Source organism: Pezoporus wallicus, unplaced genomic scaffold (assembly GCF_028554395.1).
Source record: "Pezoporus wallicus isolate ANWC-B61680 ecotype Strahan unplaced genomic scaffold, APGP_CSIRO_Pwel_v1 contig_2025, whole genome shotgun sequence".
Classification (NCBI taxonomy): domain Eukaryota; kingdom Metazoa; phylum Chordata; class Aves; order Psittaciformes; family Psittacidae; genus Pezoporus; species Pezoporus wallicus.
In genome coordinates, this window is record NW_026640253.1 from 645,011 (window position 1) to 913,906 (window position 268,896).

The following is a 268,896-nucleotide window of genomic DNA, read 5'->3' on the forward strand; positions in this document are numbered from 1 at the left end:
CTTTTTTTTGTCTTTCATTCACTATAATCTCAGAGGGAATATGTTGAGTTTCTCAGAGCTGTTTGTTTGGTTAAGACCGCTCAAACCCCCTATCTGTCTCTATGGGATAATAACCCAGAGAAAGAGTTTCTCAGAACTGTTAACAATCACTCTTATTCTCTCAGGAATTTTTTGGCTGTGTTAGTCCCACGTTGTCTTCAGCGTACCGTCACAGTTGCTGAACTGGAACATGAATTGCATTAGAGGCTTGTGACTTTCACATCTGCTCTGTGAGCCTGTGCGTGCCTCTGTGCAGGCAAAAAATGTGAAACCTTAAGGATTAGAACCATGGCATGCATTAAAAGATAGGAAATACCCTTGTTTATTGCTCTTGTGGATATTAGCATGGGGAAGTCTTTGATTTATTACTGCAGTTCTTCTACTTTCAGAACTCACAACTTAGCCATTATTTATCACATGACCATGGCATCTTTTGTAACTTGTAAGTATGTTTCAAAGAAATTATGATTATAAAAAAATGCTGTATTAATAAATTTATATACATACAGGAGGGGTGTACATATGTGAACACATCAGTAAGACTTCTTAAAAACTATTTAATGTGAGTGGCACACATACAAGTAACCTCAGCCCTTCAAAAATATGAAATATAACCTTTGACTATAAATAAGTTGTTCTAAGCCCTCTTACCTTAAAACAGGACTGAAAAACATGGTTTCATGTTCAAAGCATGTCTGCCTGGTTATAAGGAGCTTGATTAGGCAATAATTGATACATGTTTTCTGTATGTTTGAGCTGTGTGTTGACTTGGAAGCAGGATCAGACTCAGGGTAGCTGCTGTGGAATTCTTAGCCATCTTTCTGCCTAAGAAATGTCCCTCTGGGATCTGTGCTGACCCTTTGGATCCAAGTCTGGAATCCTTATTATCAATTTATGGTAAGGTAATAAGTGTTTGATCCCAATATTGAGTTTGTTCTCCAGTGTTTTTCTGCCCATTTTATCTTTTGCCATTGTTGTTAGGAGTATTTTTCTTTATTTCTAGCCTTAAGAAATTTCTGGAGCAGATTCCAAAACTCCCTTCTTGCAGACTTGAAATCTGAGGAGGCTCCAGGTGGGCAGCTCAAAAGTCATACAAACTGTTTTCTTTGACAAGGATGCTTTCTTTCCTTCCTCCTAAGGAAGTCAGTGGAAAGTTTGCCTCTACTGGAATACTGGGTGGCCTCTGCTGGAATTTTTCCTCTATTCCTATATCTGTGTTTGCTGTGTTATTAAGAAAACAGAATAGTACAGCACTTTGGTGGGGCTGTGGTCTGTTTATATTTGTAACAAGGTAACTTGGGCTATTTTTAATCTTCACTAAAAGTATCTAAGATGAAAGAGGAAGTGGAGACACACACAGGAAAAGCAATCAATAAGAGTTCTGTTCTCTAGAAAAGAACTTTTTGAAACTTCGATCATGTTCAGCTGTAAGAGGATCATGGATTACAGGTAACAAGTGTTCTCTCAACTGTGCTGCTCAATGGGAACAAGAATGTTCAATGAAGGTGCTCAATTATTAGTGTAATAACCACTGGAAGTAATCTTTAAGGAATTAAGTACATTGCAGACTGGTAGCTCTTGGATATTCAAGTGTGAATGGCTGATGTTCAACTCTGTCCACATGGAAAAAAGGTGGAGTCTGATACATTGCATATAGCTTCTTCATCCAGTATCACAAAAGCTGCTGTATGATTAGCCATGGATATCTCTTATGCATCTGAAATGTAATTGTGCTTGATAGATATTTCCCACTTGGAAAGTAACCATAGATTAGAACAAGCAAGGCTCTGATCCAATAAAGCACTTAAGTACATGCTTGAATTTAAGCATGTGAGTCAATTCCATTGACATGGGCTGAGTTCAATAATACTACTCAGGCTTAAGTACTTTACTGAATTGGGGCCTGGAGTCAAAATCTGAAGGTGAAGGATGCCTTAGCCCTGGAGATGCTTATTATCGAAATTGGTTATCATTAATTCTGAAGTTCTAGTTTTCATTTTGAATTTCAGTTCCTCTTCATTTTCTCAAGTAATCTTTAAAGGTTATGCCTCCCACCAGCCCCCAGTGCCCATTTTCTTGGCTTGTTCTCCTTTCATCTTTTCTCACCATTTCTCTTCCAAACATCAGTAGGACTCATTAGTCTTCAATAGCTATAACAGAGTTTACGTGGTGCTTTTGAAAGAAACTCTGGGAGAGGCAGAGACCATCCCAACATAAACTGAGTAAAAGTAGAAATCAGACAGCTTTCTTGAGGACAGGTGCTTTCTAAACAATAGGGAAGTGAGAAGGAAAGTTGCTAACACTTATTCTTTATGTAAAGGCATGATCCCGCCCCTACCTTCCTCCTCCCCCTTCATTCCCCCCCCTAAAAAAAAAGTTCCATATTACTTTTCTCTGAGTTTTTGTTCTCTTCCCTCTGCCTTTCCCCTAAACCCCCATGTTTATGCTGACAATATACTGAAGCTTTAAAGTGTTAATGTCCCTTAACAGAGAGTGGAAATAACACTAGATGGAAAACACTCCATTAGAAACACTGGGCACAAAATTAAGCTTTGATTAAAATTTTATGGTAAGCATTTCCTTGACAGGATGAAATAGCTTCTCAGGGTTATCTTTTGAAATGGAATAGATTACAATTTTTCAAGTAACAATGGGTTTTGTTGCCTTTCCTTCCTCTCCCAACATAAAACCTGAAATGTTCAGAGAAGAGTGGCTCAGGAACACTTCTGAGAAGCAGCAAATCCAATGGCAAGGAAGGACAGATGGAAAACAAGATAAGGAGAGATGCGTGTTTCCATTTTGATTATTGACCAAGAACAATGATGAAGCAGATCTTTGAATGTCAAATATCAACCTGGTAGGACAAAAAAAAAAAAAAAGCATGTGAAATTTAGTGAAAATCAGGCAGCTCCATCTTTGTGCAAAGACATGTCATACATAGCAGGAATCCAAAACTGGAGAGTTCAAGCTAGATGACAGAATTCAAGTTTGGAGCAATCACTTGTAATAGACATCGAGCCATTCATAGAGAAACTCTACCTGTTTAAAAGAGTACAAGGAACTGAGATTATTGAGGTGTGTCCATTGGGCTCCTGACTCCAGGCTGCTTTTTCTTAGCAAAGGGGGAGGCAGCTTTCCCTTCACATATCTCATACAACTGGGTATGGGCAAGTTCTCTATTTTTAAATACATCAGCAGTGTTACAAAGAAGTCAGTGCATGTGGCATGCAGCATGCTGTGGTCTACAAATCATGTAAATGATCAAGACACAAAGTCCAGATTGAGACAAGACAAGAGAAACAAGTCTGTTCTCCAACATATAAATGTCTCACCATTGCGATTTCGGCATTAACAGGTGGGTAAAGCGTAGTTTGTAACATTGATTTTCTTCTTGAAGCAAAGAATTTGATTGCAAAAAAATTGTGTTAACACTCAGGACAGATTAAAGCAGAGTGGGTGAGCGTATTTTGTGGTTGGATTGTTCACAGGGAAAAAATTACTTGATTGTATTAAGTTGCCTGGTTTACTTGTAATGAGTTGTCCTAGATTGTAGTGCTGCAGGAAAACTGTGATTTTTAAGCTATGTCAGTATTCGCATTTCCATACCTCGGACCAGACAAATGGATGCAGAGGCTTTCTTCTTCTGTTGTGTCATTGACGGACTTCCTGCATTGCATACTTTCTTGATAACGTTCCCTGGTATTGCCTTTTTAATGGTGTATTTAAACCCATGCATACATGAAGAGATGTGTTTAAAATGCTATGGTAAATAAACTGAGAATAGTAGCTAGATTCATAAATGACAAAAAGGGACAAAAAGCTTAGCCTTCTTTATACTAGGACAATGTAAGCGACTTATAAAGCATGTTGGCAATTTCCTAGAAAGCAGATAACACCTGAGGATTAGATCTCAGTTATTCTTTCTTTCTCAACAATGCAGTCTCTAATCATGGGACAATGACCAGTATAGTCAGATGTGTTCCCAGCAGCAGCAAAGAGCAGATTTTTTTATCTAGTTCTAGCATGATCCATTCCTTACTTATAGTATCTTCATCCTTCATGACCCAAAATACAAGTAAATGCGAAAATGGCCAGTGTTCTTTTATGATGTGGTGAAAAGAATAGGTAGTTCAGCATTTGCTAAAGAAGCCCTGGCTGGTTTCAGGATTGGGAATACATAGAAGGCAACCTTACTTTTTCTGCCCGGTTACTTTGAGCATGTGCTGAGGATCTATCCCTGGCACACATGAGGAAATCATCACTTGTCAGTGCTCTCCAGCTGGGTGCGGTGGTTATTGTCTTCGCTGCATTGTCATTACACTGTGGATGAAAAACAGACAGCAGATGATCGTACGTGAAAAACTTCCACGGCTGAGCCTCAGTGCGTGACATCCCCCTTCACATTTGGACTGCTAAAATGCAGACGTGCAGAAAGTTCCCACTAGCTCATATTGCCTTCTTATCACAGAAGACAAATATAGCCTGGGGAAAGCATTCTGAGACAGGCTACCTACAACCGTGAGAAAAAGAAAGAATTAGTAATAATTCTGCATAGGAGGGAAGATTAGAGTCTGGGAGTTGCACCCTGCATAGATGGCTCTCTCCTATCTGCTTCTGTAGCATCAAGTGGGCAGACAGTGTTGATGCCTCTGTGTGGTGGCCCAGGTGCCCACTGAAGAGCCATGGACTTGGGCTGAGAAGAACCTGGGACTGTATTAGGACATCAGTCTCCTACCAAAGACACTCTACAAACTCTCTGCAAACTAATTCCTTTAATATAGTGCATTTCTCTTCACAATTTTTTATAAACTGGTCTCATAGGCTATTTATTCTAAAAATCATGAAACCAAACCGCAGTGTTCATTCATGTTGTTAATTCTCATTATATCTTCAGCATGATTTTAGATCTGTCAATCACAACTGTGTGCAGCTTTGAAGCTCTTTAACAGTTTTAGCACACTGCAAATTGACCATTGTGCTCTTGAGTCAGGATGGTTTTCTTAAGTAATGCTATCGAGTGAAACAGTGGAACATATGCTGTTATGAAAAGAAAACATTCAACTTGGAGAAAATAGAATATTTTTTTCCCAGAAAATCTTTTACAACAAAAGAACAGAGCCTCTCTTTAAAGAGGTGTACAATACAAAGCCACCGCTAAAAAAGAATTAACACATGTGCTGAAGGAAGAGGGATTATTCTCTTTATAACCATTGTCAGAAATAAAATCAACTTTTCCAACATTTACTTTTTAACTTTTTTACTCTTTTTTAGCAGTTTAGCCTTGTTAAACCTCATACAATTGGCCTTAGCCCATAGATCCAGCCTGTTTACATCCCCCTGTAGAGCTTTTGTACTCTCAAACAGATCAGCACTCCTGCCCAGCTTAGTGTTGTCTGCAAACTTTCTGAGGGTGCATTTGATCCCCTTGTCCAGATCATTGATAAGCACATTAAATAGAACTGGCCCCAGTCGTGAGCCCTGGGAAACGTCACTTGTGACTGGCCACTAACCGAATTTAAACCCATTCACCACCATGCTTTGGGCTCTGTCATCCAGCCTTTTTTTCACCCAGTGAACAGTGCTACAATATTTTGCCCAGTTAAGGGTTTTGTTTTTGTAGAGGAAACTGATTTGAGAGTTTGGTATTCAGTTTGTCTTATTTATTCTTGCAGCAAATTTGTGGGCAGGATCTATGGACACATAACATAAAAAAAAAAAATAAAGTCTATTTTTCTCCTGCAACAGAAGACAAATAATAATGCCAAGCTTCATTACTGGAGAGAGTTGTGAAGCTTTTTTTCCCTTTTACAAAAGCTATTTGATTCCTCCTAAACACTGACAGCATGAAGAATCCCTACCCAGAGCAGAGGATGTGTGGCTGGTTTGAAGGCAGAGGCTCTGGACCATCTGCTGTAAGTGAAGACATTCAGGACTTACTGCTGCCAGGTAATGTCATAGATGACAGTAACTTCCATGCAAAGCTTCCACACCTACGAATGCAGGTACACAGCTTTACTATACACAAACAACACTACTACTATAAGAGATACCAAACTTCAGGTTAAAATTGTCATGGAAAAAAATACAAATGATAGGGGGAAAAAAAGAAGTTCCCACTGACTAGAAATTCAATTACTAAGTAGAAAGTCAGTAAATTAATTTTCATTATATTTTGTATCCATATTGATTGTTCTAATTCCCTTGAGTCTCTGAAAATCTCCAGCGTAGAACGCATACATGCTGGACTCAAGAGAAAAGCCTCCTGAGATAGGCCGTTGACAATTGCTTATATGATAAAACACAACAGGGCACAAACAGACTTGACTCTACAGGATCAAGCTTTTTGTGCATACTCATGTTTTTATTTATTTTGGGTTTTTTTAATGAATCCAGTGTGGAGTCTTTTTTTGTCACTGCTTTATTTTAAGAGCTAGAACAAATGCCATATTGCAATCTATTAAAAATAAATAGAAGAAAAAAATTGTAGTGCAAAACCTCATTCAACTGCAAAGTTCTTTGTTAATTTTTTTGTGAAATTTTGTCACATAGCAGCACAAGAAAAATATATTCCCAATCTAAGCCTGAATTGGTAGCTTTACGTTTATCTCTAATTGTAGTGTTGATTTTACCCACTGGATAAATAGAGGCTAGCCTGGAACAATTCCCAGATGGTCAATAAATTAATTAAGTGCAACTCTCTCCTATGCTTGAGCAAAAGAACATTTTCTACTTTGAAAAGGAAAGGCCGTAGCTTCATTTTGTTTCTAATGATCTGTGACAAACCAAGTCTTAGTTTTCAGTCTTAATTTCTGGAGTTTGGAAGAGTCGCTGGAAAGGCCAGTGACTTTTAGACCTGTTATCTTTTAGAAATTAATGCTAGTGATGTGTGTGATGTTGTAGTATAAGCAGGCAAAATAATCTTTTACATACAAGAGTTTGTATACAAGGCAAGCATCAAAAAGGCAGTTAAGTGAGTCAGTAATTAAAATAACATTTGCTGAAGAATACCACACTGGAGCCAAGCACGCAAGTTGTTTATTGGCATGGGTTAGTCTACATCACTCAACTTCTCCTGAGGAAAACACAACACTTGTACAAGTACTATACAGGGAGTACTCAAAATGTTAACCATCTAAATGCTGGAAAATAAACTAAAGTGTCCAGTGTGACCAATGAGATCATGTGGAGCTTGTAAAAGTATATCTATGTGCAGGGATAGTCAGGAGTGAATAGAAAGTTGGTTTAGGCCTGATTTTTCAAAAAATACTGCTCCTTTGGTTGCCTCATCATTTCTCAGTTCAGTTTAAAATATTTTCAATAAATTACTTTCCAAAATACTTACAGGATGAATCAGAGCTCTAGGTGGAGTAAATAAGTGAGCAGGTAAAAAAAAAAAAAAAAAAGCAGACATTTTACTGAAAAGCTGTTTCTTTTGGAATAAGTGCATGCCTAGAAGAGAGAACTGATTGTGAGAGTAAGATCTCTGTCAAGTGAGAGCAAGACGCAGAGTACTGTCACCCTAGGAAAGCAGTGTACCTGGAGAATATAGTCCTTACTGTTTGGAGAATCCTGGTGAGGCAGGATGGCAGTGCAGCATCAGGTATATCCTTAGGTCAGGTTAGTAAGGCAAATGGCCTGCAGACTTTCAATAGTTTCACCAAATGCATGAGTGTTTGTTCATTTGAATCGGTCATATGTATGCCACTATTTTTTTGTGATGTAACAAGTTGTTGTGGTTTAAACCCAGTCAGGTAACTCGTTCACTCACTCCCCCCCTACTTTCCCTCCCCCTACTACCAGAGGGACGGAGAGGAGAATCAAAAAGAATGCAACTCCCACGGGTTGAGATAAGAACCGTTTAGTAACTAAGATATAACACAAATCACTACTGCTACCACCAATAATAACAATGATAAAGGAAATAACAAGGGAAGAGAATACAACACCTCACCACCAGCTGACCGATAACTTGCCCCCCCCAGCCTGACCAAGCACCGACCGATACCTCCTCCAACCGTGCCGACTCCCAGCCCTTCCGGCTCACTCCCAGTTACATCCTGGGCATGACGTGCTGTGTTATGGAATACCTCTTTGGTCAGTTTGGGTCAGGTGTCCTGTCTCTGCTTCCTCCCGGCTTCCCCTCCTCCCTGGCAGAGCATGAGGCTCACAAAGTCCTTGGCCAAACCAAAACATCACTGTTATCAGCTCTGTCCCCAGGCCGAAAGTCAAAACACTGCACTGCACCGGCCACCAAGAAGGAGAAACATGACTGCTACTGCTGAACCCAGGACACAAGTGAATGCAGAAGAGTTCCCATTCATTAGTTTCAATGAAACTCTGGAGCATGCACTTTTAAATAAGTTGTTCTATTCTAAAACACTTCTCTGAGTATTTGCCTAAAGATGATTGTCCAACAAAGAGCTTATATTTTGGTTCCACCCAAAGATAGATCTGCTTACTCATAAGTTCTTTCTTCATTTTTAATGAGGGACAGCAATTAAAAATTTATAAGATTTATTTAGAGAAAAAACAGTGATTTCTGTGAACTTCTGCAGTATTAGGCTTATTGCAGTATTTTTAATAGGAGTACCTTAGACAATTTTTACAAATAAATTTAAGATGCTTTGTCAAGTGATATCTTCTATGAACTGAAGGAATGAAGTTCTTTGTTCCAAAGGAATAAAATAACAGTTTTCTCTGGTGATTTCCTCCATTCTTTTTAGCTCTGAACCTTGCCCAGTGTGCTTTTGAAAGCAATTGGTAATTTCCTTCCATTCATGTAAATTGCTTTTTCTCTACCTCGAAGAGCAGAATTTAGTAGGAAACAAAAGTCAAAGATCAGTACATCTTGTCTAGCAAATTCTAAATCACCATAAAGCTTTGCTATACAAATTTTCTGTTTGCTTTTTTTCCTGATTCAGATGTCCTCTTGATACTTGGTCACTTTGACTTTAAAATACAAAGGAAAATGAAATTTTCCTGCTTGATGCCTAAATTTACAGGTCTAACTAATTTTGAATATGGAACGCAGCTGTTAAGAACTTGCAGAAGTCTATGTTTATTTTGTATCTGTGTTTCTAGATGCAAAAGCATAACCTGCAGAGTGATCCAGAGTAGCAAAACATTCCCCTGTATAGCACTGGTGAGAAAGAGAGGTCAGTGCAAGGCACCTGAATAAGAGAAGGGAGAAGCAAATGAAAAAGTTAGAAAATAGGAAAGAAAACTTCCACATAAATTTATATTCTTATCTGTTAAAACCATCTATAAGGTTTTAAATTCTGAAGTGTCAATACTGCAAACACCAAAACCTGTCTGCATCCTGTACACAAACTCAAATTTCAAGGCAAGCATAAAAAATGATTTTCCCTTGAGTAAAAATGTTACCCTTGCCTGTCAGGAACTCAATTTAAAATAAGGTGCTTCCAAAATATTTCCAGTCATCTACTGAAAGTGCTGGTGGCTTCCAGGATCTAACATAATTTCTCATTTCTAATAGGTATACTGAAATAATGAAGTAGAAAACTGACTTCTTGTGATATGGAAATAGTCAGAAAAGATATGGAAAAAGTCCTAAGATCTAACAGGACCTTTGTGGAAAAAAAAAAAAAATAGGTTGCATTTGCAATATGCAGATAAACAGAGCTGTCTACCTGTCAGTTTCATATTGTTCTTTGCCTTTCCTGTACTTTGAGAAGCAATTCTGTCCTCAAAAAGCTTCACAAAAATGCAGCTTTGAGAAAAAAACTATGCCTCTGTGACCTGCTTTGAAGCCTGATGGACACAGAACTAGCAAAGATAGTCGATGAGTAGATTCAGTCCCTTGACATCACAGGCAATCAATCACATCTAAACTTTTCAGAAGAGCATCAGACTCTTAGAACTATTTTGTGAAGTCACAAAATAGCTCTTTCACCACTTGAGTGGAAAAAGAAATTGTCATTTGATGCTTTAGTGAGCAAAACCAGTATAGTCCAAATCCATCACTCTTGTTTTCATTCTTACATCAGGGACAAAACTGTGGCATTGTTATCAGAAGTGTGAGCTCTTTAAAGAGTTTGTGTGTGTGCATGTCTGTGTTTATTGCTATAATAATAATTTATAAGTAATAATTTATTAATAATAGCTTACCAGTCGCAGTTTACCAAATGTTCCGATTTCTGTCAGTGTGGGGGTATTTTCAGTATTTCATTAGGTAGTCAACTGTAATCCAAGACTCTTCCTCCACTTCATCCATCACCTTTCTGTTCAGGTTGCCAACATGTTTCTGACTCAAATTTAGCTCTGTGATGGATGCGCATCTGTTGTAAGACCTGGACTGAGACCGTTGATTTTTAACCATTGTGCTAACCACGTGATCTTGGCTGCCTTTGAAAACCACTGAAAAGATACATTTCAAATTCCAAACTCTGGAGACTCCTGATATTTTGTTGTTTGAGAAATGTTTTTTAAAGTATCATGACGATGACATGATTGACACCCTGTACTAAGGAAGATGGTGTCATGGTTCAGAGAGAGACCATGCAGAAGCTGGGATTGTGAGCTTAGTTCCCAGATTCCTTTGGAGATTTTGGCAAACTTTAATTTCTGTGATTAGTTCTCCAGCCACCGTGAAGGTGCTAATTCTTCCCCCAAATCTTACCTTATGATTTCAGTCTCTAGTGTGTAAACTGCCAAGAGTTTTTCACTGCTGTTTGTTCATATGTAACACAGAGCCTTTCTTTTCCTTGGGGCCTCAGGAAATAGTAAAATATAAATTATTTTAAAATTATCTGCATGTAAACTGCACATACTGTTTATTAAATAACTGTTAGGATAAGAGATGAGCTTAACCAGAAGCTCAGATGAATGCTGGGTTCTGTCCAAAACTTAAAATAATTATAGTCTGTCCAGTGTGGGTGTAACTTTAACATTTGAAAATACATATACACAGGATTTGGCTTGGGGGTTGTCTTAACTTTTATTCTTAACCATACTGCTGTAGCCCCAAAATACCCTCTATAGGAAATGCAGAAATACAGTGTTGCATGCAGAGAATTAATTTTTCTTTTCTCCTGACAGCAAGATCAATAAAAGCTGCTCAACAGAAGTAATTTTCAGGTCTATTAGTGCAGCTGTTAGTTCTAGAAAAAGAATACTATCCGTTATGTTGAGCATCCATAGCTTGATCATTAAAGGGAAAACAAGGAAATTTTTATTTTATGGGGCCATTTCCCATAGAGGCATTTAGCCAACTTGTAGCTTTTGTGTGTTGAAGAGTTAAACCTGGGTCTGTGGGCATTATCTGTTTCGTAGGATGTGGAAAGTTGTATTAAATACTCAGCTAAGCAACGGGTAAGCATAACTGGGAATGAAAAGAGCTCTGAGGTGAAAGACTTGGTTAGGGATCGTCACGCTGGGTATTTTGTGACTACACACCAGAGGTATTTGAATCCCAGAATTTGATTCAAACTTGGCTTGGAAGTGTAAGCCAGGTGCAGACTTTTGATGCACATCATGTTTTATGTTCCAGGATTATCCCCCAGCATGGAGATATTTTATCAGAGTTTTTGTCGGGCTTTGGCTCAGCTGAGCCTAACTTCCCACAGACTGCAACTGGGGGGGGTGGGAAGAATGTTAGGCTTGAACTCATTTTAGGGGTAAAAGAAGGTAAAGCAAGAACATAGTGGCTGTTTAGAACATGATGTTGATGACAGGGTACAGCTGTTTACACAATTTCATCTAATAGCATCTCCATCATAGTGGAGAAAAAAACGCAAAGCTGACAAGATTAAGAAAATATACTTCCTGTAGACTACAGTTCCTCTCTCATCACTCATTTAAGGCCCATTTTTTTTTTTTTTTATGTTCTATCTTACTAACAATGCACAAAATGCTGAATTACTGAGACTCAAGAAACCTGGAACAGTGAGTCATAGAACATCGGGATGGAAGGGATCTCAGGGATCAGCTGGTACAAGCTTTCTAGGCAATGCATGACCTAGACTAGATGGTCCAGCACCCTGAATGTGAAAAGCATCCAGTGTTGGCGAGTCTACCACTTCTCTGAGGAGATTATTTCAATGCGTTACTGCTCTCATGGAGAAAAACTTTCCTCTTCTGTCCAATCAGGATCTCCCCAGGAGTAACTTGTACCCATCACCCCTCATCTTTTCTATGTGACTCCTTGTGAAGAAGAGTCTTCGCCTTCCTTACAGCCACCCTTTAACTACAGGACCACGTTTCGCGTAGCTCTAAGGTACCCGAGGGCTGTCGCACGCCTTTCCAGCCGCCTCCGGCCAGGGACGCGCCTTCGCGCAGTACCGCGCTCCATCTCTTCCGGACACCCACGGCCCGCCTCGGGGCTCCGGCCGAGCAGCGGGCTGTCGCGGTGGCACCGTCCGCGGGCGGCCCGGGGCTGGGGCGGGAGGGCCAATAGGGAGGGGCTGCGGGGGCGGGCGGGCCAATAGGGCGGGGCGGGGCGGGTCGCTGGGGCAGCGCGGGGCCGGTCGGCGGTCGCCGCTCGCCTCAGGTGCGGGCAGAGGAGCAGCGTGCGGCCCGTACCGGGCGCGCCTGGATGTGCGCGGAGGCGGAGGCGGCGCTGGTCTGCGCGCAGGGTCCCGCCATGGCGCTGGCTTTCTGCGGCGACGAGAGCAACTCCACCGCCTACAACGTGGACCACGGCGTGCTCAACAACGGCTGCTTCGTGGACGCGCTCAATGTGGTGCCGCATGTCTTCCTGCTCTTCATCACCTTCCCCATCCTCTTCATCGGTCAGTGCCTGAGGGGCTCCCTTGCCCTGCCCGGTTGTGCCTTGTCTGCTGACCCCGCTCCCTCCCGCCCTTGCCTTATGGTGTCCCCCGTCCCCCTCTTTGTCTTGCCGTGCGTTTCCCTCCTCCGCTTTGCGGTGTGCGGTATAACCCGCTCGCCGGGCCTTGCCCCACTGTGTGTGCCCCCGGCCTGGCCTTGCCCCCGGTGCAGCGGTGCTGCCGGGAGGCTGGAGACAGCGAAGGGCGCTCGGCCGCGGTGCGAGCTCCGGGCGGTCCCGCCTCCCTGAGGCTGCCGGCCGCGCTGCTCCCGTTCCTGGCGGCGGTACCCGGGGCTCTCCGAGGTGACACCGAAGAGGGAGGGATGGGCTGCTGGGGGAGACTGCAGAGCTGGTTTGCATTCGCAGAGCGGGAAGCAGAAAAAGGTGCTGCTAAAAACCGGAAAACCTGGCAGTAAGTCTTACGTTACCGAATGATACCCCGTGCAATTACTGAAGTGTTACGGCCGCAGGGCAGCCCTCCTCATTACTGATAACGACTGGAAGGGCTGCCCGGCGGCTTAACTCTTGCCCTATCTGCAGCGGGTAGTATTTGATAACGTAAGACTGCGTTTACCGGTAGGTGGCTCGGTGGTTTAAGACATGCGGCTGTCCCTGCTCTGAGAACCCTTCTCAGGCTGGCCTGTTCTGTAGGTGGCCGTGGCATGAGCCGCGCGGTTTTAACGCTTCTGTCCATCGTAAAAAGTCCGGTGCACAAGTATTAACATGGGGTCAGCTGAAGAACTGCTGTGCTTGTCTGGCTCTTCTCAGTGTGACTTTTATCTTGATCAAGAGAATAAGCTACTTTAATTGTAAGATAAAGTGTAAATTCTTTACTTAAATGCGTTGAAGAAAAAATAATGGCTGGATTAGAGCTTGTGCGTGTTTGTCAAATGTTCATTTGTTGTTCATTTAAACTCTTAATGTACTTGAAAAATGTTTAATGCTTGTTATTACTTGATAGGGAGCTGCTGAAAGTATAGGAATTTAAGGCTGTGTCCTGTCTGCATTGCTGATTTTATTCTGCATGACGTGAAGCAATGAGAACACAGTTCTGAAAATATTCAAATATATGCATGTTTAACCATATTGTTGTGTCAACTTTAGTACACTAGTTGTTACGTATCTGCTTTTTCTGTATGCAGGAGCTTCGTATGGCACTCTTGCTGTTAAGAAAACTCTAAAATTTTCTTTTCCTGCTTAGGATGGGGAAGTCAGAGTTCCAAAGTACATATACATCATAGCACATGGCTTCATTTTCCTGGCCACAATTTACGCTGGATACTGACTTTTATCCTCTTGTTTGTGCTGGTGTGTGAAATTGCAGAGGGCATAGTGTCTGATGGGTAAGTGTACGTCTATCTTCTCCTCATAGTACTGAGTGTTTTGAAGGTTTCAGGGTAGGTATTTTTTCCCTGTCTGATTTCTGATCTAGGCTATATTCCTTGTGGTTATAAACATGTAATCTGTATTCTTGGTGATTAACCTACCGACCTTGTATCAGGAATTCCATATGCTGTGCCAAGTTATGTACATACACACAACTGACCTTAATAATTTTTAGTTCAGCTTAATGGCACTATCCTTCCAAGAGTAATCATAAATAAACCCTAACAATTCAAGCAGATGGTGACATTTTTGTGGTAAGTTTCATGTTCAAGGGCCTAGTCCCACACTCCTTACTCAGACAGAACTCCCATGTGTGCAGCAAGTCATACCATTCTGCTGCAAACTGAGTTCTGTTCTTGATAAATGGAGTGGACCTGCTGGGCCTTATCACACCCCACAGAGTTTCTCCTGATGTTTGTGCAGTACATCTGATCTGTTACCTTAAGCAGAGCAGCTTGCATTATCTGAGCATGATCCATCAAGTTATTCAACTTCAGATGTCTGTAAAGAGTAATCTGTGGGGAAAATTTATTTTAAGTGAAATAAGTGATACAGGAGAGTGATTTATTATGAAAAAATCTGATGTTGCGTAACAATGAGTATTCTCTAAAGAAAGGTTTAATTTTCATAATTATCATGAAGGTTAAAAGTTTGAAGCTCCTCATTAAATAGAACAAAATCTCTGTTTATCCATCTCTATAACAACTCTCTACCAAGCAGTGTGAAAGGCACTGCAGTATTCTGCTGTAGAAGCTGATATCATCATTATTATTATAACTTCTCTTAAACATATATAAATAGGATGTTTCTCAGTGCCAGTTATTTTAAAAAGGATTTTTTCTCATGCTTATTCAGAGCTATCAGGGTGTGGGATGCTCAGAGCAAAATCTTCTGCTTGGAGTTTTCTATTTGATTTTGCTCTCCAGCAATCGTTATGTTTATTTGCTTTTAAACTTTACTCAGAATGCTGCTGTTTAGTAATAAGTGTCACCTGATGAGAATCAAAGCTCCTAGCTGTACTGGGAGAGTGCCAATCCACAGTAGTGCCTCCCAAGCACTCAGGAGGCTAGAGAGTGCTCCAGTGAATAAAAGCAGATTTTGAGACTTGTCAGTTTTTAAGACCAAAATGGGTCATGTAGGTAAGTCCTTTTGACAGCAATTGGGTGCAAAAGTCTTCGGCACCTCAGCAATAGAAGCAATAGATGCAACCTATTGGAGATAAGGTTAAATAGGGGAATTCCAGCAGCTTCTGTCTGTGAAATAAATATTTTTTTTTTAAAAGACCTCCCACTCCTGCAGTGTTACCTACTGATGCTTAGGCTGTCTGAAGAAATCTGCTTCTGCTGCTTGTTTTCCCTTGCAGAGTATTCAGCCCTGATGTACGAAATAACCTTGGCATTATTAGTAATTCAGAGACTGGAAAATCTTTACTCATTTTTGCTGTACACACATGCAATCACTCTCCACAAGGAGTTATGGTTTTTATGATCCAGGTTGTCGCACAGCTCCAGCCAGTTCTGCAGAGTTCATCTCATTTTCCATGTGAGGGAGGGCTTTCCTGCCCTACAGAGGAGCCACAGAAAGTGGTCCTCCTGAGCTCCTACATATATGTTAGACAGTTGGGGTGTTCTGTGCTCAGACATGTGAGTTCCCATGATGATCTCCAGCTTCCTGACAGCACAGCCCCTTCTCCAGACTACACAAAGGTGGCTTTTGCTGCAGCAAGAACAAATCCAGAGATGCTTATCATTTTTCTGTGAGGTTTGGAGGATGAGGTATGAATTTCCCGGAGTGTCTGTGTCCTGAAGATTTCCTCTCGCTGTTTCTCCTCTTGGATTTGCTTGTCACAGGGGAGAAATTGTACCTTTGGACAGCACAGGACACTACATTGCTTTTGTGAAAGAAAGTAAAGAGGAGGGAGGAGGAAAAGATGATATGTAGGAGGAAAGAGGGGGAAAATATGATTCTACACACCTCTGCACAAACCAGAAATGTTGTCCAGCTATTCCCATATTTCTGAAAAGCTGTACTTGCCAGAGCCCCCTTTGCTGCTACTTGAAGCAAAGTATCGGGAGAGTTTTGCTTGTAGGGCAAAATGTAAAGGGTATATGATTCTGTTGTAGGTTTTGTTTGTTGGGTCATAGTCACTGAAAAGAGAACTCACTGTAAGCAATTCCCATGCTGTGGTGCTGTTCCTTCTCCCAAAGTGGAAAAGAAAATGAAACATTTCCATAAAATAGTTCTTTAGAAAATCTTAAACTGCACTGTCTGGTATGGTTGATCTACATATCTTGATGGACAGCTCCCAAACTAGTTTAGCTTAAATTACCTTTTCTCATTTTGGAGCTATTCTGTGTATCCTAATTTAAACAATGTTCCAACTGATTTTGGTAGGAAACAAGTACACACATTTCATTTTCAGCACAGAGGAGGAATTTGAAATCCATGTGTGTGATTTAGGAGCATAAATCCAATTGAAACTTAGAGAACTTTCCACCCATAACTCATTCTAGAAAAGCCTGCATCAGGGCTGGGTGCAGGATGCAATTCATAAATTAAAAGGGAAACACTCCTGCTACCTTTGTGTAGTCTGGAGAGGGGGCTGTGCTGTCACGAAAGATTTGAGTTTAATAGATGTTCCCATTTTTTCTTTTTCAGGGTTTCAGAATCACGCCATTTGCACCTGTACATGCCTGCTGGGATGGCGTTCTTGGCGGCCATCACATCAGTTGTCTATTACCATAATATCGAAACATCCAATTTCCCCAAGTTGTTAATTGGTACGTCTCACAACTTGCAAGACTTGAAAGTGTGACTGTTCATGCTGTGACAGGTCATTGCATCTCAGTGCTAGCTTGTATGGATAAATCTACACCTATCTTCTGGTCTGCCGGCTGTCACTACAAGACTCAGTTCTGAGCGTTCCTGCAACATTCCACTCTTCTCAATGCTTTTAGCTTCTAATAGTACTCTGTATGGTATTCTTAGGGGGATGCAAGGGGCCACAGGCTTCTCTAAGAAAAGTTGGATTTTTGGGGAAAAGTAGCAGACCAAATTCTTAACTCTAAAAACTATCCCAGTCTCCCTGCTTGTCAGCATGTTTTGTTTAAGCATAAGATTGAACCCACCTTTGTGTGTCTATTGAAATATGCAGGCAGTCAACAACATCACTAACTTTCAGTATGACCCTGAATATATTACTTTGCTTGCTTGTTCTTGCTTCCTGCTCCTAACACTCCCTTTGCAAACTTCTCAAGACCTTTTGAATGGAAAATGCCATGTATAAGAACTATCAAGTATGCTATATATTTTCTGCAAAATTGTAAATTAACTGTAGCTGGGTATAGAAAATCTGTAAGTACTGACAAGCGTCGGTGATGTGTTCTCTATTGTTAAAGTAGACTGCAAACTGTGGATGTGTACATGTTTAGTCCTCCCATTAGCTGTTATTTCTTTGGTGGTCATGGCTCATCAAATTTTGTTTGAGCAGCTTTTCTGTATAATGGATCCTGCTAAGGTTTGTCTTGTATCATTGTATCTTTGTGTATCAAAGTTCTGTTCTAGCTTTTGTCAGGTGGTAAAAAGTAACAGCTGGATTTGAGAAAGTTTTTAAATATCAAAGATTAATTTTGAACTGTGAGTTGTGGTAATCAAGCATCTTCTTCTGCAGAAGGGGCCTATAACTCCTGTTAGAACAAAAAAAAAAAAGTAAAGTAATTCCACTTCAAAAACTTCAGATTTATATCCAGGCTTAGCAACTTTTATGTCTTCTTGTTTGGGACTGCTTTTCTTCTTGTACCCTTCTTCTAAGTAGGTGCTCTTTTATAATCAGGTGGGCTCATTTAATTTCTTTTTTAATAAGTCAAAAGGGTCTGTTTAATGCCTTCTCACACGACTAGATGTTATATGTCAAGAAATCATTGCTAGCCTCTTACTATCACCTTTTTTGTTGTTGTTTGGTTTTCTTTTGTTTTGCTGTTGTTATTGAGTTTTTATTTCAGGTGTGTAATGCAGTAATGCAGTGTTTAATAATTTAGTGTCACTACCACATTCCTGCTGTGAAGTCATTGAGAAACGCAGCACAAATTTACTGCTGGTAGTTGATTACCCATTTTTGCATAATTCCATCTCTGTAAAGATTTCTCTTTTATGATAATTTTGTTCAGTATTTAGAGTGTTGTTGTGGTAAGCTCTGGGCAATACTTGAATGGTAAACAGTCATACCAATTAAAACCAGCACTTAAATAAGTGTTACTGATACTGAAGTTAGTAATTATGAATTTTCATTTCGCAAGAATTTCCAAAGAATAGAGTCTTTTAAAAAATCTGATCTTAATAGCTACCTCTTAGGCAAAAAAAAAAAAAAAAAAATCAGACTACTGTAGTCTTTCCCACTTAATTGGTCTGATTTTAATTTTAACCCAATTTTAACCACAAGCTGGTGGTCTTTGATTTGTTTTATTTTTTGCCTTTTTTTTTTTTTTTTTTTTTTTTTGTCCTTTGTGAGAGAACCTGAGACAGACATTTCTGGAAGCCTCTATGCTTTATTCTTGACAGCACAAATTTATTATCTAACAGTGAGGACCAGACTCAGAGTCATCTTTCAGTGTTAATTGTAGCTACTCTGTATTGACATCTTGGAAAGGGCGATGATAACTTTATGCAAATTAGCCCAGTATGCGATAGATACATTATACCTATACTCAATTATCAACCCACTACAGTGCAGTGTGGCCATGAAGCATCTTACTTTTAGAGCTCAATACAAATGAGGTGAATGGGAACCATGAAGAAAAGCTTAAGGTAGTGATAAACTTCTTGCTGAGTGTATGGCAAAGGAAACCATAAGAAGGTTCTTCATTAGTAAAATGTTGTAGAGGAGACGTAATGTTACACACACACAGAGTACATGACCTAATGTGGCATCTTCTGCTTCTGAGCATCAGTGTAGTTCTACCTAACCGCAGCACACCATCTGTCTCAGCTGCAGGATCAATGCCTACACTTGCAAACAGTTGATAACTGTATAAAGTGAAGGCTGACAGATCCTTAGCCAAGAAGTTACTAAATTCAGTGAGGAAACTTTCACTGATGCACTGCAGTAAATACTTAAAGGTCTGTTCACTAATTCTGAGCTGGATAAATCCTGTGTAACTGTGAAACTTTTGAGATGGTTTCTTTTTTTTTTAAATCTCTTTTACTCTGTACCTTAAAGAAGCCAAGTTCATTTGTGGTCCTTCATAAACAGGCTAAAGGCAGATTCCGTAACAGACCTGGGGATTAGCACATTCTCTTGGGGTATGTAAGACAAGGATGCAAAGTTCCTGTCCTGATCCTGCCTTTCAGCTTTATGCCCAGGCTGTTAGCTATTTTGAAGTAGTAATTCTGAATATCTCTTATAAAAAAAGTTGACAGGGTTTGCAATATTTATTCTCTGAACTTATGATGGAGTCCAGGGTCCCAGTTGAGTGTCTGTCTAGACTGATGGAACATTTTGATCTGCTCCAAATCTTTTGGTTTTGTCCAGTAATTATATTTCAGCAAACATGGCTTTTGCAGTGTAGTGCCGTTTACCAGGGGACTCTCATAATTATGCTAATTTTGATGCTCCTTGCATCCATTCTGGACACTGTGCATAACAGTAGAATAGTTTAGCAGGACATATTTTAGAACAGTTTTCATACTGAATTTGAAAATCTGCTAGCTTCTCAATGTTCAAAATATGTAATTGAATTATAGCATCCGTTTGCATTATCTTTTAAGTTAATTTGTTTTATAGATAAATAAAACTCAGAAATTAAACAGTAGGAGAAAATTATGAAATAATGATAGGACTTAAAGCTTTTAATCCAAAAGGGTTATTAGTATGGGAATACATGAATTTTAATTAAAAAATTGGTTTTTTAGCAAATTGTAATTATATGTCTGCCTTACCATTCTTGTCAGTAAACTAGTTTTCTAATTTAAGTTGCTTGTACCTTGACATTGTAGTTAATTTCCTTGGAATTAGTTTATTGTTTAAAATGGGACCTTCTGTTATCTTATAAATATAACACTTATTGCTTAGTACACAAAATTTCTCTCCAGTCAGACACAGGTTAATTACTGAATCCTATCCAGTTAAGTGCATGGTTTTTCATATCTTGAGCTTAACCCAATAAGGTTGTAGAACAGTTTGAAGTCTCCATTACTTCACTTTTAGTGGTCTGGCCCCAGGCAAGAGTCTGCACTCTGGTGTTATGGGTTGAGGTAGTGTACATGACCCAAGAAAAAGTGAGATCCTTCAGGCCTCTCAAATGCATGTAAAGCAATCAAGTACCTGAAAGCATGCCTACTGGCCTGATCAGTAGGCAGTTCTTGGTGATAATTTCTACAAACCCTCAGCCACTATGCACTCACAAGCAAGATGATGAAAAAACAGTTTGAAAGAAAAAGCCATAACTGTATTTTCCAAGGAGCCTCATCTTGAGTGGCCTGCGAACATCTGTCAGATGAGATTTACATACACTTGTGTTCAAAAGTGAGACACTAAATAAGTTCAAATGCTTCTAGGAGTTATGATAGTGGGAGGTCAGTTATCACCTGAGAATGTTGTGTTTGGTACTTTCTAATACTTCTTAGGTAAAGATAAATTAATGTTCTTATAAAATAGTAACAATTTAAAAGGTGATAGAGACCCTCATTTAAACTCTAAATAGAAGAATGGCTCTGCTAGTTCTTATTTCTAATTCCAAGAGCAATACATAGTTACTAGTTGGGTTGGTTGGTTTTTTTTAGGTGTCCTGTGCTGGTGCAGGTTTTCAACATGAAATATTTGTGCAAATCCTCTTTACTCTGACAAGGATGCATTCTCAGCCTGTTGTAAGAAGTAAGACAAAACAGAAGGATTAACAGATAAAGGCGGATAGGAAGAAAACAGTATGGAATGCATTCTTGGATGAATTGAGGTTTTATAGTCAGACATACCACAAATAGTAAGGAATAGTCCCTCAAAGGTAGGAAACAACCTTAAGCAGGATGAGGAGATTAGATTTGATGCAATATAAACTGGGAAGATGATAGGAAGCCTCACATAAGAAGGCTATAGGTTTACAAGAGGGATTCAGTAAGTATGTGTCTTAAATCCTCTCTGAAATTGCTTCGGCCACTAAAACACAGTGCTGAAGTACCTGATCTCTTAGTGCTTTCTTTACTAACTGGCCTATTAATTTTAGAGGAAGATAGATCTCTTGGCAAATGTCCTAATACTTAGTAGTGCTGTACTGTTCCATTTACTGTCCTCATTTAAATGAGAGTTTTGAAACTGATTTCCACAGAAGCAGGATTGGTGGCCCCAAATCCCATAGATACTCTGTGTTGAATTTAGTTTTACTTGGAAAGGGTAGCCCCATAGGACATCCCCACAGGGCTCTCTAGGGTGCCTCAGGGTAACTGGAACACCACAAATTCTTGGAAATTTGTTCCTTACGATTATTCATATTTGTAAGTTAGACTTACTAATGTCCTGGTTGGAGATTTTCTCTGGTGTTGCAGCAAGACACTCAGAAAGCATATCCATACTTTTCTTGACAGTTAGCGCACCTTCCAGCTGTTGCACCATGGCAGATACAGCAGCAATGAAGGAGTCATGTAAATGAACATAACCCTAGAAGGTATTCCCTTAAGAATGTGGAACAGGAACTGGCTTGGGGTGTGGTGAATGGTACGGAGTATGTTTCCAAATCACCAGAGCTTACTGCAGGGATGATTTATCTGTAACTAACAGTAGCATGAGCACTTTTAAGCAAGAAGTTCAGTAGAACGCTAAGTTAAAATTGTATTCTACAAATGGCAGACCATCCTTCCCTGATGTGCCTGTGGATGTACATTATAAATTACATATATAGAATTTGCATTGAAAAATGGAGCAACAGCAGCTTGGAGAAAATCATAGAATGGTTCAGGTTGGAAAGGACCTTAAGATCATCCAGTTCCAACCCCCCCGCCATGGGCAGGGATGCCTCACACTAGACCATGTTACCCAAGGCTCTGTCCAACCTGGTCTTGAACAATGCCGGGGATGGAGTACTTACCACTTCTTTGGGCAACCTGTGCAGGTGCCTCACCACCCTCACAGTAAAGAACTTCTTTATATCTAACCTAAATCTCCTCTGTGTAAGTTTGAGCCCATTACCGCAGTAATATTTTAATATCTGTTCCTGCATACATCCCAGAGATCTGCAGGAGAAATTAAATGAATTTTCTCCTAGTCAGATTCATAGCAGTTTTGTAGTATCAACCAAATTTGAAGAGCGTCATTCATAGCCACCTTCACTTGTGGGAAAACTTGCTCCCTTGAACTCATCATGTGGATGCATGGTTACCACAGATGGAAATTTCCTTCAGCAAGATTCACTTTGTGAAACTTTCCAAGTATCACTAAATCTAATAGGAAAGGAATTTCTGTTCGAATTAACAAAACCACTCTCTGGTTTTATATATATATTTGTTGCATTCTTTCTGAATGAATATTTAATATTATTATTGTATATTTTTGCAACTGTGGAGCTGACTTTTTTTTTCTTTTTTTTTTCCCTACAGCATTGCTGTTCTACTGGATTTTAGCTTTCATAACTAAAACCATCAAATTTGTAAAGTTCTGTGATAATGGGGTTGGATTTTCTCAGCTTCGATTTTGCCTCACAGGACTCCTGGTTGTTTTATATGGAATGCTACTAGCTGTGGAAATCAATGTCATCAGGGTGAGGGTACGTTAGTATCATAAAAGTCTCCATAAAGTCTTCATATGTGTGTTTTGTTGTTTTGTTTTGGCTGTATTCCTCTTGCTGGGTATTTTGTGTGAAATGCATTTCTAAAGGGGAAAGAAAAATCCACTTAGAAATATATTTGAGAATTCAAGTTAACCCAATTTTATTAGGCCAGTTGAATCTGTAATTTAAAAAAAATGCCAGACTCCACTGCAGTTAAATTAAGATGAATTTCAAGTTTGTTTTAAAAATGTCTATTATGATTTGCAGTTTCAGTGATCAGAAACAAGTATTTCTGATGGAAGTAAAGACTGGGTGAAAGGGATTGTCTGCTCCACCAAAAAGTATCTTAGACACACAAATAGCGTCTCCCATTTTCCAGGAGACAATCACAGTTGACAATATATCAATTTATAGGGGCAACTGGGGTTGCTATCTGGCCAGAGTTCTTCCCGTCTTCTGTCTGTCACTTAGTTGTATGCAGAAATTAAACTTACTCGCAGGAGGGAAAGAAACTTTTCCATGTAAATTTTCTTGCTGCTTTCCTCACATTAGTGTATGAACTCTTCCCAGTAACGCATTCAGCAGTGTGAATTGCATCTGTCTTTGTTCTTTTATGATTTTCTTGAGTGATTTTGTGTGTCTGTATATTTATTTGGTAACTTATGACAAGAATACATCTTAAAGCAGCCTTTTCAGTAACATTTTTTGAAAGAAAGAGGAACTAAAACCTCAATTCTGGACATTCAGTATTTATGTCGTAAATGAAAATCAGTGGACTAGCTTGTGAGAAAAGTGAAATTCAGTTGTGACATTAGAGAGACTTGCTCATAAACCTCATAACAGAACTGCATAATTAAATTATATTTGATCGCTGTGGAATTACAAGTCACAAAGAAGAGTGAAAAATGGTCACTGCCTGTTGTAATCTTTTTTTATGTTGTATTTGCTTGATTTTAATTGTTAAAGGATGTCATTGAAGTATAAAATGAACTAGCCAGCAGTATGGGTTTTCTCACTGCCCACTGTTTCTATGGCAGAATTCAGAGAGCAAGGCTTGTTGCTGCAGCAGCTGAAGAAAAGGACTGGGATGCAAGGAGGGAGAGTTGACCAGTGCTGAGGGGTGGGAAGGGGAAGAGAGCAGAACCATCAGACATTGGCTTCACCTTTTTTTCTCTTGCTTTCCCACATCTTCTTCCAGAAGACAAAAGATTGACTTGCTAGACTTTCAGTCCCAACTGTACCTTCCCCTTCCTTCTGCTGTTCCCATTATTCCTCTAGATGGCCTTTCCCAACCCCATCACCATATTTTCTAGGATCTGTGAATTATTTTCCATCTATGGTTGGAGAAAATATAGCAGTGAAGCATATCCAGAAATCCTAGTTTTATCTTGACAACAGGAAATCATCAGCAGTCTTCCCTTGCTCTTTTGGCATTTAAGCCAGTGAAAACATTTGTTTGTGCCATATGCACCTCCCTAGTTCAGTGGTTTGCGAGACCCGTTCAGGACAGCACAGGTAGCTCCACGTTCTGAGCTAACAAATGTGACGCAGTATGGTATGGAAGATGAATCCCTGTGGTAGCCTCAGGGCTGTGCCTAAGCTTATATACCTCATGTTGTGCTGTCTGGAACTCAGAGTGAGAGGCTGGGGCTGTACTATTTGAAATGTAAGGTGAATACTTTTTTTTGTACAAGCATATCAATTTGTACCTCATAAACAAACTAGTAGTGTTTAGGATGATTTATTTCTGGACTGGATACTTCTGATTTTCCTAGTATCTGAAGGAACTGGATTGCTGTATTGGTTGAATTTGAATGCCTAAGTTTTTTGAGTATTTTTGAGAAACCAAGACTGACTCACTGATTATCTGCAATGTCCTTTATCTCTTGTCTGTTCTTTGTGAATTTTTATTTTCTATGCATTCAGTGTGATTCTTTTGGTATTTTTCTGAATTTCAGCGGTATGTTTTCTTCAAAACTCCTAAAGAAGTTAAACCTCCTGAGGATCTCCAGGACCTTGGTGTTAGATTCTTACAGCCATTTGTGAATCTGTTATCCAAAGGAACGTACTGGTGGATGAATACATTCATCAAGACCGCCCATAAAAAACCAATAGACTTGAAAACTATAGGCAAGCTTCCCATTGCTATGAGAGCTCTGACCAATTATATTCGCCTTAATGAGGCCTTTGAAGCACAGAAGGTATGCAAAGCATGGAATTGTGTCCATCTTGTTACTCAGTGCTTGCATCTTTCATGACTGTTTATGCTGCAAGCATGGTATAAAATTATATTGGCAGATATGATGCAAATGAAGTATCCGTTAGCATAGCTCACCATAGACAAAGAGGTCACATACTCAGTTGTACCTTGTACAAATAATGAAATTTCTCTACCTAAACATGCATATCAAACACATTACTGGTTAAATGCATGTAAGTCCGTATATTCTCTATTTTTCTGTGTCAAGTAATTATAGACTGTATTTACTGAACACCATTATAGTTCTTCCTAGTAAGAGTCAATATTAATGAGGCCTCACAGAACTTTTTTTTCCAATGTTATTTCAGTTGCAGTTTGCCCGTGGGAGAATTCAGGGCCGAAACTACCTCAGATCAAATGCAGTTTAACTCCCTGTTGGGAGCTGAATGTATTAAGGATTTTAAGAGAAGTCTTTTGCATCCTGTCTGAAAAGAGTGTAGGTTTCCAGTCTCTGTTCACAGGAGAACAAAACCTGTCAATTTTCTCTTTTTTACTCTCTCTTCCATCAACCCACAAACAACACACTTGCTTGATCCCTTTTAAGGGTAGGAAAGAAATCATAGTTCCTCTTGTGGAGCAGAATAATGCTTTGTTCTGCCTCTGTAAAAACAAATGAAACAGTAGTTGTAGTTCCTGTGCTTTTCTAGCTCCAAGATTGCAACTGGTTGTCAGTGAATTAAAGCAGGGGTAAAAATACCAGTAATTGTCAGACCTAAGGTTAATATAATTTAATCCTTATTATTGTCTTTTTTTTTCTTTTTTTTTCTAAACAGAACAGAAGGATGTCATCTCCACAAGGATCCAGATCAATTTGGCGTGCTCTCTGCTGTGCTTTTGGAAGACCCTTACTTCTCAGTAGCACATTCCGTATCCTGGCTGACTTGCTTGGATTTGCTGGTCCCCTCTGCATCTCTGGGATTGTTTACAATGTTGGAAAAGGAAATAACACCATCCGCCCGCAGGTACTGTCAAAATGTCATAAAATAGAGTCAAAGAAGTAATATTATGACTATTATTTAGTCTCAGTAAAGAAAGTGACTCTACCCTGTATTTGTGAATGCTAGAAATGATAGTATGTATGTACTGCCTATTACTGCTTTTATATGCTGATGGGGAGCAGGTATGTTACCCAGCATCTAGTCAGGCTTGCGTTCTGGAAAATAACCTCATTCAAGATAATGGTGAAGCACAACCAGAATCCCACTAGAAACATAAGGATTTTAGGTAGAGTCTTGAGTAGCAACTAAATCACGTATGTGACTAAATGTTTTTCAGAAAGGAAAAAGTATCTTTTTAATAGGCTTGGCTTTTAATTTCCAAAAACGAGTGTTGTCTAAGAGGATTAAAGCAGGCTTTTGTCATCACAATAAAATGCCAAGAAGTTCAACTGTGATGAAGAATTTCCACTAGTGCCTTTGGGGACATTGGTTTTGAAAGATCAACTGAAACATGTATTTAAATGATGCTACTTAAATAAACGTTTCCCAAGAAGAAACAGACATACTTCTTGATTAACTTGAGAAAAAAAAAAAAGACAACTCAGGAGGCACCTTTTCAGTATAATGTACATATAACTCGGGCTGGATTTCTATGAGAAAGATCAGTTTATTTCTGCAGCTCACTTACCGTTTGATATAGGACCTTATTTTCTAAGTCTATTGACACTAATGGAAATATACCCATTCATTCAAGTAAGGTTTGGATTAGGTCCACTGTAAATATTGAAATACACCAGATGCTTTGCAGAAAACTTGAGAAAGGCCTCAGGCTAAAATTAATTGTTTACCCATTCTGCAATCCTTATCCTAATATTTGGAAACTTTAATATAGCAAGTAGATTCAATGGAAACCATTTAAAGCAGGACATGAAAATATTAAGACTGTAGGGCTATGTTGCAGCAAAGTACTGTGGAAGCTTTTGAGCTCTGATTCTTGATAATTTGTTTGGAACACTGATTCAGCTGAAATAAGACCAAATCACAATTTATGGATTATCCTATTAAATTTTCCTGTTAGAGTGTTAGCTAGTGCTTCTGCGTGAAAAAAGCTCAGGTGTGGTCCAGATAGGCCCTAAACAAGAGCCTCATCCAGCCTTGACATCATCTGTGTCTAGCTAAATGGTAGCCTTTTTGTTGCCATTTTCACTGTTTGGGGATCACCTAAAAGCAATATATTGATAAACCATGAATGATATTTAAGGGTGTATTTTACCTTTAGCGAAAGGTCTCCAAGAGGCTTTTCCCTGTTTTGACCTGGTTTATATGCATTTTTTATTTAGTTTTTCTGTTAAGAGGCTAATTACCTTTACATTTGAAAATTGCTTTTGCTGGATTATATGAAGTATCTTTCTGAGATGTATGAAAACTTTCTATTTAAACCATCTGTAAATAGACTGGAGTGTTCAGGAAAACCCCCACGTGTATGCACATACCTAGCCAACTGGGTCTACTTCAGAAACAAATACATGAGTTCTACTGCTAGGAATGTTATATTCCTACTTGTAATAAGTCAAGAAAGGAGAAGCTTGCCTTATTCATCGTTTGTTCTTGAAAGCTACAGGAAGAATGTAGCACAGCTCCTGGGAGGTGTGAGAAGCAAACCTTCTAAAACAGTCTTAAAAAGGCAAAGAGAAGTTGAAGGGAAACACTGTTTGTGTCTGATGTGCTGCTGAGTTTGAGGGCATTAGAAAGAATTGCCATACAATGGGACAGAGTCTGACAAACAAAGTAAGCTGTGAGCACAGCAAAGAGCGTCTTTTACCCATCCCTTAATGTGACCTTTTTTTTGTTTAAATAGTTTGGATTGAGGAGATGTTGTAATGAGTCAATTGTATCTTTCAAACAGAAATTTTGTTTGAGAAACTGAATACAAAGAGTTAAATCCTAAAAGATAATATTTGCTCTGTTCCTTAGACCCCCTGTGAGAGATATAAACTACTATGGAGCTGGAACTCTTGAGATCATGTAGGTGTTATAGGCAGTATTAAGTACTTTAGTTAGTGCTGCAGTTAGAGCATGATGGCATCTTAAATTCTGTCACTCTCTTCATGTTTATTTATAACTCCAGTTTCAATATTTATGGCTGCCCCAGAACATTCTTATGACATGAACTTCTCTGAGTGTTAATCATTTCACACCGAAGAAGAGACTGACAGAACGATAACCTTTACATTTTGCTGGTAGCATCTTCAACATTGTACAATGATAGGATTAGCAGTTCCAGTACTAGGAATATCTGCTGACAGGAAACATACAAATGATACACCAAACCTACAGACTTGTTATTTAAAATGGTCATAGGTCCCAGTGTAGCAAAACGCCCAGTATTGATATTTAAGACTGTATGAGCCTAGGGTCTTTGAAGTGTTTAAATAGTGGTGTTTTGCTCAGCCTTTTACTGCGTAGAGCCTACTGTCACTTTTAAAAAGTGGTAATATCCTAAAGTCATCAGGAAAGTGGGACACTGAATGTCCCCAAAGCCATTTCTGAAACTAAAACATCTAATTAATTCCATCAGCTTCTCAAACAAGGTTGTTTGCCTTTTGCATCAAAAGGTTTGGTAGATGTTCAGTTATTTCCTTGTGTGTCCTATGGGCTGACAAGTGTACTTAGACAACTATTGTAATTTAAACACACTGATGCTCGGTGATGCTGTAAACCATAATGGCCTGGTAATGCATCCAAGACTTGGCAAATATCTTGGTGCTTTCACCAAGTGTGTGTGTGTGATATTTATGTATGTATGTTTAAGTCCTCCTTTGCTCGTAAGTGAGTACTAGAAGACATAATGTTTGGTTATCTATTAGATAATGTTTTAATGTGAATTGACACTGCACCAAAATCTCATTGCTAGATAAACATGATTTGTCAAAATGTAATTTGGTGAAAAATGGTATTCTTTTACATACAGTAAAAAGTGTTATTAGCTGCAGTAAGTAGTACTAGCCAAACGTATATGTAGGACAGCATTAAAATTATGCTACTTCTATTACTGTCTTTAATACAATATAGCACAATCTGTAGCAAATTAACAAACTGTGGTTACCTCTGCTTATTAATACTGCAAAACTTGTAATTAGATTACCATTGTACCTTATTTCTTTCTTTTTTTTTATAGACTAAAATTCTTGGTGTTTTCTTTATTTCATCTCAAGAGTTTCTGTCCAATGCTTATGTGTTGGCTGTGCTCTTATTTTTTGCTCTTCTACTACAAAGGACATTTCTCCAAGCATCATACTACGTTGCCATTGAAACAGGAATCAACTTGAGAGGTGCAATACAGGTAGCCAATATATTATTAACTTTTTTTCATCAAATCATATGTGTATTTGTAAATACAAATTAGCATTATAAGAGTTAAATTCTGAAACACTTCTCTACTGAAATGCATTGAATGTAACGTAGACCTGCATTGTTTCTTTTGCATCTTATTTATTTTATATAAACATTTATTTGTATTCTAGTTTGTATTTTTTCTTTAAGCATAAATATGCTGACCGTAAAACTGAATGTAACTTTTGAAAGAATCTAGGTTGTGAGCTACACCTCTTCCATCTCACAGGTGCACTTTTGTAACATCCCATGCAACTAATACAGCTTTAGGATGTACTTTAAATAAACTTTGGACAAAAGGATAAGTGTATTCCCAATGCATGTACTAGTATCTTATTCCATAGTCATGCCACAAAATCAATGAGGCACTGCAGAGTCTGTAGTTACTGAACATAAGTAAGACTGGGAGAATGGAGTTCATAATCATTGTATAACTGTGAACAGCAGATCAAAGTTTTATGTAGTATACCAAGGTCTGTGACTGGAAATAAGAGAATTAGGGGTAAGATTACAGTATGATATTGTGAAGTACACTGGCTGAAACCTACCCTCTGCCAGCTTGAAAGCCAGCCTTTTAAGTTAACACTATTTATCCACTGGACTACATAGAACCTGTGAGAGTCTCTGTGGTGGATGAATGCTTTCATTAGCAGTATAATTGTTTAATTCTCTTTTATCTTACACTTGGAAGCACTTGTCAGTTGCCAGACTTCTGGATTCCATCCATTGGTTTTCCCTTATTAGAGTGAAGTAGAAAATCTCTAACCAAGTAAAAATTTGACCCAGAGTATATAGATTAAAAAATGCATGTCTTTTATCAAGCAGAAGAGCTGCAACTAAGTCAAAAATATGTGGACTACAGCAAGTGTAAAAGGGGAACTGTTGGAAAACAGTGCTACATTAATTTTGTTGAAGAAAAGCTTTGTGTTCTCTGCACTGATAGTACCCAGAGGATGAGGTAACACCAGCAGTTGGAGCGTTCAAATTATTCAAATTGAAATTTCTAGACATCACTCTAACCTTTTTGTGGGTGAATAATTAACACAGTAGCTTAAATTTTTTTGTCATAATATAGAAGACCAAACTTGAAGCTTTTTATTCATGTTACTGGGAATGTTGGTTTCCCTCAGCATGCTGGACTACACCTTTGCTTTAGGCGGAGCTAAAAATGTTATTTTATTTCTATATGCTAACACCTATTGATCTCTCTTACAGACAAAAATATACAATAAAATTATGCAGCTTTCAACTTCCAACATGTCTATGGGGGAGATGACTGCAGGTCAGATCTGTAACCTTGTTGCCATAGACACAAATCAGCTGATGTGGTTCTTTTTCCTCTGCCCTAACCTTTGGGCTATGCCAGTACAGGTAAGGAGATGGAACATGCTTTTGTTATTAATGTGTGTCAGTCTGTGGTGGTTGATTGCTTATTAAAGATAAAAAATAAATAAGATTTCAAGCTATTACCATCTAGAAACATTGTATGTAATATATTTCACATCTGTGACAGGATTGTAGATATTTAGGATCCTATTAAGCTTTTGCTGCTGCCAAACATGCTTTGCATTTGTAGCAAGAATTTATAGAGTGCAGCAGGTTGCGTAATTCCAGAGCATTCATTTATTACATCAGGGGAGTTAATTGGACTATACTGTAATCATTTGTTTCCTGAATCCCAGCAGAAGCAAGAGAAGTAGCCGTTTATTCAAAAATATGTTTGCTTATGGATGATCCTTTACACATCCCTCAAAACTGCTGCTGCATAATAGATGACAAATTATAGCATATGAAATTCCACAGATTGATTTGTTATATGAAACAGTTTTGCTGGTTTGTTCTCTCTGGTGTATTTGGTCCTGTCTCTAAATACTGCTCTTATCCCTTCAGTCCCATGTGCATAACAGAGCAGATCTCTGTTCTGAGTCACACTCAATTGCCTGGTGACTCCTAGTTCCGTGTCCTGTAGCCTTTTGTAATGCCCAGTGAACTACAGCTGTGTCTTATAGAATCTTTAAGAAGAGAAAAGCAGACTCCTAGAGGGCACTTTCACAATTGATTTAAATTAATCTTAAACCTGTTCCCATACTGAAACTGGAGTTCGTACGCAGTGTCTGACATGAAAATACAGTATTTTTACATCCTCTATTGTTCCAGCTCTATAGTCTGTGCACTGTGTCACATGAGCTTGCAGAGCTGCTGAAACACTCATATGATTAAAAGTAGTCTTGTTTCAGTGAAGTCATATTCCTCTGAGTCTGTGAAGTGGTTAATCTCATTGACCATGTGATTGAGTTTACGCTAGTAAAAGGGTAGAGCAGACACAGAGCAGTAGGAGGTCAGAGAAATCTCAGCACAGCCTTGGCTCATTTTTCAAAGTTCTTGCTTACTGAAATGGTGGAAAAGTGTAAATTACTTAGTTTGGAAGAGCCGGTACTTAAACAAAACTGTAGAAAGCTTCTGCACTCCCGTTTAGAAATTTCCTGGGAAAGCTGTCAGTAAAGCACATAGTTTCATCTGATATTAATACAGTACCCTGCAAGTCTTTCTGCTTTCTTTCAGCTACTTGGTATATTTTTGTCAAGAGTGCTTCTATGCTAAAAGTAAATACAAATAGACAAGTTTAAATTCTCTCAGTATTTTCTAAAAGTATCATTTAGCTTCAAAAACATGACGAAAACTCATTGTGTTCATGTCACAAAGGTGATCTGGTTCCAGCACTATGCAGAGGTTGATTTGGCTGCTGTGGAAGTCAGAAAGCTGCAAGTCATCTACCCAGCAGCTTTGCATTTTGGGCTGCATGCTCTGGCCCAAAAATTAAATAATTTTCATGACACTGTATATGGACTGCAACTGGCAGATCATATTTCCAGTCAGTTTCTTACATGGCTTTAGGAGTGTAGCTTGGGAGTTCTGGTGTCCATCAGCCTCCATACTACTGATTTTCTTCTGTAAGGTGTTGAGCATGTAAGAATATTATGTTGAAAAACTGGGGATGGGGAAGAAAAGGCAGCCATTCAGGTGAATGTCCTTCAAGGAGTAAGGTGCTGGACTGCTGGCCATTAGGAGATCAAGATTATTTTCTGACAATAAATACATATATTAGAATTGAGTGGATTTTATAGTTGTTCTCATCAAAGGTTTTTGTCAAGCTGCTACAGATCAAATGAGCAAGTCCTCTTTTGTGATTGTCTTAAAATCATCTGATTGCATGTTAAAACACATTAATTTCCTAATCTGGAAAAAAAAAAACACCTTGTCTTAAGTGTTTTCCCTGGATTTGGTTTTTTCCTCACTGACAAAAAAATACTGGGCAGGGGCAATGCAGGTCCTTCTCCATTGTCAGTGATAGTGAGTTCTTGAATACACCTTGCATGCACTTGAGTAGTCTCAATCTTGGGGAGTATTCTCTGGATAAAAAGAAGTTAGTTTCCTCTTGAAATACTCTGGGAGTCCTCACTTTTTTGCTGTATGTTTTTGAAATATATTATATTACCTTATGTCTTCTAGTATCTAGAAGTGGTAGTGATGAGTAGATTGTTTCCAAGATTGCAGTAGGACACAGGAAAAAGAAATGTCTGAAGCTCTGATAAAACTCTTGCTAACCCCAATGAGAGTTGTGTAAAGTCTCAAATCAGGATAGTGAACACTTTAACATGTAACAATCAGCAGGTTACTGATGATTTCTTTTAACTGTACTTTCATGCTTAACGTTTGCATTTACTCTACATGTGTGGGCTGTATGTAACTATACCTGTTAAAATATAAGATTTCAAGTGATTGTGGTCATATTTATACAGGCCATAGTGTGGGTGTACTCGAAAGTATAAATGCATTTGTCTCTTTCTTGTGCAGGAGTAATTGCATTGGGGTACAGACTAGTTTTCCTAATCTACTCTGGAGAGGTTTATATGTCAGTTAAAAACATTTTGCTTTTTACAATTGAAAAAGGGTGATGGGTATAGCAATTATCAGCAGGAATTTTTCAGAAGAAAAGATGGTTTCTCTGAAATTATGGTGGGAGGAAAAATGGGAAAAAGATAATTTTAAACTGTGGTTGTGGCAAAATCATGATCAAGGAGTGTGTTATAATAGTGATTTCTCATTGCAAAATATAACTATAATGAAAAGAAACCAATATGAAATCTCATATTAAGTGTGGTTACAAGTTGGTAGTTTGTTAGTAATAATTTGGATGTCAGGATACTTTTTGTCCACTTACTAGACGTACCCTGCAATAAGAAATCAGTGATTGTGCACTGGTAAAATGATGTTGAAAGAGCAATGAGGCATTAAGAAGAGTCAGACGCTTTACAGTAATACTTAGTATCCAATTGTTCCCCAGGCTTAGTCTCCATTGTAAGTCTGTTAGTAAAACAGACTATGGAAGAGGTGCCAATTTTATGTACTTTTTTTGTAAGACCACTCTGGCAGCTCAGTGTAGAGAGTGCTCTAGCGCAGCTGAGAATTAAGCCAATTTTATTGCACAGTCTGTAACAGCATTTTGATCTAATGTGCCAGAAGTCACAGATTAATAAAGATTTCCTACAGTCTTTTTGAAAAGATGATTATATTTGCATTAAAATTCATCCTGCAGTGTTTCTCAGCAGATGAGGACAGTCAGTGTCAAAACGTGCTCCTGTTTTGTGGATGGGCAGGCATTTCAAGGCACAAATCGATGGTCATGTTGGTCACAAAGGTTTCTTCAAAACATAGAATCATAGAATAGTTAGGGCTGGAAAGGACCTCAAGATCATCTAGTTCCAATCCCCCCCGCCATGGGCAGGGACACCTCACACTAGACCATGCCACCCAAGGCTCTGTCCAACCTGGCCTTGAACACTGCCAGGGATGGAGCATTCGCAACTTCCCTGGGCAACCCATTCCAGTGCCTCACCACCCTAACAGGAAACAATTTCTTCCTTATATCCAATCTAAACTTCCCCTATTTAAGTTTTAACTCGTTACCCCTTGTCCTATCACCACAGTCCCTAATGAAGAGTCCCTCCCCAGCATCCCTGTAGGTCCCCTTCAGATACTGGAAGGCTCTATGAGGTCTCCACGCAGCCTTCTCTTCTCCAGGCTGAATAGTCTCAACTTCCTCAGTCTGTCTTCATACGGGAGGTGCTCCAGTCCCCTGATCATCCTTGCAGCCCTTCTCTGGACTTGTTCCAACAGTTCCATGTCCTTTTTACTTTGAGGACACCCGAACTGCACACAATACTCCAGGTGAGGTCTCACAAGAGCAGAGCAGAGGGGCAGGATCACCTCCTTCAACCTGCTGGTCATGCTCCTTTTGATGCAGCCCAGGATATGGTTGGCTATTTGGGCTGCGAGCTCACACTGCCTGCTCATGTTCATTTTCTCATTGACCAACACCCCCAAGTCCTTCTCCCCAGGGCTGCTCTGAATCTCTTCTCTGCCCAACCTGTAGCTGTGCCTGCAATTGCTCCAACCCAGGTGTAGGACCTTGCTCTTGGCATGGTTAAACTTCATAAGGTTGTCATCAGCCCACCTCACAAGTGTGTCGAGGTCCCTCTGGATGGCATTCCTTCCTTCCAGCGTATCAACCGAACCACACAGCTTGGTGTCATCAGCAGACTTGCTGAGGACACACTCAATCGCACTGTCAAACATGTTTCCACAACATTCATTCAATACCTTGTTTTGTGAGGCAGCCAAAGCAATTACTGAATGTTCAAGAAATGCCTAATAAAAATTGCACAAGCTTCATTATTATTTACAACAATTTTTAATTGTTGCATGGCTCTTAACAATCAGCATTTCAGTATCTGCTGTGGATTATTTAATAGGCATTCATAACAAGATAGGTTTTCTATAGACTCCAGATAATTTGAGCTCCATCTCTGCTCTGACTGTGGTCAATAGGAGCTTTATCATTGCCTTGAAGTTACTGTTTGAAGGACATTGAAATCCATTAAGAGAGGCCCAGGGTTGCCCATCAATTGAAAGATGCCTTCAGTAGGTTTGGCTCAAACTCTGGGAGCAAAATGAGGCCCTGAAAAGGTTCCCCCCACCATGCCCCCCTGCCCCCCCCTCCATTTTATAAACACCCTTGTTTGGTTTCATTGTGATTATTAAAAAATCCTGTATTCTCATATCTCTGGTTCATTGGCAGGGATAGCTTACAGATGTAATGAAAGGACATTTGTCTCTTTCAAAACTGGCCACAAAGCAGTTTCTGGCTGAAAGTATTTGCTGTCTTCAATAAATAATCAAGACAACATAACAAGAGCTATTGGTGAGCTTCTTGCTTGTGATATAGATCTCTGGCAGGTAAGAGCTTTGGGATTTTGATGAAAGAGAAGGAAAGTGTTTCATTACACAGTTTTTTAAAAATTTTATCATTACCCTCTGAGAAATATTAATGAGAGCCTTTCCATCTGCCAGGTACTATCCTCCCGCTGTTCAGATATTATCCACATACTTCTTATTCTTGTCTGTTTAGTATGTGGTGTGATAAATATAGAATTACTTGCAATAGTGCTTACAGATTTCAGTGTTTTTCAGATATGAGTATTCACACTTTTTTTTTGTCACATACACGATGAATATATTTCAAAAGTTTGCCCTTATTATTTCAATATAAAGAAGATGAAAATGGGATCATTTTTAGTCTATTCGAAACACAGAAATTTTATTGCAAGGTTAACCCTTTCAATAGCTGGAGAAGCAGCTGTGAGCTAGCAACTTCCTCAGGACCCAGTAGCTGGAATAGCTGTACCCTTGTCTATGTGAGAAGCTGAGACTCTTGTTTCTAGAACCAGCCAGTCCCATAAGGTACTTGGCAATCAACTGGTAGTGAGGGAAAGACATACAACAAGCAGGGAGTCAGAGTTCTGCACTGACTTTTTATTTTTGCACACCTATTAACTGTGCACTGTTTAATGCTTTTCTGTATTTTGAGTGCCTAGGTTGTCTGCTCATGAAGAAGCAGTTAGGAATGAATAGCTTGTTCTCTAAAGACCAAGACCATTTCATGTTCTCGAGGGGAGCTCTGCCAGGGCTATCTGACAGAGGCCTTGCATGTTTTCTTTTGCTTCATACACTCATGAATTTCCTGACTTCACATCAAAGCAGATTGCTCACTTTTCACTAAAGATTTTTAATCTACAATTTAACCTTTGCTCTTACTAGATCTGTGGTGTGTATATATAACAGGACTTTACTTTCATGTTACCATGTTTCTAAGTAAATATTGTGAGTTGCATTAGTTGAGTTCATCTGCAGAGAGGCATCAAAGGATTGTAAAGAAGAAAAATAGAAATCTGTCTTTTTCTGTGTGCCTTAAATTCATGGAAGGTTGGAAACTAAGGACTGGCTTTTTCGTTATGGAAATGCCCAATTCTCATCTATATGTGTGGGAATGGGTGGGTGTATGACTACTGAGCTTCAAAATGATGGAAAGATAGTGTTTCTGTGAGGGTTATGAAAGCATGCAAATACAGAAGAGCAGTAGATAACGCTTTAAGGAAATTTCACTTTTTTAATTAGAGAAATGATGTATGAAATTAACTTTCTATCACCATGTTTTCTGATTAATTTATCAGCTTATACTGAAAAATACATAGCATGTCGGTGCTCCAGATTGTTCAGGGGTCAGTCATTAGAATGCTGGTAATTAACATTGGTAGGTCGTATATCTTGAATGGATTTGTTGAGCTGCTTACAGTATCCCTTTCCATCTAGGCTCTGGCTTTGTCTCTAGATTCTCATTTACCCAAAGAAAAACTTTTGTCTTTTAAGCTGCTTCTCTCCAACCATTTTTTTTAATAGTTATTGCCAGTCTGGTGCTGTAGATCTCTAAACCAGCTCCTTGCAAGTTTATGTTAGAGTTCATTTGAAGTTAAGGTTCTTAGTCATATGATTATGATGTTCCTTTTTTATTTACTGTTCAGCAATAATATCAAGTTAACAATTGCAAGATCAGTTGTTTTCAATAATATTCCTTACTAATTTCTGTAGTAAGCAAAAAAATATTCCTCCTTTATGGAAGTCCCAGTGTTGTAGGCTAGTGAGTTCTTGTTAAACTTGGAGGTGTAATTTCTTCCCTGGTGTACAAATGCTTAAATGCCAAAGAAGAAGAAAATTAATTTATAAGTTAAAGAAAATGCATGCTATGACATCTGGCCAATAGGGAAATATATTTAATAATGACTCTAAAGGGAATATCTCAAGGTGTACTTAAACAGGGGAGATTTAGGTTAGATGTAAGGAAGAAATTCTTTTTTGTGAGGGTGGTGAAGCACTGGAACAGGCTGCCAAGACAAGCTGTGGATGCTCTATCCCTGGCAGTTTTCAAGGCCAGGTTGGACAGGGCTTCGAGCAACCTGGTCTAGTGGAAGGTGTCCCTTCCCATGGAAGGGGGTTGGAACTAGACGATCCTTTCCAACCTAAATCATTCTATGATTCTGTGAAAAGAAATTTTTATTTAAAGACTTTTTTTTAACAAATTTGTTTTTAAAGTTGTTTTAAATAGCTGTGAGAATTACATTATAGAAGACCCCCAAATCTGTGCAGTCTTCTTCTATTTGTAATGGGAAGTCTATGCAACAGAAATACACAGAATCCGCAAGCTGGGGACGAACACTAGGTGAGCTTATTTGGTCCTCTGACAGAATATCCTGACTGATCACACCCCACTGTGCCAGTGATGCACAACATGTGATGTTTGTGTGTAGGATTAACTGTATTGGCTTTTGGGTTTGAACCTGCTGTCTAGTTACCCTGTAATTGGTCTTTATGGTGCATACCCAAAGTGAAGGCATCTCAAGCTTACACTTCACTTTCTTTACTCCCAACAGATAATTGTAGGAATTCTTCTGCTGTACTACCTTCTTGGAATCAGTGCCTTAATTGGAGCAGCAGTAATCATAGTCCTTGCACCTGTTCAGTACTTTGTAGCAACAAAACTCTCGCAGGCCCAGAGAAGCACATTGGTAAGTGTCTTCAAACTCATACATGATATAAGTATCACCTCTGGTAGTTTTATGTTGGTCTGTGTTTGGAATTACAATTCAATTACAGATACTTGAGCTAGCCTGAAAACTGAAAGCGGCGTAACTTCCAATTATGCTTTAGTGGAAGTATAAGATTACCATTTTGTATTACTGTGCCTGAGCCAGCTGGCTCTGCTCAGAGTTAAGGTTCCCTACTGCAGGATCACAGCTTCTTGCTCATGTGGTCTTGCTGCTCTGAAGCCTGGCATCGTTGTTTCCATATCATGTTCATTGGGCAGAGCAGCATGCCCAGTCATAGCTTGTCTGCATGTTCTGATCTCCTCTGTATGTTGTCAGTGTGCCCAGTGTGCTGGGCAGTAGAAGTTCTGAGAGGCTGCCTTGCAAGTGATCGGAAAGCTGCCAGAGGAGTAAAGTTTTCAGTACAAGCTATACAATTTAGGTGTGCAAACAAATGGCCTTTTCACTTGAGTCCTAGGGGAGCTCACCTTTGAAAACAACAAAACATCTAAATGGACAGAACTAGTAAAGTATACCTGACTGATTACAAGGGGCTGCATACAATTTTTGTGTGATGCTTATGTTTAGGGGACAGATGCTTTAATTATAGTCTCTAAGTAAATCTGTATGTAAATGTTGCAGGAGTACTCCAATGAGAGACTGAAGAAGACAAATGAGATGCTTCGAGGCATTAAACTCCTTAAACTCTATGCTTGGGAACACATCTTTCACAGCAGTGTAGAGGAAACCAGACAAAAAGAAATGACTAGCCTCAAGTCTTTTGCCCTTTATACCTCCATATCCAGTAAGTCTCTTCCTTTGTTCTAATCCACTCTTCAGCTACTGCATTATTAGCTACTAACGAGTTCACCATTTCTGTTGAGATTGTTTCAGTTGCTTTAGGCTCTGATCTGTACTCCTCACTTTCCAATTAGTCAAACTTTCCATTTATTTCAGTAAATTTTTGCCTGTATGGGAAATATGCCTGAAAGAGAAATCCAAGATTAATGCTTGATAGCATTAAGTTTTCTGGACAAAAGCTTTTAAGAGAAAAGTGTTTCACAGGCTACCTTCAGCCAGCAATACTCTCCTCTGTAACATAGCATTCAGGAGGAAGCATTTGTTGAGGGTTTGGGCTTGGGGTTTTTTTCCCCCTTTTTCCCCTTCCTGCATTTTGCACAATGCAGTATATCATAATATATGACAGGCATTGTCTTTGCATTGAAGCCTCAACAGATGGTACTTACACTTTCTTACTCAAATTTTGGATTTCTTATTAAAAAAAAAGTGATACTTAAGAACATTTCTATATCCTGGAAAGAAAAAATATGAGAATCCTGGCAGTTTCATCATATCATATCATATCTGGATTCTTTTGTCGCGTGTTCTCTTTCAGGCTGCTTAAAGGCATTTATTATACTTTTAAAAAGACCTAGGGCCAATTGAACTCTGTATTTGAGATCACACGCAACACCTATATAATTGCTACTGTGATACTTTAGAGGGAATTAGTAAAGTCATAATGAAGAGCACTGTCCATACAAACAATAAGATATTAACGAAGTGGAAACTTTTAGTGAGCAGCATTCAAATGCCACAAGGTTCCTATACAAATTCCTTCTAGGCTAATAAGGAAGACTACTCCTTAGGAAAATAACTCGTAATGTGGTTAGTGTTTGATTTCATTTGCCCAAGAGATGTGACCAGAAACTTCATCCTATACCCAAATCAGCACAGATGTGCTCCCTTTGTCTGCAGTGGTTCATGTGGCATTAGAATCTATTTATAGTCAAGGCCACAGGTTCAGCTGCAGGACTGAAGGAGCTGCGAAGGTTTATTTGATTTTAAATCCCTACAGTAGTATTTATGACATCCAGGAAAAGGTGCATTCATCCCAAATGTACTGACTGTTCTGTAAAGAAATAGTGATGTGAGAATACATATTTACTGATGCTTCGTTAAATGTTCAGTGTTTATATTTGTATTCTTGTTTTGTACTGCGTGTGATATTTATGGTTATGTAAGACACAGCAGATAATTTCTCAGCTGGGGTAAACCAGTGCAGCTTTTTTATGTTGATGATGCATATAATTTTGGCTTATAAAGGGTTCCTATAGTTCCAGCCTAGAATGTCCTTACACCCTTTGTCTTTAGATGAAATTACACTGATCTTTACCAACTTGCACCTCAGCAGACTAAAAAGGGAACAGGAGAACTTACTTTGTTTCTTACCGTAAGTGTAATTGGAATGACAGGCATGAGCAGTACAAAACATGTTTGCCGATATTGTAGCAAATGTATGATTTAATTTTTTCTAAAAAAGGCAAAAAAGAATGAAAAAGGCAGGAGCTGATCAAGATTTTATGTCCTATTGATCAGAAGGAAGGCAGACACTTCCTAGAATAATAAGAAAGCAGAAATGAGATTTTTATATTTTTTTTTTTAATGTACAGTTTGGAATAGACTGGAATTCTTTTCTAAATGCACTTAGCTACTAACATGAATGAAAAAATATGCTTGGAGTTACTTCTATTCATGAGGAATAGATTTGCATTGGGTTACAAAAGCTATGCCTACAAGTTTCAGGACAGTGTTGGCTAGACCACAAAAAAATTCCACTTCAAGAATGCATGGAAATTGCATCTCATTTGCCTCCCCTCTGTGCCTGTATCCAGTTTCTATGTATATGGAATTGTTCATGTGTACTATAAAAGCCATTATAGAAATTAACTCTTTCTATCATTTTAATGAAATGTGTCCATCAGAATCAAAGCTGGGTTGCAAAGTTGGTGGCGACAACTTTTGAGTTTCAGCAGTGAATTCTGTAACAAAGAAGATTCCTATGTATTTTTGATACCAATTAGTAAAATTGTCCTATGTTCAGTTTTGATAGGATTTAGCACACACTATATATTCAGAAAAGACAAAGAAAGGAGGGGTTTTCCTATTTCTTGGAATTTTTGCCTGATCTGTCAGAAGGCAAGTAACTCCAGGCTTTCTCAGAGGCAAATAACAATAGTTACTATCCTAAAATATTCAGAAACAGCTGAAAACATTTTTCTCAGTTTTCAGTCTGTCTTTCCCCAGTAATAAAGTGCTTTTGACTGCATCTAATTAAACCAAAAAACTTTGGTTGGTTTATTTTAAAAAACATTCTATTATTCTGGACACTTGTATAATTAAAAAAAATAAAAATGAAAAGGAACAATCCCCAAATTCCAGTGGCTCAAAAAGTCCTTATTCATTTGCTTAAAAGTATTTGTGGGTCAGATGATCACACTTTACTTCAGATGAAGTAACTGGGGAACGCTTTTACTGTCTGAACATCACCTATACCTGGGAGGAAAAAAAGGCGGGCATAGTTTAAATAAAAAGGAAGTACCTAGCCTCTTTTCTGTTACATGTGTACTGATCTTTTAATTCTATTTAAGCTACAGAGTCTATATTCTTTTCTGTATTATTTACTTCATGAAATAAATTTGAGCAAAGGTCAAAATGAAAAGATGATGCTGAAGTATCTTCAGGTTGTGAGAGAGGGGACAGACACACAGGGTAAGATGGTAGCTCTGATTCTGACTCAAGCTCCCAGACAGATAACTTGTTATTATTGCATTCTCAACTCACATTCCTCACCAATCTAAAAGAGATCCCTGTACAGAAATGGTATTTGCTTGCTTCTCACCCTCCATCTGTTTAATAACCTCTGAGTGCTATAGTGTATGAGTTGTTATAGTGAGGGAATCCAGGGAACCAAGACAGACACTGTTCAAGGACAGGGAGGAAACTGGTTCATGGTTTGCATATTAATAACTTGGGGCCCAGCTGAAATCTTGACCATATGAAAGCTTGACCATATGTAGATGATGTTAGAACCTCTATCGAGTTCCGAGGAGATTCATAAAGTAGCCAAGCCTAACAAAGCAGGAGTAATTATGGGTAAATCCTTCATAATAATAAACTAAGTCAACAATATAGCGCAGGGCTGCAAATCCTTACTTGCCCTTTGAACCTCATCCTGAAGCCCTGCACCTCAGAAGTGGTGGCCCAGAAGTAGGTCACAGGTTGATGCAGGTGCTCTCCCAGGAGGTCCTACTGCTGGTCTGTTGGATGGGGCAGAGCTAGGTGTGTAGCCATCCTGCGGGGCTGTCCCAGCGTGATGACCTGTGCAGCTGCTGCTGGATCTCCTTTCTTCCCACTATCAGATATTCCAGTTGCCCATCAGACCTTGTACTAGCTCAACCTTTCTGCCTGTCATGAGTCAGAGACCTGTAGCACCTCTAGCCTGAACTGCATGTCAGCTGATCACAGCAGTACACGAGCCATCTTTTTCTAGGGGCAACTGCTGGGTTCTATTTCTTCTGCAAAGCTGTGTGGTGTGGTTTACATCCTGGAGGGAAGGGATGCCATCCAGAGGGACCTTGACAGGCTTCAGAGGTAGGCCCATGCAAACCTCATGAAATTCAACAAGGCCACGTGCAACATCTTGCACCTGGGACAGGGCAATCCCAGGCACAGCTACAGGGTGGGCAGAAAGTGGAGTGAGAGCAGCCCTGTGGAGAAGGACTTGGGAGTATTCATTATGGGAAAATGAACATGAGCTGGCAGTGTGTGCTCACAGCCCAGAAAGCCAACCGTATCCTGGGCTGCATCAAAAGGAACGTGACCAGCAGGTTGAAGGAGATGATCCTGCCCCTCTACCCTGCTCTTATGAAACCCCACCTGCGGTACTGCCTCCAGCTCTGGGGCCACCAACATAAAAAGGACCTGTTGCAGCAAATCCAGAGGAGGCCATGAAAGATGATCAGAGGGCTGGGGCACCTCTCCTATGAAGACAGGCTGAGAGAGCTGGGATTGTTCATCCTGGAGAAGAGAACGCTCCAGGGAGACATTAGAGCACCTTTCCAGTACTAAAGTGGACCTACAAGAAATCTGGAGAGAGACTTTTTACAAGGGCATGTAGTGATAGAACAAGGGGCAATGGCTTTAAACTGAAAGAAGTTTAGATTAGGCATTGGGAAGTTCTTTACTGTGAGGGTGGTGAGGCACTGGAATGGGCTGCCCAGCGAAGACGTGGCTGCCCCATCCCTGGAAGTGTTCAAGGCCAGGTTGGATGGAGCTTCGAGCATGGTGGAAAGTGTCCCTGTCTCTGGAAGTGGGTTTGGAACTAGATGATGTTTAAGGTCCCTTCCAACCCAGTCCACTCTAGGATTCTATGACATGAAGAGAAGGAAACTGTAGGCATTTTAAAACAGTGTATTGATGTGTGTAGATATTTGTGCATTTTTCCTATTTTAGGCATTGAACGTACCATTGTGAACCAGTGCTAGCAGTATTTAAACATTTAGCATGTCTGAATGGAAATTGTTTCTAAATATTCCTACGTGTTTCCCTTCACAGTCTTTATGAATGCAGCGATACCAATTGCAGCGGTACTTATAGTAAGTATGGACTTTTCTAAATAGTGTAATTACAACTGCATTTTCAAGTATAAGTGATTTGGAAATGAGGAAGGAAGAGGACAGGATGCAAACCTGCTACTATTTGCAAGTCACCTGGGTGAGAATGGAAAATGCCCACTTGTCTGTGACCAGAAGCAGTCTGGAATATGCAGCACTCCTCCAAACTGTTAAAAAGAGTATAAATTAAGAAATGCATATGAAATATGAAGTCTTCATGTATTTCCTTCTTGATGACAAAACACTGATGATGATGTCCCTCTCTTTATAGACATTTGTGGTCCATGCTCATCTGACAAGAAATGCTGACTTTTCCCCGTCGGTGGCATTTGCCTCCCTCTCACTGTTTCATATTCTTGTGTCTCCATTGTTCCTGCTCTCCAGTGTGGTTAGGTCGACCGTCAAAGCATTAGTAAGGTGAGAACTGAAAAATTAATATCCTTGCTACCACCTCTCGGACTTCTGAGCATGTGCCTATTGCTCATTTTGTAATGATAATTTAGAAATAATGTGGTAATTATTTATGGTTTTGTTGTAAATTGCTTTCCAACTTTCCACCTTGCATGGTTCACTCGGTGGTATCATGTGGGCCATGTTTTTTGCTGATAAAAATGTCATAACCAGTATTTTGTGGTCCACGGCTAGTACATGGGTTGAGCTATATTGGTATGGCATGCAACTTACATGTGTTAACAACACAGAAACTGAAAACTTACTGAAGATTTAGTTCTGTAAATCACCCAAATGTTTTCTTCCATCAAGCATGTAGAAGCAAAAAAGGTGATCACAGAAGCACATCTGTTTTAGTGTTTGACTCTTGGGCTGTGCTCAGCCTCCAGCCCTGTGCCTGAAAGGTTGCCTCTTGTTGGAGAGTCAGATTTAAATGAATATAAAAGTCAGTGCTAAGTGTGAGGTTAAGTTAATGACTAAATGTTTACTCTTGACTTGATTAATTTTTACTTTGTTATGAACGTGTCAGTATGTGTTCAAAGAGTGAAATAACAAACAGTAGAACTGCTGTTTCACTGGGAGTTCTACTTTAAGCATCAAGAGATTAGTGTGAAAAACCTTTTAATGTTTTTTCATATGCAGTTACATATGGAGTGTAATGCTACCTGTCTGATGGGGGGAGGCAGAGAGAGTTTGGGCTTCTTACTTTACTAGGATCTCTCTGTGACCTTCCATATAGCTGTCTTTAGAGCATTCTAAATTCTAGGACAGATACTGGACACCAGCCCTTGCTTAATTACATTTGTGTCACTTTGGAGATGGAAAGAAGACCCCAGCAGGAGGCTGAGATTGCCCTCACTGTTTCAAAGTTCCCTGACGGTGCAAAGTCAGAGCTGTGCCCTCTCTCCTGACAAGTGTGAAATCTGAGAGCATCAGCTGGCATGAAATGTTTTGCAGCCACTGTGGTAGTCCCTAGAGTCATAGCAAATTGAAATTGTTACGCTAAGATCACAGCCAGCAAAGTATCTGGGGGCTCACACTGGCGCTGGTAATGGGCATTTATTTTGGCTTGTCTTGGGCTTTCTTTGCAAATGAATTGTGTGCCTATTAATGCTGCAAGAACAAAGCAGTTAGTGTCTACCAAGTATTAATGGTTGATAGCCAGATGCTCTTAATGAGTTATTCTGTAGTTATCTTCTTGTTAGCAGGCTATTACACTGCCATTTATAGTGCAGACAGAAATCCCCTGGTTCAAACTCTGTTGAAGAGCTGATGTGATCCTTTTTCTTCCTGGCTGTCCATATCATAGTAACCCAGGTAGTGTTCCAGAGTCCTTTTCTCCTTGCTGCTGCTGGTGCTTCTTTGGATGTGTCTGCAGTGCAATACTTTGGAAGTGTGTGCCAGGTATTTTCAACTCATGCAAACACATGCTTGCTTGAATAGTGAAAGAGCAGACAAAAAAACTGAGCACCAATTGATGTATTTCTCAAATGTGAGCTCTTCAAGGACAAAGGATACAGTGTACAATTTTCCATCAGCAAAGGTCAGGTAGCAAGAGTGGCATTGTGTATCTTCCTGGGTTTAATATGAAACTGCTTTTTCAGTCAGCTGTGCAAATAACCATGTTTTAATCAATACGTCTATTCTGTGGCTTAAAAATAAGCTTCCCTCTGGAGATAATGGGATGCTAGTGAAACTGCAATGCTGGTGAGAGCTCTGCAGAGAGCATACCTTTTTTATTCTTTAGGAGTGTAGAGCAGCGTGGCATCTTGAAATACAAGTTGCTGCTTCTATCAAAGATTTTCTCACACTTCTGTGTTTCCTCAGTAATTGCCATAGGAGCAGCAATTCCAGAATTAAGCAGAGCATTGGACAAACGGGTTGCAGGGAGAATTCTTAGCACTTGAGTGTGCAGCCACCTTTATACACAGGCAGCGAACAGAGAGCAAAATGAAACTTTTGAATGGTGGAATAAAGACATGGTTTTGTTTGGGTATGCCTGGTCCAAGATTATGTTTGCTGTCTTCTCCTCCTCCTACTCTAGACCCTGGAGCAACTAAAGGGGACTTCTCTATCTGCTTTTTCTACCCTCAGAACAATTATTCAAATATCAGTGTAATTTTCCTATAGAGAATGTAGGTGCAGCTGCATACCAAGTCTATATAGGCAGCATCTAAACCATCATTTTGTCTATTTAAATACATGTAAAATGTTCCTGTAAGCACCTGGTTCACTGAACAGAAAAAGTAAGATCATTCCTAGCCCTGTTTTCTAGAGCTTTGTGCAAATATATATAAATAACTCTAAGTGATTTGGCTTCTAATTTCTTCCTTTGAGGTAACAGACCTTTCCATTAAGGAATTTTAGCCTGACACTGAACCTAGATTAGTTATTACTCCTCTTGTCCTGTCCCCCATAGTCATTCTCCCCCTTTTCAGTTGCTTGTAGGACCTGCTCTAACAAGGACCCCGGACCTCAGCTACCTCAGCAAGCAGGCAGGTTGGCAGAAAAACTGTAGAATAGGTTCTCTCCTAGGTAGTCTCCAGGTGGCTTTCATGTCTACTTGCAGGACAAGTGCTAACTGTAAAGGGCATCTGTTTTAGGAAGTGCTGTAATGCCCTAGTCCAAGCACTGTTTTGGCACCAGTGGGGTGTCTCATGAGGTTATTAAAGGAAACTAAATCTCATTCTGAAGACGAAATCCCTGGTGGGGGGTGTGTGTGTGGTATTTTTATTTTTTTAATGCATACTAACAGAGAGCCGCATATCACTATGCTGCAATGGCATCGTTTGCCTGTTTCTCCCCAGTTAGCCTAAGGCTAAATATTAAAATCAATTTTTTCAGTCCTTGTACATAAATTTGTTTTTAGGAACTTAAGGCCTTCTGGCACTATCATTTTGGAGACTGATGGTTAACTAATTTCTTGCCAATTGAGCCCCTTTGATGTTGAGACATGATTCAATCCAAATCCTCTATAAATTTCATTTGTTGCCCCTGTGAGCAGACTACTTTTTATAAAGTCAGGTACAGAGATAAAATTGATGTAATGATCTGTTAAATGTCATCATAAAGGCACATTATCTGTTAGCTAATTATATCTTAAGCAGTTTGTGAAGATACCATGCTTTCTTCTTTGTTGCTGACTGTCAGGATTCCTTTTATCTCATCTGTTGAACAGTGTTCTGTTAAGCTATATTCCTTTATTACGTTAACTCATACACTTCATATTTCATCATAGCTGGTTGAATTTAGCTCATGGCATATGGATTTCATCAGACTGCAGGTGTCCATGAAACTGTTCAGTAGAATTGTATGTGAACACTTCAGTGACATAAATGACACTAATTTTGCTGCAGCACATGACTTCAAAACAAAGTGCTGTTGTAGCTGGTCAGCATCCAAACAAATGCCTGAAAAAAATCTTTTGTGTAATCGCTCTGGTGGTGTCAGAAAAGGAGTCTTGAGGAGCACCTGCACAAACCATTAGAATATCATAGCTTTTAACAGACAATAAGGCGGGTTTTGTCAGCTTCCTTGCAGTAATTTCTCATTGCACATTTTCATATGCCTGTAACAAAATGAAAACAAAAAAACAATACAGCAGTCAGTGGCTGAAATATTAAGAGATGCTCCATAATAAACATTACAGGGAAGAAAAGTTTTGCATTCCAGATCAAGGCGTGATTCTGTTTTTTTCCCTTTCAGTGTTCAGAAACTGAGTGAATTCCTGTCAAGTGAAGAAATTGGAGAAGAGCATGATAAATCTTCAGAGCTAAGAAGTGCAGATAATCACAGCAAATACCAGGCAGTGGTGAGTAATGCTGTTTAATCACAGGTGAAGTGGCCTGGGGTAATTTGTACCCAGAATAAATTTTTACTTTTCCATTTCCCAGTTGATTATTTCTTGCAATTGCAAAAAATGTTTTTAATGCCCTGAACTGCATAGGTGATAACATGGTTGCTTGTGTTTAGGACATTTTGTTGGTACTCCCACCAATTACTGCTTATTTCTGTCTTTCTGATTTTGCACAGCCACTCAAAGTTGTTAACCGTAAGAGGCCTGCCAGGGAGGACTGGATAAATTACAGCTCTCACACGAGAAGACCCATTAACATCACAGAAGCAGATGATTTCTGTGTAAAGGTGATATGAAGGTCACTCTAATAACACTCATTATGGTTCACTAAGTCACTTTTATTCTGATAGCAGTTTAAAATTCAAGAACCAGCATTTGATGCGAGCTGTAAGACACTTGGGCTCATGTCAGAGAGCTTTTCTATGTCTTCCATCTTAAGAACTGATTACTGACCTCTGTGTTGTGATTAGCTGTGTATATTCCCGTAGATTTCACTCAGAAATTTTCTGTTTGAAGTGTTTAAATCATTAGCCCTGTTCTCAAAAATTTCCAACTTAGAACAGCCTAAGTTGGAAGGAAAATCAAAAGATCATCTGGTCCAATCTTTTATGTATGCCAGACTCTTTCTTTCACTTCCAATGCCTGTACAGAAAAATGATCTGAAGAAAATTAAAAAGGGGTTGGTTTAGACTTTCCTAAAATAATCTTATCATGGGTCTTCCCTTCCTCTTTTGGAATTCTTAGTAGCCTTTAAAGATGAAGTTAAAAACTAACCCACAAAGACCTAAATTCTTTGAAGAATAAATAAATTACCCATGCCACTTTGAAAACTGATGCTTTTGATTTGCTATAGAAATGGCCAGGAGTATTAAGAATCTTGGTGGTTGTTATACTGATGATGGTGCTTGTTTAGGAAGTCTGCTATTACATTTGCATTTCTGGCACAAGAGAATGAATAATTCAGTCTCAGAGTACTAAGTAGAACAACTGGTAGTGCTTTCAGGGTTGTTCTTTTTTTTGAGGTTGTCATCTGACATGCTGCTTTGGTGCAGGATCCTTCTTGAATAGACTTCCAGAAAAATAAAAGGTATATTTGAGAGAGGGTTGGGGCGAGTGGAATTGGATCAAAGTGTGGAGTGACAGCAAAGGAGTTTGTCACAAAGGAGAAGCTAGAGAAGTAACCTCTGTAAGGACAGTGTTTATAAAGACTCAAATAGAAAGCCAGGAGCAGCTATAATCTTTGGCTCCATCTGCTGTCATCGTTTTCACTGGTGGCATCCGAGTCACGGAAGTTCTGCACTTATGAATTGTCTTTGCAGCTCACCCATGAAGAGGCTTTTTTTTTTTAAGAGAGGATCCTCTGGCTGCCTTCGGTAATCTAGAGGGACAGCGCTGCACTTTCTTTTGCTCATTTTTTCAGGTTGCTTCCCACAGTAAGAGTATCACTTTTTTTCATCAGTGTAGGGTAAAAGCGTCCCATTCCACTCTTCTAAGATCAAAATTTTACCTTGCATTGCTGAAAGGCTTTGAAGGCTTCAGGGGCTCTGTTCCCTATTTTTAACAGTATCCATAGAAATCTCCATTTAAAGTCCTGAACAGGCTTTGTTTCTTGGTTGTTTTGGTTTTGGCTTTTTTTAGTAAAAATTTCTGTATCTAGTAAAGCCTAGGTTATCTGAGAATCATATCAGAAAGACAAAGGAAAACACTGTAATAGGCAGTGACATCTAATTTCTGTGGAAAGTTTTGCAAATCCACTTGGAATTAGGATTGTGTAATTGCTCTACATGCTGCAGTGTGTCTAGAGTGACATTTGCTGCTCTGCAGAGAGCAAACTGTGACCCCATATGTAATTTAATTGTGTTGTAATAATTTCACTTGGTTTATGTGCCACCTTAGAAATAACAAAAGAAACCTTAAACAAACAACAACTACTTTTTCCTCAGGAATTTTCCATAATTTTCTAATTGTTGTGCTTGTTTGAGTTCAGAGATTCCTGCACTGAGTAAAAGCTAACTCTGTTCCTATGTTCAGTGTAATGAAAAGAGAAGTGTCTCTGACGTTGAATAAAAGAGGTCTGCTCTAAACCTGGTTTTCAGTTTCTTTCTTCTCTCTGTCTTGGCACAGATCACAAATGGATTTTTCACTTGGACACCTGAAGGTCCTCCAGCATTGTCCAGCATTGATATCCGAATCCCTCAAGGTACAAAATGACATCAGATATACAGAATGAGGTGTTTTTCCATGAACATTTGGTAAGCCAGAAGCTTATATACTTTTCTCTCTTGCAGGTCAGCTAACAATGATTGTAGGACAGGTTGGCTGCGGTAAGTCATCTCTCTTGCTAGCCATACTTGGTGAGATGCAGAAGATCTCTGGAAGCATATTCTGGAGCAGGTAGTGCTATTTAAAAGTTCAAGCTTGAGTTGAGTACTAATGCAGAAAAAAAACCAAAATCTATCCTGGGAACCTATTTGTGGAGTCAGATTTTGTAGTCATGCAGTCAAGTTAAAACTTTACCCTAAGTTGAAAGAACCCAACAAACTATGCAGTCCATTAATAGGCATAGGTAATCATACTTTGGCATTCTGCACTCCAGCAACATAACCTGAGTGAAATAGTAACTAATTTGGAATCGGAATTAACTTGAAGTGTTGTGCTGCTACAGAATGGCATTTACACTTTCAGGTCTGAGCTCCTGTCTTTTCATGGAGTTATAAAGAGGTACTGGCTCACTAGGAGTAGTCCCTGGCTGTCCTTTTAGATGTGCTCCATCCCAGCACTGATACAGTGCCTGAGAAATTGAAGAGCCTTTTATAAGTGGAGATGAACTTCCCCAGTTCATCATCCCTGATTTGACAAAAGAGAGAGAGTCATGTCCTTCCCCACTTTCCCAAGAGGACACAGTAGCTGTGCTCTGACAGCCAGTTATAGATTATACTTGTGTCTAACTTCTGTACTGGCCATGAAGCTGTACTGTTAGGACTTGGTCTCAACTAAATGACAGATGGCATCATATATTACAACTCCTATATGTGGTTGCCAGTAAATTACTGCCGTCTCTAGTACCCTGTCTGATCAATATGTGTGAACATTCTTGGCCTATTCATTTTATAGTACTAGAATTCCTAGCCACACTTTGCCTTTTGGGATACAATCATTTGCAGGAAAAGCTTGGCAAATAACAGAAGAACCTTGAGAGACAATTAGTTTCATTTCCAACTGATTGGGAATGAAGGAACAACAGTGCAACTGTAAGTCAAATCCACACACTGATGGACAGAGAGTCATTGTTATGCAGTGGGTTCTGCCCTGATTTTGTGAACGAGTTCTCACAAATTCCCTGAGTGTTTTTAGAGGATATTATTTATATCCAGTTTTCATGCATAAGAGTCACACTACTCAGAAGTGCACATGCAATAGGACAAGGAGAGAAGGTTTCCCATTTTATAGGTGGGGAATATGAAACATAGGAAAGTGACCCTTTCAGCTAGTGAGGGAGACAAGAGCTGTAGGCAAAGTTCTAAATGTAGTGATCTATGCATTAAAACATACTTCCCTAAGCACAAATTCAGAGTATAATGAGGAACTACACAGAATCCCTGCACCCTTATTAGGTGAACTAATTTAATTTCAGCAAGGCTGTGACTTTTACAGATGTCATAATGTGATTAAGAAGTGTAATTAGAATGTCTGATGCTAAACTGAAACAGGTGACATAATAGTTGTGATCAGACTGTGTTTTAAAATAGCTCTTGTTTAGAAGTATGTACTTCACAGCAGTGTAAAGGTCAGAACTGATTTTCATGTCTTCTGTATGGGCCAAAGCATCACAAGGTAAAATTCAGTTATCACATTTGCTTTGCTATCTCTCAGATAGGTATAAAGGGGCATGTGCCTGAAACAATGTTAGCACTGTAAGTGCTGGCTGCACTGGGACAGATTGTTTTGTTTCATCTTTCAGAGCTGCTACCATGTGCACTGGTCTATTCCGAATGATAGAGACAGTCAATGTAGGCTGCACACCTGTGTTGTAAAGTTACCAGATGAAAGCTCCCTTAATTTGATAAGAAAATGCTAATGTCTGACCAGGTACATGCAATATTATCCCCAGTTTAAGGAGATTAGTTTTATCAAGTAATCACCAGAGCTCATAGCCTTAGCTCGGGCAATAAAATGTGCCACCAAAATCACTAAGATCCTTGTTACAGCTCTTTCTTTGGGAGGAGACAAATGCTTGGCTTCAGTCATTCACATTACAGAATAGTCCTGATTTATTTCGTCCCAAATTTCCTTCCCCTTCCCTTCCTCCGAGTTCACAGCTATGAAGATGAAGGATGCATCCTGCTGACATGTCACTCAGTGATAAGGAAATTTGGATTCTATTCCTGGCCCTTCCCTTGGTCTAATGGATAAGCTTGCGCAAGTCATTTCCCTCGTCTGTGCCTCCATGCTATTTATTGATAAAATAGGATTAACTGTGTATCATCTTTATTTGCTTCCTATAAAAATTACTTGCTTCAGAGCCATAAAAGAAATGTAATTTCTTCCTGGGCTAGGAACAGGCTAGTCAGAAGTGAGCACTGGCTCATTTGTCTTTTTTTTCTTGTTTGTATTACAGTGTGTCTGGAAGATCCAGCTCAGATTACTGCATCTTGTCCAAAGCAGGCTGAGAGCATCTTAGCATAAATATTTTACAATATGGTTAGAGATTAACAAAAATAAAGAAATCATTATTTACATTCTGAACAGATGGTAAATAGTCTTGATTTGATTGGTTATTGAGTAAATAATTATAGTATTTGCCATGCTAATTTTTTCTGGCCATTATCTTACATTAAATAGTTCCAGTTCAAGTCCAGGGAGCAGTTTATAGTATAAGTCTTTTTGGAGTAAATAATATCAGAAAATTCTGAAATTCAGTGTGAAATAGCTTGCTCAAACAAAATTGTTATTTATTTCTAAATGGGACATAAATACTCTCCTGTGAATCTAGAGTCCTTAGAATGTGAAGAAAGTGCTAGATTTGTTAAGGTTGTTAACAGCAGATTTTTTTCTGCTCTATGTGGAGTTGACTCTTTTCATCAAATGATAATATTTTTGGAAGTCATTTTGATGTCTTAAAAGTACATTGGTTTTTACAAGTGCGTATTTATTGGAGTTTTCAAAAACACCCAGGTACTTGATTTTATTTAAATTAGAAATGGAGTTCAGAAGGCTTGAAAATCTCAGTAGGTATATACTTGCATCTTTAGACATCCATATGCCTCAAAACATTATAGATCTAGACTTTATTATCACATATACATCACTTTCTTGGTGGAAGTTACCAGGGTGTTCGCCCGTAGAATGGATGCCTGGCCTTCTACCAGGGGGTATATGAAGCAGAAACTGTTGGTCAGGGTCCTTTTGTTGTACATTTAGGGGCTGGAAAAGATATTCCCTGTTTCAGCACCTTGATAGTTTCTGTAAAGAATGTGTTGCTCCTTAATGGTATGCAGCAGGTTCATGGGGTTTTGGAGAAGGTGCCATTGAGTTTACACAGTCACTGAAGACCAGTAGAGTGTGAGGTGACTGTGGAAAAACTTTATTCAGTATGCTGACCTTTGGAATAAAGATACTAGTGCTGGCTGGCGGTCTCTAATTCTACACTAAATTGAATTTAGATGCTGTCATTCCTAACTATGCATAAACATTTTGGAAGCTTCTCAAACCAACATTTTAAACTTCAGGTCTAGCTTTCTTTCCTGGATATTTGTAAGCATATGGTGTTAGCATGAAGTTAATGAGACTGTTCTCTTTAAAGTCTGAAAAACTTTGTTCCTCCTTGATTTTGTTTATACACTTGACACACAGATTTTTTATTCTTTTCAATGGAACTGAATATAGCATCAGTAATAAGGATGGCCAGTCACCCTGCCGAAACAGCTCTGTCTGAACATCTTGGTACATGTTCAAAGCCAGCAAAACCAAAACCTGTCCATCTCTCAGACTTGCCCACACTTACTGGAACTGCCTAGGCACATGCTTCCTAGGATAGGGCTGATACAGAATGAAGCATGTTGCAAGTGGGATTTGGGGTTCAAACTATGTTTGAAGTATGTGCTGCAAAGGTGCAGTTACTGCCATGGAAAAATACAGTGTTACAAATTATCAGGTTGTTTTCTCTGAAAATGTCCCCCTTTTTTTTTTTTAATGGAACTGGATTCTGATCTCTAGGACTTCTCAATTGTGATAGCACCTTCAGGACAGAATAGAGGTGATTTTATTTCTTGAGTCAAAAGTTTATAAGGGAAAAAAACCTTTTTTTTTTAATTGACTGCCAAGATCAAGTCACTTTGTGTGGAAGGAACAGGTGCTGTGCTGCAGCTCTGTGATAAATACTGTTTGCAGTCTGTGCATTAAGTGGAGTTTAATAGTTTTACTTTCTGGGGCAGATTGCCTGTGCTTACTTAAATAAACACTCTTTGCTTTCTGTTTGTGATGCAGCTGCGCTTCTGACAGTGAGACGGGGGAAGACGTCAGGTATGTTATTGTATGCAGTTGTTGGTCTTCCTACTAAATTGATTGCAATGGAAGGAGCCAAAGATTTCTAAAATCTATGCTTGAGATTTTCACAGTCAGAATTCTGAAAATCAGTGAAATGCATTAATTAGCTGAGGATACAATTTTTTAAACCACTATGTGACTTAGAAAAATCAGAACTGGATTTCCTTTAAGAAAACATTGCCATTTGGTGACTTTGAAAATTGTATCCTATCTTGCATGAAAATTATTTTTACCTGATTCACATAGCTCAGCTTGGATTTTGGGAACACCTACCAAATCAACTGAGAGCAAAGCTTTCTGACATGGTTGTAAAAGTGGCAATCCTGTCCTTGCCAAAATCAGTGACAACTTTGTTACTGAAATTGGCAGAGGAAAAATGTCATACGATGTCCTTTTTCTTGATTTATGATAAACTGTGTTTCTTCTACTGACCAGAATATTTTCTTGGTTCTGTGACACACCAACTATTTTACTGCTGTTTCTCTGGATTTATCAGCCTCTTCAGTTTACCTTATTTCTCAGACTTGTTATCTGGTTATCAGTCTGAGTCCTGCAAAACTTCTGCTCCCATCTGTGTGTAGTATGAGGAGTTTCATGCATCTTAATGACTAAGCCTCGTTGTAAAGAATACTTGGAAATCTCACAGCTCTTTCTGTGTAAGAGAGATTGCAATTTCTGGACCAACTTAAAGTGAAACCATTTGAACTCATTAAGTACAAGGGAAATATGCTCATGAATTAGACATTCGGATGTTTGAAACTGTTACGGGGGTGGACAGCAAACAGTGAGATAACATGCACAGCAGTATGGCAAGTATATTAAGAAGTAGGAAAGAATATTAGACGATGAAACAATTATCACAGATTCTGGGAATCCTAGTTGTGTTGAGGAAGTGCTGTAGGAATATGTTTGGTGGGTTTGTTGCACTAGCATCCTGTAGAAATTTTCGGTGTTCTCAGAACAGAGGGTATTTTGAGCCAAAGTCTTGTAAGGTCTTGAGCATTTATTTGCTCATAGATGTTGAATGATTCCACGAGGTTGTTTGGCGTTTCTCAAAAACTGAAGGTTTAACCATACCTTTTTTAAGTCGGCATCATTATGTACCATAGGATTTTACTATTTGGATAGTTTTATTTCTGTTATGCTGTCGTTTTGCTGTATTTTTAATTTATAGCATGGTGATAGTATTTTAAGATATTATTTGTATTGTCTAACATAATTTAAACACCCCACAACCTTATGTTTGTTTTCTGCAGCCCAGAGAGAGAATTGCCTATCGACACAGAATTCAGGTACAACACTTCAAAAACTAATGGGCGCCTCCAGAAGTCCCTTCCAGCCTCAGCCATCCTGTGACTGAACATTCTTCAGAAGAACCTGCACTTAATGAGTTGTTCCTTAGAAGGCAAATGGATTGTCTCTGTATGCATCTGCTGCAAGATTTAGAAGTAAAAACAAGCAAGTGACTAGTGCTCAGTTTAATAAAGGCTATGCTTCTGAATACTCAGGACTGGCAATATCAAAATGTTCTGTTGCCTACCATCATGCTGAAGTTAATGGGAGCATATTTTTTGTTCATGCACTAATAGTATAGGACATAACAGTACACATTTCTCTCATATCTGAGGAACATTTGACTTTGAGTTCTTGACTCACAGTAGAAATCCACAAATTGTGCAAAGTATTTAAGGTAAAACTACAGTCAGCAACCCAAAACACACAGGAAAGGTTCTACAATGTATTATTTCCTCTACTATTATTATCATAAATCCATTGCATTTCAAGATCATCTATGTTTTTTTTTAAAATCAACAACATTTCAGACTTGGTAGGTTTATTAAGGCACTGAGGTTCAACTAGGAATGTCCTTTAACTAGTCTTATTTTCAGTGATTTGAATGGGTACTGAGCCTTTTGGATGTAACAAAATGAAATGTGAAGCTAGAGTTAGATTAGTAACTTTAAACAAACAGTATTTACAATGTTGTTTCTGGTTCTAAATTAATGAACAGGATTGATTTCTATATAAGCCAAAGTGCGTAGTCTCCAGGGAGCTCAGGGATGGGTTTTCCTACTTACTGTAAGGTTGGATTTTGTTGTCTGCCTCTTTGTGATAGTTAAGGGGCTATGGTTAGTCTGTCTTGTGTTACCAGGGGAAAAAATTACACTGCATTGATGAAAACGGATGGTTGTTTATGCAGTCTGGGGATGGGAGGCAATTATTTCCACCTGCAGAATACATCCCTCGTAAATCTTTGTCTGCTAAGCCATTTGTTTGCATTCAGTCTCTTGAATGTGAAATCTTAGGCAGGTTCAAGGCAGGCTTTCAGAGAAAGCATTGTACATTCTGTTCCAGAGTATTTTGTTCTCTGGATTTTTTGGCCACATTTCTCACAGTTTCAATAAGTTTTGTTTGATTGACTCTTTACTGTAAGAAGCACTGTAGACACGCAACCGATTTCTCATATGAGCAAGCATTGCAAGCTTTTTTCTTATGTCAAAATATGATATGCCCTGATGTGTCACCCTGCTGTCAGGATTAGTTTAGAGTGGTTTACTAAATTCCAAGTCCTATATGAACTTTGGCAAGCTCATTGCTTGTTCCCAAATTCCTTGCAGTGATTAATTCTCATTGATGGCCTAAAAGCAGAGTGTGAATGTAAGCATTATGCTTGTTCTCAGCATGGAGGGCATCTTACTGGCAGTACCCAATATCTCCACTAAATAAACAAACACTTTTTACGAAAGTTATAAAAATCTTTTCGTCAAAACTTTGCTACTGCTTTTCAAAAAAATAAACTAGAAGTAACTAAATCACACTGAGAATTAAGAGCAGCAAGGGCACAGTTTCAAGTAATGAAAAGAAGGTAAAGGGAACACATTCACCTTGGAATACTCAGAGCAATTTTTTCTCAATCATTGGGATGAAAATTTTATACTAATTGAAAAAAATTATTCTCTCTTGAGGCAGAACTGAGTGCTCTTTGAATTACATTTGGGGACTACGGGCTGGGCTGGCTAGGGAGGGCGGTTCTGACTTTTTTCTTTGGGTTTTTTTTTGTTTGCTTGTTTCTATGTCATTTTTTCCAAGAGAATTTATGAAACAATTAAATTTTAATGAGCCATCAGACATTTGAACTTGGAAACATGCTAGCAGGGTAGCGTAACTGTGTATTCTTTCAGGTCAACAAAGAAAATTGGATCCTATAATGACTTCTAAGCAAGCTTGGTGAAAGCCTGAAAAACTGAGCAGGGCAAGTGACCTTAACTTGTGATAAAAAAAGATAAAGGTCCTCATGGTTTGAATTGCATTCAGGTCCAACTGCTGTAATGGCTGTCTAGCAGACAAAGGCTACGTTTGGGTGAGACGCCCAATCTTTTTATTGGATTAGCTGATATAGCTGGAAAGAAAACAGATCTGCTTTTAGGTGTATGTTTCCTCTTTTGGCCCTTTTCTGGAGAAATAGTGACATGTCAATGAGTTTTCCGACAGTATCAGTTGCTCTAATAAAAAATGTTGCTGTTCTCTCAGCTCTGCCCTGCTGAGGTCTTTAGTGCACAACAGCCATCAAAAGCACTACAATTTTACTAGTAGGCAGATACTTTTAATTAATAATAATAATACCCATGAAATAAAATATGCATGGTAAGATCTTGTTATTACCATATCTCACAAGTTGTCCCTTCTGCTGGTGCACTATGGGAGCAGTTCCACTGGGGGAAAAATTTAGTAAATATGTGTTGTCTGTGTTCTCTTTTCTTGTCTTTACAGACACAGAAAGATTCTAACCATGGCTACCCATTCACTTTATAACTGAAGTTCTCATCTTAGAATGCAGAAAACAAATGTGTTGGGGGTGGGGGGGATTGTCTTTGTGCAAGTTTGGAGTTGTTATATTTTTTTAAACACCTTAAAAATATTTTTTTAGAAATACACTCCTGAAGTGTGTGGCCTAACTCATGATCTGCTACATATTCTTTTGTTAGTCTATCCAAACAGCTGGGATTCAGTTCTTGGTAATTTTCTTCCTGCCATCTGCACTGCTCAAGAGGCAGCCTTACTGAGCTAACCTCTCCAAATGTCACCTAACAGCAGGAAAAGAGGGAGCAAAGTGAAATTCAGTTAGGTGCACAATTTCAGTGTTCTGGTGGAAATTTTAACATCTTGCGTATTTCCTTGATGGGAGAGCTGTTGGCTGTCCTAAAGAAAATATATGAAACGCAGCATTTTTTGAAGACTTACTACGAGTTTCTTCCTTTAGACGCAAATGGTTTCCAAAAATGCCTACAGCACTGGTAAGCTGGGAACTCTCTTCTATTGTTTGTTTTTTTTTTTCCAGGAAAAGAGGCTCAGTAGCATATGCATCACAGAAGCCTTGGTTGCTCAATGCCACGGTGGAAGAGAATATCACATTTGAAAGCCCTTTTAACAAGCAGAGGTACCAGGTTCCAGCACTGTTACATGCTTTACTCCCCTTTTCCCTAAGTAATGGACTTGCATAGGCCTCAGGTCACATGTGGGTCCCCAGCTCCCTCTAGTAAAGTACTGCATCTGCCTGAACATGGCAAAAGACCTTGAATTCTGCGTGGTCCCCCTTTGACCATTTTTTTTTTCCTGGACACAAGGGACAGAGTTCAGTCTCATTTGAACTGTAGAAGTGTTTTCATTTTGAAGAACCGTGTTTGTTTAGCATGCAGTATTCTCTTTTTACACCTAATTGGCTAGTTTAACTGTGTTAGAAGGACATTAGCTGTTTGGGAGTGGGAATATTGTTTATTACAATTTTAGTGTTTGGTACATCATGAAGGATTAACAAGCTGCCTTTTTATTCAGTATAAATGCCCACCAAACATTCTAAAATATTTAAAAGTTCATTGCTGGTATTCCATTCCCCCACCACCACCAAAGAAAGTGCTTGGCTATGTGATTCACATCCTACATACTTTTTTTTTTCTGTCATCCTCGGATACTGAAACAAGAAACAAAGGCCCTGGACATGCAAAAAGTTAACTATTTCTATATACTACGGAAGAAGTTGTGCTTGTTTTGCCTGGTTTTAAATATTAAGTATTTTGAATTGGGAAGTTGACCTAAGATTCTATTTCTTGGTTGAAATATTGTTTGTTTTATCAGTGATTGAAAGAGATCCCATCTAGAACAATTAGAGGCTAACAAACATGTTTTCCACTGTGTGATTTTTCCAGCTGGTTAAGTTTTGTTCCTCTGCAGGTAGGAAATGTGCTTCTTTAGCAGTATCTGTGTAGATTTTACATTACATTTTTGTTTCCACAGGTACAAGGCAGTAATTGATGCTTGTTCCCTCCAGCCTGATATTGACATTCTCCCTCATGGAGACCAAACCCAAATTGGAGAAAGGGTCAGTAAACAGCTACAGGCTTCTCTTTTTGTTTTAAATATATACAGGGGGGTTTATTATTTTCTTGTGTTTTTAAAATCTTACTGGTTATTTGGCAACAAAGGTGATCTTTTAGTTAAGTGTACATTTGGATCATTAGTCTGAAAGCTCATTGCTTGGTAAACATGTCATTTGTTGAGATGAAATGATTTAAATGTGCTGCTATCAGAATGTTTGACTAATTCTGTGGCCACTGTCTCTAATATCCTGACTTCACAGTGCATTTTTTGATTTCTTTATGAGTAACGTAAAAATAAATAATTCCTAGGTCTTTAGAACCCCTTCATTTAAAGAAGGGCAGGCATTTAATCAACAGCAAACAAAGCTTTATCACATCAGGAAAGATTAAGGAGTGACAAGAAAGGAAACACAGATTTGTGAACAATTTACTCTGGCATATTCTGGCACTGTCATGAACAAACAACACCCCACTACCCCCAAAACACAACAAACCACCCCACACAAGGATGTATTGAAGGATACTTTTCCATGCCTATGATCTCCACACTGGCTACTATGTTAATTTTAAATGGACTAGTTCCTAACCCAATTCATTGTGTAGCCATACAAATGTTTTTTTGATAGGAGGAGGGAAGTGATGGGGAGGGAGAACGTGGGGTAGACTCTTGGCAGCAGTAGTGGCTTATGAGAGCTTAATGTTTGTGAAACTGCAGGTGGATCACAGGAAGGGTAAGTAACTCAGAGCAGGGTGGTAGCAGGGGAGTAAGGGCTGAGAACAAGTACAATAGCAACCAGGTAGTATTCACCTCAGCATAGTCTGACCTAGCAGCTAGCAATTACTGATTATAGAAAGTAATGGAGCTGATCTATATGACAGGTATATATAATCTATATAATTGTAAAGAAAAAAAGAAAAAACAGAACACAGCCAGGCACATAAGGCTAACTTTTGAGTAGAAGTTTAAACTGCGTGCAGAATATCTATGCCACCTACACCATTATGTCATCACAAACCATTAAACATTTCCTGTCCCTCTGGTATGTATGGAGTACAGCTCCAGACAGAGTGCTCTGGCTTTTCTAACAATTTCTGTGCTGTGTTCTCAGCTGAAGTGCAGGCCCACACTTATGAAAAATTCCTCTGAGTTTCTTTGTCCAGAAAGTCTTCTGTGGATAATCCAATCAGAATATGAATATTTAGTTGATATTTTTTATAACTGTCTGATTGTTTTTTCTCCTACTTATTTCTAGGGTATTAATCTGTCTGGAGGGCAGCGCCAACGCATCAGTGTGGCAAGAGCACTTTACCAGCAGACAAATGTTGTGTTCCTGGTGAGTAGGTGCCATTATGTTTATGCTCCAAATAGAATCATGAGATGCAAGTATTTAGAGTATTTTATTGTGCTTCACTGAGCTAAGCCAAATGTACACTGTTTATTTTATATCTGCTGTTAGCTAGCCTTCAGGTAAGAAGCATTTTTTAAATGCTGCTGACAGACACATAGGTATAAGGATACAAATTGCAATGCTGATGCTTCCCCTCTTAGTCTATTCAAATTTCTTTTTGACCTTTGTGTTTATCTTTGATACTTTACTTAGGTGTATTCGTGAAATTCCTAAGCTGTCTCAGGCCTAAAATTAACGTTGTCCTGTGTCTGTGGTGTTTTCTTCCTGCAACATATTAAATCTTTCCACCCTGAACTGCTTGTTGTCCTAACTTCAACAGAAGCTCTATGGAAAAAGGAGTCAGAGCAGCCTCTGAAAACTTACTAGGTAGCAAAACAGATGCATTTATGCAGTCAATATTAGGGAGCTTGCTGGCTTTCCAATTTAGGACTTCCTTCTTAAACTCAGTTTCCAAGGAGCTTTGAATCCAGCTGTTATGATAGTGAAACATGAGTCACATGGGATTAGAAAAGTTATGCACGTTAGCAGTCATCCCTAAAAGTCTGGGACTTAGATTTTCACTGTAATTAGGATATTTTCTTTGTTGCATGTCAGACTAGTGCTGTAGCATGAACCAATTTTTTTATCAGGTGTCTTGTAATGAATGCATCATTATAATCTTACATGGTGAGTGCCACCTTTATCACCAGCCTCACCTGACTCCACAGTGCAACATCATGGACATTTACAGCGCCCAGCAGTGCAGCATTGCACATGACATGGCTGTGCACTAACTCAGGGCTCAGAATGATGTTTAGGTCTGTACCAGATCAGAAAACTGCAGCAGTAAAGCTGACAACATACCTTCTGGCTCAGTAAGCACAGTACACAAACAGTTGCACACACTTTCAAGAGGATTTTTTAAAGCCCTCACCTCTTTGCTTATACCTCTTCCTATCTAACTGGTGGCAATGACGTCACTCACAAAGCAGAATTAATTCAAATTCAACCCTACTTTATCAGCAAACACCTAGAGAAAAGAAAAAATAATCTCATTTTTAAGAAATCCTGGTTTAAGTGTAATATAATAGTATGAAATAATAATATTAAGTAAATTCTACAGCCAGTATCACTTGTGCAAGCAGAAATAATAGATTTGAAACTCCACAGAAGCAGGATTAGGTAAACAAGTCCCTCAAAAGATGGTACAGATTAGTTCATGTCTAAATTAATTGCATATAATTCATATTTTCAAGAAAATAATCTAGGTCATAAATCAAGCATCTGAGCAGAGTCATCAAAATGATCAGTATTTCTCCTTTTGTGTTTCTTCATTAATAGATTTTGATTTATAGGTTAGAAAAGAAAATCAGAAGGCAATTACGTACGAAACAAAAATGTGCTCTTTTTCACTGCCCCTGGAGCAATTATGTAAGATATGCCACAGACATATATTGCTGCATTGTTTTGAGGCCAACAGAAGCAGTGTACTGCAGTTATGTAGGCTACAAAACACGTCTATTGAGCAGTTTCGTGAAAGCCTCAGGAAATCAGTGTTTAGATAGCTGCTGTTACCCTGTGTCTGAGCACTTGCTGCAAAAAGACAGTTCAAGGTTTGTTGCTATGTAGTTAAAGAAAACCATTCCCCAGAACAATTTGGATCTGATGGCCCCTTTTGATTGTCTGTATTGATGTAACAGGTTTTACTGATATTAAAAATTTGCCAGTTTCCATAAATCTTTTTTAGAGTGCTAGCTCCAGAAGCTGATCTCTTTTCCTTGTGGCAGGATGATCCATTTTCTGCACTGGATATCCACCTCAGTGACCACCTCATGCAAGAAGGGATCCTGAAAATGCTACGGGAAGACAAGCGGACCATCGTGCTAGTAACACACAAGCTGCAGTACTTACCCCATGCTGACTGGGTAAGGCAGCTCTTCTCGATTTTTCTGAGGAGGCAATAATGGGGCACTAATATATCTTGCTACAAACAAAGCTTCCACTTCATCTTTCCTCCAAGCACTAATTTAATGAGAAGAGACATAATAAAGATCATTTGAAAATTAGCCAGTGAGTCTGGGTACCATAATTTTGGGATTCCCATCTTAGAACACCTAAATAGGACAGATTTTCATACACCTGATACTATTCTCATTGAAACAGGCTGCGTTTAAAATATATTGAATATCCGAACTATTAGTTATATTGGAAAATTTAGCTCTTTTTTAAACCTCAAAATAGCAAAACATTTGAGTAACATATTTGTCACTGCTTGGGCTGTTACTAGGAATTTTCTGTGCTTTCACAGAGAAAAGTGTATTTATAGATATTGAGATACATGGAAATACAAGGAAGAAACTCTTTCCTTGAGTTGGTACTGCCAAGAATGTCCTTACCCTTTGTATGTTGGCAAAATTTTAAGAAATTGGTTTGTTACGCTTCTTTTGTTAGATCTTCTGGTTTGCAGAAAAAAAAATAAAAAGAAAGAAAAAAAGGTATGCTTTCTATAGCAGTTTGCAACTGTAGTTGTCAAAGATGAGGCAAATCATTTAGGATAAGGAGGTTTGTTTTTTTGAAATTTTTCTGGGGGGAAGAGTCTCATTGGTTCACACTGGCCTTGCATCTAGTTCTCCTGCAGTTATCCAGCTGCAACATCTTCAATCTTCTTGCCCATGTTGATTGATGACGGCAGTTATGCCTCCTAGCAGGGCTTCTTTCTCATTTGCATCTCGCACGGCCTATAGCAGCAGTTAGTCTGTCTCAGGAAACAATAATTTCAGCTGCTTCCTCTTCTTCATATTGGCTTGCTGTAAAGTTGCAGATAAACATTAATCTTGTTCTGGTCGTGTTTTCGGTGGGCAGCATTTCTCCCTTATTGTGTCTACTATGACCTTGTCCCTCAGTTGTACACCTTTACAAATTGCCACTGTTCTCAACACAGTTCTGGTTTTCCAGTTGTCTTTCAGGATACAGGAGTTTTCTGCCCCTCTTCTTCCTCTCCCTATAAAGTCCATCTTGGCGTCCTCTTCTTCAATACTATACGTTTCCTTTTTTTTTTTAAATATGCACATCTATGGCCTTGTATCAGTATAATTTATGAATGTCATTTATGAATGTCAGACCCATTGCTAGGTGTTTGTGCTTCATGAGATGTCTATGAGAATTATTTTTATTGCCTTCTAATTGGGTTTCAGTAATGTTTCATGAAATATACTGTTCCAAACAGCCTGTAGGATAGGAATATTTGTATTAATTAAGTTTGTAATTAAAAATATTTATTAAGAAATAATGTATTTTTCCCCCTAAGCACAGCTCTTATTAAGCTTTAGCAAGTCTTACCCAATGGATTGCAGCAGGAATTTTTATTTTATTTTATTTTGGAATTTAAAATAAAAGTATATGTGATGGGCCTCCTAAATCTTCGTAGCAAAACTCTGAGAAGAATTCAAATCCAGCCCACTTAGAAGTTTCCTGAATAAACTGACAACAGCAAGATCCTTGTTTGCTTTATTTTTTCCCTTCTTCTGGTGTAAATCCTTTGCAATAAGTGGGATAGATTATTTCCCCCACCCCCTGCCCATGTAAAGTTCTAAGTTTCCAGGAAGAGAGAAAAGTAAACACTGCATTAACTATTTTCTGATGATGTCATGTGGATTTACAACCCACATGCCTCATTTTCCAATTCTGCTTGTCAGATGTAAAGTGAAGGTAGTTACACTGTGTCTATAATATAGTTACACTGATATAAACCTGGAAACCAGCTCTTCAGACTTTGTCTTGCATTTATAGTTTGTTTTTATTCCAGACTGTGTCCACTGTTCATGCTGTTAAAAGCTTTAGAGATTCAAATTCCCTAGCTTTTCCTTATCAGGTCCATTAGATCAAACAGATAGTGGAGCCAGCATGCTCACATCTAATTGCCTGAATGAGGGCAAAGCATGCTGCAGAGTATGTTGCTAATAGCCTTTTTCTTTTAGGAGGTAAGAGAACTCTAAAATCTTGTTAATGACTAGTATTTAGGAAGAATAATGCACTCTCCTGTCTACTGATGGGGACCTCAATCTTCCTTCTTCCTTAAAAGCAGCCTTCCTTTCTGAAAGCATGAAGTGCAGGATGTTTCTGATTTTGCAGGATCTTGAGTAAAAGGAACTTTTCGACTTGAGTCAAGTGATTACGCCACTGTCTTTTTAGAAGACAAATTTACTGTCAGAAATATTCTTTATTTTAGTAAAGATAAAATTCTGTCCAGGCGCAGTAACATAACTTTAAAATAAATAGAGATACACAGCCATTCATCTCACCACTTCTGTTTCCAACTTCTTAGATAATTGCAATGAAAGATGGTACCATCCAGAGAGAAGGAACACTCAAGGACATTCAGAAGTCGGAGACTGAGCTCTTTGAACACTGGAAGACATTAATGAATCGACAGGACCAAGAGCTGGAGAAGGTTTTTGATGGGCAATCAGAATTTTCAAAAAATTAGGCTTTTTTTTTTTTTTTTTTTTCCCTGTAGGTTGAAAGCATTAGCAAGGATTGCCATATGCTCTGTGTGATTTCTGACTTAGTATGAGCATAGTGTTATGATTACAATTATTATTATTTATCTATTAAGAGAAATGCCTTCATCTGGACATCTCATATTTTCTTGAAACTGTTGCCTCTGATCCATTCTTGATAGGAAGCCCTATCAAAATATTATCATCTTAAAGCAAAGAGGGTTATGAGGGGCAGTCAACGTGGCTTCACCAAGGGGAAATCATGTTTGACCAATCTCTTAGCCTTTTATGAGGAAATAACATGGTGGATGGATGATGGCAGAGCGGTGGATGTGGTCTACCTTGACTTCAGCAAAGCATTTGACACAGTCTCCCACAGCATCCTCACAGCTAAATTGAGGAAGTGTGGACTGGATGATCAGGTAGTGAGGTGGACTGCGAACAAAGATGATTAAAGGAGTGGAGCATCTCCCTTATGAGGAAAGACTGAGGGAGCTGGGTCTCTATAGTTTGGAGGAGACTGAAGGGTGACCTTATTAGTGTCTATAAATATATAAAGGGGGAGTGTCACGAAGGATGGAGCCAGGCTCTACTCAGTGGCAAACAATGATAGGACAAGGGGTAATGGGTACAAACTGGAACACAAGAGGTTCCACTTAAACTTGAGAAGAAACTTCTTCTCAATGAGGGTGACGGAACACTGGAACAGGCTGCCCAGGGAGGTTGTGGAGTCTCCTTCCCTGGAGACATTCAAAACCCGCCTGGACACATTCCTGTGTAACATTATCTAGGTGTTCCTGCTCCGGCAGGGGGATTGGACTAGATGATCTTTCGAGGTCCCTTCCAATCTCTAGCATACTGTGTGATACTGTGATCTAAGGAATATTAAATTGGACCACTTTAGGAAAAATACTGGTAGTGTGCAATAGTGAAAACTGCTTCTAAAATATGCCTGAATTTACTCATTGCATTTGGTTTAAGTTTTTCAGATGTGCCTATATCAAGCTTAACACATTTTGTCTTTAACACTGTAGCACAGGAAGAATGAGATATGAATCTTAGTTCTTATTAATTCAGGGATATATGTCCTAGATGCAAAAGGGTTGGGATTGACAACCTCAAATTAATGTCGGAGACCTAATTTATGTCGTCTGGGTTTATCCACAGATAGCAAATCCATCACTTAAAACTGCCTGCTCTAAGATTCTCACTTTTATTTTTCACTGATGCTCTGTTTAGAAACAAATTTTGTCATAGCTGGTAATTTTTCTTATTAATTCTTTGGTTGAAAATACATGAACTGTCCGTTTTTTAGGAGACTATTATTGAGACAAAAACTGTTTTGGAAAGAACAAATCTCCGGAGGACTATGTACTCCCGTGAAGCTCTGCTGAAAGATGATGAAGAGGATGAAGGTAAAAGGGCACCCTTTGAGCCCAGTGCCACTACATCACTGTTTCACAGTTAAATTTTATTAGCATGAATTAATGTAATTCAAACTGTCAAGAGAATAATAATTTTTCAGATTGGTCACAATTGATAAGAGCGCTGTTTCCATTTGTATTACCTCTGGACTACAGTGATTTCAAGAATTCAGAAGTCATAGCTTCCTCTAAGCTTTTGAAATATTTTTATTACACTTGAACATAATTTGATAATGACAGATAATACTGAGTAACTTATGCTGGGTGAGCTTCAAACCTGTCAACAGCTAAGCACGCTTGTTTCAGGGTTTACACAGGAAAAAATTGCAATTTATTTTTATCAAGCTAGTACTTCTGAATTGCAAAAACATGGCTGAAGACACTGATCACCAAGTGCAATCTTTTTAGCATGCATTACTACTATAATAGATTAATATGTGCATGCCTGTACAGGTAATTCCACCTTAAAGCTACTCTTTATCTTATGTGGTAAGCCCTGTTTTGCAGCTGCTACTTCCCAGCCCCTATGAAAGGTGTCTACAAGTAAGTCATTGTGGCTGTACTATTTTCTTGCACTTTGCAGAAGAGGTAACAGAAAGTGATGATGAAGACAACCTGTCTTCAGTGCTGCACCAGAGAGCAAAGATGCCCTGGAGAGCCTGTGGCAAGTACCTCAGCACCGCAGGCATCCTCCTTCTGCCACTGCTGGTTCTGTCCCAGCTGCTCAAGCACACAGTAATGGTGGCCATCGACTACTGCCTGGCACACTGGACCTCAGATGCCATTTCTGGGAAGCCAGAGATAGAGCTGAAAAACTGCTCCCACTGTGAGGTACGCAATGCCTCATTCACCTTCCTCTTATGATTTAACTGTGGTGGTGATCTCCCACTGTCAATCTCTGCTCTAAGATTTGTATGCAGTGTGCTATATTTTTAGTAATAGAGCCACTCCAGCCTATCTTGAAGGTTAACGCATTTTCGGGTGCACAATGCAATAAGCCTCACAGTTCAGGTTTGTGCGTTATTCTCCTTCTGCTAGATTTATTGTATTTTCATCATCTACCTGATATGCCTAAACCTTGTCTCCAAAGTGATTTTGGTATCATAGTTCTTTTTTCTTTTTCCTGTACTGTTATATTGTCACTGTAAGTAGGGCTTTCTGATTTTATAACATAGGGGAATTTCAGGCTTTGTAACATAGGGGAAACTATTTTTATTATGAAAATGCTTTTTCAGTTGATTTTTATGTGATTTTATGCATGAAATGCACAGTGTTACGTAGCAGGGTACTCTATATGTATCAAGCAGTAGTGAAGGGATTTTGCTAGAGCTGGGATTGTTTTCTTTATTGGGATTTAATGCCTATAAATAATTTACATTAATGTTTGGGAGATGCATGTATGACTTTACTGGAGTCAAAACATCAAAAGATGCTTTACTGATGCTGGGGTTTGATATTAAATTAGAATTTCAAAATAAAAAACTTATCTATTTGTTCTTATTAAGAAATAGACCAAAACAACAGAGCCATAATAATGTTTTAAAGATTTATTTTTTCCTTCAGATGAAATTATCAAATGTATCTTTTCAGAGCTTTTAGTAGTATTTTGTAATTTTAGATTTCTGAAGAATTTTTTATTTTCATGCAAATGCTCCTCTCCCTGCAGGATAATAAATAATAATAAAATGGTTGAAAATCATTGGCGATTTAATTCAAGAAGAATAAAGAATTTATCCCTTACATTTTTCAGTCTTGCATTTATGTGTTTGCATTTTCGTTAAAACATAATTTACAGCAAATCATTTTGTTACTCTTTCTTTGTTTTTTAGGATTTCAACCATTCTCCATATTCAAAAGTTTTCAGCATTCTCTGCTGTCTTGGGATTGTATTATGTCTTGTCACATCAATAGCAGTGGAGTGGACTGGCTTGAAAGTCACCAAAAAGCTACACTCTTCTTTACTAAATAAAATTATTTTGGCTCCAATGAGGTATTCCTGACTGTAATACAAATTATAATGTAGTTCTTTTGTGTTCCTTATGTCGAGGCAGTCTTCTAAGCACAGTTTTTATTCAGAAGTGCCTATGAATCACTTTTTTTCACACATCATTAAAAATCACGAGGTATCAAGGTACTGAACAATTTCTGACAGTGTTTCCCAGGCTGCTCAAGTTCCTAGACACTAGTGAGATGCTTCTCCTGCCTGACTGTGACTTCAGGGATTTACTTCCTTGCATGTTTCTTCTCTTTGCATTTTTTAATTAGGGAGAAATTACAATTATTGATCAATATGTGGACAGTTCATTCATTGCATGGATCATAATCTTAAGAACTGGAAATATTTACTGTCAAGCAGAAATGGTGCAAGCTATGAAAGATAATGAGCTTAGAAGAGTTTCATCGCAGGCATCATTAGAGTCCATTGGGATACACAGACACCAATAAAGGCCTTTGTTGTCCTGCACAAGTTTTCTTTCTAATGCATGAAAGTAAAGTTGTAGCTTGATTCAAACCTGTAGCTGTTACTGAACATTAGGAAAAATACCTTCTTATTTTTAAGCTAACTGTATTTGACCTAGAAATCGTGGAGAAATAATATACATGGTAAAACCTCAGATGTTTTTTTTAAACCTTGTTTTGGGATAGAAGTAGACTTCAGGTTCAACATGGGCTGTGGAACAGTTAACAACAGCGTAGCAATAATGAAGTTTGCATTTTACATATGTAAACATCTTTTAATATAAAATTCCAAGTTGTTAGTTATGCATTTCTACTCCCAGAAAAAAATGCAAGCCTTTGCAATTCAACTGCGTTTGCATTTTTCATGCATTGAAAAGGCCTCAAATTACAATATAAAAGGATATTTTTAAATGTAATTGTGATTTGCATAGCTTAGGCGGTAGAGGGAGCTGAGTAGGGTTGCTGCTCTTGGGTTACATTCAAGACTGCCATTCATTGGAAAGCCATGGTTACCAGGAAAAATGAGAAACTTGTCTGTGATATAGTGCCCAGCTTAAGGAGCAGGGGGTATGGGGGTGTGGGAAGAAAAGAAAACAAAAATATTCTAGTATTGGTATGGTGATCTTTCCCATTCCTTGTCTTGTTTTAGGTTTTTTGAAACAACACCTCTGGGAAGTATATTGAACAGATTTTCAGCTGACTGCAATACCATTGATCAGGTACTGAATAAATATATTCAAGCTCTGAAGTTATCCTATCTTTTCCTTTCTGAAAGATGGGATTTTTCATTTATTATAGACCCATTTAGATGAAGTTTGTTGATTATGTATAATTTTGACTACTACATCAGTTGGCATCATGATTTTCTACGTTCAGAATGAATTCCTCATCTTAAAAGCACGTTGAAAACCCATTTATTTGATTAAGATGCTCTGTATAGAAAAGGAAGGTGAAATTAGATCAATAGCGATATCCCCAAATTAAGAGGATGTACTTTTTTTTAAAAGTGGGTAAACACATTCACTTGACACATATGAACAAATGCAATGAGAAAAAAAAAAAAAATACTGCTGCCCAAAGAAGAAATGACTGAAATTCAAATTATCAGTGTTTACACCAGGCAGCACTGCCAGTTCATGGTGCAGACACTAAAATTGTCTGTTGCATCCTATCTGTAATCCGCTGACATGAGGATTGTGGTCCACAGTGCAGGCATGTGAAGCATCCCCACAGAAATCCCTTCAGAACTTCCAAAACCCAGCAGTCAATTCAAAAGCAGACCTGTATACTTAGTGCTTCAAACCATCTAAATTGTTTTCATTGTATAAGTGGGAGAAAGGAAAGTGAAATATTGCTGTTTAAAACTTGATATACTATGGAAGATTCTGTGTGCTTATTCTTCTTTATGCAGCACATTCCAGCTACCCTGGAGTGCTTGAGTCGTTCCACTTTGCTGTGTGTATCTGCTCTTGCTGTCATCTCATATGTCACGCCAATGTTTCTCATTGCCCTGGTTCCCCTTGCAATCATGTGTTACTTCATCCAGAAGTACTTCAGAGTCGCATCACGGTAAGAGCATAAACCAGTATCATTCTGGAAACAGATACATCTTCTGCAATGCATGATTCCATTGTGGAATTGCAATGCTAGGGAACTTCATGTTTAAATTTGGTCCTGCAAAAGCATGGGCCCTCTCTGCAAGTAAGCCAAATCTACTATAGTGAAAATGTGTCATTTTGTAAGTGCCTTTGTCTGCAGCTCTGGAGCAGAACTTCTAAGAGGCAAGAGCAGAGTCTCTGTCCGTGATCAAAGTTTCTTAGAGTCTGCAGGACACAAACCAACTAGATTCTGTCTTCCCCAAGAGATGCATACTGGGCACAACCAAGATAATGTGGGGACAGAACAAGAAAACTGATTTCTGCCTACCCAAATTGAAGTGTAAATCCATAAAGCCAGGGAGAGGCTGGAGAATGCAGCATAACCGTGGTGGTACTGCTGCCCATTAGGAATACAACATGCATGAGCATCCTCTCTTGGTTTGAGTACCTTTTAGTTTTTACAAGTTGAAAAACTTTAGCCATATTTGTGATTTCTCTCCTTCTAAGGTCATACAGCTTCCCCCCTGGTGGCACTCAAGAAGCATTTGTGGCAATGCTGCATTTGTCCCCTTTATGTATGCATGGACTGAGGGGGAGTTCACAGCCAATCTACTTCCTGCTGGAAGGAACTGAGACTAAACAGAATTTCACCCCACGTGTGTTTCCACTGATTTGGTGACGGAACATGAAATCGAGAAGCACAACCTAATGATGAGTGCACGTTCACATTTAGTCTCCTGAGTGTATGAGTTATACTGTTAGCTCAGTGAGAGATTGAGCTGTTGTTTGGGGATGAAATGGAAAGAGAGGAAGTTGTATTTTGCCTTCAGCTTAACCCGAGCTCTTATTTGCATTATCCCGTTAAAATTATGTTCAGCATAGAGTCAGAATGGTGTTTAAATGAATAAAAAATTTGAGTATAAGAAAAAGGAATATAGGAGAAATAAGGGAAAGCCGTGAATGAGAAGACTACTCCAGCACTATTTGTATTCAAATGGTAAAAGAAGAATCTTCCTGGGGTCTTCATTCCCTGCTCAGAGATATGCAGCACTGCTTTGCAATCTATCTAAACCTTAGGTATATAATTAATGTGATGATATTCCCTTTCACTCCCTGGATCTGTTTCAAGAGAATAAGTGCACGACAGAACTGACTTTTTACAAAATCCCTTTTGTAATCCTCTCCAGGGACCTGCAACAGCTGGATGACAGCACTCAGCTACCATTACTCTCCCATTTTTCAGAGACTGTTGAAGGTCTTACCACCATCCGAGCCTTCAGGTATAGTATTTTGAGAAACATACATTATATTGCTTTTGAATATCTATCTATGGTTCCGTTCGGCAATTGTGCAGTTGTAAGTTATTGTTATTTGGATCACCTGAAAAATCCAGTGTCCCTGAAACACTGGTCAGGGGGGGACTCCAAAACACTGAAGAACTTTTTAAGCATTTTGCATGTGAAGGAGTTACTATTGAAAAACAAGTTAATGTATGTCAGCTGCTCACGGTAACTGTCCACAGACTTGCATGCAGCCTGAAAAAACACTTGTGGGCAAACGTGATTTAAGAAGCTAAATTAGCTTGCCATTACCACAGCATGTGGTGTGGCAGACTGTGCGCTTTGACAGTTTCCATGGAACAACTAATATGCACTGACTTGTTACGGCACAGTAATTTGTGTATGAGCTGATGTCCAGATAAGATAAACTGCATGCTAGTGACTTCAGAGGGTGAAATAGTACAGGTTGCTAGCTAAAAATGTGATTGTTCATACCGATTCTGAAAACACACAACCTGGAAACAAAGTCTTTTGTCACCTGTTTTGATTCATGTTTCCATCCTTATAAGCTCACAGGAGAGCAGCCCAGGAATACCTGATGACATGCCTGGGTCATGTTTCTGTGTTACACAAAAAGCAGTCACACCGATACTAGTAGAGGTATCAGTGAAACTACCACTGAGCTGCTTTCCCCGCACAAGTGCTATTCTGGTCTTTTCCCAGTCAACTCAAATGCGGTCAACTGTCTTTCACACCCTTCTCATCTAGATGTCTACACGTTTTGTCAGTTAATTATTACTGTTACCATTCTGTCTTTGAAACGGTAGTGCTTATTCCTCATAAACTATAAATTTAATTTTAGAATAGAAGTTATGCACAAAATAAACTTGTCCATAAGCTATTCTAAATAGGATATAAATGGCTCAATGAAAGCACAACAAGTTTAAGAGTTTGGTTCTTTTTGACTGAAGGTCAAAGGGTGGTAGGACAGCATAGTATTTTCCATTATTAATTACTGTTACTGGATATTTAATTTAAGTGCCAGCAGTGTTCTCTAGTTTGTAGCTGTGTCTATGTTCAGTTTTAAGGAAAATCAATTTCTCATTGTTGCTTTTCTCATTTACTCCTATATTCTACTACTTCAAGAGGATCTTTAGAGTATTATGGCTGTACATTTTCTGGTGTTGATGCAATAAATAATATTCAATGCCATTTAGCTAATATTTTTAGTCTTTTTGAGCATTCTCTCTTGATTCTTCCTGTCACCTGGAAATGAATTCCTCTGTCAAAGAATTGCATTTGGTGCCTCCTTTTTTTAAAATCCTGCAGTAACTGATGTGTTTCTGACCCAAACAGCCACATGCGTGCAGTGAGTTCTGTATTCCATCTGCCTGCCAGGCTCCTGCATCAGCTGGTAACCTAGCTATTTTTAGGTCTGTGTAGCTTTTCAGCTGCCTAACATATTAGCAGAAGTGGAGTTTAGACTTGCTAGCTTGAGCATCCCTAAAAATAACACTAATTCAGGAATCCAGTCAATAAGTTAGGAGGTGCCAGTTGTTCCTGGAGCGTCTTTGCCCTTGGTAGCTCTCTGTCCTGCACTAGCTCTGAATGCATAAGGAAAGAAATACACAAAAAATCCAGGGGGAGATCAGAAAGACAGCTACTGCTGCAGCTATAAATACACCTTCAGCAGATGCCCTGGCCTGATTTGTAGCTTGCTATCTGGCACTTCAGAGAGTGTTGGTGCTAAATAATCAAAAATGTAAATGTGAGGGCTTCTGCAATGTCTGGTCTGAGAGGCCTGGTAATCTGGGGACACTGTCTGAAGAGAAATTCTGCTCCTTCTGCAGTACCCCACCAACAGTGGTAACTTTTTCTGTATCCTCATTCCATGTGCATATGCACAACTGACTTATGATGCGTACCTCTCATCTTCTAAGGCATATCTATATCACATAGTACCTCATGGTATGGAGATATGAAAGCTAAATGTGATAGAATTGGTTCCAGAAGCAGTACAGCCATCTCTGTATGGCAGGGCACTAAGGGGAATAGACCTGAAGAGAGGCAGGGCTCACCAGCTCTGACACTGTGTGACACTAATGCTTGCTTTCAGGAATAACCATTCTAGGCTATGCAAACACACCAATACAATACACTAGCAGCCAGCCCAGGCCATTCTCCATTGCACACAACAGACATGTCTGCTATGGCTTGGCACATGGGTAAGTTTTGAACAGCTAAATTACTTCCACAAAGTGGCACTTACTTCTTTTCCTCAAAAGCATAAATGGTTCATGTAAAGACATAACTTTATTTTATTGTACTCAAAAGAAGGATTAAGAAACTTTGCAGTGAACAGATTTGAAAGCTTCTCTGAGCTGTGTACTTCATACTTACAACATTGTCATATCTTTCTCATATCAGCATAAGGAGAGCTGAGTTTATAAATAAGTAGTGTTTGTTGCAGCCATAATAAGCTAAAGTTTTAGAAAGGGGAATTAGCAAGTTTGTTAAACTTGCTAATGTAATAAGGAGAAAAAAAAGACAAGCTTTGGGTACTTACAATAGATTTTCAAGCCTTCGAGCCTCTTCTGTTAGTTCCCTTCTGGCTTTTGTGCCAGACTTCTGTATTATTAGACAAAATTGTGGATACATTTTATTATTAGCATTGCAGTAATTTACACCTATGCAAATAAATATGCCCAGGTAAAAGGGCTGACTTGCATACTTAACAAGACCTCAGTCTAAATAGGTGGAGCAGGGAATCACTTTCCGTATCTGTTCAGTTCAAGGTAGAAGTCATTGATGCAGCTATTCTGACGAGTGGGTGCAGATTCACTATAATAAACTGTAAACAGACCTACTTTGCCATCAGTTGTAGTTTGTGGCTAATTCATTGGCAGAGGGGATGACAGAACACAATCCTCTGCAGTCTATTACTGACCATGAGCTTGGACTTCTGTTTTTCAAAGTGTTCCTTTTGTTTAAGATAAGGACATATGTCCAGTATGACTGGAGATATTTGCAGTTTATAAATTGTTACTATTTCTAGGCATTACAGTAATATAAATACTAAAACCTGAGTTTATATGATGAAGTGGAAAATAAAGTGCATTCTGCAGCATGTGCATGCTTGTATGATATCTGTCATGTATGTTTTAATTTTTTGTTTCAGATTTCTCTCTCACAATTGCCATGTAATAAAATACATTTCCTAAATGTCCAGTGTGATCCAGAAGTCCCACATAGAGTTTCATCAATGCAATAACATCTGTTTACTCCTGAAGATACAGTACAAATAGAATTTGCATGGGTCTAACAAAAATCTACAGATGATGTCGCTCTGAACTATTAACAGGATGATTGAGACTCTCTGTCAAACTGCCCATAAACATACAGCCCCAGAAATTAAAATTTACTTTTCTTTTTTCAGTATCTGAAGCCTTTTTCCTCGTCTTCCTCTCATCCTCCTCTACTCTTTCCTCTTTCCTTTTTCCTCCTTTTCTCCCATCTCTGCTATGTCTTCTCTTCTCTCTCCTCTTTCCTTTTTTCTGCTTTCCTCATACCCTCGTTTTTCTTCTCTTATTTTTATTTTTTAGGTATGAAGCCAAATTTCGACAAAAGCTTCTTGAATACACAGATTCCAACAACATCGCTTCCCTTTTCCTTACAGCTGCCAATCGCTGGCTGGAAGTCCGCATGGCAAGTACATTATTTTTGTGCATACACAAGGTTATTTTACTTCATTCCAAGTAATCTGATGAGACATCCAGCACTTACGGAGCCTTATCTGGGTTTCAGAGCTATACCTTCACTCTTTATATTCATATCTCTATCTGTAATGAGCACGTGCCCAGCCCATCCTGGAAACTGAACAGAGTCTGAATTTTCCCCATAGCCTGCAGCTGTTTCTCCAAGACAAGAATAGATTTTATAGGTCACATTGGCTTCTCTTGTGTGTCAGGAGTGATCAGAGTGGGTCAAGCTGTGCTGCCAGCCAGGATGCCTTTGTAGGACTGGGTTAGTCAGTGTCAGCAGGCCTTTACCTTATGGCTCCCCCAGAGCATTTCAACATCTTGGAGGCTCCTAATGAGCAGGACATAGACAAGTCTGTGCCTTCTTATGGGTCATCTAGAGAATACCGAAGATATTCAGGTGTCTGTTTCCTGAGATTTCTCAGTAAAGTGGCCTGAGAAATTATTTATTAAAAATAATTCCCTAAGAAGCAAATCAAGGACTTCCATGTTGTGGATGGCGGTATTTATATCAGGCTTTGTTAGATACAGGTACTGCTGTTGTGGTAACATGGGCTCCTTTCACATGTGCTAAGTCATGTTTCGTGTCACACTTTATGCCTCCATTTTGGACTCAATTTTAGCTGGTGCCTTTTGCTTCTTAAATCCAGATATTGAGTATGAGCTAGATAAAATGTTATTACCCTTTTGTATGTTCAGCCCTAAACTGTCTGAAGTCCCTAAACAGTGAAAACATATAGGAGTGACAGTTTCCTTCCTACAGAGTTCGTTTTATAGTCTGTTAACATAATTTTACTCAGACTTGTCTGTGGGAAGTTAGATCACTAATGATTTAAAGTAAATAAAATTAAATCCATCATGGGTGGACACAATCAAACCAATAGATACGTGCTGTGCAAGAACAGCTTGTTTGAACAAATATGGATGGTAGCCATTCAGCAGCAACAACAGTGCCTCCCAGCAGTTCATCACCAGCCACAGACAGGATCTGCTCAGAGACAGGACCACAGGAGCATTTCCCTCCTATCCCAGGTAATAATAACTGCATAGTTTCAGCTAGCTCCATTCCATGCCTAAGATATCTCTGTTGACTCCTCCAGAAGATAAGGAATGTTGGTTCACTCCTTCTGCACAGAAGTAGTTGTATCAGCATTTCTGAAAAGCACAGCCATGCTAAAGGCAACAAGAACGGGCTCCTGGGCAGGGTCTATATGGAGTTATGTGGTGTTTTCTGCTCATATTCCAAATTGTGCGATGGCTTTGTTATTTGGTATGCAAAGTTATGAGAATGGTTTAATCATTTTAGACTTAAAGTGATGGAGCTTATTCATATTCCTTCAGGAGTACATTGGAGCATGTGTGGTACTTATAGCAGCTGTCACTTCTATTACCAGTTGCCTGTATAATAAGCTCTCTTCAGGACTTGTAGGCTTGGGACTAACCTATGCTCTTATGGTAAGAATCTCAGGACCTTTTCTGTCTTTCCCAAATATTTTTTTTTTGCAATTCAGGGCACAAAGATGAACAGGAAGATTTAAGGTGTCTGTATATCTATAGTGGGTACTGTAACATCACTGAAACCATGTCTCAACTTCAGTTCACGTGCAATGGTTGACATATTTAAGAGTATGCTTTCTTTTTTTAGATAAAATATTAACTTAAGTGTTAGTTCAAATATGTCAACAAAACATGGTCAAGTTGCATTATATTTTTATATTGTCTTGCATTGGAAGAATATTTTTTCAGTTCATCGTGAGCATGCTCAGGTATACTAGTCTAGACTGCCAAACTTGAAGTTACCAAGATGCTGTCTTTTCACTTGCATTTACTGTTTCTCTTCCTCTTTTCTGTTAGTATAGTTCAAATTGCTGTACTACCAAAGTATCTGTGCACTGCAGTTAGGAAATTTAGCCTTTAGTCATTGTTGTGAGCCTGTTCATGTGCACCATTCGGTTTATTCACAACTTCAGTTTATTAAGGCTGAACAAGTGTTACTGCAAAGGAATATAAACTGCATGCTGGTCAAATGATGCAAACTACTAAAAAACTAGTATTTAGCAGTGTATTTGCTTTACATCAGGTGTCTAACTACCTGAATTGGATGGTTCGTAACCTGGCTGACATGGAGATCCAGCTGGGTGCAGTGAAAAGAATCAATGGCCTGCTCAAAACAGAAGCTGAAAATTACGAAGGGCTCCTTTGTAAGTGCAGTTTTGTGCAGCATGCAGAAAAAGCTTGCTGAAATTTTAATGATTTGCAGTATATTACCATGAAAAACATAGTAAATCACTTAATGAAGTGATTAATTTATTACAAGAGGGTTGAATTTTTTATTTTTTTTCCCTGTACTCCTGGTTACAGCTGCCTCACAGATTCCTCAGAACTGGCCAGACAGAGGGGAGATCCAAATCCAGAACCTCAGTGTCCGATACGACAGCAACTTAAAACCAGTGCTGAAGCATGTTAATGCCCACATCTCTCCAGGACAAAAGGTTAAAAACTGCAGTGATTCCAAGAAGCTCTTTAGATTAGCACATAGTAGAAATCAGCACAGTAGAAATCAGAGTTGAAAAAACCACCATACCAGAGTATGTTTTGATGACTGAATTACGGATTTATTTTTTTTTCTGAAAGAATACAGTGTACTGGAAAGGAGTCTGGGGGTTGGCATACATCAGAGTGCGAAGTTAGAACGACACACCACTTCCCAGTATCCCAGTGCCCTTCTGTCAGTACATAGTGCCAAAAGAAGCAACAGTGACCCCTTACTTTGTTAGACCTACTTGCCATCATTCCCATGTGACTCCCTTGCATTTATTTCCATCATTGCCACTGTATACAGGACTGGCCTTAATTTATCTATAACTGCTCAGATCTCTAAAGACAAAGAGTGAACTTAGGGATTCTGTTATAGCCAGTTCAGTTTAACTGAACTATTAGGACATAAAGATCATGTGGATAAGAACAGCTGCTACACCCACTCATCTTACATGTTGAATACAGATATCGATACCCATTTCCTTCTACCTGATGTTCATCTGCTTCTTGTGTCACACAGATTGGGATCTGTGGTCGAACAGGCAGTGGAAAATCCTCCTTCTCTCTAGCGTTTTTCAGAATGGTTGACACCTTTGAGGGTAAGATTGCACTTTTGTGAATAGCTCAAGCTTAGCTCCCCGAAGTGCTTTCTTTAACAGCAGCAGCTTTCAAGTCTGATTTTTGAATCTGCAGGACACACTCTCTGGCCTTGCTTAAATACAATATCATCTGTCACTTAGAAGCTGTGCCATTCATAAGCTGTATCAATGAAAATTCTACTTGACAGAAGCAAAAGTCCAAGAGTGACAGAGGACAGCCTTTGGTGCTGTTGAACCACAGCAGTAGGAGTAAAGCATAAAAAGGCAAGGAGTCCAAGTACAAGAAGGATCTGTACACAAGGTTCAGATTAGGAGCCACTGGCCCAGGAAACTCAGCAACTGGGGATTGCAGTTTGGTTTGCAAATGTCCTTCCCTGTCTTTCAGTTTGATCTGCTGCCCTGGAATTTCCTGCCATATTTCCTACTGTGTGTGCCATGTCCATGTGCCCCACACAGCATTCCTGTGCATCCCAAAAAACTTTAGCCTCAGTTTCCCAGCCACATCACCCACAGGGCCCTTATGCATAACCAGACAGTTGTACCTGGGGATAAAATTTCTAAGTGCTCTATAGTAATTTGGCTTTCTGAAACATTAGTTCCCCCTGGTAACTAGTCCCTGATTGAAGTAATATCTTACCTTGTTGTTTGATAGATGTTTATAGTGGTCAAGCAGATAAGTAGTGTGTCTAATCTTTCATAAAATATTACAGGTATGCTTCATATTCATCCTAGCTGGGGCTTAGTCTCAAGACAACTGTGCTTGCTGCTTAACCAAAATGTGTTTCACTAGTGAATAAGGGGATATGCAATTCAAGGCCTGTTCCTGCTGTACTGTATTGCAAGCTGAAAGTGAGCTGTGTCTTTGCCAGCAGCTATGTGGCATGATAAACAGTCTAGTAGACTATCCATTTTCTTTTGAATAGGAAGGATTATCATTGATGATATAGATATCGCTAAGCTACCCTTACAGACATTGAGATCCAGGCTGTCAATCATTCTACAAGATCCTATTTTATTCAGCGGAACAATCCGGTAAGCATTAAGCACCAGCAACAAAAACCATGTAAGAGTTATATGTTATTATATATTATAATTATACAACATAATGACTTTTACAGAGCTGCTGATAGCCAGCTGTTCAATTCCTGTTGTCTCAGCTGCAGCAGGGAGGACCACTGCCCTCTGTCTTTGCTTTTTACCTACCTCTGCCACACTGTACCTTTCCAGTGCCTGAGCCTGGTCAGCACGCTGTTGGCATAAGTCATCCCAGAAAGTCACTATTTATTTTGCCAGGATCTAGTAATCAGTTTATCTCACTGAGCAAATACCTATAACCACCCAGCACTTCCTGAAACGCAGCACTGCGCCAGCCACTAGGAAGGAGAAAAGTAACTGTTACAGCTGAAACCAGGACACTCTTACATCTATTTTCACTTGACTGCCTTAAAATATGAGATGCAGACTCTCAGAAAAAATGTAGACTTGAAAAATTAACATAGAAAAAGAGAAAGCAGTAAAGCAATATACAAAGTAATGGGGAATGCTTGGCGTATTTTGTCCTGGAACCTCTTATCCGTGTTGCTTTCTTTTTTGAGCCATTCTTTCATCTGTGAGACCAAAAACCCTTCTCTTCTTCCTTCCCTGAGAGGTTGATGCAGTAGAAACAATGGCAAAAAGCTCCACAGTTTCCAGCAAATGTCCTTCCCTGTCTGTGGCATTTACCTTAGAAAGGAAAGTAGAATCCTCAGTGCACAGTTACATCACCTATAGTTACAGTTTCTATGTATTAGTCATTATAGTTCACTAAAAATGATACAGGCTTTTGTAGTTTGCTGATTCCATGCTAATACAGATCTCATGATTATCTCCTGCACTTGCCTGAAATAGAGCATGATTCATTCATGTCATGTGACTGTATGCCTTTGTTTTATTAATTAACCTATTAAAATTATTTAGGCCAGCATTGGTCACTCACAGCACATACAGCAGGAATAAAACATACAAATAAACTGTTACACATCATTGAATCTTTTATTTCTGACTATCATTCTATACAATGACAGGAGATTCTCATTTGTTGCTATCATTTCTGGGCCACAGCAAGCTACAATAGCATTCATCTATTCATAAGTCCAAAATTTGTTCAGTTGTACAGAAGACTTGCATTTCATATTTCAGTATGAAGCTTGATTGTTCTGTTTAGCATTTATGTAGCAGTAAAGAACAGAGACACTGAATTTAAAAGGAGAGATGGTAGAAATTTGGCCTTTGTTAAAAAATGTTAATTTGAACTGATCATATTCACAACTTTTTTTCTCTCCTAAAGTTTTTCTAGTAAAACATAAGAATTTTTTCAGTTTATTCAGAACAAAATAAATTCTAAAACCATAAAGAGATCTGCAAAACAGAAAGTTTTTCAAATGCCTCTCAGCTGAGAGTCAGATTTTGTTCTTAATCACATTGCTATAAATGTTGACCGAGTCTACAAAACTCAGAGCATTTATACCAATGATAAATCAGAATCAGCCCCAGATGTTGAGCACATGATTCTGATTGTTTGCAGGTTTATTTCTAAGTGACCTAAAAGAAGAAACATATTGTAGAAGTTTATATTGACTGATACTCTTTAATTACACATAACTGCAGGTTTAACTTGGACCCTGAGAAGAAGTGCACTGACAGCATGCTGTGGGAAGCATTGGAAATAGCACAGCTCAAGCATGTGGTGAAAGCGCTACCTGGGGGTCTAGGTAATAAGACTTTCTTCTTGAGAAAATTACTTCCAGTGTGCACAACATTCCTGTTTCACATTTTCTACGTATTAAAAAGGTAGTTGCTGAAGAAAAAGCTTTTTAGGTTTTCAGAAGGTGACAGGAAGTGCTTGCCTGCAGGCAGAGGTGTTATATCCATCTAACTCCCCTACCAGCTGCACCTGTGGGGCAGAATCCTGGTTCTATTCAAATAAATGATAAAATTATTACTTTATTTCAGTATGTCTTCATCATGAAGCATTGGTTCTTGTGAATTCAAATAAGGTATCAACAAGTCAGGTGTTACCTAGAATATGTTCTTTTCTATTTTCCAAGTCATATCCAGGGAGGAAGATTTTTAAAGCTTAAAGGTGTGAATCATTCGGCCATGAAACAATCCAACCAACACCCCAAAACACACACAAAGACATAAACAAAGAAAAACCTTAAAAATGGCAAGTTATACAATCTTTAGGTAAAGAAATTATGAATGTTACTTTGACAGGGGATGCAGTAACCTAAACTGCACATGTTCCAGAAAAACTCACTCCTAAACATCCGTAGTTACTTTGATGTCTAATAGATATAAAGAATATAGTGAGACAGAAATAGTAGTGAGACAGTACTAGTTCTTCTGAGCAATGGAAATAAACAAGTAAAATGGGGCCACCAGGAGCTACAGACCTAGAATATGTTACTTTGAGAATCTTTATGCTGAAAGTGAGACATTATTTTCCAAGCATATGCTCTACTCTGATCTGACCCTCTGACACCTGGAGCACCTAAATACTGGTTTTGTTATATCATTTCCAGATGCTATAGTCACAGAAGGGGGTGAAAACTTCAGCCAGGGGCAAAGACAGCTGTTCTGCCTAGCAAGGGCTTTTGTGCGGAAGACAAGCATCTTCATCATGGATGAAGCCACAGCATCTATTGACATGGCAACGGTGAGTTTGGACTGTTCCTGATTTCTTGTTTTCCTTGAGGCGGAGACAATTGCTACTACGTGAATAAAAAGGTGGAAAGCAATACTATCCACTCGGTAATATGCTTACACCATATTTAGTGCAGGTGTGTTTACAAATCCAAGATAGTTGTAAGTCACTGCTAACTACTCTAAAAAGCTTTTAAATCATTTTACAAGGGGGTTGTTATTCCAGCATCTCCTGCATTTAGAAAATGAAGCATGATTTTCATTGGTAGTTTGATATTCTAAAAAAAAAAAAAAGCTTTGTAAGGTCAGTGGGGATGGTCAGTGAAAGGTAAACTGGCAAGCAGACCAGCTTGGTGGACAAGTCAGGAATTTCGAAGGCTTGAAAGTAGTCAAGGAAATAAACAGAGATACAGAAAAGACATACTAATTATTGCATTAATTGCCTGAAACTGTTAGAGAGATGTTAAACCACACAGTCATAGTGCACTGACTGGATTTTAGCCAAATGCATTCTTAGGGTTTTTTTTTCCTTTGTTACGTTGTTATGAGAAATGTTTCAGTGTTCTTCATTCTAAGAATAAAGAATATAATTGGAGGGGTCTATTTCAACAGCTACAATTTTTAATTCTGGCAGCCAAGTCAAAATACATTTTTAATTTTAATGCATTTAGGATATAGTTCCTCCCTTGAGATACATATCTAAAGAACAGGTAATAGCAGATAAAGGTATCTATGCTAGTAATATTTGTAGGCAGTTTGGTACACAACAAGGTTTCCTAAATAGCAAAGGACAAGTACTTGTTGAGTGAGAACTATGTATGCTAAGACCATCTTGAATATCATCTCCACTGCTATAATATGCCAGGTACATCATACTCTTAACCCTGCCACCCCTTGGTGTTAAATGTCTCCAGTGTGCTGGGACATTCCTAGACTTACAGCAAGGTGAAGAATGCAGCACAGACGTGTGCCAGCGTGCAGGCAGAATGGCAGCACCCTGAATTCACCTTTGCTCTCCACTGTAAGTCTGAGGCCACGTTGGCAGGGATTTTGGGGCCAGAGCACAGCTCTCATGCACTGAAGCCCAGAGGCAGTGGGGGTGGCAGGAGCAAGGAGGGCTAACTGGAGACCAGGCTCTGACTTAGTTCTGGCATGTAGTTAATTTTTCATTTCTGCAATGTAGGATCAATAAAAGCACAGACTAATCAGTGGTTACTTTTAGTGTCTGTGTGACTACCATGTGACTTCTGTTGTTTGAAAAGCAACAAATGTTTTTGTTTACACAGGAGAACATACTCCAGAAGGTAGTCATGACTGCATTTGCTGACCGTACTGTGGTTACAATAGCAGTAAGTACAGTCTCTGCTGCTGTTCTAATGCAAACAAGAATCAGAAATGCCATATTGGTCAATGTTAATAAATGTGTTAATTTGGCGCTTTTTTTTTAACTGTGTTTAATTTTAAGCTTTATCTTCCATTTTAAACTGCATTATTAAAAACATAACAGCTTCTGTCACGGGCTGTGTGAAGCTAAGTCCAACTGCCTGCAAGTGCATGTAATCCAAGTATGCAGTCTATTTTCTGTTACCTGTTTTAGGCTAATTTAAATTATAATATGACTTTGACTACTGTGAAATCTGAAGAAGTTTCATCAAGCTGCAATAATCATGTAACTAAGGACAAGTAAAATTATGTGATAGTTCTGCCACTGGAAAAAGCAATTGTGTTTCAGAATTTAAAAAAATAGAATCCTCCTAACCTTTAAAAATAAATATTCCATCCCTGTTGACAGTCACTGAATTCAAGCTTGCATATTCGTGAAGTGATTATACAATGACCTTGAGCATCTATTGAAAAATCGTTTATGAAAGAGATTTGACCTGAACCAAAGTAGCTGACTCAACAGATACGTCAGAAGCAATACATACCTTTCAGTCCTCTATTTCTAAAAATACACATATTTCAGGAAGGCAAAATAAAGTCATTATGCTTCTTAGCATTTAAAAATTAAACACAAGTCAAAAAACCTATGCTCAAGAATCTTAGAGCATCTTTTTATTTTTACCTAGCAAACGTGTAATAGAAAAACCTGTTTATCTTATGGTATCCATTCTGTGTGTCATTACAAAAAAAGCAAGGGAATCATAAACATGAAATTTCCTGATTTCTCTGCATGAAAATTCTGAGTTGCACTGCATCTGCATTTATGTATCTTTTTCTGTTTGTTTGGGGATAGGCTGAGAAAGTTTTATTGGTCTTCCACTCTCTTAGTGAAAGACTGAGCGAATTTTAAATTGCACAGTTCAGACAAACAGCACTTTGGAATAAACTTACTTTGAATGTTTGTACTTCCAAATGTAAAAGTGGTTTACTGCAAGTGGATTTGTATTCAAAGTATTCCGTAGTAGACACATAACATGGGGGATTTTGGGGGGGTGGGGTTTAGTAGTAGTTTTGGCTTTTTGTGTGTGTATTTTTATTTTGTTTGGTTTGGGTTGTTGTTTTTTTTTTTGTGGTTTGTTTGATTTTGTGTGGGGTGTTTTTTTTGTTTGTTTTTTTTTTTCTTCAGAGAAAGCCATATATTACTTGTTTGTGCTTAGGAAGAATAAGAATGGAAAGAGTACAGTATTGTGTCTATGTTATCATCTGTGTTACTTTTTATCAGGATGGCAGCAATGATTGTGTTATACTGAAAGAGATCAGAAAACCAGGGCAGCAAGTACAGCTGGATTGTGATATTTCAGTCCCCTCCCCCCTCTTGTAGACTGAATAAATGTCACAGAAGGACTGCAGCAGAGATGAGATTTGTAGATGCTATCAGTGATTATTTTTATGGAACATCTGGCTAGGAAGACACAGAAGGAAATGCAAGAGTTGTTTTGGCACTGAGAGTGCCCAAGATCTTGTTAGAAACCTTACGGGTGAAGAGTGAATAGGTAACAGGGTACATAGTATTCTAAGATTAAATATCCCTGCAAAAGTAATGCAGACTCAAAAATCTGGTGCAGTTGGATTTTACATGTTAAAAGCGGAATTCTCAAAAAATGAGAGAGCTGAGAGCTTGCCAAAAAAAAATACCAAAAAATGGTAGGGAAAAAAGCTAAAAGAAGCAGCAAGGAAAACTGAATCTGTCAGGGATCATGGCAATTACAGAAGGATTTGGATTTTATTCAGAAATCCCACAGCCAGTGCATGCTATTTGTTAGGATAGAAAGAAGCTGGTGTGGCTAAACAAATGAAAAAAGATTATTAGAAACAAGAAGGCATTCTTGTAAAAGCTGAAGTCATAGCCAAATAAAGAAAATAGAAATGATAATAAGCTCCGGCATGTTACATGTGAAAATGCAACAAGGCAGGCCAAAAAAAAAATAAAGTATAAGACCAGCTTCTGGAAGCCATCATAGCTAATAGCAAATCCATGAATCCCTAAAACACACTGGGAGCAAGAAGTCTGTCAATTTATAGGGCTATCTGATGATCAGTACCTGAAAAGAATGCTCAGGAAAGAGAAAGGTATTGCAGAAAAGCTGAATTAATTATTTTCAGTATTAACTGTGGAAAAAAAAAAATGGGGAGGTTTCCTCCTAATAAAATAGTTAAATGCTAGGGCTTATTAGAAAAAGGGTAGAGAAGAACGAAAACATCATACCACTGTGTAAGTCTATAGTTCACACATACCTTGAATAATGCATGTAGTTCCAGTCTCCTCATCCCCAGAACGATACATTACAACTGAAAAATGTTGCAAAGAACAAGATGATCGGAGGTGGGGAACTGCTCCTTAAGGGGAGAGCAGCTGAGCAGGCTAGTTTTCTTCCACCTGAAAGGACAATGTAAGGACATGTGAGAGAGGTCTGCAAAATCATGAGGCAAGGGGCATCAAGTGAAGCTCTGAGCAGCGAGGCCCAGAGCATACAAAATGAGATATTCGTGCAGCGGGGACCAAACCTGAAAAAATCTTTTCCAAAGGATGAGGATGCAAAATGTTTCTGAAAGCTCAAGAGAGATGTGGGAAAGGTCTTAAAGAGATTGTAGTCAGTTTTACAAATGGACAAACTACACCAAGCTCAGGAACCACTCTGACCCAGATGTAGTCCAGGCCTGGGAGAGTACCCTTGTGCGGTACTGCACTTGCCCACTCTTCCTGGCTACCTCCTTGTGGCAATGTTTGATGGAAGAACTTTGGGCTAGGGACACTGTAGTCTGAACCAATATGAATCTTCATAGCCAAGTACCTGTGTGCAGTTTAGGCACTTGAATATTCATGTGGCTCTTCGTGTGTAATGCTCTGCAGCAGCTGCACAGTAAATAAGGATGACAAGTAGCCTTAACTGAACGTGATAGGAAAATTAATTTCTGGAATTCTCTCTTATCCTGGAATATATTTCATAGAAACACTGAACTGGTATTTTGTTTATTCGTTTTTCAGCACCGAGTGCACACAATCCTCAATGCGGATTTGGTTATTGTAATGAAGAGAGGGGTTATTTTGGAATATGACAAGCCTGAAGTTCTGCTAGAACAAGAAGACAGTGTCTTTGCTTCTTTTGTACAAGCAGATAAGTAATAAAAAATAATGAAGCATTTTAAAGTACAATTGTATTATTTTCTAAAAATGTAAAATACCTGTAAATAAATACTATTTCATAATTGAGGTTTTCCTTTTTTAATAAAATGAGCCAATTTTCTCCATCAGAAGTATTAATGAATTACCCATCTACTTTCCTTTTTTTGCATACTACTCTTGTTTTTATTTGGCACCAAAGCACCATGAAATATGGTTGGAAAAAACCTACATGGGTGAAATATGACAGGATGCACATCAAACAAGCATAGCCAGCATCGAGTTTTTATGTAAATCTTAAACTTCTCCTGCCATTTTATTAACATGTTATTTTTTATGTGTAATAGCCCTACTGTAAATAATGCTTATGACTGACTAAATGCAGACAGAAAAATTATATACCAAAGGTATTTCTAGAAAGCTTGTATCTCTTTTAATCATATGACTCTGTAAAGCTTTAATATCTAAATATAAAATCTATTTTAAAAAAGTTACATTGTGGTTTACTGGTAGTGCCTGTGTCTGATGGTCTCTCCTTTAGCAATTAATCACAATCCGACTCCTTTAGTCTTTCTTAGGCTACTTCACTTCTACCCCCACTGAATAATATTATAGTGATTCCAAATGAGATTGAGCCTGACTGGCTCCCAAACTGTGAAGAAGCTAAGAGCAGGCAGGCTGTGATAAAGTATCACTGCTTAATGCCCACTGTTTCCAGACCAGTGCAGATGTACCAATTCACTTGGAAATCATCCCTCCAAGTCTGGTAAATAAACTGTATTAAATCGTTCACTATGTCTCGGAGCCATGTAAGCTTGACTCATCCTCTCCTAGTTTCATATATTTCACCCACTGTTGCACTTACCAATAAATCATGGATACTTACTAAGATAGCTTGTAAGTACCAAAATTATCCTAATTTGGCTAGACGGCTACTTATCCCTGCCCTCTTGATTCATTGTGACAGTCATTCCAGGATTTACTAATTATTAAGAGGTTAGAATGTCAATAACCCAATGGAAGGCTATAATGAATTTTTTGCTATTACTCTTTTTACGGCAACTTTGGCTTTACATCCATTTTTGTCCTTTTTCCCATTTTGAAGAATTCCTAGCACTTGGGAAAAATCATTTGTTGTTTTTTTCTCCTTTAGCCTGCTCAATTAATTTGGAATCTGTTTTTTGAATGATTTATTTTTTAGAAAAAATATGCCTCAGTGTTATCACGGGATACATGGTATTTTTAATGCATTACTTCTAGTGCTGAAACTATGAAAACTGAAGAACTGTTACTGCTGTTTAAGTAGTGCTATCAATTCCAGAGCACAGTATTTGCAGCATCTGCCTGCTATTATTTCTGTAATACCTAAGGGCATTAAACCGCGGCCTGAGAACCAGCAGGAGAGTATAGGATGAACAGCGATAAAAGGAGGGAGATAGAATACAGTTATGCAGATAAAATGCATGACTTCTGTCACTGCCTGCTGCAAATGAAGAAAGAGAAGATGCAGCTGGGAGGTAACTCCTCCAGGGACTCATTTGCTTGGTAGTGTCAAAGAAAAAACAGCTGCAAAACTATTGGTGTGTTTTCACACTGCGATACAAGGGACACATTAGGACTAAGAGGGAAGAGATGGGAGATAGGTGACTATCCTTCCAGGGTAGCAGAAGAGCTCAGTCAACGTACAGGTTTCTACTACAGCTAATATGCATGCTTGTCTCCTAGATGCCCAGTACTGGTCTAAGGCAAGATCTCATTCTGTAAAAACTTAGGGAGACCACCACCCTACAGAACATCTCAAACTCATGCTGCAAAGAGAGATTTTCAGAAGCTTTGCAACCATCTGTGGAAGATAAAGTGAATTTTCATATACTTTTAATAAAGTGCCTGGAATTTGACACTGCAATTTGGACTAGCTGCTCTTCCACAAGCCTCTGACAATCTTACCTGGATAGTAATGCAAGGGAGTAAAGGACACAGCATGTCACTAAGACAACAGCATTATATCTTGAGGTATTAATAAATAAGAACACAAAGTACAAGCACCATACATTTCCATCATTGTGGGGCTTGTATTTCACAAAGCAGCATTGCAGGAGGGTAGGAAGAGTTGGGTCATACCCACCAATTATGTATCTTTTGAATGGTACTACACTGCTGGGTAAGCATGCGTGAACAGGGAGGCCTCTTAGCCGCCACTTGGACAGAATACACTTCACATTTCCTCAGCATGTTTTATCTAGTCTGCTTTACATGGGGCCAAGTCCCAGGGAGTTCCTGCCCCCTAACTCCAAAGGGTTAGAGTTTCACCATAACCAGACACAGTATCCAAGAAAATTGTTCCATGGTGGGAGGCTCACACCCATTATCTGAGTCATTAAAGCTGTTACCTTGAGGAAGACGGTCCAGAAGTCATTATTAAATCAGGTTCACAAATGTGTTTTGCATGGCAATGAAGCATTACTCAGCAAAGCATTTGACACAGTCTCCCACAGCATCCTCACAGCTAAATTGAGGAAGTGTGGTCTGGATGATCAGGTAGTGAGGTGGACTGTGAACTGGCTGAAGGAGAGAAGCCAGAGAGTTGTAGTCTATGGGGCTGAGTCTAGTTGGAGGCCTGTAACTAGTGGAGTGCCTCAAGGGTCAGTACTGGGACCGGTATTATTTAATATATTCATCAATGATTTAGATGAGGGAATTGAGTGTACTATCAGCAAGTTTGCTGATGACACTAAGCTGGGAGGAGTGGCTGACACGCCAGAAGGCTGTGCTGCCATCCAGTGAGACCTGGACAGGCTGGAGAGTTGGGCAGGGAATAACTTGATGAAATATAACAAGGGAAAGTGTAGAGTCCTGCATCTGGGCAGGAACAACCCCAGGTTCCAGTATAGGCTGGGGAATGACCTGTTAGAGAGCAGTGTAGGGGAGAGGGACCTGGGGGTCCTAGTGGACGACAGGATGACCATGAGCCAACACTGTGCCCTTGTGGCCAAGAAGGCCAATGGCATCCTGGGGTGTATTAGAAGGGGGTGGTTAGTAGGTCGAGAGAGGTCCTCCTTCCCCTCTACTCTGCCCTGGTGAGACCCCGTCTGGAATATTGTGTCCAGTTCTGGGCCCCTCAGTTCAAGAAGGACAGGGAGCTGCTGGAGAGAGTCCAGCACAGGGCAACGAAGATGATTAAGGGAGTGGAGCATCTCCCTTATGAGGAAAGACTGAGGGAGCTGGGTCTCTATAGTTTGGAGGAGACTGAAGGGTGACCTTATTAGTGTCTATAAATATATAAAGGGGGAGTGTCACGAGGATGGAGCCAGGCTCTACTCAGTGGCAAACAATGATAGGACAAGGGGTAATGGGTACAAACTGAAACACAGGAGGTTCCACTTAAACTTGAGAAGAAACTTCTTCTCAGTGAGGGTGACGGAACACTGGAACAGGCTGCCCAGGGAGGTTGTGGAGTCTCCTTCCCTGGAGACATTCAAAACCCGCCTGGACACATTCCTGTGTAACATTATCTAGGTGTTCCTGCTCCGGCAGGGGGATTGGACTAGATTATCTTTCGAGGTCCCTTCCAATCTCTAGCATACTGTGTGATACTGTGAAAATGCTGTACTAAAATGGGTGCAAGACAGCTCCAGAGCAGCCATGTGAAGCTGCTGAGGGGAGCTGCCATGTCCAGACTTTCATTTCTCCTCTGGGATGTGTCTTGGCTGGGTCCCAAAGGTGTTAGTGGGATAGGCTGCCTGTGGAGACGCAACCTGGGTCTATTTTAATTTATTTTTTTTCTTTCTTTCTACAAATGCTCCTGTTATACAAAAACCTTTATAGCATTTATTCCTTGTCTTAGTGTGGCTATTTCATCCTCTTCTACTTATTTCTGAGGGAACACAGCACGCCTGCTACATTAGCCCTCTTACTAGCTCTGCTCATGCCTTCCCCTCTGGCTTTGCATAACCAGCTTGGATCTCTTTTCTTCTGTTTACCCACTCTCACAGAATGGTGATTTGTGAGGCTTAATTCATGTTAGGTTAACACTGCACAGCCTTTGAAAGAAAGGTCTGCTTCTAAAGGCAGAGTAATACCACAGTGCCAACTAAATTTTAATTTAATTTACAGCAGTATCTTATTTGATAGCCATTAAAGTTTGGATAAATTGGAGCAGAGAGGAGTATTCAAAAGTAAAACCTATTTTGTGGGTGGAAAAAGTTACCCTCCAAGATTCTATACTACAGAGTGGGATTGTTCGTTCCCGTGAGCCCAATTTGTTCAGCAGCTCTTAACACAAATATGTTGGCTCACTCAGAAGATCTGTCACTTTTTTTTATTAAGTATCTGTTACTTGATCCACAAAGACAGGGCTTGTTTTAATTCCGCTCTAGAAATTCCTCAGCTGAAGCCACTTGCTTTGCTGCCCTATCTCAGCAAATAAGTGCTCAGAGGTGAGGAAAAAGAAGTGGCAAATCACAGTCCCAAAAAAGAACAGAAGTGGAAAAAAGGGAACACCCTTCTAGCCTTACAGAGTTCAGGATTCCTAAAGCCAGCGTGGTGACTGTTCAGGAAACACCCCTTGTTGTAGTAGGCTCCATGCATCAGGGCTAGCACCAGACTATGAAGCAATTTACCTTTCCCTTTAAAACACTCCTGCCCAACACAGGTTTTTTCATTCCACATCCACGTAGTTACCGCCCTCTGGAGGAAAAGGTATAGAATAAAATAACGATTAGAAAAAGAGGAAGAAATGGCCAGAAAGACATGACTGCCTCTTGAACACTTACGTGCATCTCTGCAAAAATGTGTGAAATGCTACTTATGAACTGCAACGGTGTTATAGAGCCTCTTCATGCTCACTTCAAAATGATGGAAGTAACTATGAGCTGCCATCAGCTGGAGAACCACACTTCTGACAAGGAAATCTTCAAATTTCTTCAGACATTTGTGGGTTTTTAAATGTTTAGGGAAAAAAGTAAAAAAAATACATTTTTTTAAAGTTATATATATAAATCATGTACTTTAAGTGTAGGTGTAGGTGACATTCACAGTAAGCACACAAAAAATGTCTAGCTCACAAAGTAATACAGAAAAAGGAAAAATATCTTTGGCTAAGCTCAGCAGGGCATCTTGTTGTTATCTTTATTTATCAAAGCGGCAAGAAAGATGACCCAGAACAAGAAGCAGCATGTAGTATTGGGAAACTGACCCCTCTGCAAGTAATGAATGTGTCCAAGGACACGTAACTCTTCATATATAAAAAGTAGCAATAGTCTAAAGTAATAGTGATCATTTAATTATAAGACTTACAACAACTGCTCAGAGAGATCAGATAGTGATTACTTAAAACTACTGTTCTGAAGTCCCTATGTGGGCCATTGTAAGTAGCTGTAGGTGGTGAATGTTGATTCAACCCCAACTGGCTGGCTCCCAACCATCAACTGTGCAATTGCCTTGCCCAGGCAATCAGTGCCAATAACTGCTTATAGTGTGTACCAAAGCATTCATAGCCAAAACTGAAGAGAAAGTCCATGGACACATACAATTAGAAAAATGTAATCGTGAATCCACTGGTAGTAAATAAAAACCTCTTATCCGGAATATCCCAGGATGGTTTAGCAATTCTACAGTGTTGGTGCCTAAACTGAAATAAACCCAAAATATTTAAATCAGAGTAGGTAAACCCATGAATGAGAATATTGCTATTTAACAGTGGAGCAGTCACATAAGAGTGTTTTTAAATAATGCACCTTGTCCCACAGATACCTCCACGTGCACGTGTATGTATGCACACAGAGACATCACACTGCCACACACAGGTTTCCTACCTCCCTGTCCCCTTTCGCTGGCGATTTTGATGCATGTCTGGACGTTTTTGCCAGTGTGGGTTAACCATCTGCCGACAGACCATTCTTTTGCAACCTGTACTGCTATCTGCACAGCAGACATTCTCCCAGGCAGCCAGAGCTCACGTTTCATGAGCTCCTTCTGTAGGAAAAATCCTTCCTTGGTCAAACCTAAATAACTCCTGCAAATTTTATGAGCTGGATTGAGACCCTTTAGTTACAGGTCTCTGATTAACCACACATCCTGGACTTGGCCTCTTCAGGCAAATTTCCTCCCACTGCCTGCCAGGCTCATCAGACAAACGCTTTTCCCGCACTCCCAGAAAGACAGATGTGCAGGTGAATTTCAGGATTTTTTTTCCATTGAAAGCCAACCCAGTCCTATTTTGTTTTCTGCGTCACAGAACAACTGCCCAACCTGTGTGTGGTGAAACCACATCATCCCACAAAGCAGCCACCGTTAACGGAAGGAATCCAGGTACTGCCAGGAAACCCATCCTGGAACAAACACAGAAACCGCGGCCGCAGCCAGACCTCCCCCTTCCTCAGGGGAAAAAAATAATAATAATTAAAAGAATGAAAAGCCCCGCACCCACACCACCACTGAGGTAAAGAGGTGACCAACGCACCCAGCGCTCACCGGGGAGCAATCCGGGACTCGGATCCCCCCTTCCCTGCCCTTCCCTTCCCTTCACGGAGACGGTTTTTAACCGCCTTCCGTTGCCGCCGTTGCTCAACGACCGTTACGCGGCGGTGCGCGCGGCTTCTCCGCACACAGGCGCGCGGGAGCGCCTCAGTCCCCGTCCCTCCGCTGGGGCTCGCCGAGGGACCGGCACCGCCTCGGGGCCGCAACACCGAGGCCCGGCAGAGGCCGACCCCTGCTCCCCACGCCGCTTCCCGACCGCCGACTCGTACCTCGGCGGCGCCGCCTGGCGGCCGCCGCACCACCGTGCCCGGATACCGCGGGGGCTGCAGCGGCGCCGTGCGCCCGCTCGGCCCCGTCGTGCTGTCGTCCCCCGCTTCCCCCGCCGTGCCTTCCCTCCCACCCCCGGCAGAGCGGCGGCTGCATGGGGCGGCGCTGAGCGGCAGCGGCGGGCAGCCATGCTGTCGAGGAAGGGGATCATCCCCGAGGAGTACGTGCTGACCCGGCTGGCGGAGGATGTGCCGGATCATGCCCGGTATCGCGCACGGGAGCGTCGGGCGCGTTTTGTGGGCAAGAACGGTGCCTGCAACGTGGCCCATAAAAACATCCGGGAGCAGGGACGCTTTCTCCAGGACGTCTTCACCACCTTGGTAGACCTCAAGTGGCATCACACACTGCTCATCTTCACCATGTCCTTCCTCTGCAGCTGGTTGCTCTTCGGCATGGTGTGGTGGCTCATCGCTTTCGCCCACGGAGACCTGGATCACAGCACCCGGCTGCAGCGTGACCCCAGAGAAGGGGTAGAAGGGGCCCCGGCCACCTTTGTTCCCTGCGTGACCAGCATCCACTCCTTCACCTCTGCCTTCCTCTTCTCCATCGAGGTGCAAGTGACGATTGGCTTTGGGGGACGCATGGTGACAGAGGAGTGTCCCGCCGCCATCCTGGTGCTGATTGTGCAGAACATCGTGGGGCTGGTGATCAATGCCATCATGCTGGGCTGCATCTTCATGAAGACCTCGCAAGCCCACCGCCGAGCTGAGACCCTCATCTTCAGCAAGCACGCGGTCATCGCCCTGCGGGAGGGCAAGCTCTGCTTCATGCTGCGGGTGGGGGACCTCCGGAAGAGCATGATCATCAGCGCCACCATCCGCATGCAGGTGGTGAAGAAGACCACCAGCCTGGAGGGGGAGGTGGTGCCCCTCAACCAGATAGACATCCAGATGGAGAACCCTGTAGGGGGCAACAGCATCTTCCTCGTCTCCCCACTCATTATCTACCACGTGATAGACAAAAACAGTCCCCTCTACGACATCTCCCCTGTAAACCTTCACCACCATGAGGACCTGGAGATCATCGTCATCTTGGAAGGGGTGGTGGAGACCACTGGCATCACCACTCAAGCCAGAACCTCCTACCTGGCAGATGAAATTCTCTGGGGTCAAAGGTTTGTGCCCATTGTGGCAGAGGAAGATGGGCGATACTCTGTGGACTACTCTAAATTTGGCAACACAGTGAAAGTGCCCACGCCTTCATGCACTGCTAGGCAGCTGGAGGAGGACAAGAGCATTATGGATACCATGCCGTTTTCCCCTAAAGGCACAATAAGGAAGAGGTCTGTGAAGCTAAAGCCCAAGTTTACCATAAGCGATGAGCCTTCCTGATGCCTTTTGACTGGGAAACTCTGTTAGGGCTTTGTGTCTGAAAGATCCCATAAACTCAAAACACTGAGGTGGCCTCTTACTTTTTTTTTAAATTCAGGTTGGTAGCACAAGGTATGTTCTGGTGTTATTTATTGTGGGATAAATCTAAAGCTAATTCTATTTTTTTAAGTGTGAGAGATTTCAAGCAGCACTGGGAGTAGGGAAAACATGGTCTGCAGCTTTAAATTTCAGTTGAGACTGTTGTATTTAATTGCACGATCATTTTGCATTGATTCATCTGCAGGTAACGACATATTTTCTCAAAAAATAAATGTATATTTATCCTCAGAGTTTGCAGTACCTAGGGTCTTGCAGTGTCCTGTAGTCAGTACTTTTTAACTGTTTTTTTCTAACTTGAACAATCAATATAGCAAAATAAAATATGAATAATTAATAAAGTAGGCTGGATTTTAATGATAACAAAAGGGTCAGGCAATGTTATGTATGATACAAGACCAGATCTGGAAATGTCTGTGTTTTATGCTCTTTATGTCTCAAAGAAATTAACTGCTGGATTTGCTTCATCCATATTGTATGGAGCCACTCCTATCAGATGCAATATGAAATATAGTTGAATATCTGCTTTTGTTTATATTATAACCCTGTACACTTACAAAAGAAAACATTCAGGAATACCTTTTTAGACTGTACATTTCTGATGGTAAACAATGCTTTGCCTTTAGAAAGAGTAGTGGTTAATAAAACAACTGTCATTAATTATAAATAGGAAAAAATCTGTATTCTGATTTCTAAAAGAAGAGAAGCAACTTCACACACACGCACACACACAGAGCCACATAGCAATAGGATCTCAATTAAAAAAAAAATCTAATCTCTCCCTTAGGTCAGAGTGAATACTGTTAGATAATTAGGGAACAGACAAAGATACTTTAAATGAAAGGGCAGTGCTGAATGCTGAAATTCTGTCTGCATGCAGTAGGCAAAACCTTTCACTCCTTTCCTGTTTGTAAAAGAAGTCCAGGTTCTTGTGCTTAGGGAAAGGAGAGATGCGTAAGACGGTGTGGTTGCTTCTGGGATGCTTTGTCACCAAACGTACACGTGCTGAGGAAACTATTCCCTTTCCATTTACATCCTGATCTCCCTACGCAGCAAGTGCCTGCCTTGTTTTTTAGCGGAATGCAAGATCTGGTATTTACCAGCAACAGTGAAGGAGCCATGTTTACTCCCTCAGTTCCTCAGTGACAAGAGGAGCGATTCCCCTTTACATACTCTTGCAAATCTGCTATCTGGGGATATTAGTAACGTCAGCAATTTTATTTCTATGTAGGGTTATTAGGAGATAGTAGCAGTATTAACTGCAGTGTGCTATTAACAGGGCAAACTGCCACTTAAGTAAAAAAAGGTAAAGTTGTCCAAATAAAACCTAAATAAGCATTACAGATTTGATCCAACACCTGTTTACAAGCTGTGCAGAGAGGCACCAAGTTACTTCCAACTTGTTTAAGGAGCTTCTAGTATCAAGTTCTTCTATGTTGCATAGTTCACAGCATACACCTAAATGGTTTGTGTTAGCAATAACATGGCAAATATTTGAATGCCTTGTCAGTGTAACAATATGCCAAACTCATGCAAAAGTGTGACAAAACTTCCATATTGACTATGGAAAATGTTCAGGCATCTATAATAAAATGAAATAATGTTTGGAAAAATTCAAAGTTTGTTTTAAAATGATAAAATAGTAGTTCTATTTTCAATATTTATATTTTTCAGTTTATGAAGACCTGTATCAGCATTATCAGACTGCGAGTTAAAAGAATATATCCCTGTTCAGATTTCAGATTCCCAATACACCAATAGTATTCTGTGAACAGCTCTGAAAATGTGATGCTTCACAATGAAAAGACAGTCAAACTAGCATTAACAAGCAGTCAGCAAAGAAAATTTGGAAAGGCCTATTTTTACATTTGTAATCATAAAACCACCTTTTTTTATATAATAGGGAATAATTAAATCCTTCTGATGAATTAACTTCTTCTGTAAGATTGAGCCTAACTGTCACATTCTTTTCCAGATTTCCCTTTTAGTGCTTCTGTTCCATCTCCCACTGCCTATCAGAGGGGCACTTACAGTAGGGCTGTTTGCCTTTCCTAGACACCTTTGTCCCTTTGAAAGTTCATTGTTCTTTATCACTTGTCACAATACCACTGCTCTATTCTTATTAGAGTCATAGAGTTAGCTTTCCAGTGACTTGAAATCGTTGGCTTCTCTCTAGTCTCTTTAGTGCCATATTTCGATGTGCAAGACACAGCTTGAGGTGCTCGCATAAAACCTCTTCAGCTCTGGTAGCTTTTTAAAGCTGTTTTCAAGATTTGACCCAAATGTGAAGTAGTTTCAGGAGCACTTGCATGCAACTATTTTCAGGAACTGATGCAAGCTTCTTTTTCCTTAAGGGAAATCTGTGCAACAGAGAAGTAGAAAATTCCATTTGTTCACTGTGAGATGGAGGGGAAAGACTGGAGGAAACAGCTTGTATTCACTGGGCTGCTTTCAGGACAACCTTTTGTTACTTCTTTTACAAGTATCTGCCCAATTTTCTGCAGTCTTGCAATAAAAAAAAAATAGGCATCATAATATTATGAGGAAGGCAGGATTTGTACTATTAAAATCACCGTGGTGGATTATGTCAGTCAAAGTGCTGGTGATTTTGAATCTCAGGATTCTTGTAATTTTAAATCCCTCTGTCCTTTCACCATTTAAAATACTCAGAAGCATTCTGGGGGCAGAGCAAGGAAGAGTAAGTGTATTCATTTTGTCCTAGGGATATTACTTCTTTGTGAGGATCTTTTATTTTGTCATTTACAAAGTATTTGGGAATGCAAATATCTGAAATTGTCTTAAAGTGGTACTTTTGCTGACCGCCCCCATTCTCTGTAGGAAGGTTCTGAAGAAGACATCAGTGCTATCAATTGATGTAGAAAAGTCCTCATTCTTACCAATGAGCAAACGCTGCATTTTCCACAGTTGAAGTCCAAAGTGAGTGGGCTTTTGAACTTTCTTTCTCAGCCTACGTCGCTTTTTGGTAGGTGGTATCGCACCTGGGATCCTGCCAAACAGCTAGAGGAGTGTGCTATGACTTCCACTGCCAGTACCTCTCCACATGTGCTCTGCACAGAAACCAGTGTGAGGGAAGTAGGAGGCTACTTGCTCAGCAGCTTGCCCTGACTGAGGGGAGGATGTAGACACAAAAAGTGGGAAGCTGTAGGTTTTGTAGTGACCCATTGCTGAGTTTAGGGTCTGGTGTAACCAGCCGTGTCCATGGGAATTTCTTTCATGTGATTCAGAGTCTGGAGGCCATTATCAGTTTATACTCAGTCCACACTGTTTAGTACATTCAAACTGGAATTTGTTAAGCTGTTTGGATGGACAGAAGGATCGCAGAGCTTATAATCAGAAATAGAGACTGGAGAACACTTAAGTTATATGCCACAGTTTAAAATACTGCTGGTGAGAACACAGCAACTGGGAGTATCAGTTTCATGTTGCTTTTCATAATGAAATCAAGTGGCATATGTATGCAAAATAGAGCATAACAAGGTTTGACCTTGTCCCTTTATCTCGCAAAGCACATGATAAGTACAGTGTTATAGCAGTGTACTTCAGTAGGACAATGTCCCTATAAAATTGATACAAACCAGAAGTGAACTCAAGAGGCTGCATATGAAGGCAAAAGATGGTGAGGGACAAAAAACCCCAGTATTTAAATCCACAAGTGACACAGTGGGAAGACAATGTCAAGAAGTAACAAACTATTTATTTTTGAAGCCCTTTGCACCAGTAGAGGTCTGACGATGCTGAGGTGCGAGATCAGAGACCTAAAAAGCAGATATGAGAGGCTGGCATAGAAGTCTTCAACAAGGCCAAGGTTTACGTGCTAGCATAGATTAGAAGTGGGGTTAATGTCAAAATTCAGTCAGCCCTGTAAAGCGAGACTGTGGGCTGGACATGATTTGCATTGCTCAATCCAGTGGGTAAATATTGCTGCATGTTGAGCAAGGTACAGGTCACAGCACAGCCCTGTTGCGATCAGTGTTAGGAGGGGTCTGTGGCAAATGATTCTAGTGGTTAGTTAGTTATTAATAGTTAATAATATCAATCTAATGAATAGTAGTTCACTGAAAATGGAAGTTTATGTTTTCCTTCCTCTTCCACTCTTTTTTTGTATATTGGTCACCCCTAAAGGTGATTATTGTAGGTCTGCTAGCACAGGTTGTTTTGATTTGAGATAAAGCACAAGAATGCTTTAGGAAATAAAATACAAAAATAAAACAGATATTGGAAGCCTAATATCTATTGTGAAATTGCCAACTTGCAACTTTCACAGGGATTCCTTGTACAGAGCAAGGAAATACCTATTCCTAGGAACTGGATATTAATAAACTACCATAGATTATTCCCTGTTGTTCATTCTGCAGGTCCCTGTGGAAGGGAAAATGGTTTAGCTCTTCAAGTTAGGGTTCAGGAGAAAAGAAGGTTCAAAATCACTGCATTTTAGGCTCCCCGGTTACACCTTCCTGCCTCTGGTGTTTCTCTCTCTGCTGCTAAAAGCAGGCAGAGTCAATGCTCTTTGCAGTGCATGCTCCCGGGTGGCCCTGCATTCATCCAGGGACAGCTTCCCAATTCCAAGGTGGACTTCTCAAACCCAACAGCTGTGACCCAAGGTTCCTGGAAGGCAGCAGAAAAAATCCCACTTATTTCAGTGGATTTTTTGATCAAAGGACATAATCTGCCAACCTGCTGAAAGCATGTACTGCAGCAGAAAGAGGTATTTAATCAGTATTGCAGACCTTGGTCAAGCAAAACTGCTGCTTGAGTTGAGAGGACCCGTGGTTGAAATAGACCCTGGGTAAACCGGACCAGAGCAGGTGGTGGAACATGTGCTTGGTGTGGCTGGTGACTGTCTCACTGCCTGTAAAAAATGAATCATTGCACTATTTTTGATTCAGCAACAGGAGAATGATATGTGATACAAACCTCCACACCCTCCCAAGGAGAACTATTAAAAGAGCAGAAGACATTCTTGAGAGGCTGCAGATACTCCTGCCTTCATCTTGCTCTTAGCACTGCTGGGTGCCTACAGAGAGAGGATCATATGCTGCATGTTTTCCTGGCTTACGCCCCTATTTGAATACATAGTGTGACTTTAAAGACTCATCACAGGGGAATGACTCAGTTTAAAAGTAATTTTCAAAAATCATAACCTACAGCCCCTCTTCACTTCTTGTCCTGTCAACCTTTGTGCCAGACTTACTGAGTTTAAATGCAGTTGGAACTCCATGAGAAGTTTGCTACCTCACTCCCCTACTGCAAAGCTGAGCAGCCTTAAATAATCAATCTCATTCAGATTGGAGAGGGCCCAGAGGCTTTGTAATAGTGGCCTCACAGAGGAACGTGTTTTCTCTTTCCTCCCTTCAGAGGTGCTAGTGCCTGCTCTGGCAGCTGGCATCAAGCATCCCACCCCATCCTTTCCCATCTCTCTGCCCCTGCTGCCATAACAGGGGTGAGGCCCTGAGCTAGGAATACAGCTGTTATGTGCTATGACAGGAGGTGGGAGCTGGCCTTCTCCTTCCTTAGCCTTGACTCATTGACTGTTTTAAGTGGCAAATACCTGCTTACTGTTTTGCATTTATGCTTTCTCTGCCCAGCAGAGGACAAAGTGTACAAATAGCATTGATGCTGTTATAGTCACAATAATGTTATTCCTGGGCAAAGCTGAGCACAAAGGTTGACAGTGAGCATCAATGCCAGCAGCAGGAGTCCTTGGCTTCAGTGAGCTTTAGATCAGGCCCCCCTGTTCAATCCTGGGCTTTAGATCCAAGAGAGCTTGCCAGGGAGTTCATTAGCACCAGGATTTTCCTCTTAGGAATGGACATCATTAGGTTAATGGGGTAGGCAGCTGACCCCTGAAGATATTTAAAAGATATGTAGGCATAGCGCTTAAGGACACGGTTTAGTGGTGAAGGTAGTGCTATATTATGGCTAGATTCAATGATCATAGAATCAACTAGGTTGGAAAAGACCTTTAAGATCACCAAGCCCAACCATTACTCCAGGACTGCCAAATCCATCACTAAACCATGTTGCTGAGGGCCTCATCTATATGGTTTTTGAACACTTTGGGGGACAGTGATTCTACCACTGCCCTGGGCAGCCTGTTCCAATGCCTGACTACCATTTTGGTGAAGAAATTTTCTTAAGGTCTCTTCCAACCTAAATAAGTCTAAGTTCTTGCTATCTCCTGGTAAGTGCATAGAAGTAATGCAAACAGTATTTTCTGTATCCTGCCTTTGTCCCAGATGCATTTTTTTTCAGCATTTTTAGCTCTACTCCAAGACTTGAAAAAAAAGTTATTAAAATACTGCTTCTTTCATGGGATGGGTGAAGAAGAGCAGTGAGATGAGCTAGAAGACTGGAGTAGTCGTCTTGCAAAATGCATAAATTTTGTTGGAGTGGAGTGCCCAGAGAGCAGCTTCCTTATGTAAAATGATGGTAAATTTTGACCCTATGGGTAAAGAAGCTACCCTATGCAGCCATCCCCAGGGATGTTTTAGAAGATGACTGGTACTCTGGGGGTGTGCTGATCACTGAATATGCAAGGGTGGCTTGAGTTTAAAGAACTAATAACTGGCTTCACCCGCCATGGAGAAAGCTCATGCTTGCTGAGCATTTATGTAGAATTATAGGCAGTAAACAGCTATTTTCCAAAGGCAGTCTCTATCTTTTGAAATGTCTCCGCAGAAAGTAGCCATCATTTTCTTGCAGGTTTTCTTCTATCAAGTGTTGTCTGGACATCCAGAGCTGAAATCTTTACGTTTAGAATCCACCTGCTTTACTAAATGGATGCATTTGATCGTGATATTTGATCACTCAGTTTGAAAGACTGTTCTTTTATGCATCTTCTTTTAATTGCGGCAAAGCTGTATTCCTTTATTTGTTTGGAGGATTTTTTCCTACCTATTTTGTTCATTACTGTACATAGCCTGAAAATTATGTCACTTCTGTTGTGTTCTTGAACAGCATCTAAGGGAAAAAAATAAGTTAAAAAGTTCCACAGCATGCCATAGCCCTCTGACTCGCAGTCAGAGCACTTCAATTACAATACTAGCATTCAAGATAATTCAGTGGTATCACAAGTGTTTGTACTGCTACGTGCAGATCTGTCGTCACTGAAGAGACACCATTTCTTTTGTTAAGTGAAGCTCAATCAAGTTTTACAATGTAGGCATCCTCAAAAGTTTCATCTTCAGTAGAAACCTCGCATCTGATCCTCCATTCTTTGCTTTGCAGTGCATCCTACATTCTCTGTTTTGCAAGTTACACAGGGGATGAAACCAGATCCATCCTTATAGTCCTTACTTTCTACTTCCTCCTCAGTTGGGAACAGTCCCTTAAACCAGGGATTAAACTTGCCCTGTTTAAACCATGACACTCCTCCAGATACACAGCACTGAAGTGTCACGTCTACAGTAGCCTTTGGATATGCTGTAAGACACTTAATCTTCAAAATGGTAGCTGCTTCTTGGCTAGATTGACCAGAATCCTCGATTTTATTTTTTTATGAAATAAAGTCTTGATACATTTATGGAGTAAACTCTTGACACATTTATGAAGGGGTTTTGGTGCCATGGCAGCTGAGTGGTTTGTGTTCTACTATTTAAACTGTAATTTTCACATTTCACTGATGTCCTGTAATATTAAATAGCTACCTGAAGGGACTAGCATAAATATAAGACTCCCTGCCTGCTTATTCCCCGTGTTTAGACTTGGCCTTGAGCAGGCCCAGTGTGAAACTTGAGTGTTTAAAAACCCCTGTATCATCTCTGTGAACCTCTACCTTGACTGCCAGAGATCCCTTACTGCCTCCTTCAGGTGACTCCCCTATCGCAAAAAAGTAACTTGGGGACAACTTCTTTAGTGGTAGTGGGCAATATACACGATGCCTGCTTCTTTGCCCCTTCTCCACACACATTGCTGATCCCAAACCTAGAGTCCTGTCACCTTCCAGTGGTGCTTGACTGGTGAGGCGAGAATCATGCTCAGGAACGATATTATCAGAGTGGCCTTGACTGTTTTGTGCTGTTATAAAGCTAATACTTTAAAGGTTCTGTGTGGCTCTGATTTGCAGTCACAGTTCATTAGCAGCCCTGTTTGTTAGGTTCTTCTGTAAATTAGGAAGAAATACAATTAGTTGCAATGGCAATAATCTTATACTGACCTATCGTAACAGAACTTAATGTATTAATAGAAAAAAGCCACAATCTTGCATTAAAAAGCATTGCCACATGTACACCACTCCACAAATATTTTGGTAGTTTGTTCTCATTACTCAATATTCAGTCATTGCTAGTTTTCACACTGACTCTCAGAAACTACTCCAAAGTGTGTTAAATCCAACAGATGTCTTCTTACTGACTTAAAAAAATTATATCTGGATGCAGTTCAGAGAATGCTGGCTAAAATGCTGTGCTGGCACTCACGTTTCATTCATTTTTCTGAAACAGTTTAAATTTAAGAAGTATTGATCAGCTTTAGTTGAGAGGTTTGATTTTATCTTTAGCGAGTTAGTTTGTTAGTTAATTTTTATAGTTTATTCAGTGCATAACTGTGGGATGGCTATTCTGAAAAGCAGAAATACTTCCTTAAAGATTTTATCTACTTTAGATAAGAATCCAGCACCTGTAACAACTTTGTGGGGTGTCTTATTCCCTTATCCAGGCACACGAAAAAAGCTTGAGTACTTGCAAACTAGTACCCAAATTTAAACTAACTTCTAAGAGATAACAAACAATAATAAAACAATAGTTTACCCACAAGCTCGAGCTGAAGGGCTTGTTCTACACACTATTGAGTTGCTGAATGAAAAATCTCACCTCTTAATATATTGTCAGATGCCTTTGGAGAGAACTATAGTTTGCTCATACAAAAATATAATCCATTTTCTCCAGTATTAATTTTTATGGCTTGGTTGGCTTCAGGTAACTGTCCAATTTTTGTGGCTCTGATACATTCATACAATGCTTGATGTTGTCAAGTACAAAATTTGATATGAGAAGTTCAAGTCTTATGAACTGTTTCTGGTAAGAATTTCTCTTACCTCAGAGACAGCAGGAGCCTTTGCTAAAGCAAGAGAGAAAGTTTTCCATTAAAAAGCTGCTGCAGTAAAATACTTCTGGGATGCTAAGTCAAGAGTGATTTATTGCAGAAGAAGGAGTTGCACAGAACAAAAGCATGCATGTACTGTTCTTTGAGTGCTCTGTACCTGGGCTCAGTAAGACATTGCACTTACACACACACATACCTAGTGTGTCATACTGCATATATCAGAAGAAGAAATTTTGCTCTTGATTAAAGAATGTGGGGTTTTTTTTGGTTGTTTTTCTGCCAGCAAAAATAAGACCAAAGTATCAGTCCCATCAACAAGATGGCAGTCAAGCACTTCTGTCGAGCAGGCTGCTCACCCTACTAAAACATTCTGTTACTTTGCTACAGAATAAGAGAAGATCTTTAGTTTGAGAACAAATTAGTTAAGAAGTAAACCCCAGATAAGGGTTTGATGCTAACACTCCTCAAGTATGAAGCTGAAAATCTATATTGCTTTCTTGCCACTGGAACTTTACAACAGGGTAAATAAATACAAAATTACATCTTGTGGTTGAGGGGAGAGAGGGAAAGTGAAATTGCTCCTGTCAGATGTGGTATCTCCTGGAGAGCAAATGGTGGTGGAATGGCTGGATTAAAGATAACCTCAATTTTTGTCTCTTGATTTTTACCAGCCTCTACTTTAAGCAAATTTCATAGTAGGGAATATCATTCTTCACTCATTTGAGAGAAAACAAGTCGAGGAAAGCAAAAATGCAAGTTAAATTCAACCTTTGTTTATACCAGTTTGTTGGAATTTTTGTAGAGACTTCCAGTAGCAAAAATGACCTGCCAAGTGAAACTATCTACTGGAGCACTGTGTGGGCTAATTTGATAGGAAGCTACAGCTTCTTCCCTGGTCTCCTGGGGCTGAATGGTGCTTGCACAGGCTCATAAGTTACACCTTCCTGTCCCAAACCACTCTGTACAACTGAAACAAAATTATTTTCCCTCAAGTTACATCATAATAGTGCTCTGTACTGTCCTTAAAGTGAAAGGACCCATAGATGTATTATACGTACCAGGAAGCCAGAGTAATATTTCTTTTGAGATGGGTTTCTCCAGGCTTTGTAAACCACTTTGAAAGCAATTTAGCACAGATTGTAGGTAGAAACAGTTGCCTGAGTGGCCCGGTAGTTCTTGTCTGACATTATCCTTTATTATACCTTCCTCTAGTAACCACTGGGTTTGAATGTCTTCAAGGCAGAAATCACTTACTCTACACACACAAACACAGAGAGATGGTATAGTATTTGCTTGTGCTAGATAAGCAAATAAAGATGTGAAAAGGAGGTCAAAGAAACTTGATTGTTTACCTCTTTATAGTCTTGATATTTATATATCTGTTTATTTATACAGGCAGCAAGAGGATCCAGTCTCAGTAAGGAATACATGAAGTGCAAGAATTAATGTTTTGTTGACAGCTTAAACACAATGAACCTCTAGTCCTCTGGATATAAAAATGTACTTATTTATAATAATTTAGTACTTGTCTAACTATGAGGCTTCTATAACAAATGTAACGTAATTACATGTTTTATTATATTTTCCCTGGCTTATGAAGTTCCAGGTTTCTCCATGCTAGTCCTTCTCATGGTCCCCAAAACAGCTGTGCCAGCATGATTTAAAAGGGGGTGAATTAAGGAGTACAAGCATTTTCCCTGCTGCAGGAGGAACAATCTATTGACTTTCTCATAAAGCATCAGTGTCATCCTATTAAAAAAAAAACCAACTCATCAGGAAAATACTTCACAAACTCCAAGAGCTATTTTTCCATTTTTACGTTTTCCCTGTAAGAGTTTCTTGAAACCTTCAGAGATATAGACACCATCAAGTCTGCTCAATGGATTAGACTCCCTGATTTCCAGTAGGGTACACAGGCACGCAGATGCTGTGGATGCTGAAATTCTCAGGCTAGCTCTCTTTCTCAAGCTGAATCCAGACCTCAAGCTAGATTTAGATCTACATATGGAATATTTTTCTTATGTTTGTGTGCATTGGTTTGCATGTGCAGTGCTATGCAGGTGTCCTCACCTTGAGACAGCCAACCACATCTGGGTGGGATTTCTTTTTTTTTTTTCCCTTAGACAAGAAAACAGATATTTTGTGACAAAGCCTGTGAAATCTTATTAGGAACAGCACTTCTGTTGCTCCTGAGATTCAGCCCTCTCAAAACTCCCTATTTCCATGGTGTCTATGCATGTAAAGCTGGATGTCCAGGACACACCTGCACTGATCTCAGACTCCAAGCAAATGGGACTCATGGCAGAGCTAACACAGGTTTAACAACAGTGAGTCCTCTCCAGATGTTTTCATGTGTACCAGAGAGGAAAACGTAAACATATTGCCCAAAGAACACAGGATGAAAAATTCGCCTTGTAAATGGATAGAATGGGATTTCTTTGTAGTACTCTTTGAACGTGTAACATCAGCAGGGAAGTTTGGTTTTCTTTGTGATACAGTTTTGTCTTTATCAGCAAGAGACCCTTTGTTTTTAACTTCAGTGTCTGTGAAGGATCCTTCTGAGAGCTACTCGTCATCTTTATACCTCAAGTGTTTGATTCCTTTGGGGAAAGAATGAATGGGCTCTGCAAGTTAAAGTGAGCACCTCCACAGCAGTTGGCATGTCCAGTAAATATTGCACTGCATCCAGTGTTGGTAGGACTAAAAAGCAAACCTCTGAATTTCTTTAAATTTTATCAAGGTATGGCATAGCACTGCAAGATGCTGACTTGCGGGTTTCCCAATCCCCCAGGTACTGAGCACCTGATCCGCAGAGAGAATCTCATAGCATAGGCAAAGAGAGAAGGGTTGGGGAAGGATGGGTTTCACAGTTGCACCCTATGCAGCTGTGAAATACCTTTGAAAAAAAAAATACAAACAAAGATGTATTTGATTGATATTTTCTTTCCCAGTTAGAGAGATACAGGGACTATGACCAACAGTATGTGAAAGACTAAGCTGCCTCTGTGAAAAGAATGTGCCTTGTCTGGAGAAACAGTTTCCAGATACCTTAAATAATATCTAGGGAAATGCTTTACATCCTTATCGTTCCTGAAGGCCTTTGAGGGAAATTACCAGCTGTTGGAGAACTGAGTGTAGCAGTTAAGACAGCTGTTTGGAGAAACTGCATAGAATTACCAAGAGCAATTAAGTGTGAGCGTATAGGAATAACTGTATTCATGTGAGAGTGTCAGGGTTAAAAGCACTGACTGTCACAGCTTTGGAGACAAAAAAAAAAACACCCATCCTTGTAACAGTGAGATGAAAATTTGGTAATACTAAAATGGACACTTGCTTTGAAAAATTATCTCTTTTAACACCAACTGTAGATCCAGACAGCTACTGTCTTTCACAAATGAAACTATACCCTCAATGCAGATGATTTCAATGAGAAGTTCTGCCCTGTCATGCTTACATACCTCTGGAGAAACATGAACAGTGTGGGGAGCCATGAATGTGCTGTTCTTTTCTATGTGCTCCCGAAACTGAAAAGCTTTCAGATCCTCCAGGTCCTTTAGGTTGCCCTCTCTTGTCTTGCAGCATTACATTATGTGTTACATTGCACCTTACTCCAGAAGAAAATTTGTACCTATCTTGTGGATACTTCAGATAAAAAGTTTAGTATTAAGTTTGGAATGAAAGCCCACAGTGTGGTGATTCAAATCGACTTCTTCCAAATGCTTCATTTTTATGCTTCCTTTGAAAGCTTTTTTTTGAGGAACTGTAAGGAGAAAAGGGACATTTATTTCTAGATGCACATTAAATTCAATAGAGCAATGAAAAGAAACAGACGCTAATTGTTCTCTCCTGCATGAGCTGCATATAGTCAGTAATATGCATGCTGCCAGGAGGGGCTTGAGATGGCATGCAGCTTGCTTCCCCTTGCCTCTATCAAGCAGTTCTGAGTTAGCACTTTGAAGTTCTGAAACGTGCATCAGGCAGGAGCAGGATGATGTGTATTAGTCACTTTGAGTCAAACTGCATCTTTTCAGTTAGTCCTTTGTGGTAGTATGCGAATGCATTGCCTCTAATCCCAGCACTATTCTTCTATTTCATAACTACTATGTTGCAATTTGTTGGTTGGTTATTTTTTTAAATAAGTTTAGAAGAACACTATGTGCATACTTGGTTCAACACTGGTGCAGCCTTTGCTTTGTCCTGAGGAGCCCAAGGTACACCTGAAACTTTTAGTATGTGTCTAGATGGCGAGATAAGCTACTAAACGTGTATAATATGGTAGAGACCAAACTGATATGATGCTGACTGGTCATTCCCACCCCTCAGTGAGGCTGGTCCATGTAGTCAGTCAAACAGTGGTAGGATCCAACCCAAATCCAGCCAGTGCAGGTCTGCAGTGCCACATAACAGCATAGATGGCTTAGCAATCCCCAGCCTGACTGTTGCCCCCAAAGTACCAAATGAAAATATTGCTTTTAAGCAATATTAAGCAAGGGAACAAAAGCATGTGAGTGTTGCTTTTGGAAGTATTAGCTAAAGATCACAACAGCAATAAGGAAGCTCCTATTAAGCTTAGAACGAAATTTTCAAAAAGTGTACAATGTAGAAATTGTAATATAATCAAAATAGAAATTTAGACACTGTAAATCACTTATATGGTTTATAGCGCTTGATGTACAGGAAAGCAATCAGTCCAACCAAAAGACAGGCAGCTGTTAATCCAAAGACTGAGCCAACTAAAATGCAACTTGGGAGCTGTAAATAATTAATAACAATTACCTCCAAAGAAGCTGTTCCTTGAGCAGTATCAGGAGTGACAATGAGTTGGCATCTGTATACTTCTGTTTTCTCCAGATGTATTTTTGGCAGAAATAGCACAGCATAGCCTTTTTTTTTATTTCACTAATGTGCAGGATCCTACTCTAGGAGGGCTGTGGTTTCCAGCTGTAATTATAAACAGCATCGTCTTCTGGTCAGTATCTTGGTTATTTTTAATACCATGTGATTCTCATATTGTTATCCAGTTGTGGTATACTGTACTCAGAGTTCAAACACAGTACAGAGTTGTCTGTGTTCAGGAAATGTATCACTAGTTTAGTGCTCATTTGCACTATCAGGGTCTCTCCCAAAAGGAAACAGCATAATCAGAGAAAAAAAGAAAAAAAAAAAAAAAGACAGAAAAAAGCCCTCTTGAAACATGGCAACATGGCTCTTGAGGGATCATTCGATTTTTTGACATCCTGTTTTATCATGACACCGCTTTGCTTCTTTATTACTCTTTAAAAGTGCTCAGTTATGCTTGTGTTAGACTCCCTCTAGTGACGAAACAGTATGCAACTTACATGAAAAATCACTGTTAAAACTAATGTTGCATCACTTCTCCATGGTACTACCTGCATTGGCAAGGTCTGCACTGCCTGTAGAATAGGCATGGGCTCTGTTACTTCAGTCTTTGCTACTGAAGCATGTTGTGACTGTGGAAATGTCCATACACAGAAGTTTGCACAGGACTGTGCCCCATGGCCCATCCTCTCCCCCTAGATAGGCTCTGTATTCATACAACAGAGTAGTGTTGCAGGTGGTGTGATGCAGGGTGGAGATGGAGGGCTGCCTGTTCCTCCATCCTACTTTCTCCACTGTCACCTGTGATAGAGAGCCCAAAAACTGAGGTCCTCTTCTCAATGTAGTATTAACAGCAAAAAACTTGTAGGAGAGGGTGTGAAATTAGATGAGGGGTATGCACCACCACCTTCTGTAACAGAAACAGCTCTATAGGCAGTTTCTTAGAACATACCAGCTGTGAGCAATTATGTGTTAAGAAACATATTTGAGTAAATACAAATCATTTGCAGCAGAGACTAATCAGCAGTCACGGTGGAGTCATTCAGACTAACAGCCACCTGAACTGATGGAAAAGGTGCAAAGAATGGAGAAGTCAGCCTTGTAGTGCTGCCCCATCCTACATTTGTCACTGAAAAATACACCAGGTTTAGAAACTGAAAAACTAAAAAAAAAAAAAAAAAATTACTTTCCTTCATCGATACAGTATTTTACTACACAAGAAACTATGCAAACTATTATTTAGCATAATACTGGATGGTATAATAATAGAAAAGTGGCGTTATTGTTAGATACAAAATGATTCTGGCAAGTATAGATTTTAAGGCATTAGAAAACATTAGGGTAGGTGGTTTTGATACTGGCTATCTGTGAATGCATAAATAAATAATGAGACTCAAGATAGTTCTCTACTTCCCATTATGTAAAAGAAAATAAATTTCAGTTTTAGAAATGTAACTAAACTACAGGGAGTGTTGCTATGTTTTCAGATGATTCTCATTTCACTGTCTCGGTACAACTACCTCTTCATTTCAGAAACTAACAGGTATTTGAGGATGTAAATAAGAGAGTACATCTGGGGCCAACCTTAGGGACATCTCCTGGCACCTGCTACCTACTTTTGCACAACTTACAAAAGGACAATCCATAGCTTAGAGCCTTGCTGCTTCGCAAAATGCCACCATACCTCAAGGTTGTGGCTTTTTTTTTTTTTAATCAAGTTACATTTACAAAATGGAAGAGTCTAATGTGGCTGGACATGGTACCATGTCCTGTGAATCTCCCCAAGAGTCACATTGCCACAGCCATTCTGACATCCTGAAATGGCTGGCACCTGGCCTTGCAGGGAAAATCTGCAAGCAAAGAGAAAGCAAGCTATAGATAAACCTGTTACTAAACCTGTGGGTGCTTACCTTCTCTAGGATTTCTGTTTTGAACTTGAACAAGACAGGGAAGTGTGTGGTGTTGTCAAGGACTTATAGTGCTGTTGCAGCAGCATTTTAAGTAGTTGCTTTTGTATTTTTATGAATATAGAAAACTGAGCATTCATGTACCTCATTAGTGAATAGCTATTTCAGTGAGGCAGCTGGGCCAGGGAAGAACACAAGATACTTGGATCTTTTTATAAATTCCTTTTCACATATTTCCAGAAAGCAAAAAGTGGAGGGCAAACAGTAAGGGCCTCTGAGTGGAAATACAAAGTTGTGCATACAGACAAGGTCTAAACCAGTTCTTTTCCCACCAGGTTAAAATAAAACTATAGACGTCTGTCACTGTGCTGAGTTTCAGTTTAATCCAGTTAAAAACTAATCTATACAAAGTACAGAGTGGACTTTTTTTTTTTCCCTTACATATATTCCACTGGAGGATACGAATTTGTACAACACTGACCAAATCTTACCCCTTCATCCTCCTACCAAAATCCCAGCCAAATGCAAAACCAAATCTCTACATCTTTGCCTTGAAACCGGTCTCTCTGTGAAGTTACATTCAGTTTTCTCATAATCACCTCCTAAATGAAAAGCAGAGTACAGGTGAAAGCAATGGTACCCATGATATTCCAGTCCTTTATCTACCTATGATTATAGCTTTCTACTTTCTCACTTAGCTGTAAGCTTAATTTTATTTTTTTCATCTGTAAAAAGCTCCTGAGAAATCAGTACTATGGCAGAAACATGCTATTAGTGGCTAATACTTCTAGTCTCTTTTATGGAAGAGAGAACCAAATCAGGATTGAAAACAACAAACACTTTAAAAAGCAACAAATCTGCAAAACATTTAACGAGTAAGCATGACTTGAGCACATTGCATAATCTCTAAGGCAGATGTTCCTCACAGTGAGGTAACTCTTATTTAAACCATGCTTCAGAATTGATCCACAAAAATAGTTTGGTGACTTTATTGCACTCAGATGGAGACCTCATTTAGCCTGGGCCTGAAGAATACCTTTCCTCTACAGAGGAAGACAGTATTGGGTGAACACTGTCAACAGACCAGAACTGACAAACCAGCTTTTGTAAGAGCTTCCATTCAGTCCCTGCCATCTTAGTAGCCATGTGATACAGGTACCCATACATAGGTGATTTTTGTAATCAGGTGGACAAGCACAAAGTTCTAGTTTGGGCTCTAATCTGAAAAACATAAATGTTTTTTCAAAAAGCAACAGACTTAAGATGTGTTCAGTAAGAGTTCCATAACTTGTTATTGAGGACTGCGGCTCTGACTTCCACATGATTTAGCGCAAGTAATTGTCAGTTTGACTAAACCCTGATTATTAAGAGATAAACCCATCACCAATTCTAAGCTTTAAAAAACTGCCTGTTCCCACATCTAAAAAATGAACATAAAGTCTGTAGTATATTGCTAAACTGCAAGCCTACTAATTAATTTAACAGACGGGAACAACATTTAGGTATCAGCAACTGAAGGAAAGATGCAACACTGTTTTACACTGAGCACACCTCAGTGGCTAGCTGAAATGCAAAATGAGCAACTTTTGCTAATTCTAACTCATGATGAAACAAGTGAAAATTCTGGCTCCTCACAAGTGGCTTCCTCAGCGTCACCACTGACACTAAACCGTGGCAAGAAGAAACCGAGTTCAGCACCCAAGTTACAACAGCTCTTTACAAAGCTCTCAATGTTTCAAACTAAATGGGATAAGGGGGATATAATGCCCATCTCCAACAGCAAAATATAAGAGGTTGCACTGGAACCAAAGCTTGAGCATTACATTACAAAGCACATCATTACATATAATGACATTTGTCCTTAGGAGGCAGATGTAGCCTAAAGGAATGATTTGTATGATAGAAATGCCTTCACACCAAAGGTTTCAGTCCTTGGTTCTCTGCAAACATCTGTGGCTGTATTACGTCCTCTCTAACCTTTCATGCGGGATGGGGAGAACTCAAGAAAATTTTACCCTTGTCTTTTCCACGACATTTAGGCAAATTTCTCTTTTTGTTTTCCTCCTCACTCTGTTACCCATTATCAGGCTACAATCCCAAAGCCAGAGCTGTGCACTGAGAAACTGTTAGTCTGGGTGTAGCTATAGCTATGTCTCGGCCTCTTAGGAAACAGATGAAGTTGTTGAAAGGTATTTCAGTCTCCTGACAAAGACATTTCAAACTGGTGTTACATGGAAATGACAAACAGTGGAGACACTGGGTTTTGAAACTATAAATTCTTAACCTCTTGTGTAGAGAACAAAAAAAAAAGTAAAATAATTCCAATTATTTGAGTAGTATAGATGAAGGAAATATGACATGACAACTAACAAGATGAAACAGATGAGGAAATCCAGTGTGTTCCGGGAGTGAGTTCTGTTATACTGCCTGGAGAATAAGAATATGCCTAGGCCTGATAAAAAAAAGCCTTAAACATGGAAGGAATGTGCCTAGCTTCTATCAATGAAAGCTCTTCAGAGTGAGAAACCTCCCAAATGTCAACAGAAAATGTAACTGCCACCTCTCTTTTTTAAGTTTGCTTGAAATATTCATGTCTTATTCAGAAAGGAATATCTTTCTATAACAGAGGCTTGCCCCCGTTTCTTTGCTCAAAACCCAAATGATCTCCTTTAATAACACTGTCAGCAGTTAGCCACAGAAGGGGAAGAAAACACAAAGAATGCTTGCCAAGGTGTGTTTGTATCAGTTCAAAGCCAGCATTCTACAGTCAGCACAAACTGTGTTTAAAAATAAACAAACCAAAAAATGCAAACAAAACCAGACCAAACCAACCAAACAAAACGCAACCAACCAACCAAAAAAGAACCCAAACCAATACCCAAACAACAAACCAACACACAAACCCCTAAGCAAATAAAAAAAAACCCAAACAGGGTTTAACACTTTAGGATACTTTCAGTCTGAAATAGATGACAAGCAGGGACAATCACACAACTTTTCAACATTCTAGTAAAACTCACAGGAAAATCAACTTATTCTTGTAAAATATTGGCTTATAATATTAGGGACCTAGCCTGTTTTAATACCAAAATAATACAATCAAGTAGCACCCCTGTTTTAGGACACTTCATAAACTTACACCAACTGCTGAAGAACTAATGAGAGTTAATAGTGAGCCTCTTAAGTTAAAGTTAAAGAGAAAAGCCTTCTGAAGCACATGGTGCATTTTGAAAAACCTGCTATTATCATAGGAGGTAGGATAATCTGTACAGAAAAAGACATCGAGTCTTGTTCTGTTTTGTATAACATTTCCATCGACCTAAAATGCTTACTTAATAACATGCAAAATTTTGAGATCAGCTGGCACCTGATGAAAGAAACAGGGATGAAAGTATTGTCCCAAGAGCCAGCTGAGTATTCAACAGCTACATAGAATTAATCTCAGCAAGGAGGATGGTTTAGATCAATACATTAGTAGTATTCCTTTTGAAGGCTTACAGTGAAATTCTTAGGCTTCTGTAAACATGAAAAATATTCACTGTTCCACATAGTTCTTTGCTGTGTTTAGATTTTTCAAAAGTGCAAATCTATTCTGATTAAAGATTAGCAGTTTGATTTTTTTATTTGGTCTCAAAGAAGAAAGAGTTTGGTAGTGCTGGAAATGGTAGGCCTTTATCTATGGTATATTTTGCTTATTAAGATCATTAAAACCATATTTTGCTTCTCAGCATTTCTGGAAAGTTTCTACATAAAACTAGACCTAATTTGACATTCAGGTCAGTTCCCTGCCTGCTCTCTGAAAAGATTGCAATTCATGCCTAAACACAGAATGGCAGACATCACCTCTGCTTTTCCAAGAGGAAGAGGACAGTTCAACAGCTCTGGCCATAAAAATCTTTAGTATTAATAGTTTTCTTAATTCCCTCCTCCACTATAGCTTCTAATGATCCCCTTGTTGTTTTTCTCACTGATGCACTGGAGAAAAAATAGTTTAATTTATGATTCAAGTCTGACTGATAGTTCATTTCTAATGTTCCAAATGATTTTACAATGATTCTTCTGGGGAAGAAAGTGGAGAGTTCACATTTCACTCTGATTTCCTGCCCACCCCCCGCCAAGACCCCCAAATAATAAAGATGCTATAAAGTTGAGGCACAAGTGGTTAAGGGTGAACTTGATCAGTTCTAGCAGCTGGTTCCCAGACATGTCCTGGTGGTAAAGGCTGATCACCTTCTGCAGGATGTTTTGGTGCATCTTCAACTTTGTGTTCCCCAGCTGTAAAACAAGAATAAAACAATCTGTAACTTTCAATTATTAAACTGGCCCAATCATGGAAAGTCTCTAAAGGAAAGTTTCTAGTGCAGGGACAATCAAATTTCTTGTTTTGTAAGTGGAATCAAAAATTCTGTATGGGCCTAACAATGAAATCAGATCGAGATTACCCAATAGACTGCATTATTATAATATTCAGTGTTTCCTCTTAGATTGCTAGTTGTTTCTGTTTTCTGTGTAATATTTTTCCTTACATAACACATTGGTTCTTCGAAGATTGTTCTTTCTGAAATATATTAAATGCTTACAAAAATTTTAATTTCAATATGGGAAGCTTAGAAAAACAAATTAAAAACTTGCTCCTCTATTTTACTCCTGACTGCATCAACAATATTTATAACATTCTCCCTTTGCCTAAGTTTGAATAATACTGATTTTCATAGTTTGCTGAAGATTTTATAACTTGCAGCTGCATTTTAGTGTTTTTCTTCTTTCCTTAAATTACCATTAGTATCTCCAGTAGCCTACAGATTAGAAATATTGTCTACTTGGATCTCCTTAACTCAATGAATAAGTAGTGGGTAGTTCTTAAGACACCTGATTATATGGCTTTGCAGAAAGGTTTTACATAAAATATGTGTTAAGAACAATGTCAGCTACATATTGCTGGTATCAAAAGGTGTATCATTAGTCCAACTCCCAGGGCATCTGCTGTAACACTGTTTTTACTGAAGGTGAGGGGAAGTGAGAATCTCAGAACTAAGGATCATAAAATGAAATTATCCACAGGCAGTCTTGAAACAAATGAGAGGCAAAATTAAATTGGTACTGAAATTTCATTGTTTCTCTTCACAGAACTGAATGGCTTTGGGATAGAATTTCAGAGTACTCCACAAAGCAAGCTGTAATCCCTTAATGTAGTATTTAAGGTTTGAAATCCCACTGTTGGCCACGCAGAAACAGTTAAAAGCTTCAAAAGGCTGCCTGGATATAGTCTGAAGTTTTACATTCAAGATGAATGTCAAGTTCTTGAGCTGTATTGATAATGTTAGCACATGAACGTGGAAGCCAATAAAACAATATTAGTTTCAATGCTTTTAGAGGTGGAGGAAAATCTAAGTTAGGATGTATAGATGAGCAGACCTCCTTTAAAGCACAAAAATATCCCCATGGACCATGTGTTATAGTTAAATGCTAATATATACCTCACCATTTCGTTGCCACCAGCGAGCAAATGCAATGACTTATTATGACACTGTTTTCTGAGGGTGTTGAAGCCATTGGTCATTCATACGACCTAAAACTAAATTGTCATGTCATGCTGTGCACAACTGCTGGTAAATTTGTCATTGAGGACAGATCTGAAAGCATTTAAAGGTTTTGATTTGTTCTGCAGTCTGAGACTGTCTGATATTCTATGGCTGCATTACTGGACCTGGTCATTTTATATCTGCATTCTTCTCTGGATGCTCAGAAATCCTAGATATGCCAGATAGCAGTATTTTTAGACTGATAGGTACAACACAATCCTGTGCCCATTTGATGACTTGAGTTAGAACTATGATTTTTTTTATTATGGACTTCAAAGCACTAAGATTTCAGAAACATTTTATAAGAGTTCCATAATTGCCTTAAAGACAGTTTAGTGAACCTATCTACAGAGATCATTAAAACCACATTAACAGTTCCAGTGGAAAATAGAATTTTAATGACTTTTACATTGGAGGTCTTATTTTTAAGTTTGCACAAAAAGCTACATACGGGGTTGGAATTTCAGTTCTCCAGCTGGTCCTGCGGGAGGACTTCCCTGCTGTAGTTTCTTTTGTTCCATCTGTTTTACAACCTGATGAAACATAAAATATGATATTTGAAAAACTTCAATCTGTAAACTTTCTCTGATGCAACATAAATGAATACAATTAAAGTTTGCAGTCATTATATAAAGTCTTCATTAATAGGTATACTACCGAGTTGAGATACTCACATTGTTTGCTATAATCCTGAATACAATATTATGTTTTACTACCATTAGTTTAGAATTCAGCTGGGACTCATATGAGAAATCAAGGTAAAGAACACTTCACAGCTGGGGACTGTAATGAGCTGTTACACATATGAGGATACAGAATAGGAAAAAAATTTCTGTTCTCATAAGTACCTGCTGAAACTCTTGTTTCTGAGCCTGAAGCTGGTCATGCTGCCTCTGTAGCTCTTCCTTCTGCTTCTGAAGATCTTCAGCCTTCTTTCTAAGTTCATCTTCCTGCTGAGAAATATGACTTTCAAATTCCTTCAGCTCATCCTCAGTGAAGAGCTGCTGCTGATCTAGTGTCTGCAACAAAATACATACAAATGTATTTAGCCAGAATGTTTATATATTTTTATTATCTTCCCACTGAACTTATTAGATGAATTGAACAGTTCACTAAACAACCGTCAGAATTTTCATGTAAATACTCAGGCATGACACCGTAAAGGGTTAGTACACTCACTTTAAGAAACAGCAAAATAGCCATTTGTCAGCTATTTTCTCATAAAAATTCTACTACAGATTTAGAGGTAGGAGAAAAAATTCCTCTTGCTTCCAGCTGAGCTCTCATCCTCGCTCATGATTCGTAACTGTTCATTTTCTGTTTGAAATGAGGGAAAGGCTCTTCTAGAGTCCACAGGGTGGCGCAAGGCCTTTTCTGTTTGTGTGTGCACCATAAAGAGTACATCTGCATTACATTACTCTGTTACATTTGTACACTGCATTTAGCTAAGATGCTTAACCACACACATACCAAAACAGAACTGAAAAAAGCAAAGGTCAGAGACATGCCATTTGGTTTCCTGGTTAGAGTGATGTAGTACCATATGCTGCACTAGGAACACATTACCTCCCAGCTATCTGGCTCCAAAAATTCTTTTTTCTCTGTAGCTCGCAGGAACTCTTCTAAAGTCACTAGCCGGTCCTTGTTAATATCAACCTATTTAAAACAAAAAATTAAACTCAAGGTAAAGGATGGGTTTTGGTGGAGCTAATGTTTAATTTCATCATGCCAATATCTTAAAATATGACCGTTATACTTTTAAACTATCTCATTTTTAAGGGAGTGCCTGCCACTTCTGACAACTTCTCTCAAAAGGTTATATAACTTAACAATATAGGAGATAAAAAGTAAATCCTCATATTTTACTTCCAAATCCATTGGCTTTATTGGAAACATTATTTGTGGTCACAGCCCCAGTGCTAATAGTGGAATGCTTGATTTTTTTGATTAAAATGTGTTGTAGCTTTCTGGTAATAATTATGTAACTCTTGAGTCAGAGTAACCTCCACATTTGGATGGGTGGTTTTGAAACATGAAAAAAACCCAACTGAATTGTGTCAAAATCCTTTAAGGGTAAGGGAGGAAATGCTTCCTTTTATGACTAACAGAAGACCAGGCTTGCTATGTTGCTCAAGGTTATGGAATATAGTTGAATACAGAAAAGATGTGAATGAAAAACACAGTGGTTCAAAATACCCTCTCTCCTTTCCTCTGTCTCCCAAGGTGAAAACCTGCCAGAACTATACACTGTCATAGGTGATACCTTGAGCTGTGAGACTTAGGAAGGGACAAAGGTGAGACAAGAAGACACTACTCTCTCACCTCAAACATAAATCTTACACGTTTGCCAAGTCAAAAGCACATTTACCATTTTCCCTGTTTGACACAAAATTCATAGGGAATTTCCACTGAATCTCAGCCTCTGCAAAAGATGGAGGCTACAGCACCATTTCTTCTCTGGAACTTCTTAAATAGAAACATCAGAATATGGGGACAGCGCTTGAGTATTGTAACTTTATGTGAATCACAGCAGAAACAGCATTCAGTGTGACAGGATTATCCCTTTCTGCTGTACTTGGACAGCCCTTTGTGTTAGGAGGTCTGTATTTCTTGAACACAGAAGGAAATTAGCAGCTCTACTGAATATCAGTCCCCACCTCATTCATTACATGTTCTCTCATTCTCAGCCTTTCTTCTTCCATTTCAACCATGTCATCCTCTTCATTTTTGGGATCATAAACTTTTTCTAGCTGAAATTCAGAATTAGCAAATGTTAATTTGGGGAATGGGCTGCTCATTCAAATGAAAGAGTGTATTTGGAACAGTAGCATGAGAAGTTGCTAAAAACATTAGTTCACCATTTTTCCAATAGAGTGAGAGTGTATTTTAGCATAGCATTCAAGCAACAAGTAAGCCTTTCATTGCCAAGCATAAAGTTTTCAGTTAATTCATATGGTCTGTTGAAAGTTCAGTTGTAATCCAGTGCTGTGGAAGTTACAGTAAAATTGACCAGTCTGATCCAATATTTAACTCAAAGTAGGCAGAATTTTCACATGGTTTCTGGAAGAGGGATGAGTAGCTTTTTTACCAGAGCATACAGCTGACCCTGTAAGCATTCAGGACATCAGAAGACAAACTGAGTGCTTAGTTTAATGGTCCACTTCTTTTCTTGCACAATGTCTTTCTAGGGAGTTCATGCTTATTTGCTTCTACTTGGCTTTCTTAGTCATTTAGCTTTGCTTGCTTATCCATAGGTAATTTAAAAGGTCCCAGAATATTTGTTTTTAAACGACAAAGCTGCAAAATGGTTAGACACATCTGTCAGAAATGACTGCCATAAATCTTCATGGAATTACAAGGGATAATGGCAAGGTACTGTTAAAAATCTGTATTTGCAAATTTAATTTTTTTAAAAATTTACAGTCACTTGAATTTATAAGTTAAAAGTTCCTATATTATGTATAGCACATTTCCTCCCTGGCTCATAAAATCTAGAAAAAATTGTAAGAGTAGGTATTGACAGCCATAGTACCAGATCTCTGAATGGGAAGTTCAGGTTTTTTTTCCTGGTATACTGAAATAGAACTTATGGAAAAATTAAGACCAAGGCCTTTTGTTTCGTCACTGATTCTGCAATTCCCATCACTAGAAATTTCAGTACTTCACTCTCATTTTCCTCTGGGAAGCAAAGTAATATTTGTATTTTCACACACCAAAAAGATAATGCTGAAACAATCTAAGAGCCTGTCCACTTCATCAGATGTGCTTCAAACTACCTAGATACAGAATATGTGAAATTTCTGCAGCCAGTTCCACATGGTGCTGCCTTTGAGCCATGATCACATGAGCGTGATCCTTTTTCTCTCATCAAGCCTTATGACTTGTTGATAAGCACTGAATGAGCACAGCTACCCAGCCTCAAAACCTCTACCAGGCTGCATCTAGCCAGAGCCTGAGCGCAGCTCTCTGCACTGCAATTTATACAGAAATAGCTATCCTGCAGATTAATTATAAAGTCTCAGACAATCCTGTGGCAGAGAAATACATGAGCACTAGATATTTGATGTCTGAGCCCTATGCTTCAAATACTTTATTTTCCCTGCTGATACATTTTTACACTTTTGCAGAAACATTAAGGATGCACAAAACTTGGCATGAATACTGTAATTTGTAGTACCAAGCCCCCAAATACACTTGGAAAAAATACAGACATTCCTCCTACCATTTATTGAAACAAGTTGTTTCTGAACTTCTTACCTCTTTAGTAAACAGAGCTTCTAATTCTTGCTCATCCAGGAAGCCATCGTTATTGACATCTAGAAAACAAAGTGTTGAAAATACAAGTTGAGTATCTACAGAAAGTAGTATGCGTAGTAGATCTCCATGAGTTAAGTATCAGCATACATATCTCATGTGGATTAAAACCTCATTTAACAAGATGCTGATTATATAGGTTGTTTTTTGTTTAGGTTTCATCAGGCACTGGCTGAACTCTATTGCCATTTTTGGCTGTCTGGACAAGTCTAGAGCCATCTCCCTACTTAGATTAGCAAACTGAAATAGGTCACAACAGAACTCCACAGACTGTAATTGCCAAAAAATATTGCTGAGGACAAGTTGTGGCAATTTAACAACTAAGTTTGTAAACATATTCAGGAGCAAAAAGAAAATCTGTAGGAAAAATTTGTTAACCAACAGCATGACTTTCCAAATAAAGAATTATGTGAAAATCTATGTGTTTGAGAAGAGATCACTGTAGAATGATTTTTCACGACAAATGCAGAGAGGAAAATACTTGATAATTAATGCACCTTTTATCCGACATTCTACTCTGAATATTGTTATACTACCTCTAAAATGGAAAGAGAATGACTACTTCAAATGAGTGTTATTATGCAATATTGTTAATTGCTTCAAAGTTTTACATGTACTAAGCTCCAAGGCAAAAGGCTATTTCAGCTATTTCTGTTTTGGTAAAATTAGCACAAAAAAGGTACCAAAAATTTTCAGAACAGTATCTTTCAAGATCTTTTACCAGAAAGAAGAAATAAGGTTCAATAAGTATAATACATATTTATATATTGTATAAACCAAGATAAAAGTTCAGACTCAAGCTAAAACACTTCTGTTAAATTATCATTTTTGGGATTAGTCAAATTCTCTGTACTATTCAGCTCTTCACAGCCCAGTGCCAGGCAGGATACTTTAGCCTTTAACAATGTCTGAATATAAGGTTACACATGTATATAATCACATTAAAAGCAAAATGCCCACTGAGATGCATCCTCATCTCTGCTACTATTTTATTGTTTATAGCTGCTCAGAAATATAGAAGCAGGACTGTGGTGCATTTTGGATTTTGTTTTATTAAGGGAATCTTGCCTCTGAAGAGGTTTGGCACTTCTGTGACTATTCCAAAGATAAGTGGAGTCTGGGACTTATCTTCAGGCATGATGAGAAAGTGGGGTTGCCAGCTTTCCACGCCCCTATTTACTCCTAGTGCATAGTCTGTAAGCAGTTATAGATATGGACAGCCCTCTAACTTCTCATATTTCCATGAGGAATCATTCCTGCATTGGATGTATGATTTTATGTGTACTTAAACAAAACCCTGTTTTCAACTTTTAAACCCCATTTAAAACGTTGCATTAGATTTAGAAACAATAACATAATTATTTTCTCCTCTGTACTCCTCCGATTCATTCAAATTGCTCAAGGTATAAGACTTCACCCTAGCATAAAACAAGTTTGCCCTGAGCAAAAGTAAAAGAAAGTCACTTCACTCATTCATTAAGCTAAACTTCTTACCGTGTAATTTGAAAAATGTTTTTGGGTCAAATTCATTAGGATCCAGCCCATCTGCTTCTTCCCACACCTCTTTCAGCTGATCTTTGCTTCCCTAGATATTGGTTACAAATAAAAACTATTCAAAAGGTGATTAAGTGTAATTTTTCTGCATTACCTCTGAATTACAGTTTCTTTGAAAGTCTTTATTTTCTGATTAGTTGCAAACAGAATCACTAGAATTTTCCTTAATTCCCTTCTGGTCAGGTCTAATACTTTCAGTAGACAGAAAGGCCAGGAAAACAGGGAGTGTCGAGGAAATGCATATTCTGTGGAAAGGAACACCTATAATAATCAGTTATAGCCACACAGCCTCATGTAGAGTAAGAGCTGAAGGAAATGTATTTGCCTTCCCTAGAGGAAATGGTACTGTGATACAGTTCCTGGCAGGCCAGGAATACATGAAGGGAGCCCTACAGTTTTAGGTACCAATCTGGCTTCTTCCTCATGAGATCTTGCTTCTTTGTAAATAATAATTCTGTCAGCAAATAGAATAACTGTCAGAAAAATGGGGAGGTTTGTAATGCTGTCAGCATTGTTCCCACACTTTGCTCCCATGTCAGTGAGAAGAGGCAAATGCTCTTTTTATCTTTTTCCCTCTGGAAAGAAAAGTTTCCACCCAATCGTGTAAGAATACACTGTGGCCTTACAGGATGGTGAACTTTAGGGTGATCTCCATGTTTTTTCTTCATCTCCTCAAACTTGGATTCTTCTCGCTGCCTCTTTTCTTCATCGAGTGTTTTTAAATACTCTCTCCTCTCATGTTCTTTCATCATTTCGTATTTCTTAAACTCGTCATGGCGGGTCTTATCATAGTTTTCCAGGTCACTTGTAGCCTAAAAATACAGATACGTGTAGACATTTGATTATGCTACACGACTGTGTTAACACATGACATTAAAATCATTGACCCGTGGACAAGGCTGGCCATATTGCCATTCTCCTTTTAAAGGTGAGGTAACTAGTTGGGGGCTTCCTTTCATGTGACAGTGATGCAGAAACGGCGCTTCTCGCTTTATTATTTTCACAGAAATTAATCTGCAAGGGTTCAACTACTAGATGATTTCTGCAACTACACAGTACTGCAAGATGGCATCAAACTGTCCTTGCTCATCAGTTAAGAATAAATTAACTCAAGTAATTCCTATACTAATGAAGTGCAGCTTCAAATAGTTCCATTAACTCCTTGATTATTTCAGAAGAGGAACATTTGTAGCTTACCCTCCAGTTTAATGAAAAATGTGCCTTCATTAACAGTGGGAGTTAGTCTGTAGTAGCTTAATCATAGAATCGTAGAATAGTTAGGGTTGGAAAGGACCTTAAGATCATCTATTTCCAACACCCCTGCCACGGGCAGGGACACCTCCCACTAAACCCTGTCACCCAAGGCTCTGTCCAACCTGGCCTTGAACACCATCAGGGATCACGCATTCACAACTTCCTTGGGCAACCCATTCCAGTACCTCACAGATTAAATTAAAAAACAAAATAAAACAAGATTATATGGAGAGAGAGAGTGTGAGGGGAGAATTTCTGACAAGTACTTGCATACAGTTTAGAGATGCATCACTCAGACGGCTCAAGGTATTAAAAGGATGTATCTAGTAGTGCTTTTCAAAGTAACATGCTTATACCCAATATAGTCTCTCCATTATTTACATTTTAGTTTTCAGATTCACTGTATCTTTTCAAAACCAATTCCAAAGCAAAGACACCTCCCCTCCAAAATTCCCATTACATTCTGTCAAATCTTAGCTGAGAAATTAAAAGACAAAACAAAAATTATAATAAAAGAACTGCCCTGCTGAGGACATGCTCCTCCTAGCCATTCACAAGTTTCCCAGAAGTGATGCTCAGAGATGGCAATAAACATTAGATCTATATAAAAAAAACAAGTTTACAGAAAATTGAGATAAAATTTTCCAAGGGTAAAAAAAAAACCACAAAAATTAAAGAAAACTTGAAATACACCCTAAATTACAATTCATTTTGGAAACATAAAAACTGTCAAATTCTCATGTCAGACATATATTGTTCTCTAAAGCATATCTGAGATAAAAGTCTTTTTTTTTCCCTTGGAAAGTGTGTTTTTTCCAGCAGCTGGAAAAATGCCATGCCATGCTTAGCTTAACTGTATCCCCTTTATTTAACATACACTAAACCTCCCACACACATACACCTGTGAATGATATTGAATCTGCTAAATAGACACTGAAAGTCATGCCTAGCATGTGCAACTTCTAATGTTGGTATCTTAAATTCTACTCTGCTGTGGTTTTGCAGCTTGACATATATGTAATAGATATCAAAATTGAAATTGCCAGGTTAGGGATGATTATTTATATAATTCTGAGAGACAACTAAATAATTCAGAAACAGAAAGCAGCAAATATACTTGGGAAAAAGGTACCCCTATCGAAATCGTATTTAATTTAAGGGCACCCAGAAAGATGTAATTTATTCCTGAAGTGGTTTGTGCTGGCACATGAATGCAAGTCCTGTTAAGATGCCACCCCAAAATTTATGGGCGTAATATAGCACAATGAACATTAACAACAGTTTTCAAGTGTGCAATGGAGACAACTGACTTTTCTCTGGAAAAGAAAACTGCATGTCATTTATAAAGAAGTGGTATTTGTAAGAGGATTTGCTTTTATCACAGAAAAAAAAAACCATAATAACTAATACCAGAAAACCCCACAGTAGTTTATATCTAGCACTCACAGCTTTGATCAACATATCTAAGTCTTTAGGCTCGAACGTGTCAGGATTCTGATGGTTCAGGTGCTCAAACTGTTTAAGAAGAGCCTGATGGTCTATGCCAGTGTCTGAAAGAACAAGATATAAATGTAAAACATTAAAATAAGTTTGAAATCAAGTGAGATCACGAAGTTAAAAACTTTCATATGGGTACTTGTGTCTTGTAAGTACCTGAGGCTCCCTGAGGACTGTTTTCAGTCTTCAGGACTTTTTCACTGTTGGAGGAAACAACAGCAACACTTCTAAAGTTGTTTTTCCTGAAGGATATCAACAAACTTGATAGCAATTTGCACTATATTCCTTCTGATTAAGGCTTGTATTTCAGCAAGGAAAAGTACAGTCAATTTCAGCATCACAAACCAAGAAAAACATTTTATTCTCTTTTATAGAAATGAGACAGTTGAATTTATGTGCCATTTCAAAGCTAACAACTTGCACCTTTTTCCTGAACTGGGAGAAGTCTGACTTTTCTATTGCTTGTACATTTTGCAAATGACACATACCTGACAAAAGATGTATGCACAACATATTGTAAAATTAAATCACATAAGCAGATATTCAAACTTTTATTTGTGCAAATTGAGAAATACAAAACAGTGGAGAATCAGGCTCTGGGTCTAGAAGCTGCAAATATTTCTGTCTTCCTTACAACAGGAACAATATCCACCAATATCCATTCACAATGTACTAACAACAAAGCATTTCTACAACAAGCTTTTCTAGCTGTTACCATGGCTTCTGACTACTAATGCTCGATAATCATGCTATCTTAAGCAGCATACAGTTGATGTGTTATGTATAACAATTTTGACAAGCTTTTACTAGATGGCTTAGCAAAGAATATTTTTTAAAAAGCCTGGTAAACACAATTTTGAACATGTTATTCTTTGGCAAACTGTCTTACACTCAGTACTGTGTCTCTATTATCAAAACAGCAAACACTGGCTTGGGCAGATTTCAACCATCATTCCTTCCTGGTGAGATCATAACTTCTGTTGAAATGTATGAGCCTCAGCCTGTTTTTGAAGCATTTTATAAGTGTAATAATAAACGTTAAAAATACAAAAACAAAACAAAAAAACCAGAACCCAAACTCATTTTCCTCTATTTCTTATTCTTATGGGAAAAGACAAAAAGACTCATTCCATTTGGTAGTATTTACTTGCTACATTACTGTATTATTTGAGACTCAACCCCTAACATTCTTCTGTCCTGTGCAGGTCAATCTAGTAGGATCTTGGTGAAAATGTTTAGAACCACGTCTGGATCAGGACAGAATATATGCAGAATATGATCTCAAATATATATATATATTTTAAGACCTTCTCCATCTGACAGGGAAGAGAACAGGGGTGTGTGTATGCTTTTTTTTCCTCTCATTTTAGATGACCAAGATGTGAAGTGGTTAAGTGGTGTTACAGAGAAAAGATTAACAGAACAAATAAAAGGAAATCAGACAACTTTGCCTGCTATTACTACAAAATGCTTTTTTACACATTCCAAGATGTTGCCCAAGTATACAGATGCAGCTGTATTTTATTGATAATCTGGCCATACTTGCTGTATGCAACGTGAAGTACTCACTGGCAGGGCTGATTAACAACTTTACAAAACGCTGTCCTACTCCCAGTGTTTTCACATCTTAGCAGTCATCTGAATATTTTGAACTGCAATAATCTGTTCTTGCTCTTTCCCAAACATAAGATCTTACACTTATGTGTAACAGAACTGATCTGTTGGAGGCAATTATTTTTCAAAAGCACACTCCGTTACTTTCTCTTCATTTATGGAAGTAGAAAAGGCTAGAAGTAATCAGCTCACTCAACTATTAAAAAAATTCAAAATACACAAATTACTATGAACACAATCAGGTATCCTTAGCTGTTGTCAACTGTCTCACCGGGTGTCACCATATCAATGAACTGTTTGCCTGCAAGAGGAGCATGAGACCAGGCTCTTGGCAGCTCAAGAGCTGCCTGAGGAAGATGGAGTCTGGCAGATAGGTGAATGCACTGTCTCCTGTGGAGGGGCTACCACAGGTATGCACTGCCTAGCTACCAGTGGACTGTACTCTCTGGACTAGAACTTTCACTAAAATAAAGCAAAGGACAGTAAGGTGATCTGATGCCCTCATCCAACTCTATATTATTATTCATTAATTACATGGTGGTAGCACCTGAACACTTCATTGGAAAGGTACTATGCTGCAAATAGCTTTTTTTCCCAAATTAATTTGATGCTTTCTTGACCCTAGTAACATCCACATAAACATGTATTTGTACATGCATACTTCGTCAGTCTACTTGCCACCTCTAAATTTGGCTTAGCAAAGAAGACAGATCATTATTCTTGGAGTATTTTAAATTGATAAATATCCTATTCAATTCAGTGAGATCCCCCCCAACCTGCAAATGTTTCTCATGATAAAATAATCTGCATAAACAAGTGAAGCCCTTTTTATTAGAGCTTCTTTGTGGGTAAAAAAAAAAACAACACTGAACAACACTGTGGAAGCAAGATCATGCAGTCCATCATTAGGATCTTTGTTTACAAGTAACTAATTCTCTTCAAAAAGAGATCACTAATTAGAAATTTACAGAATTAGTTCTAAATGCAACCTTTAGAAATTCTTCAGTAATAAAAAAATGAAAAGGGATAACACTACTTACCACAAAACCACACAGCAATCATAATAATTAGAAACCTGCATACTTTATTAATTTTAAAAATTCCCTGAGTTTGTATGATTCCATTAGCAATTAGGAAAATGCTATGAAAGAAAAATTTCACTCCAAATGTTTTTGTTTATTTAAAAGCTTAAAACTGTCCCCCAAAAAAGAAAAAATATTCTTCTACCTTGAAAGGTTTAATGCTGTACAGTAACTACATGGTGGAAAGGGGATTAAAAAGAGAAAAAGGAAAACTTTTGTGTTAACTGACTGTAAAAAAAAAAACCAACAACAAACCCAAATAATTCATTTTCTACCCCATAAAGGCATGAAATGCTATGTCATGTTGTATTCTTAAACATAGTCCTACTATGTTCCTAGTTCTTAGTGAGTAATTTATAAATTGATGCACTACAAAAATAGCAGTTGAAAAAGGATTATAAGTATCTGAGAAATCCACTGCCGGAATCACGTTTAGCTATTTATAAAACACAGATGGCTCTTCTCCCCGGTTTCATATAAAAATGGCTCTTTATTGGCACTAGACCAGCTCAGAAAGGACATTCACTTTCAGCTTACAGTGCTTTGTTGTCATAATGACAACTGATGGACTTTGGGCACCTTTCCAATACAATCCCATCTGTTAACTTACCTAGTTAAATTTTGTATTCTTACCTTGAACAGAATCCATTTTAGCTTTAATTAACATTCTTAGTCTTGCCACCTCTTGTCTTTTGAGTTCATCCAGCCGTGTTCTCACATGGTGGCTTACTAAATCAAGCTCTCTGCTTAGTTTTCCACTCTGTCAAAAAACAAAAGTTATATATAAAAACTAGAAGAAAGTAGCCTTTATAATTCCCATTACACATGAGCTTCAAGACAGCAGACTAGCGGCAGTCTGGCAATACTGCAGACCATGCTGTAAGAACCTCAACATTTTTTCAAAGTGCATACTCAAACTTTTTAAGCCTATGGTTACAGAAACGTAGAGAAATCCTAAGAGAGAATTTCTGATTTTGCTCTTTCAAAGAGTAAAAGCATGATCTTGAAGCAGCAATATCTAATAATGTCTAAGTGAGAAATTTCTAGATCAAATGTTCTTAACTTAGTTCAAAAGAACTGTGAGATGCACACATAGTACTGTGTTCTTCATCCACTTGATGATGGCTGTAAGACTTGAGAGAAGGTACAAGCACAGCAACAGCTATCAATGTTTATTGCAAGAATATTTATCAGGATCTGGAAATTGATAGTAACTTTCAAGGGTTACACTAGATGTAGGACAGAAGGAGCCAAAAGCTGCTAATGGCAACATGAGGAATTAGGAGAAATGCGACAGGCAGGATCTTCTCTTTAAAGTCTATCACTTCATACTGTTTCCTATCCATCACTGGCTGAATTTCTAGTTCATAAAGGGGAATGGCATGTAAAACAGCCACCACCTAGAGCCAGGAACTAAAGCAGAAAAGACAAGAATGTGGTGACATTTTGGAGAGAGTACTTATGTGGATTTGCGCAAAAGAAAGGACAGCAGCGGAGAAAGACAGAGGTCTATTTTCTTCCTATATACATACTGTCTAAGTCTGAGAAGGCAGATACACCTCTGTGTTCGAAACAGTGTTCCAAATTATTTAGCAGGAAACAGGAAGTGAGAGCCATGCTTGCAGCTGTTTTGATGTACATGAAGACTCACCTACATGCATGAATTCTGAAACAAGCTTTTTAGTAGACAGACAGAAGGCAGAAACTATGCATCAAGTATACATTGTTAGAGGTTTTTTACGCTATGGGATACCCCTGACTAAAAACAAAGTTCTAGTAAAGGTTAAATACCTAAATAAATTAAAGTGAGAGGAAATTTAAGCCCACAAAAATTGAGAAGAGTATAAAAAAAGTAAGAAAGAATACAACATATGTGGCTCTTGGTTATGTATTTAAGTAACCTTAAGTCTTTATTTTTATTTTTTTTATTGTACCTACCTTTATTTCCTCTATGTCAGCAGTCTGAAGTTTCTCCCTGAAATGCTTATCTGTTTCCAAGACATCTATTACTTGCCTGAGATATTCATCATAATAAAGTCCTGTATCCTTAAAAAAAAAAAAAGTAAAATAAAAAAATATACCACCAAACATCTCATTTTGTTTAAATACAACAATTAAACTAAAACCTAAATCTCAGTAACTCAGGCATTATACTTTCTCACATACCTTCTTTTCTTCTGATTTGCATCACTGTCCTATAACAACTTCTATTTACAATTCACTTGTTTCAGTAACTGACAAGGCAGAGGAGAAAAGTATTTAGGAACCCATGTAATACACAAGCATCTGTCATGCTAATATAGTATTTTGTTTGGGTTTTAAACAATGCAATTCATGTTTTATTTAAAACAACGAAACCGGAATCACTAAGTGGAATTTCCTAAGCTACCACTCAATCGCTTTAAAGAAGTCTCTGTGGAACAATAAGCGGTTCTTCCTATTGTTAGCTGGGGAATTCCTTCCATATGCCATCTCACCTTTAGCAGCTCATGGGGAAAAGAAAAAAAATAATAAATTTAAATGGAACCTCATCATAGTAGATGGCAGACTGTATGACAATACTGGCTAGTATTAGTTTCCTTCCTGCAAGTAACTCCAGTGAAGAAAACTTAAATTTCAGGGAGTTTGCTATAGCCAGATTACTAACAATTAGAAAAAAACACTTAACTAGATAAATTTCATTACACTTACTGGATTTTCTACCTTCTCTCCTTCTACGTGGCCTTCTCCTTTGACCTTTGTCTTATCTATGTCTATAGGTACAGCATCCAGTGCCATCAGAAGACATGTCATCAGCAAAATACACTGTTGGGGCAGAACAGATAGCCACTTCATCTGAAATGAGACCAAGTCACAAAAAAATAACAAATGATGTTATCATACTGTACTGATTAGAATTTTTTTATGTTCCTGTGTAGATACCTGTAATACCCCACTTCTCACATGTCCTACTGCTCTCCAGGAACACTAAAAATCAAAGAATTAAATACACCACTAATTTTTAAAGTTTTTTTTTCCACAAGCACGTTATCTTGCAGCTGTATAGCAAACCTAAGTTGTACTGAAACCAGTGAGAGGCTTTTAACATGTTGAGGTACTATCAATGGCTCCACAGAACAGGTAGGAACACTCAATGGTCATACACTTTTTTAGGATGGCTAAGTCTTGGATAACTAATAATGACATTCCTACTCTGATGGTGTCTTTGCTGAAGATACTGTCAAACTCCTAAAGATAATCATGGACACTGAATCAGATCTTCATGTAGCAATGCCAGTAGTTTTTGTTTCAACAATGGAGTAGTTTGTCTAATTTGCACCTAGGACCCCTCCAAAATTTATTAGCAAGAAAAGTATTCTACAATCCCTGTTATATCCATATATTCCAAGTTGAGAGATTCTTAAAAAATTAGTTCATTCTACCTGAAATTGTGTCTGGGGCTTTATTAAGCCAGTCTCCCCTAGACTTTCTTTGGTGATTATATGGGGCTAACTGACACATAATTTGATGAGCACAGAGCGCTCTGAAACTTCTTGATCTCTGTCTTCTCTCCCATTATCAAACTTGGTTGAAAATAGCTCAATTCATGTAGAAAATGGTAAGACCGATTTAAACAGTGTGAGAGCAGGAAATCCAGCTAAAAAAGTAATGATGGTAATCCAGCACCTGACAGCAGTCAGGCTCTTGGGACAATTCAGCCTATGACAGTCTACGGTCTCTGAATATTCTGTAAAAAGCGTAAGCAAACTCCAATGTTACATTATCAGTACAAATCACCTCCTGGAAACTAAAAGTTGCCAGTCAAATACTGTCTAAAATTAGCTTAGATATGTCAGAGAAAAAGATACAGTATTTAAGAAATGTGCAATGAAATCTAAATTATGCCTCCTACAAGAATTTCTGTATAAGTGCTTTAACTAGTCTTGCAAGATTAAGCATTGTTGACACCTGTTATTCACACAACTTACGCAAAATAAAACACTTATTAAGAAAAGAATAGGATATGCATACAAGATGTACAGAAATAGTCTTTGTTGCGGATGATGGAATAGCTGGAGATAAAAATATATCCATTTATCCATCTTTTATCTTGTATGTCAAAGCCTCAGGAATTCTCTGAAACCGTTTTTCTTAATTACGTCTTCTGCAAAAAGAGCCTAAATGGATTCTGCTCATTTACAGCATACAAATACCTGTTACTTTCATTTAAAAAATTGCTAACACCCAATCATTACCAGATGGGATAGCAGAAGCTATTGTTACTGCCATTAGAACATATTAGATTCTATGTCAGCACTACTGTCAATTCCACAACAGCAAGCCTGATTAGCTTTGCCTAGGTCATCCTTTAGAACAAGTAAACACACAGACAAAAAAAAAAAAAGAGGAAATGCAGATTGATTTGCTAGAACTAGTGAATTAACTTCCACACGAGCTGTTGGATTGCAGTGACTTCATAGAGCTGATGAATGAAGGAGTTAGTTATCACTTTTTTAAATGCTCAAGTTCCAATACTTCAGATGTTTTTAATTATGAATATTGTTGTATAAAGTGTGACTGGGTATGCAATTTCATCAGATTTTAATCACAGGAAATTATAATAACTAACAAATACTAGGTTTTCAAGTCTCCTAATCTTGATGTAGATGCCAGGAGTATTTTTTTCCTGACATCCAGCCTGAATCTCCCCTCTTTTAGTTTAAAACCATTACCCCTTGTCCTATCTCAAAAGGCCCTGCTAAAAAATCTCTTCTATCTTTCTTATAGGCTCCTTTTAAGAACTGAAAGGCTGCAAAAAGGTCTCCCCAGAGTCTTCTCCAGGCTAAACAACCCCAACTCTCTCAGTCTTTCCTCATAGGAGAAGTGCTCCATCATTTTTGTGGCCCTCCTCTGGACCTGCTCAAGCGGATCATGTCTTTATTGTACTGAGGCCGCCAGAGCCGAATGCAGTACTGGAGGTGGAGTCTCAGCAGAGCAGAGTAGAGGGGGAGGATCACCTCCCTTGACCTGCTGGCCATGCTCCTTTTGGCGCAGCACAGGATATGGTTGGCTTTCTGGGCTGTAAGTGCGCACTGCCAGATCACATTGAGCTTCTTGTCCACCAATTGCTCTCAATCCAGTCTCCACCCAGACTGTATTTGTGGTACCAAAAGCACCACAACAAAACCAGGACAGTATCCACTCCTTATTTCATACCATTAATGTCATGCTCAGTATATAAACTGGAGGGAGTTCCCCAGAAGGGCCAGATCACTGCTTGGATCAGGCTGGCGGGTGGTGAGTGGTTGTATTCTCTTTCCTTGTTATTTCCCTTATCATTATTATTATTGGTGGCAGCAGTAGTAGTTTTATATTGTATCTTTGTTACTGGACTGTTCTTATCTCAACCCATGGGAGTTACATTCTTTCGATTCTCCTCCCCATCACTCCAGGAGTAGGGGGGGAGAAAGAGGGAGGAGTGAGCCAGCAGCTGCATGGTTCTGAGTTACCAGCTCTGCTTAAACCATGACAGCTCCTTTCGGCACCTAAGGTGGGGCACAAAGAGTTAACAGTTATCCATATGCAAGACTTTGCATTTGGCCTTCCCTGTTGATCTTCATGAGATTCATGTGGGCCCACTCCTCAAGTATATCAAGGTCCCTCTGGATGGCATCCCTTCCCTCCAGTGTGTCAACTGCACCACACAGTTTTGTGGCATCAGCAAACATGCTGAGGGTTCACTCAATACCACCTCTACAAATCAAATCACCACTGGATCTTTGGGCCAGGCTATGTTACTAGGGCAGATCAACAATGCTGCTGGGAAGTCCTGAACTAGAGCTATCAGTTGAATCCGTATCTGTTAGTGGGATACCTCATTTTATGTATCAGTGGCATAGATAATGTTAGTAATACATGTTATGAAGGCCACCGGTTCTTTTAGCTGGCAGATACCATCACCCTACTGGTTGCCCAGAGAAGTGGTAAATGCACCATCCCTGGAGACATTCAAGGCCAGGCTGGATGTGGTTCTGGGCAACCTGGTCTACTTGAAGATGTCCCTGCTCATTACAGGGGGCATTGGACTAGGTGATCTTTGAAGGTCCCTTCCAATCCAAACCATTCTATGATTCTGTGCTTGTCACTCAGTTTTTTCTGTCTTGTATGAACATCACCTAATTTTGTCCTCTTTTTTCCCCCAAAAGTAGATTGCCATGTTTGGTGTTGGAGTAATTTTCTAAATACTGCTGCCTGGCATTTTGATATACCTGCCAGCACACAAACACAGTTAGATCACCATATAAGCTTGAATAAAATAAATGGAAAGCAGGAATAGCTTAACCTATACTGCAGGTTGGATAGAAATAGAAAATAGTGTTTCTGTAACAGACTGCATACGACACTATGAGTTTGGCAAGTAGTTCCACAGGTAACATGTTTTGTGAATGACCTCTGCTCATTTACTTCATTCAGTGACCCCCTAAGTTCTTGTATTGGGAGAGACGTAAACAATTTATGCTCTACCATTTCTGTATTAAAGCTCTCCAACAGCGATCATACACCACTACTCCCTCTTCTAGCCTAAAGAGTGCTAGCTTACCTACTGATTCCTGTTAGTGAAGCCTTTTTCAGAACTTTGATAATGCTTGTTAGTCTTCTATAACCTTTTCTACTCCTTCAATATCCAATTTGAAATAAAAGAACCTTGGGGGCCTAGGCTATGTTACAGATTTTATCAAAACATGTTTTTTTAACAAGAAAGGTTTATAAATTCTAAGTAGGACTGATAATATTTACAAGGTGATGGTTTATGTCCAAAGCAGACTGAGATACAGTTGTGAGGAAGCCACCGTTCCTTCCTTTTCAGATGAAAGAAACAGGGAAGAAAGCAAAAGTAAGGCAAGCACTTAATTCAGTACCTGTCAACTAAGTGTATTTAACAAATAAATAGGAGATAACTGAACCTCAAAATTTACTTTGAAAGACTCTGGATGAATAGTCTGGACAATAAGTTGTCTAAACACAGAGCATCACAGTAAAAAAAAAAATTTACAGGTAAAACAAAAATCCACCTTGATGAAATTCTTGCAGAGTATGAATGAGGCAGTCTAGTAAATTGGTACGTGAAAAGTTGTAACTATGCAGGAAGACTAGGCAATGACTATGAAACAAAACTAATAAAACCAAAAGACTTATGAAGTATATGAGTATAATAACTTCTTTCAGTATTTTTAGAAATATTTTTTAAAATGTTATGTGTGTTTGAAATTTTCATTTAAAGAATTGGTAGCTTCTCACAATGCTAAAATTTTGGCCCCTGATAAATGGATAAATATTTTTCTGACCAAGATATTTTCATATCTATAAAATTATAATAATAAAAGTAACCTAATATTATCATAAGCCACTATAGTTACATAAGGTATGTAAACACTGCTTTTAAAAATCATATGTGGCTACTATTTGAGCATGCTTATTTCATGTAAGACCAACAGGTCATGTGGTGAGGTGAACCACGGCAAAGAAGCCAGAAACTCAAGTGCTAGCCGTAGTTACGGCACTGATTCATTCTTTGCCTACAGCAAGTACTAAAGCCAACACTTTCAACAATGACACCTGGTCTTTGCTCCATTTTAAAGACATAATATTTTTAAAGCTGCTGACCTACATCTTCTAGTAATGTTAATAATTATGAAGATAGGCATTACCAGTTTTTTTACAAAAAAGGAGACACAGCATTTTTCAGGCTTTTTCTCTTGCTGTTCAGGAAAACTGAATGTCCATGTTGAACTGAAACAACCGAGATACAAGCAACCAAATTGGTGTGCCAAATCTCAGATGAGGAAATACTAATCTCCAGCAGATTAGGGGTGGGCAACAGGAGCTACATCATCTTAAAGTACCCCTGCAATAGTGAGCAGAGCTTGTCCATCAAAAGCCCTAATCGAACTAAGTGCTATTAGATCTGCTAAGTTTTGGTGTGATTTGTGCTCATGGGCAATTTGGGTTCCCTTGGAAATGCCATCCTTTGTAATTGTGCACTGTCATACATAATAGGAAAGACTGGATGATATCACAGTATGTTCTTCACAACTATAAGCTGCTCTGAAAAGGTGGCAATCTACTGCCCATCAGGCAGTTTTGTTTCAGGTTGTGCACAGGGCATATTTATTGTAGCCTTTTAGATAAAACAGACAAAAAAATCCACAAGTATCAGGAAGAGTTAAAAGCAGAGAAGACCAAAATGGATAAGCAAAAAATATCTCTATCATTGCCGCTGACTTTGCACACCACTTTGCTTAACACACGATTTTCCGTAGTATTTTGATGAAGCCAAGTGCTTACACAACCTGTGCTATAACAAGTAAATTGGAAATATATTTACTAGGATGAAAAATAATTACCTAGTGAAGACTGAATTACTGTATTTAGGTACCTATTAGTCCAAGACTATTAATCAGAATGCACTCAATAAAAGCAGGTAACCAAGACATACATCAGCCTTTAGAAGGTGACAGTCACAACCGAGTCACCAAGCACACTGTACTTTGACATGTATTAGAAGAGAAACAAGGCCCATTGCAAATTCTAGCATTAATCAGCTGCAAGAAAAAAACTCAGCATGATTCTCAAATTCATCAACTAGATGAAAAAGTGACAAGAGGCAGGATGAAAAGAAAACTGCATTTCCAGGTTTTGTTCCACTAAATACCATTAAGAGCTCATTCCACTCTCAGCCTGTTACCAGCTACCTTCAAGAGTTCCTGACTTCTGAAAACCACTCCTGGATGCCTATCCCTTCCCAGGCATTTTAGGGTGAGTCTAGGGTCTGATCCCAGGATGTTGTTGCAAAAATGAGAAGCAATGTCAATTTGATCACTGTCATCAGTAGTACATAATGCACAGTGTACATCCCTGTACCCTGCCATGGGTGAATCACTTGAGCCTATTATTACTACTGTTACTGCTACACAGTTTCATAGAAATGTAAATTGTTATGGATCTTTCCAGCTGACTGCTTTCTTAAAGAGAGATAGAGAGAGCAAACGTACAACTGTGATGTGGAAATTAAGTAATTTTAGTGAAAGATATGTAATCCAGCTAGATGAAAAGGTAGCGCAACTCTAATCGGCTTGTTACAGAAAATAATCTCATCTTTCCTAGAGGGATATACAAACATTTCTACTTGTAATACATAAACAGAACTAATAAAAAATGTAGTGCACTAGAACTGACAAATACTGTAGTTTATAAACAAAGCCAGTATCCTAAGCTTTCAAGGAAAACAAAAAATAAAACCTGATTATAAAGTATTTTAAAAAACAGAGTGAACAGACAGCAGAAAACAGAGCCACCAATGTACTTGCATGAACAGAAAAATACAATTGGAAAATAAAATAAGCAGGCTGTCTGCCAGCAATCTTGATCTTAATCCCACTAAAATTAATCACAAATTCCTGTCAACTTCAGTGTAACAGGATTGGACATCTGAATTAGAAAGAGCTATGGGCTTTGCAAGATAAGTGCAAAATACAGCTTCTAAAGTTTGTCCTAGCAACATTAACACAAGCAGTTAAACACAGCATTAGCACACTTCTTTTACACAACTGCCAGGTGTTTATAATATTAACCTGAAAAGTTACTTTTCATAAATTTAACACCTATTGCTCAGACACCAGAATTCTGGTACTCATGTCTCCATCACCCCTAGCAAAGCACAGGTGTCTTGAAAGAAGTAACACCCAATGTCAAATTTTCTAAAACGGATAAGCAAAAACATATTGTGATATTAGGGCACAGAGTGGTATGTCTGCACATGTAGAATCTCAGTGGACGACTATGAAGCAGAATAGCACAACATTGTAAATGTCTGCCTGTTTGCACTTGCAAGCCCATGTGTACCATGATGGGCAATGTAAACATAAATCCAGACTTACAGAATATACAAATAAGCCTACCTGTTCCTAAAATCTCACACATAATTAAATCTGTGTAAGATACAGTGCAGACATGCAGGATGATAGCAATACTCTCTATTGTCATGATTGTACTGTGACTTCCTATTTTAATGCTGTACATTGGAGAAGTTAACAATCTTCATATCCAGTGCCGAGTTAAAACAAACAGAAAAGAGATAGACTGTATCTACTAATATTCACCTTTCTGAAAATATTCTATCCTCAGCACTAGAATGAGAACATCACAAATACTACACCTTAACAATGTAAAGTACTCCTTCAGCATTTTGAGCTAGCCATCTAGCATCTTGAATCTTTTTTTCACTTCTGAAACTGATATACCTATATCAGTTTAAGTAGAGAATGTTTAATATATTCTATTTCTTTGAAAATTATTTGCAAGGATATAAATTTATTAGCTTACAAAACATAAAAAAAATACATAAAATGTTTGAAATTGGGCAGAAACAGATTATTCTGCCATATTTTCTGTTTGGAAACACCTGATATACTTGTGTTCACTCCTCTCCATTCTTTCAAGAGGACCTGCTGCACAGACACTAGCTATCATATCTTAATCAATGATGAAAGTCAATGAATCTATAGCTTATGCATCTTCTTCATAATATTATTCTAATGAGTTAATCTGGTATTAGCATGGTTAAAATGTGGCAACAATTTTAAGAAGCAAGTACAAAACCCTGTTTCAGCTCAAGCTTCTAAAATAAACCTCTGTCTTGTAGTCAGGATTTTTTTCAGGTCACTATTCTTGTAGATACAGATTTCTCATTGAAGGCATGAGAAGAAAATGACACAAAAAGGGAAATGGCTACAATGTGCAAGTTTTCCCGTTACAATTTATCTTTCAAAATACAGAAACATCTGCATACTTTTCTTCCCAAATAAGAATTCAGCCTTTTAAAAGTTAATATGCAAGCATAATAATTTCTCCCTCTCTGCTCTTTCAGTAAATGTCCCACCCACACAAGCAGCAACAGTTTTCCTTTCATTATCTGTGTCAAAATTGCCCATTTTTTCTAGCCAATATCCAATAGTTTTCAATCTGGACATACTGTCCTAATCCTTTTCAGGGCACATCCCATTCAGTTCTCTGTATGCACAGACATTCCTTATTTTTTCAAGAAGCATTTTAATACTGTACGTAAATACAGGTTTATATAAAACACTAGTATTCAAGTACATAAAGCCAGCAGAATCCTTTCTTCTTATCCTCTTCACTAGGCTTAAATTATTTTCCTTGACTTGGATTGTTACATTTTTCTCACTGCACTTTATCTGCTTCTTTCTTTATACAGTTAGAAGTTGGCTGGTAGAACAGATTCTTCTTTCAGTTTCTCACGAAAGACAGCATGCCTCAACTGCATGTAGTACAACATTTCCTGATAGACCCTTTAAAAAAAACACACTTCAGCTGTTTTATTAAATGAGTCATCCAAATGCTGGGGGATACTACATAGTAACACAAACTGTGAAAGCTCAACTGGGAAAGAAGCAAATGCTACCTACAATGCAATTCTATGTCCTGAAATAAAGATGGCATAAAAGCAAAATGTACAGTTGCATGTGCTTAGCTCCATCATATGTGAAGTTTGAAAAGAAAACGGTCTTTTCTTTTTGCAATGTTAATGGTTCATGATTTAAAAATGTGTGCACACACACAAACACATACACACATTTGTAATACTACCTGCCTCCAAGGAACTTCCCTATCATAATTTCAGAAAAATAAGTATCAGTGTCTACAAAGCTCTCTTACTAACTGAAGACTGTTGAAATACTAGTTTTGGTTTTGGTTTTAAAAGGGATTTACATGATTTTATCAATTCTTTCTAATAAAGTTGTCTAAAAAAAAAAATTAGGATGGCAATACTCAAAAAATTGTATTGAATTCAATACATACTTGATAAAATTCTTATCAACTTTGAATTTAAAAGAAAAAAAATATACCACTACAAACATATCTTCCTGTACTATAAGTCTGGTTTCCATACAGAACAAAATACAACAGCACACCTGGAATCTCACATATTCATTCTGTATAAATACAAACAATTTTGTCAGTGCTGGCATAAAAAGCAACCTTGTTTCAAGTATGCTACTACATGCAACCAAAGTATTTGCTCAAACCTTAATCTAAAAAAGTATTTCAATTATTCTACTAATATGTATTTTTCTTTATCCAACAACAAACCATGATGTTAAGTAAACCCTGAATGCCCAGAGGGCTTAAGGGACTTTTTTTCCCCTCTGGAAAGAAAACACAAAATAGCTAACAAAAATAAAACTAGACTGAATGATATGGAGACTGATTTTAAAATATTTAGGCATTTAATTATACCTGCCTAATAAGATTTGTTTCTATAATTTACTACTTCCCATTGATTTCTACTTGCTTAGAAATCCAAATATGTGTAAGTATCCCACACCTGTTTTATAAAGAATATAAAGCATGAGAAATATAGTCATGAAAAGGGTTTATGTATTTCCTGAATTACCTATGATGAAGTATAATATTTTCAACTGAATACATTTAAAACAGCTCTAATAAAATGGAATTCCTTCATTCTTCCAACTGCCAAATGATGCATGGTACATAAGAGCAAAACCTTTTAAAATTAACATGAATTTTGCCTCTGATTTAATGAGATATGTTTTAAATATCTGGCCATGCTTTTAGCTATATATAAGCATATCCATATCTAGAAGTCTTGTGTCTACTGTGTATCTAACAGGAACTCCAGAGAGATCTTTTCTGCTTACTGATCAATCAAAAAGACAAGAGCACGATACCTCACTAGATAAACACCTTTGCTGCTCAAGTTCAAATCGAAGCAACACTGATATTGGCTTTTAACTTCACAGTAAAGGATTTTATCTTTCTTTTGTAAAGCGTATTAGTTTAGTCAGTATATTGCTATGAGTCAGTATTTCCAACCTCTGACATTTGAGTCAATATAATAGTATTTTACATTTTTTATTGTCTCAAAACACTATTGTTCTTCCCTTTCACAATTACAATTTCAGTTTTATATGTATCATTTGGGGACTGCTTTTGACAAAAAACCTTTAACTTGGCTTATATGAACTGAAAGTTTATGTTCAGCAGTACTACCACTACTACACAGCCAACTACAGTTTCCACAGTGGAAATGTCTCCTTACTCTTACTGAAACATAATTCTTTTTGTTGTTGTTGCTTAGTTTTTAGGTTCTTGATGGGGTTTTCTGAATATAATTTCAAATAATGTCAAATAGTGGTATCTTTAGCTGTAACTCATCAAGTCACCAAAAAATTTACATCAGGTGCATATATTAGATGCCTTTGCATCTAACAGATAAGTTTTAAGCATATCCAATGGGCAATATTAATTTATAATTTTGATTTGCCCTTTTTTTCTTGCTTAAGTTAATTATCTTTGTAGAAGTAAATGAGATTCACATTGTTCTACTACCACACAATTTGTTTAATGATAGACTTATTACTTTTTTAAATAGAATTATCTTTCTTACTCTAAAATAAAATGCTGACAGCATCCAAAAGATTACAGTAGTGAGTAAAGGGGAAAATTCATAATCAGTTAGGATGTACTACATGTAATTAGGTTAATAATTAGCAACCCATAGTGAATATTGCCTTGTGACAGCACAAGATCACTGTGTAGCAAACACCAGTGGCAGATAAAAGTGGATCTTAAGTGCTCGCAGGAATGGGAGCTTCTCCCATAAAACGTTTGTGAGTCTTAAGCAGAGGCCCACAAAGGCTACAATAAAATCTGGTTTCACACAATTTTTGAGTGGCTTTTCACCTCCTATCCAGTCTTTAGAATGCTGCTCTGTTCAACTAAGAGGGACGTCACATCAGAATTCAGGGCAGAACTGCACCAATACTGAGTCAACTATAGGACTTTTCTGTAGAGTGGGAGAAAACAAGATGATAAAGCAAGCCTCCAGGTTGAACCAGATACCATAGTGTACTAGTGCTTTATTGTTACTGTGATGGTCTAATTTTAAAAATGCTGCACATTAATTCTTCATAGCAAGAAATTACAAGTCCAACAACAGAGGCTTTTTCTCCTATACTCCCTAATAAGTGTTGCCAAACAAGAACACTTTTGAAAACCATAGTCATGTTCATTTCAGCAAAAAGTTACCTCTCTACAACCATATTTCAACCTTTTCCTCTTTTGGAATATTTTCTGAGTACAGTGGCTATCCTGACATTATTTTACCTAGCTCCTCCAGCGGTACTATAGCAAGCATAATGCAGAAAAGCTATACACCGTTTCTAGTGAAACCAGTCTACTCTCCTGGACAAAGCAGCCGAACTTTTTCTTGCGGATGTAAAATTATTAGCCAATCAAGATTCTGCTGCAGCTGCCAGGTACGCATTAATTTCTGCCTTAGGTGCTCCAAAGCTAACCGCTTGCGCGCCCATCAGCGGGGCTGCTGAAGTGTTACTTCCTAAAAAGCCATTGATCTGGCTCGCGGTACCCGAGCGTAAGGGCCAGAGGGAGGGAAAGAGAGAAAGAAACCTGGAGAGCTTTCTGGCGGGGCCAGGACGCTCCCGGCCCAATTCCAGACGCCCCTCTCCCGCCACCTCCACCCCACACACCCGAGGGAGCCCCTCGGCCCGCTGGGCTGCTCTCGCCTACTCCCCCACCTCACCGAGTTACCGTTATTCCGTATTTTCAAACCTGACAGGAGGGAGGATGGTTAAACCCCGCGAGGCACAGCGCGTCCCACAGCCCCAGCACGTCGCGGCGGTCAACTGCTACCCCGATAGGACCTGCCCCGCCGCGAGGCCTCCGCCCCACTCCGCGCCGGCGGGGAGCTCCTCACCACCCACCTCCGCCAACGACTAGGGGTACTTCCGCCAACGGCTACGGACACCACCGCCTCAGGACGGATGAATCTACCTTAAGATCCCCTGCGGGGGACGGGGGGTAGGGGGGGAGGAGCCGCTGTTTCTTAAGGGCGAGGCGTCTCCTGTGCGCGGGGATGAAAAGAGGCGTTCCCGGGGCGTGCCCCTGGGGATCTGAGGGGCTCGGCGGCACGGCACGATACGGCACGATACGATACGATACGATACGATACGATACGATACGATACGATACGATACGATACGATACGATACGATACAGCACGGCACGGCACGGCACGGCACGATACGGTACGCTATGGCGCGATACCATACGGCGCGACAGCCCGACGGAGCTCCGGCGGCCCTTGTTCCCGTTGCCATAGAGACAGGTCCCGCCCTTCGGCCGCGCGCCTCTGGCGTCACGGGGGAGGTGAGGACGCGGGCGCGCACCTGGGCCGCTCCGGGGCCCCGCTCTGGCTCCGGGCGCGCCCCGGCATGCGCTATTTAGTCTTCCCTAGCCTTGCCTCCGTGTTGCGCCAGGCCGCTCTGTAACGCGCGTTCCGATTACTGGCCGTTGGTCCTGAGGGGAGCCGCGGCCTGTGGTTGCTGCGGAGGGCCGAGGCTGGGGCGCAGTGCTGTCTACAAACAGCCTCCGCCTCACACACACAGACATCTCCTCCTTCTTTCAGGCATCCTTTTCCAGGACTGGTCCTTCTTTTCTATGCATTTGAGCCTTACTGAGTTCAGATTTGGTTTCCCTTTCCCCTTAGAGGAGAGAAAAATAAAGAAGGGGGGGGGGGGGATAGGAGGAGAGAGATATCTTGACCTTTATGCAGGCTAAACAATTTAGGAAACTGTTTCCAACCTGTGCATTTGTTTATGTTTGGTGTCAGCTTTGGGTTTGATTTGTGGATTTCCAGTGCCACTTTGTTTCAAAGTGCAATACCGGTGGTTTTGGACTAAGATCTTATGTGTGTTCTGGACTTCTGTTCAGCATTGAAAGTGCTCAGTGATTATTCAGCAGTTTATTGGGTAGCTAAACACTAGCTGTAATAGCAAATACACTACAGTTCCTATAAAAATAACTATTTCGGGAGTAAACATAGGTTTCAGTTGTAAAACCTGTTAACATGTTTCAATACTGTGAGCCTGTTGTACTGGTATTTAAACAAAAATATATTGACACATAAATTCATGAAAAACTTTTTTATCATGTGCATTATATTTCTGTTACTCTGATTTACAAGATAAGTAGCTACAAGTTAACCTTAAGGAACTGTTGCAATCGTTTATACAAATGAGAGGAAAAGAATTATTGAGGGATTTGCACAGTCTAGACAAGATACTCAAAACTGTTGTAAAGTTTTGAATGCTTAATTATAATGAAAATTGGAGTCCAAAGTGGTAGTTGAAATTGTAGCTTCTGGGTTATGTATGTGAAAGAAAAACGGGAATGTAAACTGCCTAATGAAATCTGTGGTAATAGAAAGCTATTAAAGTAATAGGGCTGATGCTTCTTGGAGCTTTCCCTCTCTTGAGATACTTTTCAATGCTATAAAATAATTTTTGTACACTATCTTTGACTTAAAAAACAGAGTTTTGTGGTCAGTATTCTTTACTAGTTTGTAGACTATCATTTTGGGGAGCTGGAAGCACTGGAATTTGCATGTCAGTAATCACAAACAACTTACAGAAAAAAACTTAGGCAACAGTTGAAACCAACATAGAATGATACATAAAATTCAGTTTAAAACATGCCACAAATACATTCAAAAAGAATCTGTAAGCTTGCAGCTCTGCATTTTATCAGAGTAGGCCATTATTACACTAGGAGAGCCAGCTGGGACCAGATGTTTTGACATGTCAGAGGCTGCACAAGCATGACTCGCTGTAGGCAGGGAGATGGAGCTCTGCCTGTGTGGCAGGGACCCAGCGTCCTCACCTACACGTTGTCAGGAGGTGGTTACCTGACAAGGCAGGAAAGAAAACCTCTAGTGCTCTGGGTGGTGTTTGGCCATAACTGACTTAGTTGGCCTTCTGGGGTCATGCCCATCCTCACCTTTTGCAGCTTACTTCAGGGTTATAGCCTACCTCATGCTGCTCTGCAATACTGTTCTGTGTTCTGTATTTGGCCAGGTGCTTGCAAGGCTGCAGGATAGATAAATTTGCTGCTGGGTATTTGAAAGGTAGGCAGTTTGGGTTTTTTTTTCCCCTGCCTTTACCAGCAACAGTGAAGAAGGAGAGTACAGGGGAGAGATGGATTTAAATAAGCATTGGCCTCAAGAGAAAAAGAGCTGCGTGGAGTGGTGCCCTTGATACTGATGGTAGTGTGGGATATCCAATGTTGTTTTCCCCCATCTGGCACAATGTCAAGTTCTTCAGCAGCTGATCTAGGAAATACAGAGGTAAAAACGTTACTCCAGCTTCAACATGCAGGAAGTTGCAAGGTTTGAAAACTGCTAAGGATTTCAGCATTGCAACAGAAGCATTTACCTTAATCTGAAATTGAGAAATCGGAGTCTGTTTCTTAATGCTGGGACATAGCATGGCAGAGCAGAAGGAAGACCTGTCTTTGGCTACTGTTTTGTCACATTATTCCAGTATGGTAGTAAAAATGGGTGGGATTTCACGAGGACTCCTATATATCAGAGTGCCCTTGATAGTTTTTGCTGTTATTTTTATTTTGTGGAAGGTTACTGGTATTAAAATTCCCATCAGTAGAACCAAGAGTTAGGTAGTCAAATGTCTGAAGAAGTAGTCCTAAAACCTGGCTCCTGAGTATCTCTTTTCTGTCTCTCTGCTCTAGGAAACACAGTGACAGATGCTACTTTTGCCATTGTCAGCAGCAAACATTTTCGTAGAGTAAAAGTGGGTAGAAAGGCCAACTTATTAGCATTAGCTTGTCTTTTAACCACAGAGTAAGCTGGTAACTTCAAGGCTGGTGCTGAAGTACTTCCCCTCACCATCCCAGCTCTGTTCATCAGAAGTGGCAGTAGTGACAGAAGCCATATTATAACTTGTGTTGTTTGACTTAGGAAAAAAAACACCTAGAAATGACCACAGAATTTATTTGCAGTGTTTCTATGGTCATGGCAATGCTGCTATTGAAAAACTCATGCTTAACTAGTGCAATGCTTGGTTTCCTATGACGTGTACAAGTACCTGCTGGCCACAGAGCTGAGGCTGCTAGTCATTTGCTGTGTTTCCAGCAGCAATGAGTTAACAGACATAACCACAGACCTGAAATGAAAATACAATAGTGATTGTAAAGTTGAGTGTCATTAGGGTAACTGCCTAATTTAGCTGGTATGGGAGTGCTGTTGACTTCATATGAAAGTGGCAGACAAGAATGCCATTAATGCACTGGTGAGACTCTGCTGTGGCTTATGTCTGCTTGAGGAGGAGGTTTCAGAGGAGTTATGTGAGTTTATACTTAGCTTAGTGTATGGCCCATAAGTTTTCTTTCTCTGGCAGACCTCTGCCTTGAATCTTTCCCCAGTTTGAACAAGTACAGCTCATGTCCTCACAGATTAATACTTTTTTTTTTTTTTAATATCTGAGCAGTCGGAAACCCTGTCTCCAAATGTAGTTATTGGTTCCATGTTCTTATCAGCTATGGCCATATCCTGGCTTTCAGAAGACTATTCTGTACCAGTGTTACGTATTTCATGGGTGTTGTCGCCTGTTGTAACAAGGTTAGGTTTTCTCTCAACCAAATTACAGTGAAATTACTTCCTTACACTTAAGCCCTGGTACAAGTATCCTGACTAAAATGGGAGTAGAGGAATTATGCTGAAATTTCAGCAGTTTTTTAAATTGTGTAGTCTGTCTTTTATGCAGTGAAGAACATTTGCCTCCAAGTTTACATATCTTATTGTTAACTCATACATAGACAGTCTGATTTATTCCTTGTAAGATAAATTTTATGAGGCAAGGTACATATTTCATGTAGAATTGCAGTAACATTGTATATTACTTCTGGCTATTACAAGCCTTTCTAGGAAATTAGAACAAAAAATTTAGAACGAAAGACTTTGTATAGAACTAATCCAAATGTTGCGGTTCAGAGCTGAAAATTGCAGTCACTTCAAGGCTGAGAGGATGGAATATTTCTAACCTATTGTTTCATAAGCCAAAAGTATGAATTCATTAATAAGTTGCTGTGAATCAAACCATGAATGCTTTTACAGTGTGGCAGCTATTCTATGCTAAACTTGAGACCCCTCACCCCTTAGTAGAAAAAACAAGCAGCAAGATTTTATAGTTTTAGAAACAGTCAACAGCTGAAAGATGGTAGTTTTTTCTTCTTCTTCTTGCAGGTTCCATGCTGTTGTAAGGCCTGCCGCTTGTAGTGGAGAAGATTTTGATGATTTTTGTGGTTATTTAAAGGTTGTTTCCACCCTCTCTCAGTCACAAGCTGGTAAGTACCATCGCCTAGTTAGTTATGCTACTTAGTTTTCTCTCTCCAAATACTATGATTCTATTTCATTTCAGACTGGAACCTGCTTTAACTGAAGGGCAGAGAACCTCTGGGTAGGTTGGATCCCCAGCTTTCAGCATCTGTGCCAGTGCCCCTCCCATGATCTGGGGCACATCTGGCTGCATGACCACAGCCACGGGGTGGGATGTGTGACTGGGAGTGTCTGCAGTTTGGTCCCTTGGTGGATCCACTTCTCGTCAGGTCATGTGATTAATTGGAAGACATAAAGAAATACGGATGATTGTTCTGGTTAGTTATCAGAGATTTTTTATTCCTGTTTTCGTGTTTGTTATCTATTCAATGATATACCACAAGAACCCATTTGTTGCAGTTATGGAGAATTCCATTACACTAGGTAATTTGGAGAGGTAGGGAAAAAAATCTATTGTCTTCTAGTACTGACTAAAATGTAAATTCTGTAATAAAGGTGAGTTATCAGTGTAACTGCAACTATTTATATTGCAGTAGTAGAAACTCCAGGTCCCTTTTCTGTGAGGTGCTGAACAGCTCAAACACAGAACACCAGAGCTCTTTGTCTATGAAAGTTTGTAAGTCTAAAGGTGTCCTATATTATCTCTCATCTTGTGCATGTCCTTTCTTGGACATGCACCTAGCTGGCTTTCTGCTGCAGATTTCAGAGTGATGTATTAATTTTCAGGCTGATTTTCTAATTTTCAAATAAGAAATTTTTCTTCTCTTTCTGTGTATTGTAAGTGAAAGGAAAAATAAACTGAACTTAGAAAAGGCTGGAAATAAATGTCTCCATAATATATAATTTTATTTACTGAATTTTAATAAGGTGGCCACCCTAGAACAAAAATAATAAATCTTAGTCTGATGAAAGAGGGATCTGTTTCAACTGGATGTATTTTATAAAGGTAAACATGCTTAATTAGCTTCAGCTTTTAAACCCAGCAACTCTCAAACAGAAATTTATCAGCCAGATACTTTATTTGGAAACAAATATTTATGCCTTGGTGTAGCAAAATATTTAATCATATGTTTAGGTCTGTGCCAACTTCCTTTTGAGTATTCATTTACATTTCTGTAAGATTTTGTAATACATATTTTTATAAATGAGACAGCCATTGACTTTGGACTCTAGGTTAGGGATCAGAGATGGGAGGCTTCCTTGAAAATTGCAGTTCTACACTGATTAAAAAAAGTAGACAGTTTTTGTTCTGTAGAGGACATTTACATGCATTTATCAAAGCCTGGTAAAACTGGAGGGTGCTTTAGAATCAGAGATAATAAAGAGATGTGTTAGAACTGAGGCAAGACCCATAATATATTCAGAAGGAAAGAACAGTAAATTGAAGAAAGACAAAACAAAACAAAACAAAAAAACAGTTTCACTGTTTTGAAGGTGTAGAAAAATATGAGTACTGGTACAGGTCATGAGGATAAGACTTGAAGCAACATGGAAAAGTTGCGAAGCGAGAAGACAGAAGAGGAACACTGTTTTGCTGAAGAAGGAGGTAAGACATGTAAGTTGTTACAAGCTATTTTGGTGCTGTCAACTGAAGAGAGAGTGCCTTGGAAATATAATAATAACAAACAGCAAGAAAAACAGGAAGTAAAAGGTAGGGTACTGTGGTTGCAGTGAAAAGTGTATCACTTGCAGCACTTTTTTAGCTTCTCACTTGACTAATGGAAATATTTAAAGAAAAAAAAGCTTGTGATAAGGGCTGTACAGTGTATGTATATTACACAAATCTCACGTGGAACAAGAAGTACCATAAATGTCTCATTAAAGGAAGATGTAGCACTTTATTCCTGATGCAGTTTTTATTTGATTTCTCAGGTAAATCAATATTTTATTAGATTTTTTCAGTCATCTGCAGTTTATATAATGCCACTGTCATCAAAAAGCAGATGAGTAGCATCTGAACATTAGGCAAAGGCTAAGCAACTACCAGATATTTAAAAGACTGTGGTAGTAGTTCTAAAACAATCCTTTCTTTTAAAATTATATTCTGTCATAATTATATGTGTGATTATCACTCAATTACTGTGGTGGAAAAAAGGAGGAGACAACATGGGGGGTTAGGTTTTTTGGTTGGTTTATTATTATTTTTGTATAAATCTTGGACTAACGGGGTAAGTCAGCAATGATGTTTTCGAAGAATGTGTATCAGTCCTCTGTGCTTTGGTGTTAACATAAATGATCCCAAAGGGGGTACAAAATTATGTTTGCTGATGACAGGGAATTACTTCGAGTAATAAAATCAAAAGTTGACCTTTTACTTTAGGTCTGCAGAGTATCTCATGATATTCAGTAGTTGGGTGATAAAGCAGCAAATGATGTATTAGTAATGTAACCTGATTTGCCTTGAAGAAAAGGTGGTCTTGGTTGTTTTTTTGTTTGGTTGGTTTTGCAGTGTTGTTTGCTTGGGTTTTTTTTTTCATCCAAAATGACAAGCTCTGGACTAGCTCTCTTACTGCTCAGATTGTAGATGTCTAATAAGAAAGTTCTTTGAAAATATGCAATGCTCAGTGGTGGCCAAATGGCAAGTATAGCAAGTATTAGGAATAATGGTATTCCTATGAAAATGATAGCATAAAATAGCATATTACTTCATAAATCCTTTGTACACCTGTATTGTAAATATGATATGCAGGTCTACTCCTGTAATATAATAACTGGCATGCTGAAGGTAAATAGAAGTGGTCATTTTTCTCATACCAAGGAAAAAGCAATCAAAACGGGGTTTTGATTGCTGAACATTGTTACCTGTCTTTCCTTGGTATTGCATGCTGCAGTTTCTAAACTGTCTTCTGCTCTGTGAATTTATGTCCCTCTTTTTGGATTGTATTGCAAATCAGAGTTAAATTATAAGCTTTTTAACTGCCTTGTGGAGAATGATGAGGTAGGATCTGATGTATCTTTAAGAGATTAAAATTCAGAGCATGCTTTTCACTTTCCTGTGCATGTTGTGAAAAATACAGTTCTGCTTTTTAGGCTCTGTGGATGAAAAGTGCTATTACCTTGTGTTGTCATGAACTGTATGACCCAAAGGTCTTCTTTTAAGTTTTTAAATTATGGTGCTTAATTCCTGGTGAAAATTTATTTGTAGGCAAAATAATAATCAGTGCCATTAGCAGAAGTGGTGTTGAAAATACAAAATGTATGGCCAAAGAATTAATGAGTAGTTGTTCTAGCAAGAAAAATATCCAAGGATGGGGCGGAAGCACATGTGAGTGCAAGCTGTATGACCAGGCGAATGTGAGTACATGTGAGCATGGGCATGAGACACAGCAGGAGTCAGTGCATATGCGTAAATCGGTATGTGGGAGGCATGTGAGTGAATATAGAGATGCATCAGTGTACATACATACTGGTGAGTGTACAAGGGAGCGTGCGCATGCACAAGCATGAGTACCCATGCAGGTGAACGTGTGTATAGAATATTTTTGAGGAGGTACAAAAGTGGAGGATTTAAACCAGAATTTATGGGCTTTCATTTTTGTGCTCCGCAGAGATATTTGAGGAGAGGTGGCTCACTCCCCATTACCCCACCTGTCTGAAGTTTATTCATTTTTTCCTACCACTCTTCCATGGCGAATGTGTTGACAACTGAATTTTTCAGTGAAAGGGCGGCAAGAGCATTTCTGTTCTGGAAGCCATTTCCCCAGCCTTTCTAGACTCTCCACAGCATGAGGCACCCTTTTGTCCACTGTTTCATCGGGTTAAGATGAAATGAAATATGTGTGGTTGTGGACAAGTGTAGAATAATTCTGACAACATTTATGGTTTTGGAAGTTGAAAATAAAACACAAAAAAATGTATCTATGTGCTCGTTGGACTGGATGTGTGCTTGTTTCCTCGCATTGAAAAGGGAACAGTATTTAGCAAAAGTGGTGTTGGTGTCCTTGTTGGACCCCAATATTATCTTGTTCCTGAAAAACTTGATGAGGCAATTTGAATGTTAGAAGAATGGGAGGACATGGTTGCAAGTTCTGCTCCATCCTATGTTTGTTTGGACCCTGGCCATCAGGAAACATTTTGTCTATCTCAGAGATGAAACATTTTCTCTTCAGTAGTAATAGTATGAGCAAGATGTGTAAATAATCTGTGGCAAGGGACAACTTTATTACAGAAAGGAAAGTCTTCCCAACTTTTCCTTTCTTTTATGAAATTTTAAAAAGAGATGTCTACAAAAGATGTGCTGGGGATAATTTGCATGTTTTGTATTGACCTACATAAATCTTAGTTGAACATAAAAGTAATAAGTAATAAATAAGTTGTTTCACTCTGTTTCTGTACTCTTTGTGTATTATCAACCTTTGATTTTTATTTTGTCAGTTCATCTGTTTAATGCTGCAAATATTTTTTTCTCACCTCCAAAAGTATTCATAAAAATAAGGCTGAGAATATTTGAAAGAGTACTGTATGTCATTTTCTTGCTTCTGCTGAGCTGTGTGTCTAGAAAATGGAAATACAAGCTTCTACCTACTCCAGAGGAACAGAAATAAATTATAATGCAAGCTCTTTCAAAAGAAATTACATATCCTGGAGTAGGCAACCTCACAGATCAGTATGACATTTGGTTACATAGCTTGAGCTTTATTTCAAAAGATGGTCTCTATACAGACCTTTGCTTTGGTATCTAACTGGTAATTTTACCTAATGTGTCCAATTTGGATGAGAAGTTATGTGATTGACCTGAATGACTTATGTCACAGGGAGGGAAGTGGTGGAAGGGCAGTTTGAAGCAAAGGGTACAGAAAACCTTGTGGAGAAAGAAAATAAAGATTGCTACATACTCCTGCAACTAACACTCACTTTTAAGAATATGTTTTTGCAGAATCAGGAAGGAAATAGTGATATGAACATAAAAGTAATACCTTTAAAATTATTTTGGAAGAGCAACATCAAGTCAATTGTACGAATAAATGGCCATCACACTATAATTACTTAGACACTGTTTCTGCTTACAGGCAGTTTTAACATGAAATATGGTGGTTAGTGTTCATACTTATTCTGTGAAATCGGTAAATATTAAGCCAAGGGTTTCATAGGTTGTGAAGCAAAGAAGTTATTCCATGTTGTGGAGCAACTGCCACACTGAAAATAAAAACGAACAGCTTTGATTGCAAATCTGTTGATACAATTTAGAAGTGGAGACACTGCTCTTTAAACCAACACCTAAGAGCTTCCTAGAGCTGGTTAGCTACATTCTGCTTACCTTTCTAGTGTTGACATTGGATTAAAGGGAGTTTATACTGCCTTTTTTACAGTACTTGCTGTAATTGTGTTTACAGTGGAGATGGAAATGTCTGAGAGACAGACTGGCCTATAAAAGAGATCAAGACAACAACAATTCTTATGGATTTTATTTTATTTGATTATGTTGTCGTGTCTTCTGGCCTCACTCCCATATCCTTCCATCTTCTATACCCTTCACCAATAAAAATGTAATGCATGATGTAAAAGCTTTAATCAGCCTATCTAAAAGCACTCTGCAATTGTTCCTTGTTTCACAAAACCACGGTTGGATAACGACCATTTTTCAGGCTGATGAACTGAAGCCAAATCAAACTGTTTTGCCTAAACAAGCAGTGTCTGTTGTAGAAACATTATCAAACTCTTTCTGTGAGCCTCAGGCTGCTGATACATAATTCCATCTGAGAAGTGGTGCAGGCTCATTTGCCTCCTTGCCATGGGAATGGAAGGCCTTTTCATCCTTTTTGTTTGTCCTTTTCTGGCACTTCTGAGCTTTTCCTAAAAACTTCTTGTACAGAGGGACATGTGGAGCCCTGGCAAATCCTCCTGAAGAGTTTTCATTCCCCAGCCTACCCAACAAATCACAGTCTCTATGTTGAGTGGAATTGCTGTACTTGCAGAGATGGAAACAAATACTACTTTCCATGTTATTTTTAAATTATTACTACTTTTTGAGGTTTTAAGCAATTTTGCCATCTGAAGTGACTGCACAAAACTATTTTTTAGATATTCAAACATCACCTTAAGGCTTTACCATCTGGTGAAGGCAGAACTTCACAGTAATGACTGCATAGAGGCCCTCATAGGACTCAAAGTTTGGGCAAGAATTGACGTCTTGCATGAAAATACTCTGACTTTTGTAACACTAAGGGACAGTAATAGACTACAATCAAGTTATTTCATAATTTACTGCATGGTAGGGTAGTTTTGTAAGACTGTTAATCTGTATTCAGGTTTAGATCTCATAAAGACCACTTGGGTTTAGAATAATTCTGGCTTTTGTGACCTAAACCTTGTGGATTTTCCAGATTTCAAAGATTTTTAGTATGTGATAGGAGATGAGCATTTTAGGTCATAATCTAAAAGCTAGGTTAGAGTTGAACTTGTTTGTAATAATATGAGATGAAGAAGGACAGGATGACCTTACTAACAGTATGAAAAAATAGTTAGAGGACCTAGCTTTTCATTAATTTGGTATTTTAATACATAGTCTCTCACAGGTCAAGGATTCAGCCTGGTACCTTCAAGGGATGCCAAAACATTGCAGGTGGATTTGTCCATTGGTTTTAGTGGGATGAATCAAAGACAATTTTGTTCTTTTTAGGCTATGTGTTCAGTGAAACCAGAGGAAAATTTCCATTGATTTAAATACAAAACCATGGTCATGCTTAATGCTACTGTGAATTCTTGACTTGGATGATGAATTTCTGCTCTTCCAAAAGACTGTGCATTACTCTAATGGAAGTAATATTTGCAGGTGACATATTTGCAGGTTTTTGTTTTTTTTTTTTAATTTTTTTTAAAGGCTTGGGATTTACTAAAAATGAGATAGCTATTTTTTTTCCCATTAGGAAGTTTCAAAGAGTCACTAGACCACTCTATACTTTCACTACATGCATGCATAAACTTAAATACTTGCTGCAATGTGGCAAATCAAGTATGGTGTCATGGTCATTAGCCAATGACGCTATACTGAAGTGCCATTCTTTTATCAGTATCCTTTTCCATATCCTTCAGCTACTCTTGATTGTATTTTACAAGCAAAGGACCATTACTATATAAACATTTATATTTGGAAAATAAGTAATTTTTTAATCCTGTGTCTGCAAATGCTTCAATACTGCCTGAGCTCTGCCCTTCAGTAGGATGAGTGTTGTATTTCTATGTGGCCTGATGTGTCACTGCTTCATTGCAGAAGAATGACTGTGGATACCAAGAAGGTTTGCTGACAGGTGATTTCTGACACCTTAGAAGATAAGAAGTCACGTTCCCAGCATGCTCTGCATCCCACACTTGGGCACATAAGCTTTGTCCTAACAGAGTTCCTGATACATTTGGTAGAATTATTCTGATGGATGAGGAGGACCTACAAAAACAGGGTTCATAATGGGGCCAGAACTGTGCGGTGTGCAGATTAGCTGTCCTCCTCCTTGGATTTTCTTCCTGAGCAGTACATACATGAACACACGCTACTTTTTTTATCCTCCCACTCACACAAGCTCTGTGTCAAGTTAAGTGACATGTATTAATGCTGTTGGATTCTTTCTGCTTAGAGCTGACTATTCCAATTCCATGTGAAAAGTTTTGTCATTCTCTGCCTTTGGATGTCTGATTAAGCATGACTTGCTATGATTGGGATTTTAAATACCAGAAGTCTTCCCAATTACCTCATTATCTTTACCCAAGGAATGACTGCCATTTCCAGGTACGCATCCTGTTGCCCACAGTTTCTCCCTCAGGATTTTCTGGCATCATTCTTCCATTAATAGCCCTTACCAAAGCAAACCATGAACTGACAACTATCCCACAGTACCTCCTGAGTATATTGCAGCATTGATGCAGTTTCTGCATGTGTTTTCTAAGAAACTCTTCCACTTCATTTTAGGAACGTTCAGAAGCTTCATTTTATTTAAGGTGTTCAAATGATAGAAATTGTGCATATCACAGGGCACATATCCTATAAAAAAAATCACTTCTTATAATTTCTTCCCTGATCATATAAACCATCTGTGAAAGGAAGTTACATGAAAAAATAATTTAAAAGTTATCACAAAGTATTTACAGCAAAACAAGTAATGACAAATTTTTCTGGTTTTGAGTTCCGTGTTCTAATAGCTCTTCTGGGCATAGTTGATTTGGAAAAAATGGGGCTATATATGAAAAATCAGTTATGAATTTCAAATGTATGCCCTGTCATGCAAGTTTGTAGAGAATGTTGCCTAGATTGTTTGGGACATACCTAAGTTTCTGTGCCAAGACCTGTTGTAGTATTTTGGCTTTTAATGCCTGAGTTCCCATGTACTGAAACACATTCTGGGTTCTAAAAAATTGACTCAAGAAAAGATTTTGCTTGTACTTGAAACTGTCAGCAGCATTTTCTGATTGTAGAGCAGAATTTTCTTCTTATGTTTGAGCCTTAAATAGGTAACTCATACATATAGTCAGCTGAAATGACTATCAGTTTTGAGAGCCCTTTGTAGACCTTACAAATGCTGAAAACACATGCAAGCTGTTTCATAACAGTGAAACAAAAAACATAGCCGTGGCCTATTTTCCCTTTCACATGTTACTAACACCGATATCCTCTTTCATCCTGAAAGAAATCCACAAGGAAATATTAATAGCAACCTACTGTTTAATAAACATCTGCAGATGTAAGCAAGAGCCATTTAAACTTGAATAAACACTCAGAACAAGAAGAGTAATAATAAAGTTCAAACTTACCAAGAAAAAGCATTGAGGGACTGATCTAGGAAATTATATTGGATTCTGAAGGTATATTTTTGAGGAAGTAACACAATTTTTTTTGCTTTCTTTAGGAGTAAAAAAGAAACTGTCTCCCTCTGCTGGTTTTCAGAGAAAAAAAAAAGTTTATAAGGAATAAAAAACTATAGCTGAAATTTTGATACAAATTACCAAATTTCCAGAATTAGCTCTTAAAACTTGATGCCTTTAAATAATAGGAGTAACCTTAAAGACATTAGAACTACCTGTCTTGATAAACCAAGGATTGGTAGATTTTCATAGTATTTATTCTGCTTAAGCTAATGGTTTCTCAGTATATTTAACATGATTTCTTTATATATACATAAGATAAGTTTAAACTGTTTGGCCTTTAATTCAAGCATCACTGAATCTTGTAGCTATCCTGAAGAGGAGCCTAATATTGAAGTTGTAAATTTAGATGCATAATTTTCCCTTCCTGCATAGTCTGATTTAGTGTACTTTATAATTAAAATTAAGGCTTTTTCTTTCAAATATGAGTTTCTAAGCTGCTCCGTAAATGTAAGTCACAGGCCATAAGGCTTTTGAAGACCACACACACAAGAATAGCCACAGCAGTTACAACAACTGCATGGGGTTTCTCTGGATTGCGCTGGGGCGGTGGTGCTGAGGTGAGCTGCTCCGAGATGCTCACACCTGGCCAAAATGCAGCGTTGCCCACTCCACTGAGCTGTTAGTCCCTGCCATGCTGTTCCCACAGATGACTCCACAAGGCAGCTAGACACCCGCATGTGGTCTGTGCCAGGGACAGTGTATCAGCAGGATGGGGGTGAACCTTATGTTGCAGTCCCCACCCTGATGAACAAATGTTCGGGAATTTCCATGGAACAGATGTGCTGCAGAGTAAGTACTATGTTCTGGTACACATCATGGTAGCTGCAAAGAGGGTTTTGTCCTTGGTATGATGTGCTCCATCTTCCTATTGTCAGAGGAAACAGTTGTCTTAATAATCCCTGTGCTTAAACTAACAATTTCCCATTCACAAAAAGGATACTCTAACAATAGGCATCAAGTTTATTCCTTCCAATTAGTTAAAGGCAAGTAGCAATTCCAATAGTTAAATTAAATTAAGGTATACATCTGTTAAATTTGGATGGCTTACATAATGTATTTTAGGCTGAGAAGAAAATTTTGGATTTAAAGTGATCTTTTTCTTTTTTCCTTTTTTTTTTTTTTTTGTAGGCTTGTTTGGGTTGTTTTACTTCCCGCATTATCTTCACCAAAACACATTTGTTATGCTTTGTTACATGTAGCCATCCTTTTCATCTATGTATATACATCATGCTTCCTTGTATCCTAAGTATTGTTTTAAAACGCATCTGCCAGCTGCAGTTTGTCATATTCCCAGTTAATACCAGTGTTAGTATAGCTAGTTACACAAGTTGATTTGATTTTTGCAGATGTTGTGTGGGAAGTCTTTTGTGAAGTTTGAGTATTGGGATAGGGAGCACAGCACTTTCTTTCTTCAAATATTTGACCAGGTTCTCTGATGTTTATTTTTCCTATAGTATGCTGTTTGAATTTTAACAAAAATGTTCCTTAATAAGATTGCATGGATTTTTACTGCTTGTCTATCTGCAACACACTTTTTTTTTTTTTTTTTAACAAGATAGAACTTTACCAGATGTCTCCTGAAAGCATTTGGTCAGTGTATCACAGACAACCTATGTAGTAGCAAGGCAGTGAGACTGCTGAGACACACACCTTGTGCTTTGTATTTACATGGGCATATTAGTAACTTCCTGTGTAAGAAATACTTTAAAACTGATGTCATGTTTTCATGTGGGAATGTGTAACTCATAATTATCCATTCACAAGCAAGTCTGCAGGCTATATCATTGTTCCCTTCATTGAGTCAGCTATCCAAGGGATAGTTTCATTTTACCTAGAAGCTGGACTTTTAATGTCAAGCAGTTCTCCCTCTGGAAGCAGAACTATTTTGCCTGCCCAGCTGGCAAAATGGAGAATGCTACATGGCATCTGATATATAAGTGCTGTTTCTAAAACTGGTTGGTACTGCTTCTGGAGTGTGACAATTGGTATACATGTCATGTGAATGTACCTGAAAAACAATGAAAGCAGAGGCAAAAGCACTGATGTTGCAGCTGCTTTTCAGCACTGGGGTGAAAGCAAAGGAAGGAATACAATATTCAGTGTGATAAAAGCAAAGTGGTAGGTAGCTTGTAACGTGAAGTACCTTTAGAATATTTTGCAAAACTGACATACTGCTTAAAAAGATAGGCTTAAATCATTAAAATAAATGCAGAATAGCAGGAATATTTTCTGACAATAAGGAAATAATTCCTAAGGGAAGGCACAGAAGGTTCTTATCATTATTGTGGTACTGGTAGGCAGGCTTGAAAATAGTCTGAAGTTCTGCAGCAGTATGTCGAATGAACCAAATCATCTTTCCTATCTCAAATTTTATGATTCATATTTGAACTGGTCATGCTGTCATATATTATGTAACATAATGGAGATTGATCCTTCAGAGTCAGAAAGTCATGATCTTGTTGAAATTGTTGGATGTTGTAGCTGCCTTTTATTTAGGCTAAGCAGATTAATGCTCCTTTGGTTAGTGATGGATGAAACATAGACAAATGGTTGTCCCAGGACTAAATCCTGTGGCCAGGGAGTCAGAGGCATAATCCAGAGCACTTTAATGTGAATTGTGTACAAGAGAGGAAGTGGCACAAATACCTAGGAATTATTTTGCACAAGGAGGTGCTGGTTCATTAGGAACCCAGTAAGAAAGGCACTCCACCTCTGCAAGATATCATTTAAACTGCCAGCACTATGAAGATATGAGAGGATAGCATAGATAATGTCCCCCTGTAGATGCTAGGAAACCTCAGCTGTATGTCATTGAGCAGACACAGCACACTCTGAAGACCTCATCTGTATAACAGGTTTCCCATGTCAGTCATTATAGGATTTTCTTACAAGACTATTCTGTCCATCATTTCTACTGCCAAACAGAAAGAGTGCTCACATAGGAACCTCTTGCTACACTTCTAGATAAAGGCCAGGATGTGAAGGTGGTGTAATCTGTGGAACCAGATGGGAGCAGCCTGCAGGCTCCTGTTACAATGGGACGCAATGTTTATCCTTCAGCCAAGAGACATGCAGGGTACAAGAAGAGTCTGAAGGCCATCGGAAGCCTGTGTGTACAGCGCAGCACAGCACAGGCCTACATGTAGTTGTTACGTGGGTTGCTAACTCCTCCACATACAGTGCTGTCCTGCCAGGATCACTACAGGAGCCCAACAGAAGGGGTAGCCAGCAGATTTGGCTGCCAGGACAAAAAAAAAATCTGAAGGGCAATCCAAAAAGAGGGTGCATTTGGACAGTCTGGAAAGAAATGTGGACCTTGAGAACAAAATATACGTCTTCTACTGATGCACTATCCTGTGTTCAAAACTGAAGCAGAATTGACTTATTGTCAATACTGCAGTGGCGTTAGAAAGGATTGATTTCTCCTCTTATAACTGACAGCCTGAAAAAAATCTTGATGTCTTGGATCACAAGGGTAGTAAGAACTCTGGTAACTTCTTAAATCTGTATAGTTAAAGAATCACACCTGTGATAGTTCCACAGGAACAGGTTTTGTGTCAGCCTTCTGTCTCCATTTTGCTCTCACTGAAGTCACCTGCAAGGGCTTTCATTGACCTGAATGGGGCTAGGTCAAGATTTATCTCATAGAAAATTCTTAGATGCTAAAATGGTGGGGGTTCTACACAATCACACAGAAAATGTTACTGCCAGCAATGTATTCATGAGTTGTTTTTATTATTTCATTTATATTGCTGCTAAACTGGCACTTTTTCACGTGTTTTCTATGCTTCATTAAGCATTTTGTATTCTGTGAACTCTGGTATGCTACAAATGCTGAATAAAACACCACTAGACATAAACTGAATTCTTTGATTATTTTAAGTAGTATTCCATGAATGGATGGAATATTAACTTATTCTCTCTGGAACTCGTTTGCATGTACATTCAAGATGGTATTGTTACTTTTAAATGCCCATTACAACTTTTAATTTGATCTTATGAAGGGCCTATTGTCTAAACTTTGTATAAAATCCCACAAGCAATACTGAGCATACTCAAAGCATTTTTTTTTTTGTAGCTATTGTGAAGGTTAAACCAAAATATTGTCTTTTTGAAGATGGTATGTCAGGAGTTGACAATAGGAATCTTCTGGGGCTGGTGAAGTCGGTTTTGAAGTTAAATTAAGCAAAATTCTGTTCAGCGGAACACGTTGTTCCAAACCACTGGAGTCGTCAACTGGCAAGTGATTGAAGTATTTCCTTCTGGAACCGAACCCCATGTTCTCCGGGACACCCCCGTTTCCCAGGCGTCGCTTCTCGGCCTCTTCCCCAGTGCCTTTCCGCTCTGGCAGGCAGGGGCAGCACCCTTCCTCCGCGGCCGGCGCTGGCGGGGAAGTTCATTGTGTCCGCAGCTCTGCCCCAGCCTCCCAGACGGACATTTTTGGTGCGTTGTGCAAGTTTCCAGTCATGCCGAGCATTCTTACGGAGATGGGGCGATAAGGGGAGGAAATGACGGAGAGTCACCTCAGGGCCACCCAGCCCGCGCCGTCGTGGCCAACGGGGCCCGGCCGACACAGCAGCGACTGTTACAGCAGGGCAGCGCGGCCGTTCCTGGCCCGATTCCTCGGCGGGGGTGCGGGGGGGATGTACCGGGGTTGCAGACCAAGCTGTGCAACATACTCCACTAGCTTCAGAAAACCGACAACAGGCACAGGTGGAGCAGCTCCCGCCAGACGCCCGGGGCAGGGTCCGGCGCCGCGCCCCATCCCGCCCCGCCCCTCTCCTCGGGGCTGCGTCCCGCCCCGCGGCCGCGCCACGGGCCGGAAGTGAGCACACGGCGGCGGAGGTGGTTGAGGGGCGGGCGGGGGTGGTCTGCACGGTGGCGCGCTCTCGGTGGCGGGAGGCAGGCAGGAAGCACGAAGGGAAATGCCCGTTCCCGCGGGGCGGCGGCGCTGCGAGGTAGGCGCGGGGAGCCTCCGCCGCTGGTCGCCGGGATGGGGCTCTGCTCCCGCCTCCCCGGTCCTGTCCTTCTCTACCGGTGCCCGCCCCCCCCCCCCCCCCCCCCCCGCCTCGGTTCGCTCTTCTCCCTCAGGGGTCGTCGCAACGCGACTCTGCCTCCGGGTGCTGCCCGCGGCTGGCCCGGCCTCGGCGCGGCTCTGGGCCCAGCCGGTGTCCCCCACGCTGCTGGGCCGGCACCTGCGAGCGCCGGGGCCTGGGGCTCGTTTGGCGGCGAGTGGGCAGGGGCCGGTGTTAGCGCTATCCACACAGCCTATCCCCGCCGCTTCGTCCCATTGCGGGCTCCGGTGAGGTGGTGGCGGCGGCGCTGCCCGCTTCTGGTAGTTCATCGACTGCCCGCTGTATTTGGAGCGGTGAGTCCCGGACGTCCTGAGGAGCTGCTCCGGTTCGTAGCACTCCGACTATCAGACATGCTTTCTGTACCCGAGGGTGAAGTCTCCGAGGTTGGCCAGTACTTGTTACCTGGTGCTGAGCAGGAGGCGCTTTGGGAAGGTTTTCGGGAGCCTGAGTGCGCGCCTTGCAGCGGAGGGACCTTGGCTGTCTCTGCATTGACCCGCCAGGTTTACATTTCCTTTTTTTTCTATTTCTTGCTGGCTTTTTGAGTGGTTTAGGTAACTATGGGTCAGTGCGTTACAGTGGTTCCAGAGAAGCTGGCTGTTGACAAAGCTGATCCTTCAACAGCTCTGCATCTTCCTCTGGGAGCTTTTCAGATTTTAGTAGTACAAGGAAGCTGACTTACTGTTCCTAACGTGATCGAGTTTACTATTCTGCGTCAGTGCAGTAAAATAAAGATATACCTGCATCTTTGTTAGCACAAGTAACCTCCCACTAACAGCTATAATGTTCTTGGGGAAAGAGAGTATGGTAGTAAGATGCACTCAAAGAACAGGAAAACTCTGACGCCTTTCCCTGTCATTGTGTTATTACAAACGTGGTCCTAGAGCATAGACAAACTGATTTGGGATAGGGGAGAGATGCAGAAGTTTAAAATTACAGCTTTGCCTATTTAATGCAAATCTGTTTGAGAAGGGAACTGAAAGCTTAAGAAAACGTGTGATGGTTGTAAAACATGTTGTGCAATACCTACTTAGAATACAAACTGTGTACAAGAGTGGTGATGATGGATGATTTATGAAGAATCAAAGGGGAAGCAGAAGTAAGGCAGGGGTAATGAAATCCGGCAGACAAAAGTATTTTGTTAGTTGGTTTTGTTAGCTTTCAAAGCAGTTGTGTCCCTCATTCCCCCAAGACTAAGAGCAGGCCTGGAAAAAACTTACGCATCTGTGAGGAAGAGAAGTTGTTTAAATTTGGCTTACCGCATTTGGGGGATGAGGGGAGGAGTGACTATAATGCCCACTAGCTTTCAGTTGAAAAAAAAAACAAAAAAAAACAAAAAAACCCAAACACAAAAAGTTGAAGCAAAATTAGTAATAATAAATAGACGGTGAAAGGAAGTTGCATAAAAGATAACAGCAGTGGGAGAAAGCACAGGGAGAAGTAACAAATATTTGAAGTTAAATGGCCTTTTGTTGAGGGGGGAGAGCTACAAACCAAACAAGTAATAAATTATTTAGGCCCACCTTCTTAAATGTTGTGTTGTATTTGAACAATTTTTTACATAAAGATGCTTGTTGGTAAAAAATACATAGATTCAAGAAAGACTTAAAATTTTGATTGATTTAATAAAATAGATTTTTCCTGTTTAAGTACAGTACAGTACTAATCCTGATTTACATATTTGAGGTTCCTCTTTCATTCAGGAGTATTATTGTCATCATTAAGAACTCGAAGGTTTGTCAGTATAGATTATCAGTGCATATAAATTGATGACTTAGTTATTTTTATCATTTTTGAGTAATTCTCTACATAGCAACAAAGGAAATTGAATGCCTTAAGTAGAAAGTGATTCATCTAAAAATGTCAAGTAAAAAAAAATCTTTTCTGAATTTATGTTCCTCTGTTTGTTTCTTCTCAAACTCAGTTAACTTGAAACTGCTGATGTTTCTTATCCAGTGCTGCTATTATATCTGTGATCTAGGTGAAGAAACTTAAATTCAAACATTGCTTGTAAAATAAAAATGCTGAGATGATGTTTTGGTTTTTGTTTTGCTGTTGTTTCAGGCTTTCATGTGCTGCCAAAACCAGAGCAGTATGGGGTTTTCCAGAGAAATGAATGCTAGGGCTGAATTTTATTAGAACAGGATTGTGCATTGTGTATATGTAGTCATGAACAATCTTAAGGCAATCATATGGAAGCTTTAAAAATTGCAGTAAACATTGATAAGTAGGACACTATTAGCATAAGTGTCACAACTAGAATTCATAACATGCAGTATGTGTTTTAAGGTCAGCCTTAATGATGTTCAAATAATGATCTTCTGTTTTTTTTTATTTTTGAAGTACTGCCTTCTCGTGTCTGCAGCTGGTGCAGAAATTACTGTGGTGTTTACTTACTTATTTTTAGAATAGTACAACAAACTTAAAAATGAGGGAGTATGGCACAATGTAACTTGTTTGCTTTGTGGAAGTGTAACTGTAAACATACTCTTCTATTTTAAGTAGAAGATGTGGATGTGTAATTACTTAACAGAACCAGAGTTCAGCTTTTATCAGTGGTCAGTAACATCCGTCATCAAATACAGCATTCATCCCGCCCCTTTATATATGAGAAGATTGCCGTGATGTCAGTTCTTGCGGAAGAATGCAGGAGTTGTTTCCAGGCTGGACAAGTAAGCAAAGGAGGAAATATTTCAAAGTATGCCAGTAATGATAAACTTCATCTAGATAAGATTTAGAATATTTTTCCTCAAAGATCACATAAAAAAAAAGTTATGAGAAACATTACTGTGATCTATACGTTAGAAATGCATCATGAAGTTATTTACTTAGGGTAAGTTTTGTTTGTTACAAATGGTGGTCACTTCAGAGTACTTTCATTGAAGAAACTGAAGTAGAGAAAGGTGTGTTGGTGTATTACATGTAACATGCAATTTTCGGGGGTGGCATTACAGTTATAAGCAAAACATAGCTTACAAAAAGCCAACCATAAGTGGAAACTTGCAGCATGTAGTGTTACGAGGACCTCATGGTATTTGCGTTGAAGAGTATGCCACTAGTTCAGATCTTTCTCTTCAGAGGCTGGTTACTGCATGCTGACCTAGGAGAAATAATTTGGTCCATATGGATTTTGTAGCGTGCAGGTTTCAATATTATAGTTGATGTTAGTAGTTACAGGAGAACACATGGAGAATGGGTCATTGGTAGCTGATAAGGTAGTCTATTTAGATTGTAGTCACAGCAGAAAAGCAGAGGGTGGTGAGTTACAAGGTTTACATGAGTTCAGCATGCAGCTGGACAAATTCCTGGAGGGAAAAAAAATCCATCATGGTCTTTAACATTAGAGAAGTTACCTCAGGATTCAGGAAGTACTTGAGTGGCAAATTAGTGGAGACTAGAAGAGTATTTTGAGGAAGTGCCATTACATGCTTGCCTTGGTTTAGCTTTTTTCCATTTATGTTTCTGAAGCCACCCTCAGAGGCAAGTTAAGAATGTGATGGAACCTTTGGTCTGACTGAGTCAGCCATCCTGTTCAGTTCTCTACCAGTGCAGTATTTAAAAAAAAAAAAAAAAAACCAAAACAACAAAGTAATCACTGATTCAATAGGTCCAATGAACGTTTAGTATTTTCTGATATATAAAGGAAAAAGGTACATGTAAGTAGTAAGTTGTCCTGTCAATCAACAATTCTGCATAATAGTTTATTAAATACTAGGTTTGTGAATAAGCATCTGCTGATTCTAACTGAAACTGTGCAAGTTTCCTATCTGAGGGGAAACTTGTATGCTGAAACAAGTGGTAGAAATAATTTGGCTACTGCAGCAGAATTGCATTTGGTTAGACTGGTAGGTTGATACTAATACAGTGATACAGAGTTAAATCTGGGATAGAGCTGTGGTGACATGGTTTTCTCTCCCTTTGCCTCTAGTGGTTTTGATTTATGTTTTGTTGAAGGTATATACTGTGCACTGTTGCACAGGGAGTAGAACAGGATCTTTGTGGGGGAGGGTTGTTTTCATCTCCCTGTGTTAATAGCACTGTACATTGCATCATGAACTTCCTGCATTCTGTTGCATTTTGAACGCTTTGTGATGTTAGGAGGATATTTGCAGGGCTTATTTCAGGCATGGAACTTGAGAAAACTTGGGGTTTTACCATGGTTTTCTGTTTATTTTGTAGAATGCTATAAAACTATATGGAAGGTGCTTGGGCATCTCTATTTGCGTAATTAAAGTAGATGGCACAAATGTTTCTTTGCTCTTTTCCCTGTTCTCTCCATGCTTTAGATGCTGTCTATATTTTCTTTTTTTTAATTGAACTGAATATGTAGTTTAAAATGTTGTCTACCTTCTGCTTAGTACTACTATTGGGATTAGTGGAAGTAGTAGTATAGATAGATGCTCCAGGTAATCTGTCATGCTCTACTGTGATCAGGCCTGTGCTATGTGAATGACTGAAACATCTGCAGTGTTGCTGTCTGCTTAAAGCCCTGAGCACCCATGTCACCTTCTCATAGCTGACCCTGCTTTGAGCAGGTAGTGGAACTAGAGCCCCCCCCCCCCCCCCCCCCCCCCCCCCCCCCCCCCCCCCCCCCCCCCCCCCCCCAAGGCCCCTTCCAGTCTTAATTTTTCCGTGAAAGTGATATTCCAGAGTAAAATTATTTTGCAAATCATGGATTACTATGCAAATTACTCAGCTGGGGAATCAAAATATTTGGGGCAATGGCATTACTTAAAAAGAAAACAAAACAAAAAACAAAACAAAACAACAAAAATACCCCACCAACAAAAAACCCCAACCAAACTCAAACCCTAAACCAGTACCTAATGTTGATTCTGTGTGGAACGTTTTGTATTGTGTGGGTGTTTTGAAGTACCCTTTGAAAAGAGGATTGGGGGCAAAAAGTGTGACTCCTGGAGAAAAACACAACTTTAGAGGTTGCTCAAAAGCAAGAGAACTAGTAAAAGTTTTTAAAAGCAAACTTTTGCAACAGAAGGAGTCGTAAAGGTCTTTTCCAACCCAGTTGATTCTATGATTCTAGAGTATGAAAGCATTATCCTTAAGTAGAAACATTGCAACAGAACTAAAATTCTTAGCCTTTGTCAAACAATGCTGGAAATAGGTTTGGCTGTAAGGCATGGAAAAGAAAACTATCTTGGCCAAGTGCATCAGAGTGAAACAGCCTGGGATGCCATCAGCTTTATTATTGCTTTTTCTAGTATCTTCATCCAGAAAATACTGGGCAGGAACAGAATTGTGGATATGCTGTTAGAGAGCTGAGAACAAAATGGGGAGAAATAGAGATGCAAAAGTTGGTGAGTAGTTTTACATCTGATGAAACTGCTGTCAAGTTTCTTGTTGATTTGGCTGATTGGCTTTAAGGACTTCTTGTCATGATTCAAGCATTTATAAGGATTATCCTGATAATAAATCCATGTTGTCTGGTAACATAAAAACCTCATTCTACTGCTTTCTTGTGGGTTCTTGGCAACGTTGGGTTGCTTGTTTTCATGAAACTTACAGAATTTCCTTATCTTTAAGACTCCTGTCTCTTCAGCAAACTTAAATGAAATCATGATTGGATGCAAAATTTGGGAAGGAGGAGCGTGACAGTACAAATATGCTGAAGAAGCTTGCAAACATACTGTACCAAATAGTTTTGTATCCACACCTACTGGTGGAGTGGCTTGCAGAGGCTAATGATGCAAACCCTGATTCAAGGAGGGAAGAGTACTTGATGGCAATGGAAAACATGATCTGTAGGTAACTGTAGCTGCCTACACAAAGATTTGGAACATCAGGACAGATGCTTCCACCCTTTATCTTGGCACACTGAGCAAAAAAATTAAAGATTCTACACTTACAAGGTATGCCATATCTAATAACAGTCTTTTGCACACTGTTCTGGATGAAAAAATAGTTAAGAGTTGATAAATGGTTTCAGACGTACTGAAACAGCTGAGACTGGATTTTTCATGGAATTTGTTGCCTATATTGAAAGACCTTGAAGCATTCCTGAATGCTTCCTGTTCTAGTACTGGGAGCAGCCTGTTCTTACCTAGCTGTCAAGTTCAGAAGTTTTATGATCAAAATTTACTTTTTAGATGTAAATGAAATTTCAAAATCGAAGTTGAGATGCAGTTCCTATTCTTGATACAGCTGCTTAAGTATTTACTAGATGAATGATTTGAGCAAAACAGAAATGAGTGCTGGTTCTTAATTGTGCCCAATTAAGAATTGCACCTGTACTTCAGCTAATGAACTTGGCTTTGAATATTCTGTAGGTATGACACAAAATGAAATAATTTGATGTGTGGGTTAACTTTGTTAATCTCACCTGTAAGGGAGCACTTTCTAATTTTGCTGAAGTGACTGGATTAAAGAACCTACTGAGTTTTTAGTGGAAAGATAGTATAATAGAACTGTATACCTAAACCACTAGTCTTTCAGGACTACTTATGTGCATGTTTTTGAAAAACTTCCAATTTAAACCTAACAGTATATTAAAAAAAAAATGGACTTACTCATTACATGACTTCTTGAAGTATCTGTTCAGTTGTTTCGCAGATTGCTACAATCTGAATGCATTTGGCAGAGAGGGTTTTTGAACATCAGAGTTTTTGCGTTTTTCTTGCTGAGTTTTCCTGCTGTAGCAAATGTCTTGCTATGAATTCCTTTCCAGACAATTAGTACTTTCCATGGTGTATTACTGTTGTCTTATTTTGCGAAGTTTTTCCCTGGTATCCTACAAAACTGCTACTGTCTCTGGTATGCCGGCAGGATTTTTTAGTTACTAAGTTACTATTATTCAGTGTTATGCAAACACCTCAAATACCCTCAAATATTTATTTGTTTATTTATTAATGGCAAAATAACCATGAAGTTATTGTGAAAATTACACTTGCTTTGAGGCAGCTCTGGCTACTATATGTCAGGGCTTTACTTTGTAAGGAATGCAGGAAATGGTCTGACTTGTTATGATTGCTTCTGTATTTAGTGCTTGGGCTCTAGAGAATTTATGTGCACTGATTTGTGATAACTAGAAAGTATTTCTTAAGAATGAATTACCAAATAGTATGTTCTGTGCTTGTTTAGCTCTAGAACAAATTATAAATAGAATGTTGAAAGTCTTGGGTTTGTTTTTTGTTTGGGTTTTTTTTAGTAGAAAATTATTGTGTGACTCCTCTTAAGTAGAGAAGAATGTCAAAGTATATGTGAGCAGATGGTGAGATTACTTCTGCTTAAGGTAACGGGATTTATCTCTAATAAAGTCATCCCTTATTCATTAAGATAGAAAACTGATTTAGATTCTGGGAGTCATTGTCCTGGTAGAGGCATAATATCCTGTATTGATTCTCCTGAAGTTTTTTACCAAAACCCTGTAAATTTCTTATTAGAAATAAATTTCTTCATGGTTCAATTTGCTAAATTAGTGCATATGTAAATATACTTAATTTTTATGTAAGCCTCTGCAAGTGAAAATCTGGTTTGACATTAATGTCCATTCCATATAAAGGGTTTAATCTGAAAGAGATGGTCAGGCATCTATTCTTTTTCTTTGTTCTTGATATTAATAAAGTTTTGTTGCTGCATTTTTAAAGAACATTTTATTCTTTTGAAATAATGAATAATGCTGAAATAAAATTACTTGGCAATACGCAGGTACTTGACTGAGCAAATTGTCTTTAGACTCTAATCGTATTTATTCAAAATTCCCACCAAGGAAGCATTGCTTTTAGGGAAACTGCTAGACTGGAGCCAGAGAAGGTCTGCAGGCTGATGTCTGACCGCATCTGGTCAAATACTTCAAGAAAATATTGCTTAAAGGTAACTAAGTCTCACTGCAAGAGGCAGATTATTTTTTGTCAAGGCAGTAGATAAATCAAATCAGGTGGTTGATATTTTTAGACCTGTTTTTAAATGAAGCAGGCAGTGTTGGTGAGTTACTGCTAGGGAAGCGTAAATATGCTGGATTTATACAAAGTATGAATGTGTCAATTTAATCTCAAATTTAGGGAAGAAGTGTGTTTGCATTCTTTAAGTGTTCGGAGAGTCCTGAGTTGTGCTCTTGAAGGTGAACTGATTGACAGCTGAAAACTGATTATTACTTAAAATAGTATGTAGCAGTTGAGATAAAAACAATCCTGACTCTCTGAGGATTGTTTCTAGGTCTTCCAATGAACTCCAGTTGTGAGAAACTTCTGGTGAATTCCTAAGGTATGGTCAGAAATGGTTCTTCAGGTATATGGTTTTCTTGTTTCTGGGATTTGCATTGAAACATTTTCTTCCAAATGTTGGAGAGGAGTTCCCTGCTGATAGATGGTTCAAATGGAGTTTGCCTTTCTCTTTGTAAATGTTGGAGAAGTTTAAATTCTGCTCAGCCTTTGAACTTAAGATGGCTACAAAGGCAGAAGTTCAAAGTGAAGCTAAACTTGTGTGAAAATGTTAACTGTGAGGCAGTGTAGTTAGCATTTAAAAGAAGATCTGTCTTTGTTTTAGTCATGATTATGCCTAGCGAGCTTTTCTTATGTTTTATCACATGAATTTACTGCTTAAAACCAGCATGTAGGATAAAGTTTTGCTAAAACTATTGCAATTTTTGTCAGAATTTATTAGTTTTTAACTTCAAACTGTTTGAAAACCGCAGACTGTTTACCAAATTTAACAGATTTATACACTGGTTTGGTTTTAGACGTTTCCTAAGGACATGACTTAACTACAGTGATCAAATTGAGTGTGTGAGACTGTCTTGCAAAAATAAAAATAAAATTCAACTTTTCAGATAACTGCTGATAATATTCTGCTGTCTTGAATACTAGAAGTCACTGGATTTGTCAGTGCAAGTGTGCAGTCAGACTGACAAAAATGCCACACAAATGTGAAACTGTAAAATAAGCAGTTCTTGAGTGATTGGGATTGTCTCTATGTTACAAATGGAAGTGCTGCAGTAGCTGTGCACCATGTTTGGGTGTTAAGGAATGTACCTTTATCTGCAGTTGTGACTGTGGAACAGTGACTTACTGTGAGTAGGAGACTGCTTGGCGAGTATGGAGATCAAAGCTTTTCAGCAGAAAAATAAGGCTTCCTGCTTTTTTAAGAAGCCAGAGCTGCTGTTTGAAGGCCATGTAATCTTGAAATTTTTTCTTCAAAAAGAATCACTTGCTGCTGTAATTATCAAGCAGTACCAGAATGCATTGGTAATTTTCAGAGTTGTAGCTCAGACAGTTCTGAGTAATCTCAGAAAATATGATCCTATTTAAGTTTTTTGAATAAAATGCAGGAAAAAATCCTGCTATTTAGAATTGTTAGGCAATCTAACAATTTCACAGGCAGTCTGTGAAAACTGCACTTACTCTATGCTTCTGCTGCTGCTTAGAAAAGCCAAGTAGCAATTATTGAGAGGACTTCTTAAGTCAGGGTGTTCTTGCATCTGAAAATTTGACATAGTAATTTTAACTAGCTGTAAGTTAATAAGGAGATTAAAGCCTACTTGGATATCTAGGCAGTCTGAGCAGTTGGTGTAAAGTATATCGGGCTTCTCATTAGGATGTTATCTGTGGCTGGTAAGCTTAGACCATCTACAAAATCCTCAGTACATCTTTAGGAGAAGATTGAGAATGACTGTCCTGCTATCAGGAGGATGACAAGTAACAACGCCACTGAAGGCCACAACTGTGCTGTAAATGGGATGAGGGTAATGCATTGTCTATAAAAGAGCTCAGCAAAAAAGTTTGGGGTTTGGGTTTTAGTGGTTTTTTTTTTTCTGGTTTGTTTTTGTTTTTTATTCTGTTTTTTATTTTTTTAAATAAGTTCTCTGGTCAGGTTCAACAGTCAGCTGTGCAAGTAAGCAGTAGGTAGGACAGGACTTCTTCCTAATGGAAATAGTTGTGGCTTTAGTGAATGTCAAACTCTGCAGCTTAATATTTTGTATTGAAAAAGGTCTGGTGTCTCCTCTTTTCTGTAGACGTCATCCATGTTGAATATAATTATCTCACAGAATGAATACATACTAGTAATGCATCCTTAAGCTCCTCCTTAAGGCTTTATTCCCCAGGACTTTAGTTGAATGGTTTTCAGGGTTTTATAACTTGATTAGTCTGTCACTCTTTCAGTCTTTCTGAAGACACCCTCTTTCATTTAAATTTTATCTGGTACCTCTAACATCAGTTCTGGTTTAATCTTGCTTTATAAAGGGTTTCACCTGAATTTATATTTTCAGACTTAGCTGAAATGTGTAGAACCTTTTATAGTCTGTCCTTCACAGTATAAGCCACTGAAGTGGATAAAACAAAAGCTTGGCCAGAGTCTTAAGGAATTTAAAGAATGGGTTAGAAATCTGTTAGAAATCTTGCTGTCTCTGGTGAGTCCACAGAAATACAGTTGGTTCATTTAAAGCATGTATCTCTGGTCTCATTCAAGTGGGTGGATGGGGGATGGAACTAGAAAATAAACCCCTGCTAATGGGTGTGAATAGTAATAAAGACAGACTTTTGAGTTATCTACATTATTTGCTGCAGAGAACTCTTGTAGACTGCTGCATTACTTAAACCTATGACGATTTACATCTAAAGGGCTCATCTAGTTCAGTGAAACTGTTTTTTAATGAGGATTGCTGTTTATGTAACTCTCCTAGCAGAAACTCATTATTCATGATTTTTATCTTGCTGCTTGGTATGCATACTAGCTGTTGCTGGAAGACATCTTATCTCCCGGACTCAGCTATAACCTGACTGTGTGTGAAAACTGTAGAATAAAGTAGAAATAATACTGAAAAATAACATAGCTCTTGTGGAAATCTCTTGTAAGATTATTTTAATAAAAGGCATAGATATAGGGAGTTATATAATAGTATACTGAACACAAGACTGGAATTAGAGAATGCAAGATGTCATTTTGTTGGTGGTGTTCTTTAGTAAAAGTTACCTGTCAGTTTCTTCCCTTACCTAGTAGTGAATGACACTTCCTTTACCTGGCTCTTAAAGGGATTACTTAATGCGCAGCTGTACTTAAATTGCTTATTTTGCTTCTCCAAGAAATATAATTTCATAAGCATTATTTCTCTTAGGAGGGTAAAGTACAATCAAGTGTTCCAAAAGGAAGGGAGGTCATGCAGCATCACTATGACCATCATAATCATGGTACAGCAGTTTGATAGGTCTACTGGTTTTGTGATATATTGAAGTAATCTGGAAGTCCTCTCAATAATGTACTTTATCAATGCTTTAGAAAGATTTCTGCTTCTGAGATTGAACCTAGCTAGGTGTGCAGAATTGCTCAGATTTGAAGACAGGTATCTGACTAGCTTTTCTGTGTCTCCTGTTTAGTAGTACAAAAAGAAAACAAGTGTTTACCTACTGGTAAGTAGTAGTAAGAAAAAGAAATGGGTCTTGCATAGTTTAAAGACTGTGAAATTAATTTTGTGGCTTCTCCTTTTAAGTCTGACACATTATCCCTCCCTCCAGAAAACAGTTGGTCTCTAAAATTTTCTGTCCTGAATTTCCGAAGGACATGTGCAACCTTGTCAGTTGGTGATGTATGACTTACAGTTTTCCACATCTGACTTTTTTGCTTTTCTAATGTTTTATTTCCTTTCCAGATCTGCTAGATCTATTCCGAAGCCAAGGGTCGACAACCAGTACAAGGGAAGTGTTCTTCTGTAAATGGACATCTGCTCTTGCAGTATGGCCCAGATATCCAGTAGCAATGGATTTAAACAGCGCTCATCCCCACCTTTGGCAGCCTCAAGGTCAAAAGATGTGGACAAAGAGGAGGCATTGCAGATGGAAGCTGAGGCGTTAGCTAAGATGCAGAAAGAAAGAGGTGTAACTGGTAACAGACAAACTTTTCATTCCTTAAGCAGCACCAAACAAAAAGCACAGACTCATAACAAACAGGACCATGATCTCATGGTGTTTCCAGAGTCTGATGCCAAGGGCATGGAAGATAAACTTAGTACCATAGACATAGAAAAACTTACTCATGCTGAACTAGAGAAACTGCTGCTGGATGACAGCTTTGAATCTTGTAAAGTACCTGTGTTACCAGTAAGTCCTATTTTGAGCCCATCTGTGTCTTCGCAATTTTATCTTGGGCCTACAGGTCAGAGAAGACAGTGGATGCCTGGGATACCAGCACCTGTGACATGCACTTTACCTCCTATTTACCCCTCAGCTTCTTACACAAAACAAACTGGTGTATTTCATAATGGATTCCATCCAAGTATGTCCTCCTGTCACTCTAGAGAGCCTGTTTACGTTGGTCTTCCAAGACAGTCGCAATACATTTCATACCCATTGGCAGCTACTACACCTTTCCATCCACAGGGAAGCCTACCTATATATCCTCCAGTACTTACACCAGAAATGGCACAAGTATTTGACAAAATTGCAAGCACATCAGAATTCTTGAAAAATGGCAAGTCAGGCACAGACCTAGAAATGACTGCTATAAATTCTGCAGTTTCTAACCTACCAGCCTCGGAAAACTGTGGGGACGTGAGTAAATTTGACTGGTTAGATTTGGATCCCCTAAGTAAACCAAAAGTGGATGGTGTGGAGAATTTAAATAAGGCAGAGAATGATGGAGATAAGGCTTCAAGTATGGCTGCTGAAGATCCATGGGATGCCGTGCTCTTAGAAGAAAAGATGTTAGTTACTTGTCATCTGGAACGAAAAGTTAATGGTAAATCTGCTGGAGCAACAGTTACAAGGAGCCAGTCCTTAAATGTGCGAACAACTCAGCTTGCAAAGTTTCAGGGCCAAACATCACAGGTATGTAAATCAGCATTTTTAAATTCCAGTGTAGTAGTAAAGAATAATCATAGTATTTAAAGACACTTCAAGGTTTGGATTTGTTTGTTAAATACTGCTTGGCTTGAGCAGTGTCCAGATAAAATGGTGTTACTGGCATATGCATGTAGTAGTGATATTCAGAAAATTGTATGTTGGTACCGAATGGAATCTCAGAATACCTCTGGCCTTGTGTAATCTTTCCACAGGTACTGAGGAAATTGCTGTTTTTCAGTACTCCACAAAAAGAAAAGGAAATAATCTTTAGAACAATTAAATATTTTAATCATATTAATAAACATTTAAAGCAATGAGCAGCTCATATGATACTACGAAATAGGTGGCAAGTTAGACACTGAAAGCTTTATCTTGAGCAGCCTTTATCTCAGATTTTGGAAAAAAAAAATTTGCCTTGCATTTGAGCCTGTCAGCTTTTATTAAGAAAACAACAAAAAAAAACCCCAACAGTTAGAATAGAAAGGTGGCATAGTCAAAATTTTTCTGCTTTCTCAGCATCATTTGCAGTATTTCACAGAACCACTATAATTCTCTTTTGTATTAAGAAAACTTTCCTTCTGTGTAGAAATGTAGAGAGATCATAGTCTAATCTTTTGGTTATACTGTCCTTGAAGGTGGGATGCCTGTTGGGTCAGAAACCCTGTACTTCTGTTCTGGAAGATGGAAAGCTGTCTTTGTGGTTGGGCACAAAGGCAAAAGGGTACCTTCTCTGGGGCAGAACAAAAGGGGGATTTTTTTTCTGGGATCAGGATCACTTCCATCAAACTTTCAATACAAAAATATCAACAGAGGCTTTAGTTATGAGACTCATCTTTTGGAAACTGAGTATATGCAGTTTGTATCAAGGCTAAACTGTACAGCAGATGATCAATAGCAGTCTCACCTAGCTAATTATCCCTCCATAGGTGCTTCCACACTACAGTCCAGTAAGTGACTGTAGGTTATTTAACTTTTCCTATGTTGTTAAATTCTTTCTATGATAATTGCATCATAGAAGAAGACATTATTTTTAAAATATTAGTCACCTCACTAGAAAGTGATTATGAATACTTTCGTAATTTTATTTATTGGTAGAAAGAGTACAAAGACTGAAGAAGTCTTCAGTGGAAAAGTCACCATCCTGGCAAGGGTGATAGTAGCAGAAAAAAACTATACTTGTAGAAATTGGTTGGGGGGGAGGGGTAAGTAAAAGATTTGTTTGCCTCTAAGACTTTGGACTATGTATTTTGAATTTTAGCTGTTGTATTCATAGGTGTTTTTAACAGACTTAAAACATGCCATTCAAAAAACCCAACTGTTATCAGTCAAGGATAGTTTCTAAACTGCTACTTTATTCTCCCCTCCCCCCAAAAAAAGTGGGGGAGGGTTTTTTCCTTTATTCTCAGAAAAAGGAATATTTACTAGACTTTGGCTTAAAGGGCTGTCTTAAATTTCCATTGAAGTGAATTTTTTGGCCCTTCATTTGAAGGTTTTCCTGTTTTTTCTGGGCTAGTTGACAGTATTCTGGCAAAAGCTTAATAGAAGGAGAGTGGAGAAGGTCCAAAACCAACCATTTACCTCTGTTTCTAAAGGACTGCATTTTTAACATACATGTGTGAAGATCTTGAGTCTAACTTAATTGTATTTCTTTTCCACTTACTGTTGAGCTCTGATATATGAACTCAAGTTATTTCCTAGTATTTGGAAAGGCATATAAATTTGGGCTTTACAGCAGTTTTCTTCTTCAGTTTGTTGTGTTATGTAGTGATGTGTTTGTCAGTTTTCCAGTGCTGGTTACTTGGTCATTACAGGTAAGGGCATCCTGCTTGATACACCCTTATTGCATTTGCTTTATTCACAATGGCATACCATCCTGTAGTCAGTTAAGAGATCTGATTTTCTTAAGCCATCATCTTTTCAAACAGTTTCTTAGTTTATAGCAAATTTCTGCAGTGAATGCCCAATTGAACGTTCAAGACTTAGTTTCCGCTTCTGTTTCTCGGTCTGTGGTTAACTAGTTTTGGCATAATACTCTTAACTTGTATTATAAAGTTAGCTGACAATACAAGACTCCAGGTTATCAGCAAGGTTCTTTCTGCTGCTCATGCCAAGTTATTAAAGAAGATAATAAATAGATTTAAAGCAGAGTCTCTTAAATGGATGTCCTTTCAACATAACCTGTGGGGTTTGCTTTATCTTTTGCCCATCCTGTGCTACTACTTTGTTTTCTAGTTTAAATAATTTTCCACCTCGTATAAGAAGCTGAGTTATGTAGCTTATATTTTTGGCAGTTCTTTTGTATTTTATCCCCATTTACCTCTAGGTATACATTTCCTTCAAAGAATATCCTCAAGTCTTGCATCCTAACTAGTCTGGATCATTTCTCCTTCCACCTCAGCCCCCTAAGTAACTCAATTCTCACTGCCCTTTTAAACAAAAATATTAGTAAAAGTTTCTAATGATACAGCTTGATTCTGTTATATGTAATCCCTTGAATCATAGATTGCTTTGAGTTTTGCTTCAATATTTGTTGAAGTAACTATATATTCAGTTTTTCCCCTTTAAATACTTGAGTGTTTGTCACTCTCATTTCTGAAAGCAGAGGCAAAAATCACAGTTTTGTCCTATTTTAGGTGTTGTCTTCTCTACTTTTCCTCTCCACAGAGCTGAAGTGTCTTGTGGCTTTGTATGTTCATGGGATTTAACCTAACTCTTTTTGTAATTTACTGGGGTTTGTTTGGTGGGTTGTTGTTTTTTCTTTTGTTTTCTATTGGTGGGTTTTTTTTGATTTTGGTTGGTTCTTGTTTTGTTTTTTAAGAGTAATGGTATTTACAGAACACTTCTGGTTTTGCAGTCTGTGCTGATACGAACTTGTCTAGTTTGGCCTGAAGCCCTTTCTTGCAAGATATTTCTGTTTTGATAGCTTTTGCATCTCTTAGATTTGCTCGTCTGGAAGTTAAAGAAATTCGAATTCTGATTGTTGCTCAAAACTCGAATCATCTGAGTCAGGTCGATTTTTTTAAATAGATTACTTAGTTTATCCTGAAACTATCTTCCAAAAAGTGATCAAAAATCAGTATTGAAATTCAGCTAAAAAAGCAATGAGATATTTAATGTTTGTCCAAAAGGAGGTAATTTCCAGCAGTACATATCTGTAATAACCTTGGTTTTTTGTTTCTTAGCCAAATGTGACCCTGAGGTCAACTGTGGGTAACAAAATAAACCTTTTTCTTTTCTTTCCTCATTACATTAGAATTTATTGTTTACTCTGGCTAAGCTTGCATGTGCACAGTTGCCTTGTAGGCCCCTAAACTTTTTTGAAATTCACAGCAGAATAACCTGAAAATTTTGCTGTAAATATTCCAAAAGTGTCACATAATGGTAAAAAGTTGCGATGCTGCATCGCTGGTATGACTTGGTAATCCACGTATGTGTTGCTTTCATACTCTGGTTAGTGTTGCAAAGTGCTTTGGGTACTTAATTGTAGCATTACTTAGCTTAGTTAAAAAGGAGTTCCTAAGTAGAGAAAACTTTATAGTCAGCTTCTTGATTTCAAATGATTGTGGTTGGTCTTGAGCACTCACCAGCAGTTAGTTGCACCTTCATCAAAGGTATTTACCTTTCACTTGATATATTAACTTTTCTTTTCCTGGTATGATTTTTTTTGTTTTGTTATTGTGTAACTGCTTAAAGAATACATATGCTAGATTGCACGGGTTTGTCAACAGGTCTCCTGCAGTTGCCCAGAAGCATTTTATGTGATGAAACTTGTCTTGAGATACCATAATAGAAAAACCTTTCTAAATTTAAGGTATTATCCATGCTTCTGAATCTTATTCCAGGTTTGGTGGCTTGATGGCCTCCTGCTTTAATTGCTTCCCATAGCATGGCTAATCCCCAATTACATAGCATTTATCCTTTTGAACTCTCAGTGTTCGTGAAACCAGTATTTTAGCTGAAATAACTAGGTTTAAATGCAATTCAAGTAGCAGTTATGGGTTGTGTATATTAGCCTTGCCAAGTTTAGGCTATACTATTTAAACAAGTTAATAGGAAAAAAAAAAAAGTGCTAAAAGGCCTGACAGTCCCTAGCATGTTACAGATTTGACCTGCTGTTTCTGAGTGTAGTTGAACTACAGTATATGATATGCTCAGTGAAATCAGATGCTCAGCTAACTTTGTCAGCTAATGATAAGTAACCCACATACTAGTTAAGCAGTTATTCACTATTTCAAATAAGAATAAATTGTGATGATTTTCAAAACTCGTCTGCTTTTTTTTTTTTTTGAGTCCCTGGTTTCTATAAGCATTGTAAAAGCTGTGGATGTAAAATGTAATTGGTCAGAAGGCTTTATCCTCTGTGTGCAATGACCCTGGGTTGGACATGAGTAAACTCTTAATGATCAATTTATTCCAGCGAGTATCTGGCTGGAGTTTCATGTGTGCTTCAGGCTAGTGGTGGTTGTTAGACTACAGGCTGTTGAGTTACACTTCAGTGCCACTGGTTCTTCCAGTTGCTCTCTGCTTTTTGCTCACACTAGCATTTGTATGGCTGGATTGTGAATTGCATCAGAAACTGATATGGATTAAAGGCTGCTGCAGGTTTTTGTTTGTGTTTGGTTATGTTTTTATTGTTGGTTTGTTTATTTTTAAAGTTTATTGGATTTTGTTATTTGAAACTGCAGTTCTCTTTTAGCAATTATTTTTTAGATTGAATACTTCAAAGATTGTGGTTTATGTATTTGTGAGGTGGTGGGTGCATATGGCATAAGGGATTGAAACAGCAGTCATTTCATACCACGAGATTAGTTCCGAGTTTAGTGTTCTGAATGCTGTTTCCTTCCAGTGTACAACTTTTCTTTTCCTGCTTTGTAGGAAAAGGTAATCATGGGCAGAACTTGTGTAATGGTTCTTTCTGGAACTATACTGAAGGCTGTATCGTAGATGTGGAAGAAAAAATCATTTGTCTTCCTCCTTTGGTTTAGCAAAATCTAGCCAAATTCTAATGCAACAGGGCACTGCTGAGAGCTCAGGAACTGCTTGCAACTTCATCTTAACTGATAATGATGCTGTCAGATAAATTACCAGTGAACCTTAATGCTTTTCAATTTTAATTGCTACGTGCATTTTTCTCCTTGTAGAACTTGACATAAAACTAACAGTAAACCTCAGACTCATTAAAATCTTTCTTCAACACATGGCTTTGCTGGCTATAGGAATATGTTTGCAGCTATTTAAATACTGTATTATCTTTGAGTTGCAGAAAGACAATGGGACCACTGGCAAGCTGACAGAAAACGTGCATCCCCAAGAAATTGAAGGGCAGAATCAAGAATTGTCGGCTTTTTCTCAAGCAGTTACAAAGTAAGAAATTTCTGAATACAAATCAGCTTTTGGAAGGCGAAAAAAGAAAAAAAAAAAAGCTGAATAATTAATTTTTAGTTAGGTTGACAGGGCCAGTCCTACCTTTTTTGCTTGATGGAGTGGATTTCAGTATGTGTGGGTTTCCCTTTTTTTTTTCTCTTAGCCCAGGTTTTTCCTGGTTTTGTCTTGTTTGGTGGTGTTTTTTTTTGTTGTGTTTTATTTTTTGTGTTTTTTTTTTGTTGTTGTTGGTGGTGGTGGTTTTGTTTGTATTTGAGCTGGTTTTGTTCCCCAGCTCCTCCCTTCCCCCTAAGAATGTAACAGCACTGTAAAGGTTTTTACTACCAAGGTTTTTGGATTATCATATTTCCTCTTTATTCTTTTGGTCCTTTGATTTTTTCCTGTTTTTTTCCCTTGTTTTTATAATATCTTTTTATTCTCAAACTATTTTTCTGTATCTACCTCTACTATCTTTTTAATACAATTTCTTTTGAAAGAATTTTTGGAGTTTTGTTGGCGTTTTGGGGGTGGGTTTTTTTTTTTCCTTAGTTGATACAACTCACTAAATCCTGTTATGCAGTGGCTTTCCAGCCCTTAAATGCTCTAAATTTAATTGCTTCCCTGACTAGAATTCTGTGACAAATAAAACTTTCAAACTTGTTCCTGCTTTGATCAGGTGGTGAAGTTTCTTCAGGTCATACCAGAGAACATGGGACTTGATAACCCAGAATACTCCTTCTTTGTTTTTGTTTACTGCCACAATTAAATGAGTTCTGTTTTTTGGTTTTGTTTTGCTTGCTTCATTTAGAACACAAACTAGGAGCCTTGCCTTTTTGTCTCTCAAGATCAAAATCCAAGAAATAATGGGGGAAATGGGTATCTTTGAATCTGAAGGATAACAGCTCCTTCTAAAGCCAGGAATGTTTATAAAAAATAAAAACAAACTATAAAACCAATGAGAATTCATATGAAACTTACTGATGAACAACATTAAGGGAAATTCGCATAAAAGAGGCTTGTTGCAACAGTTTCTAATTAAATCTATTTGTTGGCTTTTCTTTCAAGATGCTGGGCTTAAAATGGAACTTCCATGACTTGAAATAACTATTTTCTGCATAGTATCTAAATTCAGATTAGACTTCCAAAAACTGAGACATATAAAAAGTTTTGTGGTCTCTTGCACATAAAGGCAATTACTCTTTTTAAAAAAATCTTTTTCAACAAATGCTATGGGTTAGCTTTTTAAAAACTGTTTTAGGGCTTAGCTTCTACAGAAGCTGCATATGTCCTGTAAGCATTGACCTATTAAATATTTAAGCTCTGTGGAAAATGTGCCTAATTATAAGCTAGTATTTTTTTTCCTGTGTAACTACTATGTGTATAATTACTGTGGGCAATGTCCTACTGACAGTAGAAAAATTAAATGGTGTTTTGTACATCCAATTTAGGTAGAGAGCAAAAGGTAGTTTTTACTGTTCTGGTTTGTGGTTGTTATCATGTTATTTTGCTTTAGTCTTAGACTTATCCATTGCAGTGCTTCATAAGCCTTCTGTACTTTCAGATTGAGGACCAAGTTTCCGTATGCTAATCGGCAAACAAATCCAGGCTTTGTGCTGAGTCCAGTCACGCTACAAAGAAATATAAGTGGGGAGAGTGCCAGTATCAAGGTTTCTATAGAAATTGAAGAATTCCAGCAACCAGTAACTTTCACGTGTGATGGTATGTTTCTGCTTTTTAAATTGGAGTTTGCTTGTAAGACTTAGAAAGGTGCGTTAAGTGTACACTCTGTCCTGGCCAATGGCTTTCAGTTGTTGAAATCCCTGGGTCTCAGGTGTATGGATTACTCACAGGGAACATGGAAAAGGTAACTGAAGAAGAAATCTATTCTGGGTCAGTGCCTCCGTCAGAAAATATTTAGATGCTGACAAAGTAAAACCTTTTTTGAAAAAGGAAAGACAAGCAAACCAGAAGCACCATTCATTCTATCCACAACTGGTAATGTTAAAATAATTTTTCAGGAGTTTGACCTACTTTATGCTTTTGAGGGGACAACACCAGGACACAGATTCTTAACTATTTTTTTTTTAAAACATACTGATGTGTTCTTGCAGGCTATGTAAATTCAGATAAATTGCTGTTGGGAAATCAGAATCAACATGGAAATTATCTGTTACTTGAATTCAATACATGCTTATGAACACAAACACTCAAATAATGCTGTCAGTGTACCACAGCTAGGCAGCCCAGTTTTATGGATTACCAGGATTATTAGTTAGGTTGGGGTGAAATTTGTACTTTTGCCTTGTACATATATTTGTATTTTCTGTGAAATCAAGACTGCACAGCATGTTTGCACTAAAGGCTGTAACTCTGGATGTTAATTCTGGCAGTTCATGGTGCTAAAATAATTGATGATAAATTGCCTCAGGAGCTACTTATTTTTTAGCTTCTCTAATCTGTATTATCTCAGCCTTTGTGGGGGTTCCCATTCTCAGACTGTGACACCTGGTAGAGGATCTGTGCTGTGGTGGGTTTTTATTATTTGGTTCTCTAACAGTGTAGATGTTTTATACTTGCTTGTTCTCAAAAGATACGAAGCTGCTCTATTTTCACTGGAACTAGCTGCTTCATTTGAAAACAAGTTCTCAATGCATAACTGTTTTCATTATTAATTTGCTAGACCTAAACAGTTATTCTGCTGAGATTTTATACTCTTTTGTTAAGAAATTAGGTGGAATGTAAGTGTAGCCTAGGAAGGGTTTCTGCCCTTGATCCTTGGGTTTATACTTTCCTAATATTACAGGCTTAATCCTTTCCTACAAAGGCTTTGGTAGCACACCTAAACTGTTCTGGCTTCAGCCACTTATTCCTGGAAGTTTCGTGAATATCTTGGAATGTATTTTGCATTTTAGCCCCACTTATCTTATTCTTTGTGCTTTCTGCTCTCTTCGTTTATCTGATGCTGACACTAATCTCAATAAAAACTACTTGCCTTCCATAGCCTGTGAAAGATGGGTGTCTGTAGTTCCTATGTGACTAGTAATAGATGTATTTAAAGTTATTCTCTTCCTTTAATTCCTTATGTACTTGGTCTAGTTGTTGCATATCTTATTGTCCTACTGTTCTAGAACTACTTTAGTGTAGCTTTTGAGTCCTGCACAGAAGGGTCTGAAGCCTGCCAGTGTTCTGACAACTCAATGTGTGGAAAGGGTCCAGGAGGAAAATGGATTAACTTCAGGGTTTATCTTGGGTATACCTTTTATTTATTTATTTATTTTGTGTTTATTAGACCTCTCACAGAAGTGTAAGTCTACCTGAATAATCATAGTGTGTCAGTAAGAAATGAATGTCCTCCAGTAAGACAGAAGGCAGGGAAGAAGCATTGGTAGCATTATCTTTGCATTATTCCACTAGGTGTTGCAGGACTGGCAGACCTTTGCTGATGCAGCCTGTAGCTATAGTCTATAAACTATTGCTGCATCATTTTTCTCTAACCACCACCATATTATCTGCTGAAGGTAGTACAGGAGTTTCACCCTAGATTAGTAAGTTAAAAAGCCTTAATAATGAGTTGAAAAGCATTTCTGAATTTGTACTTCTTTTCATTGCTTGTTCTTGAATTCCACATACTTGTTCTTCGTATGATATCAAATACCTTATGCTTGTAATAACTAGTTATCTGTTACTGAAACAAAGCACTTGTGTTATCCTGTGGAAAATACTGTTGTGGCATTGCCTCTCTGTATCCACCATAGTAGTAACATTTCTTTCTGAAGAAGATTTGGGAAAATCAGTAAGGTCCCTGGAGGAGGTAAAAAGCTAAACAGTCTGAAGGTACTGATAAAAAAATGCTATTATACAGTGGTTTTTAATGGAATGTTGAGTTACTTACTGACATGGTTTGTAATGATTTAGGAAGATCAGAAACTAGATAGGGGTAGAGAGCATTTTGTATTTAAAGTATTTATGGTGTTAAATATATCTGTATTTTTCATCAGTGACGACTGGTGGCTGTGGGAGAATTGATTTCGGGTTTGACTGGGATTATTTCTTTCACTCCGTAATTGCTGGATGGAAGAGAAGAACTGTTTTAAAAAAAGCAGTTGGAGCTTGAAAGTGCTGGTAGTATTGCTTTTTGCAAAGGCTGGGTGATGCTTTCTGAGATCTGATCTGTACAATCTGGAAACTGGCCTTGACAAATGTAAAGAAAAAAGGACTTTCAGTAGGATTTGCCTCTGATTTGGCTAATAGTCACTTCCTCAAAAGCAGAGCAAATAGAAAAGTTTCATTTCCAATTCTTCAGATACTGATTTTTAAACTAAGTAGCAAAGGCTGTCCTTATCTAAAAACTCCTGGAAAACAGACTGAGGACTGCTTTTGTACTTTTGGTCAAGTGACTACGCTGTATACTAATTTAGAAAGGATTTATTGATTTTATTAAACTGCAGGCAGGTTTTATAATTGCCTTTCTTTGTGAGGACAACCCCCCCCCCCCCAAAAAAAATGAAGACCTCAGACTATGAAATTTAAGAGATTATAAAAGCGTAAGAGTCTTCCCTGTGAGTATAAAAATAAATTTCATTAAATAAATATGATTTGTGAGTGAATAATTGTTAGTATTACTTGATTTATATTTAACTTTTAGATGTAATTTCTTTAAACAGTGAGTTCCCCTGTTGAGCTTATAATAATGCAGGCGCTTTGCTGGGTGCATGATGATTTGAATGAAGTGGATATTGGCAGCTATATCCTGAAAATCTGTGGCCAAGAAGAAGTTTTACAGAAGTAAGCAAACTCTTCTTCATTAATATTTAACTTCATGGCTTTTCATGGCACAGTTACTGGAAAGCATGTGTTTAATGATTAAATGTGTGAAAGCAGAAATCCTAAAACATGGGAGAGTCACACTTTCCACAAAGATCAGATCTCTAGAGTTGCTCTGGGATGCAGCAAAGTGAGTTCTCATCACCTTCCTAAAAATCTATTCTAATCTGCCATCTGTTGTGTTGAACACAAGCAAGTTTTTTCAGATGCAGATTTCTAGAGCATTTCTGTAGATGGATACTGTAATTTTCAGCTGCTCTTCAAATTCTAGCAACCATGAAAAAAATCTACACATGACTTCTGATTTCTAATAATTTGTGTTACTTGGTTTTTGTTTTGTTGGGTTTTGTGGGGTATTTTTGGTTTTGTTTTTTGTTTGGTATTTTGTTTGGTTTTGGTTTTGTTTGTTTGTTTTTTGGGTTGTCTTTTTTTTCCTCCTTCTCCCCCCTCCGTCCTTCTCCCAAGCTAATGATTTACAAATCCCCATTTTTTGGGGGGGTTAGAATACTTGGTTTCCATGTTAGCCACAGCAGTTAAGAGCTTTAGCCAAAGGTATCTGTAATAGTATACTAAAACTTCTGCAGAAGTAAAAATCAGATCAAGTAGTATGGTGTGGAGGTTAATTCACCATTTCCTTATTTTGAGCCAACAGGTTGCCTCAGATATTCCATGTGAGGTTTGGGTTTTCTTGGAAACACTGCATACTTTTGATGTAACTTACAGCTTTCTTTTGTTTAACAGTAAGCACTGCATAGGAAGTCATGAATATATTCAGAACTGTCGGAAGTGGGATACAGAAATCAAACTGCAGCTCTTGACCCATAGTGTAATATGCAGCGATCTTGCACGAACAGTAAGTACCTCCTAAACTGCAGCAGCAACATAAGTCTTCAGGAGATTGGGAGTTCGTATCAGAGTTGATGGATCTGAGGCATAACCTTTTGTGTTTACAAATTACTGTATCTGCTTGGTGTTGGGAATTATATCCTCTTACGCTGAGAAGTTGAAATATGTAATAAATTCTTACAATGCAAATTGTATAAATACAAATGATGTTTCTTATTAGGAAACACTATAGATGGAAAACATATGCAACCATTTGATGTAAACTTGAGGTCTGAAAAGACAAGCAACAAATTTTGAGTTAAATAAAAGTTGAGAACAGTTTTTGCATTTAATTAGGTATGTATCAAACCATAGACAAAGGGAGAAATATTTGATTTCTGCATAGTTAAGCACTTGTTTGGTGTATCTTCCCTCTTCCCCCTGTCCCAATACATACACGCTTCATAGGCTGTTAATTAGTTATTTCTTTTTCTCTTTAACGATACTACTTGCTTCCCCTTTTACTCCGTGGATATTAATAATAAAACTTATAAAACAGTATTAGAAATTGTAGGTAATAAATCCAGTTCTCATGTTTCTAATATTTCACTGCAGGATGATGATGACAAAACACCCATACATCTAACCAAACACCTCTACAAAGTAGAAAAGCCTTTCAGAGAGCCTGTTATAAGGTAATATTATGTGGTTGGTTTTAGTAATCAAGTCCATTGCTGAATTTCTGACCAAAGTTATGTTATTCTCTGGCACTTGTGATCAATAACTACTATTTTTTGTAGGTCTTCTATTGAAGAGCTTTTTGATGTATATCACAAGCAAGTTAACTTAGCTCTTAAAAATGAGGTAAGGTTACTTACAAGTTATTGCTGAACCAAAAGTAGTATGAGAAAGTTTCTTAATGAGATAGTTGGGTTTTCTTGGGGAAAGCAAGATCTGAACAAGCTGTCAAATGTAAGTTTGTAATCGTGGATTTTTAGATTGTTTTCCTCTTTTCTTCCTAGCTTTTCTTGGAAATGAATTATTACCTAATCATCAGAATTAGAAATGTATCTTCCAAGTCCTGGGGTGCAAAATAACATTTTTCCTCAAAAATCTCAAAAGAGATGAATTTGTGGGAATAGGGAAAAGGTGTGAATTCTGTCAGTTGTCAGCCATAAATGCTATATTGGTAGCAGATACAAATCTACACAGGTGAGCATTAATTGTTGGGTAGAATTGGAGTAACTGAAGCATGTTTGGAGAATACAAGTAAGTTTTACGCAAATTGATAATTTTTTATTCTGCTCTATTGGATTAATTTAAAATATGCTGTCAAAATCATTGTCTGTTTCAGTGTATTATAGGTAGCTTAAAACATTGTGCATGTGGAGTAATTTCCCAAATGCAAAGGCAAGCTGAAGATACTTCTAAAAGGAAAAGCTTAGTTTAACTCATAGGAACGTAACTTGGAGATGTAAATTCTCAAATATTCGTTAACTATGTTCCTTAAACTGTTTCTATAAGAACAGCCTTGAAATTAATGACTTAATTACAATATTTTTCATTTCCACTATGTTTGTTTGCCTCTCAAAGGAATGCAGGCCTGAACAAACTGATGTCCACTATTTACATATTCCCTTGATGTTATTTAATTACCTTGATGGTGATTCACCCTGTTCTCAAGGGTAATTTTGAATACAGTCTTTTTGTAGAAGAGTGGGATGTTACTGCTCCTTAATATGGTGGTGGTTTTGTTGCTTTGCTCTTGCAGCTGCTTCAGCTTGCTTTTTTAACTGTGATTTCACAGGCTGAGATGAGGAATGCAAAACATCTCAATTCAGGCTTACATGTTCTACTGTTTCTACAGTCTTTTTAAGGATGGAAGATGTAGCTTGTAGGTGATGGTCAGATTCAAATATCATCAGTTACTGCATTTTAAATTTCACTTACTGAAGTGAATTCCTATACATATTCAGTAGCTCAAGCTTGCTAATCAGTGAAATGGGATAAAGTAATCCATAAATAACTTGTACATAGCCTTTGAATTTTATTCAGGTTAATTTGAGAACCTGTGAGCAAAACAGCAGTGGAAATTTTGCTTTTCATATGTCAAAACAGGTGTTATGTTTAACGTGTTAGCTTTGAAAGTATGGCTTAAATATTTACAGTGTCTTCTGTTTTATATGGTTATTTTCTTACCAGGATGAAGTTAATTGTTGCCACATAACTCCCAATCCAAAAGCTTTATGATTCAAATGGCTTCTTTGTTACCATTTGTAGGAAGGTCATGAGAATATGTCTGGGGGGGACGGGGAGGATGTAGGCCAGGAATCAGTTTAGATTTCGAGGGCATGTTACACTAATCCCTTGTGACTATAAGTAATTGTGAAAGAAACGTATACATAAAGCCTTTAAAAAGTAAACCGTTATTTTGAAGCATCTGTTTTCATTTCCTACATGTGTTCTTTAAAGTTGGATTAGGACTTTGCTTATACTAAAGAGCAAACAAAAACGATTCCTGTGGAGTGTGCAACCCCCCTTCCTTTTCTTCTCCAAGATTTTGCATTTGCATTTACATTTTTGCGTTTGCATTTTGCAATTGCTGCATATGGAAGAACCATTTAAATAATATGTAAGGCAAAAGTTACAACAGACTATTTTCAAAAAGCATATTAAAGTGAAATAAAAAAGATGAAGTTCCATTATGGAAGCTATACTGTAGTGTAAGTGTAATATAAACCTATATGCTGTTTTAAGAGGGCTGAAACTGAAGTGCTGCTTCTTTAGCATTCCTTCCTCACTCTAATTGAATATCCTTTTTTTAATCTACACTTACTGTGCCATGAGGGAATTTGAGCTTAATATCTCATTCAATAATACTTGTCTGCCAACAGCTTAATAGAAAAACAATTGGAAGCCTCAGTGTTTCCCAGGACCCTATACTATAATCCATACTAATGTTTTTGGCATTGATAACTGTGCTATAAGGAAGTTCTCAATACTGAAGTTTTTGTTTAATTCTTTCTCCACAGTTTAATGTAATTGAAATATGCATCTCATAATGAAATTTTCTTGGCAATACATTCTATTAAAAATAAAAATAAAACAATAATGGGTTTCATGATCAGATGAATCTCTCTCTTACTAGAACCAGCATAAAGCAGTAGATCACGTAATTAAGACTGTCAGAAAAATCTGTTCTACATTGGATTGTGTAGAGACTCCTGCAATAACGGAATCAGTAAAGAAGCTAAGAAGGGCTGTTAATCTTCCAAGGACTAAAAATGCTGAGGTAAACTTTGACACTATAAATTGTATTCTGAGGTATGCTTCTTAACACTGATAAATACTACTTCATAGTCTTTCGTAGCTGAAAATACCAGCAACAGTCCAGTCAGGGTTATGTTTTGGTTTGTTGTTTTTTATTTTAGCTGGTATCTTTCATTTTATTTTAACATCTCTTTGCTGTTAATGCATTAACTGCTTGTTTACAGAATCCTGTCCTGTTCCAAAGAGTGACTTTTTTTAAAACTATTTTAAAATACTTGTTCTGTAACTACAGATTTGTATTGCAGCAGATGCTGCTAAATCTGACCGAGGGGAAACTGGCAGCTAGCTCATGCCCACTAAAATCAATGCAGTTATGCTTAGAGGAGGAATTCACATAATGCGCTTCCTGTGCAGTATTTATGTGAATAGCAACAACATCTTAAAACTCGTAACAATTCACGCTCCTGCATTCCTGAGTATATGGGCAAAAATAAAATCTCTTAAAAAGCACAGTTTTGATGATAAAACTGCCTTGAGCAGAATTGGTCTCAAGGCACAATGTCAAAACAGTCATTAGTGGAGAAGTATGCAAATAAGAAGTAGCCTTGTAATGCTGTTTGAGTTGTCCTGCTGCCTTATTAGAGTGGTGGTTCATGTGCTGTTCTATTCACTTTGGGCTTCATCAGTTCTGTGACATAGAAGCCACGCAAAATGCACAGACCAGATACAGTAGTTACCAGAACTAAAATTCTTGCAGGAAAGTTCAGAAGTTGTATGAAGAAAGCTTGGTGAAATAATGTGTCAAGTACTTCTTCAGTGTTTGTTTTTTGATAGAAGAAAGCTGTCAAAATAGTTACAGTGTAAAAATAAATTCCCAAAATAATGCTATCCCAGTAGAATTTGGAAAAGGTGGTACTTTATCAGTAAAACCCTGCAATTCTCTTGTGATGAACACTGGCTTAAACAGTAATGTTTATGAAGGCACGTAGAGACTGCATTCAGAAATGAAACTGCTATAAAGATTGGAGCTGGTTGCACCTAAGCCTTATATTGTTTGCTTTTCTTAGTAATTGTTTTATGGTTGGAAGAAGTGGGCAAAAAGTAAAAGAAAGCAATACATTGTCAAGTCAAAAAATCAAACATATAGTGGTGTTCCAACAGTTTTGTATCCTGTCATCCAAAAGTACTTGGACTACTTGACAAGTATGGTGAAAAGATATGGCAACCTTTCTGAAAGGGAAAAATGATGTGGTTTCTATAATTCCCCCCCCCAAGTTTTTGCATGTTTTTTATAAGAATGTGAAGTTTTGGTAATTAAAGTTGACAAGATGCTCAATTAATAGATCAAAAGTGTAAGGAAAACTTTATTTCTTCAGTAGCAATTCTAGCAAGCTGCTTAGACTTTCTCTGAAGTATTAGGAATTTCACTGGGTTTTGTTTTTAAATCACAAACCTGGTTTTCATCAAAAGTTTTAGTTTTATCAGAAGCTGAATTTGGCCTGAAACCCTTCCTTGTTAGAAGGGAGTAAGTTCTTGTGATTTGTTTGTCACCTGTTGGCTCTGACAGTGTCCTTGTTGAGAACAGACATTGCTGTAATACTGTATCATGTTTAGACTTCAATTCTAGCAGACCAAGAAGCAAACACAGCAGATAGCACGAAGTAACAGTACTTACTGTTCAGTTTTGTCAGTTGTTTAACATTTTTTTATTCAGTAAACTTACAGTAAATCTGCCTACAGAAGATATGTTAACCAATGCCACAAACAGAACATCTGTTCAGACTTAAATTACTGGGTAGTAGAGCTAACAGCTTCTGCATTAGTCTGTAACAGCCTTGGCCATGTTTTGTCTTTAGTCAGGGTATTCTGAACAATATTCCAGTGTACTGTGCCTTTAAAAGTTGATAAAGAATATCAAAGTAGTTGTGACTTGAAAAAACAGGAGTTTTTGAACTTGGTGAATAATTGCAGCATGATGTGGAAGCTGTGATGCTGTCAGTTAACTCTTCAGGAGCTTTGAGTAAAAGGATGTTGCATAAACCCAAATACGGGTCTAATTCAGATGTTCTGTGATTTCTGTATATCATATATAAGACAAATGGAAAATTTGTATGAGATTCTTGGTATTAACATTTGCTTTAACTTCACTGTGCAGGTATCCTTAAAGTGTGGTGATGACACTAGCAAGAGTTCATCCAGTGAGTAAAGATTTTCGATTTTATTTAAAAACTGCTTTCAGGTGGACGTTCAGGGATATATGCATTAAAGATAAGTTATAATTTAGGTTCGCTGCAGCTTGAAAACCCTCTGAAAGTGAGTATAGACCAGTTAACAAGAGCAGTTGAAGCCCTTCTGCAACTCCACATGAATTCATGTAGCAGTTCTGCAGCAACTCCTCCAAAAGTTAGTAAGAGTACCAAGGAGGCATGGACTGCCACAGAACACCTCCAGTTCACAATATTTGCTGCTCATGGAATTTCTTCTGGTTGGGTATCAAAGTGAGTAATTTCTTAATAGTAAAATTCATCCTTTTACAGGTTATTTTTTGTTTAATTTACTTTCTTTTCCTTGTCCAGTTATGAAAAATACTACTTGATTTGTTCTCTGACCCATAATGGAAAAGATCTGTTTAAACCTGTTCAGTCCAAGAAAGTTGGCACATACAAGAACTTCTTCTACTTGATTAAATGGGATGAACTGTAAGTGACTTCATCACATTAGACTCACTAAAATAGTTCAGTTTAGTTAGTACCTAGTCATTCAAGCACCTCTTGCTTCGGATTCCATTTGAAGTGTTAAAAGTGTGTGACACATACTGCCCACAATCATAAATAATATTCCAAATGATATTTCACTATTCATTTTAAAAGTGGGGAATGGAAATGTTGGACAAGTGCCTTCTGCTAGTGTGTTTGTAGTATGCACTTATAAGGAGTTGGAAAGCTCATAACGTAACTTGTAATTGGAACAGTTTGTGCTGCTTAAAGAAAGATGAACTTGCTTATAAGCAGTGCTCAAATTATGTAAATGGGGAGAAGGAACTCACTTTTACTAATGTTAATATTGAATCACTTTTTATTCTGAATAACTTGTATCAACTTTGTATCTGAGTTTAAAAATCTAATTTAGGATTTTCTCTATAAAGAGAGCAGATGCTCCCTTTATACTGTAAGGGTGGTGAGACACTGGAATGGGTTCCCCAGAGAGGTTGTGAATGCACCATCCCTGGCGTTGTTCAAGGCCAGGTTGAACAAAGCCTTGGGTGGCATGGTTTAGTGTGAGGTGTCCTTGCCCGTGGCAGGAGGGTTGGAACTAGATGATCTTAAGGTCCTTTCCAACCATAACTGTTCTGTGATTCTATGCATAAGTTCTTGAGATTATCTGTCTGTAGCATATGGGAATGTCTGGTTTGAGCTACTAAACTTGTTTCTCTTTATGGGGCAGGAGAAGAGGGTAGAAAGGCAGAAGGAAGGGCATGCAGAATAAAAATAGGGAGAGGATGGCCGGTGATAACTGGAGAGGGGAAAAACATCTTTTTTTCATGTCTGTGCGCAGCTTATTCTTTACTGCTTAATAGTTATCAGGCAGCCTGTCGTAAGTGGAACATCAGATGAGCTCCACATTGCCCTATATCTATTTTCCTACCTGTTTTTGAAGGTCAGAGATAGACCTGGAGGAATACCCTTAAGGTTTATAGTACAAATGAGTTTCAGGTTCTAGACTGACTTCAGAGAGTACTCCCAACTACCAATTTCTTTTTATTTTTTTTTTTTCCAGATGATGCAAGGGATTAATTTTCAGAGCTTTTGCTGGCAAATACCACTGTATTACAATGGAAAATATGTTATATTACAGTTATTGTAAGCAGGTTATAAGCAGTGTTTTATAGTGTAACTGGCTTAGTAATACATTGTGATAACTTTTAAAATGATATTTTGATGTGTTACAGAAGAATCAAACTAACAGAACATTTTAAGCAATAGAAACAGTGTAAAACAAAGATCTGAGTTTAAATTGCTAATTGAGGTGTATACTCAACTGCTTTCTTTATGGGTGCTGGTTTTGTACCATTTGTATTTAGCTTTTGGGAGTTCTCAGTAGATTCTTTCATTTGGATGGGAAACTATTGTCAGCTGACTCTTTAAATCTGACAAGTTAAGAGGTGGTTAACATGGAACTCTGTATCCTCCTAGTGAGTAGAGTAGAAAGACTGGTTATGCTGGACAGTGCAGTTCTGTGTAAGGAATGTAATTTAATTGACAAAGATTAAAAGGAGTTGCTCAAAATCTGGTACAGAAGTGTAATTTAGCAGGTTTTTCAAACTATTGATGTGGGAGATAAAGTGGAGCAGAATATGCATGGAAATTTAACACTTGTTTTTCGATGTTAATGAACTTTTTGAAAGCAAGACACATGAAAGGATTATACATATAAGCCTGTAACTTACTGTCTTTTTCCTCTGACTTATTTTTAATATTTTTATTTTACAGAATAATTTTCCCCATACAAATTTCACAGTTGCCTTTGGAATCAGTCCTATGTCTGACTTTGTTTGGAATCCTGAATCAAAGTAGTGGGAGTTCTCCTGATGCAAATAAGCAGAGAAAGGGTCCAGAAATTTTGGGTCAAGTTTCTTTACCTCTTTTTGATTTTAGGCGGTAAGTATCCAAAACATGGGTAAGATTAATATGTTTTACTCTATATAAAGCTCACTGCACACCCATAATTAGAGAAAATGCTTATCTGACACTGAATGTAGTAGATTATGATAAAAGTAAGATTCATTAAACTATATTGCTATGGAAATAATACCTTCAATTAAATAGGGTACAAAACACAATCCTTTGTTGTAGTATTTCCATCTGACTGGCTGGAAAAACCTTACCTGCTGGCGAAAGCTGATTATTGTTTGGATGAAAGCAATTTTATTTGCAGGAAATACTCATAGTAACATGGGCCAAAAGAGGTCATGTTAGTACTAACTGTTTGTAAGTATGCAGCAGTTAAGTACAACTCAAGTTACCCTTTGAGGAATCCACTGGCATTCAGGTATTGTCCTGTAAGTTATATGAAGTTAAATGTATTTGCAGGTATCCCTGCCTACTGAATTGATAGCCTGCTTTCAATTGAAAGAGTATGGTCTTAGTAGGTGGCATTTCATGAGTTCTAATACCTGATATTGGCTAGAGGCGCTTTAGTCAGCGTTCATGTAAAGTTTGACTTGCCAGATCTCAGCCAATTCATGAGCCACGGTGATAGGGAATGCAACTTTGAATTATAGAATCAAGTAGATTGGAAAAGATCTTCAAGATCATCAAATCCAACCGTTATCCCAGGACTGCCAAGTCCACCACTACACCATGTCACTAAAGGCCTCATCTGTATGGTTTTTGAGCACTTCCCAGGATGGTGATTCCACCACTTACCTGGGAATCCTGTTCCGCTTGCAAAAGAAAGTGTTTGCAACAAACTTTGGTTTTAGCAGGAATAGTGCCTACTGCAATACAAAACAGACCAGAATCGTGACAGCAGGTAAACAATGTATGTTTCAGTCATGTCACTCGAAAAGAAGCACTTTTGCCTTAAAGCTGTTGTAAGATAGGAAAATAAGTTCTTACCGTCACCCAATCCTGATTGTAGAGCAAAATATAGTAATGGCTCAAATTTTTAGAAATAAAAGACTTTTTAAGATCTGCAGTATTTCTAAATAATGTTATTCTTTAGAGGTGTTTTTGCCTTGGCTGCAAATTATTCAGTGCTATGTATTTCCTAAGTTTACATATGCAGGACCTAAACTGGAGAATTTTTGATGTTCATTTTATTTTTCTTTTTCCTTTAATCCTTTTTTAAAAAATCCAAAATCTGATAATAGGGTGGTAATATGTAAGCCAGCAAGAGAATCAAAATACTGTTTTAAAGTTTATATATATTTTAACATACAGCTGAATGTTCATAGATAGAAAAAACAAGCCACTTCTTCCATCAGCCTGTTTTGAGTAATAAAGATCCAAGAATGTTCTGAAATTATCCCTTTTGATTCACAGCAGGATTTATTTAAAAAATAAAGGAATAATAACTGTGTTAAAGCATATTTTGAGTTTGAACAGGCCTTCCTTTGAGTACAGCTGCTGGATCCTACTATACCTTTTTCACTAAGAGTTAAAAGCCTACTGTAACTTTATTCATTTAAGTGTTTCTGGATTTGTTCAAGTTGCGTTGTCCTTGAAACTTTCATTACAAAGAGTATTCCAAAATGCTTATCAATTTGATAGTTACTCAATGAAACATTAAACAGTAGACTTGAACCACGGATGTCAGAATTAGGCATGATGTTGCAGAAGTGATCACACCATTGCAAAATAGCTTCAAGATTTATGCTATTTTCTATTTACATGTGCTTCTCACTTCTAGGTCTTACTGGAAGCCTAAATTATCTAATTGTCAACCAAGGTTGCAGAAAGACAACCAAGTCTTTCCTGGACAGTTCTTTCTATGTATTGCTTATGTCTGTGCTGTGTGGTTTGTGTCCACTGGTTCTAGATAGGACTTTATTTGTTCCACTTCCTGTTTTGTATGGTGATGATTCCAACAGCTTGAGCACTTAGGATTTCCTGTATTCCAAAGATGGCCTGCAGCTGCTTTCATTCTCCACTAAAACTTGGATTTCTTTTCCTAAATTATGCTTATTTCAGCCTTCTGTCTAAATGTTGTGTTTCGGTCTCCTATCCAAATACCACATTTAACAGTATTTGATTGTAAAGATAGCTTTTGTTTTGAATTGTGAATTTATCTTGTCTTCATGCTGCATGGTGTTCTTGCAGTCGGTAGTTTTGGGGGAAAACTGTATTTTCTCTTAATGCAGAGTGCTACAATAGAATGTGTTGTGCCAGCGTTTACTGGATGTCCTGCATAGGCTGGCTGTTGAGATCCTAGTGGTCTAATCCATTTGCAGTTTACATGACTAAAATCCAGACCTAGTAAAAAATAGTAGCCAAATACTCCAGTTACAGTTGAGAACAGCAGCAGTAGCAGTCAGGAGCTAAAACATGCAGCTAACTAAAATATAGGTAGAATAAAAGGTCATGTATGTGCTTTAGAAGAATCCATAGTCAAGTTAAAATCATTTCAGGTTAAGTGTGTTTGGAGTGGCTTAAAATACCTTTATTTCTGGAATAGACAGAAGGCTGTGGCATCTGTATTAAACTAGAGACTTATTAAAATGAACAAGCTGTTCAGTTATGCTTTAGTGGTATGATTTAGTAATTTTTATTGGTATCATAGGCTCCCAGTTAATCGCTATGTACATGTAAAGAACTGCTCTTAGAAAATCATAAACCCTAAAACATCTTTCAAAATATACTTAAGGCTTGGCCTTCAGTCAGTCTTTGAGACTGCATTTTTATTTTTAAAGACTGATAGAAATTTTCTGTACGTAACATTCATTGTTTAGCTAATTTATGAAGTATTCTTGGTTGTGCCTTACTACAGTTTGAAACAGTATTAATATTGGGAATAAACTGGGAAATATAAACATCATCTGATAGGCACTTGCAGAATCTGGTATTATGGAAAGCCCAGGCAAGTGGTGATGTCTATAATATTCATCTGCTTGTGCCTTTTTTCTGAGAAGGTAAGAATGTGTGTCTGTGTTCACTTTATTCCTCAGAGGCAAGAGTATTCCTTTTCTCCCTTAAGAAATAGGGAGCACTTAATTTAACTAGGTCAGCATTGAACTTTTTCCTTTGCCTTCTCTGCCTAAAAGCTGTAAACAGTGCTTTAAAGAACTTAAAGTAACAGAAGACATCTGGTGAAAAGAAATTACTTTGACACTTGATAATCATAATGCCTTTTATGCTCCAAACTGTACTGGCTAGTACAGTTTGATTTCCTGTTTTCTTTTCTGAACATCAGTAGTTGCCAAAAGATAAATTCTTATCTGTGCTGTAAAACACATACTCAGTTTGAACTGTCCTCCTATACCACACTAATACTTGGGAAATGTTTCATCATAGTGACCATTGATCTTTTCCGGATAGTATTTTAATAACTAGTACTTTTTTGAAGTACACATATTATGACACTAATACCTGTACATGCTTTTTTTTTCTCAGATTGTTAACTTGTGGGACAAAGCTCTTGCAACTCTGGACCTCACATCCACATCACACGTCAGGGATGGCCAGTAAGAAAGGAAATATGGAAAGGATAGTACTGCAGGTTATATATAATTCTGACTTCATCTGGCGATGTTTTGTTTGAATATTGTGAATTCTAACTCCTATGTAAGCGGAAATAGATCAGTTAAAGTTTTGGGGAGAGTATAAATATTGCTAAGCCAGTATAGAATAGCGATAACTAAGCATTAAGGTCAAAGAATGGAAAGCTGCTTTAAGTCAGTTATTGAATCACTATCTTGAAATAAGAGAAACTGGCGATCCCTTGCTAGCATGTGCGATCAGTATTGGGAGAGAACTTCACTGAAAAGCAATCTATAGAAATGTATGCTGACATGGGAGTTGTCTAGATCCAAACAGTAGAAATTCCAGTTTCTTTACAGAACATAAGCACCTCTTACTCTAAATTCAGAGTCCAGATTTCTCTCCAGAGAAGGCATCTTGTTAGGCATGGTTTAGCAGCCCTCAAGCATGGTTGGAGTTGGTGGTTGGGTTGAAACCACTGATGCGGATTTTAATAGTTCTGTGATTAGTCTTCACTCTAAGCATCCTCACCTCATTTCTGAGGAGTACTCCAGCTTACTGGATTGTGCAGAAACCCAGTTGAGATATGTTTAAGGACCATAGTTATGTCCAAGAATTAAGATAGAAAAAAATATTCAAGAAGCAGTGTCTGAAAACTGTTACACATGTAGAACGCAAGAGTTCAGATGTCTGAACATCCAAGGTTGCTGGAAGGGTGAGCTTTCTGTACTGTTCTTAGGGACTTGCATTATATCTTGTTTTGTTTTGTTGGGTTTGTTTTTTTTTTCTTAGATTGACTTCCCATCCCATGCTTTTGATATTGAATATAAAATTCCTCAAGCTGCAAAGACTACTGTGCATCATTCCATAGAAACATTAGAAAAACCATTGAGACAACATCTCCTTGCCATTCTCTCCAAGGGTAACACTATTGGGTATGTTACTCTCTTTCTGCCTATGGTGTCTCTGTATGTGACAATTTAATACAAGTCTGTTATATTTTGAAGACCTTAGAGACTTAAACAAGAGATTGAATTAAACTTGGGGAAATAATGGTGCTGACTTAATGAATTGACTTGTGCCTTCTGTGGCTGGTGTCATAATATTCTCTGTTACAAGATTGCTACCCTTCTAGCTGCCTGTTCCTGCTTGGCATTTTTTCAGTTACAAGGAGCAGGGGCATGAACATTTTAGTTTATTTCACGTTATACTAAAACATATTCTTGTCCTGCCCAAATTATAACTTTGAACAACTGTTTCCTTAATGTTTGAGGCTTTATTTTGCTGTTTGTTTCAGCTTTTGTGGAGGAAATGGCCATTTTAGTTTCATTCTATTTTGTGTGTTAAAATTTATATAATTAGAAGTAGCGTTGGGGTTATTCAGGTGATGGTCTGTAATGTGCATTATAAAGGGAACTGCTTTTTTTCTGCAGACTATCAAAAGAAGATAAAGAGTTTCTGTGGGAGAAGAGACATTATTGTCATAGTCATACAAATAGCCTACCAAAAATCCTGGTTAGTGCCCCTCAATGGGACTGGGCAAGCCTTCCAGAAATATATTCACTACTTCAGCAGTGGCCTCCTTTATCACCTTTAGCTGCACTGGAACTCCTTGATTCAAAGTAAGAAAAGCAATGTAAATGAATTGTGCATGTGTGTTGTATATTAAATTACTCTACTTCAGAAGATTCTGAATGGTGTTCGTGTGGACATACTCCTACATTTCTTGTAGCAAAAGCTAAATTTTCTTAAAATATTTCAGAAACATGTGCCTACTTCATATATGTAGGCTTAGCCAAGTCATGTAGTGAAAGAATAGCAGTAGTGGTTAGGATTCTGAAATCTAATTTGTGACAGGACAGCAAGCTATACAGCCAACCTGTCAAGAGTGAAGTTTGAGATATTGGTATTCTTGTACTAAACACATGCATGTGTTTGCATCTTAGGTAATGAAGGGCGTCAAACTTGCAGGTCCTTTACTGAGCTGTTAAAGACATTATATTGAATGTTTTGTATCTAGCTGATCTCAAAAAAAAAAAATCTACATGAACAAAATAAACTTAATGTGGACTTGTGGCGGCTTTCCAGGTTTGCTGATCGGGAAGTACGAAATACAGCTGTGAATTGGATAGAGACGTTAAGTGATGATGAGTTAACAGATTTCCTGCCTCAGTTTGTACAGGTAAGACCTTTTGCCTACGCTAAAGTGAATTTTTTTGTTTTTGAAAACCGAAAGGAATTGCTGATCACTGGTAGCAAAAGTGCGATTGCATGCTTCTATGCTTAATGACCTTAATGCCTAGTAGGGAAAACAATTTTAATAAATAATCACTTTAACTACCATATGCATCTGGGGTGATTCTGTTTGTGCATTAGTCAAAATTTTACTCATCTAGAATTAATTCCACATCAGAGGTATTTCATTTTCTTTGTATTTAGGCATTGAAGTATGAAACCTATCTTGATAGTGCTCTTGTCAGATTTCTTTTGGCCCGAGCACTGGGAAGCATTCGAATAGCGCACTACCTATACTGGTAAGATATTTTTTGTTCCATTGTTCACCTAATGAGTTTAATATGAGGCTAATACTTCCAAGGGGGGGAATATTCTTCCTCAGTATCGTTGTTCATAACATTGAATGTGAGGAATGCAGAGTATACAAAATGTAGATCCTGGGGTGGTTGTGTTTTGGGTATTTTTGGTTGGTTGTTTTGTTTTGTTTTTAATAAAAAAAACCAAAGTGTGTCTGCAAGGCACAAACTTGCTTTGTATATCCTGTATATCAGTAACTTCAGATATACATACTACTGGTTGATTGAACTATTTTAATCTCTTAGTATTGCATTGTTTGCAGTATTTTCCTTAAGAGGTTTTTTTTGTTTTTTTTTCCCCAGGCTTCTTAAGGATACACTGTATGATACAAAGTTTGGTGTAAGGTATGAGCAAATTCTTGGAGCTTTTCTTTCAGTCTGTGGAAAAAGACTGAGGGAAGAGTTGGAGAAGCAGACCAGGCTAGTGCAGCTTTTTGGAATGGTAGCAGAAAGAGTAAAGCAAACAAGTGGATCTGCTCGGCAGGTGTGTATATATTTTTAATATTCTTAAGGAAAATTAGACTGAGTGTACCCTCAAAACAATCCACTCAGTTGCCTTTCTAGTCTAAGTTGAATAAAATGTTGTGTATAATATATTGATAGATCTATGAAACTATTGTTCTTTATGGTAACAAGTTAATGGCTTAATGAAGTTGATGGTTATTGTTAAATCTGTTGTCATTTGAAACATAAGATTGTGTGAGGTGATAGGGTAAGAAAGTAGGATGGTTTCTGTGTACAATAAACTGGGAGTGAATTTCAGCCTATTACTGCTGAAGAATGACCCTATTATGCAAAAGAATGGAGTATCTCTTTATATGCTAGTCATATCTACTTACAGTGGGATGTTATCATTTGGTTTGGTCAAAAACAAAACAAATAAACCAAAGCCATAAACTTGTGTGGTTGTACTGCTAGGCATATTTATTCTTAATAGCTGAAACAGCAGTTAGAATACCTAGCATGCCTTTGAAACTGGTAAGTTAAAACATTTGCTTCAGGATAACTTTGTCCAGAAGTAGGTGCTTCAGTTAAGAAAATGTCAGCTGCAATATTATGGGTTTTTGTCTGCAGGCTGCCCTGCAAAATGGCATGGAACGTGTGCAGTTATTTTTCTTGAAGAACAAATGCCGTTTGCCTCTCAATCCCAGTCTTGTGGCAAAAGAGTTAAATATTAAGGTACAGTTCATTCAGAGTTTCAAAAGCTGTTTGTAACTATTACATAGACAAAGCTTTTACAAATAGAAAAAACTCAGCTGACATGCTTGAAAGCTCTTTATGAGAGGAGGAGGAGTGAAATTAGCTGAGCAAAGATAAAAATTACACCTTTTTAAGACCAACGTATTAAAAATATGTATCTAAAAACATTTTATCTTTAGACCCTGTCTCAAGACCAACAATCCTGGTTATAGTAAAGCAGGGGACTGTTTAAAGTGTGTGACAAAGTCCTGTTTGCTGTAGTAATCAAAAAAGAAAGTTGATCAAGGCTGTTTAACTCAGTAAGTAGGTAATTGTGAAAGAGGTGAAACTACCAGTTACTGGTTATCTTCAAGAGATGCACTGATTCCAGGGAGACGGACAGTAGCTTTCTTTTATTGTGAAGGTCTAGAAAATAATAATAATGTAGCAGAAGCAGTTAAATTGTTTTTCCAGAGCTCTGCATGGTTTGACAATATGTGCTCAACCGCAGTCTTGATTATCATCATGCATGACTGAGAGCCTAAAGGTCTCTGAGCACTGGAGTTAATCCTGTGTGGAAAGACAGTTTGTCTTGCTTTCTTTCTCTACTGTAGCTATTAAATCAGAAGTATGTATTTGAAAGCAGGTAAATGAGAAAATACTGTGAAACGTGCAAATACCCAGTTTTTATGTCTTCTATCTTAAAAAAGAAAAGCTGTTGAAAAATATTTATCCATCTTTTATTCACTCTTCCCTTCAAAATGTATAAAACATCACTGTGCTGCACTACGGGATTTTGTACAAGAATTCAACAAATAACAGCCAAAGGGCTCTTTATTCAAACAAAGCGCATACTCACCACAATCAGTGTTAAAAGTCCGAATAGACTCATTGTGTGTCAAACCTGCTTGTTGTGAAAAATGTCTTGTTTTCTGGGCTAGCAGGAATAGTCTTTCTGAGTATTAACACTGTATCTACTTGTAGGCATGTTCTTTCTTCAGCTCCAATGCAGTACCACTGAAAGTTGCATTAATAAATGCAGACCCTCTGGGAGAAGAAATCAATGTGATGTTTAAGGTAGGTCTTACGTGTGTACTGGAGAAGAAAAGTTGAATGATAAGCAGTATTTCATTGGTATCAGTTAACTTAGGCATAGCTTAGTTATTTTGTGAGGCTGCTCCTCTATCTAGAAACCAACACCTGAACAGATAAAATACAAAAGCAAGTCCACCACATGTGAAAGCTTAAATGTAACTTATTCCTTTTTCAGTGCATAGCTATGAGGAATTAAGTAGCATAATGCATCATATGTGTTCCTAGAAATGTAAAACAAAATCTTAAGTTTTGTTTTGCTGAAAACATGTCTCTAACTTTTATTTTTCCATTTAAGGTTGGAGAAGATCTGAGACAAGACATGTTGGCTTTACAAATGATTAAGATTATGGATAAGATATGGCTGCAGGAAGGACTGGATCTTCGGATGGTTATCTTCAAGTGCCTCTCAACTGGAAAAGACAGAGGTGCAAAACCAGATGCTGCCTATAATCTGCTACCCCACTTCAATTTCTTGTCATGCTGATATGAAAAATTTCTGTGCAGAGGCATGCCCAAAAAACAGTGGAAGGACAAAGGCCTTCCATGCAAGGAACTTCAATACCTGAGAGTATAGCAAGATAAATTGTTCTGAATTTCCTGATGACTGAGTTGCATTTAAATGCGTCTCTTTTTGAATCCTGAGATGATTATGTATGCTGTTGTCCGTGAATAGTGGTGCAAACAAATAAACATGATGATAAAAGTGAAGGTTTCTCTTGATGCCCTTACTGCAGCACAAAATAATGGTGCCATAGCAATCCTGATTCTGAAAGTTTGCTATGATTAGTTATGGTGAAAGAAAGTATTTAAGTCAAAGCTGAAATTCTAAAGTCTTTGGAGTCTGCTGCAGTTAGGTCTGGAAGTATCATTCTTGTACTGAAACAGGCAAAAACAAGAAAAATTTAAAATGCTCCCCACCACACGCACACACTATTTTCCAGAATTAGTGTCATATACTGGTAAAAGTTCCTTGGCAATATGAGGCTGCCTTTTAGGCTTGAAGCTAGGTCGCAGGACTCTTGAGTATAAATACCACCCTGCACCTAGAACGTGCTTTTTGCTAGTTTTCAGTAATTCTCTGGAGCTACCACAAGGAGCCACATGATCTAACTAAAACATTTCTTCAGTCAGATACTAGACCAGAATGATGAAAATTCTTCAATACATGAAAAAGTTGGAAATAGAAACCTAAGCAAAAACCTTCTATTTATGTAAGACTTGCTATTTAGAGAAACAGATGTCTTTTCTTCCTACTTGAGCAATTCCTTGATTGCATAGCATGTTGTTTTGTTTTTTTTTGTTGCTGCTAGTATTAGTATTCCTAAAGTACTTGAAGCATTAAAGTGAAAACCAGAGTTGTATGTGAATTACATATTTGCCTTCAAATGCTCTAGCCAAGATAGCAGTAAAATTCTGTTAATCAATTTTTTTTCTTTTATGACTTAGCTCTACAAATATTTTTAGTAAATGGTATCTCTAAAATAAGGCCATGTGCAAAACACATGGCCATATTTCTGGAGCAGCAGTCTGGTCTGTTTCACTATTCAACAGGACTTAAAGTTACTATATTACTTAAGTGTCAGGGTAAAAGAAATGTCATCAAAATAATTTGAACAATTCCTTTCTACTACATAAACTAGTATTAGTCTTTAAGCAGTAACTGCAAAGTGTAAATTATATATGCATTCTAGCAACAGTAACTAATTGTAATAAAGCCTATCTGGGATTGCTGCATGTGTTTCATGCTATGCTTTGCCATGTGGCTTGTAATAGTGCTTAGTACACTAATAGCACTAACTTTGTACCTAATTGGGTTTTGAAAAAAGGTAGTCTAAGATTATAAAATCCATTGTTGTCAAGAAAGTTTCTACTGAATAATGAAAATGCAATATAACTGAAGGAGATGGTTAAATACACTTTGTGATATTTTCTATATAGGCATGGTAGAGCTTGTTCCTGCTTCAGACACACTCAGGAAAATTCAAGTGGAATATGGAGTGACAGGTTCTTTTAAAGACAAGCCTCTGGCAGAATGGTTGCGAAAGTATAATCCTACAGAGGAGGAATATGAAAAGGTAAGTTTTTTCACTATTGTTCTTTTTGGAAGGCCTTTAAAAAGGGATAAATAACATATTATGAAAGAATTCTTTTTCCAGATCTTCCATTTAAGTTTTTGTTTTACATCTTTAGAAAACTTAATTTTTTCCTATTGGAAAGAGTAAACGAAAATCCCTTTTATAAAAAAAAAGTAGCCAGATGGATTCTCAGGATTCGCATCAGGAGTTTTTATTGCAAACAGAAAAAGTGTACTCCAAATTTAAGATGAGGAGGAATGGTGGCTCCCTTAACTGTGGTTTAGGAGCAGTGGCCCCTTCCCATAGGACCACATAGGATTCAAAACCCAAAAAGTTTTCATTTGGCTTACAGTGATGTTACAAGACACTGGAAAAATGTCTTGTACCCTTTTCTCTCTCTGCTAACATGCTTACTACTTTTTGTGATTTCTCTTCAATTCCTCTTTACTTTTTCATTTAATTAAAAACCAAAATTCCGATTTTTGCGGGAAAGTGTCATATCTGAAGTATTTTGCAATGCTATCTGAAAAACTGTTTTTGGAAAAAAGCAGATTTTATGGTCTATCTTGTCTGACTTGGAATTTACACTTGTCAAGATTGAATGTTGAATACATGGATGCTTCTTCCTGCTAATATTTAATATCAATTTTTTTTTTTCCCTCTCTCCCAGGCTTCAGAAAACTTCATTTATTCTTGTGCAGGATGCTGTGTAGCTACTTATGTATTGGGAATTTGTGACCGCCACAATGATAACATAATGCTCCGAAACACAGGCCATATGTTTCACATAGACTTTGGAAAATTTTTGGGTCATGCACAGATGTTTGGTAGCTTTAAAAGGTATTTTCTGTAGCTAAGTGATGTAGAGCATGAAGTGATTTTTAGTATTTTTTTATAATTATTATAATTCTAAGCATTAACTTTTAAATTTCTGTTATCTGCTGGTCTCATTATGAAGCCAACATCTTGCAATTTAACCACAGAGTTTCTAGAATGCTTTCAAATTTACTTGTATAGAATTAATTTTAAAAGGCTCCATCTTAGTTCCATATTCTGATCTCCAGAACTATTCTAAATGAAAACACATCTAACAAAAATCTTGGTGTCATACTTTCCCAGGAGTACTGGATGAAACACGAGTATAGTTTCACCTTTTTCAGCTATACTCCATGCAATTACGTGTTTTATGCTTGTTAGGTAAAGTTGAACCCAACAAAAATTTGAGTGCCAGGACCTTTATATCACCTGAGTATCTTGAGTGTGAAACAAATTAGAAGAGGCTCCGGCTTATAAAAACAGTAGTGAATGTCAACATTATAAAAAAAGTAAGCAGCAAGTTTGTTATTTACTAATCCTCTGTGTAGAGGAAGATAATCTACATCCAACATAGAGGAGTTGTGTGTTGGTTGGGTGATAGTAGAGTTACTCCATTTGTTCTAGTGTGTTATGGCTTCCATAAATGAGATGTGGAAAACATAGTATGGTAACGTGTCCTCCAAGTGTTGCTCCATGAGATCTGCTGTAGGCCCAGTACCATATGAATGTGCTGGGAATCTGAGATGGCACTATGGACCTGAAAACCCAAAAATGTAAAATGGCATTAATTGATTATTTAATATTATCTTGTGGGGGGAATGGAGTGCAGGAGGAAGTACATGACAGGGTGAATAGATCTTACAATTAACTTCTGAATTCTGTGCTTTTTGAGCAGGGATCGAGCTCCTTTTGTGCTAACATCGGATATGGCTTATGTTATTAATGGTGGTGAAAAACCCACTATTCGCTTTCAGTTATTTGTGGATCTCTGTTGTCAAGCTTACAACTTGATAAGAAAACATGCAAGCCTCTTCCTTAACCTCCTTTCACTGGTAATCATTTTCAAATTCAGTTGGAACTTGATAGATCTGTCATGTTGGATGCATTAAATGCTGTGCTTTTTATGCTGCAGAAACTCTTTAATGCATGCTTTTAAAAAACAGGAACATCAGATGTATAGTTTAGGAAGGCTATATTTGGGATTTTCTTTGAGCTTTTTTACTACCTACCTGTTTCCTGAAAATTTAAAGCGAAGATAATACCATAAATTACACTGTGGTGGTTTTAACTGCTTTTTATTCAGCAGAAATGGTGAATAACTGCTGATCATAAGTGACTGTAGGCTCTCACTGTTAGCATTTACCAATTTAGTGCAGCTTAAACTGAATTGGAATGTTTTAAGTTTGAATCATTTCAGTGTAAAATCATGCTGGTTTTACAGCATTGAATCTGTAACTTTTAATTTCTTGCAGATGCTTTCTTCTGGGTTACCAGAACTAAGTGGGGTTCAGGACTTAAAGTATGTCCAGGATGCTCTCCAGCCCCAGACAACAGATGCAGAAGCTACCATTTTCTTTACGAGGTACTGGATAAGTAAAAACTAAACTATCTCCCAGCATCATCCTCTTAATGGGAGCTTTTGGCTATGGAAAAAATGTCCAAAGGATGTTCACAAACATATCTGTAGGCGTTAAATAGTTACACTGTACAATCATAACATATCAGTTAATCAGTGAACTGCATAAGATCAGTTTCATGCAAGATTAATGCTTGTGCTAAAATACATTGCCTTTAAGAGTAACCTTGTGCAATAAAATTGTTTGAAATACTGAGAGTAGATAATTCTGTCTGGCTGTTTGAGACTTGCATTTCCAATACATGCAAAATTGCTTAATAGTGTGTATGATGAGAACCTTGTATTGTAAAGAAGTTCTTTTTCAAGAAGTGCTTTTGCACACTAGGGAGGAAGGGATGATGCTCTAGTGTAGCAAGTGGGTGTGTATATATAGTGTAACAGAGCTGTTGCTATGTGTTACTGTACTTAATTTTCAATATATGGGGGAAACTGCAGTAGAACAATTTGGGTTGGAAGGGATCATCTAGTTCAACCCTCCTGCAATGAGAAGAGACATGTTGAATCAAAACAGGTTGCTCTATCCAGCCTGACCTTGAATTGATTATAGGGATGGGGCATCTACAGTCTCTGTGGGGAACCTATTGCAGTGTTTCTCCACCCTCATCATAAAAAAAAAAAAAAAATTCTTTGTTTATATCCAGTCTGAATCTACTCTCTTTCAGTTCAAAACCATTATCCCTTGTTCTATTGCAACTGCCCCTGCTGTCCCCATCTTATTGTACTTTTAAGTACTGGAAAGCCATGATAAGGTCTCTTCTTCAGGCTGAACAACCCCATTTCTTTCAGCCTTTCCTCATAGGAGAGGTCTTCCAGCCTTTGATCATTTTTGTGTCCTTCCTTGGGACCCAGTCCAACAGGTCCAGTCTTCCTTACACTGAGGACTTCAGAGCTGGATGCAGTGCTCCAGGCTTTTTACCAACTCTGGAAACCCTTAACTTCTTGGATACTGAATCTTCTATTAAATGTTGATATGATGCTATTTATGCAGCCCACTGATCACAATTAATTTAAAAACTCTGTCAATAAGAGACTGATTTTTATTTTTCTTAAGTCTTATTCATTGATAGAACTACTTTTGTGTATTTTGACATTATTTTTTCCTTTCTAGGTTGATTGAATCCAGTCTGGGAAGTGTTGCCACAAAGTTTAATTTCTTCATTCACAATTTGGCTCAGCTGCGTTTCTCAGGTCTACCTTCTAATGATGAACCCATTCTCTCATTTTCTGCTAAAACATACTCTCTTAAACAAGATGGCCGAATCAAACAGGTGTCTGTGTTTACATATCAGAAGAGATACAACCCAGATAAACACTATGTAAGTATGTGGAATCTATTTCCACCCAGTGAAGATACTGTGCATTTTCTTCCAAGAAGATACATTCTCCTTCTTGCCATAACTTCAGTATTTAATCACAGAGAATTAGTACAGGGGAAATTTGCCTTGTTTAGCCTTAATTAGCTAGCTTTGAGGTAGACATCTAGGTTCCCTTTCTTGACAGAGGCTTAGTAAATACAGCTACAGAAACATTCATTTAGGCGCTAATGTCAGATTCAGGATGAGCTGGAGAGTTCCCTCAAGTCTGACTGTATTGACTATAATGGAGCCTAGAAACCTACACCAGTGTTGACACACAATACTGTGGATTACTTGAAAGTAAAAACATAATCAAAATCCAGATCTTACTGGGAACGGGCTGGCTTGCTTGCTCCCTCCCTGCAGGAGAACAGAGTTTGCATTGGCTCTCACTGGGATTGAGTTACCTTTCTTCATAGCAGCCCACACAATGCTGTGGTTTGTATGTTTAACTAAAACTATGTTGGTAACACATGGTTGGTTTGGCTGTTACTGAACAGTGCTTCTGCAATGTCAAGGTTTTCTCTTTTACTTCCACTTTGCCCCTCCCTCCCCTGCAGTGAGTAGGTTGTCGGTGGACAAGGAGTTAGGAAGGTGCACAGGTGCAGTGAGAAGGTTGTGGGTGGACAAGGAGTTAGGAGGGTGCACAGGAGGGACAGCTGACCCAAACTGGCCAAAGAGATACTGCATAGCATGGAGTCATGCTCAGCAATAAAACTGGGGGTAGAGGAAGAAAGCAAGGAATGGGATGGTGTTGTCTTCCAAGGTGGCTGTTGTCTGGCTGGACATGGATCTGTTTGTGGGAGGTGGTGAGAGGTTGTCTTTGCATCACCTCCCTCCCAAGGGCTGTCTTTATTTCAACCCATGGGTCATCTTGCTTTCGCTCTTATTCTCTCCCCTGCCCCACTGGTGAGGTGGTGGGAGTGAGCAAGCAGCAGCGCGGGTGCTTAGCTGCTGGCCAAGGTAAAGCAGCTGCAGGAGGGCTAGTGTACAGACTGGTATTTTTATCATCCAGTAATATTCTTCAAAATTAAGACACTTCTTGGAAAGGATCTTGAAGGAAGTGGAAAGAACAGAAGTAGTGTTGGCTGACTTTAAAAAATGGGGATTTGAGTCATCTTTATGGGCTATGTAGCTACCTTCTGTAAAATGTCTCCTTCCTGAATAGGAGTCATTGAGTCAAACACTCCCTAGTTTTGTTCTGACCTTCCATTAAAGTTGTATTTGCTCCTTCTAAGTAAAAGCATAATCTCCTATATTAATGCACCCACACCCTACTCAGTGTTAGTAGAGGCAGTAAGCAGTACAGTTTGCCCCCAGGATTTTGATAGACCTGGGTTACACTTCTGAGACTCGTATTAATATTTGTATTCCTATGCAGGTGTGCTGCCATCTTCCGGTTTTGGTTGTTTAGTGATATTTTTTTAATTATTTTTTTACTTCTGCTGTTTGACCTAGAATAGTCAGCGTAAGTTACATTTTCCTCAACTTGTTTAAAAAGTGACCTATATTGATATCTGCCAATATGTATCTCTTTCCAAGCTGTATTGCTGTAAATGTCGTAATCTGGAAAGACACCAGCAAGGAAAGGTAGAGTAACACTAGAAGGGAAAAAGAGCTTTGTTCTGAATCACTGTATTATAAATGTATTTGAGTACTCCTGATCTAAGCCAAAACAACCTCTTCCAGAAAACCATTAAGATGATGTAGTCTCCTTCTGTCTAGATTTTCAAACCTCTTCCAGTTGCACTTTTTTTTCAAATGAGTCCACTGAATTGAATTTTCTGTGCAGTTCCTCAGCCTTCATTTCCCTTTCATAATAATGTGAATAACTTCATCCTGGGACCCCCAGTATTTTTTTAAATACCTTTTGTATAATGCAGTACCCTTGCATCTGCCCATCAAACTGTCACTTCAGAAGTGTAATCCTTTAGAATCTTGAGAGAATAAGATTGGAAAAAAAAATTAGGCATTGGTTTCCTCCCAGATTCACACCTGAAAAATTTTGTGGTAGTTCTGGCCCCACAGATACATGTCTAAATGTAATCCTACACTGGTATGTTGAAACTTTGTTCACCTGCTAGATGGTATGAACTTACAGTGAGGCTTAAAAGGGAGAATGTGGACAGCCTTAACTACCTTTATCCCCCTGTCAGATGTGGATCTAACTTACAGGAAGATATGTGATGTTACTGTGCATTACAGTAGGGCTATTTAAGCTCTGCTAGAAAATGCAAATGCTGTTACTGGAATATGTGTGCGTGAGAAGGATTACCATAGTAGAAACAATTAATTGCTAAGAAAATTATATTAAGTCAGTTGTATAATATTGTTACTACTTTCATCTTTTGGGATTTTTTTGTGTTTTGGACAGATCTATGTAGTGAGAGTTCTGAGAGAAGGGCAAGTTGAGCCAGCGTTTGTCTTCCGAACATTTGATGAGTTCCAGGAGCTTCACAACAAACTTGGCATTCTCTTTCCTCTTTGGAAGTTACCAGGGTATGTTCCTAACTCACTCATCACTGATGTAACAAAAGTGTTCCCAGCTGGGTGGATGAAGAAATAGCTTGAAATGAAGACAACACTGCAGAAGGGCAAATTAGGCCTCAAAGTGGTGATAAGGGAGAAAGCTGTTGTCTGAGTTTTAAGGGAGGAGAGCCAGAGGAGCAACTCTGTATTTAGACTGTCCTACCACTTGCAACAGTGACCTGTAAATGTTTTTTTGCGTTTCTATAGTGTCATCACCTAGTTACCTAGTAGCATGCTGTGTTTCTACTCATGATTGACTTAACAAGAACGTCAGCACTTCAGGATGGAAATGACAATGAAATCTAACTGTACTTCAGATAAATTAACTGAGAAGTCTGTCTTATTCTTTGTTGTAGCTTTCCTAATAAGATGGTTCTGGGAAGAACACATATAAAAGATGTAGCAGCTAAGAGAAAAGTGGAGCTCAACAGCTACATACAAAGTCTGATGAACAGCTCTTCAGAGGTGGCAGAAGTGAGTTCAAATAACTTAAGCAAATCTAATGCAAGTTTTCAGAATTTGATACTTGTTAACACTTCAATTAATATGTAATGTTTCTTCTTAATCCAAATTTAGTGTGATCTTGTTTATACTTTTTTCCATCCATTACTTCGTGATGACAAAGTGGAAGGAATAGATGGAATAGCCAGACCTACAGGTAGGTAATGGTTTTGGATGGTGTTTATAAATGGAATTATTATAGTATAACACCTTCACAATGGTTTTTTTTCTTTTTTTTTCTTGTTAACTGTAGTTTTCCCTCATTGAAAACTTTGCATCCCTGTCTTTCCAGATCTGCCTGCATACAGTTATTCAAGTTTTGATTCTAACTTCCAAGTTGGCTCTTACAAGAGAATGCAGAAATCTTTAAAATGTATGGCCTTGCCCTCTTAATAGGGAACTAGAAATAAAATCAGAAACTGATCTTGGTCTAAGGCTTTTCTTTTTCCCCACATATAGTCAGTGTAGTACTGATGAAAATGTGCAGATTTTACAGAGAAAATAATTGTATATTTTCTTTCAGATGCAAGTCCATCAAGTCCTACCTCAGGCAAAGTGGGAGGAGAAGTGAAGCTATCCATATCATATAGAAATAGCACTCTATTTATCATGGTGATGCACATTAAAGACCTGGTAAGTACAGATGCTGAGCTTACTGCTGACAACTGTGAAGCCTGGATATGAAAATAAATATTCAGGTAGATATACACTAAGGTTTTTTAATTTGTCTTTGGTTTGGATTGCAGGTTACAGAAGATGGCACAGATCCAAATCCCTATGTGAAGACGTACTTACTTCCTGATACACACAAAACATCCAAACGCAAAACCAAAATCTCCCGGAAGACAAGAAATCCAACTTTCAATGAAATGGCAAGTTAAAATTTATGTAGTAACTACCTATGGTTTGTTATTGTCTCCTATTCCAAGCAGTAATCAAAATACTGTCAAAAATATCTGCAAGGATACATAAATGGAAAAGGATCTTTTTTGAAAAATTTTGTGCCCCATTTGAAAAAAAACAACGAAAAGACCCCAAAGCCCCAAAGCAACTGAGTAGGTAAATGTACTGTTACTCTGAGGAGTGATGGGAAGAAGGAAAGAAGTCTGAAAACTAAAGATTTCCCTGCCCTGGGCTCACTGATCCATAGGATGGAAAAGAATGAATTTGGAAGTCTTGGCATGTAAACAGTACTTCCATCTCTAAAAACACTGGTCCTTATAAACACATAACATTGGGAGCACAAAGAAAAATGTAGGTGTACTTCAGCCCATCCTCTGAGAAGCAGACACACTAACGTCATAATGTGTAGTTAAGACATCTGTCAGTGGCTAGGAAGTCAGAAGAAAGGGCAATCTGTGTGACTTCATTTGGATAACCAAAAATTTCTTGACTTCTTACCTTCTAGCTTGTGTACAATGGATATAGCATGGAGACTCTGAAACAGAGAGAACTGCAGCTAAGTGTGCTCAGTGCAGAATCGTTACGTGAGAACTTTTTCTTGGGTGGAATTACACTCTCACTAAAGGACTTCAACTTGAGCAAGGAGACTGTTAACTGGTATCGACTAACTGCTGTACCCTATCTGTGAATGCATATCTGCACCTGAGTAAGACCAGAACAACTGTATTCTCTTATGCTTTGTGCATCTTCCTACTTGAAGATAACTTGTACATCTTAAAACAAGAGACTCTGCATTTCAACAGTTATGTTGGACCAACGTTCATGTAGCCTAATTTGGAGGATATCTAGAAAACCTGGTTTATGCTTTTGCAGTGTTATCGAAGCATTGTTGTAAATGTTTAAGAGTTGCAGGTAAAGGAAGAGGTTTTTAAACCATCCATGAAAGTGAGATGAGCATTTTGACCATGATTGTTGGTTAAATGGTAATTTCACCATTAGGCCTGTGGGTATAGTGCATTTTTGGTTTTCGTTTTTGTTACCTGTGTTGTCATCCATAGTGTGATGTTGGAGAATGTCAAAGAAATAACATTATTTTAGGATTACATTCCCACTAATAACTAGATGTCACAGAAGCAGCAATGGGTAAAAATTTGGCTTCACACACACCTATAGAAATGAAGGTTGAAGGGCTGGAAAAATTGCTTAGTATTGCATTTAATCCCAGGTTCATACTTCTCTAAGATTTATTGGAGTGTGTGCCAATAATGGAAGATGTAAATAATGGTGCCTTATAATTCAGATGCTTGTCTTTACCTCATTTCTGGTATTTAAATATGTACACATTAACTTTGAGCTCCTTCAAAAGGGGAAACATTCTCATATTTGATACCTTGCAGGTCCTGCTGGAAGTCTTTTCCTAAGATGTGATACTTAGAAATAAGATCACTTATACTGATCTTCATAGTTAGTGCAGAATTCTACCCTCTCTTCTACCCATGATCTCCAAAAATTGGATGAAGGCTGGCTGAATGTGGTGCTGTAGGAAATGTGCCCAGCTGTTCAGTGTTCTGGAATGTCTGAAATTCTAGAACATTTAATTAGCACCGTGATTAAATGTGGAACAGATTCAGACACTAAGTCCAAAGCATATTTTGCACCTGTACTTCCAGGTAAAGATGGCCTCTAGTAAAAAAAAAAGCACAACTACTAGATGAATTGCAGGCCAGAAATGAGTTGCATTAATGAAGTGGAACTTGGTCACTTTTTAACATTTCACAGCAATACTGTTACTCCTCCCCGTAAGAATTAATTCCTCTAAAAATACTTGATACCATAGGACATTAGGTTTGAAATATATTGTGAGAGTGGAGTACAAATGTCACTTACTGTATCTTGTTAATTATACCACTGGTTACTTTATTAGGTGTTTCTCCACTTACAGGTGTAGCCTTTTTATTCACCTTACTCAATATTTAGGATGATCATATTCTGTCTAAACCAAGCTATAATGATACACACTTTAGTACTAAATCTTGAAGCAAGACAAGACTATTGCCACTGACTATGACTAAGGGGATTTTTAAAGTAAAATATGCAACTATGAACAGAGAGATAATATGCGGAAAGCCTTCTGTATACCCAACACTAAAAATCTGTTTCATAATCTGGTTTTCCATTCCCTGCTACTGACCAGTCTCTCTTCAGTACAGAAGAGAGAAGTAAACTTGAATCTCCTGGTGCCTAAAATATTCATGGTCCAATTTTGTAGGAATTATTACAATGAAAATGCTAACAATATCTTGAATGTTAGAAACTGGGTTGATACTAATGGACGCTAACAAAACCCAGTTTTATTGGGCATCTTCTGCATATTTTTCATTTAGTATATAGCCTGTAAATAATAACCTATATAACTAACTAGATATATTTCCTGCTCACTTGATGCTTTTGAGACTTACTCCATTCCATCATTAGAATCACAAGTCACTTAAAATACAGGAAAGTATACTACTGTTTTTGTGAAACGTTCCATTGTGAAATAAAATGAAAGCAATACGTACTGCCTTTTTTGCAGTTTCCTATTAAAGCACAGTGTCTTACAGCACAAAATACAGATAAACTAAAATCATTTAAAAAATGATTTTCAGTTTTAACAGTTGTCTGGACCGAAAAAAATATATACTACTGTATTACTATTAGTCCATGTCCTGACTTCTGATTTAATCTTCTTCATAGCTTAACGCATCTTGTGCCTTTCCCTCTTTTCAAAATAGTCACTGGCTGAAGCTTTTTATGGTCATGGATTTTGCCTTGGCCTCTCCTCACATGTAGAGGAACAGCACCAAGCTTGCACCTCTTTGCACTATTCTCAATTAAGAAAAAAGTGATTGTTGCAATAAGACTTTAACATGCTACATAAATGAAAAACTTGGAAGAGGACAATATTCAATTGGGGTTCAATTTACGCTAAGTAGCTTGAAAATGTAGTTTTAAAGCTTTTTCGTATCTTGTTTAATGAAAAAATCTTATGCCATGTATGACCTCCAGCCAGAAGTGTAATTGTCAATATGATTGTTTTGGTATTTTAGAGCAACAGCTTGTGCTAAGACCTCTTCCTTTTCTCTATTAACCTAGAACTTTGCACTGAAACTTTATTACTGCCTTTTTATGACCTAGTTACCTGTCTCTGGAAGCATGTGCGATCTTTGATAAAAGTTTATTTTTACAACTCTGGCTGTGTAGAAACCCCCATCGCCTGCCTTAACGCGAGGGCTCTGTCAGGGCTCGCCGCCGCCTTCCTCTACCTTGTGCTCATTACTCGGACACTGTGACTGAGGTAGTGCTACAGCTATGGGAAGCAGTGTCACCAAATCCTTTGTCTCCCTTTTGTCTATGTATCTGTAAGAACCAAATACTTTAAACGAGCTCGTTAATAAAGATGTACAGTATTGCCCTCCGTCGTGCCCGTACTGAGCGGATTAAATGTGACTCCGTATCTGTCCTGTAAGTACATTAAACGCTGTTCTCAGTTAAAAACAATTCTGCTGCTCTTCACTGCCCGCCAGAACTGCCCCGTCCGCCTCGCCAACCGCGCGCGGTGTGAGCCGGGAGTTCGGCTGCTGTCGTGGGCAAAGCAGTCCCAGCACCGCTGATTGGCTGCCGGGCTGGGCGGGGCCAGGCTCAGCCACGCCTTTTCCCGCGGAAGTTGGTCCGAAGGTGCTGCAGCAGCCGTTTGCTCCCTCTTTTCTGCCTCCGCCATCATGGGTCGCATGCACGCTCCCGGGTAAGCGGCTGCTGCAGGCTTTCGGGCTGTGCTAGGGGGCACGTTGGGGCTATTGCGGGTGCTAAAGGCGGTCTTGGGAGTGTGTATATGTGGAAGCAGGAAGGCTGCTGTGGGAGCAGTGTGGCGTTAGTGGGGGTGGGTGGGGAGGCCGGCGGCTGTGCAAATATGGCGGCAGGCAAGGGAAAGGATCGGGCTAGTGCTGAGGTGCGGCTTCCCTTGGCCGGCCCCAGGCAGGGACATGCTTGTGGTGCCTGGGCTCTTAATTCCTGATGCTGCCCCGGCGTGGCTCGTGCTGTGAGTGACACCGTTTATAAGCGAGGAGGGAGGCTGCAGTCCTCGGCTGTGCGGGCTGGGTACGGCCTTGCAGGAGATGCTTGCTCTATGCTGCCTTGCGGTGGGGTCGGATGGCGGTGTAGCTTGGCCGGCTCTGCTTAGCCTGTGATCTGCTTCTTCCCCACAGAAAGGGCTTGTCCCAGTCAGCCTTGCCCTACAGGCGGAGCGTGCCGACGGTAAGTAACTACCCGGCCCGTGTGCGCTTCGGCGGGCCCGGCCGGCTCCCCTGTGTCGTTCGGTGCACGGTCCGGTCCCCGTAGCGCGGCCCAGCGGTGCCCAGGAAACGGGATAAAAAAAAAGACCGCTGTACTATTTGGTGTCACTATCTCTAAATTACGGCCTGAAAAAATGCTCCATTAGCCTACGGTCTTTAGGATATTGAGAAAAAACGTATCGTTCTCTGGACAGGTGATCTGTTGGGGGAAAAAAAAAAATAAATTTGTACTTCCCATCATTTAAATGCTACTTCAATTCTTTCTAGTCTGTATGTGGGTAGTTCATAGAGATTAAACTGTTCACACGTGAGTTTGGCATTTACCGTTATGGAATAAAGTGACTTTTTTTCTAAGCTATTTCTGACAGTAATTTGCTGGGCAGAGCACTAGCTTAATTTCAGCTTTCCCTTAGTGCATCCAGGGTACTTCTCCTTCAAATGTTTACCTGTCAGCTGAATAAGCAGCTGCTTAGTAATCTATCTTGTTTTGCAAGACTGGGAGTATCTGTTTGTTGACAGATCAATTTGTGGTGTATATGAAAAAGCGTGTACTGAAAAACATTACATTAAAGCACAAAGTAAGAAAATAAAGAGATTAAATTTAAAGCATGATAACATTAAGCTGCTTAAAGTACCCATGATGGTTAAAAACTTCAGTAATGATTAGGATGCTTTAGTGCTGGGGGGGGGGTGTGTGCTTAGTTTTATTTGTATTCTGTTTTGAATTGTAATCTTTGGAGCACTTCCAAATAGATCTTTTTGCTGTGCTTTTCTGTTTCATACTTAGACTGCATTATAAAGGGGAAAAAAGAGCTCTTTGTAGGTCATTGAAAGAGCAAGGATTACTTTGTTGGTGTTGTCTTGCCATTAATAATCATGGAAGCAACAGCTCTGTCAGCACAGTTAAATGCAGAAATAACAGGAAGTGCAGAGTCTTGTCCAAGTAAATCCATTTGTTCCATTTATCAGTTAATTTGTGTACTTGAAATCTGACTTCCACTGTTTCTTTGGGGCTGTTCAGCCTGGAGAAGAGAAGGCTGCTTGGAGATCTCATAGCAGCCTTCCAGTATCTGAAAGGGGCCTATAGGGATGCTGGGGAGGGACTATTCGTTAGGGACTGTAGTGATAGGACAAGGGATAACTGGTTCAAACTTAAACAGAGGAAGTTTAGATTGGATATAAGGAAGAAGTTTTTTACTGTAAGGGTGGTGAGGCACTGGAATGGGTTGCCCAGGGAGGTTGTGAATGCTCCATCCCTGATGGTGTTCAGAGCCAGGTTACACAGAGCCTTGGATGACATGGTTTAGTGTGAGGTGTCCCTGCCCATGGCAGGGGATTGGAACTAGATGATCTTAAGGTCCTTTCCAACCCTATTCTGTGATTCTGTAGGTGCTGTACTAAGAGATGCAAAATGATTCTTCACTTTGTGTTTCTGTCAGGAGCCCAGTAAAAGAGTTCCTTCCTATTAGCGGTGATACTTTTGTCTTTCTAAATTTGTGTTTGTTCATCTCATGTGGCAGTTTAAATAAACTGATGGTAAAGCAGCTGGTTGGAGGCCATATGGGGTCTTTTAAACAGAGACTTTCTTCCTTCGACTCTGCCTTCCCCCACCATATCTCACTAGCACTTTAGGTTTGTAATATGTAAAAAAGTTTCTGTATTGTTAGAAATATAATTTCAGTTCTTGGGTTTTTTTTCAAGCATTACGAAGCATCTATTTCTACCATTTATCAAAAGCTTTCATCTAGCTAGCCCATGTCTCTGTATTAAGTAGTGTTTGTTAATTTATTTTTTTTTTTTCTCCTAATTTTCTTCAGTGGTTGAAACTTACTTCTGATGATGTAAAGGAACAGATCTACAAGCTGGCCAAAAAAGGTCTGACTCCCTCTCAGATCGGTAAGGTTTATGAATGGCGCACATGTTGCAGGGAAATTTAGTCTGCCCAGTTCCTTGGAGGAAAAAACTTGACATCCCATCTCAAATATTGGCAGCCCTATGTTTAGGATTTTACTGAGCCAGACACTATAGCTACATTATAGACAAGTGCCCACTAGAGCTCTGCTTAAGTGCATGTAAAATGCAACTTTATATGATCATGAGCTATGCAGTGTAATTACGTGCTGTGTGAATGATTTTTTTTTTTTCAATTGTAATCCTGAGAATATTAATGATCCCTATGCTAGAGTACATTTTTGTACAACAAATATGTCTGTGGTGTTTTTTGTTAACCATAGGGAAACGGTGATTGAATACCTAGCTTTAATGAGTCGTGTTTAATGCATTCAGTATTGTAGCACTAAATATGTTGCCAGCCTGAATGTGATGGGTGGGTTAGTTGCCTTTTAAGTGCTATCTGATCGAGTTTCAGCTTCTGTAAATTTATTTTGCTTGCTCATTTTCTACAGTTTGTGCAGTTTGCACAAGAAAGGTTTTTAGACAAGGCTGTCTTTGGATATCTTGTAACTGTAAGGTTGGTTTCACAAGATTTGTTTGTGTAAGGTCTTTGTTCTGGTGTGAGATGTAAATGTTCGTTTCAGGTGTGATCTTGAGGGATTCCCATGGTGTTGCCCAGGTTCGCTTTGTTACTGGCAACAAAATTTTGAGAATCCTTAAATCGAAGGGACTGGCCCCAGACCTTCCAGAGGATCTTTACCACTTGATCAAGAAAGCTGTTGCTGTTCGCAAACATCTTGAGAGAAACAGAAAGGTGAGTGCTACTTTAACTTGGTTATTCTCTATATTTGTTTTCAAATAATACAGTAGTTTATTTACAGCTCGACAAAGCGAAGACTCTTAGTGTACCTCCTCTTAGCCACTCCCTTTGAGTAAACTTTGGGGAGGCATTTCAGTAGCGGAGAATGGTCTAAGTCTGTGTAAAGGATCTTAAAATAATTGGTTAAACCCATTCTGTTTTGGTCATGTTCTGATTATCCTGGATTCATCAGACCTTGGAAATAGGAATGTGGAGTTTATAGCAGTAGCTGTGGATCTTTTTACTTTTGTAAAGCTCATCTGAATTGTACATCACTGAGAAGTCAAAGTAGTGCTTGGTTGTAATATAACTTTCTTTTCAAGGATAAAGATGCCAAGTTCCGCCTCATTCTGATTGAAAGCAGAATCCATAGGTTGGCTCGCTACTACAAAACTAAGAGAGTGCTGCCACCCAATTGGAAGTAGTAAGTCTTCTCTTAAGTTACTATTTCACTGAAGTCCTGTTGGTTTTGTAAGTAATAAGCTGGGGCTGTTACTCAAAGGGTGAAAAGTACATTACGATCAAGCATACAGGTAAACCAGGCAGCAAAGAATAGGTATTTTAGAATCACAGAATAGTTACGGTTGAAAAGGACCATCAAGTTCCACCCCCCCTGCCATGGGCAGGGACACCTCACACTAAACCATGTCATCCAAGGCTCTTTCCAGCCTGACACTGAACACCATCACGGATGGAGCATTCACAACTTCCTTGGCCAGCCCATTCCAGTGCCTCACCACTCTTACAGTAAAAAACTTCCTACTTATATCCAATCTAAACTTCCTCTGTTTAAGTTTTAACCCATTACCCCTTGTCCTGTCACTACAGTCCCTAATGAAGAGTCCCTCCCCAGCATCCTTTTCATAAATATTAACTGATAAATTTTTAAACTTATTGCTGGGTAAAATGACCATCACAACTCCAAGGAAAAAGTAATTATCTCAACAAGTTTAAGTCACTACTACGTAGTTTTTATAACGCTTTGTACAAGCTGCAGTCTTTATCTCAGATACTTAAGATGGTTTGTGTTACTTTCAGAATTTATTGAGATATGACTTAGTAGATGTGGCAGAAATGAATGTAACTTGTAGGTTTTCCTCTAGGAAAATTAAGCCAGCGTAAGAGAATTACCATAAATGTTAGGGTTAGCTCAAGTGCAGCTAGGCAGGTTTTTTACGGTTTTTGTGCTGTTATCCTAGTATTTGTATTTCAAAAGAAAGAGCAAAATTTTTACAGCATAAAAAAATGTAAACAGATGGTGATTTGGCTGAGGACTGGTAGTTAAAGCTTTGAACTGAAGCACTGTTTTTGACAACTAGTTTGAAAAAGTGCCTCTACAGTTAATACTTTGCTCTTCTCTCTTTTTAGCGAATCATCGACAGCTTCTGCCCTGGTCGCGTAAGAGCTGGCTATGACCTACTGAAAGAATAAATTTTCATTAACCAAGTTTGTGTTGTCTCTGAGTGGTTGATGTCTTAGGAAGCTGCCTGTAAATGGGAAGTTGTCAGGGTGAATCCATATCATGTGGTCATGGTTTCCATATTGTTATCCTGCCTTGTTAAATCAGGTAGTGCTTGTTGCTGCTCTAGGCCAGCTGTTCGGTTTGTGTCCATGCTTAAACTGTTGGGTTTGGGCTTTTTTATCTGATAGCCTCAAGTTAGTAAAGTAAACTAGTCATTCACAGCAAATGTATTTTATTCATGGGGGGCTGTGCCTCTATGTGTCCTGCAGAAACTGGGAAGGATAATGGTGACAGGAGGGAGAATTGGAAATTAATACAGAGGTTGGGTGCAGGTAGGGAAACAAGATTGGAGAGGTTGATTAATTCATTGCAGGTAATGTAGGTCTCTTGAGCAGAAAGCTTACGCAGCCCTCAGCCAGTTCCTGACAGTAACTTCCTATTTGTAAGTAATTTTAAGAGTAATCTTTGAGATTTGGGTAGAGACAGCAGTTTAGCTCTCCTCAGATTTACATCTTTACTGAGGTAGTTCTCCCTCAATCCAAAGGGCAGTAGCTATTGTATGTATGCTAATTGTTGCTACTAAGGCTTGGTATGTTACTGAAATATTGCTGTCTTAAAAATTTGAGTAAATTTAAATAAGCCGTACCATTTTTGTGAAGTGTAGCAGTTATTTCTAGATCGTAACTAGTGAAAGCTGGTAACTTGTGGGTTTAATTTTGCAGAAAAACAGGAGTATTCTGCCCTGATTATGAAGCTAAATATAGACCTGTGATAAGGTGTGTTTTAAAAGAAAATCACTGCATTCCATTTGGACTGTCAAGTACTCCTGTCTGGTCCATCTTAAAAGTTGAATTACCAGCCTTCATCTGCTGTCAAAGGGCTTGCTTTCGTTTCTGAAAGCTTCTGGTGATGACTTGCCAGGCTGTCACAATGATAACAGATGTATTAAACCACTTTCATGATTTATTAAAAGGTTGCTGTGATTCTTTGGGGTCGAAGGTATTGCCAGCTGAAAAGCACCTGGACACTACTTCCAAAATAGCTGTATGCAAATAATGAAAGTACCAGCAGATGGCACTTTGAAACATGTGTTTTTAAAAAGTTATGTACTGCAAATAGTGCCACCTAGAGATCAAGTGTTAAAGCTGGTGGTCCAAGCCGGTGAACAGATGATATATTTAGAATTGTACTACTACTACTACGTGTGCTGTGCCAACTCATACAATGGTTTTGAGCACAGGTGTGTTGAAGCTTATACAATTCTTGTATTTCATGCTACTGTGTGTTTCAGTCTGGACGTATTCTGTATTGTGTGTTTTCCGGCACTAGTTTGCTGAAGGGCCTGAAAGCAGACTGTGCTGTGTGGCATTTTGCCCATCCAGTGATGCTGAAGGCTGCTGGCCTAGCCAGAAGAGGGAAGGGCAGGGATTGATAAGTGATGGGGCCTACCTTACGGGAATGGAGGGGAGGGGAAATACCATGTAAATAGTGTCCTGTCAGGAATGAAAACTACACAGGGAGAGTTCCTGGGCTTGCAGTAAAAGCAGATCCAGATGTTGAAGGTACTCCTGAGGACAGAGAATGAGGTGTACATCATATTTACTGCCTGTAGAGTTTTGCAACCTCTTGTTGAAGAACGGTAATGGTAGTGTGATGATAGTGTTATTCACATAGATTTCTACTACTTATGCTGGTAACAGTTCTGTAACTCCTGTAAATCTTACAGACTAGCTTAAGTAGGTTGTCCATTCTCATCAGGATTGTCAGTCTCTTACCCCCTTGATTGCCAGAAGAGGTATGCCATCAGCTGAACTAATTTCCTCCAGGGCACAAAGGCTGTCTGCTCAGCAGCTGGCATGGCACAGGGCTGTGGGGGCATGACCAGGTGTTGGAACAGCAGGGGAGCTGGGGCACTAGCAGGGGTAAATCCTCCCTGGGGAGTAAACCCCTACAAAGCATGATGCTGAGCAGCATGACTGGAGAATGTGGTGCTGTGTGTGACTGAAGAGAGCAGCGTAGGATCAGGAGGAGCTTCATCTTGTGGAAGCATCAGGTAAGTTTACTGTTTGGGTTGTGGTACAGGATTTTGCCTGGGTAAAAGTGAAACTCGGTAGTCTCCCAAGTCTCGAATTATGTTAGCTGAGCACCAGGACTGCTCTGGGCAGCTCAGGACATGGGATCCAGCTGCCCAGGTACAGTACAGTATGTGTCTGGGATAGTGGAGTCTTTTTTCTGCTGCTATGGGTAACTTCCTTTGGCTGGAAAGACATGATAGTGGGAATAAATGTAGATCTGCAAATAGATACCCAAAATTAGTCCTCTTTATGAACCAGCACAAGATGGCTCTGTCCCATGGTTATCTCCAGGCATTACCCTGGTTTCCTTCTTCCTAGCAGTGTGGGGTGTTGTGCAGGCTTTGAGGTCCACTGCCCTCTTGCATTTTCCTGTCACAACCTCTTTACAGTTTCATTTGCTTTGACTTAACCTTCAGAAGCTGAGTTCGTGTTTCTGCCTCATTTCCAGCAGCTTTTCCTGAATTTTCCAATGTTGTCTTCTGCAGTATTTTTTGCTCTCCTAGCAAGTACAGATCTAAGTGACTTCATCCCCATATTCCAGTGAGTTTTTTCATGCATTGTGCCAGGGCACGCATCAGAAAGAAGCTCTCAGCCTTCCCCACTTCTAGCTCTCTTGGCCCCTCTGGTGCAGTGAAGCCTGCCCGCCCTTCTTCAGAGAGGTGCAGGTTCTGCCTCCACACTAAAAAAGGTAGATGCCCCCTTGACAGCTACCTGGCTATGCTGCACTTTGCTGCTCCATACCAGGATTGTTCATGTGGAGAGTCTGGTTCACAAAAGCCTCCAACTAGAGCAGTCCTTGCCAGCTCTGCAGCGATTCTAGGGCTGTGGGGTGTATGGCAGAGGCTGCTTCCTTTTGGTTCATAAACAGCTAGTTTTGCAGGGTCACTTTGAGTGCTAGGTTCATTCTGAAGGATGTTGTGGTACGTGACTGGTTTCCTCATGGAGACAAATAATCTTTTACCTCTCTGGATTCTTCTAATTGACAGTTCTTGTTTACAAGTACTTCTGTGGAAAAAAAACCAAACCAAAACAAAAAACCTAGTATTTTATTTCAAGTAAAGAAACTGCTTATTCTGCTGTTAAGTCAGTACCATTGCTGGAAACATTCAGTTTCTCTAGCCAGCCAAAAAAAATAGTAAACCAAGCTATAGCAGTAACCATCAGAAAATGCAAGAAATTGTCTGATTTTATAAACGTATGGCTGCAAGTGTATGTTGTTCTGCTGCTTCTGGAGAACAGCTTCTAAAGTGTGTGTTCAGACAGTAAGCTTTTTACAGTTTTCAGTTCAAAATCATTGCAGGCACATTAATCCCAAATAGACAAAATGTGCATGAAACATGCACTCTGATTTTCTGAGCAAAGGTTTGTGTGTCACTTTCTTCCACTGTTTTCAGTGTCACTTACAATCATGAAAGACAATGTAGTTAAAAAGCACTGCACGTGTTTTGTGGTGCTCAAGGGCCAGTTTCTTTCACTGTTCCATTTGAATAAAGAGCAGTAGGGCCTGCTGAATTCACCAAAGGCGGGTTTGGTACTCCCATAGCTCTGGGGTAGCTGGTGTTTCTGCCTTACACTAACACTGCTTCACGTTCGTACAGTTGTTTTGTTTTCTTTTCAATGCTGGGATCTAACTAGTGAAAAAAATGTGTGCTGTTGCTGGGCAGTCCCTTCAATAACTCTGCATCATTTGCATGACAATATGTCATCTTGCCCTGGTAACCTCCCTCTGCCAGCACATATCTTGGCAACAGAAAATGGTTCAACAATGTTCTCTGCACAAATGGGATGTCTGTGAATGCCCTTTTCTCCCCCCCCCCCCCCCCCCCCCCGATTTGTGGACGTAGTTGCAGTCAGGTAAATGAAAGCTTCCCTCTTTCCACATTTCTCCTGTTTTTAGGATAAATTTTACTTCTGGTTAGAGATCTATAACCTTTGTAATGAACAGTGTTGCTGACTGGTGTGAGTTCTTTCCTGTTGCCACAGGATTTATTAAAGACATTAACTAGCACAGATGCAGTAACTGGAGCTGAATCAATATAAAAGGTTAATATTAATGGCCCAGCAATATGTATTGGATATGATAATAAACAGTAGCGTTGTCCTACAGGGCTTGGTCACTAGAGAAGAAATACTGGTAGCTTGCGATACTGTGTGGCAAGTAATTACGTTGGCTGTGCCTGAGGCAAGAGGTGTTACATACATTAGAAGATCACCTGAGTTTTCCAATGAGTGCTGGTTTTACAGGCTAATATTTTATTCCCTTTGAGGCTGCTCACTCAAGACCCCTTTTCAGGTCAGATTTCTCCTTCTTCAGAGCCAGGAAGGGGCTTTCAAGTTTAGTGGAGCTGTCAGGGATCAATCTCTTTTACAGCTCCTTCAAGTTCTTTATGATGCAGATGAATAATTTCCATAGATCCTGAGTCCTGTGTTGTGCCAGAATGAGAAGAGGGTGGCTGGTGTTTTTTAACTGTAGCAGCTGTTGACTGACTGGGTGAAATAACCGGTGACAGCCATTAAAAATTAACCAGGTTAAATGGACTTGGGAACGATCCAAATCTCAAAGGATCAGTTCTGATGGTGAAGGCATTTGAGGTTTGCAAGAGAGGGGTTTGAAACATCTCTCAGTATAATCTATATTAGTGGACACTGGGACACCCCAAAAGCTGTTGTGTAACACAGGCTGTAAAAGAATTGCTTCCTTGTGAGGGTTTTTTTTCTGTTGTTTTTGCTTGTTTGGACCTTTTTTGATTTTGTTTTTCAGTGTTTTTTTGTTTGTTTGTTTGTTGATGTTGTTTGGTTTTGCTTTTTAGGAAAAAGCTATAACATCCTCCTTTATCCTTAAAATAAATCCTATCCCACCTTGCTCAGCTCTGCTGGTCTTGGCAAAGCTAGCACTATAAACTCATAAATTTTCAGAAACTGCTGATAAGGTAATACCTATCTCTTGTATTGGGTATTCCATTTACAGCTCAAACTCGTGCTACAGATACCTCCTTAGATTTCCTTTCAGAAGTTCTTCAAGATAACTTTCTTCAGCAGTAGAATCAGGTCTGCAGTCTCTTTAGTATTCTGTGATTGAGCCACACTGTATCTGGAGAGCAATACAAGAATAATATGTTAAAATAGTGTTTAGCTAGTTTCAATCAAGCAAGAAACATATATGATTAACAAATAAAGCCCTCAATATCAAATACAATTCCTGTAATGTGCAGGAAGGTGACTGTTTCAGTGGCCTCCAATTCCAAGTGTTGTGTAATGACCTAGGAGCAGACAGGTGCTGGAGGAAGTGCTTAGTTTTCTGGAATTCACCAAATATGAGTGTTGTGACTTTGATGCTGCAGGAACACTTTCGCTGTTGTCTAGCTCTTATGTAGTACTATTGACCCATAAATCTCCTCTTAGTGTGAAAACAGACTATCCCTCACGCTTTCTTTGCAGCAGAGGCACAAAGCAGTGGAATAGCTTGCCTGGGGCATTTGGAGATCTAGGCATTGAGCTCTAATGTCCTAAATCCCAGCCCTGTGTCCCACCTGTGAGCCTGTAATAGTTACACTTTAAACAAAATGGAGTTTATATGTAAATGGCCCGTGCGGGGAGTGGTGTTCTGCTGAGCACAGTGGCAGTTTGCAGAGGCACTCAGACCATGGCACTAACTCCTGGCACAGGATATCATAGTGTGACTCAGCAGACAACAGCGAGCAGTTCTGAAAATGCCTTTTTGCACTGATGTATGTGCAAGGTTGAGAGTGGAGGGGACAATTCCCCAGCCTCTTCCTGTTCAGGGTGGGGAATGGTCTGGGCCTTTCCTACTTCCTCAATGGAGTGCCAGGGCAGTGGAGCCAGGCTTTGTGACGGAGCTTTGTCTACCTGCTCGTGCTTGTGGGGCACATAACCCTACCGTCCTACCAGCTCAGATCAGATTGCGATGTAGTCTTTTGTCTGTGTTACCTTGTCTTTCTGTGTGTGGCGACTTTGGATATAGCAAAGGAGGACAGGTAAAGTTAGGAGCTTGGCCATGTACAGTTGAGATGCTCTTTTCTCAGGTTTGAAACTTCTTCACTTACAAGCTGTGGTAAAATACTGCACCATAATTGCCTTGATTTAGCTGCCTAATATACAGGATTCCCTTTATAGCCTAAGTAAAGCCTATGTTTCAGTGATTTCTGGAAACCGTGTCTTCCCCTATTAGCAAACATCAGTACCTTCTGCAACTGTGTAATAAAATTAAGGGTCACAAACTGGTTTAATAACAAATTATATTTCTGATAAGGATTCCTGTCAGCCTTGTTTGTGGTCTAATCCAAAGATCAAACTAGTAGGGTAGAATGAGGAGTTTAATTAAGCAGATTGCTTAAGCAAAGCAATCATGTCCTGCTGCGGTATTGTTTAGTATTAAACAGCAATTACATTTGTCTCTCCAACAGAATTGCAAAGCTTGTCTGAAAGCAACTGTAATCGAAAATGTCATACTGCAGATGCTGATGACAGATATGGTTTAACAAAACACAGGCTTTGGCTTCAGTTCATCACAATGATGGATAATCCCGTGGCATACTGCAGTTTAGTACTGTTTATGTAGCCTGCAGTTTAGGTTGAGAGTATTCCTTTCATTGTCACATCCACTCTTGTATTTTTGTTTTTCAGTCTAGTGTGCCGTGGGACCAACAACCACGTTAAACTGGAGTATTTTGCCCATATCATTCTGCAGTGAAGGTCAAGTGAAATTGCATTTGGGATGACGAAGCTGAGGTTTACCCAAAGGTACTTGTGATAACAGCACAGTACTGAATTCCAGTCTGAGCTTTTTGCGGAGGCTCACTCTGTGAAACTCAAGAAACTAAGCAGCATTTTCAGAAAGCTGCAGTGGTGGCGGTGAGAGTCATGTGAGAGTCAACACCGACAAAAAGCAGATGTGCTGAAGTACTGATAAAGGAGGTGTTTACACAGACCTTGAGTATATGGCTGGATTGGTTAAACTGTATTGGAACTTTCACAAGAGATACTCTGGACTGAACAAAGCTCCACCTCCTGCACTCCTGCAAATTTGCACGATTTTTTGCTTAAAAAAAAAAGAAGACTGGAACAGGTTGCATGTGTGACAGCCAGTCTTAAATGCAGAACTTTAGTCAGAATACCCTGAGTAATGAGCCTTCCTCCATGCACCCTTAAGTATTTGTGTGAAAAAGATGTAGCAGTGAAAGAAAACAAGGCCTATTAGAGTGAGAACAAGCACCTGAAATGTGTAAAAGAGCTGGCCATCAGTGTATTTTTAGTCTTAATATTTCTTCTCACTTGAGCTGGATGATAGTAGGAAATTCCCTCTTGCTGTTTGTTGTTGATAGGAAGATACGGCCACTGTGAAGAAGTGTTTAGGAGTACTGCTGTTCTGGAGGTCTGCATGGCTCCATGTATTTATGTCCACAAAAAAAAGAGGCAGTCTCTGCCCATTTGTACTGGGTATTTCAAGCAGTGGCTTTTTTTTTTTTAATCTATTTCCTAGTTCCTGAGTACTCCTGCACTTACTAAAGTGCAGAGACTCATTGAGAGTAATGCTGAAGTGCCTTGAGTTCTGATGTGTGTTATTTGAAGCTTTCTCTCATCAGTGCCAGATAGCTGGGGTAGTCTGAGTACTGTCCTACCATCCCTTCCCTTCTAAGCCAGCATAACCTGGTGACCTGCTAAAGACACCTCATTCCCAGGCTAAAAATCTTTGTCAGTAGTGGTGTCTGGATCCATATTACCTCTCCTCAGAGGACACAAATGTAGTCCATCTGATGACTGCACTGTTTGGTGGGCATGCACTGACCCCTGGCACCATTCATGCACAGTGTCTTGTTTAAGTGCAGTTTCACTTGGCGAAGTCCAACATACAAGTTAAGAGCCAGCTTAAAGAGAAACCTTCCACCCATGCAAGCTGCAGGCATTTACTTCTCATTGCCAGGAAGTTTGTTCTGCTTTCAAACAAGACACCACTCTCCATTTTGATGCAGGACACAATGAATTGCAGGCATCTCTGTCTAGAGAGGAGGAAGGGAAACAGGTTTTTCCACCTAGATTTTTGCCTCGGTTTGCCAAGCTGGGAAGTAGGCTGCCTTCCAGCTATGTGCATCCAGGCTGGCTCCCAGTGATGGGAGCTTTCCTCAGTTCCATGGCTTGAGAAGATCCAAACCTCATACATGTTGATGTGGGCTTCAACTTGCTGTAGGGGTGCAGATCATATTAAGAAGAATGTCTCCATATCTCTGCACTTTGGATGTGTTCCCTGACCATCAAGTGCAGGGCTGTTTTCTCTTAACTGATCCTTTTCCTGCCCCTCCACTGACATCTTTGACGCCCTTATTTGCTATCACCCTGGGACTAGCATGCAAAGTTCTGGATAAGCTTCATAGGATGTGGTTTACTATTCAAGCAATGTTGGTATATTAGCCTGCTACTGCTGAAAGTGCAATCCAGCATACAATTACTAGTGCAGACACTAGATCTAATATAAGGGAAGAGGTAATGAAAGAGTGGGAGGCAGAAGAGGATCCCTTTCACTGCTCAGCTATCTGTTAAATGCTCTCTACTGTTGTGCTGACTGCAGAGTTCAGCTTTGTGTGACAGGTGGCTCAAGGCAGCACAGAACTGAGCGAGTGCGTGGGTCATGCAGCTCTCTCCATGCTGACATGCTTCACATGTCAGCAGGCTTTCAGTCTGTGCTCGGTTAGTGTCATCAACCCAACAAATATGGGCAACTGCATGAGATGGTTTCTTGTGGTCCCAGTAGGAAGAGGCTGCTGCCACCAATGACTTTTCTGGGAAACTCTTCCCCTCCCTGCTATGTGATCCACACAGGTCTGTGATAAAAAGGCAAAAAAAACAAGAGAAAGGAGCTGTGTGGCCCAGAGACATTGCTGTAGCATGCCCTGTGTGGCACACGGGCCACAGTCTGAGAAGCCCTGTGAGGGACAAGTCAGAACCCAGAAAATTAGGATAATTAAATTTATAGGTAGCAGTGTTATAGTTCCTCCCAGAGGGACCCCAAAACAGTTTGGGGTTTTCTTAGTAGAGTGTTTTTTTTCCCTTTTTATGATTGCTCAAATATTTCCTCCCACAGTCTTGAATTATTCTGAGTGCTTTTCATGTGTCAGAGGTAGCTCTTCCTGTTTACCCTTCAGGGTAATTGAGCAGTCATTGGTTTTGCTTTCATTTTTCCCCTCCTCTTGTCTTTCAAATATCTACCAAGCCATTGTCATCTTTCAAATTAATTTTTAAAACTGTAGCTCACTTATAGTTCAAACTTGCACAAAAGCAAGATCCAATTTGTGCTGTATTCTATGGAGAATTATGAGTGTGTCAGGGCTGCAGTTTCTGGTCTTAATAAAATAGTAACAAAGACATTTCTCTCTTCAAAGTAGCTTCCTTCAGTTACTTTTTTTTTGTCTTCTTTGTTAATGTTAATAATTCAGTGGAAGAGAAGCCTTAAAAAAAAATAAATACTTTGTGTCTTGATGGGTAAGATGGATGTTTTTTAGTTTAAATTCCCTTGCTAAATGCAGTCTGTGATTTGTTGTTGGGCTGTGGTGTGGCCTCAATAACTGGTGCATTAAGTGCAGCTAGATCATGCTGCCTTAGGAAACCCACGAGAGGACAGTGCTGTGTCAAGTGCCAGGCCTTGGAGCTGTTTGTCTTAACTTTTTAGATTCATTTATCCATTCCCCTAACAAAACCTTTTACTACTGCACTGAATATTATATTGTGTGCTTTTCCTGTTAAGTGGGGAGTACTTAGGGAAGGCAACAGGAGCCGCAGATTTTGCACAGCAATAATTCCCTTAGGCTTCACTAGCAGGGGCCTTTTGACCTAATGGCTGCTCAGGCCAGATCTGTCATGCTTAATCCCCATGCCCATCCATCCCTGGGAGGCTGCAGAAGTGTCCTGTTCTTACATATAAACAAGGTCTAAAAGGTAAAATTCACGTGGTACTTCATCTTAAATTATGCACTGAACCCGTTCAGGAATTGCTTCCACACTTTGAGGAAAGTCACGGTTTTGTTGGGAGGCTCTGATGTTAAAAGGAAGGGCTGAGATTAGGAATTGTTTCTGTTCTGCCCCTACTTTGCAGGTTTGCCTGGAGTTGGTTATAAGTTGCTGAGCCTTTGAAAACAATTTTACATTTTGGCCACAAACTTTTGTTTCCTCAAGACCAGCTCTGCCAAAATAGCCCCATTTAATCATAGTTTAGTTTTCAGACTGAATGATCCATACAGGTGTGGGTAGCCAGCAGCTTAATTTCTGGCTGTTAAAATTAGGCTGTTTTGTTAGCTCTTTGATTCTTGATTCCTTCATAAATTCAGGGTACAGACGTACAGGCACAGAAATGCAGAGTATTAATTAAGAGTTTTTTGTCACGCTGTTATTTAGTTTGTCCTTGGATTGGCCCACTCCGGATTACTACCCAGTTACTATTGCTATTATTCTTGTTTAATGAGATAATCCAAATAATCTCATTTCAGTTTCACAGATCATTAGATCCGACACACTTATTAATAAGGCATTTGTGAGATCTTTATGTCCACTCAGCTGTTTTCAGTCCTTCTATTACCCTCTGCAGCAAGGGTAGAGATGTGCTGAACATTTAGTAGTTGGATATGTTTCTTCAAAGTATTAGCACTTGTCACTATATATTGTTTAAACAGCTGCTGCTTCTTGTTAATTGTGGAAATAAAAATGTTGTACATCCTGGACAGAGGTGGTGACTGTGCTAGTGAGGAGTGGCTCTCCCAGAGAGGGAACTGCTGCAGTCCCTTTCCTAACAAACAGGGTCACCTTTCCCACGCAGGCAGCAATATGCAGCAGATGTAGGGCTACTTCGCTCCACTGACAGTAGGATAAGAGTGAGCAGGGATGCTCTCATGCTGACTTCCAATGACAGTCAAAGGCAAGGAAGCACTAGGGGGACCATCTAGATCATTGCTTCCCAATGTTTTCAGCCAGCATGTTTACCCATGCAGCCACTACACATTCCTCACAGGTTTCCCCAGAGGGTGTCAGTCACAGATGCGTGCCCCATGCCTCACTGGCTGTTTTAGAGTTCCTCGGTGGCAAGATGTGCCTCTGAAGCAGAGAGTGTGGACCAGATACATCTGGCGGACAGCAGGAAGCATATCTGTGCCCTTGTTGAAGTATTTGCAGTGTCCTGTTACCCCATGCATCTCCTATAAACACCAGTACCTACGTGTGCTCTCTAACACTGTGGCTTGGATTCTGATGTTGCTTAGAGCTAGTAGAGGGTTGCTTGGGTATCTTGGGTATGTTTGTTGTGACTGTGTTATTTAAAACAATGAAAATTCTGCAAAGAATTGAATTAGGTCTGTGTGGCTGTGCTTTTGGGCCAACAATGGAAAAACCTCCAGTTTTTACCGACACACATAGAATTAAATGCAAAGAGTAACAAATGCTTCACTGCTTTTGATAGAGGGAACCTATAACTCTGGAGGATGTGTGCTCTTTTAGTCATGTCACTTGGCTGCTAAATGTGACAGTCCTGGCGCTGAAACCGTTGCACTTTGTCACTGTGGTTTGTAGACAGGCATACATGGCTGATTCTGAACAGCGATCAAATGGGGAAAAGGGTTAGAAAAATAAGCCCTGTTTTATTGTTAGACAAAGTGGCACAGGCTGTCTGAGTGCTGAGGTTGCCATCTATTCTGTGATACTCTTCTTCCTACTGTGTCACCCACACATTTCTGTGATATAAATGGGAAGAGAGCTGCTAGAAAGGACTGTGGGCTGGAGGCTTTGCTCTGTCAAACCATGCACGGCATGCAGGCTGTGGCTCTGGGTTCTTCTAAAGCTGAAACTTGCTAAAAAGCAAGATCCAAGCCACGCTGTATTGAACAGCTGATGAACTGTCAGTGTCCAGTGAAGCTATTCTTCACCGGGGAAAAGCTCCATCTGCTCCACTCATGATCACTGTGGCCTGTCTTCACCACCACACCACTTTGAAGTTCAGCTCAAAGCCTGCCCCCTCTAATGTTGCCTGCATTCACATGCAGAAGTCTTTAGCCTGATTAAGTGTTAGCTCTTTGTAAGGAAATGTGCCTTGAGGCTTGCTTAATGCTGCAGTGGGGACTACGCAAACTGTGGATTTCTCATTCCACACCAGCCCTGCTTAAGCAGGATTTAGCAGTCTCCTCCTCAGGCCCTTCTTCCTACTCTTCCACTCCCTTTTCTGTTCCGTTGGCAAGGTTCCTGATGCAGCAGGGTGGTAAACTGGAGTGAGAGTCAATACGGCTTGAGAAGACAAAAAATAATAATCATAAAACAAGCTGAAGGTTTTTTTCTGCGGTTTTGTTTCTAAATTTCAAATCTTTGATCACAAACAGCTATATCAAAGAGTGGAGCAAAGATAGGAACAAATTTCTGCCCCAGAAGCAAAAGTGATCGATGGCACAAGGTTTGTTTTCATGTTTGATGGCAGGGCCAGCAACATGGGTGAGCTAATGCCATCTGTGTGTATGTTACAGCGCTGTCACCCTGGTTATGCCAACGCAGCTGGCTGCAGGACTGCCCTTGGAGTCACTTGGAGCAGCTTCCTGGTGCAACAATTGTGTATGCCAGTGCTGCTAAAACCTCCACACGAAGTGCCCTGCTGCTTGTTGCAGCCTGTGCAGGGTTTTTAACTCTTATTACATACTCACTTGAAGAAAAAGGAATTAGCTTAAGGGTGGATAATCCAAGCGAAAGGTGCAGTGAAAATAAGTCCTTTACCTCAAATATCACTAAAGACTCTTCTCCCTCCCAAACCTCCGACATCCCTGTCCTTTAACAGCAGTCGATATTCTCCTGGCACAGACTACAGCAGGCGAAATTAATTGCTCTGTAATGACAAGCGTCCTCTCAGGAACTGGCCTTCTGTTCTGGGTAAATGGAGGGCAGTCTGTAGTCTATCAACAGACAGTTTCCTCTGGGGAAACAGATTCCAGTTCTCAGATTCCCCTTAAGCTACTGACTATTGGCATCTCTTTCTACTTCAAGATCTGCTACATTGCTGCACAGTTTTTTTCTCTTTAATTAATTTCTTTCAGCTCTGTCAGGATACAGGGTAATTAAATGCTCAGTATCGTGTCATAAAAATGCCACTTTTCAGAGGAATTGTCTTAATGAACCTGTTTTTCAGTACAGCAGAGGCTCATCTATTAGTCGAGTGTATATTTTTAGAGCATGGCATTAGTTAGAAAAGCCCATTAGGTCGTTATACAAGTAGCTGAATCAGCAAACTGTATCTGCTGCTACCCTGTCAAAGCAATAATGTTAACGTTATCAAAGCGATTAAAAGCCATTCATTCATTTTGCATCTGAGTTGACAAGCTCATTCCTGTAGAGGCATACAGTATGAAGCTGTAAGAAAGGAAATCAAAAAGCTCATCATATTGCTCAACCTAAAGATTTACCAGTGTGTGACAGACGCAATCAAAACATGACAATTGAGTGAAATATTGGATGTCTGTGTTCTGTCATATGACAGTTTGTCACTGGCAAAGCAAAATCAGTCTTAGTCTGGGACCTTTTCTAAGGATGCGCATCTTTACGCAGTGAGTTTAAAAAGCTGTGTACGCTTGAGCAGGGGTAGGGTTTCCACGAGAGACATTGCCCTTCAACTCTGGGTCTCTCTCCTGGAGCTTCAGAGCAATGATAGTGCTGCTGGTCTTTCCTTGTGGGAGCTTACGGGGTGTGTTTGGCCAGTGGGCTCCCTTGCTCTCCAGTCCCCTGCAGTAGCTGTTGAGGGCTGGGGGCTTCAGTTGCAGTTCTTGGCCTTGGCTGAGGGGTGTTGTTTGTCCAGTGTTAGAGATACACAGAGTAAAAGTTACAGGCAGGGTAAACGGGCACTGGCATCCCAACCGTGACCTTTCTGAGAAAACAAACATGCTTGTGGAAGGTGCAGCATATGCATATCCTTTCTGTGGATAGGGTGTGATTGTAAAATGTATGGCAATTCAGAAGAGCAGTCTGTGAGTCTGAGACTGGAGTGACAAAATACCTGTTGGCTAGAGTGGGAGATTTGCATGTAGAGAGCTCTTTTCCACTAATAAATGCAAAGCAGCTTTGGTTCTGCAAATCAAATCCTGCATCAAGGAAGGAAAAGTTGCAGGGTGGGAAGGTCAAGCCATTACTTGGTAAAAATCCAACACCTGCTTTCACTAGTGATCCCACCTACTCAACTCTGATCAGTACACGAATGTATCAAATTGCATTAAGCCCCCCCCCCTCCCAAATGTTACTCATGCACTGGATCAGTAACATCAGCTGGAGTCAATATGTTTAGCTGACTTTTCTTCCTCCATTCTGGATTATCTTAATTGTGCTGGTGGCCCTTAATTATTGGTTCATTTTAGTGCCATGAGTCTGTTGTGGTAAAGTGTCACTAATACTATATATCTGGTTTATATGTCTCATAATTAAATCTATATGAACGTGTCAGATTTTTATGCTGTGTATGCTTGTGCATGCACGGTCAAGGGAGTCAAGGGAGATTTGCCCTTTTAATAGCGGTTGTGCGTGCTATGCACATTTGTTCTTTTCCTTTAATTTCCATTAATTTTGGGTGGCATTTTTAATCTGCAAAGAAAAAAAAATGTAGTAAATCTGCTGGTTCATGTTTCTCCAGGGAAGAGCTTTTCCAGTAGGGTATCAGTGGTGTTCTCAGAGCCCACGAAGATAAAAATCCGTAGAAACAGGGGGTGATTTAGGCATTTTAGATATTTGTATCACTATGAACTACAACCTGGGAACCTCTCTCCCATTTGTAAGCATGTACTTTCTAGCGACTTAGCCACAGAGACCTCCTGCTCATGGAATTTATGTCCTCATTGTCACTCTTCAAGTAAATTAATGATTGAAGCTGTTTATTATCTCCACAAGCCTGCTCATATGAATCATACCTGGGAAACAATAATTTGTACTGATTGCAAAGAAAAACAATTAGGAAGTGGCTGATTTAGAAATAAATGGTGAGTTCAGATCATCAGATAAAAGACAGGAACAGTGATGTTCCATTTTGAGAAACAAGATTTGAATTCCTGTCGTGGTTTAAGCTGAACCCAGGACCATTTTTGAAAGGCATTTGAAAACGCACAGAATGGTTGTTAGATTTGAACAGATAAATGTAGCTCAGTAGAACAGACCGGAAAAGAGAATTTGTAGTAACAGTGCTTTCTGTGCAAAATCTTTGCATTGATATAGGCATGAGGATGAACACCTGAATATTTTATATCCAAAAAAAGACAAATTTCACGATCTGTTGTTGCTTTTTGTGTAGTTCACCTATCAAAAATCTGAGAATCCATTTTTATTGGTGATTTGCTTTGTATATACCCTTTGCCGAGCAGATTGCATTGTAGATAAATTGTGGTAGGTACAGCGCAGATTGTTTCACTTTGTGTGTCTGCCACAAGAGAGCAGTGTTGGTGTAATAAGCTGGGAGAGTCTGCCTCTGGTAACTTAATTGTTCCATCAAAAAGTACACTGAAGTACCGCAAGAGAAATTCAAATACAGTACAACAAATCTTCATGGAGCTCAGCAGGATTAATGGATAAAAATCATGAATGGTGCCTAATTTCAGGGATTGAGTTTAAAGTTTCTTAGAGACAGAACTGATATGACTGTGGAGTCTGTGAAATTTCAAGGAGTTTATACAAATTTCATCACACTACTGATAATCTAAAGATATTTGTTCCCATATTTGCCACTGTAATGCCACTGAAATCAGTGTTGTTTCCCCTAAGGGTGTAACTTGGTGGTGCATGCATATTTGTGTATGGTACAGCCAGTTCTTCAGATCTGCAGGAAACAGCTTCCACTGAGGGCACTGAAAGGTGAGGTTTCTCCAGACTTTTCGGGACTGAGTCTAAGCTCTGTAGGGTCATTGACTGGGAGTTCTCTGTGGATGAGTTGTAAGCTTGATCGGGCTCATTAGTACACAGGGTTGGCTTCATTTTTAAACATGTAATTCAATCTGCTGGGCTGTGTGCTCTTGAAGAAGCTCAAAACTACTGCTCACTGCAGATGCTCAAATCCCCCTTCTACTAAACAGTTAGGACTGTTCTAGTAAGTTTGCTGCTCCCTACCCTTTCCTGGCTGGAGACCAGAGCACAGCAGTACTTGAAACCTATCACTGCCAATTTCTCAAAAAAAAAAAAAAAAAAAAAAAGGAAAAAATTAAAAAATAAGCATTTATTTGGAGAAATTTTTAAGGATTAGTTAGGAAGTAATCAGCCTGGAGTTGTGTGCAGTTTCTCAATATTACAAAAAATAACTGCATTCAGATCTTGATCAAAATGACTCATTTTCACTGAAATGTATTAAAAATCTCTTTTATCAACAACAATTCATACAAAAATTTTAAAGCATGTTCCTGACAGTCCCTGACTTGAGAGCCTGGACACTGATTTTAAAACTGCCACTTTACTTGGTGCTGTCAATGATCTCTTCCCATGTGACAGAAACTTTTCTATCTAAAAATGACAAGGCAAGTATGTGTCAAAATGAGGTCCAACAGAAGCCAGGCTTCGGCCAAAGAAAGCATGATGGATTACTTTGAAGACAAGCTGTATTTAAAGGAGGAAAGGGCTTAAAGGGGGAGAAGCTGCTAGAAAAAAAAAAAAAAAAAAGAAGAAAAGATGACAAATGATTCAATCATGGAAGAATATTTTAAGTCTGAAATAAGTGGAAGAGATTTAGTAAACTGCATTATCTCTTCATGCCGTGAAACGCTGACCTTAGCAGAAATAGATCCGCAGATAATTTGATCCATTTGGAGGGACCACAAAAGCAGTTGGGTGAGAGAAAAGAAAATTACAGGAAAGCATGGCTGTACTATGTCAGGGTCTAGTGGACGAGACAGGTCACTGACCTGTCTCCAAATATATATGCTACTGGATGCTTAGGAAGGGGTAGCAGAAATACTGTGTGACAAGTTTATGATTACTTTTCTCCTGCTTTACATGTTATTCAGAAGACAAACAGGGAGAAGGGGTCAGAGAATGCAGTATCTCATAGGTTAGAATGAAAGCTGGAATAAAATGTATCTGAACTGATTAGCCAGATCAGTGCACTTGCTAATGTAGCCAAAACCAGCTTCATTTTGACTAAAATTAGTTGTCTTATCTAAATATGTCATGCATCTACTATGCCTTCCACTTCCGAAATGTTATCGCAGCTGCACTGTCCTGCATCCTAAATTTAGACCCATTCATTCGACTGAATTTTCCAGTACAGTTGATGGGTGCAGCAGCTGTTTTAGAAACTAAACAGTAGAAAAGGTTAAGAATAACATAATGCAGAGCTGCCATACCAAAATACTCGTGCTTAATCTGTGGTAGCTTTTACTGCCTTTAGTTCTACTCTTGTTTTAAGTAGTGATTATACTAAATGTAATCAATTATGAGTGATGGTTCTGCCTTTTTCTAGCATACTGACAACCGTCCTTGACACCTCATTGGTACAACAGTGTATTTGACTTCAATCTGTGAGTCACACAAGACCTGAACTCTACTAGCTGCTTATTGCTGTAAGTCAATTTTGAATGTGAAATACGTGCCTAATATGCAGCAAGATGAGAGCAAGGATTTCCAGAGCTTTATAGATTTGCATCTTTTAAAGAGCTATCCCAAGTAGAGATTGTTTGGGATTTAGCTGGGTGTTTTCCCCACAGGTATATGAAGAAACAAGGTCACAAATTCTCTTTTTACAAAATTTCTCTCTACTCATACACAGTTGTCAGCACAACAGCCCCTATAGTATCTAATAGCTAATATTCTTACTTTAGGACTTCTCAGAATACCTCTGACTAAGTTGCAGTTTAAATTAAAAGTACATACTGTTTTAATAGTTTCTGCTACTAAATGGTTGCAAACTCCTTCTTTGTATTCCATCTAATTGGTGAGTAAGGCTTTATGTTTAGATTAATTAAAATTTTTCTCATCATCTGATAAACTGAGCCAAGTTCTTGATACATCTTGAATTGTTGTTAGATCTATTAAAATGCATATGAAATGTTGAGTTTGTCATAATGTTTTTCCAGTTCATTCCTGATTATCAACTTAAAAATTTGGTAATGCATGAGTTTAAAGTGTGAGTTGCTTTTTTGTACCTGACCAAGGATGCAGAAATCTTGAGGGACTTGTAGATTAACAGTAAAACTATTGATTTCCTATAATGCTTACAGCTGTTTCCATTTTTGGAAACTGTAAACTCTACTGGTACCAGGAATCAAGTACTCTAGGCTGGATTCCTGAGGTGATTTAGAACATAAAGATCCTATGAATGGTACAGGGAGAGGGAAATAAAAAGTATTTCCTGACAGTTTGAACACCAAAATGCAGCTTCTCATGGTGGCCAAGCCAAAGCAGTCTTTAGATTCAGCTATGTGGAGCGAACAGTGCTCAAAGTGGATTTCATGCTCACACGTCCTCCTTTGTGTTGCTGAAAAGAGAGGCTCCTGCCCAATGCGGGCGGTGGGACTCGGATGCCATTCCCAAAGTGGGCTGGCTGTGAGAGAGACTGCTGCTTTCCCTGCGCTGCCTGCTCGCAGAGAGAGACAATTTTGCTGTCGTCTTCAATTTCAATGCTTTTCAGAGAGCAAATTCCTTGTAGAAAAGTCATTGTCATAAAAGTCAGTTTTACAGGGAACAGTTGTAAGAGCTCGCAGGCGGGTTGCTATTGAAGTCAGCAGGGTCTGTGTGGGGCTGAGGTAATGGCTGGTTTGTTGTGGAGTTGTTTTAAAATTCACACTTTGATATAATTTTTTTTTTTTAGTATTTCTTCTTATTTTCAGTTAGGATAAAAAGAAATAAAGGAAGAGCTGGACTGAGCATCTTCCCTAGGAGGCAATGAATTCTGCATCTTAAGCCAAGCTGTTCTCACCAAAACTGGATTTAATGGTGATTTGTTTTCTGAAGGATCAGGGGGGGTTGATGTCTATCTGAACATTGTCATTATCTTCTAAATCTCCAGGTGTAACCTCTGACCCTTTTCCTAGGCAACTCTCTGCTGACAAACCTGAAATCCCAGTTGTTAGCTACCTCCCTCAGGTTTTCAATTCTAATTCCTTAGCTTTCGGGTGAGCCAGTGAAACTTGGGTCCATTTTGCTGATTTCTGTTGAGAAGGGCATGCTGCCATTTTCCAACAACTTGGCATTCTCAGCAAATTCTGTTTTGTAATCACCCAGGCTAACACTCTGGAAAACAGATTTGGTTGTTTCTTTCCTAAAAGGCAACCACAGTTACCTCAAGCAGTTCTGTGGCAGTTTCACAGTTACGGCAATCATTAGGAATTCTTTCATTCTTTATTGTACTTGTGTTTAGTCAGACATTAAATACACATTGCTCTCTGAAAATCTGCAGCTCTCTTTGTGCATTGTATGACCCCATACCTGGACCTTTAATCAGGCTGTGGGAGTGTTCCTGTATTGCGCTTCCTGAGGTGAAGAATAGGGCTCTGTGAGAGAAAATGACTCAGGATCAAAGATTAATAATCGCCCTTTCGTTGTTGCTTTTGCCATTTGCCCATTTCAGAATAAAAGGCATAGGATTTGAGGGGAGGGAAGGTAGAATTTCAGGCAGTGTGATTTATTCCTTACTGTATTTTTAAAGTACTTTAATAAAAAAAGCAAGAGGTTGGTAGAATAAGAACCGTGTGATGTCTGGCTCAGACGCAGAAGTCCATTTACAGCAGGAATTTTCTTGCTCCTAAAAGCAGATCCAGATCCAAACTTTTGCAAAGGTTTGAGGTGGGCTTTGGTTCAGATTTCTCGCCAGTTATTTGCTATTACAGCAGCTACAGGCCCCCGCTGAGATCAGAACTTCCTTTTGCTAAGTAGCTCTTATAAATTAAAGAGGCAGATTCTCAATATGAAGAAAAAGGACAGAACAAGAGTGCAAGAAAGGAAACATTATTTTCCTTTGTGTATTTGTAAGATGACAACAGAGTCTGAAAGTTTATGGAATATTTGGGAACTGAACTCGAATGTCCCCAGGCCACTGTTCAATCATAAGATATCCTTCCTGTGGTTTTTGTATTTACTGCATGGTTGGGATGAGGGTAGAATGAAATAAACTCTGGAACTACTTTGTGTGTGTTTGGCAGCTCTTTCATGACCTTCCTTCTGTATGTGTTTCTCTTTGCCCTTGCTCCCCATTCCCACACACTGAAATTTCAGCCCTGCAGTAACAAACAAAGATGTTCTGAAAAATGACAACTGACAGGTAAAGTAAAGGTCTCTGCCTGGCCTTTCACCCAGCCAGAATTTGTCTTTTTTGTCTGCAAGTAAAATGTAAACTTGAAGGTTTTTATTAAACTTTGCTTTCTGCTAGGTTAGACAAGTTCTTAGAAATTGAATAATTTTGGCTGTCAGCTTTGTGGAATTTCATCCTAAATTGGACATTGTTAGTTTTCATGCTTCATCGGGTATTTCATACCCTTCTCCCCCCTCCCACTTTTTTAATTAGCTCCCTGAGTCATGTGATTAGGCTGGACTGCCAGATTTATTTTGTCAGAAAAGGAGATGCTTCCAGTGGTCATGAGGGTGGTTAGGGTCTCAAGCATGGGAATCCAGGGCTTGGAAATCAGAAAGCCCAGAAAATAAAGAATCCTGGATTGTTGTTGTTATTATTATTATTATTTTTAAATAAAAGATTTCTAAACTATTATTGTTGGTTTTAGGGACTAACCCAAGTTTGAATATGTAGGGTTGGCAATACTGTTGTATATCCTGTCTCAACACAATGCCCAAAGTACAGTGATGTGTGCAGGGCTGTGACCCCTTTATTTCACGAGAACACCAAAGGCATGAAGCAGGCGTTAGGCTTTGCTAGCTAAAGGCCCTTACTTAAACAGAGTGGTCCACCACAGGGTACTGAACCTGTTTTAGCAGCTTGTCCTTCATGCAGCAAGCCCAGACGGGGTGGGAAAAGGAGTAGGAGAGCCGTCAGGAGCGAGGAGCGGCCTAACTGCGCTATCTTGAGTTTCTTCTGTGCAACCGATAAACCAAAGCTGCAAATTACATCAGCCTTAGGGGGTGAAACTTTGGCTAGACCAGATCATGGTGTTTGTATAAAAATGAGGTAAAGCTGTGAATGAGTGTTCAGGAGTGAATACAGGCCATGTGTCTTGCCAAGGTGGTGGAAAAATCTTTTTTCCTAGATGTCTTTCTAGTCAAGTAATAAAGGCAACCTGAGGCAAACGGGTTTTGTTTCCATTCATCTGACATATCTATTTTAAGGATTACTCTTGTGGGAAGTTTTACCTGCATTAATAATGTCTCTTTTACTGTTGTCTTTGTCCTCTGTGTCCCCTGTCACTGAGAGCAGCGTGCCAGGATAATGGGAATTGGGGCATTGAGCACATCACAGATATCAGTAGGAACTATGTTCATGCATCAGAGGAAAAACTTCACAGTGTTAGAAACAAAGATATTCTTGATCTCCAGTACATAAAAGGCACATTGTATTTAATTTATGTGGTCATTTTGCATTGTTCTCACATCCTTACAGTATCAGTGAGGGATAAACTCTTCTTTCAGATTTACCAGACTCAAACCACAGAAACTGTGCTAAAAGTGTACAAAAGTTGATCTAGAATGTCTGCTACTATTGGTCTCCATTAGCACAGTATATAATCTGAATGCTGTATAAGACAGGAGCTATAGGGTAACAGTCTGTCAACAGGATAACTTTGTTGCTTTAGAAAAGCTTTAAAAAGTGCTATTTTCTCTCCTGCTGTTTAAGACTTTCCTAGGGGCTAGTATCAGGGATCACTAGAGAATACACTGAATGCACCTCATGTAGGTAAATTGACTTAATTTCAGTAAGTTGGCTTGGGTAAGCAGGAAGAGAGGCAGCATCTTTTGTTAACCTTGGAGCTGATTAGTATACAAACTGTGTATTCATCTCAGCAGGTGTCTGATAACCCCAAATGAATTCACACCATCACCATTAAGTAGAAAGCAAGATCTTGGAGAGACATTCTAGGATAATCATAGGTCAGCTTACTCCATTGATTGTCCCTCTAGTTTTATACACATACACCAAAACCAGACTTCATATTACGTTTTCCTCTTACTTGGTGACAGAGTCTTTTAATTTACAGAATGTGATGACATCATCTGAACAGGACACCTCAGTAAGCCCTGTTCCCTTTGCCAGGAGTTTCAAGGAGATGCAGCCTGACTACCTGCCTGCCTTCCACAGCATTCACTGGAGAAGACAGTGATGCTCTGATCCTGCTAGTGTGATGCACTAAGCTCTGCTGGTAAAAAACTCAGCACTGCACAGGCAGAAGACTTCAGCAGAGAGAGAGAGCTAGGGACTTCCTACTCAGCAGCATCAGGACAGCTATCCAGAGCAGTCTCTTTCAAATCCAGGTGCCAGGACTCTCACTTCTCATAGGTGTAGACAAATCAGACCTATATAATGAACTGTGATGGTGTGCTTATGTTGTGTTGTGAAGAGTGATGAGCTTGGATGGTCTCCTAAAGCAATGGTAGAGGTCCACATGTGGAACAGGTACACTGGCAACTTGAGCTGTTTAGAGAGCCCATTTCATTGAGGTGGAGGGTGTTTTTCTCCTGAAAACACGAGCTCTGTTTTTCTAGTGGAACTGCATGTACACTGGAAGTGTTTTGCTGTGACAGTTTCCTGGATGAGTGAAGTGGTTCTGTTGTGCAGAAAGCCTTGAACTCCTTGTCTCGCAGCATGCAGCATTTTATTTTTCCAGGAACTTTATTTTATGAGTACATATGCGCACAGTAGCTCCCAGCTGCCTGCCTTTGACCTCACCTCAGCCTCTCTCAGTCAGACGATGTTCTAGGACTCTCCTATCTGTATCAAATCTGCTTCAAAAAGGCAAAATTACTGATGGTCATGGCAAGGAGTTTGCAGACTGTGGTTGAAAACAGTCTTGTGACACTAGCAATTGGGTATAGCTGCGTAAAGCCCATGATAAAAAGCTGTTGGCCAGTGTTGATACATGTTAGTGAGGCTGCACTGTAAGCTTTAGCTTCATTGCATACTGCTACTTTATGTTTTCTCTCTTCATGAGTGGTGCAATTAAACCCACATTCTTTAGTCATCTGACTTGCATGCCAAATTTTTTCACATAAAGACCATTTTCCATTGGCTTGTTAGGAGCTGCACTTCAAAACCTACTTGTTACAGGGAAAGAAGATGCATGAATTTGAGCTAGTTGCAAATCAGGCCTTCTGGGCCCTACTCTATAAGGGTCAGTGTGTTCCTTTAAAAACAGATATTGTGAACTTCAGGCATAGGAAACTGGGAAAAATGCCAGCACGGGATAGAATGAAGATTAATGCAGGCAGCTCCTAGGCAAGTTTTCCACATTTCCTTTACAGGATGTCAATATGTTAAGATTATTTATTAATTTATATAGAATATTATTATAAAGGCTGCCAATAAAGACTCTCCTTCTTAGCCTAAACTGGTTATGTTTCAGTGTGAAGCTTCTCCTGCACAGAGCTGCTACTGTGCTGAGCTGTGTTCATGCGAAGAGAATACATTTCTGAAGGGATTATGCTGAAATTGCCCCACTTGTTTCCTTTTGGGCTTAAGTGAGATTTAAATTTTGGCTTGTAGATGTGAAAAACAAACACACTGATTTGTTGATTGGCTTCCTGCTCGCAGGAAACATTTTCAAATAAAGATGAAATTCTTTTAACACTCTTTTGCTCACACTCCTAAATATAGGGGTGAGCTCCTGTGAACAGAGCCAAATCTGCTACATTAGGATAAATATTAGCACCTCACACGTACCATGTCCCAGTTTTCTACGGATGCTCCAGTTTTTCCATTGTAGCCAATTATGTTTGAAACTAGCAGTTTGTCCCAGTTTCACTAAAATAACACATTACGTTTATGAAGTGCCCATTATCTCAAGTTCTTCCAGCATTTTACAAATGACAAAAATATCCCTTAATACCTGTACATGCTGGGAGATAGAGGTGGCAGTTGAAAATGGAATTACAAAGACAATAATAATGATAAGAAAAAACAACTGCCGGTACTTTGAATTGTTAGCATTAATGAAGAAGTTTGAATCTACTTGCGTTTTACAGGGTCTGAGATCAAATACTGAGTCAAAGTATGCAAGAGCAGAAAAGGTTAAGATTCTTTCTTTACATTTCTGTATGAAATACCTTTGAATTCAGGACAAAAATATCCTGATGAGTGTTGCCAGGATTCCCTGTGGATTTCTATTACATCTCCTAGTAAAAATCCATTGTTCTAATGCTTTTTAGCTATGGGTTTTCTTCACTTTTGCTCGATTTTATCAGCTTAATAAGAAAGCTACTGTTCTGTGTTTATTTGGCAAGCTGTGTCTGCCAAATGAAAGTTCCTCACAAATTAATTAAAGATTATTTCCTGCTTTGCCTGGCATTCCTCAGTAATAATGCCATTTTTTTCAGAATTCATGCATGACCCTTCTCAGCGAAGCTCTGTTGAGCAAAAACCCACAAAAGCCTGTCATAAGTGTATCTTTGACTCAGTGCTATTCAACATAACACAGTTCCATTTCTTATTTTCTTTATTCGTTGGGTGAGACAGGATTATGCTTAATCCCTTCAACAGCTTCATATTTGTGATGTGCTGGCATCTTTTCTATGTATTGTGCTCTGTCAGTTATTACAGAGGCTATTAGAGAGATGTGTACAGGACATTTCAAATTGTTGAGCTGGCAAATGTTTACTCCAAGTGGTTTTTGATTCCTAAGGAAATTCCAAGTGGATTTGAATTGGTCCTTTGCCATTTGCCTTGCATGTTAATTTTCTGTTGTGCTTGTTTTTTTTTTGTCAGGGTCACACAAAACATTTATGTCAATGAAACTTAAGTGAAAAATGCCACCAAATGTAAATCAAAGTGTCTCACAAAGCAACTTCAGTAAAGCACAAACAAGCTTCACAAATCACCTAGGTGTCTCTCCTGCCCATGTAAGAGCAGTGTTGAATAGTGTTATCCCATTTCAGAGATACTAGCAATTGTAGGTGGCAGCTTTAAAAGTTGCGTTTAATTCTTTTCAACTTGAGAGTCCAAATATTGTTCAGCAGAAATGATACACCAGGTTGCAGAAGGCTAACAAGGAGCTGGGTTGTCTTTGCAGTGGAAACAGCAGAAATACAGCTTGTTTCACACTGGGAAACCTCTCCTCACTTTGCAGAACTTCCAAAATCTCCCAGCAGGTTTTTAGGATGTGGGAAACCATTGTTTCTCAGAATGAATCCATTGTTCTCTTCTCTCTTCCACCTGCAGGCATATGGAATACAGTTAGAGCTCAGCAAATAGGGTGCAACTCTTTCCGGGGAATCCAATCCCCCTTCATGCAAAGGTTGGGTGGATGTTGCACCCTTTGCAGAACAATCCACATATTGCTCCTTGGTTCTGAAGTTCTGCATTTTTCTGCATCTACCCTTGGGTCTTGATAACCAGCAGATTCTAGCTGGAGTTCCACTGAATGGTTTTGAAGAATTGGAGGTAGAAGGAAGGGGAGTGAGGCAAAAGAGTCAGCTAGTAGACAGGGCACTGGCCTTACACTCTTGAATGGTAACCTGCCCTTTAGGGTAAGTGACTTTCCATCTCTTCTTGCTTTTTGTCTAGCTCGTCTTTTTAAAGGCATATACTCTTCAAAGTGGGAATGTGCTTTTAGCACTCCTTTTCTTGACACACTGTCAGTAGCACCTTGGTTACCATTCAGATCTCCAGTCCTGATAGTACCATAATTAATAGCTGATTCAGTCTCCCTGCTGCTAGGAATTGTGGATACATTGCCACCCCTGGAAATATTATCTCCCCTCTCCCTCTTTTTCCAAGATTGCTGTGTGTCAGGAAATGGAGTTGGGATAGAGAAGAGTTGGTTTTTTTAAATATTTTTCAGTTTTTCTTTCTTGCTTTTAATATTTTGTTATTCTCAATGGCAAAGGAGACTTTACGTGCCAGTGACTGCCCTGGTCCTGTTGGATCACGTGCTTCCCTCTGTGAGCTTCAGCAGTCCAGCCACGGAAGCCACGTAGGAGCATATGTTGGCTAATGTGTAACCAGCTGCTTTCTGCTGCTCTTTCTGAGGCTCAGCTCTTTTGTTTTTTTTCAGGACTTCAGTGCTTTTGTTTTCTTTTTTTACTTTAAAATATAGGATCTCTTGGATCATTGCATCCAGCCTACTGTATTATTGTTTTGTCAGTCCTGGTGCAGTCAGGATGGCAGACAGCCATACTGAAGATGCAACATGTGACAGAGGGAAGTTTTTCTGCTGTGCTTACTTCCCATTTTCCTGAAAGCCATAAAGTAAACCAACAAAGTATTCTATACTTTTGCCAAGGTAGCCATACAAGATATGTGGATTTTATTTTTTTTCATATTATTAGCTGACACACAGTATCATCAAAGCTTTGTAGAACAGACTGAGCCCCATCTGCAGACAATTGTACCATTCTGCAACTGCATTTTTTTTTTTTTAGCTGCTTCAAGGTATGGGTCAAGTTTGAAGGCAGGATTTACCTCAAGTCAGTTGTGGGAAGGAAGGGAATAAGGGAGGAGAGAATCTAGGTCACTGGCAGGTGGAAAGAGAGAGAAATGTTTGGGCAGCTCAGGTCACCTGCAGGGACTGAGAAACGCCATAGAAGGGGCCTGGGGAAAGAACAGCATTTTTTTTCACTTGCAGGTAAAGCAGACATGCTGTTCAGCTCCCAAAATCTTTTTCTCATTACTATGCTGCTGGCATGGGCACCCTGACCCACTGGGACTGGTAACAAGCTGTAACCATGCCCTTAGCTTGCCTCAGCTGTAGATTGCATTGCTGTTGTAACCAGACCCCCTCAGTCATGTGCCTTTGCTCCTTGTATAAAAACAAAACATCTGTTTTTTTTTAGACTGCCTTAAATAATCTGACATGCCCCACAGGAGGATAGCACTTCACCAAATAAGTTGCTAAACAAATTTAGTCACATTGATATTTCTTTATGTGAACAAAGCCTTAGTAGGTGCTTAAGCTTACAATTTTCTAGAAAACATTGACTGGGACCTTTAGTATGCATCTGATTTTTCTTGTTCCTTGAAGAAGCCTTTCAGAGAGAAGCCTTTCAGAGATCATTGCTTCAGGGAACGAGAAAGCAGGAAGTTGATCAACAGTTTTCTGACATTGATTTACTGCCTCTTTAGATTACAGCTGCTTTCACTGAGAGACTTTCCTGCAGGAGCTCAAAAGCAGGTGATAGGAATGACACTCCTGCTTAGGCAAATGTCAAAACAAGAGGATTTTCAAATGGTAGAACAAATTCAGGACATGTAAAACTAGCAAAATTCAAACAATGTTGAAAATCTGCTTGAGCCCCTCTTACGTTAGGGAGGAGCTGCATTTCTTGTTCCTCCCCCCTTAACTGTCTGAAAGCATTCTCCTCGTTTTTCACTATGTACTCACAAGTCACCCCTGTGAGACATGTACTTGCTGCGCTAACATTTATTGCACAGATCATTAGGAACGGCTAAGCTTGTGCCTGAATTTGAGGAGGCTGCCTCTTTAAAGCATCCCCAAGAATGAACCCTGGACACAGAACCACAGTACATGCTGGTACCACAAGATGTTTTCAACCATGATAGGTTCTAGGGGTGCATAAATACACAGAGGAATCTGATCATCTTTATGGTGTGTGAAAAAGGTGTGAAGTTCCAAAATTCATCCCCCATACACTTCATAGCTCTGCCAGCCATTGCCAAATGTTTTGGAAGACGCATAGTACCTATTTTCTTTTAGGAAAATGGAAATAAGTCATGGAGTCCTTTTATGTGTTGGGAGACAATTGAGACTTGCAAGACCCTGATACTATAGGCATCTCTATGCATAGAATCTTTGACTGGTTTGGGCTGGAAGTGACCTTAAAACTAACCCAGTTCCAGCCACCTGCCACAGGCAGGGACACCTTCACTAGACCAGGTTGCTCAAAGCCTTGTCCAACCTGGCCTTGAACACTGCCAGGGATGGGGCAGCCACAGTGTCCCTGAGTAACCTGTGCCAGTGTCTCACCACCCTCACAGTAAGGAACTTCTTCCTAATACCTAATTTAAATATACATTGTGCTACCTGGGTGAACATCCTCATTGACCTCAAAGATTGAATCTATGTACAGTTGAGCATGTACTTCAGCATCTCCAGGACTGGATGTAACTTTGGTTGTCGTAACAGTAAATTTGGACAGACCAATTCTGCTGGCTATATAGCAGATGAGATAAACGACACATTGATTTGTTTTAAGTCAGGATGAAAAGAACTTCAGGGAAACTTAAGCTTGTTTTTTTATCCCCAGCACTGACTACTTGTGTTTAATTGGTTAGTTCCCTTTGGTTCGATCCCTGTGAGTAGTGTGATTAATTAATATTACTTAGAAGGGTTTGAGACTTATTAATATTTATTAGAAGGCTGGAATGTGCTGTTGTCGTGGTTTAAACCCAGTCAGGTAACTTGTTCACTCACTCCCAGTGACAACAATCGAGGTCCGTGTCCCCCCCCCACCGGGGTTCTCCCCCACTCCCGGAGGAATGGGGAGGAGGATCGAAAGAGTGCAACTCCCACGGGTTGAGACAAGAACAGTCCAGCAACCAATGTACACAAATCACCACTGCTACTATCAACTACAACAATGATAAGGGAAAATAACAAGGGAAGAGAATACGATACCACCGGCAGGGAAGACGAGTTCCACCCGGAAGCCCGTGTCCTTCCGGGTAACTCCCAGTCACCCCCCACCCTGGCCATGACGTGCTGTGGTATGGAATACCTCCCTGGCTAGGCCCTTATTCCATACCATTCACGTCATGCTCAGATCCCACATTTTCAATACACCATCGCTCTCCCATATATATACATCCATATACATACAGACCAAGAGGAAAAGATCATTTTCTTAGTGCATGGACCAATCCCTATAATGCTGCCGAGTCCATTCGGTCCATGATGTTCAGAGTTCATTCTCTGTTGGGATGATGGCTGGAGAGAAGTCAGGGCCAGTCGCTGGTGACCTGGAGACATCTAGTTGATGGGCTATAAAAGCATTACACAGCAGGCAACAGCATACAATTGAGTTCACTGGCTGTTTTCCCCTAAAATCAAATCCCCTTGAGGTATACATCGGACTTCCCCATCTTCCCGCATTACCCACCAAGTATATCCAGGTCCCTGAGCAAAAGCAATCCCACGAGTGGGTTTGCCTTTACCTGAAGCAGAAATAACCCAGACTGTCTTCCCCAGCAAATTCTTCATATGCACCACGGGAACTTTGTCCCCCTCTACAATATGTAAAAGTTCTGACTGGGCTGGGCCGGCCCTGTTGGCAGATCCTCTGGTGTTGACCAACCAGGTGGCCTTTGGTAAGTGTGTATCCCAATGCTTGAAAGTTCCCCCACCCATTGCTCTCAGTGTAGTTTTTAACAGCCCATTGTACCGTTCGATTTTCCCAGAGGCTGGTGCATGGTAGGGGTTGTGATATACCCACTCAGTGCCATGCTCTTTGGCGCAAATATCTATAAGGTTATTCCAGAAATGAGTCCCATTGTCTGATTCAATTCTCTCTGGGGTGCCGTGTCGCCACAAAATCTGTTTCTCAAGGCCCAGGATAGTGTTCCGGGCAGTGGCATGGGGCACAGCGTATGTTTCCAGCCACCCGGTGGTTGCTTCCACCATGGTAAGCACATGGCGCTTGCCTTGGGGGGTTGGTGGCAGTGTGATATAGTCAATCTGCCAGGCCTCCCCATATTTATACTTCAACCATCGTCCTCCATACCAAAGAGGCTTTAACCGCTTGGCTTGTTTAATTGCAGCACATGTTTCACACTCATGAATAACCTGGGCAATAGTGTCCATTGTTAAGTCCACCCCTCGGTCATGGGCCCATCTGTATGTTGCATCTCTGCCCTGATGGCCTGAAGTGTCATGGGCCCACCGGGCCAAAAATAATTCACCTTTATGTTGCCAATCTAAGTCCATCTGAGCCACTTCAATCTTAGCCGCTTTATCCACTTGTTGGTTGTTCTGGTGTTCCTCAGTGGCCCAACTCTTGGGTACATGGGCATCTACAGTACATTCACCACCAGGTTCTGCACCCTGGCAGCAATATCTTTCCACAGTGCAGTAGCCCAGATGGGTTTACCTCTGCGTTGCCAGTTGCTCTGCTTCCATTGCTTCAACCACCCCCACAGGGCATTTGCCACCATCCATGAGTCAGTATAGAGATAAAGTACTGGCCACTTTTCTCGTTCAGCAATGTCCAGGGCCAGCTGGATGGCTTTCACCTCGGCAAACTGACTCGATTCACCCTCTCTGTCAGCAGTTTCTGCAACTTGTCGTCCAGGACTCCATACAGCTGCCTTCCATCTCCGATGCTTTCCCACAATACGGCAAGAGCCATCAGTAAACAAGGCATACTGCTTTTCACTTTCTGACAGTTTATTATATGGTGGGGCCTCTTCAGCGCGCACCACCTCCTCCTCTGGTGACATTCCAAAATCTTTGCCCTCTGGCCAGTCCATGATGACTTCTAGAATGCCTGGACGACTGAGATTTCCTATTCGAGTCCGTTGTGTAATTAGTGCAGCCCATTTATTCCATGTACCATCAGTTGCATGATGTGTAGAGGAGACCCTGCCTTTGAACATCCAGCCCAGCACGGGCAACCAGGGTGCCAGAAGGAGCTGTGCTTCAGTGCCAATCACTTCCGAAGCAGCTCGAACCCCTTCATAGGCTGCCAGTATCTCTTTCTCAGTTGGGGTATAGCTGGCCTCAGATCCTTTCTATCCCCGACTCCAAAAGCCGAGGGGTCGACCTCGAGTCTCTCCTGGAGCTTTCTGCCAGAGGCTCCAGGTAGGACCGTTCTCCCCAGCTGCAGTGTACAGTACATTTTTTACATCTGGTCCGGTCCGGACTGGTCCAAGGGCTACTGCATGAACTATCTCGCGTTTAATTTGCTCAAAGGCTTGTTGCTGCTCAGGGCCCCATTTAAAATCATTCTTCTTCCGGGTCACATGATAGAGAGGGCTTACAATCGAACTGTAATTTGGGATGTGCATTCTCCAGAACCCCACAGCACCCAAGAAAGCTTGCGTTTCTTTCTTATTAGTTGGTGGAGACATTGCTGTTATCTTGTTGATCACATCTGTGGGGATCTGTCTACGTCCATCTTGCCATTTTATTCCCCAAAATTGAATCTCCTGTGCAGGTCCCTTGACCTTACTCCGTTTTATGGCAAAACCGGCTTTCAGCAGGATTTGGATTATTTTCCTCCCTTTCTCAAAGACTTCTTCCGCTGTATCGCCCCACACAATAATGTCATCAATGTATTGCAGGTGTTCTGGAGCTTGCCCCTGTTCCAGTGCAGTCTGGATCAGTCCATGGCAAATGGTAGGGCTGTGTTTCCACCCCTGGGGCAGTCGGTTCCAAGTGAACTGGACACCCCTCCAAGTAAAAGCAAACTGTGGCCTGCACTCTGCTGCCAAAGGAATTGAGAAAAATGCATTGGCAATATCAATTGTGGCATACCACTTGGCTGCCTTTGACTCTAGTTCATACTGAAGTTCTAGCATGTCCGGTACGGCAGCACTCAATGGTGGTGTGACTTCATTCAGGCCACGATAGTCTACTGTTAGTCTCCATTCTCCATTAGACTTTCGCACTGGCCATATGGGGCTATTGAAGGGTGAGCGGGTCCTGCTGATCACCCCCTGACTCTCCAGTCTACGGATCAGCTGATGGATGGGAATCAGGGAGTCTCGGTTGGTGCGATATTGCCGCCGGTGCACTGCTGTGGTCGCAATTGGCACTTGTTGTTCTTCAACTTTCAGCAACCCCACAGCAGAGGGATCTTCTGAGAGACCAGGCAAGGTGGACAGCTGCTCAATTTCCTCAGTCTCCAAAGCAGCAATACCAAAAGCCCACCGGTACCCTTTTGGGTCTTTGAAGTACCCTCTCTTGAGGTAGTCTATGCCGAGGATGCATGGAGCCTCTGGACCAGTCACAATAGGGTGCTTTTGCCATTCCCTCCCAGTCAGGCTGATTTCAGCCTCCAGCACAGTCAACTCTTGGGATCCTCCTGTTACTCCAGAAATATAGATGGGTTCCACCCCTTGACAGCTTGATGGCATCAGGGTACACTGTGCACCGGTATCTACTAGAGCCTTATACTTCTGTGGGACTGATGTGCCAGGCCATCTGATCCACACAGTCCAGTAAATCCGATTGTCCCCTACCTCCACCTGGCTGGAGGCAGGGCCCCTCTAATGGTCGTCACAGCTTTGGACACTTAAGTCGTGGTGAAAGGGATTATTCTTCGTTATCACAGGAGGTGGAGTAAAATCAGCTCTTCCATTCCATCTGGGAAACTGCTCACCAGAGACTGAAGCCGTAGCTCTCATGGGACGATCAGTCTTGGCCCTTGCTCCCCTCTTCAGTTCACTCACCCGTTCCTCCAAAGCTGAAGTAGGTTTTCCATCCCACTTTGTCATGTCTTCTCCGTGATCCAGCAGGTAAAACCATAGGGTACCCCGTGGCGTATACCTCCTGTATCTCCTCTCTTGAACAATAGGACGCCTTTTGTTAATAGCTGAGACGTGTGTTGGTACACGTGAGGAGCTGGATAAATCAGATAGATCGTCCCTCAATTGTTTGAGGTCCTGGGACAGTTTTTCCACAGCTGAGATGATGGAAGGGGTGAGGTTGTCTTTGAACTCTCGGAGTTTATGAACCATTTCATCCACTGTTAGTGGTACTATGTCATTCCAGGTTACTGTTGCCAATGAATGGGCATATGATGACGGTGCATTCCGTGTAAGTTTTCGCCACATGGGTCATGTACATTCAACTTCATCTGGATCTATAGGTGTATCCCCGTTATTCGGCTTGATGTGATAGAGCATCTCTACGATGGCCGATTCCCTCAGAGACTGGATGCCTTCGTCTATAGTAGTCCACTTGGCCGAACGACTCGTAACATCGTCCTTGTACGGAAACCTTTCTTTCACAGCTGACAAGAGCTGCCTCCAAAGGCTGAGGGATGTTTTCTCTCTTGCGATTGCTTTGTCAATTCCCCCTTCTCTAGCAAGTGATCCCAGCTGCTTGGCTTCTGTACCTTCTAGTTCATGACCATCGGCCCCATTGTCCCAGCATCGGAGTAACCAGGTGATGATGTGCTCCCCTGGTTGACGGGTAAAATCTTTTCATATATTCCATAGCTCGGTTGAGGTCCGAGGTCGAGAAGTTACCTCTTCTTCTTCTTCTTCGTCATGTGATGATGACTCCTGATCAGATTCTGGACCGGGTGGTGAATTCATTGGTTCTTCATCTCGCTTCACCCTTTTTGCCTCCTTTTTGCTTGTTCTCTTGTGTACAGGGGCAACTGATATTGGTACGAATTGGTCCTCTGGTTTGGCTGCAGTGATTATCACTGTGGTTTGAGTAGCAACTGTACTTGTTGCTGGGGGTGGTGTAGCTGCTGTACTTGGAGCTGGGGTAACCGCGCTGTCTGTTGCAGTTGAAGTTTGAGCAGCTGCTGTACTTGCCACTGGGGTAGCTGCTCTGTTCATTGAAGCCAAAGTTTGAGTAGCGACTGTACTTGTTGCTGGGGGTGGTGCAGCTGCTGTGCTTGGAGCTGGGGTAACCGCGCTGTCTGTTGCAGTTGAAGTTTGAGCAGCTGCTGTACTTGCTGCTGGGGTAGCTGCGCAGTTCATTGCAGCCAAAGTTTGAGTAGCGACTGTTGCTTTGCCCTCAGATCCGCCGACATTCTTTTCCTTTTGAAGGTGCTGGATAGTGTTGAACAAGGCCCTGTAAGCATAGGCCAAGCCCCAGCACGTTGCCGTGATTTGTCCATCTCTGGTATGGCCAGAATGACCACACACCTCATTTAAGTGTTTTACTAATTCTTCTGGATTTTGCAGTTGTTCGGTAGTGAAATTCCAAAGTACTGGAGGGGCCCACTGACCTAGATACTTGCCCATACTATCCCACACACCCTGCCACTCATAGCTGTCCAGCCTCAGGGAAAATCTCTCGGTCCTCCTACATTGTCGTTTGACCCCAGACAAGACCCAAACCTGACTCTGCTTAACTCTTGAAATCAGTAGTGGGCAAAACACACTCTGCATGCGTGTTAGCATGGTGATTCCCATCACCATCAGCAAACAAGTCTCAACAGCATTAAAATGCCATTCAAAAAATTCAGAACTCTCAAATGTAAATGGTCTGGGGGGACGACTGGGAGGGTAAAAGAATGTCTCCTTCACAGGTTGAGCACCTGAGAAGGAGAAAAAAGATGTGTAATTGCTAAGCACCTCCATCATATACCTCCCAAAGTATAAAGGTGGTGACCACACTGGGAACATAAGCCAGATCAGTTTCATGATCAATGATTCTATTGTATTACAAGTCATTACCATAAAGTACAATGGGACAAAAACCTTAGCCCAAGCCCCACACTTGAAAAACACTAATACAGCAAATACCGGATGGACGTAAGATACGATATACTGAAACTGTGAGATCAAGAGGAACAACCTTGAGAGCCAATAAATCAGCATTGTGACGAGTGACTACCAATCCAGTCAGATCTGTTCTTATCTCAACCCCTCGTGCCCCACGTTGGGCGCCAAAAAGAACTGTCGTGGTTTAAACCCAGTCAGGTAACTCGTTCACTCACTCCCAGTGACAACAATCGAGGTCCGTGTCCCCCCCCACTGGGGTTCTCCCCCACTCCCGGAGGAACGGGGAGGAGGATCGAAAGAGTGCAACTCCCACGGGTTGAGACAAGAACAGTCCAGCAACCAATGTACACAAATCACCACTGCTACTATCAACTACAACAATGATAAGGGAAAATAACAAGGGAAGAGAATACGATACCACCGGCAGGGAAGACGAGTTCCACCCGGAAGCCCGTGTCCTTCCGGGTAACTCCCAGTCACCCCCCACCCCGGCCATGACGTGCTGTGGTATGGAATACCTCCCTGGCTAGCCCGAGTCAGGCGCCCCATCTCTGCTTCCTCCCGGCTTCCCCTCCTCCCTGGCAGAGCATGAGCCTCACAAAGTCCTTGGTCAGGGTAAACATCACTTAGCAACAACTGAAAACATCGACTTCACCAACACCGTTCTCAGGCTGGAAGTCAAAACACAGCACTGCACCAGGTAGCACAAAGGAAAAAAAAAAAACATGACTGCTACTGCTGAACCCAGGACAGCTGTGTGCTATGCGCTACTGCTACCAGTATTATTAGACACAGACATTCTGAACAGATTCATGAGAAACCACTGCCTCTTCTTTAAACAGATAAATTGGTCACAGGTCTTTGTGTCTCTGTGTATCCATCTCTAACACTCAGATTTTCTCCACAGAGTTTCTGCATGATTCCAAAATATTTGAGAAGATGAGATTTTAATATACTTTCTCAACAGTGGTCAGGAGCTTCTCACCCCTCAGGGAATTAAAGGGAAAGGTGTTAGTTATTATTTAATTCACATCTTATTCATGTAGAATACTTTGAATACATGATTTTCTGTGAAATGTCATACATGCTTTAATATGCATTTACAGTATGATTCAATATGAAGTATTCATAAGAAATTGTATATTTGTCACAGGTGTGGTAAAGCAGCAATAATGCAATTGAGAACAGTATTGGGCTGTTACAGTAATTTAGCCTGGGTATTTGGAATGCTGAAGTATACTGGTTATCTGGATGCAAGGCTTTTATTCTGGACTAATGCAAAATTAATTACACTTCCTGATGTTGTATGTGCAGCTGTTTTCTCTTGAGAAAAAGAGAATCCCACTGGGGCAATAATTTGAACAGAACATTGAAAGATCAGGGAATTGGAACTTGTGTTTGCAAGGATCCAAATAACTTCACAAGTAGAACAAGAATCCAAATTTTTAATGGTCCAATTGCAAAAACCAGTAACTCCAAGAGGAAATCATTAGACACGACCTTCTTGCAAACAGGAATTAATAAACTGTAATCTTAGGCTACAACAGATTTTAATTAACATAATGCCTCCTTCTGATAGATGCTAGTTTCTATAAATATTATCTGCATATATAGTACTGCCAAGGAAACTGGTATAATCTTGAATTCCAGCCATGTTTCTCCTGGGCAATATTTTTGTTATTTCTTGCTTTTCCTTCCCAACAGAATGCAGGCTGACTTCTGGGTATTAGATTACATTTTAGCCAAACTAGTTACAATGCTTGGCTAGTGAGGAAAAATGACATTAAACTTCAAAGCTGCCTATTTAATAAAAGGAATGTAATAATAATTTGTATCCTCTGTCCATGAGGCTGCCATGAACTACTGATAGCTTTAGATTTTGTTGGCATATTGGCATTGATGCATACAAAAGAAACTGCCTTCTCTTGTGTCCCAAGATGCAGCAGAAACCATGTGCGAGAAAAGCAACAGCCACTTTAGAATTAATGGATCTATTCTTCACCATGGCTAGTGTTATACTGGTTTTTATCATTAGAGATAATGCAACTGTTGTAGCATACAAATAATGAAAAAAAGAGTTTAAAAAAATGACCATTTGGGGGAATCTCATTTTTTTCAAATAGAAATTTAACCATTAAAAAGGCATACAGCATCTTTAACAGATGCAATGGTACTGCAACAATGGGCAAGAGAATCACATTGTCAAGCAGATAGCACATAGAAACATGAGATCAGCTTGTTCGTCACTTCTGCTGGCAGAAGTCTATTTCAAAACCTGTATTTCAGAAAGCTGACCTTCCAAGGAGAAATACGGTCAGGTAAGGAACAACAGTTGACTTCAGTGGCGTCCCAAGGTGGTAGAGATGGGCTGAAAGAGCTCAACTCTCCTGGTGTTCCAGTGCTCTCTTCTTGACGTTAGTGACGGTGATAAAAGTGCCTGAACTCACAGGACATATCATTTTTCAGAAGTGAAGAAGAGCTATTTCCAAAGGGAGCACTATTGCTACTTAAAGTCGTTTATTCTCTGAGAAGTTCTCTGAGATGTGGCGTAGGATTGCCCCATACTGGGAAAATAAGGGTGAAATGGGGTAAAAATAAGAGAAGAGAAAAAGTTACTTGACTTTTCCTTTCTGTCTGCACTTTAAAGTGGATTCAGTGGGCAGGAAGCACACTTAGCCCATCAACTTGGATAGGACGTTAAAGAGGGCTTTCCTACCTGGTGAAGTAAAACACCCTTCAAATGCACATGTTGATGAGCTTTAGGGGCTTTTTTTGAACTAGTAACCTACACTACTTCATTGTAAATATTTTGCATTTAAGGAGTTCATTTCAGCCAGAGCTTTACAAATACTCATTAAGCCTCAAAGCACTGCTCTGGAATAGATGAATAAATTATATGGGGAAAGTAATCATTAGAAACTGTGTTGTTTTGTTGAATGGTGCACAGTTTTCATGTAACAAAGGACTTAAGTGCAGCAAGTCCTTGACACCTATTTTCACTTTCCTATACGAATATTCATTTGGCTTAAGTTAACATTTCATCCCCACGTCTTATCAGAATCAAAATTCATCCTCCTCTAACGGAAACTGTGCTGTTGCACGGCTACAGACAATGGTCGGCATCAAATAAAATTGTTCTTTGTTCCAAAACTATGGTTAGAATTCAGTGGTTAATCAGATGCTGATAGCAAACATAGTTTTCTTTACATCCATGTGACAACACAAAAGACAATTCATACACGGCTAGCATAAGATTCACTCTCGATATTCCAGCACTCTGGGCTTTGTCAAGGTACCAATACACAGCTTGTCATTGTATGTCACCTTACTTTGAGTTGTGTTTCTTTCCCCTAGTGCAAAATGGTTGTGCACTAAATTCTACTATAGACATATCTTAAGTACATGTATCTTACATGTAACTACATATCTCACACTTGGCTAGTGCTACATTTTGTCCTTAAAATCTCTCTAGAATCCTGAAACAAGAAGAAAGGATGCTTCCAGGGACATATGGTGGGTTGTCATATGTTTTTTTTCTAAAATTCCATCCAGAATCTGATCCACTTTGTTAATCTACAGATGTCTCTTGTTACATTTAGCATCATCTTAAATGAAACAAGTTTAGTTGGGGTGCTCATACGAAGTAAAAAAGAGTATAATTTTTGCTACTTATCTCCATGAAGCTAACATTTGAATGGCCAGAGTTCAAGGTGCACTTGATCCTGCCATCAGGTCTTACTACACTGTAACTTACATGTTCACAGAGCCCAGGGTGAAATCCTGCAATATCCTAACTCAACTTGTAGCTGCTTTCTGAACTGTAGGTACAATACCTGTTCATCTTGATCACAAGCAACAAAATAGTCTTCAAAAAGTAAATATTCTCAACTCAGCTACAACTGAAAATGTTAAAGCTCATTTCCCATCTACCAAACTAATTATTTTCCAGATTTTACATGACAATATCATCATCAATACTATCAGTATTACTCCAGAGGATGTAATGCTGCTAAAAAGTGAAATTTTTAACGTGATTTAATCTGATTTGCTTTAGCAGCAACAACCCCAAAACAGGGTTAATTGGAGTAACGACCTTTGGTTGAGGTATTTCTCGGGAAATCCACCAGCAAGTGTAGAGAAGTGTAGTGAAGTGAAAAATCTAGCTTGTTATCAACCTCTGGAAAAGCCCCAGGCCACCACTGCTACTACTACAGCAAAGCTGTACCCTCCACTCAGGAATTAGCACATTCCCTACAGATTTGCATCTGATGGAAGTAGTTGTGATAGTTTCTCAAAAAAGTCTTTGTTTTCACCATGCCTTTGTCAAACCTGAGCCAGAAACATGTCATCTAAAGAGTCTTTTATGTACTTGAAAGATGAGTACTGCTTTTATACTGTTGCCATGGGACAGCTATAGCAGGAAATGAGCAAAACACCCACATAATTGTTGTTGGCAAAATACAGTTCCCATTTTATCAAGTGTAACCCCTATGTGATATGTTGTTAAGGCAGTCATCAGCATCTCAGTGAATGAAATGGTGATTTGAGAAGTATGCGGTGCCCGAAAGAATCATACAATTGTTATGTTTGAAAACTAGAATGGGAGATGGCAAAACAGATGATATGGGAGTAATTACTGCTAAGCCTCTGAAGAACAATTAGCAGTTTCTTTAATTAAGTTTTCATGTTATGATTGACATTGAAACTGAATGAATCAATTTGTAAATCCATATTACAGTGATCTAATATGTTATTGAGAAAGATGAAAGATGATACTTCACAAAGTCTGTGGAAAAACTATACAGTGCTGAGAAAAACCTACCAATTTATCACTTTGCAAATTGCCTTGCTTTTGTTCTTTATTTGTATTTAATCTGCTTAGCTACTATTTAAATTAGATTTCAGAGGAGTCTGTAATTAAGAAGTGGGATATAATTCATAATTTGTAGAGGTCACATATCTTAGGTATCTAAATAATAGAAGTTATTTATAACGATATTCTATATCAACCTTAGAGAGTTCCAACCATTAATCAGTAACGATGGAGAGATGACAATGTATAAAACTGAATCAGGTATAATAGGATTGCAGTTTGATTAATATCAGGATATAACTTGCTGAAATACATATTTCTCTTTCATTGTGTGGTTACTTGCTTCACTGATTAAAAGGAAGTCTATTTCAGGCGGGTTCTATTATGAATAGGAACAAATTTGTATATGTTTAAAGGTAGATGGAATAGACCTACAAAAGGAAGTCTCAAATAAGAAAGAATATATTTTTGAAAGGTACTACAGCAATAAATGAAGGTTTCATTTTTAAAAATGTCTATAAAATGATTACGTTCGCTTGACATCTTTTTCGTACAAATTGAGTCTGTATTGCTTATCAATTTCAACATGTGTATTTTAGAAAGCAGAATGAAAAGGTGTGACACATATATCAGCATTAAATTACTGAACTATATTTTGTACCCTGCTGACCTTTTTAGTGGCAAAGTAAGCTGAGGCACTGAGCCTATTTTGGTCTTCTCTGTGGAAGTCCACCTACACAGGCTCTAGAGGTGAAGAAGACATGAAGGTTGGAAAAGGCATCTTTTCTTCAATACCTTAACTCAGTCCAGAGCCAAGAGTTCTCAAGAGTTTGCAGAAGGCTCTATGTTTTGAAAGCTACCTGTGCTATTTTGAATTATTAGAAATTGCTCTCCAGTTTGTGCAACAATGAACTGGGTCGCAGTTTTGTTGTGTGTGATTATTTATTTATTTTCCTCCTTAAACCAGGCAAAATGAAGTTTTATTTCTATCTCACCCTGTTTTGGGCTAGGAGGAAGATACAATCAGGTGAAGATATGCAGGCGGGTATTTATGGAACCCTGCAATATTTGGGGATGGGGAAAAGATGAGCGATACCTCTTGGATTTTTTTTTTTGTTTCCGATTTTGTTTAACGTATGCCTTTCTGTTACTATAGCTACTGGCTCTGTCATGCTCACAGACGGATGCTTTATCACATTGCCTTTAGAAACAGGCTGATTGCTGTTGCCAACCATCAGGAGTGGATGGGATACAGATATGTAGCAGGATACTGGAAAACTGGGGAAGGACCTGAATCCAGTGTATGAAAAGGCAAAACCAAAGTGGAGGATTGGCAAGAGGGCACACTTGCTAGGGTTGTAACAGAAAGCAGGAAGAAACTGGAAAGAAAACCTGCCATAAGGTACGTACACTTAATATTACCAGAAAAATCAAATAGCCTGGTTAACCCTCAGTTACCTCCTTCTGGAGACAAGCAGGTAACCGAAATCTTAGGTTCTCCTGCAAGGAGGTCCTTGAAAGATGGTCTGGGAGACCACGGTGGGAAGTGATTGTTCTGACTGGCAAAGGATTATTTAAGAAGAGGGCTGAGACCTTGGTGAGTTACAAGCTTGCTTGGAAAATAATGCCTCTGGAAAGACATGGCAGAAGATGCTAAAATTGAATCTTGTCTGGAGTTTTGTGTGGGTATAGGTATTAAAGGGATGCCAGGGTGAAGTTTGGCGTCTTGCAAAGCAAGCAAGGAAAAAAATTCAGGAGGAGCCTAGACATTGAATTCTTTAGAATGTAATGAGGATTAATGGGAATATGTGACATTCTGCTTACCCTGAGTGAGGTATGCAGTTGGAGGAAAAAAAAAAAAAAAAGCAAATATGGTAACAGAGCTGCTGGAAAAGGATAATGCCAGTCATGGCCTATTATACAGAATAGGGGACCCAAGGTGGGGAAAAAAGCTTTGATGGGAATACAGAAGTGAGGTACCTTATGTTAGTAGAGTGCATAGTCATTGAGGAAACCTCAGAGAATCCAACAGTTTGATTTAAAATGTCAAAGCTTTTATTGTTACAGGTCAGAGATGTTCATCTTTCCATTTGTCTCGTTTCTTAGAAAAGGGTCTCCCCTTCATACTCAGATGCCCATGGCCATGGGATGACAGTGACCCCATTTGTGTTCATAAACAAGGAACACCACATGTCTGCTTTAAAACAAACCAAATGTTGATACTCACATGTACATAAACGTTGAAGAACTGAGGGTTTCTCAGTGCTGCCAGGCCTACAGTGTTCTTTGCCAAAAAGTAAGAAAAAACCTCTTAACTGTTCATTATAAAAATCTTAGTTAATTTTCTGGAAATGATCCTGTAAGTGACTTGGCATGTAGTTGTTCTTCTGTGTTTCTCCCTTCTACAAATATCTTCAACACTGTGCAGACATTTAACTATTGCCGCTTGTGTTTAGAATGCTAAGGCATTGAGTCGTGACAAAATTATGATTATTTGTTATTTAATTATTGATTACAAAATATACCTTAGTACAAGGATTCTAGGTGTTAGGTATGTAAATTATTGGGACTTGGTGAAATGCAAACGAGAGAAAATGAAGAGAAGCAGTGACAGGATTTTGTTAAATATAGCAATCATAAAAGCTGGTGTGACAGAAAATTGTAAATTGACATAGTCATTCGGAAATGTATTCATTTATTTTTGCTTTTGCATGAATCTTTGTGCATTTCAGGGAAAAAGCTTGACTTGATTCCTGAAATATAAATCTTTTGGGCAATAGGATATTCAGGTGAGAAAGGTAATTGGATATATTCAGATATTAGCATCTGAAAGGTAAAATCAGTAGGATATCTTAAAAAATGAAGGAGATCTGTAAGAAAAATAGAACTGTTTTGAACCTATCTTCTGGATTCTACAAAATAAGACTTTCAGCATGAAAATACTTTTAAATACTGACAGTGATTTGGAAAAGAAAACCTTTTAACTAAAGACAATTACCATTTTTCTTACTCCTGGGAGAGTTCAGCAGGTTCTGGAAGGAGAAGTTTGGATTTGTTACACAGCACGACTGTTGCCTCCTCAGTGTAATTTTCCCATCTGTTTTGCCCAACAGTTTTACAGTCTTGGCTGATCCATGTGTGCATTCATCAGTCAGATCATACTGCATAGAGTTTCAGTGAGCCTGAAAACTATTCTTGTACAATACCTGCCACGCTCCATATCTTCCTCAGAGGAACTGTGGATACAGTTTGAAGTTGTTCATATTCTTTCCAGTGGCCAGGATAATGAATAATAACTTTTTCCGTATTTGGAATTCTCTCGCAATAGAATTACTATTATTTAATCCTTCTTACTTTATGAACTATATTTATCTTCTGGTAGTCATAGAATTCTACTGTCTGACACTATTCCCATGGAAATTTAGGGAAACATCTCAATCTATTGCAAAGAAAACAGGGTCTAAAAATCTTACTTTGGCTAAAATTTGCCATCACTTACTTTCCCAATGGCATAAATTGCCCTGTGCACAGAATGCAAAAGATGTTTCATTTAACGTCAATGCTTATAAAAAGATAGAACACAATCTACTGGTGACAATACCTTTCCTGTTCTAGTCAAGATTTATTTGGCATTGCAAGCAGTACTTATTAATCCTGCCCTGGAAAGTATTTATGCTGGAAGTAGGTGATATCTTGATGATATGGTTTGCCTAACTTTTGCACTCTCGTGAGTCTTACCTTTGCTTGTGTCTAGCTCTTCTGACTTCTGTGGGTTGTGGGGTTCAATTGAAAGCATTCCAGATCAGAAAGGAGCATGTGCTCTGTATTTAGTCACGTCATTAGTAGTACCATTCTGCAAGTTGCTTATCTTTCTTAACTACACAAAGGATTGTCCTTCCTCTTGTAAATAACAGGGAACTTTTAATTAAAATGCATGCCAAATATTCTTTCTGTAAGCTAGATAGCCACTTGATATTGGTGCTATTTAGTAGATAGCAGGTGATGACAATTTTTGATGTCCACCTATTTCTGAAAACCTTAACATTTTGAATCAGTTTTTTGTTTTCAAAGAAACCTAGGTGAAAAGGGATCTTGTGAGATCATCTCTTCATAGCTCCTGATCCGAGATAAAATAAGTATACTTAGAATCTAACAGAAGTTTTGTGTGGACTAGCCTTTAGAAATTGGTGATGAAGGGATTAAATACCATGGCATTTCTACTTACTTCCTGTTTTAGTGCTACTTAAATTTAGGAAAATTTTTATGTAGTATCTATCTTCAACTTTATCTTGGCATAAATCAAGCTGATATCTACTCATCCTGAAATAGATAAATACAGAATAAAATTGATGGGTATGTATTAAAACCCATCATCAACTATATTTTCATTTTGAAAGAATACAATAATCATCTTTTTGTTACATTGTTTGCTTTCCCTACTAAGTAAGGTAATATTTAGTTTTCTTTGACTTGAGTATTTTTAATTTGCCCTCTTCTTTTTGTAAACAATTTTTGGACCTCAGACTGGAAAACAAAATGTCTTTCTGTATATTGGATCACTTTCTACAAGTGTTCCTTCATCCTACAGCATGACACTGACTCTAGCTTTGCATGATCATTTTTTGTTTTTTCAGGTTACTGAAGTGTTCTCTTGATGTCCCGAATATTTTTATTCTGCACTGAAATACTGACATTAGGTAATCAATTACATATATTGTCTTTTGTTCTTTATAATTCCTTTCAAAGAGAAGCTACCCAGGTATGTCCTAAGCGGCTGAAGTCTACCATTTTTGAGGGTTCACACTTGCAGCATGTTTTGGGACCTCAGCATGTCTCCTTGAGTTACCCAGGGACAAAGGAATCTATTATTCTCATTGTGCTACTTGTGGGATCATTAATACCATCCTCTTGAGATGGCTTTTACCCATGCTGTTTGAAAGTTCAACAGTGAAAGCTGTTTTCCCTAATTTGAGCAAATACACCATAGTTATTCCTTTGTGAAGTTCCCCCCCAAAATTTTTTAATCTGAAAAAATATTGCAGTTTTGGAGAAATGGCATCAGAAAATTTCCTGGAATGTGGATTTGCCTAATTTCTCCAAGATGCTTTTCATATCTCCCTTATTGCCTGATCAACATATTCTTCTATCTTGATTTCTGGTCTCTTAAGCCCTTGCTACTGCTAGATGGGAATCTCACTGCACAATCTTGAAGAACAATTCAGTTGCACAACCTGTATTTTGAGTGTAAACAGAAAAAGAATTGGGCAAATAGCTTTGAAATTGTATTGCAAGTTAAATTGTCTCACTGTGAAACCTTTTGATATTTTAATTCTCAGCTATTGTGAGCAGAGTTGGTAAATTAGGCTAAAAGGCATATTACATATTTCATGTTATGGATTATGAGCCTTCTTAACTGGGATTTAATAATTCAGATTCATTGCTTCTCAAAGGTTCTGCCTCTGTCTGGCCTTGCACCTTTTATAGCTTGTGCTTGTTCTTTATAAAATGTACAGGCCATGATGAAAAAGTCATAACTAGCATATATATGCTTTTCTATGCTTTATGTCTCACTTCAGTTTCCTGAAACAGCAGCAGCTTTTGACCTCGAATACCATCAAATTCAATTATATTCAATTCTCTGAAAAATAGGAATTAGATCATTAGAGTACACAGCAGCCTGAAATCCAGCTGTGATTCTGTAACCTCCTGAATACGGGATCTAATTGTGACTGATGGAAATTATACATCAGAGGGTTTTTTTTTGTTGTTGTTGGAGATTCTTATATAGCATCTAATTTCCAGATTCCTATTCTATGTTTTCTTGAAAACTTATAGCATATGAAAGATTGAAAAAGTACAGGGAAACACGTGGATCTGAATGGGACAGGGGGTGGTGATGTGTGTGGTAAAAAGGAAAAAAAAAGAAATGAGAAGGATTGGATGTTGGCACTGACAGGGTGAAGCTGTGTTGTAAAGGCTGAAGAGAAAAAAAAGAGATGAGGTAGAAAGGATGTTCGTATCAGTTGTTTTATTTTATTCTGGAAATAGCAAAGTGTAGATACAGATTTTGGTATACTTTAAAATATATCACTGTTCTCCCAAGGCAGAAGAAACTTAATGAGGTCATCCAAAACAGTGCTCCCAGGGAACGCAGACAGAGCAAGTAACACTAGTTAATGCACTCATATAAAGCTGCCAAATGTGGGTTCACACTTGCAGTATTCAGAGACCTCAGCACGTCTCCTTGAACTACCCAGTTATCAACAAAGGGAGCCTCAAATCTCCTTGTTTTATTAGACCTTTAATCAAGTTGAATACCATATTTCACTTCCTTTAGCTGAATTCCTGATATTGTGGCCTGAAACTCCTAATTTAACCCCAAATAGCTTTTTCCAGTGCCTCTAGAAAGCAATGAATGCTATGCAATAGAAAATAGAAGTATCTGAGGTCAGCCAGGGAGGACTGGAACCAGAGCTTGAGCACTAGCTGTATGGGGGGAAGGGACGCAGACGGACGACACCAAAACCAAAACCAGAACCAGAAGAATCTGGTAATCTTACTAATGATTGATGCCTAGAGGCAGTCTTCCACCAGGGCTTTAAATCACAGACCTACCTCTGGATGAGCCCAACACAAAACAGGTTGTGAACTTCGATGAATTTAAAGTAAGTTTTCATCTTGGTTTTAATTTTAGAATAGAGTTCTGCAAATTACTGTAATAAAACATGCTTTTTCAATAGTGCATTTATCTGAAATTAACATGTGTATGTGATAACATGTAATGCTGCAGGCATGATACATCAAGATTTGGTCATACAAGGGTGATAAATTGAAAGAGAGAGCTTCTAACTTGATGTAATGAAAGTATTTTCACCACAAGAACGTGGGAATAAATTGCTAAGAGAGACTGTGGAATTTTCATCCTTGGAGGTTTTCAGATCCTTATCTGGACAAAGGCCTGGGCCACCTGGTCTAAAATCAATGCTGACCCTGCAGGAGGTTTGAACTAGATGACTACTCTCTTTCACTGCAAGAACTGAGTAGAATCAATGAAATAGGAGCTCAGTTCAAAACAAACAGAAGGAGGTGATTCAGGTAAGATGAGTATTAGGGACATTTTGCTAGTGGTTATTTTGGATGATAGAAGTTATATGGGTTCTAGTCTGGACAGGTTCACTGAAGAGATCCATTAGGGGTTACATATGGAAACAATATCTTGTTCAAGAGCTTTCTTAGCTCACAGCTTCTGAAGGCAAGCACCAGATGTAGATACTAGAGTTAATGAAGATGCTTGGGTGTTGCATATGATTGTCTGGCTCTTGTGTCCTTTCCTGGCACCTGCTCTTACTGAGATCTGAGACAGAGATAAACATTTAATTTGACCTGGTACAGATACTTTTAGGAGCTGAAATCCACAACACCATAATGTTTAATTCAATTAAGCTACTATTCACTATAAGTGGAGAACCCTATCTTGCCACAGTGGTCTAGTGGTCAAAGGGTAGTGGAGTTACAAGCTAACTTCAATGAGTTCATGCAGCTGACAGAGCATGAAAGACTTGCTTCATAGCATCTTTGCTATGAGATAGTTTGTCTTATCTCTTCTGCACAGATCTAAATACGCAATGACACTAAGGAACTTTTATTTGATTCACTTCATAATTGCATGAGAACTGCCCTTATTGCAGGTTCTGTGATAACACACATCTAATCACAACATTACCAGAATGACTCAAAATTGTTGGGGTTTTAAAGAAAAGCAGCACAAAAGTTTTAATTTTAGAAGTTTTTACAAAAATTTTGACTCTAGGATAAAGGACTGGAAGAGAATCCTGCTTTTTAATTGTGCATAAACTAAAATTCTGAGAATTGTTGGAAGATGATGATATCGAAGAATTTTTGATGGTGCAATGTCAGGGAAATTAGTCCACAGAACTTAGCAGTACATCTGCAGGTGGAAGACTCTGCTGGACTTTAACAAAACCCTCACCAAGCTCTTGATTTTAATCCCATGCTTTCTTACGTGCAATTGAAATCAAACCTCTTTTGAACATGTAGCCTGTAAGGTGTCCCATAATAATGATCAGTCTTAGTGTAGTAGTGTCACCTTCTCCAACAGTGGCCAAAAAAGGAGAGCCACACAGTGCCAGCCTGCGTGTTGTCTGAAACTCCTGTGAAATAGACCAAAGTCCTCTCTCTTCCCATTGCTGCTGTTTTTCTTGCCTCCTAATTTCTTCTGATGATGCCTTTCAGTTATTTAGAAGGAAAAGTATACAAGTATTATTTTCATTGTACTGCAGCACTCTTCCCCCTTACACCCTCCCTACTGCATGGGTTTTCAGTCTCCTGCACAGCCATGCCCTCAGTTGTTCTCTATTTTCTGTTACTCTTGTGCTCTAGTCAAGCTCATCTGTCCTTTCCCACCCCTCCTTGCAGCCTCTTTCCTCTGTTTAACATGACCCTCCTAAACCAAGCTAGCAAACACCCCATTCCCTGGCTTTTTTTTTCATTGGAAGAAACAGGTGCAGACTTCCCCACCCTGACGCTCTTGGCTTGCAGAGTCCCTCTCTCCTGCTGCAGTTACCACTCCTGCCAAGCCAAGGCACAGGCTGCGACTCGCCATTGCCCACTGGCTGGCACAGAGGACTAGAGGAAGAAGCGTTAAGGCTCTGATGTGCGGCAGCCCAGCCACAGCACCCTGTGCCTGTCCCATCCACTCTGTCCCTACTGCGTATTCCCAAGTAACCTCAGCTTTGCCTGAGGCACCCACCTCTGTCCCTTGTGCAGCTGTAGCTTCCCCCTGCACAAGCACCAGTAGAGACCTAATGCCACAGGTCTGAGCTGGGAGAGAGTAATGTGTAACTTAAATTCACCTAGCAGGTTTTCTCATGTTACCATTTCCTCCTTTTCCAGGTCACTGA

The 268,896-nt window shown here is 39.1% G+C and overlaps 5 protein-coding genes and 2 long non-coding RNA genes across 13 annotated transcripts; 5 read left to right on the plus strand and 2 right to left on the minus strand.

The window, feature by feature from the left end:
* The first annotated feature begins 12,575 nt into the window (after window positions 1–12,575).
* Window positions 12,576–88,497, plus strand: ABCC8 (ATP binding cassette subfamily C member 8). The gene is made up of 39 exons (XM_057418183.1): window positions 12,576–12,788; window positions 14,025–14,166; window positions 16,868–16,989; window positions 22,790–22,956; window positions 24,918–25,160; window positions 25,993–26,181; window positions 29,336–29,500; window positions 30,766–30,921; window positions 38,376–38,510; window positions 39,171–39,333; window positions 43,926–43,966; window positions 44,256–44,401; window positions 48,140–48,245; window positions 48,467–48,577; window positions 50,415–50,490; window positions 50,579–50,684; window positions 54,777–54,812; window positions 56,093–56,128; window positions 59,176–59,274; window positions 60,129–60,213; window positions 61,465–61,545; window positions 63,387–63,524; window positions 65,924–66,049; window positions 67,414–67,513; window positions 68,106–68,353; window positions 69,352–69,512; window positions 70,632–70,701; window positions 71,394–71,551; window positions 72,768–72,860; window positions 76,463–76,565; window positions 77,960–78,073; window positions 78,699–78,819; window positions 78,980–79,110; window positions 79,677–79,755; window positions 80,679–80,787; window positions 82,402–82,505; window positions 83,319–83,452; window positions 84,726–84,788; window positions 87,869–88,497. The coding sequence occupies exons 1-39, from the start codon at window positions 12,593–12,595 to the stop codon at window positions 88,004–88,006; spliced, it is 4,791 nt and encodes a 1,596-aa protein (XP_057274166.1). The 5' UTR covers window positions 12,576–12,592; the 3' UTR covers window positions 88,007–88,497.
* On the minus strand, window positions 65,799–94,505 carry LOC130603995 (uncharacterized). 2 transcript variants are annotated; one of them, XR_008973339.1, is made up of 4 exons: window positions 94,464–94,505; window positions 87,118–87,259; window positions 68,195–68,309; window positions 65,799–66,006 (listed from the first exon to the last, which is right to left on the minus strand). It is a non-coding gene; the product is annotated as an uncharacterized LOC130603995 (long non-coding RNA). The 2 variants fall into 2 exon arrangements; XR_008973340.1 differs by lacking the exon at window positions 94,464–94,505 and adding an exon at window positions 92,849–92,951.
* A 204-nt stretch (window positions 94,506–94,709) lies between these two features.
* KCNJ11 (potassium inwardly rectifying channel subfamily J member 11) lies at window positions 94,710–97,847 on the plus strand. Its single transcript, XM_057418190.1, has one exon. It carries the CDS (start codon window positions 94,936–94,938, stop codon window positions 96,136–96,138), a length of 1,203 nt encoding a protein of 400 aa, XP_057274173.1. The 5' UTR covers window positions 94,710–94,935; the 3' UTR covers window positions 96,139–97,847.
* A 17,177-nt stretch (window positions 97,848–115,024) lies between these two features.
* NUCB2 (nucleobindin 2) lies at window positions 115,025–143,831 on the minus strand. Of its 2 annotated transcripts, XM_057418187.1 has the most exons (13): window positions 143,815–143,831; window positions 131,632–131,775; window positions 130,879–130,986; window positions 129,574–129,700; window positions 126,194–126,297; window positions 124,120–124,305; window positions 123,434–123,524; window positions 121,883–121,941; window positions 120,283–120,375; window positions 119,192–119,281; window positions 118,474–118,644; window positions 118,077–118,158; window positions 115,025–116,318 (listed from the first exon to the last, which is right to left on the minus strand). In XM_057418187.1, the coding sequence occupies exons 2-13, from the start codon at window positions 131,773–131,775 to the stop codon at window positions 116,206–116,208; spliced, it is 1,368 nt and encodes a 455-aa protein (XP_057274170.1). In that variant the 5' UTR covers window positions 143,815–143,831; the 3' UTR covers window positions 115,025–116,205. The 2 variants fall into 2 exon arrangements, with proteins under 2 accessions (XP_057274170.1, XP_057274172.1); XM_057418189.1 differs by lacking the exons at window positions 115,025–116,318; window positions 143,815–143,831 and having other exon boundaries at window positions 118,069–118,158.
* Window positions 143,832–146,301: 2,470 nt separating this feature from the next.
* Window positions 146,302–152,039, plus strand: LOC130604001 (uncharacterized). 3 transcript variants are annotated; one of them, XR_008973342.1, is made up of 3 exons: window positions 146,302–146,627; window positions 148,079–148,179; window positions 151,720–152,039. It is a non-coding gene; the product is annotated as an uncharacterized LOC130604001 (long non-coding RNA). The 3 variants fall into 3 exon arrangements; XR_008973341.1 differs by lacking the exon at window positions 151,720–152,039 and adding an exon at window positions 148,254–148,399; XR_008973343.1 differs by lacking the exon at window positions 151,720–152,039 and adding an exon at window positions 148,254–148,399 and having other exon boundaries at window positions 148,079–148,148.
* Window positions 152,040–161,904: 9,865 nt separating this feature from the next.
* Window positions 161,905–214,738, plus strand: PIK3C2A (phosphatidylinositol-4-phosphate 3-kinase catalytic subunit type 2 alpha). 3 transcript variants are annotated; one of them, XM_057418184.1, is made up of 33 exons: window positions 161,905–161,982; window positions 173,693–174,866; window positions 180,139–180,245; window positions 181,804–181,961; window positions 184,907–185,027; window positions 185,808–185,919; window positions 186,507–186,586; window positions 186,692–186,755; window positions 189,040–189,183; window positions 191,317–191,359; window positions 191,446–191,659; window positions 191,738–191,860; window positions 193,652–193,819; window positions 197,273–197,378; window positions 198,152–198,294; window positions 198,793–198,981; window positions 199,448–199,541; window positions 199,799–199,893; window positions 200,254–200,434; window positions 201,025–201,129; window positions 202,114–202,206; window positions 202,520–202,649; window positions 204,163–204,299; window positions 204,970–205,139; window positions 206,011–206,167; window positions 206,588–206,697; window positions 207,860–208,067; window positions 210,481–210,605; window positions 210,992–211,109; window positions 211,212–211,293; window positions 211,660–211,769; window positions 211,883–212,008; window positions 212,545–214,738. In XM_057418184.1, exons 2-33 carry the CDS (start codon window positions 173,757–173,759, stop codon window positions 212,725–212,727), a joined length of 5,106 nt encoding a protein of 1,701 aa, XP_057274167.1. In that variant the 5' UTR covers window positions 161,905–161,982; window positions 173,693–173,756; the 3' UTR covers window positions 212,728–214,738. The 3 variants fall into 3 exon arrangements, with proteins under 3 accessions (XP_057274167.1, XP_057274168.1, XP_057274169.1); XM_057418185.1 differs by lacking the exon at window positions 161,905–161,982 and having other exon boundaries at window positions 180,145–180,245; XM_057418186.1 differs by lacking the exons at window positions 161,905–161,982; window positions 189,040–189,183.
* Window positions 214,739–215,743: 1,005 nt separating this feature from the next.
* RPS13 (ribosomal protein S13) lies at window positions 215,744–220,568 on the plus strand. The gene is made up of 6 exons (XM_057418191.1): window positions 215,744–215,823; window positions 216,284–216,332; window positions 218,188–218,266; window positions 218,908–219,077; window positions 219,446–219,546; window positions 220,491–220,568. Exons 1-6 carry the CDS (start codon window positions 215,801–215,803, stop codon window positions 220,522–220,524), a joined length of 456 nt encoding a protein of 151 aa, XP_057274174.1. The 5' UTR covers window positions 215,744–215,800; the 3' UTR covers window positions 220,525–220,568.
* Window positions 220,569–268,896: the final 48,328 nt, after the last annotated feature.

Coding starts and splice junctions, on each gene's coding strand:
- ABCC8 (XM_057418183.1), top strand. CDS start 12,593: ATGTGCGCGGAGGCGGAGGCGGCGCTGGTCTGCGCGCAGGGTCCCGCC. Junction 25,161..25,992: donor AGGCCTTTGAAGCACAGAAG/GTATGCAAAGCA, acceptor TTTTCTAAACAG/AACAGAAGGATGTCATCTCC. Junction 67,514..68,105: donor AGATGATGAAGAGGATGAAG/GTAAAAGGGCAC, acceptor TGCACTTTGCAG/AAGAGGTAACAGAAAGTGAT.
- KCNJ11 (XM_057418190.1), top strand. CDS start 94,936: ATGCTGTCGAGGAAGGGGATCATCCCCGAGGAGTACGTGCTGACCCGG.
- NUCB2 (XM_057418187.1), bottom strand. CDS start 131,775: ATGAAGTGGCTATCTGTTCTGCCCCAACAGTGTATTTTGCTGATGACA. Junction 129,701..130,878: donor CTGACATAGAGGAAATAAAG/GTAGGTACAATA, acceptor GTTTTTTGACAG/AGTGGAAAACTAAGCAGAGA. Junction 121,942..123,433: donor AACATTTTTCAAATTACACG/GTAAGAAGTTTA, acceptor TTTGTTTTCTAG/ATGTCAATAACGATGGCTTC.
- PIK3C2A (XM_057418184.1), top strand. CDS start 173,757: ATGGACATCTGCTCTTGCAGTATGGCCCAGATATCCAGTAGCAATGGA. Junction 174,867..180,138: donor TTCAGGGCCAAACATCACAG/GTATGTAAATCA, acceptor ATTATCTTTGAG/TTGCAGAAAGACAATGGGAC. Junction 212,009..212,544: donor ATCCAACTTTCAATGAAATG/GCAAGTTAAAAT, acceptor CTTACCTTCTAG/CTTGTGTACAATGGATATAG.
- RPS13 (XM_057418191.1), top strand. CDS start 215,801: ATGGGTCGCATGCACGCTCCCGG. Junction 215,824..216,283: donor GGTCGCATGCACGCTCCCGG/GTAAGCGGCTGC, acceptor TCTTCCCCACAG/AAAGGGCTTGTCCCAGTCAG. Junction 219,078..219,445: donor ATCTTGAGAGAAACAGAAAG/GTGAGTGCTACT, acceptor TTTCTTTTCAAG/GATAAAGATGCCAAGTTCCG.